Source organism: Urocampus carinirostris, chromosome 8, assembly GCF_059441175.1.
Source record: "Urocampus carinirostris isolate Australia breed hairy pipefish chromosome 8, RoL_Ucar_1.0, whole genome shotgun sequence".
NCBI lineage: Eukaryota > Metazoa > Chordata > Actinopteri > Syngnathiformes > Syngnathidae > Urocampus > Urocampus carinirostris.
The window spans coordinates 15,404,512-15,678,774 of record NC_142356.1 but is presented as its reverse complement, the minus strand read 5'-3'; the positions used below and the strand labels follow the sequence as shown (position 1 = coordinate 15,678,774).

Below are 274,263 nucleotides of genomic sequence, written 5' to 3'. Positions count from 1 at the left end.
ACTGCCGTGTTTTACCAAGAAAGACTGTTTCAAAGTACATATCCTGATTTTTTTACGATGGCGACATGTAGAGATATAAACACGTTTTTGGGAGTACAAAAGAGGAAAGCAAGAACAAAAGACCCTGGAGATAAACGAACTCCACACAAACATATTATAAAGCACAAGTAGTTCTCCAAATTATTCACCACAGGAAATAAAACCTTTTGAACTGGGTAATGTGATACTTTACATTTGAGCCATTCCACAACAACAAAAGCAGCTCCTAATTATTCTGCCTCAGTTGGAGTCCTGTCGCCAAAGATTTAGAAAAACATTCAAATGTAAGTTATTTCATGTACTCCATCAAAATTTTGCTGAACTTTGTTTTCGTTTCTTAAATGGTTAAATTACCACGATGATCTGTTCGCTAGCATCAAGCTAGTGGTAATGTCTCCTGTATTATTTTCAGCACAGCGTTATTTGTTGTTGTATTATGTTCAGTGTGAAGCTAAAGAACACGGGTCTAAAATAAGACGGTTTAAAGTTCTATTTGGGAGAGTTGCTCACTGTCTGGTTTAAATGCCAAACTCAATATTTAGTGGTTTTCTGTACACGTGAACACACGTTTGGGACATCAGATTGTGGGCGAAATCTGGTCCGGTCCGTTTTAGAGCTATAGTACAAATATACATGGATTTTCTCCCCGAAAAGTTCGTCCAAAATGGTGTAAAATTAGTTCCCAAAAGTACTCTAACAACATTGGGTATGTTTGCGTACAGGCAATAATCCGATTTGAAATAATATGAAGTGTTAAGCACGTTTGCCTATCACGCAAAAGGTCTCTGGTTCGAGACCGGGTGGAAACCTTTGTTCACCCGGGGAGGGATGGGTGTCACCAAGCTGTACTTTCCCAAGACACATAACTGGAAATGATGCCCCTATCACCCTAGTGGTTAATGGATCCAAACAACAAAAGCCTCCTAAACGATGAAGTTCTTAGTCGGACTGCGAATTTTCCGAATGCAGAAGTTAGTTCATTTTGGATTGCAGTTTCTCCCCATGCATCGATTATCTGCACTGCTTATCCACAGTAGGGTCGCAGTGATACTGGAGCCCATCCCAGCTATCTTTGGACAATGGGCAGGGGAGACCCTGAACTGGTTGCCAGCAGGTCGCAGGGCACACAGGGACAGACAACTCACTTGCTCATTCACACCTAGGGACAAGTTGGACCGGCCAATTCACTTGACATGCATGTTATTGGAAAGTGGGAGGAAACCCACACAAGCACGGGGAGAACATGCAAACTCCACACAGGATATTCGATCTCATGACCTCAGAACTGTGCCGCGCATGCGCTAACCAATGCGCTGCCGTTGCAGTTTCTCCCATCGGGATCATTTTATACTTGTAGTACATAGACAATCTCCAGTTTACTTGCTTAAAAGCCTCTGATATATTGGCTGAATACTTTTGTACATTAACATTTTAATTTCTGCCCCCATTGCTAAGATGCCACTGTTGTATATAATTTTATGTATATATATATATATATATATATATATATATATATATACATATACATATAATATATTTATATATATATATACACATATACATATAATATATAATTAAATATATATTATATAATTAGATATATATTATATATTTATGTATGTCAAATATTTTGACATCCAACAACTTTTGTCAAAGTAACGGAAATAGTTACTTTCCCTGGTAACTAGTTACTTTTACTATAGACTATTTCAGTTACTAACTCAGTTACTTTTTGGAAGAAGTGTAGTGAGTAATCATAACTAATTACTAATAATAAGAATCTGCTTCTTACAAGCATTTGCTTCTTACTACCCCTTTTCGAACATATTACCGATATGTAACATTATTTTGTTGTTGAGTTATTGTGTTTGTTCTGTTTTTATTTTAATGTTCGAATAAAGTTTATATTCACTTATTCATACTATTTTAAAGTAACGTGCCCAACACTGGTCAAAAGTCAAACGCAGGAACAAAATCTATTATCGGACTACTTGCTGCTAACAATGTAAGGGGTTATCTGTTTGTCTCTTGGCACATAAACAATTCATTGAGATTCCTCCACATAACCAATACTGCGTTTCCAATCGGATTATTGCCTGCTTCATTGCGATGATTTTTTAACTTTCACTTTTTAACCAAAAGGATATGTCTTGGGACTGAACCTTGATCTTTATTGAATGTCTGCCAAGCATTATTTCAAACCTTTTCTGCTGTGAGGGAAGGTATATAGTGTTGCTGCACAAGTTAAAAGTCAGTTGTCAGTGTTTCCTCTTGCAGTCTCAAAATATTCAAGTTGAAATAAGCAGGCGTATCTTCGAGGTATTAAATAAAGGCTCTAATTTAGGACTCCTACGTCCGAGCAAGGGAGTTCTTTGCCCCAAGTTACACCAGAAAAGACCTTCGTCATTTGAACCCCCCCTAAACCGAAACATTATAAACCGGCATCGTTCATCAGATAGTTCCAAATGAGAAATCAGAAAAATCACTTCTTGTCTGTGAATTTGTGCACGTCTCTGTTCATCCAGCGCCGTGGCGGAAGGTCCACCTCGTTGAGGAGGCCGCAGGCTTCCATGCTGCATTTGCATGACTGGATGAACATGGCCGACTTCCGCAGGCGACGTCCGTCCGGGCATACCAGGTCGATGGGCAAAGTGCGGGTGCGACGCGGCAAACAGCAACGTCCGTCAGAACACTGGCCGCAGAAGTTGGGCCGGTAAAGTCGCATGCTCACGCACCCGCCGAAAGACAGACGGAGGGGCGACGGGGATTTTTGCGTGGTAGAGCATTTCTTGCCTCTCTGTAAATTGTAAGTAAATACAAGCAGTGTTCATTTCACCTGTGAAAAGTGATAGGTCCCGGGGACTCGCATGCTCCAAAATCTATGGGTCCCAACAGAGATCTATGGGTCCCCAAAATTTAGTGTTATCGAGGTTGAAATCGTAAATCGGCGACAAAGATATAATCTAAATCTATATATTCATTCAGTTTTAATCATCAAATTATTAATTAATTTTCTTTTTCAAATTATTGTTGGTAATATACCGATTAAAGGGATAACCACAAACCTGTCTTTTTTTAATTTTCTCCTTTTATACTTACCTTTTTTCTTAACTTCTTTATACAACATAATTCGTAATATCAATCATCAAATCAAGTGAGCCGTTTGAGAGACGGCTCTTTTTAATGAGTTGAGTCAAAAAAGCCGGTGCGCTAAAAAAAGACTGACTTCCTTTCACTACACAACGAGATCTCGTTGGCAGAGATCGGCGTGCAGACGAAAACTTGAACCGCGAGACCAAAACAACAATGGCGGATCTGCCCGACGAAAAGTTTGGAGTGCAGTAAATCTTTGTTAAAAAAAAGTAATCGGGTAATAATGACAATTTTGTGGCAAAAATTTAGCGCATGTCCATTTGAGACTATGCGTCCCCAGCAAAAATTATGCGTCTAGGACGCAGGGACGCGGGCAAACGAGAACACTGTACAAGTATAGCTCATATCAGTACCATGGACCAGTTTATCGCCAGACAATATTCTCACGGCCAGGCCCATTAATACCAATAGTAATGATAACAATAAAACAATAATAATAAGGTTAAATCTACTGTGTAACCACTAAGGATGTAGATTAAATGGGAGACAACATTTGAATGTTACTCTAACATTCGTCTCTGGTACTGTAAAAAAGTGTGATGATGAGATGAAATAGAGTGCCTTTTCTTATGTCATCTACATCCCTTGTGGTTTAGTGGATGGGATTGGGGACTCTCACCACTGTAATCAAGGTTGGATACCCATTGCATCCAATGTTGTGTGAATGTGGTCTGTGATCAGGGTTTGGTAGGGTTACTTTAACTTGATTACTTTCAATTACTTTTGGATTACCCCAATACCAAATATGCTAATAAAAGGCAAAAGAAACTAAATATGAATAAAATTACTAAATTTTGTGCAGGCTTGGGGAGTAACGGAATACATGGAACGGCAAAAATGATGTCGGCAAGCTGTTTGGATTTATTTTCTGTCGCATTGTTAGTTTTGCCAGAGATCAAAGAGATCAAAGCCAGGAGAGAAAGCTTACCACGTGTTGTGAGTCATAATTTTATTCATATTTAGTTTCTTTTGTCTTTTATTAGCATATTTGGTATTGGGGTAATCCAAAAGTAATTGAAAGTAATCAAGTTAAAGTAACCCTACCCAACCCTGTCTGTGATATTTTTCAACTGATAGATGATTGCTTAAATACAATAATATACTACATAACATAACGTGCACTCAGTTTGAGTTCTTTTGTGGGTAAAGAAAATGCGCCTTGTATACACTTTGAGCAAAAAACAAGGCAACTTGTTTTCTAATGTTTATTGTTTAAGATAACCTATATCTCTTTCAGTGCAGACCGGTTCCAATAGACCCATGGCCCGGCAGCGGTCCGCAGTCCGGTGGTTGCTGACCACTGTCTTAAACTATAACCAGGGCTCAGAAATAGACTTTTATTTTAAAGGTACATCTTGTAATATTAGAACACTAGATGGCTGTTTTTCCGTTGCGAACGAAAACCAGTGTCAAATGATCATAGCGTAGCAGCAAGGTGCCAGACAAACATGGTGGCGACTACTAGGTATGAATTCTGCTGAGCAATAGAAATACAAATTTCTCGACCTATCAATATCCATAAAAATGACACTGGTATGATGCATGTATTTCTGCCTATTATTCAAATGAATGTTCTTTTACTGAATGAACGTTGTTTTGTTACACTAGGGGGCACTAAATATTACACACTGTACCTTTAAGTCACCCTTACTTAATGAAATGACAAAAGTATGACCCAAAATCATAAAATTTTTCTAACATGAAAAACACAAACAAATGCTGTCACGGTTTCCATGGCGCCCAATTGGCTCATCATCAGATTTAATATCGGTTTCCATTTCGTTCTCAGGTATTTTTGTCCGGTTTATTATTTTCTCCAGTTTTCGTTCCCGTCTAGTTAGTCCTGTTTATTTTTCTATATCCTGTTTCATTATCTATCCCGTCTGCCCTCTCCGGTATCGACCCCATCTGTCTGATATCAACTCGGGCAATTGGTATCAATCTGGTCGGCCTCTGGCTTCCTGTCTTTCCACGCCAGACCGACTGCCTAACGTGCATGAATCCCCATTTCCCGTAAAATAAAAGGCTTGCGTGAGAACGTCATGCGATTGGGTCCTGATCCTGTTCTGATTCTTGACAAATACAGAGCTACCAAATACTACGAATCTTTCGTAGTTTACGACGGCCATTTCTAGAAAAAAAAAAAATCACATTTTCTATGAGAACTACAAATCTTTAAAAATCATGCATTAATAAATGACTTTGAAAAACATATAAATTTACTAAAATAGAATATGAAATTTCAGACACATGAATAAACAAACTTGTACTTCTACAAAATAAAATCATAATTTTGAAAATAATTGACAGTGTGTACTATTTAGCGCCTCCTAGTGATAAAAAATACTATATTAACAAAAATCAATATTGATTTAAATAACAAGCAAAATACTTGAACTATCATATAAATTTTCTTAAACACTCGTAGGTCGACAAATCATCTGCCATGTTGTTGCTAAGGGTACTGGAAAAACAAAAATCCTTGTTAAAGGTTGGGCAAAAAAAAATGTCTCGGTTTGATTACTTTGAGTGTCAGTAGTTTGTATTCTTCTCCGCTTTGTAGCACTCGTTGCACTACATAATAAAGAAACATCTAGTGTTAAAATAATAAACACTGTACTTTTCATTTTCTCTTTTTCGACCTAATAGTGACAATAGTGAACTAGTTCAAAACATAATCCAATATAAGATGTATACATTTTAAAATTTCTGATATTTTATTGTAATTGTGCCATCTGTAATTATGATTGAAAAACATTTCAATTACTATTCCATAGTTCAGGTATTTTTGTAAATTATTGTAAAACTGTTCATCAATAAACTAATACGCCTTAGCGGCATCACAAATGATCTTGTGTAGATCACTTTATCCTTAAAAATATGTCTTTAAACTGTAGTATTTTTAAATCTTAAAAAAAGAGAGCTACGTTTAACAGCCTTACTATGTGCTCTGAACACACTCATTGTTCATTTATTGTTTTTGGCAGCTGAGTCTTAAAGCTAAGCAAGCGTAGCAAAAGCTGTGTCCACCACAGAGAATTAATATAGACTCACAACACGGAGCTTAGCTATGGACTGTTGCTTGGCAGGAATGACCCTGCTCCCTGGAAGCTGCCCAAACGATATACTTACTAAAATTAACTCAAACACAGGGGTACAGGAAATAGGTTTTTGTTCAGTACATGGGAAGTAAGAATTGGTATAAACACAGAACATTTGTTGTTGTTGTTCAAAATGTCAGCTATGAGATAAGCTAAAAATGCAAGAAAAAAATAAAATCAAGTTATAATGTTAGGGTACAGTTGCTACCCTACTTACGAACGTGATAGGTTCCGGACGATCGTTCGTAAGTTGAATTTGTTCGTAAGTTTCTTCAGTGCTATATTTTGTATGTTTAAGGTTTGTTTACATAACCTGTATTGTTTTGTACTAAAAAATAAACATTTCATAAAGTGATTTGCTCTATAAAGATGAACAAAGTTAAGTTTAAATTACTCTTGGAAGATGAGCTTGAAGAGTTAGGCGACCTTCTCCTCTGTGGTAGAAAGTGGGCGAAAAAAAGCCATCCAACTATTTGCTCAACCGCATCAATCTTTCTTATTCCACTTTCATTTTAAAAGAAAGGGCTTGCCTCTTCTTTACACTTTACACCAACCGTATTGAATGGATGCACGAGATATTAAACGATAAAAACTTCAAAGTCCTTAGCACGCTAGAGACACAGTACAGTCCACATAGTATGTTTACACATGAACTAGGAAGTAGAAGTCTGATTTCTTCTTCGGGGTGGATGCTGGGTAAGCTCTCACAGCGCCACACGCCGGTAGTGGCGGAAAGAAGCACTACAGTATGAAATAAAATGATGTGCATTTATATAGCGCTTTTCAAGTCAATGACTTCCCAAAGCGCTTTACAATGTGCTCCACATTTCCCAATAGCGGCCTTGTATTGCAGCCATGTAAGACGGGGTATTTGGGGTTCAGTGTCTTACCCAAGGACACTTTGACATGTAGCACGGACAAGCCGGGATTCGAACTGGGATCCCTTGATCCCAAGACGAGCACTCTACCTCCTGAGCTACTGCCGCCCCAAATGTCCTGTACTCGCAAAAAACTGCACAATACAAAATCTAACTCTCAGCAATGTCCGGATATTTTTCGACATTCCGAAAAAAAATGTTCGTATCTACCATTTGTCGAATGGTCGCAAGTAGGGGAGCGTCTGTATTTGTAAATCTAATAATGCTTTTACCCTTCTAAAAGGTTACCTTGTTTGGAAGAGGCAGCATGCCGCTGCACGGCCGCAACATACAGAGTCTGGTCTCTCTGTCCATCTTACACCGTGGGTTTTTATTTGAGAGCCGGGAAGAGAAACCCGTCCCGCAGCTACGGGAACACTGGGACCACTCTGTGGTGAGGACGGGACACTCTTTTTGCTTAGCCCACACTGAAACAAATTACAGAATATCACAAAATCATACCATATGAGTGTTTTCTCTGCAGTGGAAGTTTGGTTTCACCAGAGGGCAGTAATGAGCAGTTTACCCAGTTTGTTAACTATTAATAAGCCTCACAAAGCAAAGAACAAGTATATTATGTATAAATGTTATATATGCTTCCGTAATGCAGTTGATAGCACATTCGCCAAACACTCGAGACTGGCTGGAAACAGGTTGGCCTGGAGAGGGATGGGCGCCACCAGGCTGTTTGTTTTCACCTAAGATTCAATATCCCATTACACTGGAATCTGTCACGGTTGCCATGGTGCCCAATTGGCCCCGCCTGTGTGGCGCCAGCTGCAGCTGATTGACAGATTAGCTTTCCGTCTTTTTAAGCTCAGTGCTCTCATTTTTCCTTTGTCAGTCCGTCAACGAACCTCTGCCCCGCAAGACATGGGTTCTAATTCGGTCCTGTTTTCCTGTTAGTATTTTCTGTCCGGTATTGTTCCCGTTTATTTAGTCCTCTTAAATATCGGTTTCCTGTTTCATTCCCGTCTATTTTTTGTTCTGTTTCTTATTTTCTCCAGTTTTCGTTCCCGTCTAGTTTGTCCTGTTTATTTCGATATCCTGTTTCATTATGAATCCTGTCTGTCCCGTCCTGTCCGGTATCGACCTCATCTCTCCGATATCTGCTCGGGCAGTTGGAATCGATCTTGTCGGTCTCTGGCTTCCTGCCTTTCCACGCCAGACCGCTGCCTAACGTGCATGGCAACCCATTTCCCGTAAAATAGAAGGCTTGTGTGAGATTGTCACACGTTTGGGTCCTGATACTGTACTTGACAGTAATCACTCGTATACAGTGTTGGGAATAACACCGTTCTAAATAACGCCGTTACATGTAGGTGCTATGTTTTTCAGTAACAGGGTAATCTAACTGATTATTTTATCTCTTATTACAACCCCGTTACTATAACTGGCAGTCAAAAGCGGTGAGTTATTTTGGCTGCAGAACGCCGATGGCAGCGTGCCCTTTCAAACCTGACGCCGTTTTCAGCGGCGTGGTTTTCCACTCTCCTCTGAGTTGTTACGATTATGAATTTAGTATTTAGTCGCAGAACATGTGAGTTGTATCTTTGAAAGCACCAGTGCATTTGTCATTGGTGCGGCGACCGACTTGTGTCGTTCGTGAACGCAACGTCTCTATGAGCCGGCCCCTGGAAGTGAACAAAGGGAGCTGATTCACAACCAATCAACAGCTGGTTCCCTCCCTGGCGCCTTTTTTCTTAAATGATTGGTCAATATGGATTTTTGGGGGATTCTGTGTTGTTGACCTTAAAAAGGATAAAACTGTTTTGTATTTAATCTTTTTTTGGGTAAATTTATAAATAATATTGTTATATTTCCTGTGTTTTTCAGTGTTAACGTGTTTGTATAAAAATGTAAAGTTTATTCTCTTTTCGTCATTTATGGCTTTTTTATATCATGATATTTTTTTCCTTTTTTCCATTTTTGCCTTTATTTTCCCTCTTTTTATGCCATTCCATGCATAGTGTTACCTAATAATTGGTAATGTAGGGATTAAAGCAACAAAAACAACCTGCAGTGCCATTTGGAGCCGGAATTCCCATTTCTACAAGTAAACGTGGTGTTTCGTATTTGCTCAGAAAATTTGTATGACACAAATTTTCCATCTCGGGCCTCCGCACTCGGCAGTAGTCGACTGGGGATAATGTATTGTTTCTAAAAAAGCAGTTCATTTTAGGCGGGCCACAACAGCCCAAACTGGAAAAAAAACCCTGCCGACCCTTGCTCTCTGCAATAGTCGACCAGGGATAATTGATCACGAACAAAACAGTGCATTTTATTTTAGGCGGGCAAGAATTACACGCTTCCCAACACAAGTGCCTTCCATCGGTCATCGTTCACAGCAATATGGGATTAGGGAAAATGCATTGGGGCCTCAAGGGTATTCTTCAGGAAAAAAAAGAGCCGCCAGGCATGACACAGTTCTACTCTCTCGCATCCCCCCCCCCACTCAACAATAGTTGACTGGGGATAATGGATCGTGGCTAAAAAAGCTGCAGTTTATTTTAGACGGGCCACATTGGCATGCTTCAGCAGCCTGAAACGAAAAAGAAAATTCACTCTGCCAGCCCCAGCCCTTAGCAATAGTTGACCGAGGATAATGGATCGAAACCTCAACTGTGCATTTCATTTCATGCAGAACAGAATGGTAAGCCTCCCGACACAAATGCCTCGTGCTGGTTCCCTAGAGATATTGGAATGCGGCCGCACGAGTGCAGTTTATTTGAAGCAAAAATAACGTCAAAAAAGGGCTTCCAAGCCAGACAAAAGTGTGGTCCACCTGTCCTTGCTTGCAAAAATATGTGATTGGGGATAACGAATCAAGGCCACATGAAAGCAATTCACTTTTTAAAAAATATTTTTCAAGCTGCGATGCGCTGAGGCCGCAAAGAAGCGAGGGATTACAGTAATCATATTGTTTCCTGGAATATTTGAATTCCAGTATCTATCACCATTTGAAGGGCAGCAATTGCAAGTTTAGTTATTTTACAATATTTCATATTTGGTTCACTCAGTTTTAATCTGAAAACATTTTCATACAGGTTAGCACGTTCTACAATCTACATATGTCACATGATTCAGCCAGATGCCATTGTCTTACCTGGCATGTGTTCGTAGTCACGTTGAACCTCCAGGCTATTTGTGAGGTGTGCAAACTTATTAGTCCCCGGCAGATCGTTTTCATGAGGACGAGTGTCAAGTCGGTGCTCCGGTTTGGGAAACGTCATCTAGGATAAAGCACACAAAACCAATTTGAAAGAGTACTTCATTGTGGTACGGTCCTTTTCTCCAATCACAAAAACACTTCTATATCATTAGTGGTTTTGATTTTCGGTTCAAATCCAGCTACCAGCCTTCCTGTGCAGAGTTTGCATGCTCTCCCCATATATGTATGTATATGTAGTGTAAGCCACGTATGAGCACACATGAGAGCATTGGCGCTTACTTTTGGAGCGAGAGAAAACAAGAAGAGTCACTCGAGGATTAAATGAAATCATCCTTTTCTAATGTCAAAAGTCTCTCAAAAGGTAGTTTTCCAACCATACAGGTACTGTGAATCGTACATACACTCACCGGCCACTTTATTAGGTACACCTGTCTAACTACTCACGAACACTTAATTTCTAAACAGAAAATCACATGGTGGCAACTCAGTGCATTTAGGCATGTAGACATGGTCAAGACAATCTCCTGCAGTTCAAACCGAGCAACAGTGTGGGGAGGAAAGGTGATTTGAGTGACTTTGAACGTGGCATGGTTGTTGGTGCCAGAAGGGCTGGTCTGAGTATATCAGTAACTGCTGGTCTACTGGGATTTTCATGCACAACCATCAGAGAATGATCTGAAAAATAAAAAATATCCAGTGAGCGGCAGTTCTGTGGGCGTAAATGCCTTGTTGAAAGTAGGCGTCAAAGGAGAATGGCCAGACTGGTTCGAGCTGATATAAAGGCAACAGTGACTCAAATAACCACCCGTTACAACCAAGGTAGGCAGACGAGCATCTCTGAACACAAAGTGTGTCGAACTTTGAGGCAGATGGGCCATAGCAGCATAATACCACGCCGGGTGCCACTCATTTCAGCTATGAACAGGAAACTGAGGCTACAATTCGCACAAGCTCATCAATATCGGATAATAAAAAATTGAAAAAACGTTTCCTGGTCTGATGAGTCTTGATTTCTGCTGCGACATTCTGATTATAGGGTCAGAATTTGGCGTCAGCAACGTAAATGCATGGATCTATCCTGCAATGTATCAACGGTTCAGGCTGGTGGTGGTGGTGGTGCAATAGTGTGGGGAATATTTTCTTGGCACTCTTTGCGCCCCTCTATGCCAATTGACCATTGTTGCAAAGCCAAAGCCTTCCTAAGTATTGTTGATGAGCATGTCCAATCTTTTCATGACCACTTTGTACCCAACTTCTGAGTGCTAATTTGTGCAGGATAATGTGCCATGTCAAAGCTGGAATCATCCAGGCTGGTTTCTTGAACATGGCAATGAGTTCACTGTACTCAAATGGCCTTCACAGTCACCAGTTCTCAATCCTTTGGGATGTGGTGTAACAGGAGATTTGCATCATTGATGTGCAGCAGACAAATCTGTGCCAACTGTGTGATGCCATCATGACAATATGGACCAAACTCTCTGAGGAAAGCTTCCATCACCTTGTTGAATCGATGTCATGAAGAATTGAGGCAGTTCTGAAGGCAAAACAGGGTCCAACCTGTTCCTTCCATGGTGTACCTAATAAAGTGGCCGGTGAGTGTATTTATCAATAGATGCACCGAGGAAGCAAAAGTCTGACTCCAAAATGTTGAGGAAACACTATATAATAATTTAATAGACAATTGTAAAGTTTTCCTGCTAACTTTATATATAATCTTAAAACCAACCTTTGTGTTATGCTTGCTTGGAAGGCTCCAAGTGTCTTTGTGGCAGTGGACAGTGAAGCAGCACTGGCCTGGCGTCCTGACCAACTGGGGGAAGGGGCACGACGGCGTGGCAGGAGGCATATTTTGGTCACATAGTGGCGCGCAACCCACAGCGCCATCCATGCAGGTACACTGGTGCTTACAGCCCACACGGAAACCCTCACCGTTCTGGTAGATTCTGCCATTGTAGTCGCACGTGCGTCCTTCTGATTTGGCTGGGAAACATGAATGGTTAGTTTTAACAAATTTCAGTGCTGAGTTTAATTGAAAAAGACAGTATAGTAGTACCCCGTGTTACAGTGTCTACATCCCATGATGTTTTAGCATTACAAAATGGAATAAGATGTGTTTTGGGCCCCTCTTTGTGAGATATTCCCCACTATACTACATCAAAACATTATTTTATGTGTCTAGCATCCACGTTCGTGCGTTTGACTGTGCGAGTCAAATACTTCATAGGACTCTAGATGTCTGGCTGCTATTGGTCAAACTCATAAAATGCTGGTCTGATACGCTATCAGTAGCACTCACTCCCACATTAATTTCTCTTTATCTGTTCAGTTTAGAATCTCATCTATCCATCCATCGATTATCTGCACCGCTTATCCTCAGTAGGGTCACGGGGGTGCTGGAGCCCATCCCAGCTATCTCCGGGCAGTGGGCAGGGGACACCCTGAACTGGTTGCCAATAATCGCAGGGCACATAGAGACAGACAACTCACTCGCTCATTCACACCTAGGGACAATTTGAACTGGCCAATTAACCTGAAATGCATGTTTTTGGAATGTGGGAGGAAACCGGAGTGCCCGGAGGAAACCCACGCAAGCAGGGGGAGAACATGCAAACTCCGCAAGGAGGTTTTGATCTCATGACCTCAGAACTGAGCCGCACACGCGATAACCACTGCGCTGCCGTGCTGCCCGAATCTCATCTAACAAACCTGAATTTGTTTATCACGGGTCTTAAGACTTTAAGTGATGCTTAAGGGAAAAGCAAGAAGATGATAACAATGGAAACAAAGCTTGAGATAATAAAAATGAAGAAGGCACATGTATAGTTACCTTCACTGAGGAATATGGATTTAACCATCGATGATCGGGACAATCCTTAACACTAAGAAGGCAGTTAAAAAAGGAAATCTTCTAAAGGCCTGACAATCTCGCAAGTGGAAGTTTTAAAATCAGTCTTAATTTTAGTCGCAATCTGCATCTACCCACTTGCTCCACTGTACCAGCTTGAGTCATGTCTCAACCCCCCCCAAAAATTACATTTTTCTTCCATGTCTTTATCTATTTTTGTCATTTGATCACATACATATAGATTATATAAAAGTATTATTTACAATTATTTCTTTTCTTTTTTTCTGGGGTACTAGGGGCCCGGAATGCTTCAGCTAATCACCGTAGGTTTCCATATGGCAATTTCACTTTGACATCCCCACTTCAGAACAGATTAATGTAATATCCCAGGTCTTTTTGTACTGTATATTTCAACTGTAAATCAAATCTTTGTTGGGAAGAGAGTCGATGAAAGACGACCACTTGTCCATCCACTGCACGAAATAAACTAAAATTTTGGTTAAGATGGATCCGGTTCATTTACCTTTGAGTCAAAGGGATGCATGACAATTTTTAAAAGCACTGAAATGTGACGCTGCTGGAGCACAATACCTTTCCATGGCAACAACATTTGAGACTAAAAGGTCAATGGTATTGAGGGGGACAGGCATCGCCAGACTACTTGTCTCTAAAGCGAGAAGGTTCTGCTATTCATAGGTTGGAGCGCAGCTATGGCATGACGCTATTACATTTACTCCCTTGAAGAATCTCTTTTTAAATGCTGTCGAGTGTACGGGGAGCTTGTGGATTTCAATACCTTTCTTGAGATTAAAACTGACCATTCACAAAAAAACTCATTTGAGAGTACAAAGAGCTCTGCCATTTGTAGCTTTGTATTATGCTATTACTCATGTTTTTTTCAAGTTATATTTCTAGAATTAACAGTCCAACATGAAGCGCAGATCTGAACGGTTTAGACCAGGGGTCGGAAACCTATGGCTCACGGGCCATAAATGTACATCTGGCTTAGACAAACATAACATGCACAATTACATACTCCATTGTTACATGCCAAGCCTAATATAGCGCGTGTGAAGCCGGGACAACACTGAATAAAAGGTTATTTTGGCGCAGTATAGTTAAGGCACAGTCTCAACTGCTGTTTACAGTCAAGATGTTCCACCAACAGACCCCGTTTTGGTTGTACATCGCGAAAGAATTCTTTATATGGAAGCTCATTAAATAATGTATGTTCACTGTTGAGACACTTTATGACGAAAACCCACAGAACAAACTGTAAACATGCAAAAACTCAAGCAGAGCAACCAGAGCAATTTCATTGGGTGACGTAGAAATGGGTGGAGCCATACACACAATGCGCGCACTGCTTTTTCCCCCCGCCCAGTGCCGTCTGCACCAATGGTAAATACGTTGGTTTCCTTGTTTGCTGTATTTTGTTACATTTTGACAATATAACTTCGCTTGCACCTTGTTTTGAAATCATTTTTAAGACAAAAATGACGATAAAAGTGAGCCACAATACTTAAGTAACTGCGGGAAAGAGACACATTTTAATTGGTATATTTATATCGATGTGAGACACAGGCGATGGCATTATTATTTCATACATTTTATCAAATCATCAAATGTCACAAAGTGAAATGAAATTTGATGAAGAACTAGCTTTTGTCTGAAGAGCGGGTTTGGCAGTTTTCTTGAATTTTATCTTAAAATATATGGTGTGGCTTTCTCCCCCAAAAAAGTCAAAATATTTTTGATACTTTGGCTCTTTCGGTCTAGAGTGACATTAATTGTCGTGTCCAGCATGGTCGCCGTGGTGACCGGCTGGCCCCGCCCCCTGGGCACGGCTGCAGTAGATCAGCTAATTTGCGTGCGTGCTACTTAAGGGTGGGTTGTGGGTTTTGCGGGTGCTGGCTCATTGCATTTTCTGTCTGCACTTCCCGTTCTGTTTTGCTCTGTCCTGTTTTGTTTGAGTTGGAAGAAACCTGTGTTTGCACGTTTTTGTTAAAGCCTGTTTGTTCTGTCTTGTCCCTGAGTTTTGGACAACTTTTATTTTGGTAAATAAAAGTTTTGATCGTCAACGCAATTGAGTTCTCCCTTCCTGCCTCCTGCCTGCGTTCTGGTCCGGTCCCCTCGTGACATTAATACCATATTCCCTCACCATTTTGTGGTTCGAATTGCGTCAGTGGTGCATCACAGTTTTTTATATATTTCACATTTATAAAATTCACATTTACATGCAACTGATTAAATCTATCTGTACAAATCGTATGACTAATGATAAACGGATAACCCATTATTCATGCCATCTGTGAGCAAGCCGATAAGACAAAACAAATAGACGGCATTATTGTACTAAACTTTAGACATTCAGGTCACTCACCATGATCAAGAAATGCTGTGCGCTCCATTGCTGCGTCTCATGTGTTTACAAGGTGTACTTGTACATGGCTTGCCATAATCAAAGACTTACACTATATATGGATGGATATAACTGTCGTATTCTTGTTGTGAGGGCAGAAAATAAAATAGAAATGTCCCAGAGAAATCAACCAAAACACATACAGCTTTATTAGCGAGTAAGTAGGAGTTTGTGCGTACCATCTGTCTCGGTACTATAAGTTTTGAGTGCTTTGCAGCATAAAAATATCCTGGATGAGGGAAACGGAGTGTGTGCACTCAGGTAAACGGATCAATTGTTAGGATATAATTATACGTATATATGTGATAACTTTATTCTGTCTTTAATATTGGACACCAGCATAGGAGATTGCATAGGACACCAGTTTGTTATTTTGGCTATCATTGTGCACTGTTTGTTATTTTTCTATTATTACATTGTGTTGCTGTTCTTGATTTACACACTCTTTAGGGTAGATCTGGTTTTGCAACCTAGAAGGGTTATTAAAAAGAAAAGGCTTTTAAAATCGATTGAATTTTCTTATCTGAAATTACTCTCTCCGCTCTTCTTGAAAGTTCAAAGTCCATTGATGTCATCTCTCCTTATAGTTGAGGTTCTACTAAACTATTAACTACTTTATGGAAATTCACTAAAAACGAGTAATCATGGAACTGATTAACCACAAAAATCGAGGGAAAACTGTATAATACTCAATTGCGGCAAAATTACCAGCAAACTTTGCTAAGTCCTCTTATAAGTATTTGTCCCTCTTACCTCGGCACACGCCCCAGACCTCCATGATATCGTTCCCGTAATTGCACTCCAGCCCTTTGTGATGATCACAAGGCTTCTTGGAACTGCAGTCTTGGTTTAGCTGTGCAGCACACACCTTGCAGCACCCACATCCGTCTAATATGGTGCTCACCCCCGGAGGGCACACCGGATGGCCCTCGGGACACTCACACATTGCAGGACAGTTAGCCGTCACCTGAAACAAAGGCATTCTTAGACTAACAGAACTACCAAGTCCAATATGAAATCACGATACACTGTGAGTCAAAATATGCTCTCTGGTAGATCAATGTATTTTCTTTGGAACAAATATATATTTCTCACCGGGAATACCAACAGTCGTTTTGGGCAAATGATAGAAAGCCACAACATTGAAAAAAACCCTTAACTGCCTGTGAGGTACAGTATGTCACAAAAGTGAGTACCCACCTCACATTTTTGCAGAAATTTCATCAAAATGTTTAATTAAACAACACTGAAGAAATATTGCTTAGACACAATGAAAGGTAGTCTGTGTAAAGCTTATATAGCAGTGTACATTTGTTTTCCCCCCTCAAAGAACTCAAAACATAGCCATTAGTCGCTAAACCCCTTTTAACTGAAGTGAGTACACCCTTGAGTAAATGTTCCTGAAGTTCAATATTTTGTGTGGCCACCATGGTTTTTCAGAGCCACCTTAATCCTCCTGGCCATGAATTTTACTAAAGCCTCACAAATTGCCACGGGAATGCTCTTCCACTCCTGCATGACAACATGACTGAGCTGGGGGATATTCAAGATCTTGTGCATCTTCACCTTCCGCTTGAGGATGCCCCAAAGATGTTCTATTGGATTTAGAGCTGGACACATGCTTGGCCAGTTTATCTAGTTAGCCCATTTAGAAAAGCCTTGGCCATTTTAGAAGTGTATTTGGGGTCATTGTCAGACTGGAACTTTGCCCTGCGACCCAGTTTCTGGAGGTGGAGTCCACAGTAGTTTCCCTTATTGAAATGCTACTCCTCTATTCCAGTTGCACTCATGCAGTCCCAAACCATGACATTTCCAACACAATGTTTGTACTTCTTACGTGGTTGCCGCCACACATAATTGCCATTTGAGCCAAAACATATATCGTAGTCTTTGTCTCATCAGATCAAATGATATCTTTCCAGTCAGCCATGGCCTTTGTTGACATACAGTACTTTTTTTCATTGTGTCGAAGCAAAGTTTCTTTGTTGAGTTCTATTAAACATTATAATTGAATCTCCGCAGAAATGTGAGGGGTGTACTCAATTTTGCGACATACTTTATTTGTACCAATCACTGTTCAGATTTGCTATAAATATTCAATGTAAAATTAGTTGACTAAATAATTAGAATACAAATGGGGATACAAGTACCCCATGGGTTATTCGGAGAAAGTTTGAGGGTGTACTTGAATTTTAAAACAATATATGAAATTTTTCGAAAATCACAGCATTTGCTTTCTTCATACACCACAAAAACATTTTTGTTCCAATGGAAGACCATTTGGCTGTTATTTTTCTTAATACTACTTCATTTTAATTTAGGTATCATTTTTTTCTGTTGCAAATGGGATGTCATTTTGCTCATTTTAGGAGTGGTTTGTTTTACCAAAGTAAGAACATACCAATTATTTTCAATTGAATTAGAAAAAATACAATTGAAAATGTGTCAAACAAAATATTTATAAAAAAATATATATATAAAAGAAAAATTATAGTGTGTGCATTTGCCCATAAGAGACCATTTTGCTAACTATGTTTTTCTTTTTACTTGGATATAGATAGGTTAAATAATTCTAATCAAATAAAAATGATCCTTAAAATGGTACAGTATATCATTTTAGGGTTTCTTTTTTCACCAACAATGAGAAAATATTTATAAAAAAAATGTAAAAAATCCTTAAAAAATACCAAAATATTAAAAATACATAAATAAATAAACTATTTTATGTGCAATAACTAAGGAGAGACAATTTTCCTAAAAGCATTTTTCATTTTTGTTTGGAAATAAACGGGGTAAATAATTGTAAAATAAAACATATACTGTACTTCAAATGGTATACAATTTTGCTCATTTTAGGATTTCTTTCACCGAAAACGAGAAAATAGAAATTATTTCAAATAAGAAAAAAATCAATAGAAATAAATAAAATACATGAATATAAGGGCAGCACGGCGGCGCAGTGGTTAGCGCGTGTGCGGCACAGTTTTAAGGTCTTGGGAACCTCCTGTGTGTGTTCAAATCCAGCTACCAGACTTCCTGTGCGGAGTTTGAATGTTCTCCCTGTGCTTGCGTAGGTTTCCTCCGGGCATTCCGGTTTCCTCCCACATTCCAAAGACATGCATTTCAGGTGGATTGGCCGGTCCAAATTGTCCCTAGGTGTGAATGAGCGAGCGAGTTGTCTGTCCCTGTGTGCCCTGCGATTGGCTGGCAACCAGTTCAGGGTGTCCCCTGCCCACTCCCCGATGATTGCTGGGATGGGCTCCAGCACCCCCGCGACCCTACTGAGGATAAGCGGTGCAGCTAATGAGATGAGATGAGACATAAATATAAAATAAAAATAACTATTTCATTTGCCATCAGCCATGATACAAATTAATTTTTGTGTGCATAAGAAACAATTTTACCCATTGTATTTTTTGAATATGTTGGTTTAAGATCAGGTAATTGTGTCATTGTAATCCTGTGCAGTCTTTTGAGACATTTTTGTGATCAAGGGCTATATAAATAAATTTGACTTGACTTGACTTGACTTTATGTTGTTGGAAATAAAAAATAGAATCTATGTAAGATAAGAAATATTCTTAAAATGGCATATACTTTTGTTCCTTTTAGGAATTATTTCTTATACTCAAATAATAAACATTCTGTCTATGGAGCAATATCTATTTATTTCTTGCAGTTTATAATGTCAACGATCTTGCAAAGCACTTGTTAAGGGTGGGTGGAACTTGGCTGAATAAACATGTCACAGAAGTACATGAAGCAGTTGATAAACACTGGATTAAAAAAAATAGTAGATAACCATATCGCCTACCTAATGACCGACTTCTCTAGAACGATATCCTATGCAACAGCCATAAACAGTTATTTGATAGCCTCACTAATGTAAGTTGATGCACTTGTGGTGTACAATTATTCTGACTCATGCAATCTCTTCTACTACCAGGAGGACTGTTGCAAACAGATTTGACATGAATTTAGGTCAGAAAACAGCTTCCTACCTGACAAATGAAGGCTGTTGTCAGAAAAAGAAAATAAATGACATATTCCATTCTTATTTAAATACGGTTATGTAAATAAAAGTTTAAGCTGGGTTCCAATGAAGTAAGGTCCAAAATAGCAAAGTCCCTATCTGGGTCTTGGTCCAAGTGTTTCCCTCAGGGACAACCAGCCTAAATAGGACTTTATACCACCTGACAAGGCCCGCCCCTCTCCTCCTTGTTGGCCAATAAGAATGCAAGGAGTGAGCCACACATCCCGAATGGGTGTGGCTTTAACGCAAAACTCATTTTTTTTCTGTTGAGAATGAATGTAGCTATTCATTAAAAAAAGAAAAGAAATAGGTCCGATGTGTGTGTTTATTTTATGGGTTAAAACATTAAAATGTCACAGGCCTTTTCAAGTCGCATTCCTGCCTTTGTGGCCAGCACTCTGCAAGTACTGAGTAAATATATTCAGCTGGTAATGTTCAGGAAATCACCACCTTTTAGAAAAAGTGGGGAGGAATGGTATTCTTTTTTTCTCCGCACCGCTGTAAAAAAAGAAAAATAAATACATGAAGAACTCCTTGTTCTTAGTTTTTGATATTTCTCTGAAACAATCAGAGACCGCTTTCCTCAAAAGGTATGTCGGGCCCCAAAAGTTGGTCACGGACCGTTTTGAGTGGGTCGCGGTCTTTGCCTTGGTAAAATGATGCTACAAAGTAGAAAAAACTGAGAGTTAATGCCACTCCCTAAGAGCAGATGGTGATAATGCCCTGCTTACTCTCTTTTTCCTTTTCAGTCGATCGGCGCCATCCCAATGGTGTTCGATTGGGCCCACATCTCATTTTATTGTGATTTTGTTGGTTTTATTACCCTTTTCTGCCCATAATAGTGGGTCCCAAGAAGGTTAGTGATAAGGGGAAGGAAAATTGGAAAACTGTGACATCTACAATAAATTTGAATAACAAAATAATTGCGAAATACAAAAATTGTGTATGAATGTCTGCCATATAAGCTTTGCTAGGAGGTATAGTAAGCGGTTGTTAGATGTAATTTTTTGGCTTTTTACCAGTATATCAATTTTCATTGTGTACATAATTAAATGATTATCGATGTTTAACTTCACTTTTTATCAACATTTAGGGTTAGAATTTCTTTTAGTATTTGCCTATTTTAGAGCAGTTTTTGCCTAAATGCAACATAGACTGCTATTATACAAGGTACTTGAAGTTAGTTTGGTTTTATTGGTCATTTTGTTTTTGGTAAAAAAGAAGGATTTATTCTTCTATCTCTGCTTAAAAATGCAAAATACTCTTTTTCTTGATTTGGGTCGCAGCTTGCCATTAGGGTAGAATGGTGGATCCTAAAGTCAGACCAATTGAGAACCACTGATCTAAGATGCCACAAAATGCTGTCAAAGAAGTATGAAAGTAGTAGGGATGCATGATAATTATTGGGCCGATAATGGCCAAATACGATGTCACAGTTACCGGCCCAATAGAAAAATACAGCAGAAACTACTCGTTTAAAAGATTCTAAAAATTCATGTTCCTCATTTCATCCTTTTATTTTGTTAAGAAAGGGTAGCACAACTAGGTCGTGTCCCCCGTCTACCTCTTCATAATGTGCACAGGGACATGATTTTAAGTTTACATTTTAGTAGACATCCAAAATAAGGCGAGAACACATCAATGGGTTTTGCACATGCAAGGAGGGCTCTGTTATAAGAATATTCCACCCCTTCCTCCATCTCTCCGGGCCCTATCTTTTTATTAAATCTTCAAGCTCCCCCCCCCAAAAAAAAGATCAGCAACATGATTGGCCAAAAGCGACAATACTGTAATGCAATAGTCAAAACAACAGTGAGTCCAAATAATGAATTAGCTTCCCATGATATCTCCTTTGCCCTTGTCCTATAGTTACAAACTTATCACATACACAAAGTTTACTGTACATATTCTAATGTTTTCTACTCCTCTAGCAAACCATCACTGCCAGAAATTTACTTCATATGCACCGCTATGACACTTCTACAGCTGGTCAAACGTTTTTTGCTTTGTAGTTTACCTTCTCTGCATCAGCATTTGTATATTTATTTTAATTTATATTAGCTTCTATTATGCACAGCAAAGACAACTCCACTTGATAAGAATGAGTGATATCTTTTCCTTAGCCAAGGCCTGCGTTGCTTAAAGTAATGAAGCAAATAATTATCTTTATAAGTGATTTATTTTTACATTAGAAGAAATATAAAAAATACACAAATAAAAAATAAATATAAACATATGTTATGTTCCCTATGCAATGCACACAAGACAATTTTCTTATGGTATTTTTTTCAGGAAATAAACAAGTTAAATACATTTTAATTAAAACAAAAAAGACACACGCAAAAAGTTTGTAAATGGGACAAAATTAATTTTATGTCAGAACCAGAACAGGAGGAGGACCCAGATGCGTAACGTTTTCACACAAGCTTTATTTTACGGGAATGGGGCAGTCATGCGAGTGTACACAAACGCCAGTGATTCGGCGATCGCTGGGCGGAAGAAGTGAGACAGAAGTGGAAGCCAGAGGCAGACGAGATCAATACCAGATACACGAGCCGATAGCGGACAGACGGGGTCGATGCCGGACAGGACGGGACAGCCAGGATCGATACTAGATACACGGGCAGATACCAAACAGACGGGATCGATACCGGACAGGACAGGACAGACAGGATCGATACCAGATACTGGAGACTGGAGTCGGATATCAGACAGGATGAGACAGACGGGATTGATACCGGATACTGGAGACGGGAGTCAAATAACAGACAGGACGAGACAGACGGGATCGATACCGGATACTGGCGCAGGATATCGGACTGGATGAGACAGGCGGAATCAATACGGGATACTGGAGACTGAAGTCAGATATCAAACAGGATGAGACAGGTGGGATCAATTGCAGACACTGGGGACTGGAGTCAGATATGAAACAGGACGAGATAGACGGGTGCAGAGGTTTTTTGTGGTCCATAATGTCAAAGTTCCTCAGTTAAATACTTAAAAAAATCTGCAGGGTAAAGGAAAAAGATGATGAACACTGCACTAAATAATAGTAGATAACTAAGAAGCATACCTTATTTTATGAACACATCCATGATCTGCAGTGACTATATATTGGTTTAATGGTGCTCATAACAGTATTTCTTCATTATAGGTTATGGGTGTCCAAACTTTTCAGAAAGTGGGCCATTCTCCGGAAGCAGGATTTTATTGGTTACATGTAAAAAACGTTTTTTCAAGAAAGTAGGAAAGATGTACCTAAAAATAATGCTCTTCAGTGAATACCGGTTTCTTGTGCCAAGGTATGTTTAGCCTTAGTTATTAGAGTTCAGTGTTTCAAGAACGTTGTTTGGGATATAGTTAGTCTGAAGTAGATAGTAAAATAAATCAATATGAGGTGTCAATTATTTTACTTTCCTTTTACTTTATCATTTCTTTATGGTCCAGAATTGCTCTACTAGTGATCCCAAGAGCCAAGAAGAGAACCGCAGGTTCGAGAGCGTTCTCCATTCGGGCCCCGGTGTTGTGGAATGCTCTGCCCACTGATATTCGATCTGCAACCTCAGTGGAACTGTTGAAATCTAGGCTTAAAACACACTTCTGTTCTATAGCATATGAATAATCTATATTTTATGTTGACAATAGCTGTGTATAATTTGTTATTGCAACATGCATTGCAGCTTGGTCATCCTAGAAGGGGGATGACCTCATGTGCGGTCCCTTCTCAAGGTTTCTTCATTTTCTTCATGTTGAGGTTTTTGAGTTTTTCCTTGCCCTCATGTAGGTTTTAGATCAGGGGATGGTGTAATGATAGTCTGTGGTTTCAGTAGGCTGTGGTCTGTGCAGCCCTTTGAGACCCCTTGAGATTTTGGTTATACAAACAAACATGACTCGACTTGACTCTACTTTTTAGTTGGCCAAGGCAATGTTGATGCAAGAGTATTCCCTGGAAGAGGGTGGATGAGGTATGGTGTACTGTGGAAGTAGATTATTATTATAAGGGCAGTTCCCATGAGCTCTGGCCTCAAATTGGGTGGCTAGCTTTCCCCCTTTTAACCACACGTATGCAGCCACACCTTTCACCACAACATTAAATGTATTAATGTTGACAATTCTGGGAACTGTTGGCGGTGGATGACAATATTACTTACTGTCATTACGAATTTAAAATATATTTTTTGTTCTGTTAAAGTGAGTTCTCTGAAGTAGGTTCTGTGGGATTGAAATAAACGTATAGAAACGCCAATAGAAATAGAAAATAGATAAATCTCAACTGTATCCGTCACTCTGGATGATTACATTTTAATCAATTGTAAACGATACACCACACTGGTCATGCAGGCAGCTAAAATAAAAATAGTATTGAATGAAACACAACTCCACTCATCCATCCATTTTCTGCACAGCTTATCCTCAGTAGGGTAGCGGTGGTGCTGGAGCCCATCCCAGCTATCTTCAGGCAGTGGGCAGGGGACACCCTGATCTGGTCTCCAGCCAGTCGCAGGGCACACAGAGACACACAACCACTCACTCGCTCATTCACACCTACGGACAATTAACCTGATGAGCATGTTTTTGGAATATAGGAGGTAACCGGAGTGCCCGGAGGAAGCTGGACTTGAACCCTGACCCTCTGCACTATGGAGCTGTGCGCTAACCACCCACCCATGTAAGCTCCCTCTATGTGAGCCTCACGTTATGTAAAATACATTCAAATTCATTGATGAACAAGTATTTATGAAAATGCACAATAATATGACAGGTTTGTGTATTTTTGCTAATTATATAAATATTTTTTTTTTAATGAAGGTAGGTTTTTTTTTTTACCACTAGGAGATAAATAATACACAATATCGCTTTAAAACAGAAGTAGCCAATCATTTTACGTCACAAACTGCATTGGGATGAAAACATTTGCAAATGGGCCGGAGAAACAAAAAATGGCTGATTAATGTATTTAATTTTTTGTATATGCCGATAGAGATTCTTAAATCTGATACCTTGGCAATCCATTACAAACAGAATAACATAAGCCGATACATATTTTTCATTTGCATTTAGAAGTGGGCCTCAGGGGCTGGATTAAATCAGTTGGCAGTCCTGATCTGGCCTGTGGGCCGTAGTTTGCCAACCCCTGTCTTAAAACCTTTTTTACTATATTTGGAGTCGGGGGCCGCATGTGACATGTTATAATTCTTTTGAAATAGATTCGTTTCATCAAATTACAGCAAAATAGTATATTTGGTCCCTGTTTTAAGCACTTCATTTGTTATTTAGTTTTGAAGTGTTACTGTAGTTTTTTTTTGGGGGGGGGGGGATTTCTGAAGTCTGATTATTATTTAATTTCTGTAGTAGTTTTTTTTTGCAGTGTTACTGTAGTTTTATTTTTGTACAATTTTTGTAGTATTTCTGAAGTATTTCCATAAACTTATTTTTCAGTATTTTTTTAGTACTTTCATTGTATTTTGAAAGTAGATTATTTTGTATATCTGTAGTATTTTCATAGTTTTTGTATTATTACACTAGTATTATGATTATGGTATGTTTGTAGTATCACTGTTATATTATTTTTGGGGTATTTTTGTGCTATCTCTGTTGTATTTTGTAGTATATCTATATAAGAATATTTGTTGCATATCTGTAGTATTTTTGTGATATTTCCATAGGAGAATTTTGGTAGTATCACTATATGTCACAACGCGGAGCGGGGAACGGGAAATAAGAACTCATTTGCGTAGACTTACTCACACAATTTATTGGGGAAGGATGAGGAGGGTGCGCACACTCGATCCGGGGATCGATGGTCGCGGTGTGGATTAGAAATCCAAACAAAAGAAAAGTTGTCCAAAACGGATCAGACCAAAAACAAAACAAAGCAGGCTCAAATGCAGGCAAAATTACAATCTAGGCATTTTTCAGAACCAAACAGAACTTGCAGGAATCTCACAGACTGCCACACCGAGGTGCAACAAAGTTCCACAAGTATAACATGGTTTAACAAACGTCTGGCAAAGCACATTTCAAAAGAGCAAGTTTAAATACCCACAGAAGTAATCAATCAATGTGAGTCAGCCGGTGTCAATAGGCAGGGCCAGCTGGGCGCCATGGCAACCGTGCAAGACATGACACTATTGGTGTAATTTCCAGTATTTCTGTTGTAAACCTCCTGCAGTAGTATTTTTGTAGTAATATTTTTCTACTAGTTTTTTATATTATGATACTGTATCGAGTTTTGGTATTTTTCAGTATTTCAGTAGAAGTATAATGGGTGTATTTCCAAAGCAGTATTTTATTAGTATTTTTGTAGAATTTTGTAGTATTTCCATAGTAGTGTTTTTGTCACATCTCTTTAGTATTTTTGTAATATTACTGTCGTTGTCTTTTTGTAGTATTCTCATCTCATCTCATTAGCCGTACCGCTTATCCTCAGTAGGGTCGCGGGGGGGCTGGAGCCCATCCCAGCAATCATCGGGCAGTGGGCAGGGGACACCCTGAACTGGTTGCCAGCCAATCGCAGGGCTTTTTGTAGTATTTTTGAAGTAAATAATTCTGTATTAATGTTTTCTAATATAGTATTACTGTAGTAGTATTTTCGCTGTAATTCAGTATTTTTTTATTTTCAGAATGAAAGCAAAATAATATATGAGGTCCCTGTTTTCAAGCACTAGATAGATAGATAGATAGATAGATAGATACTTTATTCATCCCTGTAGGGAAATTCAAACTTCCAGCAGTATCCTTGTGTTGACAAATAAAATAATAAAAAAACACACAGAAAATACACACTGTAATAAGAATAGGGTAATATGCAAATGTGGGGATGGGGTTTAATTTGGGCTTTTATTCCCCCGGGTGGAGTTAAAGAGCCTCATGGCATGGGGAAGAAATGATATCCTCAGTCTGTCACGGTCGCCATGGCGACCAGTCTGCCGCGCCCCCGAACTCAAGCTGAAGCAGATCAGCTGATTGCTGGTCTGCTACTTAAGGCTGGGTTGTGGGTTTGGCGGGCGCTGGCTCATTACACATTCCCCGGTCTGCTATGCCTTGTCCTGTTTTAGTTTTTAAAACATTTTCCGTCTGTTATGCCCTGTCCTGTTGAGTTCGTGCCGGAGGAACTCTGTACCGTTCTGTTCTGATTGTAAGAATGTTTTTGTTTGTCTTGTCCCTGACTTTTGGACAACTTTTATTTTGTTAAATAAAACTTATGGACCGTCACGCAATTGAGTTCTCCCTTCCTGCCTCCTGCCTCCGTTCTGGTCCGATCACTCCTTCCACTCCACCACGCCATTCCGTGACAGAATGAGCCAGCCAACATTTGAACTCAGCGAACGATCCCTGCGCGATTTGGGGAGAGCTGGAGGACGCCGTTTGCCATTGCTGTGCCTCGAATGGGGTCCCGGGAAGAATTGACGCCTGCCTGTTCGACTCTCATGCCTGCCTGCCCAACTCCCGTGCCGATTGCCTGCTATTCCGTCTCCCCTGCGTGCCAGTCCGACTCCGCTGCCTGCCAGTCCGACTCCGCTGCCTGCCAGTCCGACTCCGCCGCCTGCCAGTCCGACTCCGCCGCCTGCCAGTCCGACTCCGCTGCCTGCCAGTCCGACTCCGCTGCCTGCCAGTCCGACTCCGCTGCCTGCCAGTCCGACTCTGCTGCCTGCCAGTCCGACTCCGACTCTGCTGCCTGCCAGTCCGACTCCGACTCTGCTGCCTGCCAGTCCGACTCCGACTCTGCTGCCTGCCAGTCCGACACCGACTCTGCTGCCTGCCAGTCCGACTCCGACTCTGCTGCCTGCCTGTCCGACTCCGACTCTGCTGCCTGCCAGTCCGACTCCGACTCTGCTGCCTGCCAGTCCGACTCCGACTCAGCTGCCTGCCAGTCCGACTCTGCTGCCTGCCAGTCCGACTCTGCTGCCTGCCAGTCCCACTCTGCTGCCTGCCAGTCCGACTCTGACTCGCCTGTTTTGCTGGTTCCGATTCTGACTCGCCTGTTTTGCCGGTTCTGATTCCGTCTGTCCTCTGTGTTTGCCGGTTCTGATTCCGTCTGTCCTCTGTGTTTGCCGGTTCTGATTCCGTCTGTCCTCTGTGTTCGCCGGTTCCGATTCCGTCTGTCCTCGTGTTCGCCCGTCCAGTTTGCCTGCCGGACCCCCCCAACCCTGCCAAGCGTCGAACCATTCCGGGGCGTGAGGTAGTATTTTTTTTCTTTTTTTTGGGGACCTCAGGAGCTGTCCCTTAAAGGGGGGGGCTCTGTCACGGTCGCCATGGCGACCAGTCTGCCGCGCCCCCGAACTCAAGCTGAAGCAGATCAGCTGATTGCTGGTCTGCTACTTAAGGCTGGGTTGTGGGTTTGGCGGGCGCTGGCTCATTACACATTCCCCGGTCTGCTATGCCTTGTCCTGTTTTAGTTTTTAAAACATTTTCCGTCTGTTATGCCCTGTCCTGTTGAGTTCGTGCCGGAGGAACTCTGTACCGTTCTGTTCTGATTGTAAGAATGTTTTTGTTTGTCTTGTCCCTGACTTTTGGACAACTTTTATTTTGTTAAATAAAACTTATGGACCGTCACGCAATTGAGTTCTCCCTTCCTGCCTCCTGCCTCCGTTCTGGTCCGATCACTCCTTCCACTCCACCACGCCATTCCGTGACACAGTCTGTCCGTGGAACAAGACTGTGACAGCAGTCTATCGCTGAAGCTGCTCTTCTGTTTGGAGATGATGCTGTACTATATTTGATATTTAGTTTTGTAGTTACTGTGTAGTATTTTTGTTGTATTTCTTTAGAAGTACTTTGGAGTGGACACACAAGGTAACACCTGGGACATGTTGGCACCAAAATAGTTAGCCACTCTTGGGGGCCTCCTAGTGGTTGCGCTGCCCTAAGCAGCCGTGTAGCTTGCTTTTGCTATGCGTGCAACACTAAATGAAAAGATTTAAAAAAACTTGCCTTGGTATCCATAGTTTAGCTCGGGTAGCAGTTGTACTCCAAGCTAGTGTGCCTCTTCGGCAGGGTTGGGTAGGGTTACTTTACCTGGATTACTTTCAATTACTTTTGGATTACGCCAATACCAAATATGCTAATAAAAGACAAAAGAAACTAAATATGAATAAAATGATGACTCACAACACGTGGTAAGCTTTCTCTCCTGGCTTTGATCTCTTTGATCTCCGGCAAAACTAACATAAAATGCGACAGAAACAAAATGAAAATAAATCCAAACAGCTTGCCAACATCATTTTTGCCGTTCCATGTATTCCGTTACTCCCCAAGCCGGCACAAAATGTAGTAATTTTATTTACATTTAGTTTATTTTGCATATTTGGTATTGGGGTAATCCAAAAGTAATTGAAAGTAATCCAGTTAAAGTAACCCTACCCAACCCTGCTCTTCGGCTTTTCTACCTCCCTTCCTTAAAAACAACAACACATTTTTTGTTTTACCACATGTTTTCCAAATTAAGTTTTGTCACGTTTGAAGTGTGTAACCCAACAGTCTGGCCTGGAAGTGTTTGGACTAAGTGTTAGCTGCCAGGTATCTCATTTCATTTCCTCTTACCACGGAACAGAAAGAAGAGTGGTTTCTGAAAAAGGAAAGAACGTCTTAGCGTATCAAGGTTTTCTTTCCCTTTTCTTTAGCTTACCTTTGTGCGAAAAGCACTTTAGATGTGTGAGCGCGCGGTCAAAAGTCACTCGGAAAAAGAAAGCGCTTGGAGAAGCTGTCGATCGCGGCTCTTAATGGTGTGACCGAGATACATCTATTTTAATCCTTTCGCGAGGACACACACAGACGGCTTCTGAAGCTTCTCTGTTACTGCAGATCAGACGTTTGCTTAGATATGTAAAACTTACTTGCAGTCATGAGGGATTGTCTAAAATTACGTTCAAACACTTCTCTTTATAAAAGACTATGTTATACTATTTCAGTCTGTACATTTCCCATCCTGAATACACAATGTAAAGCGCTTTTGAAGGTCTTCATTGACTTAAAAAGCGCTACATAACTGCAGAGCATTTACATTTACATACCTTAATGATTGCAATTGCCCCTATTAAGCGATAAAAGACATTAAAAACTGTCAGAACCCGAACAGACGGTGGACCCAAACGCGTAACGTTTTCACACCAAGCTTTATTTTACGGAAGCGGGGTAGTCACACAAATACCAGCGATTCGGCAATCGCTGGGCAGAAGAAATGGAGCAGAGAAGTCAGTGGCAGACAAGCAGGATACAGAACAGGACAGACGGGATCGATACCAGATACAGGATACACGAGCAGGATACCGGACAGGGCGGGGCAGACGAGATCGATACCGGATACAGGATACACGAGCAGATACTGGACAGGACGGGACAGACGGTATCGATACCGGATACACGAGCAAGATACCGGACAGGATAGGAAGGGACAGACGGGATCGATGCCGGATACAGGACGCACGAGCAATATACCGGACAGAACGGGACGGATGGGATCGATACCGGATGCAGGATACATGAGCAGGATACCAGACAGGGCCGGCGGAATCGATATCGGATACAGAATGCACGAGCAAGATACCGGACAGGATGGGACAGAGGAGAATGATACAGGATACTGCATACACAAGCAGGATACCGGACAGACGGGATCCACCATACCGGATGTAGGATGCACGAGCAGGATGGGACAGAAGGGATCGATACTGGATACTAGATTCACGAGCAGGATAGCAGACAGGACTGGACTGACGGGATCAAAACCAGATGCAGCATGCACGAACAAGATACCAAACAGAACGGGACAGATGGGATCGATACCGGATGCAGGATGCACGATGCACGAGCAAGATACCGGACAGGACGGGACAGACGGGATCGATACAGGATACTGGATACACAAGCAGGATACCGGACAGGATGGGACAGACGGGACCGAAACTGGATACTAGATTCACGAGCAGGATGAGTCAAAATGCTTGCCTTGCGAGTGCAGAGGTTCGTTGACGGACTGACCAGGAGTGAATGAGAGCACTGAGTTTTAATAGGAGGAGAGCCTGTCAGGCAACGAGCAGCAGCTGGCGTCAAACAAGCGGGCACAGGTGAGGGCAATGGGCAATCATGACAAAAACACAGTGCGGCACCTATTCACTCAAAGCAAGATGGACTATCTAGAATAAAAACAAAGAATTAGTGTCAACAATACGGACGGAAAATAGATAGTAGATCCTGAAGGATAAAATTCGTTAGTGTCTCACAACAATATTCTCAATCTACAATAACATTGTTGTTTGCTTTTTTTGTTTGTAATCAGATATCACCCCATAGTCCAGGCATGTCCAAAGTCTGGCCTGGGGGCCAGTTACAGCCCGTGATCACATTTTTACTGGCCTGCATCCTCTGTCATAAAATAATGGTATGTGGCCTACAAATAATGTTGACCGCAGTATAAAACAAATTCATCATTTTACCTGATGATGGCAGTAGTCACCTTGCCCTTGGATTTCTGTGATAATTTTAGCCCACCCCTTTTCTGGCATGACTGCTGTAAATAAAGAAAGGAAATTTGACTGTGAGGGCCGCCGCTTCCGGGAGAAGTGGGAATTGGAGTATTTTTTTACCAGAACTCGAAACAACTGCGTGCGCCTAATTTGACCGTGGCTGTTTTTGATTAATACAGTGGAACCTCGGTTTTCAAACGCCTCTCAGTTTGAACAAATCGGAGTCCGACCAAAAATTTTGAGAAATTCTTGCTTCGCTGTTTGGTCAAAAAATCGGAGTTCGGACGCCGGTAATGTGTGAGTGCGTACGTTAGGGTGCGATGCTGAGCGGCGTACGGGTGTAGATCGCTCTTTTCGGGACCAACTGTTATCACGTGCGGACGTGCTTCGTTTTGCTTTCGCTTTTAACATAGGTGTACGAAGTGTTTTAGCCCCTAATTATGCCTCCGAAGAAAGTCAGTGCAAGCAGCAAAGTTGCTACAGGTGAAAAAAGAAAACTAGTGCGTACAACTATTGCATTTAGGAAAGAAATAATAGCAAAATATGAAGGAGGTGTGCGAGTGTCTGATCTTGCCTGCGCCTTCTGCTGACCACCACAAAGGTAAAAAATCCTATTCATAATTATTTTCTTTATCCTTTTTTTAATTTATGTTAGCGTAATCGTTCGTACGGAAGATTACGATAACGCGAACGTACGATTAGCCTGGGTTAGCTTTAAGTTTACGTTTAACAATCAAGGGAAACATTCAGGGTATTGGAACGGAGCCCAACATTGAGGGTGTTGGAACGGAGCCCCCTTTCCAATGAACCGCTCACAACTTATTGTGGAGACCCGGGTGCTAAATGACTTGTAAACAACCTGATTTTTTTACACGTTCATGTTAGCGTAATCTTTCGTACCGAAGATTACGCTAACGCGAACGTACGATTAGCCTGGGTTTACGATTAGCTTTAAGTTTACGTTAAACATTCAAGGTAAACATTCAGGGTTCTGGAACAGATTATGGTCGAGAACCAAGGTTCCACGGTATATCAAAAGACACTACCAGATAAAACATGCTGACAACAAAAAGATGGAAACGAAAGCTGTTTAAAGGTGAAGCAACTGGATTCTGTTTTAATGGCACACAGCTCTTTTTCACAAGAATCCTAGAGTCAAATAATAATGCTACAAAAGCAAGCTACGAGGTCGCGATGCTGAATGCCAAGCACTGCAAACCTTGCACAAAAAGGTATTTTATTAAAGACTGTTCAAAGAATGCCAGGCTGAATTCCCACAAAATTTTAGCTTACCAAATCTGGTCCTTTCTCAAAAGTTTAGACACCCCTCTCATAGCTGCTTTCTTACAAAAAAACCTAAACTCACGGATAGAGCACATGCAGCTAACCGAAAGACGCTTCCAAGAAGAGCTTGGCTTCAGATTCACCCACCATCGGTTATAGAATGGCCGGTACATGTGAGCTGAAGGCCTGAGCCCTTGTAAATCACATCAACAATGAACTAGAAAGAGATCCGAAAGCTCTTACACCATAGTAGCTCAAAAAAGTGGGGTGTTAATGACATCAGGATAATGTGCAATTGCAACTCCAGTACATTAGGGGCAACAGCGCTTTCATTGTCAGAGCTCGGTGGTAAAGCATCCGCGCTTTGCAAATATATAACTGTGAGAATGAGTAAGAAGTGTTGATGTAAAGTGTTGCAAAGCCTCCAGTGATCCTATAAAAAAATATTTAAAAGAGATGAGAAGACAGGCGGAGAGGAAGGAGACAAAGGGGAAAAATTAGTCTCCCAAGCTAATATGAGGTGGTTAAACGAAGCATATGTATCAATCAGTCTTACTGCAAACACTGTGATATACGAGAAAAACCTGTGTGCTTGATATGCTTAAATAAGTTGGCAGCAGACAGCATGAAGCCAAAAGAGTTAAGCTATCAATTAACGACGTAACACCAGAATCACACTAAGATTCTTAAGTTTCTTTTTTTTATGTGTGGTCGCGAGAGGTTCTTCTGAAGGGGGGCCGGACAGAAAATAAATGACAAGCACAGGGTTGGATCTATAGTCTTCCCTTGGGAGTCCATGTTGGAGAAAACCAGACACTGGTACCACAAGCTAGGCAGAAAACACCTTTCCTGCTTCCCAAACAAACATTCAATATTACTCAATGGACAAAGCACCCTTGTGATCCAGACAAGCATGCTGTGCCCGAGGGCTTGACGCCGTCATCTGATACCAGTGACCGAGACGATCCGGATTAGAGCTGAAATAGGCAAGAAAAGATCAGTTTAACAAAAAAACGAGTTTGGAAAAAAATCTCGTACAAAAATTGTTATATGGCGTACACGATTGTCAGGTTTTCAATGTAAATCTCTTGATTTTCTGTCTCAAGGTAATTAGCTTGTTTTTATATTACTAAATATAAAAACAATGTTTCTCATACAAACACACACATAAAGTAACTTTTCAACAACGAGTGTAATTATATCTCTTGTACGTTTATCAATTTTGTATTTTTTTATTTTGAAGTCGTGTTCTTGTCTCTAATGATTTCCATTACGAAAATAAACCACTCCCTCTCTCTGTTCGGGACCTCAGCCAAGAAAGACGTGAGTTCTTTGCTCCCACCATCATGTAGAATTAAACTATATACATGCATTTTATCTGTCCAAATATAGCCACTAAATAGTTTTAATAATGTCTATCCCTGACAAAATGGTGCCGAATACCGGTTTGTTCCGCGTTTTTTGTTTGATTCTACTGGATTGGGATGAAAGCACATGGGACCACACGGTTAGCATACCGAGGTTAGCATCCAAAATGCTTTGGACTTGAGTAGAAACGGGCTTCAACGAACCAGAGTGGTGTACTTGCTAAGGTAAAATGCATGTATTTAAAATATAAATTTGGAATAATTTTAAGAAGAAGCCATTTTGTAATGAAATAATCCGGGTTTGGAAAATTGTTATATGGCGTACACGATTCAAAATGATCAGTAATGTGTAAAATACATGCATCAGGGGATGCCAAAGTGGTGCTGGTGGGCACCAGGTGGCCCCCGAAGAACAACTGACTAGCCCGCAGATGATAAGTCATTGTGATTTTCTATGACATTTAATTTCCAACTGGCATGTCTGACATACTATACTACTTTTGTCTTTAAAGAAATGACAAAAAACTATTCAGCCCAGTAGAACAATGTCTTTTTTTATAATATAAGCAAAAACGTTCCTTCCCAAGAAATGTAACCTCTCTTCCGATCTACATTGATAATTAGAGATACTCAATAGCAAATTTTTTAGACTAATGCCGAAATATTGAGTAATCTTGGATATGATACCACTGTCTGATACCACTAGTACATAAAATTACATCCATCAAGGGGAAAGAAAAACATCAATGGACTATTACTTTAATTTCAAGTTCCTGATGGTTTAAGAAAGAAGGTAACCGACAATGGTATAATCTACTATTGTTAGTAGAAATACTTAAAAAGAGGCTGGTATCGTTAACAATATTATACTTGCTATCGGTACTCCCCCATTTATAATGATAATAATGGCCAAATGTGTTCATTGTTTAATGACCATAAGGTCATTTGGATCTGTAAAGGCCAAATCACCATAAATTAATTCTCAAATTTGGTTGCATTGATAACTTTGGAGTTACACTGTGTTTCTCCTTAACTGATTTTCATTATCTACTGCAATCAAGTGTCACGGTTGCCCATGGCGCCCAAGGGGCTCCGCCCGTTTGGCGCCAGCTGCGGCTCGTTGACCGATTACTTCCCTCCTATTTAAGTTCTGTGCTCTCACTCCGTCAGTCCGTCAACGAAACCTCTGCACCCGCAAGACGTGGGTTTTGACTTTGTACGCTTTCCTACTTCGCTTTTCCTGTCCGGTTTCCGTCCCTTCTATTTTGTAATGTCTAATATCAACCTGCAGTTTCGTTCCCGGCTATTTTGTTCTGTTTGTTATCGATCTCCAGTATCTGGTAGCATTCCCGCCTAGTTTGTCCTGTTTAATTACGATCTCCAGTGTCTGGTATGGTTTCCATCTATCTCTTCCTGCTTGTTATCGGACTCCAGTCTCCAGTGCCTGATATCAATCCTGTCTGTCCCGTCCTGTCCGGTATAGACCCCATCTGTCCGATATCTACTCGTGCAATTGGTATCGATCTCGTCAGCCTCTGGCTTTCTGTCATTCCACGCCAGACTGCTGCCTTGCATCTTCCGCCCAACGATCGCAGAATCACTGGCGTTTTGGGTTAACATGCATGACTGCCCCATTTCCCGTAAAATAAAGCTTGTGTGACAAACGTCACGCATCTGGGTCCTCCTCCTGCAGTCCCTCCTTTTCTCCAATAGATAGCAGCATTGCTAGTTTTTCCAGTCCCTCTCTCCATTTCCTGGCCAAGGTGCTCCCAATCATCATTACTCCCCTTTACTTTAAATACTCCGTTCTCCTACTCCACATTGCTGAAATGTCTTTGTACTCTACTCAGATTTTCCCCCTCGCCAAGACCTTCTTCACCAGGTATTTTCTTCAAGAGATTCCCAAATCTTCTTTTGAAGTATTTCGCCCATCCCTGGCATGTGTTTTGCCCAGAGGTTTTCAGTTTTTAAAAGGGGAGGAGCTCTCTGCTCCATTGTAATGGGCTTCTGGCGGCTAAGCCTTTTAAACAAAAGCAAAGCACTGGTGCCGTTTATGCCCACAGCCCTTTGAAGGTCACGTCAACACGATTATACCTCGCTCAGGTCACATTCTGTAAATCGAGAGGGAGAGAAATGCACGTTACATCAGAACATTCATTTTAATGGAGGGAATGGTGGTTGCTTACATGAATGTGTTGAAAACTAAAGCTGGTAATATAAAAAGTTGGATGAATGTGGATCTGACTTGCTATGAAGTGTGCTGTCAAATGGGGGTTGTGGAATGACTTACAATATCAGTATTATATTCACATTAGTGATATTTGATTGTAATTTATATTTTGCTCTCTGTTTAGTGTTTTCGTTTGCCCGTGACCCTGCGTCCTAGATGCATCATTTTTGCTGGGGACGCATGGTGTCAAATCAACGTGCGTCCCTGGGACGCAACTTTTTTGACACAAAATTGTCATCATTAACCGATTCCTTTTTTTTTCAAAACAAAGATTTACCGCACTCAACTTTTCGTTAGGCAGATCCGCCATTGTTGTCTTGGTCTCTCGGTTCGGGTTTTTGTCTGCACGCCGATGTCGGCCAACGAGATCTTGTTGCTTCGAGATTACGTCATTGTTGTGGTGGTTGTCGTCGAGGGAAGGTGAAAATCAACACAAAATTGGTAATTTCTTCAGTCTTTGTAATAAGACGAAACATAATGCAGAAAGTGATGAAAACGGCAATAATTCCCGCACGAAAAAATGGCGGAGAAATTCTTCGGAAGATCGTGGAGGCTAGGAAAACACGTGTGTTGAAGCGAACGATTCGACGAAAGAAAATAAACAAAAGAATACTCTTAGCAAGAAAAGCACTTTTCTGCCAAAATGAACTAAATTGTATTCCTGGTTACACTCTGAGGAGGATGATAATGGATTGGACCTTGAGAAGGCATTACAACTGTGGCAGGACAGCAAACCACAAAGAATATATGAACTGAAAAATCGGAAGTGATAACTTGCTTTGTATTACCAACTAACTGTGATGATTAAAACTAAATGAAAATATAGATTAATATTTCAGCAATATTATTATGTATAATGTACAATATTGTGAACTGAAAAATCTGAAGTGATAACTGCTTTGTATTACCAATTAACAGTGATGATTAAAACTGAATTAATATATAGATTTATATTATATATTTGTTGCCGATTTACAATTTCAACCTCGATAACACTAAATTTTGGGGACCCATAGATCTCTGTTGGGACCCATAGAATTTTGAGCATGCAAGTCCCTGGGACCCATCACTTTTCAGAGGTAAAATGAATACTGCACTTCACAACGTCCCTGGTTGAGGTCCGCAGTGCCCCATCTCCCCTATATACAGTGTTCATGGCACACCGCTTTTCCTTCTAAGATGCCGGACAGTGGACGAGGATTTTGTCGAAGTTGTTTGATATTCACCTTCGATTGCATTGTTAAACGCCTCCCGTGGCCGAATTTTGGCATTGGCGACTGCTGAAGCCGCATTCTGCTTGGCCAGACGATACCTGCCAGATTATAGAGTCCCAGACGCCAGGAGGGCTCGACAAGACTCCTTTTTCAGCTAGACGCCATCCCTTACCACCGGTGACCACCAAACAGGTCTGAGGTTTCTGTCGTGGAAGGCACAGACTACCGTGCAGCCCCAGCTCCGATCAGCCGCCTCAAAGATGGAGGCATGGAACACAGTCTACTCTGACTCAATGTCCCCCGCCTCCCTGAGGAGATAGGCGAAGTTCAGCTAGAGAGTTGAATGGGAACTCTTTCTGATTCTCCTAGACGACTCCAACAGCCCATCACAACACGCTTGGGTCTGCCCCCTCCAGGTCTCAGTCATTGCCATTTCCAGGTTATCCATGCTAATAGAAAGGAAATAAACAGTTTGAGAGGCAGATCTTACACAGTTTAGCTAATCAGAATGCAAAGTGAAAGGTTAACTGCAGTAGCAAGAGTTCAAAATGTTTGAACTTCAATGACACAAAACTAACTTATAAGTCAAGTAGTGAGTAGATCAATATCAATCGTAAAAATAATACCAAGTCAGTACTAAGATTGCTACAGTAGATTTCCTTTCCATTTTTTTGTGCTTCTCTTTAGTTTTATTAAACAAATGACTGCAATTTTCTTGCTCTGCAAAGCCCAGTTTATGTCAGGTAATAGAAATGGTGTGCATGTAACGTATCAGCCGTCACAGGTTTATCGCTTGCATAGCTCATCTGTTAATGTATTTACACACTCGGATGATTTCAATGTCACTCACGCGAAAAAAAAAACCCACACATGCTCACCCATCACCCCAGAAATGGCAAATGCATAAGTCGATGGAGGGTCTTTTCATTTGAAATCCTTCCGCTCTCAGAGCAATTTTCCAAAGCTTTGTTGGTCTCCAAAGTGCATGACATGTAAATTAATTAAAAAAAAAACATGGCCTTGTGTGAATATTTCTTACTGGCATTTCTCACACACATTCCCACTAGATGGAGCCACAAACTAAATAAGACTAGTATACATATGCCTTGAGGAAACGTACACAGTATGTCAAGTGATTACCAACCTTTTTGCATTTATGTTTCTGGTAACTAGTGCGTCACTCAGGATTTAGTATTGTACACTTCATCATTAACTCATTGATTCTTATCAAATAAGAACAAATAATTCCTAAAAAGAGAAAGTTCTTTCATGACATTTTTAGCTTTTTACTTTGTCGTACTTTGACTTTTCGTGTACTTCTGTATATTGACAATAAATCCCATTTATTCAAAAATGAACACAAAAAAAATAATAAAAACAACCTTTATACTAAACATTAGTATACACATTTTAGGGTTTATTTATGTCAAGTAAGGTAAGGAGTGCGATAAAATAGGAAAATTGTCATGATTATTGCTGTGAGGCACCTGACTCAGCTCCTTTGGCGCCAACTGCCTCGGATGTTGATTGGCTGCTCATCTCTTTTCAAACCCCCGTCTTCCTGTCACCCATTGTCAGTCTGTCTGCGAACCTAAGCCCCGCGCTAGGCAAGCACTTTTCGACCCTGACTCAATCCTGTCTTGATTCCCGGCGCCAACCCAATTTCTGAACTCGACTACGTTTCTGCTCCACCGTCCCGGCTATCGACCTGTTCTCCCGCCGATCTTGACACTCCCTTCGCTCGCTACGGAAGTACCACTTCCGCGCTCCAAGCGATCTGCCGGATCGTGGGTGCAAGCCCTGTCCTCCTTCTAAACAAAGCTGAGTGAAAACGAACGCAAGTGTGTCCTGTCTCCATTTTTGATCTCTGACAAAAAAAAAAATTAAAAAAATGTTAAAAATGATCTGCATCTATTGCTAGTATTCCTGTTTGAGAACAAATGCAATAATTAGTACTTGAATAATTTGTTAGGAAAAAATTCTTAAATTTAGTACTACTACTACCACCGGTGGCTTAATTTTTTTTGGGGGGGAGATAGTCTCCATTTTTTAACCAATAAAATAATCACTCGTACCATTTTCTCATCCAAGTTCCGTTTAACGAATGCAGTCTTGATCTTCACCTTGGCTAGGACCCCTAGGTAGACTCTCAGAGATTCTCAATCCTGCAGAGGGAAGAGAATGCCATTTCCAGGAGAAGCAAAAAAAAAAAATGCATCTGAGTAACAGCCTGGCTGAATATTTTTCTCGCCTGATGAGTGGAATTACCCTTTGGCCGTCAGCAAAAATGCGATTCCCCACACGGTACTGTCGGTTTTGCAAAATACGAGAATCTCTTATGGTGTAGCAGAAGGTTGAAAATGCATGTCAGACTCTAGCTCCAGCTGTGCTTTTTACGCAAAGAATGATGGAATTACACCGATAGATAACAAACAGGGATTCGTGTTGGTGAGACTTAAAACTGCCCGCGAGCTACTAGCAACGCCGTGTAATCTCTGAGTATCCTTGCAGCTACGATTAGCCATTCCTCCACCTGCCAGTACTGAGAGTTGCTTTATGTGGCTTTGGTGGTTCGGTACAGTGGAATACAGCGTTCTCTCACTATATCGCATAGTGGATTCTGTTCTATTAATCAATTCAGCGTGTTTATGCGGGCATCGCAGGATTCTGGTCTCACCGACTAGAACAGCTTTTTCCATTTTAGCTGCATTGCAAAAATTCTCCCCATGCAGTCCCCGTCTAATACTGGGATTATAACTCACGATGTCTAGCAGCTGGGACAAAATGGGAGGCTTTTAAGTACGACACGAAAGTTACCCTGAAGCTAAGGTGCACTGGCTCCCCTTGGTTTAAGATGTGATTTTAAGGTTCTGTAGGTACAGACGCTCCCCCACTTACGACCATTTGACTTACACAAAACGGTAGATACGAACAATTTTTTCGCGATGTCGAAAAATATCCGGACATTGCTGTGAATTGGATTTTGTACTGTGTGAACCTTTTTCCAAGTACAGGACATTACAGTAGGGCTTCTTTCCGCAGCGTGGCGCTGTGAGAGGTCACCCAGCATCCACCCCGACGAAGAAATCTGGATTCTATTTCCTAGTTTGTGTGTAAACACATGTCTAGCGCGCTAAGAACTTTGACATTTTTATTGTTTAATATCTTGTGCATCCATTCAATATGGTTGGTGTAAAGCAGGGGTCGGGAACCTATGGCTCGCGAGCCATATATGGCTCTTTCTATGAATATCTATGGCTCGGAGACAAATTTGATTGCATGCAAAATATCTCCATTTTGTTCGAAATTTGAGTTGTTCATCCTATTCAGGTACACGCAAATCCAATCCAAAGCTAAGAATCATACGTTACTTCGCAGTATATATAGGGCACGTTTTTCACTACAATTCACAGTCAAGGTGTCACACAAAAAAGGGGGGAAAAAACTCGTTTTGGCTGTACAACGCTAAAGAATCCTTTATATAAAAGTTTACTATATAATCTGTGTTCAGTGTTCAGATACCTTATGATGAATCCACAGAACACACTGTAAATACGCCAAAACACCGGAAGAGAACTTAGTCTTTTGATTGGGTGAGTGGGAGGGATGGGTGGAGCCTTGCAAAAAGCGCAAGCACTCCCTCCCATCTCTCGCCCTACGCCGTCTGCGCCATAGATAAGCACATCAGGCTCCCTATTTGCAGAATGTTGTGACGTTTTTACACAATAACTGCTTGCATCTGGTTTTGAAACCAATATGTATGAAAAAAAGGGTCAAAAGGAGTTTAACCGATCTTGAGTAATTGCAAGAAAGAGACAAGTTTAAAGTGGTATGTTTGTTGATTTTGGGACAGGGGCTCTGGCATTATTCTCTTTTCATATTTTTTATCAAATCATCAAAAATAAATGTGCTGAAGACTAAGCTTTTGTCTGGGGTGCGGGTTTAGCAATTTTGTAAATTTGTCTCATAATATATGGTGTGGCTCTTTCCCAAAATAAAATTAATATTTTTTGCTTTTATGGCTCTTTGAGTCAAAAAGGTTCCCGACCCCTGGTGTAAAGTGTAAAAAAAGAGGAGAGCCGTTTCATTTGAAATGAAAGTGGAATAAGAAAGCTTAATGTGGTTAAAAAATGGTTAATCGCTTTTTTTCTGCCACTTTCTACCACGGAGGAGGACCTGTTGAAACCCATCTTCCAAAAGTAAGTTAAACTTAACTTTATTCATTCTTAATATTTAGGTTACTTATACAAGCCTTAAACATATTTAAACCTTAAACATACATTCCATACATCCTAATTAAAGTCATGCTATAATTGCAAACTAACATCAAAAGTATGCTTTTGTCATCTCAATAATTAATGAATCACAGCAGTGTTTGAAATAACGTCTGCCCAGGGCGTGCATCTTTTATGTCGGGCGTACAACTTACACAACGTCTCTGCCCGGGTGGCCGACAACTTTTTCAAGGAAAAAAAAACTTTTGTTTTTATTTTTTATATTATTTTCTCAAATCAAACATTTGCTTTATTTCGATTTTGAAATCTTCGTTCTGTTTGGAAATTCCGGAATTTCGGTTATTTTGGCAATTTGCATACTCTGCAGCCAATCAGAAGCCTGCACCGAATAACTTTGTGCTTCCGGACTTTCCCGAACGTTATATGGTCGCCCATTTGCATATCATATTCCAAAGTAGACGCACAGAGAACACAAGAAAAATGGATAAGTGGTTAGGAATCAAGCCAAAACCTCAGCCCCAGAAGAAAGATGCGAAAGAAGCTAACAAAATTGATGATGCTACAAAACGTAAACGTGCATTAAAAAGAATTGAGGAAAGAGCAGTTCACGTAGCTTGTAGCAGACGACGCAACGCAAACATTGCATGAATGAAGATGAGTAAATCCAGGTACATACTGATGGCAGATGGAAAACAGCGATGTCATATACATGCAATGAATGTTATAAGTAGATTTATAATAAACTTAATTTTGATGTGTTGTTCTGTTATTTATTCGGATTATCAATCCTTAATACTTTACAACAATGTTTTTTTTTTTTTACGATTAGTCGTCTTATTGTGTTTCAAGTTGGAATAAATGGTGTCCGCTAACTTTTTGTCACGAATTTCAGACACTGATCCCAGTCATGTCAAGTAACCTTTGTGGGCAACTACAGAAAACCCGCTACATTTGTCCAAACAACGAAAGTGTATTGTTTATATGGTCCTCAAGGTAAAATTCCATGTAACATGAAGATAATTGAATGAAATAAATAAATAAGGGTTGAGCGAGAACTTATCTTGCCTGGAACTGCTGTCAGACACAAACTTGATTTCGACAGCCTCGCAACTAAACCCTGAATTTGTGTTTAATACACACAAATGAGGAGAGAAGACATCGATGGATTTTTACTAGCAAAGAGATGAGGGGTTCAAATCCCTGTGCTGGATTTCGTTCTATGAGGGTTTCTTTTTTTAACACAACCCTGAGCAATCAACGATCGTTCACTGTCTAAAGAACTATATCGTTCATTTCCTCGGTTAAAGTCTTTTAACAATGTACTGTAAATCATTTGCCAAGCTGAATTAACTACACTATAAAACAAAGCAGCTGTTGAATTATTTCTTAAAAGAGATCAAATTGCAGAGAATCCTGTTTTTAACACACGAGCTGTGAAGAACAATTCTGAAATCCATCAATCTCGGGAATCTGCTAATTTAACATTTTTCCTGACATTCTTTTCATCTTATTTTTATATTGAGTGCCGCGTCTAATCTCATTCGTATCAATCACATTAAAGACAGTTCAAATTCTAGTTAAGGGGGGGCAAATAATTCAGATCTACGTTATAGATACTGAGTGAGTACTTGGAATGAATCGATACTATTGTCTTGGGACTAATACTGTCTTGCCGTTTTAAATATCACTAATGAAAATTTGGTTTGTGAGATTATAGGTACATTATTACTTTTAAATTCAATCCAATTGTATAGACACTTACCGTATATTCCACACTATAAGGCACACCTAGAGCCTTTTTTTTTTTCCTCAAAAGCTGACCATTGTCACGGTTGCCATGGCGCCCAATTTGCCCTGCCTGTGTGGCGCTAGCTGCAGCTTGTTGACAGATTGGCTCCCCGTCAATATTTAAACTCGGTCCTGTCAGTCCCCTTTTGTCAGTCCGTCTGCGAATTTCTGTTTTTACACGGCAAGCCCTTTTTCGCCTGTCCTGTTTTTTTTTTTTGCTCCGGTTAGTCTCCCGTTACGATCTGTTTTGAGGTAGACCCAGTCTGCTCTCCCGTCCCGAATTACGACCTGTTTTGATCTCGACCTCGTCTGTTCTCCCGTCCCGAATAACAATCTTTTTTTTTTTTTATCTCGACCACGTCTACGCTCCTCTCCTGGCTTTTGACGTGTTTCCGATCCCGATCACGTTTTTGCTCTTCTATCCCAGCTACTGACCAGTTTTTCCGTTCCTGACATCGCCATTGCTCGCCACGGAAGTCCCACTCCCGTGTCTGAGCAACCTACTCGCCGTGACCAGCGATCTCTGTATCGTGTGTGCGCCCCTTTCCCTTCTTCCCAATGAAATTGTGAGAAACGTTATGCGAGTGGGTCCTGTCTCCGTTCTGGTCCTGACAACCATGTGCCTATAATACGGCACGCATTATATATGGATCATTACTGAGTTGCAGCAGGTAACTACAGAAGGCAGCTGCCGACAGGATTTTCCCCTGTAGCGGTAGTGCACGGCGCATGCTGGGATATATATATATATATATATATATATATATATATATATATATATATATATATATATATATATATATATATATATATATATATAATTTCTGTTTATACAAGGCAAGCCTTTTTCTACCCTGACTCCCGCCTATCCCGTTTTTGCTCCCGTTTGTCTCTGGATACGACCAATTTGATCCCGTCTACGCTCCCGTCCTGGCTTACGACTCGTTTCCGAACCCGACCACACTTTGCTCTCCCAGTCCTGGCTACGACCAGTTTTCCGTCCCTGACACCACCATCGCTCGCTACGGAAGATCCACTTCTGTGTTCGGATCACAGTCCGAGTGCGAGAGCAACTTGCTTCCCGCGTCCAGTGAGCATCGGATTGCTGGCGCTGCCCTTCCGCTTTCTTTCAATAAAATTGTGAGAATGTTACGCGATTGGGTCTACCCTGTGTGCTGGTCGTGACACGTATGGGCTGAAGAGGTGTGAAACAAAGCCTGTAATTGGCCAAAAAAGATGTGAATCACACGTTAGGTTGCTCTACAGCATGAAAAAAATAGTTTTACTACTGTAAACTCCGCAACTACTTTTTTCCCTAACTTTCAACCCTGCGGCTTATTCAGTGATGCGGCCATATGTAATTTTTCTAGCGGCGCTCGAGTGTTGCTACCATTAACTGCCCTGTCAAAGCATTATTATTATTATTATTATTATTAAAGCTTTGAAAACTCTCTTGGTGTAACGTCTTTCTTTGTAAATATGTGTAACCCATGTATAATATGTATTTGCAACTGTATATTTTTGTAATGTATTTATTTGTATTTATTTTAGACACTTATTCTGATATGTTTTGCACGGGTGAACGAAAAAAGAGGTGCGGAACAAACGCAGGGTGCCGAGTTTAAGTGGGGACCGCTGAAGGTGAGGGACAAACAAGGAAAGAAGAGGCGGTAAAAAGTTGGTTAAAGAAAAAGGAGTTGCGTGAGTAAATTCATCCGATATATTTTTCCAACCCTTACCTTTGGAAATATACACTTTTTTTCCTTGGATTACTTTCAACGGGACCCGGACTCTGCAGGTCTGCATCAAACCTTAAGTACCGGTATCATTTTCCGTTCTGTGATTTTTGGACTGTGGACTTTAATGAAGGACATTTAGTTTCAATCGCGGGACTTGAAGTCGGGTTTGGGTTAATTTTGTGTTTGTGTTACATGTTTAAATGTGGGCGCATGTGGCTTATATACAGGTGCGGCTTGTGTATGTACAAAATCGGTTTTCCTCTTAAAATGTGGTGGGTGCGGCTTAGCAGGTGCGCTCTATCATAATATTATACCAACATTCCCAGGATCCCCCACCCCTGATTGTAATTCCGCTGCCCTAAGCCTTCAGCTGAAATTGACATTAAAGGGACACTGTGTAATATTTGATTATTAGATGTTGCTGTATTGTGAAGTGCAATCGAAAGAAGTGCTTAAAGCACAAGGAATACTACAAACTAAGGAAAGACCAACCATTCTAATACCAACGGTAAATATGCCATTGGTTCTTAAACGGGGGTTATAGTACTACATGGCAATATTTGTTGCTTTTTTTGGTTTTATGTTTCCTATTTTTTTAGACCCTATTTTACGAGAAAATCAACAATCCGTAAAAATGTGCTTGATTCCCTGATTCTAATGTTTACAGTATTTTATTGGTTGTTTTTTGTCCTTTTACCACCTTTAAAGGGACACAAGGGCGGCACAGCAGCTGAGTGTTTCGCGCGTCCACGGCACGGTTCTGAAGTCAAATCCAGCTACCAGCCTTCCTGTGTGGAGTTTGCATGTTCTCCCCGTGCTCGCGTTTGTTTTCACTGCATTTTCCTCCCACATTCTAAAGACATGCACGTCAGGTTAATTGGCAGGTCCAAATTATCCCTAGGTGTGAATGAACAAGTGAGTTGTCTGTCTCTGTGTGCACAGTTCTGAGGTCAAGGGTTCAAATCCCGATACCAGCCTTCCTGTGTGGAGCTTGCATGTTCTCCCTGTGCTTGTGTGGGTTTCCTCCAGGCACTCCGGTTTCTCCCACATTCCAACATGCATGCCAGGTTAATGGGTTGGTCCAAATAGTCCTTAGGTGTGAATGAGTGATTGAGTTGTCTGTCTCGGTGTGCTCTGTGATTGGCTGGCAACCACTTCAGGGTGTCCCCTGCCCACTGCCCGAGGATGGCTCGGATGGGCTCCAGCACCCCTGCGACCCTACTCAGGATAAGCAGATAATAGATGGATGGATAAAGGGACACGGTGTGATATTTGTCGACTAGATATTCACTGTATTGCGTAGTTCCACCGAATAGGAGTGCTACAAAGTGCGAGGGAGAACACAAACCACAGAGAAGGAAAGTGACCAAACTGCAACATTTTTCAATTATTACATTTCTCAAACTATCAGTATTAAAAAAGGCACGTTAATATGATAGCTCATATATTTTCGCTTATTATTCAAATGCAAATTGTTTATTTGAATATATGACGTTTTTTTTGCCACTTGGAGGCGCAAAATTATACATAATGTCCCTTTTAAAGTACCTTTGCGCTCGCTTGAGGGCTACCAAAAATGGAACTTCCGAAACTCATCTTAACACATTTGCCTTCAAGTAGTCCTTACAGCCAAACTTCCCTTTGCTGTCCACAAAGCTCACAACAATCCAAGCCACAAAAGCAAACAAGACTTAAGATTTACTCAAATATGGAACACCATTTCACTGTGTTTTGTGCCTCCCCTCTCATTTCCCCTGCTTCCATCCATCACTTCCCTCCCAATCATCCTCAACATGCCCTATACAATTTTCCGCTCATCCTCTATGTGGCCACTGCACACTTGACAATAGCGCCATCTTACCCTTAGCAGCAGTAGCAGCAGCAGCAAGAGTAGATATCAGTCTGCGTTAACAGATAACCCTCATCCTTCTTTATCTGCCCCCATCCACCTCCACGGAAAGAAGACCTCATGAAGATAAATGACAGCGTTCGGTTTGCCGTGCCCGCTTTTTCATATGCTTCCGATTGGGAATTCTCGCTCGGAATGATGCCGTTGATGGCATCTTTACTGAAAGCGCGTTTGGCTAAGACAGCACTTCTCAATTATTTTCTGTCACGCTTCCCCTCTGAGAAGAAGAAATCCTCTCGCGTCCCCCCAAATCGATCTGTTTTCTTTAAATGATCACATAACTTTAAGGGAAGAAAAATCAAGCGTTTTATAGGGTGATCAATGTAATGTTTAATTTATTTGGCTTCACGCTGTCTGCTGCCAATATTTTTAACATAGCAAGCACAACAGTCTTTGCTAGTCTCCCTCCGAGGTCGCAGTGAAGTGCTTTGGGAGACTTTTCGTTGTCTCCTTACCCAGTCTCTCTTTCTCTGTCCCAGTATCCGTGTTAAATAATGTTTTAATGGGAACACTTGAGGGCCTGGTACACTTCATGTCTACACTTCATACTCAATGCTTATACTCTCTGCTTAATGCTCTGCGTCGAGGCTATTTGTAAACAATACACTCCGCCACTGAGAACGCCACTGCCCCTTGTGTGGTGGAGGTGCAATTGTACTTTGGTTTGGGTAAAAAATAAATAAATAATTGCACAGAGTGAATCAAGGAAGCAAGGTTTTAGGGGCTCTGAGGAGAGTGATGAGAAACAAGAGTATGAGTATGGATGTTAAGAAGGGACTGTACGAGAGTGTGATTGTGCCGACTGTGTTGTATGGTGCAGAGACTTGGAGCCTGAACGCAGATTTGAGAAGGAAAATAATTTTTTTTTTAGATGAAACATGTTTGAGGAATATGTTAGGAGTGACAAGATTGGATAGATTGAGAAATGAAATTGTGAGAGACAGAACTGGAGTCGTAGTGGAACTGAACAAGCGTGTGGATAAGAGAGTACTCGGTTGGTTTGGACACATGGAGAGGATGGTTGAGGAGCGAATGTTGAAGAGGATCTACAGAGCAGAAGTAAGTGGAAGAAGATCAAGAGGAAGGTCGCCATTGACGTGGATGGATGGTGGTATGAGTGCACTGGAGGAAAGAGGTCTAAATCTAGTGGAAGCGAGAGCTCTTGTTGGCGATAGGAATGAGTGGAGAGGTGTTGTAAAAGGATTGTGGGATGTTTCGACACGTTCTAAGGGATGGGCAGGGCACCTGTATGATGCGGCAGGGGTAAACCAGTGAAAGCTGTCGGGCCCTGCTATTGAACAGCAGAGTGTGTTGTGTCACCCTGACCTGAGTGGCAAGGCCGCTTTTTTGGGTCCCGTTTCATCTGGAGGGACGAAAGCATGACCAACTTAGGTGCCTAGGTGGCTAACTTGTTTGGGTGTTGGGGCATTTGGGCTGGCCATGGTCCAAAATTTTTGTGTGTGTTTTTTTGCCATTTTTTTCCCTTCTTTATTTTCTTTTTATTTTCTTTTCTTTATTATTGTTTTTGTTTATCTTGCTGTCGGTCACCCCTCCTGAGGGACATGCCCAAGGTAGATAGATAGGTAGATAAAAAAATAAAAGTCCAACGCCTTTACGGAACCCCATTATCCCTGCCCCCGCCCCACTATTTCAGAACCACTGGGCTAAGGCGACTGATAGAATTAGGAAGACGACTCTGAAGCATGACGTTCATCAAATTTTAATCGCGATGGGAAATTAATTAGGACTCTAAAGGGGCTCTTCTTTCATAATCAACGCGATTGAATGTTGTCTTTTAGGCCCTCAGCATTGACATGATGTTTCAACTCAGTTTTAATTAATGACATTGTGTTTTCCTGTAAAATGTGGACATTGAGCCCTTATTTTTGCTAGAAATTACATGTTAACCCCTTAATTGAAGTTACTTGAGGATTCTTTTTTAAAGGGACAATGTATCTTATTTGACCACTAAATGTCACTATATTGTGTTGTGGAACTGGAAACGAGTGTGGAAAGCACAAGGAAGAATATAAACTACGGACACTTACAATGACCAAACCACACCATTTTACCATTGATTATTTTTTAACTTTTTGCCCAGCCTTTTGCAAGATTGTTGGTTTTTGGGGACCTGTAGCAGCAAGATGGTCAAGTCAAGTAATTTGTATAGTTCAATTACTATACAAATAACTTGACTTGACCATTTTTGGGGGTCGGCAGTAGCTCAGGAGGTAGAGCGCTCGTCTTGGGATCAAGGGATCCCAGTTCGAACCCGGCTTGTCCGTGTTACATGTCGAAGTGTCCTTGGGTAAGACACTGAACCCCTAATACCCCCAATAAGCAGGTTAGCGTCTTACATGGCTGCAATACAAGGCCGCTATCAGGAAATGTGAAGCACACTATAAAGCGCTTTGGGAAGTCATTGACTTGAAAAGCGCTATATAAATGCAGATCATTTCACATTACAAACAATAACCCTCATAGGGCTGCACAGATCACAATTACAACATCCGGTCACGTTTGCAGGGACAGACCCAAATTCAGGTAAGCTGTAATGGAGGAAGCCGTGCTCGACAAAGGATGGAATCTTTCAACAAAAAACAGAAACAAACCAGTTCTTAACAATTAGCCAAAGGCCCAAACCAGAAACATAAAACGAACTTGACATGATGACAGAAGTCAAGATAGAAGTGGGAAATGAAACCAATCAGGTGTAGAGTGTTCTCCAAGCAGTCAATATAATTAGGGATAGGTATCTGGAGAATGGGTTCACATGTGTCATTTCCGAACCTGGTTGGCGCCCTCTAGGGGGAAGGTGTTGTTCCAGATCGTGACCAATCCCCTGATCTGAAACCTGCATGCGGGCAAGGAAAAACTCAAACCCCCAGCCTGAAGAAAATTAGAAACTTTGAGAAGGAGATACACAAGAGGATGACCAGGCTGCAATGGATGTTGCTTTGGCACCAATACGCAAAACGTAGTCAACATTAACAATAATCATCAGTAATAACTGATTTTTTTTAGGAAGTATGCAACGATGAATGCAGACATGTCTAAAGTCTAGGTACAGGTTGTCTGATTCATTCGGGTTTATCCTTCTCCCTCACTCAGCCACCAGCCAGGTAGCAGGAAAGGACAGGAAAAGTCACAAGATATAAAATAGTGTAATGGCTACATGCTAACGGTTACATGCTAACGAGTCATAAATATAGATAATATAAAATAGATTCAATCACGACCTATGAGCTTACAGATCTTATCTCAAAGGGCAGAGCATTCCATAACACCAGGCCCGAATTGAGAACGCTCTCGTGCTGGCGGATTTCTTCTTGGCTCTTGGAGTCACAAATAGACTAGCAGGAGCCCAGGCCATAACTACCGTCAATTCCGGACTATAAGCCGCTTTTACTTTCCCCCCAAACTTTCAACCCTGCGGCTATTCAGTGATGCGGCCAATTTATGTAATTTTTCCAACGGCCGCCAGCGGCGCTCGAGTACAAAAGGTAAGATTTAGACCGGTGGAATATATGCGCCGAGGAAGACTGCAACTTCTTGGCTTGACTAGCGGCGAGAAATCTTTCATTAAAACTGGCCGCATGCGAAAGGCAACTTTTTTGCAAGTCTGCCAGTGGATCCTGACAGCGTGGGGCACCATCAAAAAATCCACCATCACCAACGGGTTCCGAAAAGCCGGTCAGCTGTGTGACGGAGAGGAGGGCACAGAATCAGGATTGGATGGGAGCGTGGGACGACGTCTATATGACAGTTTCTTTCCGACATTGAGGAAGACGACTTTGATGGCTTCAGTTCTAAGGAGGAAGATGAGGACAGTTTACCGTGATTTTTACAAGTACGGTATGTTTTTTTAACAGACCCATTTACTGTGTTGCGAGCGTGTTGCTACCATTAACTGCCCGGATGAAAGTTATATTATTATTATTATTAAAGCTTTGACAACTCTCTCGGTGTACCGTCTTTCTTTGTAAATATGTGTAACCATGTATAATATGTATTTGCAAATGTATATTTTTGTAATGTATTTATGTGTATCTATTTTGAACACTTATTCTGATTTTTTTTTGCACGGGTGAATTAAAAAGAAAGGGTGTAACAAACGTGGGCTGACGGGAAGTGGGGACCGGTAAAGGTGAGTGTTTGTGGACATGGCGGACAATAGTGGATATATATTTTTCCCACCCTTACCTTTGGAAATATACACTTTTTTCTTTGGATTACTTTCAACTGGACCCGGACTCTGCCGGTCTGCATCAAACCTTAAGTACCGGTATCATTTCCCGTTATATTTTGCCGGCTGTGATATTCAGTTACAATCGGGGGACTTAAAGTCGGGTCTGGGTTAATTTTGTGTTTGTGTTACATTTTTTAATGTGGGCGCATGCGGCTTATATACATGTGCGGCTTGTGTAAGTACAAAATCGGTTTTCCTCTTAAAATGTGGTGGGTGCGTCTTATAATCAGGTCCGCTCTATAGTCCGGAATTTACGGTAATTCTGAACTGGCCACCAGGAGTTGCTAGAACTCACCTTTTGTGACGTGACCAAGACTGTAATGTGGAAATATTAATATGAGAATATCGCAATCTTGCCTCTATTGTTACATCCATAACAATTGTGCTAAGATGGTAGCATTTGTTTTCTCTCCCTTGCACACACAATAACTAACGTAAAATAGCTTTGAGGTAAATGATGAAGCGAACATGCCCTCTTGTTTTTCCCTTTAGCTCCCTAAGTAAAAAAAAGAAAAAAGTATGTTTATATTTATTTATAAGCGCATGTCGGCAGGGTGCTATGTATGTGTGTGCATGAATGTTTCAAGAGTGAGTGGGACCGCTTGCTCTCTCTGGCCCCAGGGCCAGCCAGCTGCATTATTCAAATCTAGATAAGAGCTTTCACGCTCAGGATTTCTGTGATATTGCTTAACCTCCAGTTTGCCTACAAACACTTCAGAGTGCCATCAGATAATGCGCCGTGTAACCTTCAACGAAAAAATTCCACACATGCGGCTCATGAGGCACTATTAGGTGCAGTCCGTTTAAGGTTCCGGACAAAGACGCAAACTAAGTATAAAGTATAAACTGAGAGCAAAGAGTGGAGCTGAATGATTTAGCACGTCTGGAATCGAAAACGTGACACGGTCCTTTCGTACGGATGCCTCAACAAATAGGAAGCGTTATTGTTGTTGCGTAAATGCACTGATGTGGTATGTTGCGGGAAGCATTATGATAGCTTTTGCGCAAGCATTTTGCTAGCTTTACACTAGCTTTACACTAGCATTTTGCTAGCATTACGCAAGCTTTCTACAAGCTTTACGCAATCATTATGCTAACTTTACTCAAGCTTTACACTAGCTTTCAAGAGCTAAACGCAAGCATTACGCTAGCTTTACGCTAGTTTTATACAAGTTTTCACAAGCATTTCGCTTGCTTTACGCTAGATTTACGCAAGCATTACGCTAGCTTTACACAATCGTTATGTTAACTTATACTAGCTTTCAAGAGCTAAACGCAAACATTACGTTAGCTTTATGCTAGCTTTACACAAGCATTAGGTTAGCTTTACGCTAGTTTTATACAAGTTTTCACAAGCATTTCGTTAGCTTTACGCTAGATTTACGCAAGCTTTCCACAAAATTTACGCAATCATGTGAACTTTACACTAGCTTTCAAGAGCTAAACGCACTCAAGGCAGACATTAAATGATTATATGATATATAAGAGATGTATCCATTATATTTCAAAATAAAGCTGTGCGCAAAAAAAGCTAACTGCATTGCTTGACATGAGTGGGACATTTATAAGACAAAAAACAAACTTCAATAAATGTTACAGAATTTTAAACCCAAAATGTACTAACCTGATGGATGAGCTAAATTTCCGTAATCTACTATCTGTTGATACTTTCCAAGTAGTGTTTTTTGTGGGGAGTTTTTGTAAGTCTGCCCTTGTATCTTCCATATTCTTATCATATGACCTTGAGCATCCAGTTGGGTCCAATCTTAACAATCGTCTGTCTGTGAAAATGTGACTTCCTCACTTTGCCTGGATAAACAAAGTAAGCTAAGTTCCATTTTAAAAAAATGATGCCCCTTTCCTATAAGACAGGGGAGAGTCATTTTTCGACGCCTTTTTTGGGAGAACACTCTCCTGATCAACTGGCGCAGAGTATACTCTTTTTCATTTGATTTTGAAACTTTGTAATAAAAGTCCTCAACCGAAATGGTCTCTTCGGCTCTTTTTTCTTTGTCCAAATACTCCTTCCGGTCCCGGGAGTTGAACACAGAATGTCTACGTCAACAAACGCGAAGGAAAAGGGTAAGATGTTAGCCTTCTAACATATTACCATTCAAAACCACTCCTAAACTTCATGACCATCTTCAGTCTCACTGTCTCATTGTTGTCATGCAGTAGCGTTATCCGAATTTGGTTTCAGTGTCACTGAATACCAAACAGTCAAGCGACAGGACCATTTTTGGGGGGCCGACTTCATGAGGCAGTGACCCAAGTTGAAATTGTGTGAGTTTCCTCAGGGACGGTAATTACAAATCCATACAAAGGTCGAGTGGCGTTTGTTGTCCCGAGTCTCTCTTGAGGTTCTGAAAAAGCCAAAACTCATTAACGGGAGAGCACATGCATTCTCACGTACACGGGATTGGAAGAAACTGCAAATGGCGATGCTCATAAGCGTCCTAAGACCCAATTAAAGCAGGTGAATAACCCCCATCAGGCTCCATTGATAGGCAGGGATGGCACTTTGGCTCTCTGTGAAATTGTATATAAAAATATTTCGAAATATTTATTGCCATGGAGTGGCCTTTTTTAAAATGAGAGCTCCTTTTCATTAGTGTATGAAAGCACGGCGGCGCATTGGTTAGCGCGTGTGCGGCACAGTTCTGAGGTCATGGGATCAAACCTTCCTGTGTGGAGTTTGCGTGTTCTCCCCGTGCTTGCGTGGGTTTCCTTCGGGCACTCCGGTTTCCTCCCATATTCGAAAAGTATGCTTGTCAAGTTAATTGGCCGGTCCAAATTGTCCCTAGGTGTGAATGAGCAAGCGAACTGTCTGTCCATGTGTGCCCTGCGACTGGCTGGCAACCAGTTCAGGGTGTCCCCTGCCCACTGCCCGAAGATAGCTGGGATTGGCTCCAGCACCTCCGCGACCCTACTGAGGATAAGCGGTGCAGATAATGAATGAAAAGCAACAGTTGGCCAATTGAATTAAAGAGCTGAGTTTATTCCTTTCAAAACTCGTCTCGCCTTTTTGGAGCACCCCGTAAGTGTTTAGATCATTATGTCAGGTAAACGGATGAAAAACTTATTCTGAAGGATGGCTACACACACTTTAGGTGAATTCTTTTTACCGTTTTGATAGTTCAATTTACTTTAATAAAGACACACTCACTCTCGAAATTATGGAATTTTACTAATCAGTTCCTGAAGAAGCTTGAATAGAACACTAAATCCTAGTGTGAAAATCAAACAAAGACAACTAGAAGTTGAGAATTTAAACTTAAACTATTATCTTATTGTATTTTGATAAAATTCCCCCTTTTACATCACACCGATACCAACACCTAGCAACAGCGAGATGTTCTGCGAAGTTCTGCTTTGATGAAAATGACGGCCAAGTCTTTATGTCCTCGGCTGAAGAGCGATGAGGAATCCTGGTAGGCCTGGTACGAGGACCACAGGATGCAGGGTGTTGAGGCAGAGGTTGACTGAGGGTGGTTTGAGGCTCCTCTGAGGTCGCTGGCTTTGTCCCCCTGGTTTGGCCGCTAGCATGATCAAGCTTGGCTGCTGACTTGACAAGGTTCTCTGGCTGCTTGTTGAGCTGACACTTGGTCAGGACCGGCCAGGGTGGCCTTGGTCCAGTTCCTCCTGTTAGGACATGCCCTCTTGCTTCTTGCTGGCCAACATTCATACTGCCTTGCGAGGTGAGATGTGTACCTGCTCTCGGTTCCGGTCTCCTGGGAGGGGCGGACCTCGTGTGGTGGAGTGGTCACGGCAACCTTTGATGCTCAAATGCAAGATAACGTCCTCTCTCCAATCCAACATTCCACCAGTATCAGTCAGATAACATACCTGTGTGATTGACACAGTATTTGCTTCACATGTTTTGACATTGTTCGATCATTTTCTGACATTGCAAAACAGAATTCTGACCAAAATCATCACCAAAAGCAACAAAGTACTGTGATGGTTTCTTCCGTGCTTCAAAGGTGAGCTCTATTGATGTCTCATGTGCTTACAAAATGTACTCGTACGTGTGTTGTCAAAAACATAGACTTACACTAAATATGGATGGATACAACTGTTCTTTACAGTATATATCGACTACTACTTTACGGAAATCCACTTAATACAAGTGGTTATGGAACGGAGGGAATATTGTACTCCTTGTTGCCTTTTGAGTTATTCAATGTATATTATCACATTTACTGCATAAAAAGTGACATAACATAACTTAGCTTAAATTTTGAGTGTTTAAAAAATAATTTGCTAAAAATTGTCTATTCATAAAAATAAGATTAACTATAAAAACATCGCTTGGTAGTCAGCTCATGACATGATCCCCGCAAACATTCACGAGGGTCCAGTGAATCCAACCGTGTAAAATACTGACTCTAAAACACACGATAATTCCGACAGATTAAAAAGAATCAGTCTAAAAGCATTTCTGCACTGTTGGACATTCCATGTTTGATTGACACCACTATCGACCAATTGCGGGCTTACTTTTCACGGTCCATTAGCCTGAGAGAGGCTGCATTGATAAAATTATCATCGCCTCCTTTAGCGTCAAATATCTTTAGCCAGTGGTGATTGATTCAAATGGTGATTTACACATTGGTTAGCAAATAAAGTTCCACACATAAATGTATGCACATTTACAGTGTGTATTCAAATCAAAGCCAAAAATAAATGTGGGTAATGCAACTCAGGATCCATTTTTACGCTTGATTATCATGCGCAAGTATGCTCAATCATTGATTGTCCTCTGGAAAGAAAAGATAAACATTTACAACTCTTTTACAATGTCTTTAAATTGGCCAAAGTTAAATACACGGTTAAAGAGTTTTTAGAGCTGTGCATTTTACTGTTAAAAAAATGAGAAAAAATACAATGTTCAATAATTCAGGTTGTGACCAAATTTGACCACGGACCAGGTAAGTCTTCATGCTATTGTCTCAGCATGTGTTCCAGCCAAGATGCACATGCTGCACTATTCTGTGGGCATGTGATTGCAAAAAAAAAAAAAAAAAAAAAAAAGGAAAAATCAGGTCTGAATAAATACCTTCTATTTCTGTGCGTCTCAACTTAGATTGTTAGTAGCACTCGCAGTGATTATTTCAGTTCGGAAAACTTCAGAGTATTACCTTTCAAAAAATAACAAAACCGTCAACAGTTCAAGAACAGCATTTAATTTGCTTTGGGTACGTCTTTGATTGGGATTTTAGGTTAATTTTACAGTATTGTTAAGGGGTTAAACACTTTCACTGATGTTGCAGATCAAGTCTCGAATGGTAAAGCATTCCACAGCACCTTGGCCCGAATGGAGAACGCTTTCGAACCTGCGGATTTCTTCTTGGCTCTTGAGACCACTGTTAGACCAGCCTTTTCCGAGCAAGACTCTGACCAGAAACATAGGGGGGAATTAATTCAGTAAGATATAAGGGTGCAAGTCCATGCATCATTGTGATGATTTAAAACTGAATACACATTCAAAAAACTATATTCTTGATTTTAGATTTCCATGATGACAGGTGAAGCATTGCTTCACTTGCCTCCTCTGACTGCAAGTCAATGTTATAGGCAGAGACATACATTTCCAATCAATCATTCAAGTATTTCCTCTAGGCCCGGCCCCTCTGGACAAAATCTTTTCACCCAATGCGACCTGCAACTCAAAAAGTTGCCCCACCTTTGCTCTAGCCTATATGATCATTGTAGCACAAATGTAAGCCATTTTGACGGAATACTCTCCAAATACCCCAAACGCAAAGAATAACTTTTGGGTTATCCTTACGAGAGGTTGAACGGATGTCTGAGGTTTTGCGTGAGAAATGGTTTGCAACATTGTTGCTAAGCAGCTGTTGCCAAGAAGCCGCCATCCAGGCTGGTTCTGCTGTGCTGGCCTTGATCCCACTCGATTCCCAGAGCATCAGAATGCACTGCCTCTTGATTCTTGTCTATCACCTCACGCTTGTGGGTTGCATGCACCTCATCCGCTTGATATAGCGCTTCTCCACACACTTAAAAATCTGAACTAAACTAGTGTGTGATTTTTTTTCTCTGTCGGCCAAATGTCAAAAAGTTGGTTGAGCAAGACTTGAGTTTAGTATAAACCATAAGATGCATAGTAGCTACTGAGTACGGTTATGAGCAGTATGCTAAAATTCAAGTTAAATTGCTGTTTTGTGAGTATATATACTGTATATATATGTGTGTGTGTGTGTGTCATGTTCATGTCAGGTTAATTGGCTGGTCCAAATAAACAAGTGAGTTGTACAGTGGAACCTCGGTTTTCGAATGCCTCTCAGTTCGAACGAATCGGAGTCCGACCAAAAATTTCGAGAATTTCTTGCTTCGCTGTTCGGTCAAAAAATCGGAGTTCGAACGCCGGGGTGGATGTTTCACATCACATTTTTTTACTTCTTTTAATTTTCTCAGGTGCAATTGCACCTCCAATACACAAGGGGACGTCCGAGATTAAACAAATGTGTAGAAAATGGGCCGAGTTACAGAATTTCACCACACCGATGAAGCTGCAGCCACCAGAATCATCATGACTTTAATGACACTGTCATGAACCACTTCCGAAAAGTGCTGAAAAGAAGGCAGAAGCAAGTGTCATTGGATAGATATTTTAAGAGAAAAGAAGATCCTGTAGCCATCCGTAGCAAAGAGATTTGAACGTGTGAGCACCCCTCGGACTGAAGAGCTCCCCGAAGTTTTTATGGAAAGGGACTCTCCTTCCAAACAATATTTTTCCTTCCTCCTCCATCCCTCTCACCGTCCATCTGCGCCTTCTGCTGACCACCACAAAGGTAAAAAATCCTATTCATAATTCTTGTCTTTATCCTTTTTTTAATTTTTACACGTTCATGTTAGCGTAATCTTTCGTACTGAAGATTACGCTAACGCGAACGAACAATTAGCCTCGGTTACATTTATGTTATTTGTGTCTTAAAGGTAAACAAAGGTAAACATTCAGGGTGTTAAAGCGGATTAAAACGATTTACATTATTTGTAATGGGAAAAATGATTTCTGTGTTCGAATAAATCGCTTTTCGAACAGGGTCGTGGAACGGATTATTGTCTAGAACCGAGGTTCCACTGTATGTCTCTGTGTGCCCTGTGACCTTCTGACAACCAGTTCAGGGTCTCCTCTGCCCACTCCCTGAAGATGGCTGGGCTCCAGTGACCCCCGCGACCCTAATGACGATAAGCGGTGCAGAATATGAATACACACACACACACACACACAGACATGAAGAAATTATAACCTCCTACTGGATTTCTGTGTTTTTGTATATTTATAACTAACAAAGATTTCAGATCATCAAACCAATTTTAATACCACAGAAAGACAAATCAACGAAATACAAGATGCAGTATTGAAATGTTGATTCCGTTTATTAAGGTACAAAATCGTCTTGGCCTGTCTGGCCGTATCCGAAGAAGTCATTAACCAAATTTCCAAATTCACGGATACCTTAACCGCCTGGATTGTAGGATGCAACTCTGGACAGGTGCCTCGACTGTTGACGGTTCCTGGCCTGCGTTTGGGTCGTGGCAAAGTTGGCACCAGTCCATTCCTTGATGTTGTCAGCACAGTTAATTTTCTGTCTTCGTCTCCTTGGACTGATCTCTGGACAACGGTCTTAGCCAATCCGGATGATCTTGTGACATGACAATACCAATGCAGTTTTTGCCTATGCACAGTTGATAACAGTTCTTAGTAGCATCCAATGTGCACTTTGACAGTGTTGCCAACAGGTTTGTTTGTCACAGGGGCTATGTAACCAACTCTGAGAAGTTTCCTGTAGCATTGCATCTCCATGGCCTGGATTTTCCTTTCCAGTTTTGCTGTGAGAGTCTGTGTATCACAAGCGCAGAGGAGGAGGTAAGGAACCAGCACTTGCATGAGTCTTATCTTTTATTTCACTGTGATGTTCTGGTCCCTTCAGATGGGTTTAAGTCTGGTAAGTGCGGCTGTAGTTTGAGCTATCCTGGCCTTGATTCCTGTCTGTGACCTCCTCTTTTGATACGACAGCTCCAAGATATTTAAATGTCTGAGTTCCTGTTCTCCTGCTTTTCCAGCAATATCATCAGACAAGCGGAGGTCGGTGACATTATGTCCCCCAATGCTGACTGTACTTTCATGTAGGTCCAGGGTTTCAGTCTTGATCGTCTCCAGGAAGCTGTTGATTTGTTCCAAATTAATCTCGTAAATTGTAATTCTTGTGTCTAGAGGTGCTTGTAAAGTGTGTCCCTCGCACTATAGACTACAATCTGTTCCAAAAAGAAATATCCCTGAAATAAAATTACATTGCATTTACCCTCCAGCCTGTTGAGTTGTCCTTTGGGACTAGCCCTCACCCGTGGCTCCATTGCAGTCTGACAGAACGACCTTCCCTGTTACATGTTACACCCCGGCCATGTCCTCCTCCCCCTTCAAGGACGTGCACATCCTTCAGCACCCAAAATCAAAACCTCCTCCCAATTAAACTCTCCCCTCGTCCTTTTCCTCCCTGCTTGCCAAGACACGCACACACTCAACTCTTTCGCCTACGTGACACTTATAATCATCCTAAGCTGCACTTGGTCTGCCAGTGATGAAGAACCGGGCATCACGTAAAAGCCATTATCTCCCGCGGATAATTATATTTATTGGCTTAATTATTGATATCTCTGTGCTGGAAATAAACAAGCTGAGGAATGTTACTCTAATGCCAAAAGCAATTAGGAATGTGCTGTTAGTCCCCGGCTCCATTGTTGCTGATATATTTCACCGACGCACTCATAAAAAGACCTTGCCTTTGTCTTTTCTCGTCTTTGTGCCCTCTGTACTCGTACTTCAATAGCTTTGCTCCTGTTAATCACTGCATACAGCAGGCCCACACACATAAACACGTGTACAGTGAAGGCAAGTAATGATGCAGGCCAAAGTGTTCCTCCATCATGTCACCTTTGCGAACGACCTTGGCGGGAGCGGGCAGGTCGGCCCACTGGGGACTGAACGTGACCGATCTTGTGTGTGTATTTCGCCATTTTAAAGAGATTGAAAGAGTATGAAGGGCATTAGAGTTTGGAAAAAACCTACACTAATAAAGTCTGAATGCACAATTGCCATCACCATCCCAAACAAGTGTGCAAAACTGAAAAATGTGTCACTTGCAATATATTCTTTATTGCATTATTGTTGTGATGCACTAAATTTTCATTGCATTATTAGAACTTATGCTGGTCTCTAAGCACTACATTGTACATATTTTTGCCTGTTTATCATGTAAAGATTTTTCTATCTTTAATACTGAAAATGGTTAGGATTGAAACGAATTATTCTTTCTGGCAATCAGTAAACAAATTAGCCTCTAGGTGTTGATTGTGCTCCACCATAAATCTGTTTTTTCTCTGAAGGATGCTATGATTTCCTACACTGATAAAAAATAATTTACGTTATTACTCCGAGTTCTTTGAGTTCTGATATGAATTACTAATCCCAAGGAAATGGATTCAATGAACCAGGCAGATTAAAATAGCAGGAACAAATTATTAACACAGATGATTAATGATAGGAAAAAACGGGGGAGGGGAAGGCGCCGGAGATTACGGGAGTTTTCGACCGCTGAAACTATAATGCTAGTCGATTTAGGGAGGTTCCCATATACAAAAAAAAAAACACTCTCATTCCCAAGGACCAACAAACATGGTGTTAAATCTTGATTGTTGTTACGGAAAGATTTGGTTTTGTGCTCCGGATGGTTGCAATGTACGGCCCACATGTTGAACTCAAGGCCGCAGTGCAGGCCTGCGCGGTCCACGCGCAACGAGTCAGTAAGGTACGAGGAAAAAGAGAGCGCCTATCGCTCAGCCAATTCTTTTTATATGGACTAGTGATGCTCGACCAGATCATGCCTCTTTGGGCGTAGTCTTAGATATGTAATACTTGCAGTATCGGGTGATGGTGTTTAAAATGGCCAAACCTATTAGAAAGTCAAAGAAGTGAGAAATTTGCGTAATGTTCTGTACTTGAGAATGTTCCTTCAATAGACATAATTACGTACAGTGAGAACATTATTTTATCAATACATTACCTTGGATGTCTTAATTACATTCACAACTTCAAGAATTAGTATGACCGGTAACCGTCCAAAAGGGGACACAGTCGTTCCATCCATTCCAAAATGAGTTATATGAAACAAATGTGGAAGTCATTTTGTGCTGGGCTTATTTGCTCTACAATTTTGACAGTTTATCCTATTTTTCTCTTTATAGTCTTTATTACGTGTTTACCTTGGAGTGCCGTGCCCAATCTCGTTGCACATAATATTTCAGTACGTTGTTATCAATAACTACAGGAAACTTCTCGGAGTTGGTCCAGCTTTACTATATTTTTTTACATGAATACACTCAAACAAGGCCAAGACAAATAAAAGCAGCAGTAATGGACCCAAGTAGACGTTGTTGCATCACACACCAGCACACAGTAAAAGGAAGTTCAATTTTACACAAGGAGAACACACTTTTAGAGCCGACATGATGTTTTAAAGTGCAATTATTGGGACTTCAAACTGCAAAAAGGAATCACAAGCAGTTCACGGTGTACCTCCATTTGAGAGCTAATGGATACATGGAAGCTTACCCTTTCGACTGGAATCAAGTTAAAGGTGTGATATCAAATGCCAGGTTTCAAACATAATTTTGGGAGGAATATATTGCACAATAAAGACAAACTACAAAATCAAACACTTTTATTTTTTGCTGGTTCTGGCAGCACAATAAGGATACGATTAGTTTCCACAATTTCTGACCTTATTTCATTTCAGGAACCTCAACCGATTTCCGAAAGGGTAAAGTGACGTATGCAAGAAAGCTGTCTGGATAAATACTGTACCACTTATTTCAAAATTTATTAGTGCCAATAAAAATGATTCAGACCCTCCTCATGCAGTGTCAAAGGCACCATTAAAATCTTTGTAGGTCAATTTTTTTCATCAGAAGAGTTATAAAAAGATCAACTAAAGGTTGAAAAGTTGTTAAGTGTTGCTTTAATAAAGTGCCCTTGTCAAAATTTCAAGATTATATAAAGTTTGTTTTATTTGGAGCTAAAAAAGATAGATTTTTAGGAGAAATTCTGTCATTCCCGAACATTGTACAGCTCTTATAGACCAAATAAAACGGTAAAATTACAAGCAACTCATTTCCAGGGCGAGAAATTATACGAAGGAGCATTTAGCTAGCTGCTAAATTTGTTAGGAGGATCTCTTGCTAGCACTTTTAGCAACCTCCCAACCTCCAAAAATGGAAAAATTAGCAACATTAGTCATGACTGTGTTACTGAAATACCATACGTTTAAAGACAAAATTCAGCAAAACCGCTAAACCAGCTCTCCAGAGAAAAAATATTTTTTCAGCACATTTTATTTAACTGCGTGAGGTTTGATAAAGTTTATAAAATAATGATAATGCCAGAACCTGTGTCTCGTATCAACAAATATACTACTTTAAACCTGTCTCCCTCCAACAGTTACTAAGATCTTTGAGGCTCATTTGACCTTAATTGTTTTCATAAATAATGGCTTCAAAACGAGGTGCAAGCAGAGTTCTCTTGTAAAAATGTCGCAAAAAACTGCAAACGAAAAGTCCATGGCTGTAATCTCTTTCAGCGCAGTGTGCATGTGAGAGGGGAGTGTGATGTGTGTGCTTGACTCCGACCACCCTTACCGCTCAACCAATCAAATTGTTCTGTGTTTGGCTGTTTTTTGCGGGTATTAACAGTTTGTTATGAGGGTTTTTATCATAAAGTGACATAAAGTGAGCATGGATTATTTAACAAAGCTCCCAAATAAAGTATTCTCTATTAGCATTTTATCTCCAACCCATATGTACACGTGAAAAGAGCCATAGGTTACCAACCCCTGGTTTAAATTAACATTTAAGCAAATCGACACATTGACAGGTTAATTATACTTTAAATGCACATTTGTATTCATTACGGATGTGTGAAAGGGAAACATTCAATGCGATTGCACTAACAATTTCCCCAAAATTTCTGGGTTTAAAAGCTCTTGCAGGGACATATTCGACCGGCCTTGCTTTCCACGAAGATGTCAGTCCACAGGTTATTTATGTCATGTTTTGTACTTTCTGTACTGGAATGTCCTTTCTGTGTTTTGGTGCTTCCAGTGGAATTTTCCTTTTTGGTGTTGATGTTTCAAAGAGTCCCTGCGAGTATATAAGGGCAACCACAGTTTACACAGTTTTGTGGGATTATTGGTTCTATCTTTACCTTGATTCTTACTGGTCACTATGTAACTCAGGCTTGCCTATCGCCATCATGCCTTTCGTCTGGTATTTTATGGCATTGCTGTCATGACACTCTGTTATTCTATCATTTTGGGTATCTGTCTTGCATGGTCTTACTTTCATATTCTGTTTAATTAGAGTGAGCTGGCCTCCCAACAAATTCTGCGTTTCCCTTCTTTCTTGGTTCTGTTGAATCAGAGTTAATGTTCCAATATACCCCGAGTTGTCTTTCTTTCAGGTTTTTGGTTTAGTTACAGCTAGTTGTTGTGCACATGTCAGTTTGGTTCCCCATAGTGTTCATTTAGATCAAGTTAACGTTTCAACTCTATGTTAGCAGGGGTGTGTTCTCTGAAACTGAAACGATTAGTTGAATTTTCTGATCTTTTTTCCCTTGATTTTATTATATGGGAAATGCTAATAAGTGCAAGAAAATGGGTACAATGAGAAGTACATATTTTAATGAACGTACTGCAGATTCGTACGAAATGTAATAACGATGTCCAATCTAGAACCAATTAGGCACAGTGCACAGTCAGTAGAGACATAAATCCATAAATAAACCTCTATCCATTAGCAGCAGTTGAACAGTAAAGCAAATATATTCGTGAACTACATTTAGTGGTCAACTGCAAAGTCCAACAAAAGAACTTTATAAATATCCACCATTCTTTTGCAGAAAAAGGTTCATGGTGACAGTCTTCTTCGGACTGCATGCATTTAATTTCAACTTCATTTGTCAGGAACGTCTGGCATAATGCTTAAGCTCTTTTTATAGCGAAATATAGGCAAATAAAATGTATATCATAACTGTCTTGACTGAAATGGTACTTGAATTTTACAAAGGCAAGTCAGTCTCTGTTTCGTTCAACAATCGGGTGTTCTCTTTGAATATTTCGGGCATCACCGAGGTATTGCCATGCTATACAAGGTCTGCCGTAAAAACTTTGCATGGAGTCTTTTTATTGGCCCTATCCAGGCGAAAAGTCTCGCTAACTATGCCATAAGCGACTTTCAAAAGAGATTAACTAATGTAAGATAAATACTCACTCTGTTGGAAAAACATGTCTGGTGACAAAAATCGATAATAGAATTTATTGTTGATGATTTCTATTATTAATTCTTGTCATCAATTTCGACTAATTACTGCAGCCCTAGTAGTCAAGCCTATGTTGAAGTAGTGTTTGAGTCTGATTCTAGATTTTTAGGATTTTAGATCAGAGGATGGTGTAGTAGTAGTCTCTAGTCTGTACAGCACCTTGAGACTTCTTGTGATTAAGGGCTATACAAATAAACATGACTAAGATAACCGTAAGCTTGTTGTTCTAATTCTGTAAATGATCTGATACCAATCCTTTTTCTGTAAATACAGACGCTCCCCTACTTACGACTATTCGACTTGCAAAAAACTGTAGACACGAATATTTTTTTCAGGATGCCAAAAAATTTTTGGACATTGCCGTAAGTTAGATTTTGTATTGTGTGCACCTTTTTCCGAGTATAGGACATTACTGTCGTGCTTCTTTTGGCCACTACCGGCGTGTGGCGCTGTGAGAGCTCACCCGGGATCCACCCTACACAAGAAATCCACTTCCTCTTCCTAGTTCGTAAGTAAACATTCTATACTATATCTGCAGTGCGCTAAATACTTTGACATTTTTATCGTTAATATCTGGCGCATCCATTCAATATGGTTGGTGTAAAGTGTAAAGAAAAGGTTAACTGTTTCATTTGAAATGAAAGTGGAATAAAAAAGCTTGATGGGGTTGAGAAAATGGTTGGATCGCTTTTTTTTTGCCCACTTTTTACGACGGAGAAGGAAGTAGTCTAACTCTTAAAGCCCATTTTCCAAAAGTAAGTTGAACTTTACTCTATCTTTATAGAGCATATTATTTTATGAAATCTTAATTTTTTAGTAAGAAACAATACAGGTTACTCATACAAGCCTTAAAAATTCTTATATAAACCTTAAACATACAAAATATAGCATTGAAGCAACTTACGAACAAATTCAACTTACTCAGTCGTAAGTAGGGCATCGTCTGTAAATCCTTTTCTAAAATAGGACTTTGTGTCTACATTCATAAGTTCTGTTCCCCCGACCTTGACAGTTTATGGATGAAAAAAAGACCTTAACTATCAGTAAGCACCAGGGGGAAAGGAAACAGGAAAGGAACATTTGCGCTCTCAGTGGGAACTCCCAGTTGATGTTGTTGCCTTTTTAACTTGGGGACCGTTTCATCCGTCGTCTTCATTGGTGTCACTTTGAGGCCTCGCCGTGGGCCCATCCAAGAGCTGTGAAATTTGCAATGCAGTCATGTTTGGCAGTCAGCGGGGGGGTCATCTTCTTGCTAACGCCACCGCGGAGAGCAATCGCCAGTTTCCGACAGTCTGTGCGTGATGGAAAGCGTCCAGCGAGCATGTAGGTGCTGACTCAATCACGCGGCCTCACATCGGAGACGGTCGCCGTGGCGATCCGTCACCATGGGGACGGCTTCTCTACTCGGTAATAAAATGAAATGCTTGCCTCCGCCCCTGCTCGGCTCCCTCTCGCCTGGCTTCCATCTCTGGACTTCAGTAATGAAACAAATCTCTCACTCTCTGGTGCTCGCACTTCTACCTCGGCATGGGAGTGAGATGCTCCATCACTGTCACGCCGGGCCCAGTTTGGGTGCCAAAGCCTCTAATAAAGACAAGAAGCACATTTCGTTGCCTTTGAATGTCTCTACTCTATCTCTTGTTGCTTCTCTGAGTCGTTTGCTGAAGCACATTTAGCTAATCGAATGGCGGTTATCTTATGTTTGCTAAGTGCAAGAAATGCTTGTTTATTTGGTAGGAAACCTTTAAGAAACACTTTATCGACAATTTGTTTCCATTAGTCAGTGACAAAGATACAAAATATTGATTTTAAAATAAGCATATACAGTAAAACTTAGTTAATCTGGATTCAAATGGACCGGGAAAATTATCCGGATTATCCGGGTATCCATAATAGCCGATGCCCGGTATTCCCAGACCCCTTGACCTCAAAATGATGTTTAGTAGAAAATACATGAAAAACTCATCTGGTTTTGATTAAACACGCGTCTATATTCACACAAATAAAATTAGAATTGTAGCGTGTGAGAACAGGAGTCGGAGGCGGAGTGATAAATGTCAGAGCAAATGGGAGATTTATTGACTTAGCTCCCCAAAACAGGGCACAACAACAATAGCACGTTGCTATCTCTTTCATAGGAAGAACGGACAGCGCAACTTCCTAACCTGCCCCCCTGGAACTCCCTACTCAACAACAGTGTTCTGTTGGTGAATCACGTAAACCCATTACAGAATATTAATGAAACCGTTACATTATTGTGTATCCTAAATTTTACTTGTAATGTCCGGTCCTCTTGACTCTACACTGACGCCATGATGTGACGCGTAGTCTCTTTTGCACGAAAAGATCACAACTTGAATCGAAGTACAATGAGAGAGTCAGTCAGTGAGAAGACGTCCCACGAAGACAATGCATAGAGAAATTTGTCTGTCTATGGACAAAAAAAGACATACACTTTCCAGGAGAGTCGAGTCATCCTCTTCCAGGAAGAAGACGTCCACTTGGAATACAACTCCGGAACAGATGTGGCAAGATGCATAGGAAATGGATCGAAATCATTATGATTTTGATCCGGAATAGCCCGAGATTCATATTATAAAATCCAGAATATGCATACTGTAGATTTTACATAAGAAATACACTTGAAATCATCTAGACCAAACTTTACTTATATTAACCTTAAACACACAAAATATAGCATGGAACAAAATTACGAACAAATTTAACTTACGAATAATTGTCCGGAACCTATCTCGTTCGTAAGTAGGGCAGCGTCTGTAACTACTACTTAAAGAAGTTTTTAGCCATTTCTGTCTTTGCAAATGTGGATTTGTGAAAGCTACATCCCAATTTCAAACATGTAAAACATGAGCTTCTTTCCGCGAACAAAATGCTGCTAAAGGTGACCTTGAGATTGAACATCATACCCCACACTCTAAGCTAATTTGTTTTGTTTATAGAGAGTTGTTTGCTTTGAGTCGGGTGTCGCTCGTCTGCAGACAGCTTCAAAACACCGCTTCATGCCCGACCACGCAAACGCTAAAGAACAATCCTTTTCCAATCCCTGTCCAAGTATCTACTCTGATTACCAGCGCATCTTCGCTCCGCTGCCGAGACGAGCCGCTCTCCTAAAGTGCCGTCGTTGCGGTGATGTCTGTCAAGCTTTTGTGTCTTCAAAGACAAAACGAACATTAGCATAGGAAGTAGAGCCAATGCCCAAATGTTGAGATGAGAGCACAATAGAGCCTCACTTGTGCTTTTGTTCATGATTACACCTGTGGTGTTTTTGCACTTTCTTTTGGCTTTTATTTTCTAATCTACGCTCGCGTTCATTTGCAAAACATATAACTCAATACCGATTTTCAACAAAACTCAATTCTGTGGACTGAGATGACTTCTGTTCCACTGTTTTTCCATACTGCATCCTGGTGTGCAAAGTCTGCCAACTAGTTAAATTATGTACATTGGCAAGATCAAGTTGTAGGTCTTTGGAGCTTTGAGTTTACTGTTCTCATAATCTTTCGCCTCTGCTTATCTGAGATTTTTCTTGGCCTGCCATTATGGGTCTCAACTAGAACTGTGCCTGTGGGCTTTGATTTTCTCACTATGCTCCGCACAGTGGAAACTGACAGATGACTCATCCGAGCTATCTTTTTATATCTTTTAGGACACAATTTTAAAGTTTACAGTCAAAGTGTCACACCAACAGACCCCATTGTGGCGGTAAATCGTGGAATAATGCGTTGGATGGAAGCTCATTAAACAATCAATGTTCATTGTTGAGGCAATTTATAATGAAAAGCCATAAAACAAACTTCAACCCCAAACATACTTTTCGTCCAAAAGCTCTGGTAAAGTACCTAGAGCAAACTGATTGGGTGAGTTGTAGGACTGGGTGGATCCATACACAGGGCACGCTCTTTCTCCTTGCCCAGTGCTATCAGAACTGAAGGTAAGTAAGTTGGGATCCTTGTTTGCAGTATTTTGTGACATTCTTATAAAATAACTTTGCTCGCACCTTGTTTTGAAACAATTTTTAGGACAAAAATGTCAGTCAAAATTAGCCTCAACACTCTTAAGTTACTGCGGGAGGAAAGCTAATTTTAAGTGGTATATTTACATCGATATGGGACACAAGGGCAAAGGAGCGTACTTTTGGAGCAAGAAAAACAAACCTTGATATTGTTGAGTGTCATGAATGAACCATTCTTTATTTCATTTTTAACAAATTGAATGCGGAAACAATCCCTATTCGTGTAATGCCAATATCAGAGTACCAATACTTTAAAAAACACTGGTATGGATACAAATACAATGGTATTTTCATCTGATCCTCTATAATTATAAATATTGGCTTAATTCATATTTTAGTCGGCTAGCTTATCGCTAATGCTTTCAGACCTCATAAAAATAATAGACAAACACAATAAGCCACTTTTACAGTACTCACAATAACAAATGTATGTGGAATCCACACTGTACATGAAAAATACTGAACATCAATCTAATTGTTTTTTACAGTGGAACCTCGGTTCTCGACCATAATCCGTTCCAGAACCCTGTTGGAAAACCGATTTGGTCGATCACAGAAAATCGTTTTTCCCGGTAAAAGTAATGTAAAATCGTTTTAATCCGTTCCAACACCCTGAATGTTTACAATGAACTTAAACATGAAGCTAACCAAGGCTAATCGTACGTTCGCGTTAGATTACGCTAACATGAACGTGTAAAAATAAAAAAAAAGGATTATGAATAGGATTTCTTACCTTTGTGGTGGACGGTGGGGAGAGAAAAATCATCAAAAGTTTTTCAACCTCTTCCAAAACTTGCGGCAGTTGCTTGCTTATAGCGTTAACTTCCTTAACCGCATCACTCGATTTCACAGCCTCCTTATTCTTTACTATCGTACTGATAGTAGATTTAGCCATGCTGTATTCACTAGCAAGATCGGAAATTCGTACACCTCTTTCATGTTTAGCTATTATGTCTTTCTTCAAGGCAATAGTTGTGCAAACAACTTTTCTTTTTTCACCTGTCCTGCTTGCACAGACCTTCTTCGGAGGCATAATTAGGGGCTAAAACACCCGTACGCCGCTGAGCATCGCACCCTAGCGTACCGGCGTTCGAACTCCGATTTTTTGACCGAACAGCGAAGCAAGAATTTCTCGAAATTTTTTGTCGAACCCTGATTTGTCCGAACTGAGAGGCGTTCGAAAACCGAGGTTCCACTGTATTGTATATATATATATATTGTTTATGGTAAATAAATCACACTAGGTGGCTAGTTTGGGTTTGCCTCAACGTGTTTGAAGATGTGGAGTATGTACAGATTAGGCTAGTTGAAAACCTTCTTTACGTTGTCTTAATAATTAAACTATGCGGATGTTCTTACTTCAAATAGCATTAATGGGATGTACAGTTTTTTGAAAAAGTATAAATACGCTTCCTGATTGATGGGATTTTGCAAATTTATCACTCACACAGGTTCAAGATCATGAAACCAATTTTAATATCAAACAAAGACAACGCAAGGAAATACAAAATTCAGATTTAAAATGGTGGGGGCATTCAGAACTGGACTTGCTTGTGTGTTTTGGATCGTTGTCCTGCTGGATGTTCCAAGAGTGCTTCAGTTTGCGGGCACACACTGATGGCCGGACGTTCTCCTTCAGGATCCTTTGGTAAACCCCAGAATTTATTATTCTGTCAACAGCAGCAAGTTGTCCTGGTCCTCAGGCAGAGAAGCAGCCCCACACCATTTACTGTTCATGACTCAACACTAAGAATGACACTGGCCGAAAATGGAATCCATGGGAAAGTTCTGAGGCAAAGACAACTGCTCTTACAAAAGGACACAAAGAGTCAACTCACATTTGCCCAAAAGCATCTTGATTATCCTCAAAACTTTTGGAGAAACATTATGTGACTAATGAGTCAAAAATTTAACTTTTTGGAAGATATGCTATCTGGCGTAAAAAGTGGAATCGCATTTGAAAAAAAGAACATCATGCCAACAGTAAAGCAGGGTGGTGGCAGTGGGATGGAGTGTGGATGTTACGCTCTGTCAGGATCTGCTTTGGTTGACGGAATGATACATTTTGGTGTTTACCAGAAGATCCTAAAGGAGAACATCCAACCATCAGTTTGTGCCTTCACACACAAAGACTCATGGATCTTTAAGCAAAGACAACGATTCCCAAAACACACCAGCAAGTCCACCTCTGAATGGCCTCACAAAAAACAAAATGAAGGTTTTGGAGTAGCCAAGTGAAAGTGTGGATATAGATCCAATTGAGACTTTGTGATGTGTCAAACAGGCAGTTCATCCCAGGAAACCTTCCAATATAGCAGATTTTAACCCATTTTGCAAAGAAGAGTGGGCCACATTTCCTCCACAGTATTGTGAAAGTGTCAAGAACCGGAACCGGATCAGGACCCAGATACGTGACGTTTCTCACACAAGCCTTTTATTTTACGGGAAATTGGGAGTCATGCACGTTAGGCAGCAGTCTGGCGTGGAATGACAGGAAGCCAGAGGCCGACGAGATCGATGCCAATTGCCTGAGCAGATATCGGACAGATGGGGTTGATACCGGACAGGACAAACTAGACGGGAACGAAACTGGAAACCGATATTAAACAGGACAAATCAAACAGGAACAATACCGTACAGGAAATACCAACAGGAAACAGGGCCAAGTCAAAACCCACGTCTTGCGGGGCGGAGGTTCGTTGGCAGACTGACAAAAGGTGAGTGAGAGCACTGAGCTTAAATCGAAGGAAAGCCAATCTGTCAACGAGCCGCAGCTGGCGCCACACGGGTGGAGCCAATTGGGCGCCACGGCAACCTTAACAGAAAGACTCATGAATTATCGTAAAAGTTTGATTTCTGCCATTGCTGCCAAAGGTGGCCCAACTTGCTCTTAGGTTCCGGGGACAATTACTTTTTCACATAGGGCCAAATAGTTTTTTTTGTGTGCCTTAATAATTAATCATTTGAAAACTGCATTTTGTATTTCCTTGGGCTTTCTCTGTGTGATATTATAATTGGTTTAATGTTGGGAAACCTTTGTGAGTGATACATATGCAAAAAAACAGAAATCAGGGAGGGGGGAAATACTTTTTCACGGCACGGTATCTTTGTGGATAATAAAAAACTACATAGATTAAACGCTATTTTAACTGTATCAATAAAGATTCAAGTATTTAAATTCGATACATTGCTTTTGTCTTTAAAGTACAGCTTAGTCTTCGTTTTAAATATTGTTTTATGGATAATCAGCTATGTGTGTACGGCACGCTATAGGCACAAAAAACACATCGGGTTCTGTTGCAAGCCCGCTGGCATACGAAATGTTTTGCCTGGCTAATTAAAGTGAGATTTCCATAGGCGGCAGGCGGGGGAGAGTGACAATCACATTGTGTTGTTTGTCATCAGTATGCAAAACTCAAATTAGCACTCGGATGGAAAGTTGTTTTGCATCTCCATAAGATGCTTAAGAACTAGTTTAATTACTGTTTGTCTGAGTGTGTTGCACTGATAAGTGCGTGTGTCTTGTTTCTATGACTGCAATCTCATTATTTTCCACTGTATTTATTTCGATGCCTTCTTTATTTAATAATTCAATAAAATCAACAATTCATCTATTATAGGGATGGATTGAATTTTCAGCAACAAAAAATATTTGGCTAAAATGGTGTCACGACCGGAACGGGCAGTGGACCCAAATGCGTAACGTTTCACACAATGCTTTATTAAGGAATCCGGGAAGTCAGGGCGAAAGGAAAAAGGTTGAGATCTGGTGCTCGCTGGGCAGGAGGAGCAGGAAAAACCTCGCGGCCGGTGACAGGTGGCAAGTCTGGTAGCCGGGACAGTAGAACAAAGAGTGGTCGTGGATCGGAAGCAGGTCGGGTAGCTGGGACAGGAGAACGAAGCGTGGTCGTGTATCAGAAGCAGGTCAGGTAGCCGGGACAAGAGAACGAAGCCTGGTTGGGGATCAGAAGCAAGTCAGATAACTGGAGATGAATGGGAAGCCAGGGACTGGGATCGATTCAGAAAACGGGGAACGGAATCAGGCAGGATACAGGAACATGCCTTGCATGTGCCGAGGTTCGCCGATGGACTGACAAGGAGTGAACGAGAATGACGTGCTTAAATAGGGAGAGGGCTAATTAGGGGACGAGTGGCAGCTGGGGCTGAAAGAGTGAGCGCAGGTGAGGGCTATTAGCAGGCAAGTGACAGAATCGTAACAAATGGGGAGCAAAGAGCTAAATATCTTCATCATAACTTACAGGTACACGAAATTACATTTTAAATCTGAAATTTTACTCAATATGCGGCACAGAAATTCTATTTTAAAGCATTACAATTCCTATTTTTCTTTTGCTGGTTAATTAAATTTCAAAAAATATTATAAATCGTCAGCTAGTATACAGTAGTGATGGTCAGTGACTTATCATTTATATTGTGCAAAGAAAAATGTTCTTATAATTTTTGTTCGTGTGCAAACTGTATTTCTTTGTGTGAGTTTCTTATTTCAGTGAAGCATGTCTAATTATACTGTAATATTAATTTATAATTATACAATAATTGGTGTTTTAAAATTCATTTATAACCTGTTATTTTTTTCAGTCATTCATAACTTCTTAATTTATCATATTTATTAAATTTTCCATGGTTTCAGTTTATTTGGTAGTCAGAAAGCAGCCTAGTTTAAAAAAGTGCCGTAGTGCAGCAGAAATTTCCACTCTTTTGCAGTGCAGAACACTAGCATGGACTTTCTGAATGACCTCAACAAATTCTTTGGAAGGTTCGAGGCACAAAACGGCACCCCTGCAGCGAAAGCGGTTCCAAATCAGGGCGAAAGAGCACTCCACCTGGACTCATCTGACGTGAGGAAGACCCTGAGAAGGGTCAACACAAGGAAGGCTCCAGGCCCGGACAACATTCCGGGGCGGGTACTTAGGGAGTGCGCCGATCAGCTGGCTTGTGTACTAACAGACATTTTCAACACCTCGCTAGACCAAGCCAAAGTACCATCATGCTTCAAATTTGCCAACATCATCCCAGTGCCAAAGAAACCCCAGATCTTATCACTCAACGATTACCGGCCCGTTGCACTGACTCCTATCATAATGAAGTGCTTTGAGAGACTGGTTAAAGAGCACATCACCTCCAGTCTCCCCTCCTCATTCGACCCCTTTCAGTTTGCCTACAGGACAAACCGCTCCACCAGGGATGCCATCTCCTCTGCGCTTCACCTGAGCCTGACACATCTAGAGGAGAAGAACACCCATGTGCGGATGCTGTTCCTGGACTTCAGTTCAGCATTCAACACCATCATCCCACAACATCTGGTGGACAAAATGAGACTCCTGGGTTTCAACACCCCCCTGCGGAACTGGCTGCTGGACTTCCTCTGTGACAGACCCCAATCAGTGCGGATAGGTCAGAACAGTTCAGATGTCATCTACCTCAGCACGGGCTCCCCCCAAGGCTGCGTCCTAAGCCCCTTGCTGTTCACCTTGATGACACACGACTGCGTCCCTAGGTCCGCCACAAACCACATCGTGAAGTATGCTGACGACACAACAGTGGTGGGCCTCATCAGGGATGACAACGACCTGGCCTACAGAGAGGAGGTGGAGCAGTTGGTGGGCTGGTGCAGGGACAACAGCCTGGTCCTGAATGTCGACAAAACTAAAGAGATCATTGTCGACTTTAGGAAAAACCAGCCCAACCATGCCCCACTTTGCATCAACAACAAGGCTGTGGAGGTTGTCAGCAGTATCAAGTTCCTAGGGGTGCACATTACAAACAAACTCACCTGGTCCGTAAACACTGCATCACTGGTTAAGAGGGCACAGCAGCGCCTGTACTTCCTGCGGAGGATGAGGAGAGCCCACCTGCCCCCACCCTCCCTCATTACATTCTACAGGGGCACCATAGAGAGTATCCTGACCAGCTGTATCTCTGTGTGGTGTGGAGGCTGCAGCGCTACCGACTGGGGTAGTGTGAGGAGGGTAACGAGGACAGCAGAGAAAATAATCGGGACTACACTTCCCTCCATTCAGGACATTGGCCAGAAGCACTGCCTATCCCATGCTAAAAACATTACCGGGGACCCCTCTCACCCCCATCATGGACTGTTCACTCTGCTAGCCTCTGGGAAGAGGTACTGCAGTGTGCGGTGCAGGACCACCAGGCTCCGCAATAGTCTAGTCCCCCTGGCCATTAGACTGTTAAATGGTCAATCTAACATATAGTTAACTTAAATCTAAACGGCTGCTAATCTGACTTTTGCACTACTGGCAGTTTTTTTTATAGCTTGCCACTCCTTGCACATTGCTCTCTGCACTATTGTAATTACAGCGTTATTGTTACAGTGTTAATGTTACTGTGTACCTGACTTGTTAACCTGACTGCCCATTTTGCGCATCTGGTTAGCTACTCTTCTTGCACTATCGGCACTATGGTAAAATACTATACGTAGCCAAAATACAATACAACATTATTTATATCTGTACATTCAAGGAAACTGTGGGGGTCAGATGCATCGACATTTCGTTCTGTATACACGTGTACTAGAATGACAATAAAGTAGATCTGAATCTGAATCTCTTTTATGTTTCATTTTCCTCAGAAGGCTTGTCTGCCATTTTCTATATCCTTAGATGTAGTTTCGACTCATGGACCACCCTTTCAGTATAAAAGTATACAATTTTCCTTGCGCACTTGTAAAATTGCAGCCATTGATTGTGTTACTCAAGTGTGACCAGAATATTCTGTTATAAATACCTTTACAAAACTTCTCATTTCTATTGCTTGATTTGCTCGAACTGTCGCACGTGGAGGGAGGTAAAAGCTGTTTCCTCTTCAGTTTTTACATGTTAATAAGGACAGCATGCAAACAATGATAGAAGGGATAGGAATAAGTAACCTAACTATCACATTTATTATTTTCTGCCCCCTCCCCTTTGACAGCAAAACCGTAGTATTCTCTCTTAGGGATTTGAGATGAAAATTCCACTCAAAACTAACACTATCCTGTCACGGTTGCCATGGTGCCCAATTGGCCCCACCCATGTGGCGCCAGCTGCGGCTCATATACAGATTGGTTTTCCGTCTTTTCAAGCTCAGTGCTCTCATCTTTCCTTTGTCAGTCCGTCAACGAACTTCTGCCCCGCTAGACGTGGGTTTTGACTCGGTCCTGTTTCCTGTTGGCATTTCCTGTCCGGTATTGTTCCCGTTTATTTTTGTCGTTTTTAATATCAGTTTTTAGTTTCGTACCCGTCTAGTTTGTCCTGTTTCATTTCAATATCCTGTTTCATTAGCAATTTTGTCTGTCCCGTCCTGTCCGGTATCGACCCCGTCTGTCCGATATCTACTTGCGCAACGGGTATTGATCTCGTCGGCCTCTGGCTTCCTATAATTTCACGCCAGACTGCTGCCTAACATGCATGACTACCCATTTCCCGTAAAATAAAAGGCTTGTGTGAGAAACGTCACGCGTTTGGGTACGGATCCTGTTCTGGTTCACGACATATCCTACTGTTCTTTCCCCTCAAACCTATACTGTTGCACTGTAAGGTGACACTTGACTCTTCTCACTTCTCAAATATCAATTTGACAGCCATTTTAGTAAATAAACTTTCTGAAGACGCCGGCTGTGCAACACCTTTGGTTCCAAAACACACTAAATCATTGGAATATAGCTCCATAAAGTTATGAAATGAAATAAGCCACATGGCAGTGCTGGGTTGTTTTAAGAGCTGTTTAACCCGTTTTACAATGCGGCGGCCCGCCATAAAAATGCAACAGTAAAAAGTATCACAGGCGTATCTTATGACTGCATTTGCATCCTCCTACATCGTGCTTAGGTGACGGTCCAACAATTCTATTTTTGACTGCTTTCTCCATGTGTGGTTTTTATGTCATTTTTTTCGAGAAAGTGTTTCTCACATTTTAGTCGTAGCAAAAATCACTGGTTGGAAGTTCTAGAGTGCAAGCAAACAATTCTAAAGAGCTTGGTATTGGAACTGCTTACTAGTTCATTACATTAAATGTATTTATTCACATTAAATCCATTTGAATCCCGTATTGAATAAAGAGGTTTTTATAAACCCTTTACAGTTCCTGTAAATTTCGCCTAAAATCCCAGTCCAAGATGTACCTAAAGTAAATTGAATGCTGTTCTTGAACCGTTTAAAGAATATGGTCTCTTTTGAAAGGTTAACTGAAAAATTCACTGTTGTGCTACCAACATAGAGTAATCTAAGCTGGAACACACAGATATAGAAGGTTTTTATTCTCGCCTGCATTTTGCAATAAAATACCTATCGATATGTGTAGCATGGGCAACTCAGCGAGAAAACAGGTGAGACAATAACTTGAAGCCTTACCTAGACCCTTGCCAAATTTGCTCACAATATAAAAAATGAAACATTGTAATTAACACATTTTTAATGGTAGGTCTAGGCATTTCCAAAAGTGGCCATTTGGAGACGATCAGTTCACGGCCCTTAAATCTTTGCATTTGTTTATTTTACATTGGCCTGTTTTTAGACAGTGTGATAAGTTGTAAATGTTTGACTTTTCTTTCTAGAAGTGAATTTGTCATTGTGCACGCTTGTGCGGATTACTGGAGCGTAAAAATGAATCACGATTGGCTTTGCACACATTTACCTACAGCTTTGATTTGAATACACACCATAAATGTGTACATACTTACATTAATACACAGCATTATATCCAGACAGAAGAGCAGCTTCAGCGACAGACTGCTGTCACTGTCTTGTGCCACGGACAGACTGAAGAGATCTTTTCTTCCTCATGGCATGAGGCTCTTTAACTCCACCCGGCGGAGTAAAGGCCCACATTAAACCACACCCCCTACATTGCATATTACCGTATTTTTATTGCAGCGTGTATTTTATGTAGCACTATTTAAATACTCTATACAAGACGCTACAGTGGGTATTAGCACGTCACATTGGGTATTTGTATATTGTATTCTTTTTGCTTTATTATTGTATTGTTCTCAGCGCAGGGATGCTGCTGGAAATGTGAATTTCCCTGCGGGGATGAATAAAGAATCCATCTATCTATCTATCTATTAATAATTCATTGGCTAACCAATGTGTCAATCCATATTTAAATCGGTCACTATTGGCTAAACATTTTTGAGGCCGAATTTGTCACGACTTTTGATGTTGTAGGTGAGCTATACCAGCATTATAGTTTCAGAGTATCTTGTTTCAGATTGATTGTGATGTATCTGTGATGAGTATATTTTGAAATGGTCATCATAGCACGAATCCCCAGATATGTGGCATGACGTATTTCAGTGACTGGTGACATTGTGAACTCACAACTTTGTTTATCAATGTTGGGAAATGTTGAGGAGTTTAGGAATATTCTGGATGATTTGAAGTACAGAACAATTCTGTATGGTTTTACAAAATGAGCAATGAAAATGTCTGAAAATCAATTTTATCAAAGGTTAATGGGCTATAAGAAAAACAAAACTTTATAGTTCACACCACCCCTTTGTCTAGCCCTCATGTTGTGTTAGGAATTGGCACCACTCACCGTTGTCTGTGGGTCAATTTTGACCGAGAGTCTAACTTAGTTCTGACAACTAAAAAGAAAAAAAAGGATAGCTTAATATAGTCAATAAAATATCCTGACAAACATTATATGCATGTAATTTGATTTTATAGCCCCTGAGAAACACTCTAGTTGTTACTTTTTATAACCTTGAAACGAGTCACCAGAGACCCTAACACCACATAATGGCTAGACTGGGTTGAGCAAGACTGATAAAAGTCTACGCCTTCTTCCAACAGCAAACTAAAAACCCCACTTGAAACAATGTAGAGTGAATAACAAATGAATGAATGGATAAATCAAGTGATTATATCAAGAAGTACATAACTACGGCTACAAATTTGAATAATCCCAAAGTGCATTAATTAAGACTAAATAAGTTGCTTTGTAGCCACTTTTTGTTGCTACTTTGATCCTTGTTTAGTTATAAATGCCACCTTATATAAAGCAGCCCTGACTCCAGTTCCTACTTCCCCCACATGGGTCCACCGACCTACCCTCAAATCGTCCAACCATCCATTATCTTCCACTTATCCAGGGTCGGGTCGCGGGGCAGCAGCCTTAACAGGGAAGACCTCCGTCTGTCCCCAGCCACTTCTTCTAGCTCATCAGACGGGATCCCGAGGCGTTTCCAGGCCAGCCTAGGGACATAATCTCTCCAGCGTGTCCTGGGTCATTCCCAGGGCCTCCTGCCAGTGGGACATGCCGGGAACACCTCCCGAGGGAGACGTTCAGGAGGCATCCTTATAAGTTGCCTGAGGCACCTCAACTGGCTTCCCTCAATGCGGAGGAGCAGTGGCTCTACATAGAGTCCCTTCCGGATGACTGAGCTTCTCACCTTATCTCTAAGGAAGAGCCCAGCCACCCACATTTCAGCCACTTGTATCCCAAAAGCCAGTTTCTGTAGCCAGGGATCGGCACGCCAATGACCCCTCCTTTAGCTGCTACCCAGCACTCTAGGCACCCGACCCCTTTGATCCCTCCCACACAGGGACCCTCAATACATCAGTATTCTTTTTTTGAAGAGAAAACCACAAGGTTATTTAATGACTTTTCTATTGTGGAAACTGTCCAACCCACGTGGACGAAGCAGTAACTGGAATCAGTGGTGCTCAAAAAGATGGCGGAATTTATAACAAAACCAGGATCAAAAAAGCAACAAAAAGTGGGGACAAATCAACAAGTACAATGCCCAAACCAGAAAAAAAATAATTCTCACAATGTTCAACCTAGAAACACCAACATCCAAAATGAAATAACGGAGGTTACAAAGAAACCAGAAACAAACGAATCATCCTGACATGAAGGTGGGTATGAAAATGGCATTGAAAACCAGGATACCAATGGCCGAAAGGCAAATCTCTCGATATACCGGTCGATCTACGTTTCTACCCTCACCTATGGTCATGAACTGTGGCTCATGACCGAAAGAACACGATCCTGGGTAAAACTGGCTGAAATTAACTCCATCTGCAGGGTGGCTGGGCTCTCCCTTAGAGATAAGGTGAGAAGCTCAGTCATCCAGGAGTGACCTGGTGTAGAGCCTCTGCTCCCCCGCATTGATATGTCCCAGTTGAGGTGTCCCAGGTATCTGTTAATGATGCCTCCTGGTTGTCTCCCTCGAGATGTGTTCCGGGCATGTCCTTCTGGCAGGAGGCCCCGGGCATGAACCAGGACATGCTAGAGACTACATATCTAGGCTGGCCTGGGGACACCTTGGGATGAATTGGCTGGGAATACAGATAAGCGGGAAAAACAACGATAGAAGGATAAAAAAAAGATCTTTTTAAAGTGAGATGCCCTTCTCCAGAAAACAATCATCCAACAGCAATTTGTTAAAATATATATATATCACCCGTTTGACTACAAAAATCGAAAAAAGAAAAGAAAAAAAGACACCTGAAGTCAACAAAGACTGAGCTCTTGATTACTGGTAATTTTTTCTCTACGTAGATTATCTTTTTTTTTGCACTTTTCAAGCAATTATGTCTGATACCACTTGTAGCTTGATTAGTTTTGACGGCTTAAAAGAGCGACATTTTCAAAGTCCCCCTTCCTTTTAGATAAAAGACACTTGAGAGTTATGCAAGGGAATAAAAAGACCTTTACTGCACCTTCTGTGAAGCTTTATAACCTTGTAATATACTAAAAAAATAAATAAAAAGGAGATTTACGTGGAAAGGCAAGTGCACGGTGCGCGTAAAAAGCTCCAAGGGTAACTAAAGGACAATTGAGTTTCTACCCATGGGTTTTTGTTCTGTACCATTGTTTGACCGTACTGCAGACTCTGAGTGTCAGAGAAACGCCATATACGCTATAATATAATTATTTGAACTATTATAAATATAAAAAAGTGTGACATATACCTGTAATACACGAAAATACAGATACAAAAGAAGGAAATCGACATCCCTCGGTTCTCAGGACCAGAAGCATTGGGACCCTGAGTGAATCCCTTGGTTTTCACGGTCAATAGGGATCAAAACCACCCGTGAAAAGTGAAAATCCGCATAGTAGCGTCCCATCCAAGTGTTAAACTCACCTGGAGATGACATCAATACCGACTAAGAGTACACGAATGTAAGAAAATAACAATCCTAGATCTACAAATTAAGACACACAACACAAAATTGCAGTCGAATGGATGGTTTTATTGCCATTATACAAAAGTAAAACAACATTGGAGGGCTTCTTTTTTCAGTGTAATGAAAGTAATTTAAAGGGCGGCTGGCTAGCTGCGCGCTAGCATTGGATGTTTTTAAATTGAGACAAATCTCCGAGCTGATGAGAATAAAATTGTCCCAAATGCTACGGTTTCCCACGAATTGTAGGTCCAGGTGATCCGTTTCAACGCTAATGGACATAGCGTTGACAAAATACAGGGTTCATAGCGATGACTTAGCAGTAGCCTGGAGCAGCAGCATTGCTCTTGCCTTCTCTCAGACCACCATTGAGTCACTTCCAGAACCCGATAATAATCCACAAAGCATCCTGCAGGCTCTTTCTGGCTTTCCTAAATATCCAATTGAATGGTTGAATTTTTTTTCAATGTAACGAGCCGCTAAAATCTAGCAGTCTCTATACTTCCCAGCTTGTTTTGGTTTAAAGACATTGACTCGAGCGCCCCCTCCGTGTTCGATTGACAGCATACACTAGCCCAGTGATTTTCAACCACTGTGAGAGATCGTCAGGTGTGCCGTGAGAAATTATCCAATGTCACTTTTTAAGATTTTATAAAACATTTATAAATCATTTTACGCAAATATTATGTCATTGTCAAGTGTCTTTGCTGTAAAAACTGGGGGTATTATAAATTATATTGTAATTAAACATACTGTTCAGTGTCATTTTATAACCTTTTTAGGTAGTGGTGTGCCGCAAAATTTTTCCAATGTAAAAAACATGCCCTGGCTCCAAAAAGGTTGAAAAACACTGCACTAGGCTATTACAGTCGCGCACGCAGACAGTCATGCCCACCCAACACATACACATACAAAATGACCTGTGCAGTACTTACTGTGTGCTCTCCATTACCACAATCAAATGCTATGTTGATATCATTGACAACAAAGACAATTAAATTCAAAATCCACGAGGAAGTGTGCCAGCGATAACCGAAGCGCAAAGTGGCAAGGGGTCTCTGTATTATCAAAAATTCATCGTTTATATACATGAGGTGGTCACAGAACCCCACAAGGAAAAACACTCCCAATTTGCTGTGTACAAATTACAAAATAAAAAAACAACTCACTGAAAAATTTTAATGAATGCATTGCTTCATTTACCGCGTCTAATCATCCCTTTTGTGTATATAGCCACAATTTAGATAAATTCCCGCAATCAATCACAACATCACTCAAAACTGATGATTTTGTTTGTTTTTACAACTACTTTGTTTAATGTGATTAAATTAATCATGTAAATAATATTGAGAAAAAAGGGGAGCAATTCATGTCCCCGGTCTCACAATAATCTACTGATACGACACAAAAAATAGAAGTACGGAAAGGAGGAAAGACGTTGGATGCAGTAAGTAACTAATGAAATAGAAAAGCCTTTTTATTCTAACAAGTGTTAAATTACATCCGGGTTGTGAGATGGGTAAAACAAGTGCTGCATCTGAGATGAGCGGTTTCTTCCAGGTTTTTTTTAATAACAGAATATCCTGGGGACAAATGAGTCACGGGACAATAGCTTGTAGGATTCCGAGTGTGCTGTCAAAATGACTGACAAGTATTATTATACTGGGAGGAAGGGCCACTTAATTGAAACTTTAGAGGTTGTGGAAAAACCCTTATGTCACAACTGTCATGATTACCGATGTGAATCACCTGTGCCCGGTCATTTGGCGCCAACTGCGGCGGGCTCTGATTGGCTCCCTGTCCCTATTCAAACCCTGCCCTGTCAATCCACTGTTGTCAGTCCGTCTGGGAACCTTGGCTTTTACAAGACAAGCCTTTTTCGACCCTGACTCCCGCCTGTCCCGTTTTTGCTCCAGTTCGTCTCCGGCTTTGACACGTTTTGATCCCGACCACGTCTGCTCTCCCGTCCCGACTTACGACCCATTTTTGACCCTGACCACATTTTTTCTGTCCCGGCTATCAACCTGTTTTTCCGTTCCTGACACCGCCATCGCCCGCGACGGAAGATCCACTTCTGTATTCGGATCATAATCAGATTTCGAGAGCGACTTGCTTCTCGCGTCCAGCGAGCATCGGAACGCAGGCGCTGCCTTCCCTCTTTCTTTCAATAAAATTGTGAAAAAACGTTACGCGATTTGGGTCTACCCTGTGTGCTCTGTATAGACCGGATCTGGAAGGTACTGATAAAACTCAAGGCCTTCTCCAAACTGTAAACTAAAAACACAGCTCAGAATATAGTAGAGAGAATTACAACTGAATTCATAGCTATATCAAGTAATTTTATCAGGATGCAAATCCACTCATGTACATGAATAATTAAGAAGTGCATTAATTACAACTGAAAAAGTGAAGGAGTTATAAATGATTGAAATAAAAAGGTGAAATCTCTGACATTTGGTTGAAAAATGTATCAGAGTAGCTTAAATATCAAACTTTGCAAACGTTAATCCTCAATTTGTTTCCAATTGAATGATTAAAGTCTATTCTCTTAGAACAGGGGTGGCTAAACTATGGCCCAAATACACATATTTCTTTTGCCCACGCTGTGAAAATTTAAAGAATAACGTATCATTATAATATTCGGTATATAGCTTTTGGTCAGCAAGGATACAAACTATTTCAGTTTGCAAAATAATATTATAGCATCCAAGGTGACAATATAACATAAAAACAAACCAACCAAGATGCATTTAAAAAAACAACAAAAAAGAATTGAGAGCAGAACTATAACTACAAGAAGTATATATATATATATATATATATACAGTGTATATATATATATATATATATATATCAGTATGTTTATATACAATTTATATAATATTTATATAAAATGCTAAAAAATGTGTCTTCCCCAAGAAAGCTCAGAAAATCCTAGTCTACTGGTGACTTAAGAGCCAAGAAGAAATCTGCAGGCTCGAGAGCCCTGTGCTGTGGAATGCTCTTCCTCCAGGAATAAGATCTGTAACCTCAGTGAAAGTTTTAATTTAGACTTAAGACCCACCTTTTTCCTTGCATGCATGTCTGTTTCAGATCAGGGGATGGTGTCATTGTGGCCAGTGCAGTCTTTTGAGACATTGTGATTCAGGGCGATACAAATAAATATGACTGGACTTGACTTGACGTGTACTGCCTTCAAGGCCAACATTGAAATAGCTTGTACTTTCTATTTTTTAATCATGTATTTATTTGTCAAGATATCAGATTCTATGCAAAAAAATACTTGAGCTAGCCATATTGCATCTGGGTTTTTTTAATGCATAAAATTGAATACAGTGCTTCAAAAAAAACGCTGATAATACTTTACTTTCATATAATTCCTCTCATATTTGTAAAAATTGTAATTTGCCTGAACCCAATGTGTCCCGCGACTCAAGATTGCCAACCTCTGTGAATTTTTTCAGAAAATTCCTCTTCGTTTGAGAAATAAGTAAAAATTTGGATTGACCATCTTTGCTACATATGGTGAGAAGCTCAGTAACCCGGGGGGGACTCTATGTAGAGGAACTTCTCTGCATTTAGATGAGCCAGTTGAAGTGGCTCAGATCTCATCTGATAAGGATGCCACTTGGACGCCTCCCTTGGGGACAACCCAGGACACGCTGGAGGGACTGTTTCTAGGCTGGCCTGGGAACGCCTCAGGATCCCATCGGATGAGATGGAAGAAGTGGCTGGGGATATGGAGGTCTGGGCGTCTGCTGCCCCTGCGACCCGACCCTGGATAAGCGGAAGATAATGGATGGATGAATAGCATCTTCGCTAAACACCCTTAACCTGACTCAAAGCATTTCTTGATTTTGATTAAAATGAGATGAATTGCGTAAATAAAGTACTACAGAGATTGTAACTTTTTACACACTACTGCCACCTCAAGCCTAAAGCTTTACTGCAATTGTCATGTCCTGCAAAGTTGTCACGGCGCCCAGCTGGCCCCGCCCCTTGACACCGGCTGAGACGCATTGGACTGATTGCTTTTGGAGTACTTAAACGCTCCTTTTGGGACTGCCCGTTGCCAGACCATTGCTTTACCTTGTTGAAGACCTGTTCATGCCTGTTTGATCTGAGTAATGCCTAGTTTGTAATTTTGATTGCCTTTAAACCCGTTTTGTTTTGTCTTTGGTCCGGTTGTGTGTTGGACAACTTTTCTTTCCTAATTAAAGTGACAGATCGTCTACGCATATGAGTTCCGACTTCCTGCTTCCCGGTCCGTTTCCTGACAGCAATCTCGGGGTCCAAACCAAAGTATTGATGGATATAAATTCAAGTTACATTTGCAGCATTTCTGTGTTTTTTATATTTTCAGTCCTTATTAGGTGTTTATCCTTGTCTAATCTCGAACAATGTTCACTATGTTATCAATGGCAATAAGGACTAATCTATTGTATTCTAAGAATTGAATGTTTTCCGTACTATTTTTCCCTCACAAGCCTCTCTTGGTAAGACACCAACCAAAAACAATAGAATCATGAAAATATTCATGTTCTGAGAAATCACTCATTAATGGATGTTGTCTTGGAGATGGGACTTACTGTTGCGCCCTTTTTATCAAAACACCTGGACGCAAAAAAGTAATGTGTCAAAAAATGTTAAGCCTTCTAATGAACACAACACATGCTGTATCTATATTAACCTAATATCAAAATGACTAAGTTGGATGCAGCACACAGGGGACATGGGAAAAAACAAAAAAAACAAAGGACGAATGCGCGTACTTACTTAAGTAACGGGTTCAATAAAGCCTAATGTGGCAGAGTAAGAGTACAGTTTCTTCTTCACAAATTTACTCAAGTCAAAGTAAAGTGGTTTAAGAATACAATACTCCTAGTAGTATAAAATGTCCTAAAACATTTAACGGAGAAAATTGAACTCGCTACTCCCTACCTCTGGTTAGCGAAGCAGATAGATTTCCGAAATAACACGAAGTCGACTATCCAAACGCCCCAGAGACAATGTGCTTTGCACAGTGCGTCCTATTTTCCTGTCAATCCGTTGGGGTTTGCAAGGTCCCGGCGGTACCTTCGGCGCCGCCCACGATTTCCTAGCTAGCGCGGCGCGTGCAGTCATGCATATAGCTTTTCTATTTGTGTCCCTAGCCGTCAACATTACGTTCAAAGTCTGTCAGCTGTCCCCTGAGGCGGACGTGACGGCGCTTTTGGTTCGTCGTTGAGGTTTTTGTTGTGGCTACAGTCGAAGCGGGCGCCAACTTTCGCATGTCACTCCAATTCTGGTTGCGGTTTTGTTGTTCTGTGGTAGGTAAGTCCCAAGAGGCTAGCAAGAAATGCTAATAATTAGTATAGTGTAACACTCAAGGCGTTTTGTGTTTGCATCTCAGTAAAGCTTTTTTTAGGTTTGCTTTGAAGTGTTTCCATCAGGGTTCCCAACCTTTTTGAAGCCTAGATCTAGTTTTTAGTTACCGATAGGCTACCAGTTTGGTATACATTTCTAAAATAACTTATTGTCACAAGCCAGAAACGGAGACAGGACCCAGTAGCGTTCGTTTACTCAGTTTTATTGATAAAGAGAGAGAGAGAGCAGTGCTTGCTTCCACGATACAATGATCGACGGACACGGGTAGCAGGTGGCAGGAACGCGGAAGTGGCACTTCCGTGTCGAGCGAGGATAGTCGTAGGCAGCAGGAATACTGGTCAATAGCCGGGACGGGGGAGCAAGGGCGGTAACGAGTCCAGAAAAGAGGTATGCAATAGGTATCAGGCAGGAAACGAGGCAAAACAGGTCGGATGTCGGGATGGCAGATCAGGGCAGAAACGGGTGCAGAAACAGGTCGGCAACGGGTATCAGGCAGGAGAAAACAGGGCAGGAAAACTTCGGAGGGTACAGAGCTTGCCTAGCTGGGAGCATAGGTTCGCAAATGGTCTGACACCGGTAACTGGGCGCTTTAAAAAGTGGCAGGGAGCCAATCACCGACCAGGGCTGTTGGCGCCAATGGGGCGGCCGCAGGTGCCTCGAAGCACTAATCATGACACTTATTGAGTTTTTACTATGCTGTTGTGTAGATAGGTGGTTATTTTTAGAAGTAGGGTTAAAAATGGACTCAACCACTAAAACATTTGCCTTCTTTAAGGGTACTGGGTGATATACATATATAAACCTTTAGCTAAAGAATTTTGGAAGAATCAATCATGTGTTCACCCTTAGGCGTAACCAGCCCGTTTTGGGGGGTGCTCACCTCAATATAACCCAAGCACTCCCTAAAATTAAATAGCTAGCAAGCTTGCTAAGTGTTGAGCTTGGCATGTTAAGTTGTTAGGCTCAAATTTATCAGGCTTAGTAACAGTGTTCGGCACGTTACTTTAAAAAAAGTAATTTATCATATTTGCGTGCTAATTCTTCCAAAAAGTAAGACCAGAACGGAAACAGGACCCACTCGCGTAATGTTTCTCGCAAGTTTTATTAGAAGAAAGGGAGGGGGTTGCGCCCAGGATCGGGGGATTACTGGACGCGGGAAACCGGTCACTCTGAACACGGAAGTGGCACTTCCATGGCGAGCGATGGCGGTGTCGGGAGCGGAAAAAACAGGTCAGTAGCCAGGACAGGAGAGCAAAATGAGCAACGAGTCGAAAGCCAGGAGAGGAGAGTACATGTGGTCGGAATCAAAAATGGATCGTAATTCGGGGGACAAACAGGAGCCAAAAAACAGGGACAGGCGAAAAAGGGCTTGCCGTGTAAAAACAGGGATTCGTAGACGGACCGACAAAAGGGGACTGACAGGTCAGAGTTTAAATACTGACAGGGAGCCAATCTGTCAACAAGCAGCAGCTGCCACCACACGGGCGGGGCCAATTGGGCGCCATGGCAACCGTGACACAGAGTTAGTAACTTAATTACTCTATAGTTAGAGTAACTAATTACCAGGGAAAGTAACCATTTCCATTACTTTAAAAATAGGTTGTTGTGTGTAAAATAAAAATACAATTTTTTGAGTAAATACGAAATGCCACGTTTACTTTTAGAGATGGGAATTCAGAGTATTTGTAGAGAGATTAACGATCACTAAAAAAAGAGATTGCTCTTTTGGGTCCTAAACGGCTCTTCAGGTAGTTTTTGTTGCTTATCATGACCAAGTGGAAACATATATTGGCCTGGAGAGGGATGGGCGCCACCAAGTTGTACCGATACTTGCCCAAGACACACCACAGAAAATGGTGCCCCCACGACCCGTGTGGTTAAGGGATCCAACCAACCAACAATCCTTACATTACCAATTATTAAGTAACATTTGGCACAGAGTGACTTAAAAAAAGGGGGAAAATAAACAAAAAAAGACAAAATGAAAAGAAAAAGTAAAAGGCCAGTACAATAACAAAATGAAAAAAAGAAAAGCAAAAAAAGAATTAACTTGACATTTTTGTCTAAGGAAATTAACACAGAAAAACACAGAAAATATAATTACAATATTTATAAATAATATTTACATAATATTTACAATTTACAAAAAAGATAAAACACAAAACAACATTTTTATGCTCAACAAAGTTAGAGTTAACAGCAAAGAAAACCCCAAAATGTATATTTACCAATCACAAGAGAGAAAAGGCGCCTCAGAGGGAACCATGAGCAATTTTCGTGACTCAGCCCTCATTGGCCATTTCTTTCGGTGCATAGTAAACAGTATATTCCTAATCAGTCTCGTTATATGGTAGTCACCAATTTAAATGGTGATATGATCTGAAAAGATGTGACGTAAACAACTCGGGGAGAGAAGAAAACTGCGTCAGGTTGGCATTCTGCAGCCAAAGTAACGCACCACTTTTGACCGTCAGTAACAATAATGGCGTCGTAACAACAGATAAAATAACTACCGTAAATTCCGGACTATAGAGCGCACCTGATTATAAGCCGCACCCACCACATTTTAAGAGGAAAACCGATCCGTGCCTGTATATAAGCCGCATGCGCCCACATTTAAACATGTAACACCAACACAAAATTAACCCAAAACCGACTTCAAGTCCCGCGATTGAAACTAAATGTCCTTCATTAAAGTCCACAGTCCAAAAATCACAGCCGGCAATATGAACGGAAAATGATACCGGTACTTAAGGTTTGATGCAGACCTGCAGAGTCCAGGTCCCGTTGAAAGTAATCCAAGGACAAAAGTGTATATTTCCAAAGGTAAGGGTGGGGAAAAATATATCAGATGAACACATTTACTCACGTAACTCCTTTTTCTTTAACCAACTTTTTACCCCCTCTTCTTTCCTTGTCTGTCCCTCACCTTTAGCGGTCCCCACTTAAACCTGGCACCCCGCGTTTGTTCCGCCCCTCATTTTTCGTTCACCCATGCAAAACATATCAAAATAAGTGTCTAAAATAAATACATTACAAAAATATAAAGTTGCAAATACATATTGTACATGGGTTACACATATTTACAAAGAAAGACGGTACACCGAGAGAGTTTTCAAAGCTTTAATAATAATAATATAGCTTTGACAGGGCAGTTAATGGTAGCAACACTCGAGCGCCGCTAGCGGCCGTTAGAAAAATTACATAAATTGGCCGCATCACTGAATAAGCCGCAGGGTTGAAATTTAGGGGGAAAAAGTAGCGGCTTATAGTCCGGAATTTACAGTAGTTAGATTACTCTGTTATTGAAAAATTAGCAAAGTTGCGTAACGGCGTTATCCATAGCATTATTCCCAACCCTGTTGACAAATTTATCTGAAGTGTGCAGCATTAATACGATATTCAAGCTATTGTTTACGAGCTAGCTACTGTGCTAGCTCGTCATGTGAAAACCTCATTGGCTCTCTCGCAGACATGAGTGTACCTAGCCTGATGCATGCTAACCCCATGTCACTGTGGTGCGATAGCTACCGATGCAACCCATTAAAGGAGCTTCCGGGAGGATCTTCATCGGAGGTGCACGGCCCACCTAGGAGACCAATCAACGGGTCGGTTGTCTTTAAATATCACACCGATTCTTTTATTTACACACAAACTGATTTATTCAAGCTCTTGTCGGACTCAGGGGGAGCGGGCCAATTAGACATGAATTATTAACAAGGACCTCCATCTTTTCTTCCCATCTGCTGACAACGAATCTTCCCGACGTCCTCACGTTTTTCTTCCCCCGACCATAAAAACTCAATATTTACTTTCCCCTGATTGCATCGTGCTGCAGTTTTCTTTATGCGCGGATGCGTTCGAATCTACAGTATAGTCGACCTTATATCTACTAAAGCATTCTCAGCACAAGAAGGCCGACGTGCTGTTTTTCAGTTTTCAGGTTTGGTGCGACTGCGTGATGTTGTTGCGTGTTGTGTGAAAGTAAAAACGAGGTGAAATGGAGTTTGGGAAAGAAGTAGCGAGGCGAAGTGCGTAGGGAGCAAAACTGATGTCGGCGTGCACAATTATATTCTGTCCTTTGATCTGTGCAACCTTGAACGTCTGTAAAATCAATATTTCCCTTGTTAGAACACAACACAATAATCCTGGAAAGTCGATTTAAAAGATACAAAACAAAGGGTTTATTTTGAGGTCTAAGATAACATACACGATATGCTTTTTTGAGGTAAGTCTTGAACCAGTATTAGTATTATTTGGAGTTGGAGCAAAGAGGTTATACACTACGCTAGCTCAGCTGGGTTGGTTCATGGCTTAAAGTCTTACCTGCGTATCTTTTTGTTGTTTTGACTTTTATAGAAGTCAGATTACTTTTTAAGATTTAGAAGGTTTTTGATACAACAATAGCTAAAGACTGTTGAAAGAGCCCCTTGTGATTACCATTTCCATTGCCAAATGAGGCTAGCCTAGCTCAGTTTTTTTAACGTTTGTGGAGCCAAAGCTACTACTAAAGATTTTTTAGAGGCAAATGGTCTGTTAAAATGTTTAAAATTAATTACCGGCAGCAGTTTCATGTTTTTAATTTCATTTAAAGATTTAATCATGATGTTGCTTAAATTGATAGTATAAAGAGTTCTTATAATTTGTGGTCACTGTGGCTCAGGAGGTTATTCATTTTGGTTGATAAGTCTGATAATTTATTCAAAATGAGCAAAATTAATTTTTCTGGTTTGACTTATCGTATTTTCACGACTATAAGGCGCTTTTTTTCGGCCACTTTTTACCACAGAGGAGCAGGGTTGGGTAGGGTTACTTTAACTTAATTACTTTCAATTACTCCAATACCAAATATGCTAATAAAAGACAAAATAAACTAAATATGAATAAAATTACTAAATTTTGTGCAGGCTTGAGGAGTAACGGAATACATGGAACGGCAAAAATGATGTTGGCAAGCTGGCTTTGATCAAAGAGATCAAAAGCCAGGAGAGAAAGCTTACCACATGTTGTGAGTCATGATTTTATTGATATTTAGTTTCTTTTGTCTTTTATTAGCATATTTGGTATTGGAGTAATCCAAAAGTAATTGAAAGTAATCAAGTTAAAGTAACTCTACCCAACCCTGCAGAGGAGGAAGTAGCCTGACCTTTTGAAGCACATCTTCCAAAAGTAAGTTAAACTTCACTTTATCTATCTTTATAGAGAAAACGTTAATCTTTTAGTACATAACAATACAAGTTACTCATACAAGCCTTAAACATACTCATACAAACCTTAAATATACAAAATATAGCACTGAAGCAACTTACGAAAAAATTCAACTTACAAGCGATCTCGTTCGTAAGTAGGGCAACGTCTGTACTCACAGTCTGACCTAAATCTGACTGTTATGCACAATTACATGGTTTAACCAATCGGAATACCCGGGAATATTCATTTTCCGTACCATTGATGCATTGATTACTGAGGCTTGTCACGGGAAACCCTCAGGTTACTATTTGAAACCCGTTTCCTGCTTTGTCTTGCATTTAACATCCGTAATGGCTCCTCACTCGTCCAGCCGTGCACATCAATCTGTTCCCGGGCTGATTAATTGTTGTTTAAGCAGAATAAACATTGTACCGGTCATTCGCGAGCCGACACACCGGAATGGAGCGATAACAAGCCAATTAGGCTGCGACGACAATAAAGTTGTCAACACGAGCCGGGTGGAAATTGTCAAAAGGGCTGCAAAGTTTGCTCATTTGCATATTCTTTAGATAAGGATGATATATATTGTTCCAGTCAAGTTGAGGAGCATTTTTACATCCTACTTTAATCTTTTAAATCAAGGACACGAAGGACATGTAGCTCAGAAGGAAAACAAGAATAAAAACACACCCGTTTATTTTCGTGTCAGTCACCTTGAAGAAGACAGCTGCTTCATGTCCTTAAATTAATAACTCGTGGTAACGATAACATTTATATCGTTCACACTCTTTGCCTCGATAATGCATGAAATATTTTGCAACGAAATAGCAAATTTTTCACATCGGAGGCATGTCACAACAGAATTGGAGCTGTATTCCGTTGCACTCCTTCTTACCTTCGATGATTGACCTTATTTGAAGTTGTTGGTTGTTCCCGTATAACAAACAGGGTTGGGTAGGGTTACTTTAACTGGATTACTTTCAATTACTTTTGGATTACGCCAATACCAAATATGCTAATAAAAGACAAAAGAAACTAAATATGAATAAAATGACTACATTTTGCGCAGGCTTGGGGAGTAACGGAACACATGGAACGGCAAAAATGATGTTGGCAAGCTGTATGGATTTATTTTCATTTTGTTTCTGTCGCATTTTATGTTAGTTTTGCCGGAGATCAAAGAGATCAAAGCCAGGAGAGAAAGCTTACCACGTGTTGTGAGTCATCATTTTATTCATATTTAGTTTATTTTCTTTTATTAGCATATTTGGCATTGGAGTAATCCAAAAGTAATTGAAAGTAATCCAGTTAGAGTAACCCTACCCAACCCTGATAACAAAAAGGAGGTTGGTATGATTTTGCTATACAGCATATCCTCGGAATATGACATAAATCCGAACTGAGGTGGGAATAGCAAAGTGGAATTACCATATAGCAGGGGGTATAAATCCATGGGAATTAGTTTATGCAATCCTAGCCGCCCCTGATACCCCAGAAAAACAAAACAATGAAATGGTATATAGTAATTACTACTAATTTATTACATGTGTTCAATTATTTAATACAATTATAAATGGATAAACACGTAAAGGAAAAACGAAATTTGATTTACCTTGGTGTGAAGTGACTTGAGATGGTCGAGTGGTGTAGCGGGTGGATGCGTAAGGGCGAGGAGACCGTGAATCACAATTAAAACTGATTTTAAACTTTCCACTTGTGAGGATTGTCATGCCCTTGCAACAATCACCTCCTTAATTTCAATAATAATCCTGACCGTTGATTGCTTAAAGGGTAGGGATTCATGCGCCCTCTTCAGGTTTCTTAATAATCGCAGGCTTTGTTTCCATGGTTATTATGTGTTTGCTTCTCCCTTCAGCATAACTGCGAGCTTTCAGTACCAAAAGACTACGAGTTGTACAATTTCAATTTCATTGCCAACTTGCAGTCTTTACGAAGCACACAATATTCTGAAGTTAATGAAGGTAGATTAAGGCATTATGGGAGGGAGTTCAGCCAATAGCATGTTTGTGTTTTTCCCAATAGCAGATCATCATTTTATATGACTTCAAGGAACAGCAAAGACGTGTCTCATCATATGCACAAACACCTCAAAGTTCTTGGGTAGGCAAAAAAAAAATGTTGTTCATGTCATATAGTAGGAAGAGGGGCTAACAATCTTATTCCACTGCGTATAGCAAAAACGTCATTGGGAAGGGGGCGCTGTATAATGGGGCTCTTTCGTATCTCAAAGCTAGCTAGCTAGAAACATAGTTTTGAAGGAGTGTCAGGCTTGATAGATCGTAAGGCGCCGGTCACACAGCAGTTTGCGGCTGAATCACGGCCAGAATTTTCTGCCTGTGAGGCGGACGCTATTGGACGCTTTGAGATCGCCATACAGACGAGATACAGCAGTGCTTAACACGCAGTCGGAAATTCGCGCGCGTGCGGCAGCGCGAAAAAGTTTTGCGCTGCTCAAATCTTTAGAGCGCGGGTACGCAGCCTTTCACGGGTGTATCGAGGCTGAACCACGGCCAGAAATTTCTGGCCGTGAAGCAGACGCTGCTGGACGCTGTTGGACGCTTTGAGACCGCCATATAGACGAGATACAGCAGTTGGCCGTAGGAGTCGGATTTGGGCACAACACCGGCTCGGGAGCTTTTATACCCGTGGTCCACACGAGAAAATGACGCAGAAATGACGCGATGAGGAAGCGGAACAGTCGCCGGCGTCTGTTTTGCGGGCATACCACCGATGAACAGCGGGTTGGCCAATTTTGCGCATTTTCCATCGCGGGCAACCACGGGCAAAAAAAAACGCAAAATTTTAGCCGTGATTCAGCCGCAAACGGCTGTGTGACCGGCCCCTAAGGAAATGTATTTAAAGCAAAATGTAAGTAAAGAAGAAGAATTTAGAAGAAGAAAATGTGTGCAATGCAATTGTTGATGGATATAAGGCCATCAGCCAAACCCGAACCTAATATTTGAATTTGGAATCCATTCAGGCAGCACGGCAGCTGAGTGGTTAGCGCGTCCGCGGCACAGTTCTGAGGTCTTGAGATCGAACCTTCATGTGCGGAGTTTGCATATTCTTCCCGTGTTTGCTTTACTCCTGGCACTCCGGTTTCCTCCCACATTCCAAAAACATGCATGTCAGGTTAATTAGCTGGTCCAAATTGTCCCTAGGTGTGAATAAACGAGTGAGTTGTATGTCTCCATGTGTCCTGCAACTGGCTGGCAACCAGTTCAGGGTGTCGCCTACCCACTGTCCGAAGATGGCTGGGATTGGCTCCAGCACCCTCGCGACCCTACTGAGGATAAGCGGTGCAGATAATGGATGGATTCCACTCATCATTATAAGCAGCCGTGATAAATACACGTCTACCTCCCCAGCATCGCATTATGCCAAAGCTCCTTTGAATCAGGATGTTAGCTTACATGCTCAAATAAGAAGAAGCCATTCACAGCCATTCAAGATGAGAAGGAAAGAAGACAACTCGGCTCTTTGATCCATGATGATCTTTTTATTAGATGACGTCTCCTCCATCAGGTGGCCCCCGAAGACTCTGAAAAATCCACTCGAGCCTATTCATCGAAAAATAATTTTGCCGCCTTTATCTGCGTCCTCTTTGCTCCTTTTGGTGACCACGGATGATTACATTGAGCGATGTTGTCTCCGACCCGGGAGCCCGGTCTGATAAATGACTCTGCCGATCGACAACGGAAGGGGAGGAGGTGCAAGTGTATGAAGGAAAACGGGGGGAAGGGTGTTTTGTAACCCTCGCTCGTCCGTTTCCCCATTTTTGTGCGTGCGCCGAGGCGGGATTGGATATTGAGCTGTGCTCGCCTTCTCGTAGGCTTCCGAAGGTTCTCAAAACCAACGTTCTTTAAGTGTCCTCCAGGGGGCAGGTGGCATTCTACTCAGCTCTTCCGATGCCGGTAACTCGGCCCATTTGGCAACATAGGAAGCTCCGAATCATCCAACCTTTGTGCCTCTTGCGACATTTCAAATCCATGCATGGTGCTTCCTACCTTCACTGTTTCTCAGTGGAGGTGCACAGGTCCGTTACCTGCTTGGGCGGCAAATTCTTTCACCCGGTAGTGTGCGACTGCGGTCAGAGGCAGTCCAAGCACAGCGCCACCTGTCCCCGCCTGAAGTCCCTGCAAGGGCAAAGGCGTCTGTATTTGGGTGAGCGTCCGGCGCAGCTGAAGAGCAACGGCTCGCGCTGAAGTCCACACTCGTGCCGCAAAACGGAGAAGGCCGGGAGGACGTGGTTCATCTCGGAGTCCAGCACCTCGCACTGCACCTCTAACCTTCACGGGAACACACGTAAGAGAGACTAGGGTCAAGAAAAACAGCGGATGGTTGTACATTTTAGATGGCACGGTGGATAGGTGGTTAGTGTGCACCACCACGGTGCATAGTTTGCATGTTCTCCCGGTGCCAGAGTGGGTTTCCCCCAGGTACTCTGGTTTCCTCCTACATTCCAAAAACATTCATGTCCAAACTGTCCCTTGATGCGAATTAAGGTGTGTATAGTTGTATGACTCTGTGTGCCCTGCCACTGAATGCCAACCAGTTCAGGGTGTCCTGTGCCCACTGCCAGAAGATATTTGAGATGAACTCCAGCACCCCTGTGATCCTACTAAATAAGTGGTGTACTGTAGATGATGGATGGTTATACATTCTAACCCTTTAAGGCAGGGGAGTCAACAGGCGGTCTGCGGGCCGGAACAGGCCCGCTAAGGGATTGAATCCGGCCCGCGAGACATTGCTGAGGGAAGCGCAAGAGAAAAACGAGCTGCAGGTTGAAATGCGTCCACTTGATGGTGCCAAAGCCAGGTGCGTCACACAAAGACTCTGTAGTTTCTCTCTCTCTCTCTCTCTCCCTCTCTCTCTTTCACTCTTTCTGTCGCTCTTTTTCTATGTTCCTCTATGTTGTCTCTTTCTCTGTGTCTTTTTACCTTCTTTTGCTGTCTCTTTTTTTCCTCTTTTCTGTCTTCCTCACTCTCTTGCTTTCCCCTTCTCTCTTTCTACTCTTCTCTGTCTCTCTATTTTTCTTTGGATTCCTTTCTCTATCTTTCTTCCCCTATCTTTCTTTCTTTTGTTACTCCCCGTCTCTCTCCCTGTCTCTCTTTCCTTGTCCCACACTCTCTTTTTTCTCTCCCTCTGTTTCTTTCTCCCTTTTTTTCTTTCTCCTCAATCTACTAGTCCGGCCCCCATCCCAGCTATCTCCGGGCAGTGGGCGGGGGACACCCTGAACTGGTTGCCAGCCAGTCACTGGGCACACAGAGACAGAAACTCACTTGCTCATTTACACCTAGGGACAATTTGGACCGGCCGTTTAACCAGAAATGCATGTTTTTAACCACCCATCCACCGTGCTGCCAACTTAACAATTCCTCCAGTACTAATAAAAGAGGAACTCTGATGTGAATCATGTATTTGGCAGCGCCCCAAATCCATCTGCTATTTACACATGCGATTTTCAATCTGTGCATTTATCAAGACGTATGATTTCGAGATCTTGAGTAAATAGCGATTATATTTGTTTTTGAGACAAATCTCTCCCCCAAATAGGTGATGAGTAATATGTAGCTAACAGGAATCACATGACAATATTTACAAAGTTCATCAAAATTAAATGATTTATTTGGCAGGCCAGAGAGTGTTTTTCAGCTATAACCAATCCAGCAAACCAATTGATTCTGTTTTTCAGTTGCTAACTTCTATACCAATAGAAAATTTAGAACTTTTTTGAACTCGTATTGATTGGAGAGCGAGCACATTCATTTAATTGAGCAGCAGATCAATGTGCTTTCCTCGTTTTTCCCCTGCAATATTTACTCCAACAGACGGACCACTGGGGGATTTCAGAAGAAAATAGCAACAATATGGATAATTGCTTGATCAATCATTGATAGGATTGAGACCACCCTAGCGAATTTCTTCTGATTAGTCTTGGATCCTCCAAAATGAACAACGGCTTGTTAAAAGTATGAAACCTTTCATTAAAGGGACAGTGTGTATGTTTTGACCACTGGATGTCACTGTATTGTGTCCTGTAACTGAAAACTAATGTTACTATAGACAAGGAATAATACAAACTGCAGACACTCAAAGTAACCTAACCGCAACATTTCTTTTCTCATTTTTTTGCAGAGCTGAAACAAAAAAGAAGAAAAATGGAAAAATAAAGTAAACAGAAAAAAGTAAAACAGAATAAAGAACAGAAAGGGGAAAAGAAAAAATAAAACCTCAAAGTGCTCATAATAAAATCACATTTTATTTAACATCATCTTATTTATCTTATAACTGTAGCGCGTCCGTGGCACAGTTCCGAGGTCATGGGTTCAAATCCAGCTACCAGCCTTATTGTGCGGAGTTTGCATGTTCTCCCTGCTCGCCGGTTAACTCCCACATTCCAGACATTCATGTCAGGTTAATTGGCCGGTCCAATTGTCCCTATGAACCAGTGAGTTCTCGGTCACTGTGTGCCCTGCAACTGGCTGGAAACGAGTTCAGGGTGTCCCCTGCCGAAAGATTGCTGGGCTCCAGCATCCCCGTGGCCCTACTGAAGATAAGCGGTGCAGATGATAGATGGAGGGATGGATGAATTTAATGTTTAATATCTATGTGGTTAGCGCGTGTGTGGCACAGTTCTAAGGTCTTGGGAACCTCCTGTGTGGGTTCAAATCCAGCTACCCGACTTCCTGTGCGGAGTTTGTATGTTCTCCCGGGCTTGCGTGGGTTTCCTCCGGGCACTCCGGTTTCCTCCCACATTCCAAAGACATGCTTTTCAGGTGGATTGGCCGGTCCAAATTGTCCCTTGGTGTGAATGAGCGAGCGAGTTGTCTGTCCCGTTGTGCCCTGCGATTGGCTGGCAACCAGTTCAGGGTGTCCCCGCCCACTGCCCGATGATTACTGGGATGGGCTCCAGCACCCCCGCAACCCTACTGAGGATAAGCGGTACAGCTAATGTGATGGGATGAGATGAGATGAGATGAGGTATTTAGGGTTCACTTAAATGATTTTGGTAAACCAGGAACAAATTGCTTCGTTTTTTTCATTATTTTATATTGAGGAATTCAAGCTACAAGCACAATACTGGAAAAAAATAAGCTCGTATGAAGGGGCACCACTGTAGTAGAGAAGGAACAAAGATGCCGAAGGCGCTGTTAGGCAGGTACGACATGAAAGATGACGGCAAGAACCCAAAAAAGAACATCTCTTCAATGCCCGCAACACAAAAGATGTCAACTCCGCGCCAGCAAGGGATTATTGAAGAACGAAGGAAAAAAACAAAGAAGAGACATAACTGACTAGAGGGGGGAAGAGTCTGGAGAAAAACATTGCGAGTGAGTCTTCCTACCTTCGCAACGCCTCTTTGTTGTTGACGAAGCGAAAGTGAGCCGGTTCGCAGACCAAGCTCTGTTGGCGACATGCGTCCACGCACGACTCGCCCTCTTGCGAGACGAGAAGCCGCAGGGAGCTCAGCGGGGGCCAGGTCCCGGGAGGTGGGGCCACATCGGGGGCCCAACCCAACGCCGTGGAGTTGGCCAGGGGCACGAAGAGGGGCCTGCCCACCCCGGACGGGCCAAGCCTGGACGCGTTGGCGGGGACCAAAGGCGGCTCCGGGGCACAGAAATCCTAAAGGTGGGAAATGCAGAGCCGTCAGTTGACATGCAGATGTTTATGGAAAACCAAAGTTCCCTGTAATTTTCCACGGGTCTGAGCGTTCACACAAAATCGGTGAGCAACGCTTGAAACAACAGTGAGCAACAGCAATCCCAAGTGTGGCAACTAAGTCATTATCAAACATGTCCAAAACTTGACATCACGTTACATTTTGCTGAGTTTCCGGCAATGCAAAATTATTTTTCTCTTTTGAGGAATTGACTCATGTACTATTGGTTGTACAGCCTACAAACGTCGTTTGTTCTTACAATTCTTTCACAAGATTTCCATTTCTTTTTATTTCCTGATATATTTTGTCGCATAATATTAACATTTTTGGGGGCTTATTTAGTCGGTTGTAAGATACACAACTGTACTTAATCACATTTTTTAGTGGAAGTACAATGTTGGCAACAAGATTCACTTGATATAATGGGAAATTATTTGAATGCAACACAACCTTTTTTTCTTTTTTCCGTGTTTTTTTCCACTTTTTAAAAAATTCCTTTAAAAAAATAAAAACTCATTGTGTATATTTTTCCCGAGCTGTTACTTTTTTTCTTTTTGTTCTCTATTTCCTTTTTTCCTTCATTTCTTTCTTTTCTTTTTTCTGGCTTTTTTCAAAATGTTTCCTTCTTTTTTTTCTCAGCTTTTCACTACTTTTTCATTTTGGTATTTTTTTCTTATTTGTTCTATTCCCCCCTTCCTTTAAGTCATTTTGTGCATATTTTTACATAATATTTGGTCATGTTGGGATTAAAGAAGCAAAAACAACCCGAAGAGCCGTTTGGGACCCGAAAGAGCCGGTTCTTTTTAGTGAGCCGAGTCGAAGAAGCCGGTCCTCGAAAAACTCTACTGACTTTACTCAACTTTGTTCTACTTCGACATTGACTTCAAAATACTGCATTTAGAACACAACGTCAGGGAAACCCGTGTATTTTTACCTTCATGCACTGTAACTTTGACTTGAGTCACTTCTTAATTAGTAATTTTGAGCCCTCATTTTTTTGTGCTGGCTAGATTTTCTTGTGCGCTGAGAATGTGCGAGCAGTGCGCAATTGCGCACGCGCGCAGCTTCTGAAACATGCGGAAGTAAATGTATGAATAGATGAATACAAGGGCTGCACGATTAAATTCAATCATAATAAAACATGATCTCTGTTCAGTTGTTTACAAATTTGCCCAGGTCTTGATCAGCCGTCTTTTAAGTTAATCTTGGCGGCTTCTTTTGTTTTTAACAGGAACTTCACAATTTGCCGTCCAGGTGCTGCCCATCATGTCATGATTACTGATGTGACTCAGCTGTTCCCGCTCCTTTGGCGCCAACTGCCGCGGATTCTGATTGGCTCCCTGTCCCTATTTATACCCTATCACATCTATCCCCTTTTGTCACTCTGTCTGCGAACCTCAGTAAACACAAGCCAAACCTTTTTTGACCCCGACTCCCACCTGTCCCGTTTTTTGCTCCCGTCTGTCCCTGGCTTTGCCCCCTTTTTTGATCCTGACCACATCTGCTGTCCCGTCCCAGCTTTCGACCTCTTTTTGTCCCAGACTACATCTTCTCTTCTATTCTGGCTTACGACTTGTTTACGACCCCGACAACGTATTTGTTCTCCTGTCCCGGCTACCGACCCGCTTTTTCCGTCCCCGACACCGCTTGCCACGGAAGATCTACTCCCCCGTTCGGAGCACAATCAGAGTATCAGAGCGACCTATTTCCCACGTCCAGCGAACACCAGATCGTGGGCGCTACCCTTTCTCTTTTTTCCAATAAAACTTGTGAGAAACGCAACGCAAGTAGGTCCTGTCTCCGTTCTGGTTCTGACACATCAGTCCTTTTTTTTCATTTGACGTGCCTTCCGGGCGATTTCAGAGGTCATTTTGGTGAGATTTTTGTTGATGTTGACTTTTAGTCAAGGACCTTGTTTCAAAATCTTCTCCATTGGGTTGGAAACTTTTAGCAAAAAAGATGGTGGTATTTTCCCTCCTGATGGAAGCTTATAGCAGAGGTCGACAAGGTCTTTATTAAGTGTTATGTTGAAATTTCTGAGTTGAGAGATCACCTGATTAGCTAATGTCCTCCTGTTTTTGTCGTTATTTCTTGCATGCGGCTAATCTTTTAGTCCCGAAATAATTAAATATTTGAGACGAGCACATTGTTCACAGTTTTCTGCCTCATGGTTTAGAACTTTAATCTTCAATTTCTTTGTGTAAACTGTTGATCTTCTTTGATCTATTGATATGGCTTGATTAACTCTTTGATTTTCTCAAGTTTTTTTTCCATTTTCACTGTATTGTACTTAAGTCCCGAGAAGTCTTTCTCGATTTCTGTCTTCTTTCCGCACATCCTCAAGGTTCTTTTTTGTTTCCATCAGTTTGTTCAGCATTTTCTCCATTTCTTCAAATTTTTTCTCCATTTTGTAGTCCATCTTTTAAAATCCTTCTTTTATGGCTTATTTTATAGAAGTTATGTCGTCTGCTCTCTTGCTTTGGACATTTTCTGTTTTAGTTGAAATGCAAGTTTATACGAAAAAAGAAAAAAGCAGCAGCAGAGCACAAAGAAGTGAAGAAGAGCAAGTGTGAGAAGCATCCTTTCCCGCAACACACCGGGAGAAGAATAAAATTACATCTGACATAAATGCAAACGATTCAAATCTTTCTGAGATTTGTGATTTATTTAGTTAAGTATTTTGTCGTTCACTTTATTGTTTGTAGTGTTTTTTGTTGTGTATTAGCTCATGACTTTGGTTATTTTGTTGCGTATTTTGTTGTCCAATTAGTAGTCCATTTTGTCATTTATTGTGTTTGTTCTTATCCCAGTATCCATTTTGGAATGTCTTGTAATATGTATTTTATCTTTATACTTATTTTATCATGGTTTTGTTGTGTATTTTGTCATGTATTCTCTTTTTTATTGTGTCATTTATTTATCTAGGTATATATTTGTTGAGTATTTTTTCATTTATTTCCCTCGGTATTTATTCTGTCATGTATTTTGTCATATTTTGTCTTGTAACTTGTCATGTATTATGTTGTGAATTTTGTCATGTATGTTGAAAATCTCGTCGTATTTCTATTTTGTATTTTGTCATGTATTTATTCGTGTATTGTGTCATTTATTTATTTAATTATTATTGTGGTGTATTTTTTGTGTGATTTGTCATATATTTTTTCTGTATTTAGTCATTTGTTTAGTACTTTTTTTAAATTTAAAAATTCCTTTTATCATGTATTTTGTCGCATATTTGGTCATTAATTTCTTCATTTAGGTATTTATTTTGTTGTGTAATTTATCACATATTTTGTTATGTAATTCGTCATTTATTTTTGAGAATTTTTTCTAAACATTTTGTTGAGGGGTTTGCATATTTTGTATCATCAAAATTATTAGTATTATTCAAATGAAGGGGCGCAACAAACTGGCCTTGCGTTTCACCTATTGGATAATCGACGAGTCCACTGATTGTAAATCATTGATCAACCAATAGGTGAAAAGCTTAGGCAACTGGGACACCGAATAACATTTTGTTGTGACAAAATACATCACCAAAGAAATGCCTAAAAACATACATGACAAAATACATCAATATGATAAATAAGTATATAATATCATATATATATATATATATATATATATATATATATATATATATATGTATATATATATACACACACATTTGTCAATGTTCAGAGACGTTTTTGAGAAGAAGTCACGGCATTTAGATGGACCAATAACTAGCATTTCTGTCTTTTCAGAGTTAAGGCGCAAGAAGTTGAGTGACATCCATTCTTTTATCTCCACAGTTTAGTGTGGCAGATTTCTCCATCGGAAGACATAGTTGAGTGTAATACTTGCGAATAATATCACCTAATGAAAGCATATAAATTCTGAAAAGAAGGGGGCCAAGTAAAATCGTGGTGTTCGGCTGGGCTGAACCCTGCCGAACACCACGATTTTAGCTAACCTGCATTGGCTCCCTGTTAGCTTAAGATGTGATTTCAAGGTTCTGTTGGTAGTATACAAAATCATGCAAGGACTTGCTCCCTCATATCTTTCAGATTTAATTTCCCCCCATGTTCCGGTCTGGAGCCTTTGCTCTGAAAATGCTGGTCTGCTAGTGATCCCAAGAGCCAAGAAGAGATCCGCAGGTTCGAGAGCGTTCTCCATTCGGGCCCCGGTGCTGTGGAATGCTCTTCCCCCTGAGATTCGGTCTGCAACATCAGTGGAAATGTTTAAATCTAAGCTTAAAACACACTTCTATTCTATAGCATATGAACCTATATTTTATGTTGACAATATCTGTGTATCTGGGTATTATTTGCCCTCATGTAGGTTTTAGATCAGGGGATGGTGTCATAATAGTCGGTAGTTTGCAATAGTCTTTGATCTGTGCAGCCCTTTGAGACTCTTTGTCATTAAGGGTTATACAAATAAACATGACTTGACATATATATATATATATATATATATATATATGATAGATGACAAACTACATGAAAAAAATGCATAAATATATAACTAAATTGCATTTATGTCATATAATTATAACGTGATATACACACAGCACATATTCGTTAGTATTTTTTTTTATTCATACATTCAGTTCTAAAAATGGCAGGTCTGGTCCTTTACAGTCGTTCGGCCTCACTAAAACGTTAACAAAACAATCTTTGTGTCACCCGGGCCGTAAATAATGAAAAGGACTCTCAAGATACAAATCATCATCTGCTTGCCGTCCGCATTTGCAAATATATCATGTTGGCGACCAGGCGCATCCCTTCTTGCGTGACTTGTCCCTAGTCCATCAATGTCATTAGATGGAGTGTTTGGGACCGGAGGGAGGGCAAAGATTTGTGAGGGTGCTGAGAGAAACTGACACGCCGCTCCACAGAATTCAGGCGTTGCGCTCAACTGCTGTTTAATGCAGTCAAGTGGATCACCAGGAGTCAGCAAGTCCTGGTCTTTATTTGACTTGAAGAGTGCCATCATTTTGGGGGTGTTTGAGAAGCCTTACTCACGTAAAATAAGGAAAACCACTGATTTATAGTCTTGGGTCATCTCTTGGATCATCAGTACAGCACTTGTATTAGTTGTTCCTCACGGGCAGGGGTGGGCAAACTACAGCCAATTAAAAATGTTCAAAATATAAGGACAATATATATAATCGTAAATAACGGACTACTAAAAATACATGTTTTTCGGTGCCAACTTCTACTCCCATTTTCACGACAACAAAAATGCTACAAAATTACTGCAAAAATATCAAATTTAGTACTTGAAATAGGTACCTAATTTATTATTTTGCTTTCATTATGAAAAGAAAAAATCCTAAAGAAAACACAACACAAAAATACTATTACAATACTAATACAATTTCAGTATTATTACCGAAATTCTACAATGGAAATACTAAAAAAAATACTATAAATGGAAATACGTTCCATTGAAAAGAAATTTAGTAATTTATTCAGACTATGAGGATAGTCAGTAGAGTGCAGAGAAATTGAGATCACCAGCAGGTGCTCCGTGGATTGTTATCGGGTCTGGAAACCGACTGAGGCAGTGTCGGGAGAGAAGGCAAGAGCGAGTTTGCAGTACCGGCCTACTGCTACGGCTAGGTTAACACCTCCCTTAAGCCTCCCCTGTCAAGCCCATTTCTCACCAAGGCCAGATCTATTACACATGAGATGGATGACCTGGTGCTAAAACTCGTGGGACACCACTGCACTAGGGATGGTTGTATTTTAATCATCGAGGATACCTGGCTCAATTCGAGTTTACCCGATGCTAATGTCCTGCAAGCCAGTCCATCTCTAAATCGCTTTCTTGCACTGAATGGAGATTCCCAACAATTTTGTACTTTGTGTAATGACAATAACGACCACTCATTTAATTGCAAGTCTGTGTTCTGTTATTATTTGTAGATCTATTGTTGTTTTGTCACGCAGGACAGTGTCCATGTTAATGTTTTTATACCAGTAAGAAATCATTTTACCAATATACAACACTTTCTAAAAATCCTTTCCATTCTTAGGATTTTTAATTTCATAGAAAACCAAAATGATGCGACACTGGTGAGTGAGCTACCCTGGTGTTTTTTGGGGGGATAGCGCTTGCCCACAGGCCCCACATTGGTGACCCTTGATTTATATGATAAAAGATAGAAACTCACCTGAAACTGAATGTAAGCGTGCACCCGCTCCAACATGCCCTCGCACGTGTACTCATACGGCAAATACGGTTCCACCTGCAGCAAACAAAAAAAAAACGCACAACCATTTTCATATTTAATTTGCATGTTGCTTGTTTTTAGCACCTGCCTGATATGGGGTTTGAACACCTTTTTCAAGGCAAAATTCAAGCACTTTTGAAGGACTTTCAAAGCAGATTTCCCAATTTCTCCAATACCATTAAAAAAAAAAAAAAAAATCGAATGTGAATGTTTTTTGCAGAGCCACAAATATATCAGAGATTCACATATGCAATTCTTATTCTAGCATTTTCATTTCTCAGGACATATTTATTTTAAAAGTAAAAAAAAGTGTTGGGTAAAAATGAGCGTAATATGTAGCTCACATTTTCAGTTGCAGGGAGTTCTTCCCATTAAAATTTACAACTGGGGTTTTTAGGGGTTTTTAAGGGTTATTTATCTATCTTCGTTATTCATTATTCATTATCCGTTATCGGTCAGTTCATAATACGCTACAAAGCCTAGGAGCCCGGACACTTACTCTCAGCCAAAAGGCCAAGCTAAGGTCCTAGCCCTAAAGCCTTGTTGCGATCATTGCGAATGCACCGTTCCCGGAGGTACTGCAATACCGGGCCGATGCGTGGAGTGGACAGAGCAAGCTAGTCAAAAGTGCATAATCCTAGAACTACAAATCCAGGACCACAGTGTCACAAAAGAGAGGCGCTACCTTCATTTTTTGCATGACACAGAATAAATGTTCATAAATTATGCGTAATCCTTGTACTAATACACATGTAATCAACTCATGGTGCCCTGTTTGGGGGTAGCATGTAGCAAATACACAAAAAAACATGGTTGTCTCTGTGATGTTCCTTAATATGACTGTAGAGAGTTGAATCTCCTAAAGTGAACAATTTGATGTTTTTTGTATACTTTGCAGAATGCTGTGCGTGGATTTGTTCCACATTACAGCAATTGTTTGTATTTTCTGTTTTCTAGCCATCGTTGATTAAAACAGCAGCCTCTTGGCATCTTGTACCTCTTGGGCAATGACTCTTCAGGTGATAATGTAAAATATGAACTAATGCTAGCTGTCGTTAATCACGAGGGAATAAGAAATTCAATGGCGAAGTGGAGCAGGCGTGTTGGTGTCATTTTTTAAGCATTCTTTTTTATATGTAATTCAAGTCAAGTTTATTTGTACAGCCCTTAATCACAATGAGTCGCAAAGGCCTGCACAGACCACAGACAATTGCAAACTACAGAGAATTATTACACCATTCCCTGATCTAAAGCCTACATGAGGGAAAGGAAAAACTCGAAAACCTTAGCATGAGGAAAATGAAGAGACAGTGAGAAGGAACCGCACATTTATGTATCGTCAGACTGGCATGAATCACGGCAACAATTTCGAGTATTTACAAGCACTTCACCCGAAATTCAAGATATTTCCAAACCTTAGAATGCAACATTAGAATTCAAACGTTTTCAAGGATTTCAAGGAACTGAAAAGTCGCTTAAAAGCAAGCGGGACTGAGGCGAAAGGTGCTCGGAAAAACGGGGCCGGTCGGCGTGATTACGATTCGCTTCAAGGAGACGAGTCGAGACGGCTGGAGAGATGATCTACTTTTATAAAACCGTCTCAAAAAGCGTCCAGATCCTTTTGATGAGAAGACAGAAAGAGCGAAAGATTTATTGGAACGCGATGACTCGTCAGACCGCGAGAGATTGCTTTGTCCCGCACGAGTGAACAAAACGGTTTTTGTGCGGTTTGTAGATAATGGCTGTAATGTGTAGGTAGAGCTCTTTGGGCTGAAACAAGGAATTCCATCATTTCAAAGAGATTCCTTTTGTGCTGGTGAAAATTGCTGTGTGTGAGCGCATACGTGCCCAAAGAAGAGCTGGTGTGTTTTCATACAAAGGAATTGCCACATCATGTTTGTCCCCTTCGTTTCGTTCGTGGCCAAAAGATCTACATCAGGGGTGTCAAACTCATTTTAGCTCCGGCCCGCAGGGTAGAAAAAAAACATTCTCACGAGGTCCAGACAGATTAGAAAGAAAGACAGAAAGAGTGAATGAGAGAAATAGAGAAGGAGAGAAATGGAGAAGGAGAGAATGAAAGAAGGAGAGAAATAGAGAAATAGAGATGGAGAGAAGTAGAGAAATAAAGAAGCAGAGAAGGAGAGAGAGAGAGAAGGAGAGAGAGAGAGAGAGAGAGAGAAAGAGAAAGAGGAGATAAGAGAGAGAAAACAGAAGAGAGAGAGAGAGTGTGAGAGAAAGAGAGCAAGCGAAATGGAGAGAGAGAGAGAGAGAAATGAAGAGAGAATAAAATAAAAAAAAGAGAAACAAAGAGAGAGAGAGAAAGAAAGAAGAGAAGAGAGAAAGCATGAGAGGGAGAGAGGAGAGAAATTAACGGAGCAAGAATAGGAGAAAAATAAAGAGAAACGAAGAGAGAGAAAATGAAAGAGAAAGAACGACTAAGCAAGAAGAGGGAAATGGAGAGAAAGACAGCAAAAGAAAGTGAAAGAACGGGAGTGAAACAAAAAGTGAAGGAAAGAAAAATAAATATAGAGAGAAATCAAGAAAAATAGAGGATGAAAAAAATAAAGAAAGCAATAAGGAAATAATGACAGAAAAAGAGCAAAAAAGAGAGAAAGACAAAAAAGGAGAGAAAGACCCAATACAGAAAACAAGAGAAGGAGAGAAGAGAAACAAAGAGAGAGAGCAAAAACTCTGCAAAATGAGAGAGAACTATATAAAGAGAGAAAAAGGGACAAAGAGAAAGATAGCTAAATAGAGAAAAGGAAAGAGCGAGAGAATGAGGGAGAGAGAAGACAAGAGAGAAAAGAAAAATACGGAAAATAAGAGAATGAGAAAGAAAGGAAGAAAGAAAAAGAAAGGCAAAAAAATAAAGCTACAATTAGTTTGGCAGTGGTGACATTAGGTGAATCTATTATAAACCGCAGCCCGTTTTTCTCTTCTCTCAACATTGTCTTGCGGGCCTGATTCAATCTGTTAGTGGGCATGGTCCAGCTCGCGAACCGCATGTTTCACCCAGGCTCTACGTACACCGCTCCATCCAGACCAATCACAAGGCTGACTGGCGTTTTCAGCTAATTCATTTGATGCTTTCTGCTCATTCATTTGCTCATATTGGTCAGTCCCCTCAACGGATCCCCAGCCACCATGGCAGCAGACAAATCGAACCAATGTTATTTTACCGAATTCATCAAAGAGTCGCTGTGAGACTGCCATCAAAGCGCTTTTGCCCTTATTGGCGGAGCTAGCAAGTTTTGCCCTGCTTTTTAATCAATGAGCATCCAAAACGACAAAGAAAATGAGGCAATTTGACAGCTGCACGATATCGATCAGCCTGATATTTACGGCAAATTATGACTTAAGAGTTGTAGGCCTGATAAAAGATAAAGACCCAATAATGTGTGTATTTTCCACCATAAGGCGCACTGGATTATAAGGCGCACGCCCAAAAATCAGTATTTTATCATATCATTTTTACTTATAAGGCGCAATGGACTACAAGGAGCTACCGGATTTCAGATTTATTGTCAAGCATTATTACTTTTAAAAATGTCGCTGAGTTTTCCCTTGCCCTCATGTAGGTTTTAGATCAGGGGATGGAGCAATAATAGTCTGTATTTTGCAATAGTCTGTGGTCAGTGCAGCCCTTTGAGACTCCTTATGATTAAGGGCGTCTCAAATAAACATGACTTGACTTAGACCCAACACCTAACCGCTAGACCACTAGTGGTACTGCTGACATAGGAAAAGGCATTGCATTTGAACACATTATCTCATTATTTTTTTTTAACGGTCCAGAAACAAATGTTAGATAATTGAGAAAACAGAAATTCGCCCTGAAAGATATAAACGCAAAATGGGCAGCCATGATTAAAATCATTTTTTTAAAACATAACACACAATACCAACATCAACTTGACAATTTATTCTATGTCCTTGAATGTTCGATTCAGCATCAGCTACATCAAAGAGTTTTTGCCCCTTCTTGTGCTTTCTTGCGTTTATTGATATTGAACATTCGTCTCTGGTACCGTGAATAAAAATAGTGTTATAATGAGAAACAATCTAATGTATTTTGTTGTGTCAACTATATCACTGGTGGTCTAGTGGTCGGAATTGGGCACTCTCACTGCCGCAACCCAGGTTCAATTACTGCTGCACCCAATGTTTTGCGATGGTGGTCAGAGATATTGAGCGACACATCGATTATTGCACAAACACGGTAACATACTACAGTAAATCACAGTAAAACTTCTCAAATAATGCGCACCCAAACTATGTGTTATTTTTGTTAGTTTACAAAAACTGCTCGTTATACACCACTATAGTCAGGGTTGGGTAGGGTTACTTTAACTGGATTACTTTCAATTACTTTTGGATTACTCCAATACCAAATATGCTCATAAAAGACAAACGAAACTAAATATGAATAAAATGACTAAATTTTGTGCAGGCTTGGGGAGTAACGGAATACATGGAACGGCAAAAATGATGTTGGCAAGCTGTTTGGATTTATTTTCATTTTGTTTCTGTCACATTTTATGTGAGTTTTGCCGGAGATCAAAGAGATCAAGGCCAGGAGAGAAAGCTTACCACGTGTTGTGAGTCATCATTTTATTCATATTTAGTTACTTTTTGTCTTTTATTAGCATATTTGGTATTGGAGTAATCCAAAAGTAATTGAAAGTAATCAAGTTAAAGTAACCCTACCCAACCCTGACTATAGTAGATAAATGGCATTTTTTGTTACTTTCAAATAGCTCACATGATCTCTTACTCTGTTTCCTGGTCTATTTGATATCAAAAACGCCAAAACAAACCATCTTTTTTATTTTTAGTCTACCTCTGTCCTCATAATTTCTCTGATGACGGCCTCAAACTCCACAGAATTGTTGTAATCCACCGTCCTGACGTGTGGGCTGCCGATATATTGCTCAGCATACGGGTGCTGAGAAGACACCTGCACAAAAAAAACAAAAAAGGAGACTTTTTATTTTCCTCGGAAACAAAAGGGTACACTTTTCCGGCCACTTTGCGATTGTTCTTCTGGGTTGCGAGGACCTTTCTGGTTTTATACCAAGAATTGAAAATGAAGTGGTATAAAATACACTCCACAATCTCAAGGATTTGACAGGTATGCTACCCTCTCGATAAATAACTGGCAAACGGTCCAGGAAAAAAAACAATTTTTAAGACAAACTGTCATATTGACCCTTTCCACACGTGACCAACCAGGTGAAGACACCATGACGGACGGCAGTAAACTGTAGTAAACAGTGGGTGAGGGCAATAAACAGTCAACAAAAACAAAAAAACTATAGTATTCAGCACCATTGGCAATGACTAGTCATGTGAATATTGTGCACAAAAAAGCTCTATCTAGAGAAACTCAGGATAGCATTAGCATTGCTAGCTACCGACCTTTACAGTCTTCCTCCTGACAAAGTCGCACATCTATTTCAGTCCACACCATCTGTAAAGCTATATTGTAAAATGGAGTATCCATTTATATACTGGATTTTTACAAGTTCTTCGTAGCTGGTTGGGTTACTGGTACGTGGCGAGGCACTTCATTATTGCAAAGGTAAAACACTTACGTTAGCTCTTTATGCTAACATGTTTTATCCAGGGTGCCATTAAATCTCAAGTTGGTTGTAACTTAAAGCTGCTCAATTAGTTATCATTTTAGTTTTTACTACAGTGGCTACGTTGAGTGTAAATGGCGTGACTCATTGTGGCTAATTTTTTACTACTAATTTTAATTACGCATTTTTTAATCTCACCAATCAATATTCCTTAATAAACACCCTATACAGACTACGATCGTGACACTCGTTCTGTCGGCAACATGGCGCTGAGAGGCAAAGGAAAAAAAGAGAGCGAGTTCATGTTAAGAGGAGTGAGATTCTTCTTCAGGCGAGTTGAAGTTAGTCACAACACTCTTATTTACTTAACATAAAATTGATTGGAAGCACATCAAATATACCTTGTAAAAAATGTTCGCTGCAAATCCTGGTATGTTTTGAGGGATGCGACTCCCTCCGTGTGATTTGCACATAAACATTGCAGTCTTCTATCAAACCGGATATGATAACATTCCAAATTGGGCTTAGAACCTTTCCGGTTGGCACAGCAATAAGTCACCATCGTAAAAAGTCGTGGTTATATTCGTCTGCCGTGGTTATTTGTATATGTTTCAACTCAACTCAAGGGTTGCTTTCAGAAAACGGTTCCGCAAAGTAGAAACCTTTATATATTCATATTTCTTTATTAAGTACTTTAATATACAATGGAACCAAAGAACAAACCCAATTTCTAGGCTCAAGAATTCATTTGACAAATAAAAGTACAGTACTTTATAAACTTTTATTTTTACAAAAATAATTTGACAGTACAGAATTTTCTTTTAAAATAATCTCGCTGTTTTATTGCACCATTGTATAGATTCAGGGCACAAGGCATTTTACTTCCAATGATATATTGTCGCCAACAAAAAACAATTTTCTTTGTCAGGTCATCATCAAAATCACAATCACACCGTTTTCCAGTTTATCCTGGTTTGTGAGGTTTGTTTTTTCTCTCTAGTTTGGACATTTCATTATCCTGGGACCACTTGTTTATTTGTTACTTTGTAAATACTTTTGTTATAAAATACCATCTTTTTAAACACTCTGCCATGGCTCCTACTTCTCTGTTTTTGGGTTCACCCACCCACCAAAAGGTAACAACTGTATTTTATAAACGTTTTATTTTTTTCCACAAATAACTTTTGTATTGTTGAAATTTTAAAAAACAATCTTGCTTCTATATTGCACTATTGATTGTTAATATTAGAATGATTGGCGATTTGGGCAATTGTGCAGATAAAGCAGCTGTCTGAGGGAAATTGATTTAGGCAAAAATCCCAAATGGGCTCAAAATTGTAAATTATGCACATATGTTATTAGAGTGGCTTTATATCATCATTATATATTTGCCAGTTTTGTTTAGGAAGCCCAATTAAAAAACATTGATTAATTTTGAATGTTCGAAAACTACATTACTTCATATGAACATTACGGAAAACTGCCTTAACCTTCATTTGGTGTGCCGAGAAGTCCATGTTTGTTGGTGATAGAAAGCATGTTGCTCTGCTTTTGTGTTGTGTTGAAATTATGTCTTTTAAAGAAACTTGAAATTGAAAAAGATTTACGCGTATGGGATATAGGTTCAAATTTCGCACAAACAGACACAGGCAAAAAAGTGTCCGGGCGAGTGTTTAGCCAATCAGAATGCAAAACGACAATCCAAAGTAGTAAAACCGAGAAAAGTGACCCACACGAAAGCGAAGGATTACTCTACTGGTAAAAATAGATCGATAGAGTCAAAGATTCTCTACTTCTCTTGATGTTGGCTTTCCTTTGAAGAACTCGTGATTGAGAGAACTATGAGGCGGGTCGAACTTTGGCTGCAGGAAGACGCAGCCGTTGGCTATCGCTTCCAGGGGGGCGGGGCCTTCGTAGGGAAACCCAAAGCCAATGAATAGCTGCAGACAGACAAATATGAGCATTTAAAAACGCAATAAAGGTACGATCTTTAGGTGAGCGTTCCTCACCTTGGCTTTTCGCAGGAGCTGCTGCAGATCTTGCTGGGCCAGCAGGCCGTGGTTCTTGACAAAAGCCGGAACCTCTGGAGGCCTCTGTGTCTCGTAGTACACAGTTCCATGCACTTCCATGTATTTGTGCAGGATCTGCAGGAAACCTTCCTTGCCCTTAAAGGGGAAGCATGTTGATGAATGCATATGTGTGGTCATATTTTAAATACAATATTTTCCAGACTATAAGGTGCACCCAAATACCTCAAATTTGCCCAAAATTTCAACATGCGGCTTATAATCCATTGCGCCTTTTAGGCAGACATTGAAATTAGAAATGCGTTGTGATGTTTGTGCAATTATTGATCAGTCTTTTGCCAACCACAATTGCATAACTACGGTGGTAATAGTTATTGAACTGATTAGCAATGGTAAGAGCAGAGTCCTAACCACCACAATTGCATAGCATGGAATATAACAGGACTCAAACCTGGATCACAGCACAAGTGGGCCAGGTACGATCTACTAGATCCCCAAGAAACGACACATGGAAATGCATTAGGTCTTACTGTATCCCGTTAACACACTATTTTCAGTCAAAGTAACTGATATGTAAGAGAAATGAAAAAAAAAAGATAATATTCAAAAATCTGTATCAAATTTTGTTTTACTTATTCTCAAACCAAGCACTGAAAGTGACAAACATTTTCGATACGTCCGGGCATGCGTTTATTCATATCTTTCAGGATGACCAAATTACTTGCAATAATGCCTTTCCATGCATTCAGTTCAAATAGACTGAATTACTTCCCATAATGCCTTTATCTTTATTCAGTTCAACATCTCATGCGCTTCGTAAATATTTTTGTGGATCGGCGATACAGTACTGTATTCCAGTGGTACTCAATATTTTCCTGTACCACGGACCAGTCCCGGACCAATAATAAATATAATCATCTTAACAATTTGGCCCCGTGATTAAAAATACTGTGATGAGAAAAAAAGAGTGCCTTTTCATATGTCCTCTGTATCCTTAGAGGTCTAATGGATGGACTGCTCCGATCCAGGTTTAATTCCTGTTGCATTCAATGTTATGCGATTGTGATCAGTGATATATTCCGACTGATCAATGAACAAATACTATACTCTTAGCCCTTTCTGTAGTTTCAATTCTGTGTGCCTTCTAATCCTGTGCGCCTTATATATGAAAAATATATGAAGAAGACAAATCATTAGGGTGCACCTTATAATCCGGTGTAATTTACAGCGCAGACAATATGGTATATTGCCTTCTTATGTTCATGCCACTAAATTTAGAATCTGCCCCTGGTGATATACCAATGCTAGAATTACATAGAACTGGTCCGGTGTACTTATTGTAACCCACCACCTGCACTGTGACGCCCTCCCACCCCGTTAATCCTCTATCTGTAACTGGAACCAGGAGCGATCGATCTGCTCCTCCACGGGGATTTTCCCCTGGCCGAGAGAGATTACTCTTGAGTACCAACAGCGGCAGACGATACAAATTATTGGAAGGTCGAAAAGAGGTGGCTTAAATCCTTCTTTGCTGGGCATTAACATGCTATATTTTGCAAGGCTGTCCTCCTGCCGTAGAGTACCAGGAGTTACTGGGGGTAGGGAACCCTGGTCTTTAAGACCCATATTCTCCAGCCGGTTTTCAGCATCTCCATCCTCCGACATGGCCGCAGTTCATCAGGAAACTTGTTGAATCTGTCAACCCAATCCGTTGTGTTGGTGGAGGGCGAAATGGAAACAGGAAGGACAATGGTTCTTGAGGATTTGCAGATAAGTTAATCTTTTGAGCTGCATGGACCAATGGGACAAAAATGGGATCTTTTTTAGACTTTAAAATGACTGGTTGAATTGATTGGTTTAGTCTCGATTTTCAGGATTTTTACAATCGTTCAGGAAAAAAAAAATCCATTTTTTTTTTTTTTTTTTTTTAGGGCGGCATTGGCTCAGGGGGTAGAGCGCTCGTCTTGGGATCCGTGTTATATATCGAAGTGTCCTTGGGCAAGACGCTGAATCCCTAATGCCCCCAATAAGCAGGTAGGCGCCTTGCATGGCTGCATGGCCGCTATTGGTGTGTGAGTGTGTGTGGGAATGGGTAAGTGTGAAGCACATTGTAAAGCGTAAGGAGGCCTTCATTGGCTTGAAAAGCGCTATATAAATTCAGACCATTTACCATTTATTTTATCAATGGATATTTTCATTGATTGTCTTTAAAAGAGTTATCCGCAACCTAAATATTTGCTACTCTCTGCCGCCATCTCCTGGTTAGAAGTCATGATAGTAGCCTCAGTCAGCTCAATCCTCAAGTACTAATAAACTCTTCCTTGTTCATCTTCAGGGTTTGGGTTGGTGCTCGGGCAGTACTTGAAACAGGCCTTTTCTTACTTCCACTATTTCAACAACCTGGGAACGAGCAAGAAATCCCTCCCACCTTTCCCGCTTCCTAATCTGCTTTTAAGTCCGAGATCAGCGGTGCTAAAAGTAAGATAGAGGAAGATAGGCGCATTGGAGTTTCTTTAATAAAGGCTCCTTGAACTCGGTTGGCCATGGTTAACACATACTTAATAGAAAAAACATTCTACTCTCAACTTTTTGAAGATTTCTCAAATGACACACACTACCTTTACTTTGTTAAGTATTTACTTTTAATTAATCTTTTGATTTATTCACAATGTTGTCATATTATATCCGTTTAATTATGTCACATTTTTTTAAATTTCATTGATATTTTTACATCAAATATTTTTTCTTTTATTACATTTTCAATTTAATTTATTTTTTAATTTGTTTACCTTTGTTTTTGTTATTATTTGGTTTGTTTTTATCTACTGTTTTATTTTTCTCCCTTGATTTATTTGAGTTATTGTTATCCTTCTATATACTATCCATCCATCCATCCATCATTTTTCCAAGTATCTGTGCAGCATTTTTACACAAGGCTAACACTCATTAACACACTTATGTTATGACCTTGAGGTATTTTAACAGCTTCAGTGAGTGCAAAATTAGAAATTGTTGGCTCCAATCGCGGCAATTTTATTCGGAGCAAGTAAATATAGACGGAGCGAAAAACACGATTTAGGAAAATTCATGCAAATGATAACTATGCGCAGTATAACCCTGCTGCATTCATTTCGGATTTTACACCTTAAGTGACAAGCAAACACGCGGCAATTTTGGAAAAAATTAGCTTACCTGAAGCTTGTGTCCCAGCATGCCGATGGGAAATGCGAGGAAAGAAGAAAACAACATGTGAATATGCATTGCTGGTCCACCAGAAACCTTTTTGACTCAAAGAGCCATGAAAGCTAAATATTTTTAATTTTTTTAACCATTTATTTTAACACAAAAATCAAAAAAAGTCTGGCAAACCTGATCTACAGACAAAAAATAAATTCTTCAGTTGATTTTATTTCACTTGGTGATGTTTGACGATTTCATGAAATATATAAAATAAAATAATACTAGAGTCTGCGTCCCACAATCAATAAATATCCAACATAACAATCAGAAAAAAATAATACAAGTAGAAAAAAAATAATTGTAGAGTATTAAACGTTTGGTCGTTTCGCAATGTCAGAAAATGAGCAAACAATGTCAAAACATGTGAGGTGAATACTTTGTTTTAAGTCAGCTATGTTATTTGACTGATACCGGTGAAATGTGAGGTTGGGATGGGGACGTTATCTTTTATTTGAGAATCAGAGGTTGCCGTGACCACTCCACCACAGGAGGTCCGCCCCTCCCAGAAGACCGGAACCGAGAGCAGGTACACGTCTCACCTCGCAAGGCAGTCTGAATTTTGGCCAGCAAGAAGCAAGAGGGCATGTCCTAACAGGAGGAACTGGACCAAGGCCGCCCTGGCTGGTCCTGACCAAGAATCAGCTTAACAAGCAGAGAACCTTGCTAAGTCAGAAGCCAAGCTTGATCAAGCTAGCGGCCAAACCGGTGGGACAGAGCTAGCCAACTCAGAGAAGCCCTAAGCTACCAGCAGTCAACCTCAGTCAACTTCACGCATACTTAATAAAACAGATATTTTACTTTTATCTTCTTTAAGGACATCTCAAGCGATGCAATCCACCTTTAAAGGTAGAAAAGCTTTACGGAGCTTTGGCCACTAGTAATAGAAACATGGTGTTACTCTCCCAGCCTAAATAAATAAAAAATTGAATTTTATCTCTGAGCCAGATATACTGATAAATAGAGCCACACCTGGCTCGTGAGCCATATGTTCCCGACCCCTGGAGTAATTTTTATAGACCGTATACATTGGTACCTCGTTTTACAAGCTTAATTCTTTCCAGGATTGTGCTTGTAGCTGAAATTGTAACAAGCCCATTTTTTCGATATTAAATAAATAAAAACGAATTAGTCCCCTGTTGCCCTCCCAAAAGCATACAAGTGAAACCTAAATAGCTTTAAAACACATTTTCGTGATCCCTAAAAACACATTCAAATAGTAATAAAACAAACAAATAGAGTATGAAGATACATAAGATGATATACACGAAATAAAATGCAAGTTTATTATGAGACCAGGAAAGAATGCGTGCTTGTGCTGCAGAGGGAAGGAAAAAACACAGAGATGGCATACCTGTCAACTTATGTATTCCCCCATTTTTTATACGTTTTTTGATTATTTTCTATTGTCTACACCATATAACGATTTTAAAGTGGAAATAAAAAAAAAATACTTCTCATTTTGCCTATTTTGAAATCTGTATGACTGTCACCGATAGCAGACGACGTCATCATAGATTGCTATAATTGTCGCGCTACTCTTTATAGTCTGTCTTGCTGTGAGTAAATAGGTGCCAAGTTGTATTCTAAGGTTTTACATTGCTGAAAAAAAATATTTGAAATCATTTATAAGGGGAACAATTGCCAGAGGTTGAAAAGTATGAGATTAAGAGACTATAGATAATACATAAGCACCTACTGTAAGCTTCATATTAAAGTTACTGTAACTTTAAATTAATGTAAAACACATTTTTAGAGTGCATTTTTATTTTTTTTGCCCGTGGTAGTTTGCATTGGCACACTAGACGAGCTGATGCTGGGGGTGAGCAATCACGAGCAACGCAATTGCGCACTGCTCGCACATTCTCAGCGCACAAGAAAATCTAGCCAGCACAAAAAAATGAGGTCTCAAAATTATTAATTAAGAAGCAACCTAAGTCAAAGTTACAGTGCATGCAGGTAAAAATACACGGGTTCCCCCGACGTTGTGTCCTAAATGCGGTATTTTGAAGTCGAGTCGAAGTAGAACAAAGTTGAGTAAAGTTAGTAGAGAACCGGCTTCTTCGGGTCGGCTCACTAAAAGGAACCGGCTCTTTCGGGTCCTAAACGGCTCTTCAGGTTGTTTTTGCTTCTTTAATCCCAACATGACCAAATATTATGTAAAATTATGCACAACATGACTTAAAAGAAGGGGGGAATAGAACAAAAAAGAAAAAAAATACCAAAATGAAAAAGTAGTGAAAAGCTGAGAAAAAAAGAAGCATAAGAGAAAAAAAGAAGGAAAAGTTTAGAAAAAAAGCCAGAAAAAAAGAAAAGAAAGAAATGTAGGAAAAAAAGTAAATAGAGAACAAAAAGAAAAAACAAAAAAGTAGAAAAAAACACGGAAAAAATAAGAAAAAGTTTGTGTTGCATTCAAATAGTTTCCAATTATATCAAGTGAATCTTGTTGCCAATATTGTACTTCCACTAAAAAATGTGATTAAGTACAGTTCTGTATCTTACAAGCGACTAAATAAGCCCCCAAAAATGTTAATATTATGTGACAAAATATATCAGGAAATAAAAAGAAATAGATATCTTGTGAAAGAATTGTAAGACCAAACAACGTTTTTAGGCCGTACAACCTTTGCAATAGTACATGAGTCATTTCATTCAAAAGAGAAAAATCATTTTGCATTGCCGGAAACTCAGCAAAATGTAACGTGATGTCAAGTTTTGGACATGTTTGATAATTGATTATCTTGCCACACTTGGGATTATGGTTGCTCACTGTTGTTTCAAGCGTTGCCCACCGACTTTGTGTGAACGCTCAGACCCGTGGAAGATTAGAGGGAACATCGGTCTTGAGCAATCTCTAATGGTAGCCTATGGGACTGCTCGTGATCCGGCGAAGAAATATCTTGCTTAAAAAATGAGTATCGAAATTCTCGTGTTTAGAGGTGCTGGTATCAAGAGGTACAACTGTATCTTAGTCCATGTATCTTGCTTTGTGTTTCCCTTCCAAATGGAAGCTTTCATCACATTTTCTTTCGTTTCCTACCTTCCACATGCTGGCCTCCTTCCCATAGACAACTGCCATGCTGTTGACTTTGCTCTGCTGGATGCTCCTCTTCTCCGTGTCATTTAGCTCCTCCGACACGAAACCCATGAAGGAGTTGTCTGGCGTGTGAGCTGAAATGCAAAGTTGAGTCAAAAGATGGAGAACAAAAGCCGGCCGCTCTGCGAGCGAGATACAAAAAGTGTCCGGGATTGTTCCATTCCGCCGCTAATTCTGCCCTACAGCTGCATGCCTAAGTATTATAAATAGTCATTGTCTGTGCGCCAGCTGCTGCTGGCTATGGAAACACGCGACAACGCCAGCGTGCGGGTTTAGTCTCGGTACGCGGGTAGTTAGAATGAAACATGGCCGCCAAAAGAAAGACGATAATGGCGCTGCTACAGCCGGCCGGTTTACAAGTGAATATGAGAAGCGCACCAAGTAATGTAGCTGATAATTCAGCGAGTCACACTAAGGAGGCAGGGAACAATGCGCGCTTTGGAAAAATATAAATCATCACTCGTACATTTGTGTAGCTGAAAGGCGCGGCTTGTTAAGTGTGATGCGGTTCAAAATAGCTAACGTCGTTAAATACAACAAGAGTGTCGAAAGAATGAGCCAATGGCCGCAGCGTGAAATTGGTATATTTAAAAAAACAGGTTCATTTATTGCCTAAAGATGAGAGGGTCCTTAAAAAAGGTGGGTCCAAAAAAGGAGTGACTATTCAGCCAGGCTTTCTTTGAACAGTCTTTAATGAATTCAGTTAACAGGGCTTGGCGAACAGCGTCGCGACCTCAAAGTTCGCCTTTGTAGCATTTTCATTTGACTCGAAAGGTCGCATGAAAAAGCGCTCATGTGCCGTTAAAACGGCTTCCAGTTGCTTCACCTTTTCACCGCGTTTGTTGACAGTTAGCTTTTTTTAGTCGGCATGTTTCGTCTGGCAATGCTTGAAACAGGGTTCCTGCGGATCCTTGAAAAGTCTTAAAAGGAATTGAGTTAAAAAACAAGGCCTTAGTTACCATTAAAATGTCTTAAATCCAATTTTCGAAAGTCAAAGATGTGACCACATTAACAAGATTTATATTTGTTTGTGCTAAAAATATTTAGTAATATTTAACAATTGTCTTTGTAATAATTCACCAATTTACTATTGTGGCATCACGGCGTGACCACATTAACAAAACTGTCAAAACAGTGATGTGGTTTCAGTCGGGCCTTTCAGAGCAGATGCATGTTTTTAAGTCTTACCACGATAGACATAGAAAATTGGGACTGAGACTTTCTTTTGGACCATGGGAAAGTGTACATTTATTGAAAAGTGGCTGTTCGACAAATATTTTTTCCCATGGCCAAAAGCTGTGCCAGGTAATGTGCATGAGGCACGATGTATAGTGTGGAAGACATATTTGTCCTTTGTTTTGTGTGTTTCAATGTTTTTTTTCCCAATTTATATTTTAGTTATTTTATGTTTTATTTTATCGTTTTTTATTGCAATACCCGTTGCAGCCTGGTCATCCTGGAAGGGGGATTACCTCATCTGTCTTCATATTCCTATTGCAAATGTTTTTGAGTTTTCCCTTGCCCTCATGTAGGTTTTAGATCAGGTGATGGTGTAATAATAGTCTGTGGTCTGCAATAATCTGTGGTCTGTGCAGCCCTTTGAGACTCATTGTGATTAGGAACCATACAAATAAACAAGACTTGAATTTTTTTTGTTGACGTGGTCTCTAATTTGATTTCAAATGGAATTTAAGAAGTCTTAAACATTTTTAAATTAAACGAGTGCGACAAAGCACAAGGAAGAGTACAAACTATGGGGAGTCAAAGTGACAAAAACACCGTTTTATTTTTCAAATTTGTTTTATGTACACATAGCAGCAAGATGGGGGACTACAATGTGAGCTCCCTTTAGGTGAGGCTAATTCTTATGTATAACAAATGAAAAAAAATGTTTTTATATGAAATACATTTGCAAATTACTAACCCAACGGCAATTTCACAAAACACATGTACATACAAAATTTCATGCATTTTTGCTTCTTATTCAAATGAACACTATTTTTTGAAATTGTTTCACCACTAGGAGGCGCAAAGAAATACACACTTGTCCTTTTAGAGCAGGGGTGGCGAACACACGGCTCTAAAGCCACATGCGGCTCTTGGCCAATAAGAATGCGGCTCTTTGCTTCATCAGACTTTCGGGTAGAGCGCTCGTCTTGGGATCAAGAGATCCCAGTTCGAATCCCGGCTCCTCCGTGTTACGTGTCAAGTGTCCTTGGGTAAGACACTGAACCCCTAGTACCCCCAATAAGCAGGTTAGCGCCTTACATGGCTGCACGGCCGCTGTAGGGAAATGTGAAGCACACTGTAAAGCACTTTGGGAAGTCATTGACTTGAAAAGCGCTATATAAATGCAGATCATTTCATTTCATTTCATATACTGTGGCTCTTTGCCTTGTTACATGTTTAGTTTTTTTCCCCTTTTAAAACACACTTGAATCCACCAGAGTTAATAACAAATAATAAATAATATTTTGAAATTAATTTTTGTTGTTTTCATGCTCCGGACACATAACTGACTGCCAATCGTCTGCGTAGGTTACGTCTAATGCCGGTCAGTGTGTGGTGTGGCTCTTTGACTCTCACGGTTAAAAATTTCGGCTCTTAGTGTCAAATTTGATTGCCACCCCTGTTTTGAAAGGTTTAGTATATTCTAATGCATTAGATCACACTATAAGCAGACAGAGCTTCTTACGGAACATGGTCATGTACTGCCGGGCGTTCAGGTTCCAGTAGCCCCAGTTGGTCCGGTAGCCGTGCAGAGTGGCGTACTCCTCGTGGTTGTACGCTGGTTCTGTGCCGAACGTGTCGATCACTCGAATGTGGCATCTGCAACGACAAGGCGCGAGATTCTGAAACAAAATCAACCGGACAGACGTCGGAAACGGTGACGTTTCATCATGCGGGCTTCGGTTCAGCCTTGATGTCAATCTGCACAATCGGTGGCCTAAATGGATAGATTTTTCTTCCTCAGATATTCTCGTAAAGAAAGTATTTGCGTCTAGTTCCCCTTGACACTGACACCTGCGCCGCTATGGAGCCGTGTCTTACAAGCCACAGAGAGAAGCGATGAATCACAATCGGTCTCGCAAGGCCAGAAGTGTATCGGCACGTCGAGCACACACCTAACACAAATACCTGTTCTGCCACAATTCCCTTTGACGGTCTATTGAAGCGGCTCATATAGACGTCGGAGTCGTCGCCCCGTTTCCGTGATGACATTTTTATAGGATTAAATAAAGCGACACCGAGGTGGGGGAGAAAAAGGTATCGGGTACTTACCCCCGCAAATAGGGGATGAAATGGACCTTGCGCAGCTGTTGCAGGTGCGGTGCCGTATAAGCCTTTGCTGCACTAAGAAATCGTGGCACATATTTACACTGAACTCACTTAATGGCAGATGTTTTTCTTAAATTAGGAGAGCCAGTGCCAGCCAATGTGTGCAATTTTGCCTTATTTTTGAAAGGCTAGAGAAATTTTGGTTTCGAAGCTGTATAGGCATCGGACAAACCAAAAGAAAGCTTGGACCCTCATCTTTAATTAAAAAAATATGTTTCTAGCTTTTTCCATTGCTTATTCAAACAAAAGTTGAACATTGCTAAGTTTCCTGAAAATACCAAGAAAACATTTGTAAAAAACAGCTTTTTGAAAAATGATGTATTTTAAGCAGAACTTTCACTTGGGTGCTTTTTTTAATATATGTATACATTTGTAACTCCTCCAATATCCAAATAATCCTTTCTACAAACAGAAGGGCACATTGCTTGCAAAATTGTATTACAAGATCACTGGATTGATACATGAACTATGCATGAACGATGCATGAACTTTCACTGATGATGGCAATTGGCTTTGCATTCCTACGGACGTGCACAAAACGTCATCCCTCTCAGACCAGACGATGACAATGGGACTTGTCACCATTTTTCTTCCCACATTTCAAGCCCGCTCGAGAGCTTGCTTCCCTACATTTACAGAGACGCATTGTGTTACAAAGTTTCACTATCCTTATTGCTCATTCATTATACTTGCACGTCATCTAGCGACCAACATGATACACTGCATGTGTTTCCTGTCCAAACCAATCAGATTTGTTTCCTGTGTTCATATAATCTTGTTCAAACCAATCAAATGTGTTGTTTCATTCTAGTGTTTTCCAAAAAATGAGCCTCTAGCCATGGGCGGAGCGGTTTTTCTTCCTGATCTGATCCTGGAACATGCACCTCCGTTGGAAGGGTTATCAAAAACCTAAACCTTCGACTCAGAGTGTGTTCTTTTCTTCATTCTAATACAATCGCAAACTTTAACCTTGACATTTATCATACTGGAATAATTCCCAGAGGCTTGATACTTGATGAGCAGCGTCAAACCCTTTAAAATAGTCTAGCAAAAATAAAACAAGAAGAAAAACATTTTAATGGCACACAGGGAAAATGCTGTTGAAAACGTATTCATACGCTATGGCATCGGAAGAGTTAAAATCAAAGGATGGATGTCAAAAGAATGCATGGATAGATTTATTCATGAAAAAGGATATACACTGTATCGCTATGCCACTCCTAAGACGCCTTATCCGATATCACTGTCAGAAAGAGACCGCTATTGGCCATAGATTGGAGTCCCCGAAGGGGGTGAACGAGGAAAATTAGGATGGTGACATTTGAGCTAATTTGGGTGAAATGCTCACCGGCGCTCGTCTGATGTCAGCCATTGAGCGTTTGACCTACCCACTTTGAAAGCTTACATTTGTCGGAACGTTCCGATATAATAATTATGCTAACGAGTGGTTCTTTAATGGGGCAAGTTGGTTTTAAACAGATTTAAAAGGGCTCAGATGATGGTGTTGCGTTTCACTGCTTTCGCCTTGCCAGATTGGAACGAGATTCTTTTAATATTCCAACCTCCATCTGCGTTTCCAGTCTGGAGCTTCTACAAGTTTACCAATTGGCAGTGACAGTGCATTACTTAAGAGAGGCAGTATTGTATTTGGTTTCACACCCTCCTACTCAAAATGAGCCAGTTCTGCAATATATCAGTAACAGTGACTTCTATTGATTTGTTTTTGTCTATTTCATTCGATTTCAACCGCACGAAGGCCTTTAGAAAATTGTTCATGAGTTCAAATGTGAGTGTCATCAAGTCTGTATGTGTCCTTCCAGAGTGTTAAGTCAGCGGGAAGATCCAATGTTACTGGAAAACCTAATGAGGACAGGGCTTATAGAAAATGTATGGCCAAGACTCAGTTGTGTACAACGTGGTATGAATTATATTTTTACGTAGCACAAGAAACTATCCTCTTTTTTATTTTTTGATAATGGTGTTCAATAAATCGACTAGACGTTTTTGGTTTATGCTAATATTAACTCATTTACAGTATAATCAGGATCGTAATTTATAGAGGACATTCCCTCAAATACAAAGAATGTCTTGGACAACTATAAAAATGTCTTTCACAAAAAAACCCTTCATGTTTAATTCTTTATTTGTATTTATGTATCAAGTTGCTGATAAATGTCAATGCGCTATTCATTACAAAATGTTACCGCTCGAGACAGAGATGCTATTGCGCATGAGCGACTCTCAGCAGAGATTTTAATCATGTAGAGATGCCTCACTCTGTTGAAAAATGTGTCTGCCAACAGTAATCGACAATGAAATTCATTGCCGATTACTTCGATTATTGATTTTTGTCAACATTGTTGCAGCCAGAGTATACGCAAGTCTCGGAGAGGGATCAGTTCAAAATAGGATAAAAGTTACCGTAAAATTTGGACTATAGAGCGCACCTGATTATAAGCCGCACCCAGCAAATTTTTAAACGAAAAATCATTTTGTACACAGATAAGCCGCACCTAAATATAAGCCGCATGTGCCCACATTCAAAGAAGCCCTAAAAGAAAAAAAATAAGATAAAAGACTAGCAGGACAAATGGGCAAAAATAATTACAACATAGAATTTGGAGACTGGCCGTAGTTATACTAATCGTGAAAAGAAAGGCAAGACACTGAATCCCTAATGCCCCCAATAAGCAGGTTGGCACCTTGCATGGCTGACTCCCTAATGGTGTGTGAGTGTGTGTGTGAATGGGTAAGCGTGAAGCACATTGTAAAGCGCTTTGTGAGGTCTTCATTGACCTGAAAAGCGCTATATAAATGCAGACCATTTACCATTGAATTTTATTAAACATTTAATATTGCACACCAACAAAGGTGATTGCATATGCAATCGTTCATCATATTATATCTCACTTTTGTTAGTTGTTTTGACTACAAAACACGATTCACATCATTGTCATTATTGGCTAATCATGTTGCTGTTCTTTGATTTCCAAACACAGCGTAATTTTTCAACGAAAAGGAATTTAATAGAAATAAACAAGCTCAGGATAGAGCTTTTAGAACAGGTTTGAATTTCTTATCAGTGGTTTTTTTCCTGTTCTCCTTGAAAGTTCAAAATCCATAGATGTATTTTCTCTTTATTTCGAGTGTCTACTAAACTACTGACGTGTTGGTCAGTCTACCAGTACTACTTTGTAAATATTGCCTATCTCGATATTGTGCATTGTCTCATTATTTTTCCTCTAAAACTTTTTATAATATGTTATGCAGAAATTAGATGAATTGGTACAATATCCAATGCTGCCCAGTAAGATGCCTGGAATGTCCCCACATAAAACTTAGTTTTATAGTCACCAAAACGACATGGCGTAGGCTACTTTTTGAGTATGCCACGTTCATATTGCTGCTTTGTCTCATTGAAAACATTTAGATTGATTGGAAACATAAAATTAAAGTAATTAAACCGGCTTGAAAGGCTCCAAAGCCCCACAACAATTGATTAACGGGGCTTCTCTGCACCACAAGGCTCAATGGAACGGCTCCAGATATTGACGGGGAAAATGTTAGATGAAAGACAGAGACCTCTAATGATTCACGAGCATTCTCCTGGCCTTGGTTCTGATGGATTTTAAGACGCTAACATTTGTTTTTGATAGCTTTATGCAAACAGAAAAGAAAAACACAGCCATGCCTTGCACATTTAAAGAGGGCTGCAAATAAAGAAATCCATACAGACACAGAAAAGCACATATAAAGACAGAAACACGGGCACACCGAAGGCAGACCGAGATGTGAGAGCACCAGGCAGACAAGACAGGCTGGCACGAGGATGACTGTGAGTAACAGTGAAAGCCAAACAGATGTGAAAAACCCACTCGAGTAGAAAACAGGACAAGAGACAGACAGGTGGACTAACAGGCAGATGATGTGTCTCTCGCTAAAAGCAACATCGATTAAGCAGTTCTACGGATTGCCCACCGCTCTGCAAAGAGTTAAAATGGCAACAATAAACATAAAGAGAAATCCTGCAGTAACACACGTTAATGCTCAGAGATAAGAGCGAGAGTAAAAGATCCTCACGGCTTAATGGTGGATCGATCCAAACATCAATAACGACATGAGAATTGACATTGACCGTTATAAACCTAAAATGATCATTTCTCTATGTTAAGCACTGCAGCAATTTTATTAAACATAAAACGTGTCTTAATGTGATAATTATTTCAAAATGGGTAAAGAAAAAGAAAGATTGCTGTTTGAATCTAGGCTCAAAACACAATTCTATTCTATAGCTTACGAATGACCTGTATTATACGTTGACAATATCTGCGTATTATTTGTTATTGCAACATCCGTTGTTGCCTGGTCATCCTGAAATGGGGATTACCTCATTCTCAATGTTTTATTCATTTTTTCAGGTTGAGGTTTTTGAGTTTTCCCTTCATGTAGGTTTGAGATCAGGGGATGGTAATAGTAATAGTCTGTAGTTTGCAATAATCTGTGGTCTGTGTATTTTATGTCACATATTATATAGATTATTCGTTTTTCTGTATTTTTTTTTTTCAATACCTAAAAAAATGTGATTTTTTTTTTGAACTCCTCAAATCTTATAAATAAACAAAAAAAATTGGGCCACACAGTAAAAAACGCGAATTTGGTCATTGTGTTTGAATAAAAAACAAACAAATCGTGCTAAAAGTAAAAAACAACCTTCCTGCATCCCCAATTTCCCTAAAATGTAAATCTTGTTCAGGGGTTGGCAAGCCAAAATGTTGAAAAAGCATTATTGGAACAAAAAATAAAAATAAGAACACATGTTTGTATAAGCCTTATAAGTAAGGCAACACGTACTGCATATACATGCTGTATATATCTACAATAATTGGAAAACGTTGAGAATATGTGTGTCATATTTTTCCTCCAACAGATACCATATCATTTTTCCATTATCTAAAATTTTCTAAAATGCACCAGGGAGCCACATTGCGCACCAAAAAGCCACATGCAGCACCAGAACCCTTCTTGACCCCAATCTAGTTTCAAACAATCCAAAAGATTAAATATTTCATGAAAAACAAGAAACAAAAATCAACAAAATGGCTTGCATAGATTGAAAGTATTTTATTTTTATTTGACCTTATCTGGGTAATATTTGAACCAAGTTTTAAGGAGGGCGTTCCAAGTATACCCGCAGCCTGACAATTGAACCATTTTACCAGGCAGTGTGGATATTACACCAATCCATCAAATGTCAGCCAAGCCTGAAGAATCCCAAATTGGCTAAAATACACTAATATAATGGGTAGAGAACCATAGTTCCCTGAGAGGGATAGCCTGCTTGTTTCTAATGTTTCCCTTCTCTAACACAGCTGCAGTTCTTCCTGCCAGCTCTGTAGAAGTTTAATAAATATCCAGTTCATCAGCTTTGTTGGAGCAGTGAGACACAGATAAAAGGCTATGGGTCTCAAAGACCAGGGTTCCCCTAATTCTGTTATGATTGGGCTGCCATTCATTTAAAAAAAGAGCCAGAGTTCACATTTGATCGCTTGTCCGTTTCAATGTAGTTTGCACATTTCTCACTTACTAAACTAAATTGGACACCATGTAGGAGAAAGCACAAATCAAGAAACCAAACACTAATGCGAGACTGCTGTCCTCAGGAAGCAGTTAGATTCAGACTGCAGCTGTGCGCTGACATGTAATATGGGGGAAATGTGCTATTTTTCCAGTGCGGCCGTGTGTGTGTGTTTATGACACATGGATGCACTCACAGGGCGAGAAAAAGAGAAACAACTAAACTGCTTGTGTTCTGAGAAAGGGAATAAAAGAGCTTCCCCTGTAATGCTTATAATTGGATTTTAAAAATACATGTCATGGCTTTCATTGGCCCGGTGTTGTTTGCTACCAAACATATCCCGGTGGACCACTTTGTGTTTCTTATTTTTGGGTTTCTTCGCCTCAATGTCGCAGCCTTACATTCTCTTCAAATATTTGTCTATATTGTTTCTACATTTGCCATTTGGCCTGCCGTCAGATACCACGCAGTCATTTTTGTCAGGCACACTGATCGCAAAAGAATAAATGTCAATTGCTGCAATCATAGCATAGTGGAGACCTCACTACTGAAAGGATTTTGCTCTTTGGGTCTCATGTCTGTTGTGGCCTACTTTCCAGGATGTTCCACCTCTGTGGGGACAGATAAAGCTGTTAGGCACACTCCGAGATGTGCGAGCATCCCACATCCGCATGCACCAGCACTCACACGTTTTTGTAATGTTAACGGTATTTTTTTGCCAGGCGTACTACGTCATGTCTTTTTTCTGCTGCTCTCAACTTCCTTTATTTGACTCTTCGAACATTCAAACAACAGAACCAACCAATGGCCTGATTTATTGCAACCCTGAATACAGTACCTAATTGATTTACACGTTTAACCAGTAACATATCCAACCATGTGAAGTGAAGCTCCCCAAATTATCCGAAATAATTCGTTTTATTTGTAAAAGTGCAATTTTCCTCATAAATGTGATTTTGATGCTTTAAAGCACTCTGTAGCGCAGAGATAAATGATACACCCAAACTATGAAAATGCCACATTAGTACTCATACCCATCTAGTGTAAATCCATGCATCTGGAAAGCCGTGGATGCACAAAACGCAAGCAACTTTTGAAGCAGGGACAAACAACCACAGAACTTTATTGATTTTGGTCAGTGAATGAATTAAATATTCTTTTAATGTTGAAAACTAACAGTGGAAACAATGCCTATTTGCTTTATGACGTCGCTCGGGCTTGCCCCCCCTGACTAGATTGTTGGGGACGGCAATTCATATTATTAGCATTTGCATTCTGCATTTTTTTTTTTTATATAGCGCTTTTCAAGTCAATGACTTTCCAAAGTGCTTTACAGTGTGCTTCACATTTCCCAATAGCAGCCTTGTATTGCAGCCATGTAAGACGCTAACCTGCTTATTGAGGGTGTTAGGGGTTCAGTGTCTTACCCAAGGACATTTCAACATGTAACATGGACAACTGGGATCCTTTGATCCCAAGACGAGCGCTCTACCTCCTGAGCTACTCTCTAGGCAAGTAAACGATTTATTTATCCACTCAGTGCCCAGGAGTCAGAAAGCAGTTCTCTGATTGGTTTGCATGTACAGTATGACTGCAACGAACAACTGTTTTAAAAATGGATTAATCAGGCAATTATTTTTTCGATTATTCGATGAATCGGATAACAACACATTTTTAATTTCCCCTTCTTTAATCAAATATAGGACAAATGGAAAAATAGCACACACAACAACAGAATGTTTGTGAAATAGCTGAGCAATAAACAGAAATATATACAAATGTATCCTATGTAGCTGCTAATATGTGAGATACCTTTTTTTTAAAGTGAAAAAAAAAGGTAAGCATCAGTGGAGAATGCGTTTACTTTGTCAGATGTCATCCTATTGTACTTTGAATGTTTTATAGAGCATTTTGAGATTCATTTAGGTATCTCAAAAGTGCTATATAAATTCGGTTTTGGCTCCAAATGACCTTGTGCAACAATGCGCCATCTGCCAGATAAAAGTGGCAGTACAAGCATGTCTGCTCAACAGCCCAACTACAATCCAACGTCACAATGAAATTCAATGCATAACTTGCAACATGACGGTAAGATGAAAAAACCCGTTGCAAACCCTTTGTAACCCTAGTGTACAGTCCCTTATGAATTTAGGCTGCAACTCTGTGAATTACCTACATATCCGTCGAACCTATTCAATTCTTTAATGTTAGTGCAAAATCTGCCTAAAATCCCAATCCAAGACGTACAGTGGAACCTCGGTTTTCGAACGCCTCTCAGTTCGAACAATTCGGTTCTCGACCAAAAATTGAGAAATTCTTGCTTCGCTTTTCGTTCAAAAAATCGGAGTTCGAACGCCGGTACGGTAGGGGCGATGCAGAGCGGGGCACGAGTGTAGATTGCCCCCACCCCTTGTGAAGAACTGTTGTCATGGCAACGCGCACTCCTTCTCTGCTTTTGTTTTTCAAAAGCGGTGAAGGGAGTGTTTTAACTCCTAATTATGCCTCGGAAGAAGGTTGGTGCAAGCAGCAAAGTTGCTACAGGTGAAAAAAGAGGAGTAGTGCGTACAACTATTGCATTTAAGAAAGAAATAATAGCAAAATATGAAGAAGGTGTGCGAGTTTCCCTTCTTTCAGGAATACAGCATGGCTTCTGCAGACTACCGCCAAGGTAAGAAATCCTACTCACAATTATTTTCTTTATCCTTTAACCGCTCACCACTTGTTGTGGAGACCCGGGTGCTAAATGACGTGTAAACGACCTGATTTTTTTATTTTTACACGTTCATGTTAGCGTAATCTTTCGTCCGGAAGATTACGCTAACGCGAACGTACGATTAGCCTGGGTTAGCTTCATGTTTACTTTCGTGGTAAACATTTAGGGTGTAGGAACGGATTAAAACAATTTTACCTTACTTTTAATGGGAAAAAACGACTTCGGTGATCGTACAAATCGGTTTTCGTACAAAGAAATGGAACGGATTGTGGTCGAGAACCGAGGTTCCACTGTATTACAAAATAAATTTATCTTCGACTTTTTGGAGAATATGGAATAAGTTTTGATCTGTTTTTAAAAGGCAAAACTATGATGTTTAGTCAGCAGATGAGTGTAGCATGGGCATCTTAGCAGAAAAACAGGTGAGACAATAACTAAAGCAGCCGAGGGGTACTGGATGAAAAATAGAGGTTTGACGTCTAAAGCCATCAATGCCGCCCAGTGTTTTAAAAAGAGGAACGAAAGAACTAACTTGTGCCTCTTGAGCGAGAGTCCCATGTGCTGCTTCATCTGCTGCAGGCCGTGGTAGTCCGTATAGATGAGGTCAAACGGCAACGGCCCAGTCAGCGGACAACTGCCTCTGCCGGGGGGCACACCAAGGAAGCTGTGACACACACACAAAAATGTTCTTACAATACGAAAGTGCTGACTCGTCATAAAACAACATTTCATGGTTCGCTTTCTTGTACACTCAAATGATCAAATTATATTGAAATCCTCCGGCGTACGGGCATTTGTTGTTTTACCTCAAGTTGCAGACGCGCGAAAAAACATTTTTACATAGGGAGTATTTCTTTTTGCTTGGCATGGTGCGTTTGGGATGAACAAAGCACAATTGCGGGAACAGAACAACTGAGGTTGGCAGATTTTTGAGGCGTTGGACTGACATTTTGTGAGCGATAAGCTGCAGCAGGAATATTGAGCAGGGCAGACAATTGGCAGCTGTTAAGGAGAGCGATTAAACATGTCAAGTGTTGTGTGTGTGTGTACCCAATCAGAATATATATATATATATATATATATATATATTTATACATATATATATATATGTGTATTTTTCTTAAATGTCAGCACATTCCCATCTACTTAATTGGTTTGTCAGAGCAAGATTACTTTTTCGTTTTTTCCCTGCAGGCAATTTTGTATCATATTTCTGGTTTCTATAATTGTTACATGATACTGGAAATATTAAACCTGTAAATCCCCACTGGTGGCCCAGGTACCAAATGCATGGCTTACCACGCTTTCTTGTAATTGAAAAATCACAAATTATAATTGTTGTGGTCCCAGTAAAGCCATACGCTATTTATGTGTAATTTTGTACTTATACAACTATTTGTTTTGTAAGTCCTAAGAGACTTTTAGTTTTGAACTAAACTTGATCTTAATAAGTAGGCACTTCCTCTTTCATTTAGCGTTCAGTAAGTTACCAGCGTATCACTGGAGATTGTTGAATAAAAACTGGGCGTTCAGCAAGTTAGCAATTAAAATATTAGCATGATTGTCTAAATGGACAAATTGGGGAACAGCAGTACTCATTCTTTGTTTTTTGGGGAGTCGACGCACAAACACGGGTTGCATCGAGCCTTTTTCTTACGGCTCTGTTCAATCCAGAAGCAACAACGACAACGGACACTCAAGCTTGATTTACGCAGACGGGAGTGCAGCATTTTGCATTTACACTTCCCATCTGTTCCGAAGTACCTAAACATCTAGCATATTTATATGTTTAACAGTCGTCCCGCCGATGTTTCACAGGAATGAGTATTTTTTTTCACAAGCGCACTGTTGAAACTGTGACTGACGCCAAGAATTCAAGGTCACCACGAAGAACTGAACTCAGCCCGGTTCCACCTTGAAAATATTGTGCTGACGGGAAAAGGCCAAACAAGATGAGGCCCCCTACCTCTTCCTCCCACCATAGCAATGAGTGGACTTATGCCCCACAGTGAAAATATGTGAGAAACTATAGGATTCTAGATGTGTAAATATTGTATAACTAATAAATGAGTAAATGTATGATAACTAATCAAATATTTGATAGCATTTGTTTTCTTTATGAGTCTAAAAGGTTCATAAAGGAACAGTGTGTATTATTTAGCACTTCCTAGTGGTTAATAGCCTGAAGAAGGGTGGGTGCCACCAGGCTGTACTTGCCCAAGACACACCACAGGAAATGGTACCCCTAACAACCCTATTGGTTGAGGGATACAACCAACCGACCAAGTGGTAAAACACATCGTTCATAAAGAAAATTAACTATGTTGATTTCAAATAAGAAAACATACCGTAAATTCCAGACTATAGAGCGCACCTGATTATAAATCGCACCCACCACATTTCGGGAGGAAAACTGATTTTGTACACACACAAGCCGCACCTGTATATTAGCCGCATGCGCCCACATTGAAAAAACGCAACACAAACACAAAATTAACCCATACCCGATACAGTCCAAAAAACACAGCCGTCAAAATGAACGGAAAATGATACTTAACATTTAATGCAGACCTGCAGAGCCCAGGTGCCCGTTGAAAGTAATCCAAGGAAAAAAGTGTATATTTCCAAAGGTAAGGGTGGGAAAAATATATATCCACTATTGTCGGCCGCGTCCACAAACACGTCTCACCTTTGCTCCACTTCCCGTCAGCCCGCGTTCGCCCCGCCCCTTCTTTCTCATTTGCTCGTACAAAACATATCAGAATAAGTTTCTAAAATAGATACATTACAAAAATATACAGTTGCAAATACATATTATACTTGGTTACATATATTTACAAAAAAAGACGGTACACCGAGAGAGTTTTCAAAGCTTTAATAATAATATTATAACTTTCATCCCAAACCGTGCCTGTGAAGGGTAGCAAAACGCTACTAGCAACACGCTCGCAACACAGTAAACAGCTCTGTTAAAAAAACATACCGTGCTTGTAGTAAGCACGGTAAACCGTCCTCATCTTCTTCCTTATACCTGACGACATCAAAGACGTCTTCCTTCAATATGGGAAAGAGACTTTGTCATACCGACGTGGTCGCACGTTCCCTTATTTAAAAACGTTAGCATCACGATCGTAAAGTAAGTCCTATATCGGAATGCTCGACTGCGTTTATTTAAAGTTGCGTTATGTGCCATTCTTTTTGCAATTTGCATGATGAGGATACGTCTTCGCTAATTTAATTTGTGCACAAGCTAAGAAGTTGCAGTTTAAATGTTACCTTTTTTACTGGAGCGCCGCTGGTGGCCGTTAGAAAAATTACATAAATTGGCCGCCTCACTGAATAAGCCGCAGGGTTGAAAGTTTGGGGAAAAAGTAGCGGCTTATAGTCCGGAATTTACGGTATGTTGATTTCAAATAAGAAAACATACATAAACTATCATATACACATGTTTTTCCCCATTGTTGAAGGTCAATAAATTATTTAGCATAAAATGAGCCTCACTTAATGGAGCTGACTTAATTGTCCGCCATTTTGCTGCTACGGGTACCAAAAAACTCAAAAAGGCTGGGCAAACTAACAAGAATTAAAATGGTGCGGTTTAGTCACTTTGAGTCTCTGTAATTTGTATGCATCCATGTGCTTTTTAGCACTCTTTTTCAGTTGCACTGCACTATACAGCAACATCTATTCAACAAAAAATACTCACTGTCCCTCCAAGTCAGCTCTCAAATGAATAAAATAAAACATTTGAATGCCTAGCTAGATGAATTTTATGGATATTGCCTTAAAGTTGGAATATGCTGTCGGTTGTTGTTGTTATAAGGTCCTGAATACAGTAAACACATGAAAACATACTTTTTTTATTTGGTCGTCTTGAATAAATAAAGTGACATTTCATACCTTGGAAACCTATGCAGTGACTATCGAAAATAGCAGAGCTTCTGAGAAGGGCGCAACAGAGATTAGCCTTGGAGCTATACAGTCGATAAGGGTCATAAGCGCTGCTTGGCACTAGAGGCTGCTACTTAGTTGCTCAAGGCCACCATGTTCCACAAAGTTCCTGAGCTTCCAGCAGAACAAAACTTAACTGAAGTTCTGAAATTGTGTATTTTTCACAAAATGACATCACAAGCACATAGCTTTTGCTTCAATCAAAGCAAAGCCGGCGAGGGGTGCTGGCCTTTGGCACGACACGCTGCAAACAAACAACTTGAATATAGAGTATTGATGAGGACCTGTCTACCTTGCGGCAGCAGATAGTCGACCAATGGTGAGGAAACACCACGGATGCACGCGTGGTTGCCCCGTCTGTGTTTGTGCATATTTATTCGCACAAACACAGCTGCTGCTGACTGGCCTCTCTTATAAAAAAAAAAACCCAACACTAAATAAATTCACACTGGATAGATTTGCCGAGGGTTATAAGGGAGGGCGCAATCTCCACTGTCGGGATTTTATTTCAAGCAAATAAGAAGATAAATGCATGCTCTATTATTGGTACTTCAGCAGAAGAAACACACTTTTGAGTAGGGCTAAACGATTAACCAGAATCGAATCGATATGTGACATAGTGCGATTGTGTAATTGCAAAACACTCCGCTTTTTCATGGGTTTACAGTTCTGTGTTTGTTATTTGAGTGATGGAGTGTTCGGCCAACCTGGATTGTCACAGTTCGGATTTTAACGGCGCTGGCCAATCATAGGTGAGTTTTGACGGAACTTGTCACTAAAGGCGAGGGAAAATTTGCAAGCAGTGTGTGTGCGTGACTGTAATAGGCTGGTGTATTCTGTTAGTCAAACATCTGTGTACCCAGCCCCCGCTGCCCCCTAAAACAAACTGCGAAGCACAGCTGTACATCTGAGCTAGTATTTTAGCATCTCGTTACATTGAAAATAAATTCATCAGTTGAATTGGACTATCGGTAAAGTCAGAAGATCACAAATAAATGCTGATCACCAGGTGCTACGTGGATTGTTATCAAGTCTGGTGATGTGCAGATTTAATAATATAATCTCAGCCCCCCTGCGCATTTGTTTTTTTCTGTGCTTCTCAGCACTCGACAGAATGAGTACAAGGCTAACAATTCTCAACTAATGCAGAACATGTGACTCACCAACACCAGATCCAATACCCATGAAACGGATGACTACAACTCAAGGGAAACGGCTACATTCGGGACTTTTATATTTTAATCGTCGTGGAGACTTTGCTGAAGTTGTGGTTACCAGATGCTAGCATGCAGCTAGCTAGCTGCTTTTCTCTGAAAGGAGAACGTCTAATTTCGTTGTACTTTTGTATAATGACAATGGAGACAAGTTATTCAACTGCTTACATGCATTGTTTTAAGTATATATAAACAGTATACATGTGTATATACACATATTGTGGTTCTTTTGTTACAGTCGTATACTCTCAGTCAGTAATAACGTCATCTTGAGGTAAGTTTGCATTTCATTATGATCATGTTCTCACAAAAAACAGCACAGAAAATGCACATTTCTTTTAAAATCGAAAATCGCATCGAAATTGCAGTAAAGGCCTGAAATCATAATAAGGTTTTTTCCAAACCCGTGCAGCCCTACTTTTGAGAGTGCTCGTTATTGCATACAAAAGCCGTGTACTACTAAAGGCAACACGGGACGGATATAGAAAAACGCGTACAATGAGATGACACACAAACACATTGTACATTTTCCGCTATTCATTGGCAGTCTGTTCTATTTGTGATAAAGGCAGCGAAGCTGATGAAAGGACATTGGATACCTGTCTTAAAGTGAGTAGTGTGCAAAATAAACCACAGCTCCTTCCCCATTTTCCATTTGTTAGAGCCTGGCACAGAGTAAACAAGCATCTCGCATTATGTTCAAGTCCTGTGAGTGATGTCCAAACACATTAAGGCACACATTCCACACGCTACATTTTAATTTCACCTCTGATTTTGTTTGTATGGATATTAAAGATTGTGGAAAACAGGCGTTTTAGTTGCTTCTATTTAAAACAATTAGATTCTGTTTGGTTTGGGCGATATGACGATATTTGATCGTGAAGTACTTTAAATGAGATCTTGATTTCAAAAGATTGTTAAATTGTTTTTGGGGCTTGATCTAGTCCTTTTTTTGTATTCTCTGGCCTGGATTAGTAAAGCCTTTTACCTGTATGCCATCTCTTATGTGGACTAGTTTACGGGCTTGAGGTGTCGTTGCTGTCATGCAATTGCCGGACAAACCTCAACAAATTACCTGGTGTTCTCTTTTATTGATGTTTATTATGTTTGTGTACTGTAACTCAATGCTAAATCTATTCCACCCTGTTCATCCTGAAAAGGGGACTACCACTTGTGAGGCCCCTTCTCAAGGTTTCTTTTTTCCTCACGCTGAGGTTTTGAGTTTTTCCTTGACCGCATGTTGGTTTAAGATCAAGCGATGGTGTAATTATAATCCTGTGCAGTCCTTTGAGACATTTTGGTGATTAAGGGCTATACAAATAAATGTGACTTGACTTGGCTAGTGCCGTTTTAACACGTAGCATCGCTTTAGCAATTAGCGATAAATACTTAAGCAACTAAACCCTTTGCCTTGAACTTATACTACCAATACTTGCAATATGGAAATGGCTGCTAGCCGCTGATGCCAATGTCTTGGCGTAAATGCCTAGTTTTCAAATGCTAATTGTCATTAAAAAAATATAAATTTTTACATTACTGGAGTAAATATTTTACATGTTTGCATTGAGTGGACTATCGTGAATGTAACAGTTTAGTAGCTGACTATCATAGAAAGTTATTGGTGAGCTATACCGGCTTTACAGTTTTCTGGTATCCTATTTTAGTCATTTTTGTCCTATGTTTCAAAACAAGGTGAAAGCAAAGTTTTTTTGTGAAAATGTCACAAAATACTGCAAACGATAAGGATATCTTTGTATTTACCTTCGGCGCAGAATACACTTAGCAAGAGAGCAAAAGGAGTGCTTTGCGCGGTGTGCAGAGATCCGCCCACCTCTACCGCTCACCCAATCAAATTGAGTGGTTTGCTGGTGTTTTGGGTGAGTGTTTTCTGTGGGTTTTTATCATACAACATCTCATCAGAAAACATATATAGTTTAATGAGCTTCCATTAAAAGGATTTCATAGTGACCTACTGCCAAAATGGGGTAGATTCGTATGACACCTTCACTGTACAGTAAACTGTAGTTAAAATATGCCCTATATATACTGGATTGAACCTCCCACGTTGATTTGGCTTCAGATGTAACATGATTGGGATCTAACCATTGTTTAATTGATGTTGAAAATGTCAGGAAAAAAATGTTAAAACATCATATTGTCACGTCATATTGTCAGATATAACAAAATTGTGAATATGTTTGTTTGATGTTGAGATTGTCGTGTTTGTTTGCTGCTGTTGGTGTCGGTGGATTTGTTCGGACCAAAAAACAATCGATTTTGGCCTGGACGGATCTATTGAAACTAACAAAGATGTTACATAACGAAATTGTGAATATGCTTGATTGCTGTTAAGATTGTCGAGAAGGGTTGTTCAAACCTCACATTGTTTGTTTGCTGTTATTAGTGTCAATACATTTGTTCAAACCTCAAAAAATTTGACTTTGAAAAATAGCAGAGAAAAAGTGCAATAGTTAAACTATCTCCTGGGCCATATGTACTTATGAAAAGAGCCATATATGGCTTGCGAGCCATATGTTCGACCCCTGTCCTATGGTAACGTTTGTGGTAGATAGGCATTTTTTGTTTCTCCTAAATGCTATTGCACAAAACTGTAAATATATACCTTGGAACTTATTAGGGGATTTTAGTTGCTGCTAAATGTTATTGCATTTCTTTTCATTGCACTGTTGTTGCAATTATGATTTTTATTGCATTATCATTATAACTATATTATAACGGTCTCTATGCACTACATTGTAACTATTTTTGTCTATTCATCCTGACAGTCTTATCTTTTTAATTTATTATTTCAAGATTTGTATTATATGTTTACCTTGCAGTGCCATGTCTAATCTTGTTGCATAGAATGTTTCACAATGTTGATACCAATGACAATAAAGACTATTCAATTAGATTCTGATATACAGTTTTTTTGAAAAGAATCATGACAATTTTTTTTAATAATTCAGCCAAACATTAGGTCATGTTGCATTGACTTGCAGCCATTTCTTCGAAATACGTTTTATACTATTTGTTCAACTATCCAGAATGTTAATTTTCAGACTTACCATTTAACTTAGAGAATTTTAGATCCTGTCTGAAAACAACCACCTAGCATTGATTTTTCCTGCTTAATGCTAATGCTAACATAATTGTACACCCAAAACAGATATTGCTAACTTTGCTCAGTTTTCAAAAACAAGGAAAACTATCACGTCTTCTTGAAGCATTTTTTGACAGATCTATTCTATTCCCCATCTTTTTTTTTACCCTGAATACCAAAGCTTGTTTGCCCCGAGTGACTCCGTTGTACTGCTCATAACTCCAATCATATTGTCCCTGCCCAAAACCAGACAGAAGGAGTCCTCTATAATGAAAATGCGATAAGTCTGAATGTCTGCACAATAAAATCATACACGAACATTTTAAACATAGCCTGTCAAAGTCACAGTTACCTGAAGAAAAAACATCTGCTAACTGCTTATTTTCAACACATTAGAAATACTATTGAAAATATGTGGTTGACACTTTTTTGAATTCCTACATAAGCACACCGTTTATAACCCGTTTTAAAATGTTATGGGGAAAGTGCGCCTTTTTGCAAAATAAGGGTGTAAAAAAGACTCAGGTGACAGACCCAAAGACTATCATTTTGCGTCCTCGTTGTATGTAAAATGTGCAAAATTCTGCCCGGCCCAAATGTTAGCCGGAGATTTGACAAACACAGACACCGAGGGTGGCATTCCTGGCAGGCAAAAGTCGAGCTTCACGCTGGGCCACGTAGGAAGCCAATTATCCAGGTTCTTGAAGACTTCGGGCTACCGTGGTCAACACGCACTCAGAAACACTAAGTGACAGGCACCAGACGTCAGTCTTCCAAAGACTATTCTGCTGTCATTCAAATTGACAATTGGCTTCAAGATATCTGTATTTAAATATTAATTTGTATTTACCATACTGGAGTTTCAGGACTATAAGTCACCAGTCTTTTCAAAGCTTGGCCTGGGGAGCGACATACACTTCGGTGAGACATATGAGAAATTAAAACACGTTATCATATCATTGAGTTTTACATTTTTATTACCGGCTTATCATTTCACATGTTAATTTCACACTAAACCACAAGAGGGTGCCTTAGGCATGTGTTGATCATTTCAACCTTGCCCTGTTTTTGTGAGGGACATTTCTCAGCAGAATTCATAAAAAACAACTGAGAAGAACTCAACGAATGGCACCGAAAAGAAAATGGTCTTCCTAAGATTACAAGCTGCAAACAGTGTAATATGTAGCCGAAATCGGTAGTCGAGCAGCAGAAAGAGTTTGGAGTTAGCAAAAATATGTGACGATGAGATTGATGTAAGCAACGTAGAATTGGAAGGAAAAAAACTGCGCGTCGTCTACCTACGGAGTTGTATTTCAGTAAAAGTGGCAAAGAGGATGGATTTAGATTTAGTGATTTGGAGTGAAGCTGATAGTTGGTGAGCATGTTCTTTATGCTAGAGTTGTCTGAATAACTCTTAATATTGAAGGATTTTATACATTTGAATATAAAGGATTTTATACAATTGAATACAAGTTACATTTATTGAGTGCAATGAAGATTTTCACCGAGTAGGCTATAGTTCAATGACAGGTCACGCCGTTCCAAATGCAGGATATTTTGACAAGGGAATTTTGATAACAGGACTCTGACGGAGGACGGCAGCCCAGGGGGGGTTCCTCGACACGCCCATGGGAGGAGTCGAGACGCCATCTTGTGGGGGGACGTGGGCCGAGAGAAAAAAGCGGGAGGACTTCAGAGGAGGCGTGACAGAGACTCGAGCGCCACAAATTCGGCTAATTCGGCCATATCCGATGGAGTTCACTTGGTTAAATTCTTTATGAAATTAAATCTGCCCCCGTGTGAAAATGTCAGCTTTCTCTTGTTCATCTTTTCCATCAAGAAATGAGCGCGCATTGTTAGGTGAATGTAGGTTGTGTTTGGCTAATGGAGTCAGATAACTCTAATTTGAACAATTTGGTAAACGGTACATTTTAATATTTAAAACGTAACAATATGTTACATCGTTATTGACATTACCAGGCATGTCAATCATGTAACGTTGGTATATTGTACACCTATTCAGCCTGTTCTCTATTTATTTTTGAATAGCCTCTCATGATGACATGTATGTTTTGGTGTTGAATTTTCCCCATTTCCCCCAAAAATGTAACTTATACCCCAGGTGCAACTTATATATGTTTTTCCTTCTGTACCATGCATTTTTTGGCTGATGCGATTTATAATCCGTCAAATACAGCATTTATTTGTGTATAACACATTTTTTTATAAAATAAAAAATAACATGACACAGTTTTTACTGTGTATGTGGAACGACAGATCAGTCGAGTTGCATAACTGACCACAATCATTCGATGCAAGGGGAATCGAACCAAGATCACAACCGTGTGAGTGCTGAATCTTAGCCACTCTTCCACCAGTGAGGTATATATATATATATATATATATATATATATAATACAAAAAGGCATTATCACACCATTTTCAGTCAAAGGTAACTCATGAATTGTTAGGGAATGGAGAAAACAGAAAGTTCTCCCGAAATTGATAAATAAACACAAAAAGCATGGCTAAGGAAAACAACTCTTTGGTGTATCTGTTGATGAATCAGACTTTGAAGGACATTAAATACATTGTAAACTTTATGTCGGTTTTATGGCGTTATGTTGAGAAAATAAATCAAATGTCTTTTCATATGTCATCCAAATCACTGGTAGTCCAGTGGTTTGATTCCCATTGGATCTAACGGCAAGGTTTGAGTTCAGAAAAGTGAAACACAATTTAATACAATTATCTTATTTAAAAAATGATGGCTGCATATTATACACAAGTGCAAGTTGTACACAAATACTGCAATTTAAAAATTAACTCATAGTTGTTAAAGTTTTGGGAGAATTAGCGTAGAAGGGCGTATCCCTCTTAAATATGATAACAAATATACAAAAGCCAGGTTTGACTGAAGTTAAAAAAACATTAATGGTAGAAGTTTCATGATTTTTCTTTTCTTTTTTTCCCCCTACAAAACAAAGTGATCCGAGACCATTTATCATAGCTCCTTTTTAGTGTGTGTGCCTGCATTTGTGTGTATGCATCTCCATGCGGGTCCAGGCTATCCAGTACAAATTTTCATAAGGCATTGGCAATTTCTGCTTATTTATGACTCCTAGCTGACTCAAGGAGTCAGGAAACCAGCAGAGGTGAAAGGTAAATAAAGCATTGAAATAAGACGTGGCAATGACAGCTATTTTTTGTTACTGATTAGCGCAAAGGCTACCAGTTTGATATACATTTCTAAACTAACTTTATGTTCTTACTATGTTGTTATCATGTATGTCTATGCATACATGCAAGAATAAACTTGCATAAATCTTTGGTCATTCTCACATATTCTCGACTTCTAGCGGACTCAAGGTGTCGGGAAACCAGCTGAGATGTCTCAATGTACTATATAGTGCTACTTTTCTGTAGCGGAAGGGTTATTAGTTCCATATGCATTTCTAAAGCTAGGTTATTATGCTATTGCTATGATGATACTAAGTGCCTTTGTATATGCGTATGTGCATGTGTTCATGCTTTTCAATAATAATTTTCATAAGACTTTGGCCATTCCCGGGTATTTTCCACTCTTTGCTGACAGGAAATCACCAATGATTCAAGGTAGAGAAGAGGTGAAAAAGAGCACCGGCTGGTCTTTGTTTCTTCAGGGGCCCGAAACTCCACGTGGCTTAGACCTGAACGCAGAAGGTCAACGCCTTCTGGTCCACCATCCTTTTCAACAAACTCTTACCTTTTGGTTGCCATGAGATAAACCCCAAAAATATTTCACAACAAACAGTTTTTGGTGCAGGGGCAAGTTATGTTACTTCTGACAAGCGAGGAAAACATTCCAGGTCATTTAAATGAGTTGATTATCTTGACCGGGTTTATGGATAAGTAATTTCATTATTGCTACCAAATTTCTTTTCCCGTTCCCGTTTTCTAAGACTACAAAGGCTGGTGTCTTTTTATTCTTTTGTGTGAATAAGTTTTCCTTAACATGTAAATACATGTAGCCTGTTGGTATCAACCACGTGAATTATTTATTTGTGTGTTTAAAATATTTGTCATGATTGCTAATTCAGGGCACCTGTGACTGCCCAATTGGCGCCAACAGCCCTGAGCGCTGATTGGCTTTGAAGACTCTTTTTAAACCCCCGGCTTCCAAGAGGTAGCCGTCAGACCGTTTGCGAACCTATGCTCCCAGCTAGGCAAGCTCCATACCTTCTGACATTTTCCTGCCCTGTTTTCTTCTGCCTGACACCTGTTGCCGACCTGTTTCTGGACCTGTTTCTGCCCTGCTCTCCCGTCCCTGCTGCCTACGATTATCCTCGCTCGACACATAAGTGCCACTTCTGCGTTCCTTTCACCTGCTACCTGTGTCCGTCGATCGTCGGATCGTGGAAGCAAGCACTGCTCCCTCTCTTTATCAATAAAACTGAGTAAACAAACGCTACTGGGTCCTGTCTCCGTTTCTGGCTTGTGACAATATTTTCCTTCTGGACTAATAAACCATTATCCATATCATCCAATGAACTGAACAATCGATAATTTAAAGTATTGCTTCCTTTGTGAGAAATGCTAGAGACAATATGTTATGTCCAACTAATTCGTGTGGGAGACCGTAAACACTACCCGCTGGCCTATTTGGTAACCACTAAATTAGATTCTGAATAAATAAATGTAATTAAAAGCAATTTACTCAACACTCTCATAACAGTTTTACATTTTAGTGTGCAGAAGATCATTAATCTCCATTTTGCTGCTGTAATAATACATCTTTTATCCCACCCCACAATGAATTGATCCATGCAGAGATGTCAGATCCACAGTAGGTGATAAAAAGTTACAATCCGAGAGCATTTAATTACCCCGAAGTAAGGGTAGGCGGAGTAATTGTTTCATTATGTTTGTTTTAACTGGCCACCTGTTTATGTATGCTCTTTTTTCATGAAAGATTTCACACAGAACAAACAAACATTTCCACCCAAGAAATTTGGACGAAAGTCTCCTTTAAAATACACTATAATGGTCTTTTTTTGGAAAGTACTGAATGGGAATATTTGAAAAGTGCCTTTTAGGATGAGTTTGTGTGCATATTACTGTTGTCTCACACCAACCAGGGTGCCCTTTTTAAACCATGAATTATACACGACTCCCTAAAAGTTGAGTATTTTTTAAAAGTTGCTTTTCAGGTAAAAATCCAAAGACGACCAGAAGTTCTCTAAAACCTTTACGAGTGAACTTTGTGTGACCTTCTCCAAACTCTGGAGTGCACCTGCACAACTCATATATGTTTTAGACTTTTTGGGGACAAGTCGCTGTTGTGCAACAAGGGGCTGAACAGAAAGTTTGGATGCATTTTTGATGTATTGTGAAATAATGCTGTTATATATTCTTTTTCAAGCAAACAAGGGAAGGTGGCTATAAATTATGAATTTGCCGTGTAAAACCTGTAATAAAAAGGAATGTCCTGATCCGAAAGTCAGGATTGGTATCGGCTCCTGATAAAGAGTTTTTAGAATAATATACCGCCGCAGAGTCCACAGAAGGGCTGCTTTTATCATTAAGGACCCCACCCACCCACAACACGGACTGTTTACACATCCACCCTCAGGACGGGAATACAGGAAAGTGAAATGCAGGACAACCGCTCTAAAGAATACTTTTTTACCCTTCTCCTATCAGACTCCGCTGATCGAACAATACACCACAGACACGTTCAGCACACTACAGACACCCAATACACTACGGACATTTTAAACTGGATCATATTTGGACTATTCTTGCACTACAGTGAACTGTGTTTTATCTTATTTTTACTTTAATGCCTTAACTCATCATGAGTTAATTTTGTGTGTTTATCTTTTTATTATTCGTAATATTCTTTTATGTTTACATGTATATAGTTTCTTAGTTTTATTACGCTGTTATTACTGTGTGGACAGCAAAGGAAACAAGATTCATTGTGTAGGGAATCCTGGTTCTTTACTGTGCATGTGACAATAAACACTTTGAATCATGAATAAGGAAGAGAGAATTGGATTCAATTACTTGATTAGAGCCATACAATTTGTATGCGTTTTTGCTACTGTAAATCCTTTTTTTCCTTTCCTTCATCATTCAAGAGTTGAATTTTTTTTCTTTCAATCAATGTAGGATTTCTTTATTTCAAAACAAAACAGTATTTGCAATATATTTATTTGAGTGTAAGCCATAATTGGCAAAATAAAAGTAATGTAAGACTTGTAATGCTTCGAATTGATTGATAATGAATTGAGAAGTTACAGGACTGTCTCGGAAAATTTGAATATTATGAGAAAGTTACTTATTTTCTATAATGCAATTAAAATGTCATGCATTGTGGATTCATTATCAATGAATTTATTGACTATGTAAAAATAATATCAAATACAGTCCTATTCAAGACGACCTCTAAATACTGCTATCCGATAGCCTAATAGGAAAATAAGTAGAAGAAAACGTGCAGACAAGGGGTCGGGAACCTATGGCAACAGTTTTTTATTTTTTACTACAATTTATAGTCAAGGTGTTACACCCATTTTTTTTGTTTTGGGTGTACATTGCTAAGGAGTCCTTTATATTGAAGATCATCAAACAATCCGTGTTCACTGTTTAGCAGTTTTGTTGAATTTTGTCTCAAAATATTTGGTGTGTTTCTTTGCCAAAATAAAATCAAAATATTGTGCTTTTACGGCTGTTTTAGTCAAAAAGGTTACAGACGGCTGTTGTAGAGTGACCTCTGGAGGCAGTGAACCCTTAATATTTCATGGCTTGTGCAATTTTTAGAGCGTACGAACGAAGACTTAGCCGAGACACTCCATATCCATTTTGTCACTTCAAACCATTAAGAGATCTCTTTCTAAATTCTGGGTACTCTTTCCCGTTTCTCCAGGCATGGTATACTGCAAAAATTATTGTCCAAATGTAAAGACCAAAAGTCAGCACATTTTAACCCTAAATTCGTTTGCAGTTGTACTTTGTAGGTAATGATAAACACGCCCTCCTTTCACAGAATGTTGTATATGATAATGTGAGTGATGCAGGTGTACATAGTAAACTGCAACTCATAAGTAAGGGAATGACGCACAAAGGCACAATGCAGTAAAACTACAGTAGATTTACAAAATGTGTTGACAACACGTTACAGTACGCGTTACCGAGAAAAGTTCCTTTGTAACGTGTTTGTCCAAACACTGGTCTCTTAATTGATATGCCAAAGCCTAAGTGATGTGTTTCAGTGCGCAAGATTGCAAAGCCACTGCCGAGGAAAAAGTAAATGTTTAATCAACACACTTCTATTACGGCAGTGAATCAGCGATAGTCTCGAAACACACACTTACACACAAACATGCGTGCATATCCAGTCATGAGCATCATTTAACGCTCATACGTGCATAATCATCCATTTCAACATGCGCTTCCGATTATAGCAGTGTGTATTCACGGCAATGTTTATTTTAACTCATTAAATGCCATAACGTATACATTCGTTTTCAAAAGCATTGTCCCTGAGTGCCAAAATGTGTTCTTTTGTTTGATTTTTTTGGGAAAACTGTTCTAATGTTTCCATAGTTTCTTAGTTTTATTACGCTGGCAACTGTGTGGACAGCGAAGTAAGAATTTCATTGAGCAGGGAATCGTGGTTCTTTTCTTTGCATATGATGATAAAAACTTTGAATCTTGAATAAAAGCTTCTGTCTCTGCATCTGCCAGAAGTCTCCAACCTTTTTCAAGCCTCGAGCTACTTTTTCTGACTAATTGCAGTGTCTAAAACTCATGACATGAAGTTGCCTCCCCCATTTTTCACAACCTGAAACACAATAAGACACCCAATTTAAAAAAAAACTACTGTTGCAAAGTATTAAGGATTGATAATCAGAATATGTAACAGAATAACACTTTGAAATTAAGTTTATTATAAATCTACTTATAACATTCATTGCATGTATATGACATCGCTGTTTTGCATCTGCCATCAGGATGTACCTGTTTTTACTCATCTTCATTCATGCAATGTTTGCGTTGCGTCGTCTGCTACAAGTCACGTGAACTCCTCTTTCCACGATGCTTTTAATGTACGTTTACGTTTTGTAGCGTAATAAATGTTATTAGCTTCTTTTGAACATTTCTCCCGGGGCTGATGTTTTGGCTTGATTCCTAACCACTTATCGATTTTTCTTGTGTTCTCTGTGCTTCTACTTTGGAAAATGATGTGCAAATGCACAACCTAATAACGCTCGGGAAAGTCCGGTAGCACGAAAATTATTCGATGCACGCTTCTGATTGGCTGGCGAGTATGCAAATTGCCAAACGAAACGAAATTCCGAAATTTCCAAACCGAAGATTTCAAAATCGGAATAAAGCAAACGTTTGATTTGAAAAAAGATAAAATTAAAAATAAACTCTAGTCGGCCACCTGGGGGCGGAGCGGTTTTCTAAGTTCTACGCCCGACGTAAAAGATGCAGGCCACGGGCGTCTGGGCAGACGTTATTTCAGACACTGCTAATTAGCACAAGAGGACCCCAGTTTGATATACATTTCTTAAATAACCTTTTGGGTTATTACAACGTTGTTACTATATTCTTAGGGTAGTTGTTAGAAGTAGGGTTAGATAGACTCAGTCAACCACTAAAAATGATTTGGCTAGAAAATCCCAATGATCCAGCACTGCTGAGCTATTTTCATAACAGGTCTGCAGGCACCTCGTCTGTCCTTAAGGGGCACCTAGGACTAAATGTTCTGTAGGCTTTCAAAAATGTGTCAAAATGGCAAAAATTGGCTGGCACTGACGCTTCCCATTTGAGAGAAACCTATGGCATTGAATGAGTTAATTGAAACGCACAACCGTGCGCACCGACCAACCGACCGACCGACCGACCGACCGACCGACCCCTGCTGTCAGGCTCCAGTTATCAAACGAGGCAGGTAGCCGCCAGGCATCATAAAAAACAATCCAGAAAGGAGCCAGCAAAGGGAGAGCAGCAGTGGAAGAGATGAAAGAGGTAAGCGCAAGGGGAAGTGAGGAGGGGGGACTGAAATAAAATAAACACTCCTGTCAGAGATAATAAAATTGTCAGATGGAGAGCTATGGTGCAGGGGGTGAAGTTAAGAGATGCGAAATGCGAGGGTAATATGAGGTGGGGTGGTGGGGGGCATAAGTAGCAATGAAAAAGGAAACATGGAAGGTCAACTGAGGGGGAAATAACAAGTGACTGAAAAGAGGATTAGATTGACATATTGTGTTAAGTAAAAACATTATAACAGACAAAAACAGGATAGCGGAGGCTATTAAAAGACGAGAGAAAACCGCAAGAGCATGATGATGAAGCGCATCAGATCAAACCTGCCATTTTAAATTTTGTATCATTTTGTCATTTTCCTTGGCATCTTTTCAGCACAGTAGTCATCATTCGGGAAGTACAAATATCCAAGAAGCGAAAACATTTCAACGATTTGTTTTCCCGCAAAAGCAATTTCTTTTTGAATAAGCCCTTTGAATTAATCAAAATCCACATACGGTTGCAAAAGACTCATTTCCACAGACTGTATCGACAGTTTTCTACTCAGCTCCACTCGATAAAATCTCCAGTTACTCATCTATAGTAGCTCAGCTCTACCCGACAGAACCTGTTAATTTCGGTTCCCGATCTAAAGCAGGTATTGAAAAAGTAGCCCAGCCAGAACATGACTTACCGTAAATTCCGGATTATAAGCCGCTACTTTTTTCCCAAACGATCAACCTTGCGGCTTATTCAGTGATGCGGCCAATTTATGTCATTTTTCTAACAGCCGCCAGTGGCGCTCGAGTACAAAAGACAAGATTTAGACCGGTGGAATATATGTGCCGAGGAAGACTGCAACTTCTTAGCTTGTGCACAAATTAAATTAGCGTAGAAAAATCCTCACCATGCACATTGCATAAAGAAATGCACAAGCGCAGCTTTCAAGCTAAATGCAATCGAGCAGTCCGATAAAGAAGGAACCAGAGCTATTGCACGTCAACTTTACTATGCGAGCGTGTTGCTAGCGTGTTTTGAAATAAGGGAGCGTGGGACGACGTCTATATGACATAGTCTCTTTCCCATACTGGGGATGATGACTTCAAGGCCAACAGGCCGAGACACTTGCTCCTAGCCAAGAGGCTAAGCCAAGATCATAGCCAAAAGTCCAAGAAGCCTTTAGGACGTGATTACTACAAGTACGGTGTGTATTTTTAACAGAGCCATTTACTGTGTTGCGAGCGTGTTGCTAGTTGCGTTTTGCTACCCTTTACAGGCGCAGTTTGGGATGAAAGTTATAATATCATTATTAAAGCTTTGAAAACTTTCTCGGTGTACCGTCTTTCTTTGTAAATATGTGTAACTATGTATAATATGTATTTGCAACTGAATATTTTTGTAATGTATTTATTTTAGAGACTTATTCTGATATGTTTTTCACGGGCGAATCAAAAAGAAGGGGCGAAAACAATGGGGGCTGACGGGAGTGGAGTAAAGGTAAGACGTGTTTGTGGACGCAGCGGACAATAGTGGATATATATTTTTCCCACCCTTACCTTTGGAAATATACATTTTTTTCCCTTGGATTATTTTCAACGGGACCTGGACTCTGCAGGTCTGCATCAAACCTTAAGTACCGGTATCATTTTCCGTTCATTTTGCCGGCTATGATTTTTGGACTGTGTACTTTATATTCAGTTACAATTGCGGGACTCAAAGTCGGGTTTGGGTTAATTTGTGATTGTGTTTCATGTTTTAATGTGGGCGCATGCGGCTTATACATAGGTGCGCTCTATAGTCCGGAATTTACGGTACTTTCATAGGGCAACATTTTCAAGGTCAACGATTTTACTGAAAAAAACAAGTTTGAAAATTGAGGAGGCCATTCTCAACAACTACTACAAGCGAGGAACGATGAAGGAAAACTAATCACAAAACCGATCTGTGGTCTTTTGAAGAGATACACGTTTTTCTAACATTGGTCACAGATGAAAACTCAAACAGGCGAGCATGGTTTCTGAGGCAACTCTGTTTAATACTGAGAAAAAAAGGAGCAAGCACCATGTCGTTTAAGATCATGATTGCCTAACGGGAAATAAGCCAAATAATTAGAAGTGGTTCCATTTAACGGTCAGCATTTAGGGCCCCAAACCATCTGCCAATGCAGGTGAATTTGGATGGACTCTTCCCAGCTTTTCAAATGCATCGAATAGGGTGAATGAATTAGTTTTTAACTTTGTGTTTCAATATCTTTTTTTTTCAGTGGCCATGATAACATGAAGACAATAATTGGATTGGAAAGAGAATACTAGCGGTGTTCTGATAAAGTTAAGTCATGTTAACGCTCACAGTAATCCGATTGAGGGTTTGGTTCGACTGTTGAGTTGATTTGGTCCTTTCGTTTTCAGGTTGTGTCTGTATGTGCTCGTGTTGAAATTGGTAAGTGACATGAATGGAATTATTGTTTCTTTACATAATGTCAGCAGTTAAAAAGCAAATGTCTATTTGCATAATAATGCATCACCCTTGTAATCAGAATACTCGCAAACTCCATGAGTAAAGGGTTATTCCGGGTCTCTAGGCATGTAAACAATTCATTTGGTTTTGGGAATCCAATATTCAGTTTCTTGTCGATTTTAGCCTGTAAACCACAGGGCAGTAACTGGTTGTGGTGTTGAAAGGCGTTTTGGGATATAGCTCTGATGGATGGCGTCGTGTGGAGTAAGACGGGGTATAGACCATGTGTGGCAAATGCCACCTTTAACAACCAGACTTAAAAAAATGGCAATGTGGCCACCTTCTGACCAGTCGGTGAGCAACGCTTGAAACAACAGTGAGTAACCATAATCCCAAGTGTGGCAAGATGATTAATTATCAAAAATGTCCAAAACTTGACATCAAGTTACATTTTGCTGAGTTTCCGGCATTGCAAAATTATTTTTCTCTTTTGAATGAATTGACCCATGTACTGTTGCAAAGGTTGTACGGCCTACAAACGTCGTTTGTTCTTACAATTCTTTCACAAAATATCCATTTCTTTTTATTTCCTGATATATTTTGTCGCATAATATTAACATTTTGGGGGGCTGATTTAGTCGGTTGTAAGATAGAGAACTGTACTTAATCACATTTTTTAGTGAAAGTACAATGTTGGCAACAAGATTCACTTGATATAATTGGAATTTTTTTGATTGCAAAACAAACTTTTTCTTCTTTTTTCCGTGTTTTTTTCTACTTTTTTTTTAAAAATTCCTGTAAAAAAAATCTCATTGTGTTTATTTTTTCAGAGCTGTTACTTTTTTCTTTTTGTTCTCTATTTACTTTTTTCCTACATTTCTTTTCTTTTTTCTGGCTTTTTTCTAAATTTTTCCTTCTTTTTTTTCCTCTTCCTTTTGTTTCTTTTTTTCTCAGCTTTTCACTACTTTTTCATTTTGGTATTTTTTTCTTTTTTGTTCTATTCCCCCATTCCTTTAAGTCATTTTATGCATAATTTTACATAATATTTGGTCATGTTGGGATTAAAGAAGCAAAAACAACCTGAAGAGCCGTTTAGGACCCGAAAGAGCCGGTTGCTTTTAGTGAGCCGAGCCGAAGAAGCCAGTTCTCGTCAAACTCGACTAACTTTACTCAACTTCGTTCTACTTCGACTCGACTTCAAAATACCGCATTTAGGACACAACGCCAGGGGGACCCGTGTATTTTTACCTTCATGCACTGTAACTTTGACTTAAGCCGCTTCTTAATTAGCAATTTTGAGCCCTCATTTTTGTGCGCCGGCTAGATTTTCTTGTGCGCTGAGAATGTGCGAGCAGTGCGCAATTGACGGTGTTTATTTGACGGTAGACTGGGCCATATTTAAAACTGAACTCACATGCTGACGAAACCAGGTATTATCCACATCATCTACATTCATTTCTTCAATTGGACTATGCTCCAAATGTGCTCCCATAATTGAGGCACTGTACCTATTAGAGTGGAGTCCACTTTTGAGGATGGTTGCTCGATACTTTACCCTATCATAGTCTCACATACTGTATGATATGAAACCACTCGTGATAAGATGAAAGCTGTTAAACGATGAAAGTAGGCGGATGAAGTGGAAGAGTGCGGAGGGAAAAAACACTCATCAGCGAGTCATGTCAAGTCGACCGCCTTATGCCTCCATACATACATTCAGGCATGACAGGCACTTACAAGAAGCTACTCTGTATCGATGTGTGTTGCAGACCATCAACCATCCTAACGCTGTAATCTGCCGTGTGATGGGAGCACAATTTCTCACCTAAATTGACCTGAGGGCTAGTTATCTACCAAACAAGACTTTTGATTGATCCCCTCTTAATGTAAAACACCGTTAAATGCGATGACTATCCCGTCTACCTGCACATCTGTCCTGTTGTGTTTTATCGTCTTCTTCTCAAGGGGACTACTCATGACAAATACAGCTAAAAACACAGGAAAGAAGGCTGATGAATGGATAATATCGCTCACTGAAATGTGTCCTATAGGCCCTAGAGCCTTTCCAACACTGGAGCACTGTCCTCAGAATAGGAAAAAGATCCAAGGGAATGATGAAACATAGAATTCTATTGGTTTACAGAGTCCTCCCCTCATTTGCTGTGGCAGTCTGTGGGGCTTCCCTTCATGTTCGCTTAGAGTTAACAAAGTTTGGCTGTGTGGCTGAGGGATGCCAATCTCCCTGAGCCTCGGATGTCTTAAATATGAAGGAGGTTGTGCACACCATATAACTAGATCGGAAAATATTCTGACTAATGTGGCAGCTTAAATATTAAAACTGCATCATCAAAATGGAGTCATACACCACACCATATTATCAACATTATGGATTGGCATTCTTGGGTGCCTCACAATTATAATTACGATTCAGGGACTGGGATTCTGGATGATTGGTTAGCATTTCTGCCTCATGGTTTTGAGGTTGTTGGTTCAATTCTAGCTACTAGCCTTCTTGTGGGTAGTGTGCATCCTCTCCCTATGTCCGAGTGGGTTTTCTGCAGGCATTCCAGTTTCCTCCCATGTACAAACAACCCAAATAGCTGGTTGACTGGCAAAGTTAACTTGCCTCGAGGGGTAAGTGAATGGTTGTCTGTCTAGTGAAGTCAAGTCACATTCTTTTGTATAGCTCTTAATCACAACACATCTCAAAAGACTGCACAGGGCACAATTACAATTACACCATCCCCTGATATAAAACAGACATAAGGGAAAGGAAAAACACAAAACCTCAACATAAGTGAGAGTCATTAATTGTTATCATTGTCATTATTGGTGACTGAATGATATTAGGTGATTACTGGATTGGACTGGACTGCCAACACAGAAGCTCAATGTAGGAAAGGTCAAAGCCGACTTTACTTCCTCAGAAGGCTGGCGTCCTTCAACATCTGCAAAAAGCTCCAGCGCCCTCTTCTATGCAGCAGCGTGTTGGGGAGGCAGCGTCAAGAAGGATGCCTCTCGTCTCAATAAACTGGTGAGGAAAGCAAGCTCTGTTGTGGGCACAGAGCTGCACAGCCTGACAACAGTAGCTGAGAGACGGGCACCGGAAAAGCTATGGTCAATCATGGACAATTCATCACATCTACTCCACGGCATTATCTCCAGACAGAAGAGCAGCTTCAGGGACAGACTGCTGTCACAGTCTTGTACCACGGACAGACTGAGGAGATCTTTTCTTCCTCATGCCATGAGGCTCTTTAACGCCACCCGGCAGTGTAAAAGCCCACATTAAACCACACCCCCCACATTGCATATTACCGTATTTTTATTGCAGTGTGTATTCTGTGTAGCACTATCTAGATACTCTATATAACACGCTACATTGGGTATTAACACGTCACATTTGGTATTTGTGTATTGTATTCTTTTTGCTTTATCATTGTTTTGTTCTCCAGCGCAGGGATGCTGCTAGAAGTGTGAATTTCCCTGCGGGGATGAATAAAGTATCTATCTATCTATATCTATCTACTAGCATTGAAGAGTTAATAGAGGGGTAAAACTAAATCTGGTAGGATTAAAAACAGTGACGGAGGTGGTGATACTGATGACAATGAAGAAACTATGTATACGCATTTGTTTGTAAATACACAGAAGAGCTAACTGTGGGGCACAATTATGAATCAAGACAAAGCGGTAGGATTTAATAAGCATTTGCTTCTTCCTACTCCCTTTCGAACATGTACAATGACATTGTTTGTGTTTTCTTTTTGTTTTGTCATGTTCGAATAAAAGTTTCATTCTTTCATTCATTCATTCAATAAGAAAACCTGAAAGGGGGCCAACAAAAGTGGCAATGCCCCCTCCAGGATGAGCAAGGCTGCAATGGATGTTGCATTGGGTACAAATACAAAAAAACGCAGGAAACATAGATGAAAAAAACAACAAAAACAAAAACAAAAATAAACAGATATCATATAAAATTCTCCCAAAAAGTCCATGAATTGTCTCTGAGTGTCCTGTGATTACTGAAATGGGCTCCAGTACCCCGTGACTATGATTATGAAATTATTATTGATTTATTTTTCCTCCTCACTAAGATTTCATATTATTTTTAAGAGAGTAAAAATAGTTACTTTCCACTAGTTTGTACAAATTGCACAATCACAAAGTAACACACGATCACCAAGCACAGACCAGCACTTTCCATGATTTGGGAAAGTAAAATTTCAAACGACTCCTTCAATATCTAGAGCTTAAAAAGTGTTTAGCTGTTTCTATGTCTATTTCTTATGAAAATGATTCCCTGAGCTTTTGAATCCCACATTTAAAATGAAGCTGAAGTCGGTTCAAAGGTAGGCAAAAGACACCTAGGCATTATTTATTTTTTAATCCAAGGGCAAAAACGTCCTATAAACTGTGATAAAGAGCAGTCACACTAATGAATGACCCAGTTAAGAGGGACGTCAACGCACCACATCCCAGTGAGTACGATCATCAGTACGTGAATTACCCTTATTTTAAGTAAAAAGACATCGGGTAGTACGCCTACCTGAGTTGAACACACTTTCTAACTAAATTGGTCGGCTTCTAGTTGACTGATAAAAACCTTCAAGGCAGCAAAATAAGTCCGTTCTGTTCACACTCTTACACCTCAGTGGGGTTTATATTTTACCGCGACAAAACGGGCGTTTAGTGTCGCTTTTGTCTACTTCTGTTTCGCGATAGACATTGCAGAATTTGAACTTCATCGATTCATTGGCATTAGCATGAGGATCTGTATAATTACAATGGCCTGCAAACACGCATGCTCGATTTAAGTGTCCAAGCGGAAACAGACTCTTTGTTCCCTCCTTTTAAAACCTTGTGTTTTGATACTGATTGACATAGTTTAATAATTGACATTTGGACTTTAATGAATCAATTAATGCCAGAATATCAATGCATTTAAGAATTCCCCCCACCATGCACACACGCGTGTATTTTTCCACTGCAGCCTAAAAAACCTTTCAAGAAAGACTGCAAGTGCTGAAAAGATGTGAAATTTGGGGAGGTTGTTAACAAGCACATTGATTTGAGCCTTCAGGGAAAAAATTGGCCAAACAAGCTCCAAAGAAACGAGGAAACAAAAGGCGTGTGAGGTCCTGAACGGTAAGAGGAGGGGTTGGTGAAAGAGGGAGTTAAGAAATTTTGTGAAAAAACTGAAGCTTCTGCAACTAAACATATTGACAAATGATATCCACAATCATAAAGAATATTCAATTATTACTTATGAGTATTGTAACAAACTAAAGGTTATACATTCGTGCTAACCTCAAAAGATTCATGCGAGTGCAGCACTGAAGTCATTTATATTTAATAATCATTAATTGTAATGTTTGTAGAACCATACCAAACACAGTCAAACTCAAGTTAACTCTCTCTAATGGATCTTTGATGTCTAAAACTATCAATGGGAGCCTAGATAAACTCGATCATTAAAGCCCACTGAGATTCAATCTGCAACCTCAGTGGAACGGTTTAGATCTAGGCTTAAAACACACTTCTATTGTACAGCTCATGAATGACATATATTTCCTGTTGATAATATCTCTGTGTTATCTGTTATTAAAACATCCATTGCAGCCTGGTGATCCTGGAAGGGGGATTACCTCATGTGCAGTCCCTGCTCAAAGTTTTCACATTTTCCTTATGTTGAGGTTTTGAGTTTTTCCTCGCGTTCATGTGGGTTTTAGATCAGGGGATGGTGTAATAATAGTCTGTGGTTTGCAATAATCTGTGGTCTGTGCAGCCCTTTGAGACTCCTTGTGATAATGGGCTGTACAAATAAACATGACTTGACTATGGCAGTCTTTGGCAGCAAACGTGATAATCTACCAAAAAAATTGCGAAAAACATCAAGGCAGCGTACTGAATGCATGAAAAAAAGTTGTGAGGGAGCCTGAGGATGTTGTCAGCAAAAAACAACAACACGCGACTGAGCTCAGCATCCGCCTCAGTTGAGTTGTGTGCAAACCGGAGCAGCTGGAGTATGATATAGAGCAGGTGTAGCGCTGTCCCCCCTTACTTTCCCACTAATCCATCTAGGGTGCCTTTGAAATCTAATTTGCAGCAGCTCCATTTCCATCACGCTACTCTCTGAGAGCCCAATTGTTAGGAACGCACATTCAGCACAAAAAAGGTGACGACGCAAAAAAAAAAAAAAAAAAAAAAAAGAGTAGCCTGATGTAGTTAAACGGAGCAAGTGTGTTTCTCTCGGCAGCATTATAAAGGGCGGGCCGAAATGCATAACAGGGGTACCCAGTCATTGTTTGACAAAAATATGCATTCAAACACAAAAGATGCCAATTCAGCACCTTGTTTTTGTCCGCATTGAGCATTTTCTTTCCATTCAGCCACTCTTACAATAATTCGTGGGACCAATTTAAACCTCTCAAACCGATTAGACACCGCCGCACAATATTACAATACATGCCATTGAGTCCTGCAGCCAAGGCAAGACTGAAGTTGCTGCAAACCCAACCAAAATCTGAGAAATGAATTTGAATCAAAGGAGAAAGTATTGGCAACAATTCAAAAATGAAAAATTATGTGCTAATACTCTTATCGCATTAAGCAAAAACATTTTTGAGTCTAGCAGATATCATTTTTCGTTAAATTGTTGAAGATAACACATTTTGGATAACGTTCAGAATTTATTTTGAAGATGAAAAAACATTCAAACTGTTGGCAAATGTCTTTGCAACCTTGAACAAACCGGAAATTAAGCTTTGCTACTTTAAGGGACTTTCTATCTACCTTTGGCGTGATGTGGCCACAGTAGTTAGTGGGTGGATGCAGAGGAACGAATAGACGGCAGATTCAAACTTAACCGCATTTTAAAACCTCAACTTTGGAGGATCGTAATTCCCTTAGAACACTTTGTTGCTTAAATCACCGTTTCATTTCTTAATAAATCTCCCAATTAATAAATGGTTAAGCCCATATGTTTTTAGGGTAACAACGAGTGTGGCTTCTTTGTATCTAGTGATGATTGCAAGCTTCATTTCCATAGTTATCATGTTTTTGCTACTCTGTATCTGTATTTATGATGCTGCGACTGGCATCTTGTATGACGTTGACAAATTGAAGACACGCATCTTAGAAACGTTACTAGAAATGTTCAATCTTTATATGCATGGTCACCTCAAAGATTGAATTTATAAGGTTTGGGACACAGTAGTTGTTGTCATCTAGTGGGGAAAATGCAATAACAAGGGATGAGAAAAAATGTTATACCACATCATACCGTGAAAACATCATAAGGTAGAGTTGGCAGTAACTCCATGGTATACTGTATTTTATACTGTATCTCCTGTCTGTGAAATTATATATATATAAATATTTTCAAATAGAGGAGCACTCTAGGTTTAACCAACCTATGAAACACAGTCTTTTGGTTTGGAAATTAACTTAAAGTGGTCTTTCTTGGGACATATGGCCCCTTGTTCTCTAAGTTTGAAATCAATTATGTATGCAAGAACCTCCCTACCCCCCAAATAATTTTGCCTAAAATCTAGTATGTTCCTCTTTGAAAAGTGTATCAGATGTCTGTGTGTGCTGTCAGTACATAATGTATAAAGTACAGCCACCTGATAGTCCTACGAACCAGGGCCTGAACTCGCTAATCACCCCCTTAGTGGCCAATTACACGTATACACGGCTCTCTCCACAGTTTTTCACAACACTGGGCACGGTGCACTATTGCAAAAAAAACTGCTAGGTTGAATTTACTCACAAACTGTAAATAAGTATCAACACTGCGCAACACCGAAAGATAATAGTTCTTGAACGCCGCTGTTGTGGGCGGCGAGACACAAATCCCTGCAAAAACACAAAGAGATGCAGATTGCTCATTTCAAGTGTGAATTCAAGCATTCAAGTCATCTTGAGAAACGGCTGCCTACAAATTGTCCACTGAGGCGTAAAGCAAGACTCGGGAATAAATAAATACCGTGCTTCCTGTGTCATTTGTAAGTCTTCAAGTCAGACAGCACTGTGTGCGGTCCCTACAGGCATCGTTATATCGATCTTAACTTCATACCGGTGCCATTGCGAGAATCGATAGTGGCAGGAAGACTAAGACTATTGAAGCAACAAAGTCGGAACAAAGGATGCCAAAGCACGAGGCGTGAATCAACCTCTTTTGCTTTCGCTTGGAATTAACGTCGGGAATGGAACCTCTTCGCATTTGTCACCAGGAATGCGAGCAGGTTGACAAAACGGGTGATTGATCACACGAAGGGCCGGGAAACAGGTCTCTGAATAGAACGTGCGAAGCCGAGCCACAGGGAATCCCCCTCCCCCCGACGGAGTGTATTTACATCTCCCCGTCAACCTCCGTGCTTCCTGGCACCCAAGTTGTAAACGTCTGCAGAAAACGTTTACGCCTGCTGACGCAGGGCGCAAGGTCGGGCGCTGATGGCATCACGCTGACGAGTCGTCGATACTGATCAATATTGCAACAAATAAATCAACAAGAGGATACCGTTGACTAATCCGTGCCTGAAGGAGGATGCTCATGCCGTGGAGTCTGTGAGACAACACTGACAACGGGAGGATGGTAAAACGTCATTGATCGCTTGTCACAGCTGTCATTACAGGTCATTTTGAAGGCGACAGTTATGCGGCGCAACTAAGTTAAATCCATGCTGTTCAGTCTGATTTATACACAGTGAGACTTCAAGCTTCCTACTAGGCAGAACTGCTCAAATATCTGTTGTTCCCTTTTGTTTTCTATCTGCGGGTGGCTGGCAGCGCTTTTTTTACATCTACAATTGTCATCAATAATGTTTATCGCCTTATTCCTCTCTTGATCTAAATGGTACAATATTTTACCAGTACTTAAGTATAATGAAACTTTGATTTAACAACCAGGACTTAGCGTTTAGAGTCCATTAAATTCACAATACCCGCTGTGCAGTAGTCATCAAAGTCTGTCCGTTTCCAGAATTGGCTGCTGTTGTTTTCTGGTGCTGCGCCACAATCAGCAGGCGGTGACGGGTGCATGTACTTCCGGCAATGTAGTAGGACAAACAGCAGTCCCACTTAGGCTAAATGTATTGTTTTTCTTTACAGGGATGACCTTACACATGTCTGTCAATCCTCCTACGAATCAGTAGTAAAGATTGGCAGATTCCCAACCTCTATCAAATTAATCATCCCTGTCACCAGAAAGTTCAGGACATTTGATGTACGTTTGGTTTAATGTAACCTGTACTGGTACAGTGTAGTTAGTGGGTGGATGCAGAGAGGGAAGGAGACAGCAGATTAGAATTAAAACTGATTTTAAAACTTAAACTTTCGAGGATTGTAATGCCCTTAGAACACTTCGTTGCTTAAATGGCAGTTTTATTTCTGGATGTATGAATAACAGTCAAATTCTATATTGATTTGAAACAAACAGCTATTTATTTGTGTATAATGCACATTCTATTTTAACTAAAACATAAGTTTTGGAGAGCCTTACACACAAAGTTTTAGGGTATTTGTGCAGTGATTGATCAGTCAAAAAATATCATTGACCATAATCACAAAATGCTGCATCCTTACCACTTGACAACAAGTAATGCAGATGGCATACAAAAAGGCATTACATATTATCTCATCACCCCTTTATTTTAGTCACTGTACAGGAGACAAATATAAAAACGAAGAAAGCAAAGTTTTCCTGAAAGATATAAATAAACACAAAAAAGCACAATGGGGTAAACAACTCTTTGGTGTATTTGATTATAAATTGGACTTTGAAGGTCATTGTATGATTTCAATCATGACTGCACATATTCAACATTTGTCACTTCTAATGTTTGGTTTTAGAAAAGAAAGACATTTATATACTGATTTTTTATAAATGATTAGGGGTGCGTTTTATACACAAGTGTGCGTTATACACGGATAAATACGATAGCTTGAATGGCTTGATAGCCTCTGATTGTTATTATATATTTCCTAATATATGAATTAGTTTGCAGTGAATTTGAGAACATATGTTGTCTAGGTCATGGAATGCATTCAATTTTTTAAATAACAACACTTGCTTTCAATACAGAATGATACATACCTTTTTAAAGAAAACATAAATTTATCAGCAAATTCTTGCTTGGAGCAAAGTATGGATTTTACTTACGTTATGTTTAAAACAAGTTAATAGTTGTATAATTTGGCACCCCATTACAGAAAAAGCGTTCCACACGAACCCTGGTTTAGTGCCACTCTATCTCCTCCCTTCCTCTTCTTTATCACCCAGTCCAAAAGGATCTTGGAAAATGGCACTATAGCTATAAAATGTAATTGAAATGATTGTCAAGCAATCCGGGGGACTCACCTCTGGAGCTCCTTGACAGACATGGAGATCTTAAGGTTGTGTCCCAGAACGTGGAGTGTGGTGAGGATATCGGCCCACTGGACCATTTCACCCAGAGGACCCCCTTTGAGCACCTTGGGACTGAAAACGTCACCGGACTCTTCTGTCAGGAAGCCCACGTGGATTAGGATCTGAAAGAAGACACAGGGTTCGTACACCTTTTCATGGCCAAATTCAAGCAATTCTTAGGTACTTTTTTCAAAGTCAATTTTCAATTTCTCCACAGTACAATTAAAAGAAGAAAACTGGTGTGACTCGTGTATTTTGAAGAGTTACAAATATATCTGCGGCTTACACATGTGATTTCCTATTTTGCATGTGCATTTATCAAGACATCATAAAAATGATACAATTTACTTCAAATCACCTTTCAGTACACAGAATGTCAAACAAAAAAAAACAAGAATAAAACAAGAAATTAATAAATACAAAATCAAATCAAAGTAGAGTTAAGAAAGGAGCCGTATGAGTAGGTTATCTGAGGCAGATAATTATGAACAGATAAGTCTGAAGAGGTGGGTTTTGAGTTCGGATGTGAAAGTCGACAGGGTGGAATTTCATAGGTTAAGTGGTAATGAGTTCCGGAGCTGGTGGGCAGAGCAGCTGAAAGCTCTGCTATCCATGGGGCTGAGATGGGCAGTGGCTCGAGTGAAACAGAGGGAGGAGTAACATCCGAGGGTACGGGATGGCGTGGCAATGTGAAGGAGGTCAGGGAGGTAGGGAGATGCAAGGTTATTGATGGGTTTGGAGGTTTACAGAAGGATTTTTTTAGGCGATTATCTGGTAGTTAGGGAGCCAGTGGAGTTGCTGAAGGACAGGGGTGATGTGATGGCGAGAGCAGTTTTTTTCTGATAATGCAGATAGCAGAGTTACGGACCAGCTGAAGTTTATGGAGGGACTTTTGAGGTTGGATGTAGACCATATGATTTTTAGGTTTTCAGTCCATCGCAAATATATTAGTTTTTTTTGGGGGGGGATAAAAATCCCTCCTAATATAAGTGTTGGGTTAAAATGATAATATGTAGCTTAGATTTTCAGATGCGGGAAGTTTTTCCCATTACCCTATTTTTTTGCATAGCCCATATTAAATGTGCATAATACATACTGAATTCTTGCACCAATACATATTTAAAAGTTGAACGCATCTTCCCTCACAGGCACAACCCGTCCGGGGCGAGGATGCTTCATATGACAATGCCATACACACTAAATCAAGCTGTCATTAATCAAAAGGGAGAAAAATGCAATGGCAAAAGTGAGGCCACCAGAGAGCAGTGTCGGCGTCGATTTTAAACTGAAACATGGCAGCAGTTTCAAGCATGTACAAGCACTTCACCCAAAATGTTTCAAATCTTAAAAAAATAACATTAAAATTAAGGTATTTTCAATGATTTCAACTACCACTGCAAACGCTGATGACAATTTATTTTTAATTAATTTCTCTCTGCCTGAAAAAAAGCGTCCATTTCTAGGGAATTGAAAGACAAATTCAAATGAGCGTTTAAATGTAACTGGCTAATATCACGCCTCATTTCCAACCTTTTTTATCCTCCATTAAAATATTATTTGGATACTCTTGATCTTCACCCATTCATTAAAATTGAAGAATAAATCCCCTGCGGACTGCGCGATGATTGCTGGGATGGGCTCCAGCACCCCCGCAACCCTACTGAGGATAAGCGGTGCAGCTAATGAGACGAGAAAATAAAATTAAGTGTTTATAAATGTGTTCACACCAAATTAATTCCACGTCAGACGCTGTTTTATTACTTGAAGGATCAGAAAAACCTGAATTTCAGATGGAGGTAAATTTGGCAAGAACACAGACCAACTCGAAGTATTTTTGACCACTCCTAGCAGAAATTCTCAATACGTGCCAGAAAAAAATGAAACAACATGTCCTAGCTTTGCTCTGCAAAGTAACTCTGATTAGCCATTGCAGCAGGAGTAACTCCCGCTGCTCTCTGGTAAGCAAGACGTCTCTCTACTGCGTATGTGTCCTTGATGAACCTTGGCTGCAAAAAAATGTACAGTATTACCTCAAAGTGTGCGGTTAATCCTTTCCATAACCCATCTTTTATTTATTGCATAACATAATTTATCTGGTTTTGTGTGCATTACTGCACATGCACCGTTTCTCTCCTCGGGATGTTTTTATGTCGCAAAGTTCTGTGGACTTGTCAAGTCAAGTCAAGTCATGTTTATTTGTATAGCCCTTATTCATAAAGAGTCTAAAAGGGCTGTACAGACCACAGATTATTGCAAACCACAGACTATTATGAAACCATGCCCTGATCTAAAACCTACATGAGGGCAAATAATGCACAGATATCATCAACATGAAATATAGGTCATTCATAAGCTAATAGAGTATATGTGTGTTTAAGGCCTAGATTAAACAGTTCGACTGAGGTTGCAGATCGAATCTCAGAGGGCAGAGCATTCCACAGCACCGGGGCCCGAATGGGGAACGCTCTCGAACCTGCGGATCTCTTCTTGGCTCTTGGGATCACTAGTAGACCAGCATTTTCAGAGCGAAGGCTCCAGACCGGAAGATAGGGCGAAATTAAATCTGATATGACGTAGCAAGTCCATGCATGATTTTGTATACTACCAACAGAACCTTAAAATCACATCTTAAGCTAACAGGGAGCCAACGCAGGTTAGCTAAAATCAGGGTCACGTGGTACGAATGATACGTGCAAATTACCGCTCTCTCGTTGAAAAAACCTCGTGTACTGGTTGAGTTCTTTGGGATATTTTGAAATTAACTTCTAATCAGTATGTTTGTGTCATTGTAATCCTATGCAGTCCTTTGAGACATTTTTGAGGGCTATACAAATAAATGCGACTTGACTTGACAACCAGTTATTTTACAAATGCATATCAAAATGGTAGCTCCCATTTTCAAAAAGGTAGGTGACCACACTGTTACAGAGGTTTGAAATTTACATGTAAAACCATATCAATTTTGAACTTTAAACTGAAGTGTCTATTGTGTCAATGTGGCCGTTTTGGATGTGAATCTCTCAGAAATTTGGTCTAGTGAAAATAACTTGTTTTTATATTCCTAAATACAAAAACAATCTTTCTCACACGCACACACATAAAACAACGTTTCAATAATCAGTCTAATTATATCTCTTGTACGTTTATCAATCTTATATTATTTTATTGTGAAGTCGTGCTCATGTGTGTAATGTTTTCACTGACGTGTAATAAACGTCTTTTTCTCTTTCAACCAACATGGAGGCTGTGAGTACTTTTGCTCCTGGTAACACGATTTAGTTTTTAACAATATATGTATTTTATCTGTGTAAATAGAGCTACCAAAGAGTCTTAATAATGACTATCTCTGACAATTGAAAACTTCACTATGCTAGCTCGAATTTTATGCATGTACCATACAAGTACGAGACATCTCTTATTTGTATGCAATGTGGCTGTGTGTGCGCATATGTAGCAGTTGTCAGGCAGCGACAAGAGTCCAGCTGGCATCGAAAAAAACCCTTGAATTTAATAAGCCAGCTCTATCAGCTCACGCTCCATAAAAAAGGATAAGTGAAATTTGATTACAGTTACGGCGGCAGATGGTTAGAGTGACAACCCGTGGCAGTGACGCCAAGCTTGGCTGCAATGCCGCCCGCCACGTGGTACGAAGTAGTAACGTCTACTAAAAACATGAAAATTTAAACTTGCATCCCAGGCAAGGGAACCACTTCTGTCATAATGTGGAATCCACAACATAGGTAAAGCTTGTATATTGGCTCCGTGGAGGGATTTGATTTATAATTAAGTTTAAAGTGTGTGAGATTGTGAGTATCATTTGCATTAGATTTAAAATGTCTTCGCTTCTATATTTTTCTGTGTTACTCGAGCTTTGTATATCTGTTTTAGTATTAGTACAAGCTCTTCCAACTAAGTACTCCTACCGATGCCTTGGTAAAAAATAACAAGACATTTAATGTTTTTTTGACAAAATGACCCATTCAATGCCAGCCACATTTCTCAAATTAAACGTTTTTGCAAAGTCCTACAGACAACTAACTTCCATTGCAATACAAAAATGGAGCCCACTAAACAAAATACCCAACTGTCTTCTTTCACCAGGCAAAAAAACTACATCTTTAATTTTTTTAGTCAAGTCATGTTTATTTGTGACGGCCTTAATCACAAGGGTTCTCGGACCACAGACTATTGAAAACTACATACTAAATATGTTCTGAATTACCACAAATATTCAGAACATATTTAAAAATCGGGAGGGTAGCTATGAGTTAAGTGGGATAAATAACTTCAATATCTTAAATGTAAGAACAACATTGAAAAGTTTCTGTATTTCTATAGCCGGTGTCAATCTATGGAACAATGTACCGTAATTTCCGAACAATAAGCCGCTACTTTCTTCCCAAACGTTCAACCCTGCTGCCTATTCAGTGATGCTGCCAATTTAAGTAATTTTTCTAACGGCCTCCAGCGGCGCTCGAGTACAAAAGGTAAGATTTAGACCGGTGGAATACATGCGCCGAGGAAGACTGCAACTTCTTGGCTTGACTACCGGCGAGAAATCTTTCACTAAAACTGGCCGCATGCGAAAGGCAACTTTTTCGCAAGTCTGCCAATGGATCCTGACAGTGTGGGGCAGCATCAAAAAATCCACCATCACCAATGGGTTCAGAAAAGCCGGTCTGCTGCGTGACGGAGAGGAGGGCACAGAATCAGGAGTGGATGGGAGCGTGGGACGACGTCTATAAAACAAAGTTTCTTTCCGACACTGAGGAAGACGACTTTGACGGCTTCAGTTCTAAGGAGGAAGATGAGGACGGTTTACTGTGATTTTTACAAGGACGGTATGTTTTTTTAACAGACCCCTTTACTGTGTTGCGAGCGTGTTGCGAGCGTGTTGCTAGTGTGTTGCTACCATTAACTGCCCTGTCACGGGCACCGTTTGGGATGAAAGTTATATTATTATTAAAGCTTTGAAAACTCTCTCGGTGTACTGTCTTTCTTTGTAAATATGTGTAACCATGTATAATATGTATTTGCAACTGTATATTTTTGTAATGTATTTATTTTAAACACTTATTCTGATATGTTTTGCACGGGCGAATAAAAAAGGGGCATAACAAACGCGGGATGATGGGAAGTGGGGTAAAGGTGAGACCTGTTGACGTGGCGGACAATAGTGGATATATATTTTTCCCACCCTTACCTTTGGCATTATACACTTTTTTCCTTGGATTACTTTCAACGGGACCCGGACACTGCAGGTCTGCATCAAACCTTAAGTACCGGTATCATTTTCCGTTCATTTTGCCGGCTGTGATTTTTGGACTGTGTACTTTAATGTAGGACATTCAGTTTCAATCGCAGGACTTAAAGTCGGGTTTGGGTAAATTTTGTGTTTGTGTTACATTTTTTAATGTGGGCGCATGCGGCTTATATACAGGTGCGGCTTGCGTAAGTACAAAATCGGTTTTCCTCTTAAAATGTGGTGGGTGCGGCATATAATCAGGTGCGCTCTATAGTCTGAAATTCACGGTATGTGAGGACCTGAAGCAAATTACAAATATCCATCAGTTCAAGAAAATGTACCAAAATATGATACTTAGCGGTTACAAAGGAGTATGAAGATGAAAAATTGCTGGGGAATTGATTGATGTGTGTATATATGTAATATATCTCATATATTAAAATGTGGGTATGTGTATATTTAAATATGTGTATTTGAATAGGTTTGCATATATATTTATCCATGTGAAAGTATATATATGGGATTGTATGAGTTTATACACATGTAGGATTGTATACTTTTATATGCTTGTATGGCGGTGTTTATATGTACATATATTAATATTTGTTTGATTTTTGGAAAAGGGTGAGAGCTAATAACCTATGCTCCTTCCCACTCCTTTTTGAATATGCCTTCTGTTTTCTATTACCTCATTTTGTGGTTTATGTGGCTTCCTCATTTTTATTTTTTTTCCATTTCGACATGTTTTTATTTACCGAAATGTTTTGACAATGATCAGGAAGACTTGCACTTCTTGTGATGCATATTCAGAATAAATAAATGACAACAACAACAGCCCCCGATTTAAAACCTACATGAGGGCGAGGTAAAACTCAAAAACCTCAACATTAGGAATATGAAGAAACCTTGAGAAGGGACCGCACATGGAGTAATGCCCCAGGATGAGCAGGCTGCAGTGGATGTTGCAATAACAGTAAAATGAAAAAAATGTAAAATAATGAAAGTATGATGTAAAATAAAAAACAAAATACCACTCTCAAACAGGAAGTCAGTTTTCTGGACCATCCAAGAGTGGATACAAAAACGAAAAAATGTCTTTTCACATCCGTGGCACTGAATGAGCTAAGTAATTACATTGTTTAGTGGACAATCTTAATTTTAGCAATGCACTATTCAATGTATAGTGTTAAATTCCCCAATAGATGACATACACATATTTTACCAAGGTCACTCCGTCTTCTAAAATCAGCATTTTTTAGGAAATATTTCTATTTATCCCAGGCGAAATCCTCTAAAGCACTTTGATTAATCCCGCTTTTTCCATTTTGGAAACGTATTATTCCGCATAATATGCACTTAGGTCAGCAAAATCTCTGAAGATCAGACTCAAAGATACAAAACATAATCAGCTTTCCATGGACGCTTTAAGGTCACTTAAAAAGAAACTGCAGACCCACTGAAGCTGTTTTTGGCAATTATACCAGTTTGTTTTTTAAACTTGTTCCCTCTTAGGGTCAAATTGATTCTGTTCTGAAATAAAGCAACAAAACAGATAGTTGCATTTAAAATACTCTATAATGAACTGCAAGTTGACCCTGGCTTTCAATAACATTTCCATTATACACATGTCAAAAGTTTCTCCTAGACACTTTTCACAGTAAACCCGCCCCCATAAAGGCTTTTCCATTTGCTACTTTTCATTCACTAGAAGTATAATATAAAACAGACGGGGAAATAGAAAGGTATTCAATTCGTATTTTTTAACTTTTTTTTAATTCTAGCACAAGAGAAATCAGTATAATAACTAACTTTAACTACATAGGTAATCAACAATTTTAATTTGATGCAAAAAAGAATCTTCGCATTTCAAAAAAAAAATGAAACTTCCCAAATCAGATGTGTCAATTCTCAGTATTTCCGATATAAATTCTCTATCCCATCCAATCATATCATGAATGCAATGCCGTTTTTTAGGTCTGTGATTTAGGGGCGGCAGTGGCTCAGGAGGTAGAGCGCTTGTCTTAGGATCAAGAGATCTCAGTTCGAATCCCGGCTCCTCCGTGTTACATGTTGAAGTGTCCTTGGGTAAGACACTGAACCCCTAATACCCCCAATAAGCAGGTTAGCGCCTTACATGGCTGCACGGCCGCTATTGGGAAATGAGAAGCACAATGTAAAGCGCTTTGGGAAGTCTTGACTTGAAAAGTGCTATATAAATGCAGAACATTTCATTTCATTTAATTTAGAAATACATTTTTGCTTCAATTTTTACTGTTTTCTTAGATCTAATTTTGTTTGGGTTAGAATAAATACTAAAAACACTGGATAGATAGATACTTTATTCATCCCCGTAGGGAAATTCACACTTCCAGCAGTCTCCTTGTGTTGAAAAATAAAAACAAAATAAAGATATAGAATACAAAAATACCCAATATAATGTTTTGCTATAGAGTATTTAAATAGTGCTGCGGAAATACGCATGTGGGGGTGCGGTTTAATGTGGGCATTTACTCCCCAGGGTGGAGTTAAAGAGCCTCATGGCATGAGGAATAAATGATCTCCTCAGTCTGTCCGTCGAACAAGACTGTGATAACAGTCCGTCGCTGAAGCTGCTCTTATGTTTGGAGATGATGCTGTGTAGTGGATGTAATGAATTGTCCATGATTGACCGCAGCTTGTTCAGTGCCTCTGGTCATAAGGTAGAAATAATTATAATAATAATAATTTCCTTTGTATTGTCATTCTTTGTAACAATGTACACAGAACGAAATGTCGATACACCTGACCCGTTGTAGCGAGCCGATGCAGCCGCAGCCAACAGAGGGCGCCACCATTTTACCAATAAGGTATGACTCGGCCGAGGCGCGAACCAGCGACCTCCCAGTCTCAAAGCGGGCACACTACCGGAGCATTTCATAATTTTGCTGTCCATCTTTATTCATTATTCTTAGAAAAAAAATCTACAAAGGGAACACTAGTGTATGTAGTTGTTTCACGAGTTTCATTTTATAATTGTGAGGAAGCCTTCCCAAATACTTTCAAGAAAAATGTATAGAGGCAGATGTTTTTTGATAATTTTTAAATTGTTCAAATATATTTTTATCTTATGTAACTAAAGTTAAATAAATGGAAAAGTATTACATTTAGAACGTTTATCAGATATGATAAACTTCAGTATATTTTCATGTTATTCTCTTAGTTTTCTCAAAATATTGCTTTTAATGGTTGGTTAGTTGGATCCCTTGACCACTAGGGTTGTAGGGGAACCATTTGCTGTGGTGTGTCTTGGGCAAGTACAGCCTGGTGGCACACCATCCCTCTCCAACAAATGTCTCCACTTGTTCTCAAACCAGGACCTTACATGTGTTAGGCGATTGTGCTAACCACTATAGCTTGAAATGCTTACAATGAGCTAAATTATCAGTGAAACTTACTTATTTTTACTTATTCCAATTTGTAAATGGTAAATGGTCTGCATTTCTATAGCGCTTTTGGAGTCGCTCACAGAGCTCTTTACTATGTGCTTCACACCTACCCATTCACACTCACTCACACACTGATAGCAGCATCAGCCAAGCATGGGGACATTAGGTGGCCCACCCAAGGACACTTCGACATATAACAAAGAGGAGCCGGGAATCAAACCTGCGACCTCTTGATCCCAAGACGAGCGCTTTACCTCCTGAGCTGCTGCCGCCCCAAATTCACTTTTAGCAGGGTGAACTCAGAAGACACACTGCGCTTTTAACATCTTTGAGCCAATCTATATAGAATGCGAGGAGTAAATGAGCTTTAGATCGAGCCTTGATCCATCGACAAAAAAAGTTAAGCTAAGTCAATCGCATGAGAAAAGTTCCAGGTCAGATTTAATTGCAACGGACCATCATTGCATGTTTCAGAGTGGCTGGGAGGAAGAATTAATTCATTAGCTACTTCATTATCTTCAACACTTCTCAGACTGGGGAAAGTCAAAGTATGAGGGTGAAGGAAAGGTCCGTTTTTTACGAAAAAAACGGGTAATCTCACAATTGTAGAGGTGAGCCTTGCAAGAATTCCTTCTCTTATACATCGGCACTATCATGCAATTAATATACAAAATCTGTCTAGTTCGAAATATCTCTCATCTCATCAGCTACACCGCTTATCCTCAGTAGGGTCGCGGGGGTGCTGGAGCCCATCCCAGCAATCATCGGGCAGTGGGCAGGGGACACACTGAACTGGTTGCCAGCCAATCACAGGGCACACGGGGACGGACAACTCACTCGCTCATTCCACCGAGGGACAAATTTGGACCGGCCAATTCACCTGAAATGCATGTTTTTGGAATGTGGGAGGAAACCGGAGTGCCCAGAGGAAACCCACGCAAGCACGGGGAGAACATACAAACTCTGCACAGGAAGTCTGGAGCTGGATTTAAACCCACGCAGGAGGTTCCCAAGACATGAACTGTGCCGCACATGCGCTAACCACTGCCCCGCCGTGCTGCCTAGTTCGAAATATAAAATGCGTTGATAAAATGAGATTAAATAAGGTAATCCTTTATTTGTCCCACAATGTGGAAATTTCTTTTGTTACAGCAGTAAGACAATGAGTAATTAATAACGGCTTACACATATCTACAGTAATAAGACAAAAGGACATCACACCATTAGTACTACCTAAATGAGATCACACTATTTTGCAGACCTAAAGGACCAAATTGGCCACAATTGGAACTGCTTTACCATGTTTGCACAATGTTTAATCAGTGGGTAGGTTACCGCTGAACACAATTGCATAACAATGGTGGCAAAGGGGATTGAACCGGAGAGTTTAAGGGACATTGTTCTATTTTCTTTATTAATTATCCATTATCCGTTATCGGTCAGTTCATAATACGCTACAAAGCCAAGGAGCCGGGACTCTTACTCTCAGCCAAAAGGCCAAGCTAAGGTCCTAGCCTTAAAGCCTTGCTGCATCAGGGGGGGGGGGGGGGGGGCGGGTGCGGCGGGGGGGGTTTAAGGGTTATTTATCTATCTTCGTTATTCATTAATCATTATCCGTTATCGGTCAGTTCATAATACGCTACAAAGCCTATGAGCCGGGACACTTACTCTCAGCCGGCGCCGGATACTACACACAATTTCAAAAGGGATATAGACAACAAATAAAAAGGCATAAGCTCTTCTCTCATTATCACACTAGTTTCAGTCAGGGTAGCAGATATGTTAGAGAAATGAGAAAACACAGAAATTACAATTTTTTCTCAACTCAAACTAAACATTGCAAGTTAAATACATGCAGCCATGCATTTATTCCTAAGTTTCAGGATGACTGAATTACCTCCCACAATGCCTTTATCCTCATTTAGTCCAGAAGTACCAAATTACTTCCCACAATGCTTCCCTCTTCATGCAGTTCAGAATCTCGTTCACTTTGTAAAAATTTTGCAAGTGGGCGATACAATACTATATTTCAGGACCTCTTTAATAACTGACAATAATAACAGTAACAACTTGGTACCTTGACTAAAAAAATAGTGTGATGATGAGATAAAAACAAATACCTGTTCATGTGTTGTCTGTATCCTAGTGGCCTAGAGGATAGGATGAGGCGCACTCCACGTTAGGATCCAGGTTCGATTCTCATTGCGTCCAATGTTATGCAAATATGATCAGTGATATCGTCCGACTGATCAATCAAGGTACTATCTGGTTCTTTTTTATTTTTTGTGCAACTGTAGCTCTAACTGTACTCTATTTACTCCATGTGCTATTACAGTCTGCTGATCCTTACATATTAAAAGAAAATACCCCCAAAAAATTTTGGCGGTTGCACCCTAAATTCTGGAGCGCCTTACAGTGTGAAAAATATAATCTCTTAACATTGGGGCGGGAGTAGCTCAGGAGGTAGAGCGATCATCTTAGGATTAAGGGTTCCCTGTTTGAATCCCGGCTTGTCCGTGTTACATGTCGAAGTGTCCTTGGGTAAGACACTGAACCCCCAATACCCCCAATAAGCAGGTTAGCGCCTTACATGGCTGCACAGATCACGGCCGCTATTGGGAAATGTGAAGCACAATGTAAAGCGCTTTGGGAAGTCATTGACTTGAAAAGCGCTATATAAATGCAGATCATTTCAGATCATTTCATTTCATTATGGATTTAAGCATCAAGTTTAAGTAAGAAGCAGCAAATAGATTTTATACAACAGCCCAAGGATCAACCATTTTTTGTCTAGCAGGCCCTTTTGCACCCTGCCACCTCCTATCAAACAAATTCTCCCTTCCAGTTACTGTGACGAAGCGCCCATGACAGCATAGGCAGACTCGCTCCAACACGACAGCATCTGCTTGTGAGATGGCAAGGCGTTTAGGCTCTTCAGGCAGCCATGATGGCGTGCGGCAAAAAAAAAAAAAAAAAAAAGAAAGGTGCACGACAACAAAAAAACATCAATCACAGCGACAGGCAACGATGGTCGCACTTGTTAACTAACTTTAGAAAGAGATTGAGGTTCAGAGAGATGCAAAAATGAAGGCGAAGTCGTCCGCGGTGTATGCTGGGATTTATATACCGGCGTTTTATTTCCTAACCAATGTGTCAATCATCATTTGAATCAGTCACTTTTGGCTAAAGTTATTCGGAGGTAAAGGGGGCGGATCCTTTTTATCATTTACAGGCTCGCATAGGCTAAAGGGGCGAAACAAAGCCTGCAATTGGCCGAAAAAGATGAATGTGAATCACAGGTTGGGTTGCACTACGGCATAGAGAAAACATGTTTTACTATTCTGTATTTGTAAATATTTTACTCTCCTGGATTTAGTACACTCACATTATTAAGAAGACCATGGTTACATGAAGGCTGCAAGAGAACTTAGGTGAGCTATGCGGATTTATATTTTCCCGGTATCTCGTTTTAGAACGATCTTGATATTTGTGATGAGTCTATTTTTAAACTAAATTCAATTCAAAGTGTTTATTGTCATATGCACAGTAAAGAACCCCGTTTCCCTGCACAATAAAATTCTTACTTTGCTGTCCACACAGTTGCCAGCAATAAATAAAATGGAAACTAAGAAATGTTTGTTTGGTGCCATCGTACGGACACCGCATCCGCACGTGTCTACGACACGTATTTGCTTCTTTGCAAGCTAAGCTAATGTTAAGGGGGTAATAGGTTTGACTGAACTATCTGACTGTTTTGTCGACGTTCCTATTGTAGCGCCTTATAATCCGGTGCGCCTAATGTATGGAAAATATAGGACCAAAAACTATTTTTTGGGGGTGCGCCCTATAACCCGGTGCGCCTTATAGTGCGGAAAATACGGTACATTAAATTGGAAATATAGTGTTGCAGAAAGTTTAGGGTCTTCATTAAAAAAAAAACAAAAAAAAAAACAACAAAAAAAAACGGATTCCTGGATTTAACCCGCCTTCAAATGACTCCGCACGTGTTATGGGTTTAACGAGTTTTTAATGAAGGCAGCAGGTACAAAGTCTTCGCAGCCTCGCCCCCTCTCTCTCTGCTCCATTCAATCGTTTTTAATCCACTTTCTACTGCACTCTTTTTTTTTTTTTTAACGACCATCCATCCTCCTTCCCCTCTTTTCTATTCTGGCACGAGTACAGCTCGGCGTCTTCTGCCATAATCCCAATCACCATCATTATCATCACCATCAGCATCATTCGTGACCTTCTTTCATCTCATTGCTCATCTGTCTTGAAGCCCTTTTGAAAGCACTGGCATATGAAATGTCATAGGAGCCAAAATTAGATCATTTTACTATTATATTTTTTTTAACTTCTTAGCCTCAGAAGATCTGATTTTAGTTGAGAGAAACAATGTCAGGAAGATATGAAACCCGATTGTATTGTAATGCTGCCTGGACATCTGATGCTCTTTTAGAAATGGTAACTTGGGGGACTTATCTTTCTTTTAGACCAGTTATGATCTGAGAAAAATGTTGGCTCAAGGTTTTTTTTTTCTTTTCTTTTTTATTCTCTGTAATTAAATCTTGGGAAACAAAATGATAGAGTAACACCTCGTTTTATCAATTTAAACCAAAGAACAAACTCAATTTACAGGCCCAAGCATATGTTTAACAAATAAAATAATTGAGCCTTATAAACATGGTTTTAACTTTACTTCTGTTATTGTTATGTACAAATGAATTCTGTACAATCAAATTATAATTAAAAAAAGAATCTTGCTGCTATATTGCACAGCTGTATTGATTCAGGACACGATCCACTTTACCTCAGATTAGATTTTGTCGCCATCATATACATTTTATTGGAAAACAAAAAGTACTTTACTTAGTAGACTTCTTTTTCTTTTCCTTTTTTTTTTTTTACAAATAACTTCTGTACTGTCAAGTATTGCTACTATTGATTGTTTATCTGAAATATACGATTCCTGGGCAATAGTGCAGATGATGCAGCTTTCTATGGAAACCTGATTTAGACAAAAATCTCAATGTGCCCAAAAAAGTGAATTATGCACCTATGTTATTAGTGTGGGGATATATTGTCGTTAATAATCAAAGATGAATTCTGAAAGGTTCAAAACTCTACACTTTACCCTATTATATGTTTGTTTGCCATCATGTGGACGGTATTGGGAAAAAGAAAAATATGGCATAAAAATGCTTTTACCTCCTTTACCATGTGGATAAGTCCACGATTGTTGGCGATAGAAAGCATCCCCATCTGCCTTTTGGTGCTTTGGTCGGTCCAAAGTGTTTTGTTATCATCATAGCTTTTAGAGAAACTCAACGTTGAAAATATTTGCGTGTAAGTAATGCAGGTCAGTCAGGCTGTTTTACGTATGGGTACAACTCAGACTGCAACATAAGTCAGGCACAGGCAGACATTGGCAGAAAAGGGGCAGTGTGACCATTTGGCCAACCAGAATGCAGAACACACTGCATGAAAAACTGCAAAGTATCAAAACCACAAAAGTGAGCCGCAATACAGCGAGGTATTACTGTAATGGTGTGAAAGGCATCAAGGCGATAGTGAGGACAGGACTAAGATAAGCCTCAGCTTTTTTCCAGTCGTTTTGACTGGGCAACACATGTTTTCTTTACCACTGACACAAGAGAGGCTCTTCTCTTTTGATCAATATAACAAACATGTGCAGTCACAGATCTCATTGATCCTCTTTGCTACCTTCTTCTGGTCCCTCCACCGGTGATCCAGCTTTGCGTCGAGGCGGTTGGCAGCTGTCGCCCACTGTTGTGCAAGACGACGGATTCTACGCTTCATGAAGCTTAGAGACTCCTTGCCGGCACCAATCTGGTCGAGGAGCATGGAGAGATCCGTGCGGAAGGCAGCCTGGAAGAAAAGATGAAAAGGAGGCAGTCAACACGAGTTAGATTATTAGACCCAGTCAAGTAGAACAAGTGCCTTTTGTTTTACTAGTCATTTCAATTGTATATTTACCGTAGATTAAAAACGAGCACCTCAGAACGTGAGAAGTTCTGTATATGAGTTCTTTTTGCAAAGAAAATGTTGCTTGCTATATGTCGGAAATCCAAGCAGTCCCAGAGGCAAACACTAATAACCGCTCACCGCGCGTTAGTCATTACTGCCTCAGCATCAGCTCATTCAGTTTGCGCATTCAAACTACTACAGACAAAAAATAATGAAAAAAATTGTGTTAAGATTTTGTGTGTTCATGTTCACTTACAGTTACAGTAACTTTAATTTTAAGTGTACAGCAACTACTTACATGTCACCAACGGTCTCTAAATCTCATAAACGACAGCCTCTAGCAATTGTTACCCTTGTTATTGATCGCAAATAGTCCTCATTAAGGGATAAAGCACCTTAAAAACACAACGTGGCACCCATTTACTGACAGCAAGACAGACTGTAAAATACAGCGACAATATTAGCAATCTACAATGACGTTGTCGTTTGCTACCAGAGATAGAGACAATACTAATTCGAGCCAAAATGGGCAAGGAGTAAAAAAGAAAAAAGATCCCGTAGAAGTGGAAGTAGATGATGTGGGGAAAACGGGTATGCGATCTCCTCCTTGTATATTTTCGTAATATCTATATTATATATTAAAAGTGTTGCAAGGCTTCCTAATTATTGTCAAACAGATTCTCTAAGAAAAAAAAACATGCAAAATGGAAAAAAAACGAATTAGCAGGCTACATAAACCAGAAAACAAAGGAAGAGAAAATACATTGCATATTCACAAAGGAGTGAGCAAAAGCATAGCTTATTAGTTCCCACCACTTTTCATAACAAAAACAAATATATATATATATCTATTAACACATACATATACATACATACACATATACACCAACATACATACATATACACATGCTAAATATATGCATTTGCACTCAAACAATCCTAAATGCATACCTACACAGACACATATATATTCATTTATGTATACACATATATAATTGTTTCATCTGAGAAAATTTGCTAATTAAACAAGCAACTCAGACTACGAGCACGATCCCGAAACCAAATAAGCTCGTATGAAGAGGTACCAATGTATATGAATATAATATATTTGTGAGCTTCAACCTTTACCTTACAATTCAAGAGCCTCCCATTTCAGTCATTCAGTGAGCTGGCCTTGGCACTATGTGCACTTCAAATTAAGAAACAAGTATGCAATGTACACAATAGGAGTCCAAATGACAAGGGTGAACAGCACCAATGACCTCTGACTCAGCCATGAGGAAAAGTAGAGCGGATGATGGATGGGCGAGGCGTGTGTAATTAGTAGACTTTGTATAGGGTCAGATGAAAGTGAACCACTGAGAAGTAATGGGGACAGACCACTAAAGCTCTTTTGAGCATGAAGCATGTTCACCCCCCTCTTGTTTACAGTCCCGAGATTGATGACGTCTCAACTTTCCTTTTCTGCCACCTTGTTAATAAGTTGTAACGACCATAACAATGCTATTACCGCGGAGAAAGCGTATCAGCCAAGCAAACTGCTTGCTATTTAATATATTTGAATCCAGACAGTAGCCAAAAACAGACTAAACAAGCCAGCACTATTTTTCATCATAACAATATGGCCAGCGGCTCTTACAAGAACTTACACACACAGAAAAGGGATTAGAAAATAGCAAACATCTAAGAAAGCAAAATGTTTTATTCATTCCCAAACAAACTTGAATTTTCTCTTTTACCTCACATGCTGCAATAATTGGAGTTCACAATCTTACGGCTACCACGGAACATTTGCTCGTGGACCCTAAAAAGTAAAGTCTTCCACATACAAAATTAAACGTGACGGTCGTGAACTGTGCTCAGAGATACAATAACAGAGAATGAAGAATCCGCAAAGTGCCTTTGATGTTTTTTTTTTCTGAGGGGATTGTTACCATGTTAAATTTAGCTGCGGAATAAAATCAGTCTCTTGAAGCGGGCGACAGTGTTGAACCTCCATCTAACATCAAAGATCTTGAATCTTTTTGACTCAAAGAGCCATAAATGGATTTCATTTTTTCAGCAAGAGCCACACCATATATGTTGAGACAAAATTAGACAAAGCTGTTAATCCTCATCCCTAGACAAAAGCAAATTCTTCAGTGCATTTTATTTTACCATGTGACTTTTGATGATTTCACAAAATATATGAAATAATAATAATGACAGCGCCTGTGTCTCATTTCAACCAATTTCTCTCTCTCCTGCAGTGACTTAAGATCATTGAAGTTAATTTTGACCGTCATTTTGTCATGAATAACAGTTTCAAAATAAAGTAAAAGCGGAGTTCTTTGGTGAACATGTCACAAAATACTTCAACTGAGAAGGATACGGATGCATTTACCTTCAGCTATGTGACATGGTTACAATTCTTGACAATCGAGTGGTTTTTATTAGTCTCCCACTTTTTAAAGATGAAAATCTTTGTCATCTTTGAAATCTACAAACACTAGTCTTGAAAGCACACAAGCACATCATTGATCATGTTTTTTTTTTATAAATTGTGCAAACTACACGCTTGAAAACATATCCAAGACATGGTAAAATGCGGATGTCGCACTTGCATACATTGTGATTCATCTCATTGTCTATAAACACAGAAAAAAAACAGAATGAGATTTATTTTTACCCAGAGGTGGGTAGTAACAGAGTACATGGACTCCAATACATTTACTTGAATAAGTTTTGGGAAATATTGTATTTCTAGGAGTATTTTTGAATCCCAATACTTTTACTTTTACTTGAGTACATTTGTGAGGAAAAAAAAAATGGTACTTTTACTAAACTTGGCAACTTTGAAGTCGTTACTTCGTTACTTAAAAACATGCCCTCTACGTAAGTACGCGTCTGTCTGTCTCTGCTAAGGCTCAATAATTTTGATGGAGAACTCCGCCAGGCCCTGCCGTGTTTAACCAATCAAATGTAGCAGCTTCCTCACATGACCATATTCAACTTAATTGTTTACGGATGAAACAGCTCAAAAATGTCACTTAGCAATACTGTTTATGAAAACACAGACGAGGAGGAGCACCACTGGCCTCACATCAAAAGGCTGTTCCCCTTAAAAAGAATGCAAAACACCAGCTACAATATGCATTGTCTCCTTTTTTTGAGTTTATGGGCTAGCTTGAGGTTCTGCTTGCAGAGTCTGTTAAGATCAGTAGGTTATTGGGGCTTTAAATGTGCTGCTTGGTGTCACATGTGCTTAATTAATTAATTTGATTTATACTATTTTTATTTTACTGTTCATTAAAGCACTTGAATTTACGTTGACTATTTCAATCTACTTTTAAAATAAATGTATTTTTTTGGTTGATTGGACTTTGCTAATCTGTTGTTATACAAAAAAATCAATAAATATGACATTGCTATAGTTACTCAGTACTGTAGTATTTTTTTTCAACGGGTACCTTTTTTACTTTGACTCAAGTAAGTATTTGGATGACGACTTTTACTTCTACTTGAGTAGTATTATTCCAAAGTATCAGTACTTTTACTTGAGTAAAATTTTTGGCTACTCTATCTACCTCTGTTTTGCCAGACTTAAGGGTAGAAAAGTGCAGCAGCGTTCCTACTGCTAGTGGTAGGAACATAGTATTGCATTCCTGTTCCCAGTTAAAATAGTGTGTTTTATTTCCGAGGCAGATGTACTAATAAAAAGTGCCACTGCCGGCTCGTGAGCCATTCGCTTATTTCTATGCAACGGTGTATATTCTCGAAAAACAGTTGGGTAAAAAACAAACCCAGTTTGAGTCAAAGTAGACAACCTCAATACTTGGGGTTGATCCTGTAATACAATGCGGTTAAGTCAAATCAACCCAAGAAAAAAAAGATTAATGTTTTAGTTTTTGTAAAAGATAATTCTGCACAAAAGAGTATTTTTGTTTAAAATAACACCTCATAAGATGCGTTGGCTTTATACTTAACACTGTGGGTCATTTTGTTTAGAAAAATCGGTTGTGATGTGTCAAATAACCCAGAAAAAATGGTCCTATTGATCCAAGTATTGGGTTGGTCCCATTTCTCCCTAAGTGTTTTTAAAGTGGATAATTGAGAGTCACAACACCTTGTTGGCTGATTTTAGGCAGCAAGAGAAAATGCACAACAGCATTATTCTTAATCAACAGATATTGTTCTTAAGATTCGGATCTATCATAAAAAAAACACATTTTATTGATATACTCACAGGCCTCTTAGAGCCCTTAGCCTGATGGACATACTGGGGGCTAGGCTGGCTGCTTTGGTTCCTCCAGACCAGCGGGGGGCAGAACCACTCTACTTCACTCAGGTAGATGAGGAAGGAGCAGTCGGAACCATCGACGCCATAGAAAGCATAGCAGGGATCAGAAGTCCAGCGTGCACGCATCCACTAAAGAAACACACAATTAGCTAACAAACATTTAAGACAAATCTGAGGGCAACAATACTATTCCTGATAAAATATATTTCTATATAATAATAATAATAATAATAATAATTTCCTTGTATTGTCATTCTGTGTAACAATGTACACAGAACGAAATGTCGATTGCACCTGACCCGTTGTAGCGAGCCGATGCAGCCGCAGCCAACAGAGGGCGCCGCCGACCACTTTTTAAGTCTTAGGAATGACTCGGCCGGGGCGCGAACCACCGACCTCCCAGGCATATAACACGCTCCCTTATTTTTTTCTAATTCAGAAATTGGTATAAAATTGTTTCCCTTTTTCTCAGCTCAAACTTTGCAGAATCAAATTCAGGTAGTGGTAGTGAGAGCACCGTAATCTAACCACTGGACCACTGGTAAAATAGAAAAGGCAGTTGGTTTTATCTCATTATCACTCTATTCTAAGTCACAGTACTAGAGACGAATGTTAATTATGTTGTGCATTTCATGTGTTACAATGACAATAAATTATATTTAATTCTTACACATTCATGGTCATACATATGTAATGTACAACAAAAATGAACACGGATCAGGAGGTTTTTGTGCTGCTACTGGTAACCATGGAAACCAGTTCAGTTTTATTTGGGGGAGCGAACTCCAACACAAAACGGCCAGGGGAGGATGGATGCTGCCAGGTTACACTTTTCCTATACACACCACAGGAAGTGATGCCCCTACAATCCTCGTGGTTAAGGTATCCGTGAACCTTAATAGTTTTTATTATTATTTTTTGTTGGGCGGGTGTGACAGTGATAGGCTGTTGTAAGTGTGAAGCACAGTGTAAAGTGCTTTGGGAGGTATTCAGTGACTTGAAAAGCGCTATATAAATGAAGACTATTTACCATTTGTCTCTGGTACCATGACTGAATATAGTGTGATAATGAAATAAATCCCAATGCCTTATTCATTTGTCATTTATATCACGGGGGATCCGGCGATAGAATTTTGCACTGTTCCGCCCCGACCTGGGTTTGAATCTAGTTAAAACCAATGTTGTGTGATAATACAATAAATCCTCTTGCATAATGTAAACTTTGTAAAAAAAGTGCAATTTACACAAATAAAGTTTTTTTTTTAATGTTTCGTACATTCGATCAGCTCAGCATTATTTGTTTGCTAAATGGTACCAACGATGCCAGAAAACACCCAAAATAATGAGAATTATTTGACAAAAATCCAAAATTGTGAGGAAAAACATGTGCATTATTGGATATGTGTTGCTATACACAGACTTCACCAATTCAAGCTATTTAATCTATTAAACGCATCGAAGCCTGCAAATCTTTCTTACACATACAACAGCAAAAAGATGAACAAAATATCAGCAAACATGTGAATGAAACCTGATTTCCAAAACGCCTTTAAGCAAATGATGCACGTGACAAGTGAGATAAAGACTGGTGTTCAACATTTCTCCTGCTGAGCTCTACCTGCCTAGCTGGAAGTTGATTAAATATGAATTAATGTGCAAACTGTTGTCGACTACCGGTACAAAGCCCGCAGGACATGTGGATTACATTGACCGCGAATGACAACAGCAGAGGTCGACCAGACAATGCTGAGATAATCTCTGTAAAACCTTTTTAATCACTTTATATCCTTAGTTAAATAACAAACAAATACAATTAAAGGATTGCATCTAGAATGAAAGGGATTCAAAATTTGAGTCATTTTGACTACCTTTCCAAATGTCATTAAAATCACAGTGAAACTTACGTCCACTTTTCCAGGACACTCGGGATAGCGGGGGTCTTTGGGTACTTCACATTGGCCGGATGTCCCATCTCTCACAGCTACAAACACATGGATAGAGTTTTGAGGAAATTCATTGAATCCGGACCTCCCACCTTCACCCTGCTGTTTGCTGTCAATACATTGACCAAATTAATGGATATTAAATTGAGGAATCTGACTAACGGTTTATGAGCTCCAAGACAGATATAGGCAAACTACAGCTTCTGATCATTTTAGAAATGCTCTCTGAAGGTAATTAGGAAAAAATGCTGGTAATCAGGAGGACTGATTAGAAAAGAGGTAAATACTTAATTTAAGGTCAGACATACGGCAGTGGATGGCTTTCAGGAAAGTAGAGATTAGCGTTAAGGAAAGCAGTTGGATAGACTCCAGCATGCCCATTACTCACATGAAGATAAGCAGTTTGAAGATGATGAGATTTCATGCCAGGACATCAAAAAGTCTACACAATGTTGTTGGAACACAAAGTTTTTTTCATATGAGAAACTAGAAAGCGCATCTTAATAAGATGTCAGTATCAGGCAAATACAAATCTTATTTCAGGGCGTATTCCAATATTGATCAAATAAATTGTACTACTCCATATTTCATTCCGGACATTTTTCCTTGAAGATTCAGCTAAGTGCAGTTTTAATCTCTTGTACATTGGTTCCTTCTGATACGAGTTCCCAGAAGTGTCTTAGGAGCGTCATGTTCCATTTTGCCAATACGAATGCCTTTCTTATAAAAACTGTGGTCAACCATTCGTCTTTGCCTTTTGGAGGGGATGCACTCCTTACCATTTGGAACATTATGTTTTACTTTTATTTGTAACTTTGTAATAAATATCCTCAACTGTTTCTCTTGAGCCTATTTTTTGTTCCTTAAGCCAAATACTTGGTCTGGTTGAACACGCAGGTAGAAATGGATCGTCTACGCCAACCCTGCTGTATTGTTTTCTACCATTTATTTATCCCACCTAATTTCATTGATCATTTATAAACACATATATTTTTTGGTCTCTAATTGATATAAAATTGCCATTTTTTTGGTGTAATTGTTCTGAAAAGAAAGTCTTCAAATTGATTGTGAAACTGTCCTGTGTCAAAATTACCAGTACTATCTGCCCTTAAAATCTCTGACATTATTTAAAACCCATTAAATCAGGGGCGTCAAACTGATCCGATCTGACCGAATCAGGCCCACCAATACAGTTACTGAGATAATCACAAGAGAAAAATTAGCCGGTCGCATCAAACAATGACCTGCAGAGTTAAGGATGTCAACTTGGTGTCGCCAAACCCAGGCGCCCCTCCAATTCACCTGCTGTAGTTGTATTTACTGACTGCCATTTATCAACCAGAGAATATTTAGGAAACACCCAAACTAATGTTATTTTACTTAAAATAGAAAGCATCGACGCACCTTTGAAGGCAATAAAATTGGATGTCTATCAACTGCTAAACCATGCTTTCTATCCCCACCTACTAGAAATGATCAGTTTGCACTCGATTTAAAAATACAAAACAGAAAATATTGCACCTAAATGTCTTTGCAGAAGTTAAAAGAATTCAGGTCAACAGTTTCATTAAAAAAGAAAAGAAAATATACATTTAAATCAAGAAATCATTTGCACTTAAATGAGCAAGTTTGTGCCATTTATGTCACTTTCCAATGTGCATGACTTAAATCAACTGTAAATTGTTTTGCTTTTTAAACAAACAGTTGATAAACACGTACACGAGGTTGAAAAAAATTATTGAGGGTAACAAAAAAAAAAATCAATATCCTTAAAATCAAATCATGATTTAATTGCGATCCTCCAAAATATCACCAACCCTACCAGCTGAGGCACACTTTCTTTGCCATTCATTTACAAGTCCAGTAACTGTTAGAGTGCTTTTTCCATCATGTGGCCTGTGAGCTAAAATGAGTTTGACATTTCTGCTTTAAATCCAAATTTTAGTCAGTGGGTACAATGGCATGCAGGCAATCCGATAGGAAACGTAATATTGATAGCTAATTCATTCCACATTGCACAGTTGTAGCTCCACTTCATTCTCCATTTCAGGTTTGTAATCTTAACTGGCAGCCCTCCAAGGAACAAGCCTTAAGGTGCTTTGTGGAATTTGAACCGACCACACTCTAGTCCTAAAATCCAGTCCGTCTAGTCTGAGCATGGTTCCCTCCAATGACTCCAAGCTTTTGTTATTTTAATTCTATAAAAGAACATTCTTGAATTAAATTTGCAGCTTCGTTAGTCCACGGGCTTCATAGTCCCGATTTTAATACGGATAGATTGACGTTAATGATCCACACAGCAATTAATCATGATGATACCCCTCTTCAGCTCATTTAACACACATTTCATAACATGGCTTCAGCCGAGGGGGCTCCAGGTTAGCGTGTTGTGTATTACGTGCCACTCACCTACTTGTGAGGGACAAATACATTAACCTGCATAGAGTTCACCTTGGGGATGTCACACCGGTGCAGTGCACAGTGTTCAACAGACCTTACAGTGCAGCTTAGTCTTATTTATTTATTTATTTATTTATTGCTTACGAACGGCCACACACGCTGCGTTCATTGCTTCACTGACTTGGTTAAATGCCTGTCTGCTGCTGATATAAGACAAAGGAGGGGGTGTTGCATTTATGGACGTATGCTGCCTTTCCGCGTTTTGTTTTTCATTCAACTCTTTACATTTTCCCCTAATGTAATGTAAATATTACAGGAGAAACCTCGAGTAACAGCATTAATACATTGAGGAGCGAAACGGGAAGGTGAATTTGCCAAACAACAGGGGATAGAAACCTATGGTAATGTGTAGGTAATACGTTCCGAACCCTCGGTTCTACATATAAAAGGGTTAACATAACAAAATAAAGTTAGTACTCCTTAAACCTAATATACAAGTATCCGAATAAATAATGTGATAATATACATCAAAAAGAAAAAAAATAATTTGATTGGGCGGCAGTAGCTCAGGAGGTAGAGCGATCGTTTTAGGATTAAGAGATCCCAGTTCGAATCCCGGCTTGTCCGTGTTACATGTCGAAGTGTCCTTGGGTAAGACACTGAACCCCCAATGCCCCCAATAAGCAGGTTAGCGCCTTACATGGCTGCACAGATCATGGCCGCTATTGGGAAATGTGAAGCACAATGTACAGCGCTTTGGGAAGTCATTGACTTGAAAAGCGCTATATAAATGCAGATCATTTCATTTCATTTCATTTCATTTCATTCACCTTTAGTGTGACGTGAGATGAGCTGGTAAAGCAGAGTTAGCGGGTGAATGCAGGGAGGGAGGCGGTATAAATACTGAACTGATTTTAAAACTTTCCCGTGCAAGGATTGACATGCCCTAACAATATTTCATTGCCTTGATTTTCTCCTTATTTCTAATAGTCCAGATTGTCCATTGGTTAGAGCCAATCATGTGCCTTCATATTTCCCGATAACTACACACTTTGATTCCATGGTTATCGTTTTTTCTCCCTTTTAGTACCAAGTGTAGGCACCCATAGCTGATAAATACAGTACAAACAATACAATAGTCTTCACGTAAAACACAATATTCTGGACTAAACAAAGAGGAAGGCATTGTGGGAGGTAGTTCGGCCAATAGCATATCTGCCGTGAAGCACACCAATAGCAGATCAGCCTTTTTATATGACGTTGACCTATAGCAGACGTAATTATATACGCTCACGGAAACGTTTGAATTCTACACGTTTTTGGCATGCAAAATAAGTTGTAGATCACATATAGTGGAGGAAAATCTGTAAAAAGGAACATCTTATTGAAAGAACATCTTATTCTACACCCCCCGAAATGTTTCACTTTTTGCGTGTTTGGGGAATTCAGAGGTCAAATCTAATGCCAAGCAAAGAGCTCGTATGGCAATTTGCATTTAATTTTATGTACTTATAAAAACAGACTAATGGACTACAACCGGATGAGTTCACAGATAGTAACAGAATCGGCATCGTTGTAAATCGCCGCCCACAAGAATTTCGTCGGGCTGACCTTTGCCTTGCATGATGCTGGTTTGCAGTATCTGCTCCACCCGGACTGCCATGTTGGACACATTCTGGGCGATAGTCTGGATCATCTCCATGAGGCCAGCTGGCTGAAACCTGCAGACGCGCGGTGACACAAACAAAAACGTCAGCTCAGAGTGTAACCGGCCAAATTGGCCAGCAGACACAATCTGGGATTCCAAACTCTAGCAAAGCGGACAAAAAAAATCCCAGGGAAAACAGTTCATAGCTGGCTTCCTTAAAACAGCAGTTAATGCGCACAGACAGCTTGTAAAAAAAGGCCAATTTCCAGGAATTGGATTTGGTTTGTCTCAATGGGATTACGATTCAATCGATATAGTCCGAGTGTTTGCCAGACCGTGACACGGTTACTTTGTTGTTTTCCTTTCATACACATCTGAATAAACTTGCCAATAAATGTGCCATCACCTTCTCTTAGATGTATCCTTCCACTGTGAGACGATTTGATACTTATCAGATATACTTTAAAGTGGAATATTTCAATCCGGTCCAATTTGATGCAGCTGTATCTTTCAAAATAGTAATAATTTAAAAAGAAAATCCAGTTATGCATCTCCATTATTTTTTTTAGGTGTGAAATGAGTCCAAACTTTGCACATTATTTACCTGGACCCAGTGTTGGGACTAGCACGTTATGAAAAAACGTGGTCCTAGAAAGCAATTTATCTTTGCTGTATCGAGTACTGTAAAATTAGTCATTACTACATTACCCAGTAAATGTAGATAATGAATTGCGATGATTTCTGAGCAATATTGCATCTCTCATATTGTCACACACAACCCTTGATCTGCCAATTGAGTTGTGTGAAATGATCTGCATTTATATAGCGCTTTTCAAGTCAAGACTTCCCAAAGTGCTTTACAATGTGCTTCACATTTCCCAATAGCAGCTGTGTGTAAGGCGCTAACCTGCTTATTGGGGGCATTAGGGGTTCAGTGTCTTACCCAAGGACACTTCGACATGTGACACGGAGGAGCCGGGATTCGAACTGCGATCTCTTGATCCCAAGACGAGCGCTCTACCTCCTGAGCCACTACCACCCTGTGGGCATGTTTATGTCTACCTACAAAGTACAACTTAATACAGTAATAGTAGCGCTGTTTCAAGCACGAGTACGAGAATGCTAAATTAATCCTCGTAGATATTCTCTCTACCGTATACAATCGCATGTAAGCTAAATTTACAACTATAGAGTAAAATAATGGAATCATGGGGTCAGCTTATATGTGCATATTAGGTAGTGTGTCACCAGTAGGCGATGCATGGTAAGAGGGTGCGGCTTATATAGGGACAAACTAAATAAATAGGGCAAATGTAAACACAACATTTGCAGTAAAGTGTGCTGAACTTTGCAGCCTTTTTTATTTATAAAATTGTTCTTAAAATACGCCATGCCTGGATAAAAACCAAAATAGAAAGTACCTAGAAATGGAGAATAAAATCTTAGAGTGGTTTGAAGCTCAGAAACAATATTGATATAGAGTGTCTCGGGATAGCGTTAGTTGGCGAACTTTGCACAAGCCAACAAATAGGAAAGGTCTATTGCTTCCAAACGTTGGTATACACATTTTCTTCTATTAATCTTATGATGTGACTATTTTAAAGGGTTTTAGGAAGGTGTCTTCTATGCGAGATTGCAGACGCTCCCCTACTTACCACCATTCGACTTACGTAAAACGGTAGATACGAACATTTTTTTCGGGATGTCGAAAAATACCCAGATATTGCTGTAAGTTAGATTTTGTATTGTGTGCACCTTTTTCCAAATACAGGACAATACTGTAGTGCTTCTTTCCGCCGCTACCGGCGTGTGGTGCTGTTATCATCCACCCAGAAGTAATAAAAAATACACTTCCTCTTCCTAGTTCGTGTGTAAACGTTCTATACTGTCTATATCTATATCATATCCAGTGCACATTTTTATGGTTTAATATCTCATGCACCCATTCAATATGGTTGGTGCAAAGTGTAAAGAAGAGGCGAGCCGTTTCCTTTGAAATTAAAGTGGAATAAGAAAGCTTGATGCGGTTAAGAAAATGGTCAGAACGCTTTTTTTCGGCCACTTTTTACCACGGAGGAGGACCTCTTAAAGCGCATCTTCCAAAAGTAAGTTAAACTCAACTTTACTTATCTTTATAGAGCAAATAATTTGCTGAAATGATTATTTTTTAGTACAAAACAATACAGGTTACTTATGCAAGCCTTGAACATACTTAATAAAGCACTGAAGCAACTTACGGACCAATTCAGCGTCTATATACGGTATTTTGTAACTAGACAGTTACTTTTGGAGTAAAACCCTACTTTTTTGTGTCAGTAAACTGTTACATAGATCAATTCTTTCACTGTTACATTTTAAATGCAGAAGTAACTGGGGGCGGCAGTAGCTCAGGAGGTAGAGCGCTCGTCTTGGGATCAAGGGATCCAGATCGAATCCCGGCTCGTCGGTGTTACATGTCGAAGTGTCCTTGGATAAGACACTGAACCCCTAATTCCCCCAATAAGCAGGTTAGCGCCTTATATGGCTGCAAGGCCGCTATTGGGAAATGTGGAGCACAATGTAAAGCGCTTTGAGAAGTCATTGACTTGAAAAGCGCTATAGAAATGCAGATCATTTCATTTCATTTTTCATTTCATTTCCTGTAAATAATAATTAAAGTCTTTCAGTAACTGCTTATACGTTAGTAAGTCTGGAGTAATAATTTCCCCAGATTACGTGACATGATAAAGTGAATAATATATGTAAAAAAACAAAAAAAATCTGGAATAGTTTTGCTTCTGTCCAAACTCCAAGTGATCATCACTTTTCACAGAAACAGCAAAAACAGCACACGATTGAATTATTTTGAAAATAAATGCCCAGAAGAGAAGCAACCCCATGCAACATAGTGCTGAAGCTTCAAACAACAGAAAGCACAGCAGCGGAACAGGAAGTGACATTTGCAGGTACATTTATAAGCTGCTTAATGTGGTGAAGCCAAAAAGCTCATTACAAAGTTTGTTTGCAGTACGGCAATAACTGCTCGCTTTTAAGTGCACAAGAGTGCTGGATTCTCCTGTTTTTGGTTCTAATAGTGATTTGATGTCCGCGCAGAGTCGATTTAAAGGACTAGAACGATTCCATTTCTGTGGGACTTGTCGCCTATCGTGGTTTAATTGCAATCCCCCCCTGTGCTCCAGCATGGCCCACCCCTCCCTCTATTTTTAACATCTCAAACAGATGTACGAGTGTTAGCGAGGGATGCAAATTGGTAGACACTTGGTTGGAGCGTGTAATAGAATGGACCTGTGCCGCCACTTCCTCTGCCGGATGACAGAACTCCTCGTGCGCCAGATAAGACGCGCTAAACAAGTTGTCGACGTGCGAACGGTAATTGTGTAGTTGTAGCATGCGCACGGTTAAAAATCATGCGGAAGTGAAGCCTTCATTATAGCTCATCCCGTTTCTGCTGCAGTGCCCATTACCTCTCCTTAATGACTTGATTTTTCGCGGGCACTTCAGCACTGTAGTGCTGCTATGCGTCGTCTAATCAGCAGATGGCTTTAATCCTCATTAATTTCACAGCGCGATCACAAATCATTCACAATGATACAATGGGTTGCACATGCATGCGTGGGCAGCAAGATACGCTACAACCAATCAGATGTGTAGTTTCCTTCTTGTGTTTTCCATTAAATAAGCCTAGGTTCGTGATTTCTCCCTGATCTGATCCGGAAAACACGCACCTCCGATGGAAGGGGCTATCAAAAACCTAAATCTCTGATTCAGAGTGTGTTCTTTTCTTCATTCTACTACAATCTCAAGTTTTAACCTTGGCAGTTATGTTTTCTAATGAGACATTTTTGAACCTCCTTAATTCTTATCTCCAAAGTTCGAAACAAGCACGTAGCTTAACTTTCCTTCACATATGTCATAGTTTGCAAAATATTCAGAACAGAGTTGACAGTTCCTCTGAGAGCTGCAGATAAAGTTGTGTACAATACTCGAATTGAATGGTCTTTATTGTCAATGCTATCAACGTTGTGAGACATTGTATGCACTGAGATTAGACATGGCACTCCAGGGTAAATATGTAATAAAGACATAGTCATCTACGTTATAATAACAATGCAATGTTTGTAAATGAAAAATAACAAACCTAGTTATTGCTGGTTAGCTCCTTTGCAGATTTGTAATTGAATCGTCTCTATTGTTATTGATATCAACGTATCATTCATTGAGGTCAGAGAGAGCACAAAGAAAGTTTCTGCACGGGACAGATTGTCTGGCGTGTATCCAGGACCGGCCCCAGCCTTCATGGGGCCCAGAGCAAAATTAGAATTGGGGCCACCTATTACTTGTTAATTTGCATACCTACTAAAACTTATTCCATGTTCTACTCCTGGGGTGGGCAACACGTACCAGCTGATCTTCCCTCTCATCTTATAGTGAAATGGTTACTCCCCTAGTTGAAATGTAATATTTATTCTACATATTTTTGCAGCATTGTAAAACGTTAAAAGTGTTTGTGTCATGTTTACAAAATAAACCATTTTAAAACAAAAATATGCATGCGGCTAAAACATATCAGAATGAATGTTTACAATACAATTACCAGTCGGTTGCTGGATTGTTACAAATTATACGAAGAGCACAAAAAAAACAACATTACCAATAAAGAGGACATAACATTGTTAAAACATTTCTGGTTGCTGCCATTCGACACTGTTTGTAGTGCATTTAGATTTCATGATTTTTTTTTTACATTTACTGCAGGACTTGATCTTTTGTTTAGGTGCTAATTGGCTTTTAGCAGGACTGGGGCACATCTTGTGCAGGTGTGAAGTTTCACACACTACCTCCTTGTTAGAAACACACGCTTCTGGATGGATATAAATTTCCCGAACATTTGTTTCATTTCAACCTTGGACAAGGTCTGAACTCGGACTAATATTTTCTTTTTGGGGACAGTCTTTATTTTCGCTTATCTGTCTTTATTGACGCTCGAAAGCAAAGCACAAATCTTTAGTCCAGATTGAGATATATTCTTCCAGAGAAGAACACTTGCTTTAAATATTAGACAAGATATGATCTATCTTTTCTTCTTCACTATTACTTTTTCCACTTATCTCAGTTCAGCTGGCTCTTATTTGTGCAAGGACTGATTGTCTGAATAAGTTGGTGACACGTGGACATGAATATTTCATGGAGGTATGCAAAACATTACTCAAAGTAACAGTAGGATATTTAAAAACACTCGGTCAGAAAGTTGGACACCGCGGATGGGGCTTTAGCGTGCAGTCCCACAGTGTGGAGGTCTAGGGTTCGATTCCAACTGCAGCCTCCCCGTGCGTAGCTTGCATGTTCTCCCCATGCCTTCGTGGGATTCCTCCCACATTCCAAAAACATGCATGTCAGGTTAATTGATCGGTCCAAAATGTCCCTAGGTGTGAATGAGTGAGCAATTGGCCGGCTGGCAAGCAATTCAGGGTGTCCCTTGCCCAATTGCCCGAAGATGGCTGGGATGGGTTTTAGCACCCCCCACGATCCGACTGAGGCTATCCAGTGAAGAATATGGATAGATTTAAGTCAGAAATTCTTAATCTATTCCAGTATGTGTTCTTAAAAAGAGAATATGAAGCTTTGTAAAGCACACAACTTACCCTTTTTGGGGGGGCTAGGGGTGTAAAAATACAATTTGTGACATCCTCAAACAGATGTAATTGAACATTACAAAACATTCATCATGGTTATAAGCGTCGACTAATGGACACATTTGTTCAGTCTAGCCTGAGCTCGGTATTTCACTGAGTTCCACTTCAGTTATGCATGTTTTATAACTTTACTGTATTCAAGCACTGTTATACTGCACACTGTTCGCTAAAACAATATTTTACCATTAGCAAAAGTACTGTCCAGTGGGGGCTAGTGGTCTCTCGATAAAGATTCTGACTGCATCACACATTTTAAACTTGGATAAAAAAAAATACCCAAGTTTGGGTCAGAAAGGGAAAAAATCCACGATTTTGTTGTTTTGCGGAAACAACCATCACAAAATTGGTTGTGTTGTTTTGAAACATCTGGAATTGGAGTTATTATTTTTGTTATTTTAAATTCAAAATACATAACATTGACTAGTTTGTTTAAAATAAGGGGTCTCCAACCATTTAAGCTGAAAGTTACTTTTTGTTACTAATTGGTGCCAGGGCCATACAGTTTGAGATCCATTACTAAAATACAAAGTTTTCACAAGGTTATCACCAAGTTATTTATCGTAAGTAGTGTTAAATATATTCAGTAAACCGGAACATTTTTTTCACTATAAATTCACAACGACCCAGCACCGGTGAGATATTTCATGACAGGTCCGCGGGCACCTCGGTTGTCCCCAGGGGCACCCTGGTGTCCGTGGGCACCATGTTGGAGACCCCTGGTTTAAAATATCACCATCAAATCTGTACTTTGTTCTAAAGGGTATTTCAACAACATTTTTTTTTCATTTTTCATTTAGTGGTTAATATTATTTTGTTCAGCTGTACCTAAATAAAAAGCAACACACACAAACAAGTGTCGTCACAAAATGGGGCTATGTACATTGAAAGAGTCCACTTTAATGAAACAAAAGTACTACATTTGAAAGTGAGGCAACATCTAAAAACACATCAAGAACAAAACAACTAAAGTGATACACAATAGAGCAACAGTCAATGGTGAGACATACCTCTACATGCTGGAAAACTGGTTAATGTATAAATTAAGTGAGGAAGAGTCTGGTGACAGGATGGGGCGTGCCACACTAGAGCTTAAGGGTAAGATGGTTTCTTAACACAATACAGATGGAGTGGACAGTCTAGACAGAATGATCACGATCTCATGTCCTAGCCGCACAGATCTCCATGTATCACGCCAATTTATTTTTCTGGAGATTTGTGAAAGCATTGATCTATGTGCCCCCTATTCCAAGAGACGTGGATTAGCTGAAGGCACGCATAACAAAAGCTGTTGCAACCATTGACAATGCAAAGCTGGGACGCGTTTGGTAAAAATGTGACTATTGGCTTGATGTGTGTCATGTGATCAATGCAGCTCACATTGAACATTCCATGTGAAAATTGAGAATACAAGCTTTCTGAATTATCTAGATGTGTTTTTATAACCTTAAGAGTTTTCTGAAATATTCAATGTCAAAATGTTTCCAAGACCTTTGGAACACTTTGTAGAAACAGGGCAAAATACAGACAGAATAAGAGTATTGTGTAAAAGTACCCATGAAATAGGAAGCTCATCCAGTATCAAAAAAAAAGAGCACCACAGGGCACTACAATTAAATGCCCTGCTTCCTTTCCATAGAAGAAAACAACAAGGTCTGCCTCAGACAAAAAAAAATTAAGCTCAAAGAGAACAAGAACGCATCCTGCGGAAATCCAAAGGCTGTGCAGCACTCACCGACAAAAGCACCCTGGATTTTAACGAGCGTCTTCTCGACAAATGAGCAAAACAACAACAAATCAAGACGAGTGAGACGTGCATTCGAGGGGATGAGGGAAAAGATCCAAGAAAGAGGAAATCAATGAGCAGAAGGGAAGTCTCTATGGAGATCGGAAATGAAAATGTCGTTCCATGTTCTTCTTAAGAGTCCCCCCCCCAAGCCTCCTCTTCCTCATCTAATAAGCTCGTAGAAATATAAGGTATAGAAAGGTTTGTCATGTAGCGTCAACGCGTCCTTGTAATAGTACCCGTATTACTCACGACAACTGATACCTTTATTTTATGCATTTATTTATAGAGTATATATTATGGGGGTGAAAACACAGTAAACAGTGAATACCAATTCTTGTTTCTGTATTTGAATAAGCAATCAAACTTGGGGTTTCGAGAAGACAACATTAGATCGTTTTTAATGAAAATATATATATTTCCAAACAGTAATATAGTACTTATATCGGGATTTCCCTACTTTGAGGATTTTCTTTGGGAATTGTGTTCTATATTCTGATTGGCTAAACGGTTGCCCCGCCCCTTTTCTGCTCGTCTACCTGCGTGTCAATAATTTTGTGGTCTGAATTGTTTGCATACATTAAACAGCTTGAGGAAGCTATATTGAGTATGCGCAGATCTTTTTTCGTTTTTAAGTTTCTCTATAAGCCATCATGTCAAGAAAACACTCAGGACCCACATAATCACTAAAAAGCAGAGGAAGATGCTTTCTATCGCCAACCAAGTTGGACTTCTCGACCTGCTAAACTTGCTATGGAGTCACATGCAATTTGCCGCTCCTGTCACAATCACCCGGATCGGGAACACCTGTGCTCAGGATTTGGCGCCAACAGCCAGGACAGCTGATTGGCGCATCCTGTCCATTTAAATCCTCAGCTTCCGGAAACAAGCTGTCTGATTGTACTATGCTATCTGTTGCCATCTGCTCAGAAAGCCCGTACCATCGACTCTTTGCCTGCCTCCTGTTTTTCTACTTGATCTCCGTTGCCGACCCGTTTCCGAATTTGCCTAAAACCTGCCCTGCCCGTCTGATTCCTGACCACATTTCCGAACACTACGACACCCTTCTTCTCCAGCCCCGACCAACAACACGACGATACCGCCTGTCCGCGACCATTCCCGCCAAGCCTTCGCCCGCCTGTCAAGCTTCGTCCATCCGTCAAACAACGGATCGAAGAATCACGTGTTGTCATTCCTTCCTTCCAATTAAAACCAAGAAACGAGTGCAAGTGATCTCAGTTTTCCTTCCGTCCTGCCTGACAGCACCCCTGTGACAAGCAAAAAACACATTCTTAATGTTCTCAATGACTACAGATACAGTATGTTTTCCTCTCTTTTATTAGGCTTAACAAGGCTTTTATTTTTTTGCAGCAAGAGCCATGTTTTTTTTTTTCCTTTTTTCGGTCCAATGTGGCTCTCTGGGGTTGCTGACCAGAAGGTAAATGCAGTTTTCCATAATGTCTGTACGATGGCGACAAAGATGTGCAATAAAACAGAAAAAATATTTTTAAATTATAATATGTCAGTGCCGAAGTTGTTGGTAAAAAATGTGTATGAAGTACAGTACTTTTATTTGTTCAACAAACACTTAAGCCTTAAAATTGGGTTTGTTCCTGAGTATTTCATAAATAAATAAATGTTTTTACATCATGGGTTGTGACTACAGCGAGATGTTTTTGGAACGAAAACCAAGAGAAAAAAACAGGAATTACTTTACAGGGTTTATAATTACATCTGCAAGAATCTACTGGAGTTTTTACAATACTTTAGTATAGGGGTAACCAATGTGGTGCTGGTGGGAACCAGGTAGCCCCCTATGTAGCCTGCGAACCGGTTCTTAAAAGCTCAACAGAATTGTTATTGAGATTTTCTTTAATATTTAAGTTCTGGCATGAGAGATCCGGCTTCTTTCTCTGGTCAGTTTCATAACAAAGGGGATTTCTCCTGGGTGAGTTGTTAGCCCTCCGCAGGATAGTCGGTTGGTGGGGCTGCCACCTCACAGCGTACCGACACGCTGGGGTCTTTGTTTGTCTGGAACCTACCCCGGAGACCGGCTCGCCATGGGTGACTACTAGGAGCAAGCTCCCGACGGTATCGCTCTCCAGGGTCACTGGAACACGCAAGCCCCCTCGCCGCATCAAGGCCAGACCCATCCAAGGTCCTTCGTCTACCACCAGACCATCCGACACGATCCATTCTCCAGTTTGACCCAAAGGCCGCAGGCTGGAGACGACCACGAGGGAAACCCCGCACTCGATGGCTCGACGTCGTTGCGGGCCACCTCCAACAACACGGAGTTGTTGTAGAGGATGCAGAACAGCTGGCACAAGACCGCCAGCATTGGAAAAACCTGGTTCATCTGGTCGGCTCAACGCACAGGGACGGGACCCCCCGACCTTCGCTGGAGCAATAATCAATCAATTAATCAATCATGAGAGATTATTCACATGTTAGGTGTTATTCAATACATGATTTGTTTATATGATGTAAATCATACAGTGGCCTTACACAATGCGGATGTTTTAGTGATTGACTGAGCCTCTTTTAATCCATCTCTAAGAACAACAGCCTGGTAAGTGCATAATAGCATAGTAACAAAATAGTAATAACATAACTTATTATTTTGGAAACGCATACATAACTGGTAGTGTTGTTGAACACTGTTCTAATACTTGAGTAAAAAAAAAAAAGAATTGCTACGAGGATACGCAGTGTTTTGAGTCGGCACTACTGCTGGATGTTGAAGGGACGCCGTTAAATGTGATTTTAATAAAAATACATTGGAAAAAATATCACCCTGCACTGCTAGCTAAAAAAAGAAAACTTGATTGACAGGTGACAGCTGAGTGCCATCTTTAATGTTTTCTGAAAAATGGCTTCATTAAAACAATAGTGAAGCCTCATTTGACAAAGGCTGACTTAATCGTTCAAATTTACCAGGGCTGTTTACAACACTCTTCAATGAGTTATTCACAAGACATTTATTTTTGATGTACAGCACCTTTTAAGTTCTTTGCTTCATTAAAGGCTTTACAATGGCGATTGAACCGTTTGATTTACATCAGGTTATATCTATTTTGTATTCTAGAAGAAGATGCTTTAAAACATCCATTTTAATGCAACTTCGTGTATAAAATCCAACTCAAAGTCTTATAAAATAAGGATGGACAGATTGATCCACATATTGATAATTCTGATACTGAACGAGTACTTTGGTCAGATCAATACTATTGTCTCGGGATCGATACTGTTGATGACTAGCACTGTATTCATATTTTCAGATTTTTATCCAATTGCGCTGACACTTTATTTGGAGTGCTGACTTTATTTTGAAAATATTGTGCAAATTCAGGTATTTTAGTAGTCTCGTTGACATTCTTATCCAGTATTGGTATTTCCGTTTTGATACTGTTGAATACATTTAACATTAAATTGTTTACACTATTTGCACTTAAAATGTATTTGCCCTGCTGGCTTTATGTTAAGTTTAAACTTTAGTAGACACTCAAAGTGAGGAGAGAAGAAATCAATGGATTTTGAATTTGCAAAGAAATTAGGGAGAGAAGCCTTCACATAATGGAATTCCTTTCCCAGTTTTAAAGTCCACCTCGGAGACACCCTTTTATTCCTTCTTCAAGGTTACAAAAAGAGATCAGCCTTAAAGCGTGTGAAATCAAAGAACAGCAACATGATTGGCAAATAGCGACTTTAATGTGATAGTTGGAAAAAGAAGCAACTAGGGCACATTAATAGTCAAAATAAGGAACTTGCATCCTGTGAAATCTCCTTCGCATTTGTCCAATATTAAAAACAAAATAAAGGTATCACTTTATTTTTAAAATAACGTGCAATGGAATGCATTAGATTTGTCATGTTGACATTTATACTTACATTTTTGAACATTTGGATGTGACTTGTGGCGTTCCACAGGGCTCTGTATTAGTACTGTGCCGTTTTAATATTTACATGCTTCTACCTGGTAATATTATCTATCTGCAAGTAGAATATTAGTTTCCATTGCTATGCAAATGACTCTCCACAGTATCTGACACTAAAGGCAACTGCTGCGTTAACTTGTGGAAATTTGGAGGCATCCTTACTGAGATATACTGCAAAGAAGGATGTCACTTACTGTTTTGCACATCAACCAAGAAAAAAACAATATGTCAGTTGCTGGTCAAGATAATTGATGTAATTTGTTCTCAATACTGATCTGAGCATTGACAAATTTGATTTCACCCAGAGTAACTCGGTCCAAAAAAAATCTAGGTTTGATTTTGGATCTTAATTTCCTTCATTCATGATCGAAATATTGTAAACATTTACCCGATGCTGTTAAAATCAGATGCCGAGATCAAAATACATGCGTTTATTACTTCTCAGCTTCATAACTGTAATGTATTGCTCTCTAGTCTCCTGATGTCTCGCATCAGAAGTTTGCAGCCGTTTCAAAATGTGGCAGCGAGACTTGAGACAAGGACAACTTTTTTACTTCAATTTGAGCTAACTTGCACTGGTTCTGTCAGTTGAGGATGTGACTTCAAGGATCTGTTACTAACATATAAAAGTTTGCATGGACTTGCACTCTTTAATCTCTCTGATTTGATTTTCCCCTTTGTTCCCGCTTGGAGCCTCCAGTCGGAAAATGCTGGTCTACTTTTGAGTCCAAGAGCCAAAAATACATCTGCAGGCTCAAGAGCATGCTCCATCTGGGTCCCAGTGCTGTGGAATGCTCTGCTCCCTGGGTCAGGATCTGTAACCTCAGTGAAAGTGTTCAAATCTACACTGAAGACACACTTCTATTCTATAGATTTTGATTGATGCCAAACTCATACTTTGCTTTTCCTATTCTTTTTGGTTGCCTGGCTGGTGGCAAAATGAGTCAGTGGCCAGCACCTGAACCTGAAGCATCAACCAGCTGGCTGAGATGGGAAGCTGCGTGGTCACTGTCTTGGACCTCTTGAACTTCTTGAACAATTGTACATATTACCTATGTTTATTGGTTACACAAACTAAATTTTGTGTACTGTTGCCTAATGCAACATTTGTACCAGCCTGGTCATCCTGGAAGGGGGGTTACTTCTAGTGTGGCCCCTTCTCAAGGTTTCTTACTCCTCATGCTGAGGTTTTTGAGTATTATTCTTGCCTGCTTGCCGATTTCAGATCATTGGTGGTGTAATCGTGGCCAGTGCAGTCCTTTGAGACATTTTTGCGATTAAGGGCTGTACAAATAAATGTGACTTGACTTAAAAAATACTTGAACAGTAAGACATTGCACATATGCTCTCGCCAATACTGATAGTAAGGCACACATGACAACACTATTTCCAAGACAACCTAGGTTGTTAGTCACCAAATTAAGAAGGAAAAAACACTGGAGTCATGCCCAAGCGAACAAAGGCCCAAAGGCAAACATACAACAACAATAACTGAAATACAGCGAGTCAACTCAACATTATCGTGCCTTCATTCGTCATTGTTAACTCTCCTTCTTCTCCCCATCCTTGTTATTTTCTGCCCTAATGAGTGGCTGCCCCATGGGTGAATTGCAGGCCTCAGACATCCAGTCTAATTCGCTACTACACAGCAGTCTGTCAGCGCCCATGAAGCTCAAGCAAAAAAAGATGAAACTCCAGCTTGGCCACAGCACAGCTTTCTGCAAATGAGTCTTACCACCCTTTTCCCCCTCGTAGTTTCCGCACTGTAGGGCGCATGGGTTTATAAGGTGCACCCTCTAAACATAGTCTTTGTCAAATATTTTTCATATAGAATAAGAACAATACATTGTATTTTGAAGTGCCTTTCAGGACCCCCAAGGTTGCTGTACATATAGTAACAAACAACAATATAGCAAGAATAAAACAAGCAAGTAATAAATAGTAAAAAAAAGGGGGCGGTATGTGAGGCAGATGATCAAGAAAATGACCGTCTGAAGAGGTGAATTTTGAGTCCAGATTTGAAGGTGGACATGGTGGCGGAATTCCAGAGGTCAGGCGGCAATGAGTTCCAGAGCTGGGGGGCAGAGCGGCTGAAAGCTCTGCTCCCCATGGAGCTGAGATGGGCAGCGGGTGTAATGAGATTGAGGGAGGAGGATGATCTCAGGGTGCGAGATGGCAATTTGATTTGTTTAGAGTTAGTAAAAAGAGGAAGGAAAAGTGGAAAACAGTGACAACAATGTTGAAGTAAGAAAGTTCATATAATAATTTTACATTTTTAGCTAATTACCTGTATATTAAGCTGTATTATCTACATCAGGGGTGTCAAACTCATTTGAACTCGGGGGCCACACGATAGAACAAACATTCTTTCGGGGGCCGGACTAGTAGATTAAAGAGAAAGAAAAAGAGAGATAAAGAAATAAGAGAAAGAGGGAGGGAAAAGGAGAGAGAGTGGGATAAAGAAAGAAAAAGAGAGAGGGAGAGAGCGTGAGAAACGAAAGATAAAAAGTCGTGAGAGAGGGGGAAAAGAAAGGGAGAGGAAGAAAGAAATCCAAAGAAAAATAGAAAGAAAAGGGGTGGAAGAGAGAGAGAGAGAGAGAGAGAGAGAGAGAGACAGAGATTTCAACCTGCAGCTTGTTTTTCTCTTTTGCTTCTCTGAGTGTTGTCTCGCGGGCCGGATTCAATCCCTCAGCGGGCCTGATCTGGCCCGCGGGCCGCCTGTTTGACACCTGTGATCTACATAGTTAAATAATGACATGTTTCATTAATGCTTTGGGTACACATTTATATTAGAATGTGGCTATTTTAAAGTATTTTTAAGGAGTCTCTTATATCGTTTTTTGAAAAATAAAGGTGAAAATATTCTACTACCTTTGCTTCAAACTGCACAATCTTGTTATTCAATACATTTTAGAAGTGGAATTTTCTTTTCTTGATTTGAGTTGCAGCTTGTCATTAGGGTGGAATGGCCGGTTCTGAAGTCAGATCAGTTGAGAAACCATTGGTTACTCACTTCTACTCCATGGCATATGAATAACCTACTCTTCTCGTCGGCTGAAAAATATTCTGTGTAATATAGTGTAATAATCTGTTAAGCCCTTTGAGACTCTTCGTGATTTAGGGCTATACAAATAAAAATGACTTGACTTGACTTGACTACAGCACTCTCATCGCCGGGACCCAAGCCCTGTTGCATACAATGCATTTCTATTATGGTCAGAGGTGTATCTTAATAATTAATCATTGCAAAAATAATATCGGATACCCTAAAACCTCGTGTGTTGATTCACAAGTATGACTACATTATGCATTTCTAATCAATTTCATTGTATTTTGTGATATATATGGTGCACGGTGTAAGGTGCACTTTCAAATTTCGGGATGATTTAGGGTACTGTTTGCACTTTGCGTACAGGATCAGAAAAGCGAACAAAAATGTATTACGATTTCTTGAAAATTGAGTCACACATGAGTGTAACAAATGGATAGTCATCATGGTGAGCTACATGGCACGTGCAGATGTACCTTTCCTAGATGTTCCAACAATTTTCTCTTCGAGATCCATTTCAGTTCAGGTCACACATTGCAGAAAAAAGTAATGAATGTGTTTGTGTGTGTTTAATGGCACTGCAAAAAGTGTTTTAACTACTCTAGGAGTTCAGTAACAACAGGCCAATTCTATGCATATGAAATAGGGACAGTTGCCAAGGGATTACTCTACAAACCTCAGTAAAAGTCAGTTACGGTCAAGGTATGTGGAAATGAAAATGCATGCTCCCTTGCGGTTGAGCACTTTGAAATGCGCCCAATATTTTGTCCAAAGCGAAATATTTGGACTAAAAAAATCCTTGCCTCCCGCTTTCTTGCCAAGAGGAAACCATATTATTCATATTTATAAATAAAGTCATGTTACTTTATGTATTGACTTTTATTTGTAACAATGTACTAAACACATTTTCAGATTGAGTGACAAATAATGTTAAAAGACTATTTACCTTTTTGCTTAACTGTTGAACATGAGACATTGGATTTCCCTCCAAATAGGAACAACTATTATCCACCCATCGATTCATTGTCTGCATCACTTATCCCCAGTAGGGCCGCGGGGGTGCTGGAGCCCATCTTAGCTGTCCCCAGGCAGTGGGCAGGGGACACACTGAACTGGTTGCTAGTCAGTCGCATGGCATATAGAGACAGACAACCATTCACTTGCTCATTCACACCTAAGGGACAATTTGGACCGGGCAATCAAGATCCCATGCCTGTTTTTGGAATGTGGGAGGAAATCAGGGTGCCAGGAGGAAACCCACGCAACCACAGGGAGAACATACAAACTCTGCACAGGAAGGCTGCCAGCTGGATTTGATCCCATGACCTCAGAACGGACACGCTAACCACTCAACCTCTGTGTCGCCAACAACTATTTTATAATACTAAAAATTTGGGGGGCAAAGTTCATTTAACAGTGTGATGATTATTTTAAATCTAATCTCATACAAAAAAATGATGGCCCAATACCACTTTTTCCTATCAAATACATTGGCAATGCTGATAGTCAAGTCAAGTCATGTTTATTTGTATAGCCCTTAATCACAAAAAGTCTCAAAGGGCTGCACAGACCACAGATTATTGCAAACCACAGACTATTATGACACCATCTCCTGATCTAAAACCTACATGAGGGCAAGGAAAAACTCAAAAACCTCAACATGAGGAAAACGATGAATCTTACAGGCTATTAGCCTTTCAGATTATATTACTGTAACAAGGGTATTACTGTGGGGGACATATGAAAAAAATGTGGGCGTTCTTACAGTCATCAGCAACCAGAGGGGACGCGGACCGTTACCGGACTGTGGGTCGTTTGGTACCGGGCCGCACAGAAAGAGAAAATAGGTTGTTTTATTTTTGGAGTATCGCTTTTTATTCAATATTTAAATGTATTATCTTTACCTTAAAAAAAACGTCAATATGTGTGTGGGAGGCTTTGCAGTAATAGTGGCAGTATATTACTGTATTTGAGCAATCCTTTATCAATAAACAATCACCACCGACCACATTTGCTTAACTTTGGATGCAACGAGAATCAAACCTGGATCACAGCGGTGAGAACGCCAAGTCCGAACCACTGGACCAAGGGATTGAAGATGAAAGGCTTTAGGTCTTATTTTATTATCACACTATTTTACTCACAGGGTCAGATTGTGTAGCATTGTAATAGAGCATTATAGGAAAAAGTTCAGCCTAAACAACGTTGTACCGTGAGTAAAAATAGTGTAACGATGAGATAAAAACCAATGCCTCTTCCTATGTCATCTGGATCTGTAATGGTCTAGTGAATACAAAGTGGATTTAGACATATTATTTTTATTGTAGTCATTATTGTTTTTATTCCTTATGTCATTATTTGGCGGGACCCCGAGAATATTGTCGGACGTTAGCCGGGTCTCTGGTAGATCAAAGCTAGTGGACCACTGCTCTAGTATACATTGTTATGGACTCCTGAGTTTTCGTTAAAACATTTTTTTATCCCCCCCAAAAAACTCAGCAGTGTAAATTCTGCATGCATACGATACAAAGGTTTGCCAATTTATTTTTGCAACAATCTGCTTGAGTGTGGAGGCAAGGATGCTCCAAATATGCCGAAGAAATCCCTTGTTCAATGAAGAACCATTTGCAACATGGCAACAATGTTGTCTGAACAAGAACCAATAAGAATGAAAGTGGATTTGAAGATATAGTATATGTCATCGTTTCAATTCATGGATTAGATCAAATTGTTTTCCAATAAAAAAAAATAAGTCTTTTTGGCCTGCAACAGATTTGTTGAAATTTTGTGGATTAGATCAGGTCATCCCTAATAAAAACTGTCAAATCAGGGCCATAGATTTCCAACTTCAACGGTCGTAGAGTAAGTGTGCTTCTCTTGCATTAAATACTCCATTACTAGACATTGATTGCAGTTAGCACCAACGCCAGACTGTATTAATCGTTTCTTTCTTCCATATAGTGCTTTTGCGCTGAAGTGAGGCTGAAAGGTTATCCACGATCACTTAACAAGGTTTGGGGATCGGCACTCATGCACAGGGTTTATGTGCTTCCAATGTGAAAGAGCATGTGGGATTAAGTGACAACAAGAAAGCAGAATTCCAGCACAAAAACGCACAGAGTAAAAAAAGGTGGGATCAGTAGTGTTTTTTTGTCACCAAATTCCATATCAATGGTTGAATGACGTTGAACTTAGTACTGTTAAATACAGTCATACAACAATCAAACATCATCTTGGCATCCACTTAAACATTTTCGGCAAATCAACTTACCATAAGATGCTTTGAATGAGTGATAACAGAAAATGTGACAAAACCTGTGATAACATAATTGGACACACCCCTGAGGTAAAACAGTAAAATTGCCTAATGGTAAAATAAATGTTATTGTGGCCTGTTCAGTCCTAGGGGATTTTTTGTCTAAATGTGACTCGACTTGACTTGACCAGCAAGGAATAATCTCACTAAGAGCGTTCAACATTTAATTTAATGGATTGTTAATTGAGCACGTGTGCGGCACAGTTCCTGAGGTCATGAGATCGAACCTCCTGTGTGGAGTTTGCATGTTCTCCCCGCGCTGGCGTTGGTTTCCTCCGGGCACTCCGGTTTCCTCCACAGTCCCTATGTGTGAATGAGCGAGCAAATTGTCTGTCCCTGTGTGCCCTGCGACTGGCTGGCAACCAGTTCAGTGTGTCCCCTGCCCACTGCCTGAGGATGGCTGGGATGGGCTCCAGCACCCACGCGACCCTACTGAGGATAAGCAGTGCAGATAATGGATGGATGTATGGATGGATTAATCGGGTCGACCAGATTAAAATCAGACTGAAATCCATTTGGATGTTGACAGTTGAAGGGATGGTGCACTACAATTTCTTATGCAATGAATTCCAGGATGGTCAAATTGAAATACTACTTTCACATGGAGCTATCATGAGCATCTCAAGCGATCTGTATTCTGTTTTTTCATTACTGATGTTTTGAGATCATGGTCATTATTAAGACATTTTCTTCCTCAAAATGTTTGATACGTTTTTATGGGTAGAATAATTTCTGCAATGACAGGTGGTTATTTAGCAAAACATTTCAAAATTAAAGCAGGTAGCCCATTTTTGGTAAGAAAACATCTAGTGACTGCATCTTCATTCATTTGGATTGTATGAATACTAAAATAACACGTTTTAAATGTAAATTGTAATATGAAGCAGCGTTCTGGCACCAAACCATTATCAATATTATAGAGTAATCCCTCATTATGTCCAGCAATAGTCATAACCTGCGAAGTAAAAACCTTTAGTTATTTGTTTTCATTTATTCATTAATTTATTACTCAAGAACAAATCCAACTTACAGGCTCAGGTATCTGTTAAACAAATAACGGTACTGTATTTTGTAAACAATTTTTTAAGAAATAACTTCTTCACTGTCAAATAAAAAAATAATCTTGATATTTCATTGCTCAACTGTATGGATATTCGATCCACTTTACATAATACTTTGCCTTCGTCATGTGAAAGTTATGAAAAACTGCAATTACCTTCCAGTTCTGCCCTCAGGAAACCATATATCTTTCCCTTATCAAATATTTTGGAAAAAGCACCAGGGAGCGACTAGAAAGCACTAGTTTACCGTGTTGAGAAGTCCAAGTTTGTTGGCGATAGAAAGCATCTTCGAGGGTTCACCAATCAGAATGCAGAAGACAAAGCCCAATGAAGATACGTGAATAACAAATCGAGCTTTCAGTTCTTTTAATGTGAATGACAAATCCTGCAACCATTATGGGTACATTGGTCCCATTTGATCCCTCATTACTGTATTGTAGCTGCTAGATCTGACAGTACCCTTGGCAGGGACAAGGAGGCTAATTTGGAAAATTTAGGGCCCAGCTACTGATTATGACCATTCATTGTCATCACCTAGGAAATAGTACTCTGTTTGATTGCCTCCTTTAAAATCATTGCTCCAGATGGGTGCAAAAAATGAGCTTACTTGTTGATTGCAGAGCTGAGCTCGTCCAGGCGTCTGGTATCAGCGGCTGTGACATTGTCCAATTTTGCCAGGTTGTCCATCCGTTTCAGAATCACCTCCAGCATGTCACTGATCTTCCTTAGCACTCCACGTGACTCCACTCCTCCCATCACTGCGCAGACATTAAGATGCAAAACTGGGTTAAATTTCTTTGCAGTTTTCACCAAGAGTTTAATCTGAGTTCTAACCTAGAAAAATGGTCATTTCCTGTGCCAAAGGCATGAACCTCGGTCAGAGCTGACATTACATGCCATTTAATTCCCATTGTCTGCGCCTACCACCCAACGCGCACACAAAAAGTGTGATATTGAATATGAGCTTACCGTCATCCTTTGATATAATGATGAGGCTTGTATGAGTTATGAAGCTCCAGGAATTAATTATGTGGAAGCTCTGTGAGCAAAAGCCAATTATTTCTATCACCTCACACTGCACAGCAGGACACTCCAAGTGTAAGGCAGGGCATTTGACGTAGTTATGGGTGCACACTGGGATAAATGCTCTGGTAGTGGAGTCATTGCTCCAGTAATGTGTGGAAAACAGCATGCCACCAAAAATAAAAGGTGGTGAAAATCTTCTTTGGTGCAATTACAGAGATCTAATGTTTTTAAGGTCAGTGCTGTTGCAATTTGATTCACAATAAGTGACAAAAAAAGGTGCATCATTGCAGACATCAATTGAGGACAGTGAAGCTCGAGGAAGATCAAGTATAGTTGGTCACTAATGGCAGTTGACTTTGCACTAACCACAACAAACACCACAGGATCTGCCAGTAGCTCACAGGGCCCACAACAAAAACTCTTTTAAAATCGATCCCTTGTGACACTTTTCCTCTGACCTTTTTAAATGCTCAGACCCAACAGCAATTGTGTGTGTCTAAATGCAGTAAATTCAGATTTATTGGTCACTCACTCAACATTTATAATTAATAAGGGGTGGGCGGTATGTTAACAAAAGTAATAATTTCATGATTTTTGAAAAATGAAATCAAAGTGTTCTTTATTTATGCTAATTTGCTTTAAATACCGAACATTGTGTCATGATACTTTTAAGGCTTCAAACTTAAAGCTAAAAAACTAATCAACAACATACGAGTCACAATTGTAAAGTGGAACCAAATTATTTTATTTTATTTAAAACGAAAAACAAAACTGCCTACGGAAGTTCCTTGATGACTTCTAAATTGACCCAATGTTGACCCAAATGACTATTAATGACAAAAAAGGCTCCTGTGTGTCATTAAATCTCAGGTTAAATCCACCTGCTCTGTGATGGGCTCAGAGGTTTGTGAAAAGAAACACCGGAGAACAGACAGCATTGCAAAGATCAACTTAAACAGCAGGTAGGTCTGAGATAAAGTTGTGGAAAAGTATAAAGCAGGAATAGGATACAAGAGGATTTTGCAACATTTACACATCACCCGGGACACGGTACAAACAATTATATCGAAATGGAGGAATATTAAAAATACTGCAAACCTACCAAGACCTGGCTGTCTCTTTAAACTTTCAACCCAAACAAGGAGAAAATCAGATTTGCAACCAAGACCATCACATTAGCTGACCAGCAGGCATATACATCTGAGGTGGGACAATCTATTCATAAGACAACTTACTTATACTTTGCATTAATATGCCCTTTTTTGGAAGAGTGGGAAAATGAAAGCTGTTTCTGAGAGAATACCATATAAAGGCTCATTTGGCGTTTGCAAAAAGCCACATGAAACACAAACAACATATGGAACAAGGTAATGTCATGAGAACAAAATTGAACTCATTTGGGCCGGATGCAAAACATTACGTTTGGCATAAGAGTAACACAGCAGATCACCCTGAAAACAACATCCCCTCCGTCAAACATGGTGGCCTGGTTTCTTTTTACAATTGAGTCTCACATGTTGTTGATTTAAAAAATCTATTTAAGTTCGAAACATTCTCTGGATGGGGGTGGGCCAATACTTTTGCAAGGCACTGTCATTAAACAGACTAACAATGTCGCTAAATGTCTGAATCGATGAAATATCGTCATTTCGGCCACCCTGATATTCAGGCTCATAAATCATGCAAAATAAAAGCTTAATATACTTTGAATGGTTGCTATCATGAAACCTAAATGGTGCAAAATCGCAAACGAAGAAGCCAATTAAAGGTGATGTATTGTAACAAATATTTATGGAGAGGCGTTTTGAGTGGGCATGATCATCAAAAGCTCGGGAGTTTTATTAGTGCTATTTCATGCCTTTAAAATTATATCCATGCAGCGTATGTGGCAGCTCATAATGAACACTCGCATTTTAAAATTTCTTCTCTTAATGAATGAAGACATCAGTAAAAAAAATTACCCCGCAGTTCCAATTTTGCCGGAAAGTCACCTTTAACCATCCGAAATGGAAATAAATGAAATTGGATGTAGGGTTTTGATTTTTCACTTCACACCAATAAATCAAATGTTTAATTAAAGTGATACTGCAAGGTGTTGGTGTTTCAATCGGAAACCAATCTGCTCATAATTAAATGTAGAATATATAAAAGTAACAAGCTGTAAATGTTGTGTTTTATTCCTTAAAATTGCAATTACCCACAAGCTTATAGTTATGCATTTGCATGTATTCTCCCCCATAGCGGATTTAATATTTAAATCTCTGCGTATTGCATCACCCCAGAGGCTTATAAACCGCGAACAAGAAACAATAAATGTGACGAAACAGGCAACTAAAGCAAAAAAAATGTTTTTTGTTTGAGCGTAAGCTACTATAGGTGATAAGCTCAAAAAGATCTGCACAAAGGTATCAAACTCTGTTATGTCTTTGGGCCACATGAAATGCATTACATATAAATCCAACCAAATCAAGGTTTTTATTTTTGTCTTTAAGCCAAATCAATACCAATAATCTTTGTTTTTGCGCATTTGTTTCTTTTCGGCCTTGTTGTAATGGGAACGAGAGGAAAAGACCAAACAATAAAAAAGCAAAAAAACAAACAAAAAACACACAAATGAAAAAATAGAGAATATCCTGGAGCGGAACAAATGGTCACAAACATGAAAGCAGCTTCGTCTGAGTCTTTCAAAAACAGACTGCTGCGAAAAAAAAGGAAAATAGTTGTTTTTTGCAAGCATTGAGTGTTCATTTTTGGATGGCAGCACATAATGTCTACATTTAAATTTCGACAAAATCAGGTGCACAATTTTGCTAGTTAACAGCACCCCTAACTTACGATACTTTCACGTTACAATGTGGAATATGCAGATTTTTCAGCCTATCATCACAGCATTCCATATAACAGGATACCAATACATTATTTTACACAATTTTAGTATTTGTGCGACCTCATACATTTCAAAGAAGCCTTTCTGCTTTTGGTTAACATCATATGAGACGCTGGTCCGCCATTAGTTTGCATAACAGCATCAAAAAGATACCGATAAGCTTTTAGCTGAACACCCACCCACAATGCCCTTCTCTCTTTTTGTTGGGATAGTAATCTCGCGTAACAAAACAGATATTTTGCTTTGGGTCCCAAGACTGTCAGCAGGGTTGGGTAGGGTTACTTTAACTGGATTACTTTCAATTACTTTTGGATTACTCCAATACCAAATATGCTAATAAAAGACAAAAGAAACTAAATATGAATAAAATTACTAAATTTTGTGCAGGCTTGGAATACATGGAAAAGCAAAAATGATGTTGGCAAGCTGTTTGGATTTATTTTCATTTTGTTTCTGTCGCATTTTATGTTAGTTTTGCCGGAGATCAAAGAGATCAAAGCCAGGAGAGAAAGCTTACCACGTGTTGTGAGTCATAATTTTATTCATATTTATTTGATTTTGTCTTATTAGCATATTTAGTGTTGGAGTAATCCAAAAGTAATTGAAAGTAATCAAGTTAAAGTCACCCTACCCAACCCTTACTGTCAGTGATGGTGAAGAGAGAAGCAAGAACATGATAACCATGGAAACAGAGCTTGAGTTATTGAAGAAATGTGAAGAAGTTACCCGTGCTAAGGAATGTGGCTATAAAAAATGAACCAACAGGACAATTATCAAATATAAGGAGGTGATTAAACCAACAAAATCTTCGGAGAGCATGACAATCCTCTACCGTGGAAGGCTTAAAATCCGTTTTAATTCTAATCTGCCATTTGCATCCACCCACCAACTCATATATATATATATATATATTACATATAACATATATTACATATGGGCAGCACGGCGGCGCAGTGGTTAGCGCATGAGGGGCACAGTTCATGTCTTGGGAACCTCCTGCGTGGGTTCAAATCCAGCTTCAGACTTCCTGTGCGGAGTTTGAATGTTCTCCCCTTGCTTGCGTGGGTTTCCGGTTTCCTCCCACAATCCAAAAACATGCATTTCAGGTGGATTGGCCGGTCCAAATTGTCCCTAGGTGTGAATGAGCGAGTGAGTTATCTGTCCCCGTATGCCCTGCGATTGGCTGGCAACCAGTTCAGGGTGTCCCCTGCCCAATGATTGCTGGGATGGACTCCAGCACCCCCGCGACCCTACTGAGGATAAGCGGTGTAGCTAATGAGATGAGATGAGATATATTACATATAACATTTTAACCAAACATTGAGTTTGTGGTGCTTTAGATAATTACCATTAGTTTATATCCCCCACTATCTGACAATTTCATGTTATGATCCCAACTTCAGAACAAATAAATGTTCCAAGTAGACAGGTTACGTCAAGCTCGTACTCACATACAGACATTGTTACTATCCGCATACTAAAATGACAGTACTTGATAATAGCTTGTGTAACTTGTTTAAACTGTTTTTAAACAAGCATTTGCTTCAATGAATGTGTTAATACCCCCATACCTACTTCACTATCCGACCAAGGAGACCATTTTCATACAAAGAGCATAAGACGAGTCCGTCTGAAGGGGAAAAACATTTTTGAAGGACGTGGTGTTCGTCTTTATCCAGTTCTAGATTCAAAACAAATATTACAACTTTCAAAAAGAGAATCCTGCCAAAATGTGTTCATGTGAACCCAGCTAATGCTGTGTCTATTCCACAACATTTACTATATTAAAGCAAAGAGGGAAATGGGACAGAGGTGACAGAGAGTGCAACCCTAAAACAAATTCTGTTGAAACACCAAAGCCTGTTCTGAGATCCTTATTTTTAGATTTGAAAAGGAGCATGAATTGCTTTTAGAGTTTGAAATGCACCTAAAAATGCCCCCGATAGTTCCAAAATAGAATAAGAAAAGGATATACAAAGATCCCTCGCTACAAGGTTTTTGCTGGTTCACTGCTTGGCAGACTTTGAATTGAATTGTCTTTGTTGACATTGACATCAACGTATTGTGCATTGTTTTTCCGAGAGAGCACACAGCAAATGCTTTCACAGGGGCAGGTTAGGGAGGGCTTTGTGTGTCGGGTGGGCGTGACCGTGTGAGTGTTTGTGATAAGCTGGTGTATTCAGAGACCCCTCGCTGTTCTGCCCTTTGGTTATCTCTGGTTCACTCCTTTTCGGGTTTATCTTTGAAATGCCTTTATTGTCATTGTTATCAATGTATCGTGCATTGTGTTGACAGGGCGGAACTGATTAGAAAGGGCACTCCATGTTGGGTGGGTGTGATTGTCTGTGTTGGTGACTGTGATAGGCTTCTGTATGCTGTCAGTCAAACAGCCCAGGCATGCAGTCAACATCTTCACATAGAAACAAACGGCGACGCGATGCAACACCAGGTAGCCTCTGCGACTCATTACATTGAAAATAAATTCATCAATTAAGGGATTACAAAATACCCATTTTTTTCAATTAGGCACAGAACGTGTATTGTTCCTCCCCACAATCATGCAGATGGGTTTCAAAATATTCTACGCGCCATGGATATCGACAATTTAATCTGCAGAGTAGAGCTGTGACATTACCGGATGACGAGGAGAAGCAAAACAAACGGCAAAATTGTGTTGAAAAACAAACACAGAATGCATAGCGCTCATTTCCACTTGTAGTAATTTGAACTTTGCTATCCGTGTCGGTGAGGGACTTCTGACTGTTTTGGCCAAGGCGTGTGCACTGATGATCTCAAGCTTCGTGTGGTAAATTTACCTGCCGTCTTGTCCAGAGTCGGTTCTTTTTTTGCCTCCTTTTTGGTATGTGTGACTTTTCCTTTCATGCTTTTGGCCCCGGTTGATGCATACGATACAAAATTGTCCAGATAGCTCCCCTTTAGTGTGCAGCTCCAAAAGGCTTTCAGTTTAGTTTTGTATGGGTTAGCCCCGTTAGCAGTCGGCTAGCTGACTTGCCTACCGTGTGCAGGCTTGCCATAACAGTTTTTTTTTGTTGTTGGTTCGCAGCTATCTTGGCTGCTTACTGCATGTTTTTGGCCAGCCAGCCTCTCGTTTTTCCGCTGAATGGTCCAGGCTAAAATAAGCATGTCGTCTTCTACCCACTTCTTTAATATAATATGTTAGTAAAGCTTGAAATATAAAATAATAAATCTAGTTCAATATTTTCATTTATTATCATTATTTCTCATTTTCTTCATGCTGAAGTTTGAGTTGTCCCTTGCCTGCATGCCGGTTTGAGATCAAGGGATGGTGGAATTGTAGCTGGTGATATCCTTTGAGATACTTTGTGATTAAGGACTATACAAATAAATGTGACTTGAGGGCTTGTATAATAATAATAATAATAATAATTTCCTTGTTTTGTCATTCTGTGTAACAATGTACACAGAACGAAATGTCGATTGCAACTGACCCGTTGTAGCGAGCCGATGCAGCCGCAGCCAACAGAGGGCGCCGCCGACCACTTTTTAAGTCTTAGGAATGACTCGGCCTGGGCGCGAACCACCGACCTCCCAGTCTCAAAGCGGGCGCCTTACCATCTAGGCTAAAGCAGATGGGAAAAGTTAGAGAAAAATTCTTTCGACAAAATCTTTGGGATTGAAAAGTCTAGTGCAGGTGTCTCCAACGTGGTGCCTATGGGCACCAGGGTGCCCCCTAAGAACAGTTGAGGTGCCCCGGACGTGTTCTGAAAATAGCTCATCAGTGTTGGGACATTGTGATTTTCGAGTAAAATGATTTGTTCAGTTGTTGACCGAGTCTATTCAACCCTACCTCCAATACCTAACCTGGTAATAACATAGTAACAACATGGTAATAACATAATCAGTTGTGATTCCAGAAGTGCATAGAAAACTGGGCGCCCTATGTATTAAATAGTAACAAAAGACAGTCCTGAAAAAGGTTGGAAAACCCTGGTCTAATACAATCTTTGAAAAGTTAGCAGAATAAAATGTTGAAACCAAGATTTGAAGAAAAAAAAAATGCTATGGCGCATTCACGTGTGACAACACGCACTTAAATGTAAACACACGCTATAATAGGATGTTGTTTGGATCGGCCGGGGGCGTGTTTGCATATTCATGTAAAGAGAAAGCTATTTGTGAAGTGATGAATACTGACAGGACCGCCTGCTCGACAGGAGGCGACGGAACTAAATTAACCGGCAAGCGACGTCGTTTTGTCTTTGCGATTTCCAACAGCAAATCTAAGAAGGCGGATGTATTTCTGCAAAGGCCCACTCTTTATTCACACTATTCATTGGCAGCTTTCAGACCTGCCGTTGTTACACGGTGCATCACTTGGTATCCATTACTGGCCGTTTCCCCTGCTAGATGGAAAAATCAGTGCTTTAGAGACCAGGAAAGACATTGCAGGGTACATTTTTTTAGAAAAGATTTTTCCCAAATGTGTTTTAGTGGGTTTTCTTTATCACACTAACTTAATGAGATTGCATCTAAAGGGTGTGGTTTGAACCCAGACTGCAACAAATGATGGATTCAATTGTCGATTATTTTGTCAATTGATTAATCAGACAAAGAAAAAAAATCTTTTGATTTTATTTCAAGTCAGTGTACTCTTAAAGGAGCTGCACTTAATTCAGTCATGAACCGGAACAGGATCAGGACCCAAACGCGTGACGTTTCTCACACAAGCCTTTTATTTTACAGGAAATGGGGAGTCATGCACGATAGGCAGCAGTCTGGCGTGGAATGAAAGGAAGGCCGACGAGATCGATACCAATTGCCCGGGCAGACATCAGACAGATGGGGTTGATACCGGACAGGACGGGACAGACAGGATTTATATCAAAACAGGATATCGAAAATAAACAGGACAAACTAGACGGGAATGAAACTGGAAACCGATATTAAACCGGACACAATAAACAGGAACAATACCGAACAGGAAATACCAACAGAAAACAGGACCGAGTCAAAACCCAAGTCTTGCGGGGCGGAGGTTCGTTGACGGACTGACAAAGGAAGAGTAAGAGCGCTGAGCTTAAATAGACGGAAAGCCAATCTGTCAACGAGCCGCAGCTGGCGCCACACGAGCAGGGCCAATTGGGCGCCATGGCAACTGTAACAAATTTGGATTTTGTTCTTACTTGCGGTCGCCATTTCCTGGCTTGTGTCATCATTGCAGCCTTTATCAACTCTTTTGTGATGTGTGTGCAAGTATGTGCATTTATTAGACACGCTTGAACAAACCACTCCCCGACACCATTGTTTTATGCGTTACACTACTGCTTTTTCTCTACCCTAAAATGCTTTCCATTTTTATTTCAAATGTACCATTCTTTTTAAGTGTAAATAACAACACAAAAATCTTGACTCGAGACAGTATTTTAGTCTGCGGCTGCTTTATCGAGTCGAGACTAAGTCTTTGTGTGTGTACGTTTTAGATTAGGGGATGGGGTATTAATAGTCTGTAGTTTGCAATGATCTGTGATCTGTGCAGCCCTTTGATTCTCTTTGTGATTAAGGGCATCACAAATAAACATGACTTGACTTGAACAACACACTACAATGTCACATTCGATTTCTGTTTTGTCAAAAGTTAGCCACCTCCGGTTTTAAACAAAAACATGTTGTTATTGTGCGTAGAATTAGAGTAAACGGTAAAAAATCTACCGCTTTTTAATTTCAAAAGGTTGGCATGTATGATAAACGCTTCTTTTTAAAAATATTTTGGGGATTTGGGTTGGCATAATCACTCTTCTTAATGCAGGCTTTTTTGTCATCATGTTCATGCTACACTAATAAATAGAAGATAAGGAAAAACGCAGAAAGGAGCATATGGTTACTCTCCCGCACTCCCTCGCTCCCTATTCATCCTACCATATGTGTTCCAAGCGAACAGCTTTACTGAAAATAAGATAAAAGAATATAGGCGCAGTGGGAAAAAAAACCTATGGGCCCTTCGAACTCATTTGGGTATCGTTAAGACATCGATATCAAACACATTTAATTAGGGACAATTTGGACCATCCAATTAACCTGACATGCATGTTGTAGGAATGTGGGAGGGAACCGGAGTGCCCGGAGGAAACCCACACCAGCACGGGGAGGACATGCAAATTGTGCACAGGGAGGCTGGTACCTGGATTTGATCCCAAGACCTCAAAACTGTGCCGTGGAGGAACTAACCACTAAGATGATGCGCCCTATCTTTAGAAATAAAATGAGCTCAATAAAATGGTCTCTCTGACACAGTACAGGCAGTACAAGTTTCACTTGTACAGCGTCAGAGAAGAACAGGAAAATGTGATCATTATTTTCCAAGGTAAAAGCAAATTGATGTTGTCGGTCCAAACAATTTACCTCTTTCAAAAAGATCCTGATAATTCAACAGAAAAATAACAGCCAAACGTGTGAGCTAAACAATATTGCTGGATTTTTAGAAGAATGAAAAAAAAAACACATATCATGTTATAACCATGTTGTTACTACGTTAGTATTGTGTTACTACAAGGTCGGAACTATTCAAAGTGAGGTTAAAACAGACTCAGTTAAACCATCCGCCTTTGTTAATGTCCCAGCGATTTACATCCATAAATTATAAGGTAATATTAAAAAGAATTTTGGAAGAACTGATCATGTATTTAGAGACACTGATCACGTCAATTATTTCACATTGCAGTAAGAAACACAATTTCGAAGAAAATCGCAATGGCTGAATGTGGTAAAAAACAATGGGCTCAGTAATTTAGTGATAGGCTATCTAAAAAGGATATGGATAAATCTGTCATGTATTTACAGACACTGATAATGGTCAATTATTTCTCATGCCAGTTTACGAGTAAATAACAATAACCCATTACCACTAGTAAGCCATTTTCAGCACCAGTTACCCGGACTACTGTTGGTGACTATATAGTCAATAGTTAAATCGATTATAGTTTGATATATAAATATACAGGGCAGCAGTGGTTAGCGCGTGTGCGGCACAGTTCTGAGGTCATGAGATCGAACGTCCTGTGTGGAGTTTGCATGTTCTCCCTGTGCTTGCCTGGGTTTCCTCCGGGCACTCCGGTTTCCTCCCACATTCCAAAGAAATGCATGTCAGGTTAATTGCCCGGTCCAAATTGTCCCTGGATGTGAATGAGCGAGTGAGTTGTCGGTCCCTGTGTGCCCTGCAACTGGCTGGCAACCAGTTCAGGGGGTCCCCTGCCCACTGCCGGAAGATAGCTGGGATGGGCTCCAGCACCCCCGCAACCCTACTGAGGATAAGCGGTGCAGATAATGGATGGATGGATCTATATAAAGCACACTGATGGAGGGCAGATAAGAATCAAATCACTTAAACAGAAATCATTTTCTGAATCATGTCGAATTCGATTGTAAACCCTTTAATTTGTGAGCACTCTGAATTGAAATTTGTCATTTTAAAGGTGCGATACAAATTATTTTTAAATGTTTGATGGATAATACATTGATTAATTAATAGTCGATTTACCAGTTAGTTGTTGAACCTCTATTTCAAACAGCGACAACTTAATCTTTAATCCGCTTATCCTCAGTAGGGTCGCGGGGGTGCTGGAGCCCATCGTCGGGCAGTGGGCAGGGAACACCCCGAACTGGTTGCCAGCCAGTCGCAGGGCACACATGGACAGACAATACGCTCGCTCATCCACACCGAGGGACAATTTGGACCGGTAAAACAAACACCTTACCCGAAAACCAACAACAAATCTATAGATCTAAGATACAACTGTCATGTAAACACGATGGAGCAAGATATAGTGATGTTTAAAAGGCAATTCATAACGCTACTCGTGCGTTTCCTTTACATGCAACAAAGCATTACAATCTTAAGTGCAAGTGTCTCAGCACAAAGCGACTTAATGGCCCGACGAGCACTCCGATCTCCACAACTCATCTCATCTGCACACCAACACTATTATCGCAAATTGCATTCGCTTTAATTATCATGGCGCAGGAGCTCCACTGTTCATTAGCTAAAGAACAGCGGGAGGGGGCGGAAATGTTCCTCTTTTTTCTTTATTTGCCGCACAAATGGCTTGAGGGCAAATGAAAATGTCACCATTAAGGCCTGCAATCGGTGAAAGTCAAATGCAGAGACTAAACTTAAGGGAAGGATCACTAATAAAACGGGGACCGGTAAATTGATAACTATTGAATTAGGTTTGCTTCGGATACTTGGCGAGTTTGGTTTTCCGCTCAAAGTTGAATGATTTTCACATCATAAAGCAACCGAATGAGACACATTATTCTCTCATACATAAACCTTTTAGATGTGCCACTGCATGGTGGAAAAACAAGCAACTTCCATCCATGCTGTCTGTAATAATAATAATAATAATAATAATTTCCTTGTATTGTCATTCTGTGTAACAATGTACACAGAACGAAATGTCGATTGCATCTGACCCGATGCAGCCGCAGCCAAGAGAGGGCGCCGCCGACCACTTTTTAAGTCTTAGGAATGACTCGGCCGGGGCGCGAACCCGAACCTCCCAGTCTCAAAGCGGGCGCCTTACCATCTAGGCTACTGAGCTGGTACTCTTTGTATTCGAGATTTTCATCCAAGGCGGCCAGGCCTTGAACGAATCCCTTGAGGAACCTGACTGTCGCATGAATGGAACTCTTATTGAATGGCTTTCTGTCGCAGATTAACTCCTGGACTGTGAAATGGAATTTTAAAATAAAGACATTTTATTTGCAGCTTAGGGAGAGAATGGGAGCAGTTTTTGCACCGATATATTCCCTTTTAATTTATATTCTTTCAACAATACATTTCACATTAATTTGTGTTTTAATATTGATGATGTTCAAATCGAATCAGATTATTGTCAGGACCAGAACGGAGAGAGGGCCCACTCGCGTAACGTTTCTCACAGTTTTATTGGGAAGAAGGGAAAGGAGTGCACCCACAATCCGGAGATCGCTGGTCGCGGGGAGTAAGTTGCTCAGACGCAGGAGTGGGACTTCCGTGGCAAGCGATGGCGGTGTCGGGAACGGAAAAAAGTCGAAAGCCAGGAGAGGAGAGTAAACGTGGTCGAGATCAAAAACGGATCGTTATTTGGGACGGGAGAGCAGACGTGGTCGAGATCAAACAGATCGTAGCGGGAGAAAAACAAGAGAAAAACACAAGACAGGTGAAAAAGGCCTTGCCGTGTAAAAATGAGATTCGCAGACGGACCGACAAAAGGGGACTGGCAGGACAGAGTTTAAATACTGACAGGAAGCCAATGTGTCAACAAGCTGTTGCTCGCACCCACGCGTGGGGCCAATTGGGCGCCATGGCAACCGTGACAAATTATACAACTTAAAAATTGCAGGGTTTTACTTAGCTTTCTCCTTGCACTGACTTTGTGTAATGGAAATTATAGTTTGATTATGGTTTGTATGTGCCTTTGCATGATTATATCCTCAAAAGTACCTCAACGAAGTCAAAGATTATATCCAGGTGCTGCTTGTATTCTTGCAACAATTGTATCTTCTTGGGGCCCGCTAACTATGTATCAAAATGGCCTTTACTTGGGTGCCTGGGATTCTGGTCACGAGCCGGCCTCCCTTTTGTACTTCTTTGACTTCACAGTGATGCATTGTACCTTTTGTGTAACAAAGTTTCACTTTTCTTATTGCTCAATTATTATGTCTGCATGCCATTTAGCGACCAGCTTTATTTGCTTCATTTAATCATGTGATTTCTGTGTAAACCAATCAGATTTGTTTCATTATTCATGTGACCTCGTTTAAGCCAATCAGATGTGTTGTTTTATGCCTGTGTTTTCAATAAATGAGCCGGTAGCCATTGGGTGTGTGTGATTCCTCTCCGAGATGATCTTGGAAGCAGATCTGGGAGAAAGCTCAGGTGGGACGCCCCTCAGATGGAAGGACTTTCACAAACCTAATCCCTGCCTTAAAGTGTATTCTTATCTTTACCTTAATAAAATCTCAAGTTTTAACCTTGACACTTTGAGCAATTATAAATTTGAAGTTATATAATCAAAAACATCATAAAACTTGCTTTACGCAAGGGTGTACTTTTGGCATGGAGGAAGGGAACGTGTCCCCAACAATATTGAGAAATCATCGTTTTGTTTCGTTCCCATCAACAATATGTGATCACTTAAAAACGTCCTATGTCCCCACCAATCCCAAGACCAAACCTATGCCCTTGACTGGACAATATTCCCAAAACAAATTCTCAGTTTTTGTAAACATTCTAGGTAATTATGACTTGATTTTTGACATTATAATAAAGGGAACTAGCTCATCTAAAGTTGTAATGACAAAAAAGCACACAAAATCTCACACAACAATAACCAATTTTAAATTGGTTTTAACATGAACTTTAATTAGCTTTGAAAACATGCTTACTTACTGATGTCATCTTCTGGCCTATATCATCATCATTGCAGCCTCTCTCAAGCTACTTGAGTACGTGCAATTTTTAAGCCCACTCTTATTAACTTATTTTTCCATATTTTTGAGGGTTTAGGAAGGTCTGTAATTGAAACCAGACTTATTTTTTTTTATTTTTATTTTTTTTTACCATTTTATGCTACACTAACAAAAAACTGTAATGAGGAGCATAACGTTACTCTTCCACCTCACCCCTCTCCTTCTACCTAATGTGTTGCGCATCCCGAACAGTGTTGCTAAAAGTAAGATAAATGCAGATAGGCGTGTTGTTGAAAAAAATATTAACGCTCTTTGAACACAGTTGGGCATTGTAAATTCATACTTTAAACGCGCCCCACTGTTAACAATCTGGGTTCGCGACATAATTACATAGTAACTACAAAGTAACACAAGTTCTTATTTTGGAAATGCAAATCATACTGGTTTGCCTTCATGCTGATCAGCAACGAGGATGTAGCTCTCAGGTTAAAATTGGTCGGTGACCGCTGTTATAAACCATCCATTTGGAGCATTTTCCAATGTTAAAAAAATCATTAATGTCGAGAAACTGACCGGGAAGCAGGAAGTCGGAACTCATAGACGATCTGTCACTTTAATTAGGAAAGAAATGTTGTCCAACACACAAACGGACCAAAAACAAAACAGGTTCAAAGGCAATCCAAATTACAAACTAGGCACTACTCTGATCAAACAGGCATGAACTGGTCTTCAACAAGGTAAAGCAATGGTTTGGCCATGGGCAGTCCCAAAAGGAGCGTTTAAGTACTCCAAAAGCAATCAGTCCAATGCGTCTCAGCCGGTGTCAAGGGGCGGGGCCAGCTGGGCGCCATGACAACCGTGCAGGACATGACAGTTAATTATCAAAAAATTAAATTAATCTCTTGATTTACACCCCAAATTATTAATTTTTAATTAAAAAAAAAACAAATCGATTTCCCAGTCCTATATAAAATAACAGTTTTTTTGGTTTGGGTTTTGTCAACTATGGACGAAATCGCAGAAAGACTCCAGAGGCTATTTCAGACTGCAGCGTTTATGAACGATGCCCTATGACTATCGGCGAGCGCCTTTTAATAAATATGCACACCACACACCCATTTGAGTCAAACATATAAGTCTGACGGACATGAACTTTGCCCCTTATTAGCATATCCCCCATCTAGCCAGGTTGACGTCTCTCCACTTAGCGCCTTTCTGTGCTGACACTAGCTTGCTGCAGGGCCTCCGTCCATCACAGCCCACATCAATGCACATTAGCGCTGTGACAAAGACTGCCTGGGCTGTTTCCAGAAAAGGTGCACACGAGTTTCTCTTGATTCAGCTAATTTCTTCTAAGTGGCATTTACATCAGAAAACCGGAGTCCGGCACTACCATAGCAACCCAAAATCATTATTTTTTTGGGTCAGGAATAGCAAAAAAAGATCCCATGTGTTCTATAACCTTATGACCAGCAGAATCCATTTTCTCAATCAATGTAATTCGATTGCAAGAGGAAGAGACGATGGAAGCAAAAGAAGGACGAAGTAATAAATGTGGCGTCGATTTAAACATTTCTTAAATGGCCATCTTAGCGTACTGTGGAAGTATCACCACAGCTCTGAAAGATTGTGTCCCATTTACGGCCATCACATAATAGAAGACAAATAGAAAGAACGTGAAATTAATTAAAATGCTGTGCATAGCATTTGCCTATCTACTGCAACAGAGATAAGGACCATTTACACTTTAAACGCTTAATTTTTCCTTCAAATTGCACATGTCGGCATTTCACAACTTCAAGCACAAACTATTTGCCAAATAATAATGATGGACTAAAAGCTGAATTAGATAAAAACGGAATCCATTGTCAGAAGTTTCTTCAGAATTTTATCTTTTTTTTGCACGCTTTCCTTCCTCTTATCAAAAGTGTTGGTTTGTTGTTAAATTAAAGTAGATTCTGTCAAAGCTTTGTTCTGCTAAGGGATGTCAAACCAAAGCTACAGCTTTCCCCCCCAACAGTGCTCTGGCACACCAACTCAAATGCTTATTTACTTTGAAGTTGCAGGTATCAAATCACACATGAATATAATTTTCAACTTGAAAAATTCGAGAAATGCCAAGTAAAATTTCCAATGCTAGTCTTGTGTTCTTTATGCTGGGGAAATGTCTCTCTTTGTTGTGCTTTGTTTTATTTAACAGAGCATTTACAAGTGAGTAAATGACCATGAAGCAAAATAAGACTCATCTAACTTGCATGGTATGCAAAAACAATGACTGAATATTTTGTGTCCAAGGTAAAGCATATCTGCATTGCTGACCGTTTTGAATTTAGCACAAATTAGTGTGTGCAAACACACATCGATTGAATAGTTCATGCAATACCTTTATGAATAATATTGATACATTCAGGGTCGGCCCAAGCCTTCAATTAGATTTCAGGGCCCCCCTGCTGCATGATCATTTGCATACAGACTAGAACTTATTCCATGTTCTACTCCAAGGGTGGGCAATAATTGGGAGACGGGGGCCGCATCCGGTTCAAAGGTTTGGGCGAAGGGGCTGATCTTAGAAACAGATCACATTTTTTTTCATGAGGGAATACATATAATTGAGAGATTTACATGATAAGGTTATTTTGAACTAGATTAGTCTCATCAAATTGGTTTCAAAACATTCTCAATTAAAGCTAAATAATATATGAGGTACCTATTTTAAGCACTTCCTTTGATATTTAGTTTTCAAGAATTACAGTAGTTGTACGGTTTTAAAAATATATATATTTTTAGTATTACTCTAGTATTATTTTGGTACTAATTCTACAGTAGTTTTTTGGTAGTTTTTCCATAGTAGTGTATTACAATAATAGAAGTTTGATTGTATTTCTGGGATATTTTTGTAGTATTAGGGGCGGCAGTAGCTCAGGAGGTAGAGCGCTTGTCTTGGGATCAAGGGATCCCAGTTCAAATCCCGGCTTGTCCGTGTTTCATGCCGAAGTGTCTTTGGGTAAGACACCGAACCCCCAATTACCCCCAATAAGCAGGTTAGCGCCTTACATGGCTGCACAGATCACGGCCGCTATTGGGAAATGTGAAGCACATTGTAAAGCGCTTTGGGAAGTCATTGACTTGAAAAGCGCTATATAAATGCAGATCATTTCATTTCATTTCATTTTCATTTCATTTTCATTTCATTTTCATTTCATTTTCATTTCATTTCATTTTACAGTACTTTTATGATTTGGGTGTTTTTGTAGTAATAATCTTTTTTTGGGGGGGAATTTCGCACTATTTCTGTTGTATTTTGTATATCTTTAGTATTTCTGTAGTAAAATATTACTTCAGTATTATTTTGGTAGTATTTTTGTTGCATGTCCACAGTAGAATTTTCATAGTATTTCATAGCTGCAATTGTATTTTTGCAGTATTTCTGTTGTAATACATCTGTAGTAGTATTGCTGTAGTCTTTTTCTGGAAGGGTTTTTTGTATTTTAGTCTTATGTAGTCGTGTTTTTGTAGTATTTCTGTAGACGTATGTTTGATGCATTTCCGAAGCAGTATTTTATTAATATTTTTGTTTTTTTTTAGTATTCCCATATTATTTTTTTAGTCATATTGCCTAATTGTTTTTGTAATATTACTGTAGTTGTTTTTTTAGTAATATTTCTGTAGTAGTATTTTGTATGATAGTATATAGATACTACTACAGGGATACTATTTTTTATACTTGAAAGAAAGCAAAATAATATATGAGGTCCCTGTTTTTAAGCACTATATTTGATATTTAGTTTTGCTGTGATTATTTAGTATTTTTGTTGTATTTCTGTAGAAGTTTTTTTTTTGTAGATCCACGAAAGTGACCATGGGGACAAAGTTGGCACCAAAAAAGTTAACCGCTCTTTGGGGCCCCCTAGTGGTCGGGGGCCCTAAGCAGTCGCTTAGTTCGCTTATGCCTTGGGCCGGCTCTGGATACATTGAAGAGAGAATTGGTTCACTACGCTCGAAAAAATGGATTACAGTGACTGTTATTTTCACAAATGTCCATAAGGATTAGTGTGTCCCTTTGGGAAATCCAAACTGTTTATATCAAGCTGAGGAATAAGTGGTGCATTTAAAAAGAGAAAATCCTACCCAGTTTCATTTGTTTTTCTTAGAATAAAGGACAAAAGCATTGGTATTTTGAATCTGTTGTGATTAACAGGCACCTGCATAAATTTCCACATGCTTCTTCAATCCCAAGGTGTATTTAATTATTTATCCTATTCCTGTGCTGATAGTGCAAGAGAAGCTATGCTCCTTCTATAAATCAGCAGTCGGGAACCTTTTTGACCCCAAAAACCTCGATAGGAAATTATTTTTATTTTTTGTTTTTGAGAAACCAAATATTTTAAGAAAGAAATTCTGCACAACCGGCGACCTCACTCTCCAAACAAAAGCCAGTTTGTATCAGTATGTGACTTGAGATGATTTTATATTTATGAAATAGCAATGATAATGCGAGATCACATGTCCTACATCAACAAATAGACATAATATTATACTTTAAACTCCCACAATTACTCAAGATAGTTGAGGCTCATTTTGAACTTTATTTTTTTTGTAAAAAATGCTTTCAAAACAAGGTGCAAGCAGAGTTCTTGTGTGAAACATCACAAAAAAACTGCAAACAAAAACTTGATGGATGAGTTTCCCCTCAGCGCAGTGGGCGCATGTGAGACAGGTGATCGGTTCTAAGTGTGCAGAGGTCCAGCCATCCGTACCGCTCACCCAATCAAATCCGCCCACTCCTACTGCACACTCAAACTGCTCTGTGTGCTTAGTTTGTGTTTTTTTATGTTTGCAGTTTGTCCTGTGGCTTTTTATCGGAATGTGTCTCAACAGTATTCATACATTATTTAATGAGCTTCCATATAAAGGATTTCTGAGCTACGTAGAGCCAAAATGGGGTATGTCGGTGCAGACCGCGACTGTAAACTGTAGACAGGACAGGTAACCTTTAAATACAGGACTGGACAGTTTATATCATATGTGTTGTTTCAGCAATGCACCTACCAGTCTCGAGGTTAGAGATCATCAAAATTGGAATGCTGCAGAGAAAGTTTTCACTGGTACAGTTTTATTTCCGAGCTATATGTACTCATGAAAAGGAGCCTTAGGTTCTTAACCCTTGCTCTAAATGGTTTTCAATGACTTATTTCCCAATCATTCCTGTAGCAGTACTGTGGTTGGACAATGTACTTCTACTGCTTCAACCATGCGTAAAATGGGTTGTTTCACTACACAAAACCAGACGTTCATTGGGGGTCCACGGGATAATGGGCTGTCCTGAAAGTGATTCTATATATAATATATTTCACAGAATTAATGATACAACAAATTATTTGGCAATCTTAATGCACAAAAATGTCATAGAACGTATACACTAACATGGGTTGAAACAGAGCAATTGCAAAAAAAAAAATAGCAAACCCATTTCCCAGGGCCATTTTCAATCCAGAACATGAAAGATATCAGACCCTCAAGCTCGATTAACACATGCGGGAGAGCGGTATCTGCACTTATACTCAACAATTTGACACTCCACCAAATATATTATTGAAAAAGTTTGAAGCACATCAATAATATCAGATGGTTCACCGTTCTCCATTTCCCAAACCTTATCACACATCCTGCATATTCCGTCAGGGTCTCGTAACACTTGGAGAATGCCCAAAACAATAAAATAAATGGTATTACTGGTAAATGAGTTAATACATGTTAACCATAGGCATCGCACAGCCTTGGGATAAGGAAGTGGAAAGAAACAGAGCACTCTTTGAAGAGTAAATATATGGTACCAAATGAATAGATATACCATAACTATAATTATTGTCAAATATGGTCTTTCTTTTTTTTTGAATGTTGTCGACAAGAATTTGACCAAAGGTTTAAGGATGAAATAAATGCCACATCTTGCGCGTCATTGTATCAGAAAGTAGCGTCATCACAACAAAATTGTACTGTTGGACTGACATCTTGATAAAAGCATCTATGAATAACAAATCATTTTCGCAAGACTCACAATAGGTATGGAAGCTGGTATTTACATATGAACACATGCATGACGTAGAGCTGAAAAAGAAGAGCTGCCTCTCATTTATACGACCAGCAGCTGACATTAGTGCTGAGCACGGCATTCGTGTGAAATATTGATGATCAATTACAAGACAGTGGCAAACATTGGTCTTGCGTCCCTTTCCGACCAGACTATGAATGTATAATGCAATACTAGCAGGAGCTTTGTGTATTGTTGTATGTTCTCTGGGTTTTAGAGGTGATTGAGGAGGTTTGATTGGTAATAATTGTATCCCCTGTTACGGTTCACTCCAGCCCATTATTTTGCTTTGAATGCAATAAGCTAAAGCCTGCATACATTTCTTTTTAATTGCAGAACCTTGAATAGGCTTTTTCGTATTCATTGCCAACTTTCACATTTGGTTTTCTCCTCCATAGTGGTTCGATTGTGTCTTAGTGTGTTTCCAAAGCTCTTTGCTACTGAACTGTTGATATAGTCACTTAACATCTGGTTTTGTTCACCATGCACACAAAAGAACACCGATTGGTTTTTATAGAGCTCCTAATTATGTTGATTGAGATTTTCTGTTTAAAAAGGCAGTTCAAATTTAAGTTACATGGTTAGAACCTCACTATTTTCTCCCATCATATGATTAGTTCGTCGGAGAAGAACCATAACAACCGATGTTACCTCGCAAGACATCTGTACAATACATTTGGGTGGGTGAGTTAGTTGGTTGGATCCCTTAACCGCTAGGGTTGTACTTGCACCATTCCATGTGGTGTGACTTGAACAAGAACAGCCTGGCGGTGCCCAGCCCTCTCCAGGCCAACCAATGTTTCCACCCGGTCTCGATTCGGAAACCTTTCGCTAACCACTGCATAACGGAAACATATTTTCCTATTAATAGTCATAATACCCGAGAATGGAATTAACATGTAAGTACTGTAATGCAGAGCCTCAAACCTAATTGAATTATATTTGTGTCAAATAATTACTATTTAAGAATACATTTCCCTCAATCGTGACACTTTTATGTTTGAAAATATTTTGGACTTTAGCAGATGTGCAACATATGGCTCATATCAAAGCTGTTGCGAAGATTAAAATGGTCACAGGAATTTTGGATGCACTGGAGGGTGTGACATGCAAGTAAGTGTTTTCCCCGTGCAGCAGATGGAAGACAATTGAAGAAGTGAAGGGGAAAATGAAGGATGCCGAGAGGCTGACAGTAATTCCAAGCGACTGGGTGATGAGAGCATTGTGCATTTGAGTTTCTGGCACAGCGCATATCTATTTAGATTGGCGTCCTGGGGTTTCCCCAGCTTTTATATTGGTAAGAAAGCATCTCCGGTGCCTTAAATCGTGTTGTTGCTTTATATCGCCCCCTCAGAAAGCAATTCTGACAATGTCAACTACTCTGTGCTGTCAAAAGCAGGAGCATTTGGCATCATAGCGTACATTGTTGTTTTATATGAGAGTGACATTGGAAAAAAAAATAAAAGGAAACAGTTAAGTTGTGTGTGGGGGAGGATTAAACTATGACAACAAAACCCTTTTAACGTTAGCGTTGATGCCAGGCATGGTGGTTTGGGTGTTATCAAGGCTCGTCTCCACAGATGGAATCTATTATTCTCTACCCGATAAAATCCCAGGATTCACGTATACTCCAGTCGACTTAGTACGGCCAGTCCATATTGCTTACCCAACCCGATGCTAGTAAGTAAAAAGTAGCCCAGCTAGAAACAAACGCCACTCACAATAACCGTCACAATTATGACTGAAGATCAACGTAGGAAGAAGAATCACGGAATAAAAACATGCAAAGGCAGCTGGATTGGTGGAATGAAAGGGTGTTCCGGTAAAGGAAAAGACTATTGCTCAAGGTTTCCGCGGTATCTTAATTCAATGTTGGGAAAAACTAGCCAGCTGCTAATGTCAGTGAATTTGGATTGGACTCTTCCAACCATCTCAACTGCATGGATAAGGTTGATCGAGTTAGGTTCACTTTGTTTTAACATAATTGTTTTACAAGGTCGAATGGAGTGCAATTTTTTTTTCTTTTAATTAAATGGTTGTTGGCATATAAGCTGTGCTGCGTTCACATGCAACTCTGCACACTCCCATTTGTTAGTACTGTGTACATGAGCAGCATGGACCATAGGCTTGCAAATATGATGTCAATGCGGGCAGAGGTGGAGAGTGGTGCTAGGCAGTGCCTGTGGCTATGGATATGAAACGTGTTTTGGGGTACAGTACGGCTTGGTTAGATGGACTGTTGGAGTGGTGGGGTATATACACTCTGTGGAACCTTTAGCTAGCTAGCTGACAATGAGTCATTGAGTAAAATGACATATTTGAGGCACTATCTGAAGGAAATATGTGCAATATTGCTTGTCATTTGGTAAAGCAGCCAAATATATGTCTACCTGATTTCTAACTATTTAAGTTCGGACCAACACAAGGATGGTGGGCATAGGAAATTCACAATAATTAAGTGAAACATAAACGTCTTGGAATGGGTGCAAATATGGAGGAAAGGATTTTACGAGTAACTAAATGCTGATGTGAGAAATACAAGTGGAGCATAAGCTACCATGAATAAATCATGTTAACGCCAGTGATTTGGCTTGGTGGCACAGTTAATGCCACACATTGTATTCGCTGCATCCAAAAGTGTTCTGCAGCTATTTCCAGAAATGCTCCACGGAGGAAGTGAAAACGTCTCTCAGGGAACATGTGGGGAAAACAAAGAACGAGGAGTAGAGGGGAGGTGGAGTGGGGGGGTTACTTGACTATGACTTAGTGCTGCTCACTTTGCATCTTTCACACTTCAATAGACTTGTCTTTGATTTCTGCAGCTTGCTGCGGCATTAAGATTTTCACTCTCATTATTTTTATCTCTTCATCTTTCTTTCCCTCCCTGTTATTTCGGCCCATCCATCTCTCCCGGTCTGTGGTTTCAGGGCAGTAAAGTCTGTAGTGCTCAGTTAAGGTACAGCATTATGAATCATCACTGCTGTGATTAAATATTGAACAGAAATGTAGAGAGTTTTTTTCTATTCAAGCGTGTGTATACGCCGAAAAGACTATTTCACAAATGATCTGATTCAGTTTTGAGATTTCCAAACTTTCTGGGTGAAAAGCAAAAACTACAAATTAGGAATTAAACGGTCATGATGCCGTCAGTGCAGAGTATTTTTCAGCTGGACGGAAGGACAAACCGCTAATGTGACATTATCTACCGTACATCCATAAAAATAACCAGCTTATGGCAGACGAGACGAAGAGCTAGTGACATGCAAGACGATACAGGCAAGGTCGTTTGGGCAGCAGATTACAGTATACTTACAGTCACCTTCGACGGAGTGCATAACTATAATACCGAATAATGGGATGTTGAGAAACTTCTCATTTACGAGTAATGGGAACTCGGGTCAGAACAATGGCTCAGACAACTTGGAAATTGGGTCAGCTTCCTCATTAATATGTATAGGAGTTAAAAATTGGAGAAGGAGTGCAAAGCTGGGAGGGACAATTACAAATCTGAAAGGTGATGCTGTGCAGTGGCAATATGTTTGACGGGTGAACCACGTATGGACTGAACACTGAAATTATTTTATATACACACTGCATTGTCACTTTTAGCTCAATTCAAACCGTCCTAAATGGCAATAAAATGAGATACAGTGGTACCTCTTCCTACAAGCTTAATTCGTTCCAGGCTTGTGCTCATAGCTGGATTTGTTCATGTAAAGGGGGAATTTGCGTGATACGAAATAATTAAAAATTAGTTGGTCAGCTCCTGTTCCCCCAAAAACATTACAACACACATATTCCTGATAACCAAACAACATATACACATCATAGTTTAACCTAAAAAATACAGTAATAAGATAAATAGGGGCGGCAGTGGCTCAGGAGGTAGAGCGCTCATCTTGGGATCAAGAGATCGCAGTTCGAATCTTGGCTCCTCAGTGTTACATGTCGAAGTGTCCTTGGGTAAGACACTGAACCCCTAATACCCCCAATAAGCAGGTTAGCGCCTTACATGGCTGCACGGCCACTATTGGGAAATGTGAAGCACACTGTAAAGCGCTTTGGGAAGTCTTGACTTGAAAAGCGCTATATAAATGCAGATCATTTCATTTCATAAATAAAAGGACAAGTCGCATACCTGCATATGTTTTCCCCTTTTTCATATGTTTCTTTCTACAGGGGGAGAAAAAGGACCTCTTTCGTCTTGCCCGTTTTAGCTCTAAACCGGATCGTCTTGGTCATCGCTAGCAGACGAGAACGTCATCATAGATTGCCAATATTGTCGGGATATTCTACATAGTAGTTTGTTGAAAGGTGCTTGTATAAAGAGGTATTGTTGTTATTTCTCGTAGTGAAAAATTGAACGATTTTAATGCAGATAAAAACATTTTCTTCAGAAAGTGCAGACACAGAACTACATATTATGTTGTCTATTCAAGAGCATAAATGCAATAACTGTTGCTTTTCTCTGAATGCGCCGAGTGTAATACATGATAGCAGTTGCCTTCCACGGTGCTAAGTGACCTTTAAGGTGGTGACACAAACGCACACACTCCTGTCAGAACTACCGCTGACATTGACGAATCAAAACTAATCTGCGTTCATAAAAAGAAATCTGCTTTGTCGTGTTCAATCAAAGAGTCATTGCTTCACATGATTTTATTTGCACCAATCTAAAAGTGACTAACTCAACAGCTGTTTTTGTGGTAGATTGATGTATAGTAGACTGATTTTTTTTGTTGATTTACTCTAAAACAGGTTTCTGTTTTGTGTATTTGCACAGTTTAACCACGTCTGTATTTAGCTAGAAGTAATTTTAGTATCGGCAGTGTGGTATTTCTTTTTCTATGATGATGTGGATTTATTTCCAACAGTGGTACCGTCTAATATTGCCTTACAGCATCCGATAGATCGGGAGTTCCACGATCGACTGCTAAGTTTGTAACTATGGTTGAGGATTGATTACTTTGGTCTGGTACAGTGAGCTCTGTAGGGGGCCGCACACTTTCCTCTTCAGTTTCGTTGAGTTCATGAAGAGGAAAAGCGTCTTGTTTTTCTGTCTTTACACCTCGTCCTTTTTACCGGGGCGTTACATTTGGTCGCCTGCCAATCCCAACTGTTGAGTAACGTCTTCTTTGCAAGCTAAAACTACACATCAGCACTATTTTCTACTCTGTCGTAGTCCTCAAACTCTCACCTCTTCCTAATGTGTTGACACGGCTAATTATGTCAATGTGCAGGGGATTACCAGGACATTTTTGTCAGTCATTGAGTTACCTTCCTATCTCTTCTAACCTACCATGCAAAAACAAATGTGTCGAGTTAAATTGAGCAAACTACAAAGCCAAAGTAGACCTAACCATAGGTTCTTGGCATTTGAATTATTTTGCAATTGATTAAAAGGACCTTGAAAAGGCAAATAATAAAACAACACTTCTTCAGTTTTTTGGCAATTGTGTGCTTATCTTTAGCTTATATTTAAGGCCTGATTTGGTATTATATATTTTTTTGAGTGGTTAACACAAAACTGTTTACCTATGCAAACAGATGTAGAAGCAGACGGACTACCAGGACGTGCCCAGGATTGCAGCTGTGTAATTCAGTCTGTCCATTCGGGGCAAAAATATACAAATTGATTCATTTTGCATGTGAAATAAAATTCATCGAGATTAGGAAATAAAACTGGCGGTTTGTTTTGCATCTTTAAAGACAGCTGCAAAACAAAAAACACTACTGCACTGTGACAAACACATAAGCAAAATTACAGTAGTCAATACATAAATGAATCTTCATTTAATGATTTGATCTGTGGCAAAACTTTAGAAGATGTCATGCCGTATCATTGAAGTTGTGCAAGTCAGGTAATAAAATGTCATATCGTTGACTGATGCCCACCTTCGCCGAATTATTCTGCATTTTTGGCAAAGGTCTTATGAATTTAGAATCGACTGAACAGGTTTATGTTCATGAAATGAAATGATCTGCATTTATATAGCGCTTTTTAAGTCAAGATTTCCCAAAGCGTTTTACAGTGTGCTTCACATTTCCCAATAGCGGCCTTGCAGCCATGTAAGGCGCTAACCTGCTTATTGGGGGTATTAGGGGTTCAGTATCTTACCCAAGGACACTTCGACATGTAACACAGAGGAGCCGGGATTCGAACTGCAATCTCTTGATCCCAAGACGAGCGCTCTACCAAAGGTATGTAATGATTGTGTTTACTAGACTTTTGGTCACTCACCAGAATGCCAAATATGTAATGTGGAAGCTCTTTATAAAAGGTCAGCACCTGTCAAATACGAGATCTTGCATTAATGGATTTGGACAGCTTTTCATCAGACCATCCATTATCTGCATCACTTATCCTCAGCAAGCGGGGGTGCGGGAGCCCATCCCAGCCATCCTCGGGTAGTGGGCAGGGGACACCCCGAACTGGTTGCCAGCCAGTCGCAGGTTTTCATCAGACTTAGAAGTCAATTTCATAGCAATTGGCATTGGGTTGTTGGACTGACATAGCAATCTACTGACTGGTATTTTAGATCTTGGGGTTTTAAAGCTGTATTTTTAATATTCAGTGACAAAACTATATTCTCCAAAAATGTCCAGCATCTTGAACATGTTGTACTCAACTTCAAATATTGACTAAGATTTCACTTTAGTAAGACCAAGCCCTTTTCGTAGATGAAACGGTTATTTTATCAATCTTCCAATGCAAGTCATGCTAGGACAATAGTCTAGCAGTGGAAATAGCGGGATTTGCAGTCATCCTCATCGTTTGCATCACATCTTGTGTCCGTGCAAATCTGTCGCTTACTGTCCTATTAACACTGTGGACCAATTTTGCAATGTAGACGAATGCTACACTTATTTTGTAGGCATAGCAGCAATTGCTTAGCTCCATTTGAATCACCACTCATTATGCCATTCCATTATCCATCAGTTACACTAAAGCATTAGGGTGAAAGTTAAATGAGAGCAACTATCTTATTTTCTTTTTATAAAATGCGTAATTGTATTGTTTTTGTATGATTTGTACTGAACTCTTCACATCAGTCATGCCCTCATTCACGCAGAAAAGAACATGTACAAGCCGGAACACAGCAACCTATTAGCTTGTTTGGTCCTTGGCGAGTGAGGTTGTCCACAGTTAAACGTACATGCACTAACACATACCCACACATACATAGAATGTCCCTAGGCTATGAGTGCACTGATAAAGTGTACTCCCAAGAGTGACTTGCGATGCACCTTACACCAGCGACGTGTAGAAGATTGTCATGCCAAATTTGTTCTACATGAAGTGATGTAGAGGAAACATCACTGCGGGGAGTTTTTGATGGCAATGAACTGCCAGCTTGGGAGGAATAAAAAAAAGGGGGAAAAAACACATGAAAGCAGGCCACAGATTAAGGGAGCACGATTCACTCGACCGGTTTACTGCATGACGATGTCTGGGGGGAGGTGACCTACACAGAAAATGACTTAAAGACACTGTTGAGACAAGACTGTTGCCCAAGTGGAAAGATTATGGCTAACAGGGCAAAGGATTCCGGTCATAGCCACATGTAAAAATTTGGCGTTCAAAACAAAAATGAAATAAATGCTCTCCTTTCATGTTTTGATCAGAATTTATGGAAGTCGCTTTGTCCTCTATCGCTAAACCAAATTCTGTAATTATTGGGGAGCAGGTGTATGCATGCACACAGATATTACAAAATATTTAATTATTTCAATTTCATAAACGACAGCAGTATCTTCAAGCTGGTGGCTAATAAACCTGAGCAACTCCAAACTAGTAAAACACAGAATAAATGAGAAGGGGAAATTGAATTATATTCTCCTTCCCAACAGGGAGACACAAAGAGCAAGAAAGCCTTGGGTCTTAGAGCTAAAATAAACAGCGTTGTAAGAGTCAAGCTGAGGCTAAAAGGGATTGTCGTGGCTTCTTGTTATTATAACAAACTGACTGCATAATATGAACAAGCTCCTTAGGGAAAGCCTTTGATCAAGCTAACGTCTCCCTTGTGTCAGATTCATTTAAATGTGCAGATAAAAGCGCACCTTTTATGCAGACTCCTTTTCATCTGTGGACACTGGGTGAAACACAGTATAGAAATCTAATTTTCTCCCTTAATCAAAGATGTGCACAAAAACACTGGCCAGCAATCCGTTTTACACTTGCACTCCCTACACCACAATCACCACCTGACTCGTGTCAGCTCACAGCCCATGATGAGTTTGAGAGTTACTGAGGAGAGACAGGGATTTGAGAAGATGGAAGCTGATAATCCAGGAAAGAGAGAGGTGGCAATGGGATTCAGCTAATACTTAATCAAGCGCTGGGCTTTGCAGAGGAGCTCACACTACGCTGATAAGCCCCACACAAATGTAGGTTTTATTGTGCAAAGAGAAGGTTAAAACTCCAAGTAAAAATATATCATCAGATTACACAGGATGGTGTTGCAGCAACATACCACTATCACAGTTTAATCATATTGAAAACTAAACTTTTGCCATTGAAATGCACCCTTATATCAAATTATCAAGTGTAAGAGTTTGAACATTGCTGTGTCAAGTGTGCATAGCTTGAAAAACCCAGAGTTCATACACCGTTTCATGGCCAAATTCAAACACTTTTTGGGGACTTTCAAAGCCGATTTTTTCAATTTCTCTAGTACCATTAAAAGAAGAAATCCCGAGTTAATCATGCATTTTGCAGAGGGATTAATACATCTGTGATTTAGAAATGCCATCATCAGGGTTGTGAGGGTTACTTTAAAATGTAACCCTATACAGAAACTAGTTACCTGTTAAAAATGTGATCAGAGTACCATAGTATTGCAAACACCAAACATGCAAAGACAAAATAAACACGATATAAATCAATTACTCATTTTTTTTCAAGATAAATAAACAATGTAACTAGAATTATAGGAAACTACGGTGAGGTAGTTGCTTGTAGTCATAAAAAAGTGTTTACATTTTAACTACATACAATAATTTATGAAGCAAAAATCACATGTTAATTTCTACATGGCAAACAATATGCTCTGTTTATATACAGAATCAAAAAAATGTTTTAAGCACAAAAAATGTTCCCTTTCTAAATTTCCAACAAACTCTGATCCAAATTCAAGTTTTACTTGTTGGAAGTGGGCATGCCATACCTCTTGACAATATTCAGATTTACTAGGCAAAGTAGAGGAATTCTCTCAACTGACAATACAGCGATCATATATTGATTTTGAACACCAACTAACTGTAAAAAAAAGACAATCAAACGTATTTACTAAATATCCCTGAACGCAAATTTAGCGCTGGAACTGCGCTGCTGTCAAGAATCCGCAGGCTCACACCAATTTAACAAAATGAGTGCCAAAATGACGAAGAAACAAAATACAGACAAAAAGAAAGGTTTTTATCTGCAACAAGAGAAACGACAAACATGCAATCTGCGCAACAGATATGGCCATGACTACAATTCACACACACGTCGTGTATAGCCACAATCTCTCTCAGTTGTCAGTGATTGAAATTATGATATGCACAATTCGTCTGGTTGGTTGGTCGGTTGGATCCCTCAACCACTACGGTCGTAGGGGCACCATTTCCTGGGCAGGTACAGCCCGGTGGCGCCCATCCCTCTCAAGGCCAACATGCGTTTCCACCCGGTCTTGAACCCGGGGACTTTTGCGTGTTAGGCAAATGTACTAACCTGCCCATTATGTATGTGTAAACACACTTTTAAATAGAATTGTAATCCTGCAAAGTAATCATTTTTTAATTAAATATAACTGTAATTTGATTTATTTGTCTTTTTTCTGTAACTGTAACCTAACAGAATGAAAAAAATGTTTTGTATCCTAATTACAGTTTCATGTAATTAGTTACTCCCCAACCCCAGACATAATTTATATTGTGTGTGCATTTATGAAGACAAATGATTTTTAGATCTTGAGTAAATCAGGAATATATCTGTTTAGAGGCAAATATTTCCCCATTTACGTGTTAGGTTAAAAAAAAAATATTACCTCATATTTTCAGTTGCAGAAAGTTCTTCCATGAAAAATGTCCATAATGGATACGTAATCATTGCACTAATACACAATTTAAAGTGCCCTGATAAGGTGTAACATGCACCACTACTCTTGGGTACGACTTGACGCTTAATAGGACAATCCCATACAATCAAATGCGTGCTTCTGTTACTAAAGAGGCAAGAAGAAATGCAACGGACAAGCGAAGCCACCAGAAATCATCATCAGTGTCATTTTTAAGCAGACTTGACCTGTGGCAAATTATAGCAGCAAAATGTAAGCACTTTTCAATACTTGAAATCACAATATTCAATTACAATTCAAGCATTTTTAAGGATTTCAACCACACATACGAACCCTAGAAACCAGAAGATGACCCAAATATCTGAAAATTAAAGACATAAAAAATAAGAATTAATGATAGCACACAGAACAGTTTGACCGCAACTGCCTCTTGAGAGTGCGCCAACATGACCAAGTCTATGTTGCCATGACTAGAGTCTGGACACCGGTTAGGATCTACATACGTTTGAAATCAAATTTTGAGGAAGAGGAAATTCCTCAAACTAAAACCATTTTATTCACAGACTACTTTAAAAATAGAAAACAATTCCTGGGCATAAAAGAAAAGAGCCTAAAAGACAGTAAAAAAAAACAACAACAAAGCAGCAATACACTTGCAGTGGGCTGGATAATTTCGACATTTAAAATATACAATAGTCCAATGAAAAAACAGTTCAGAGTGTCCTGGACCCCACCCACTGCTTTAAGTCAGCTGGGATAGGCAAATAATGAAGGAATAAATGAATGAATGAACAAACATAAATGTCAAAAATGAGGAGATATTTGCTCCAGCACCCCCGCGACCCTGCTGCAGATAATGGATGGATGGATGGATGAAGAGCCATTTGAAAAAGTTCTGAATAACATTCATTTTCTCCTTTCATGATCACATTAAAAGGACAGTTATGAACCCATTTGCGTAAGGACTGGCTGACTATAAAGGGATGCATATTAGAATAATCCCATAAATATGTGATTAAATTATGAATTACGCTTTCAAAGTGATGCTATGTTAAAAAAAGGCATCAACATTGCCAGCTGCCAGTCGTGTAAAAAAGCTGAACTTAAATAATGCGTTTTGCCCTTCGAATTTAAAATCGCTACCCACTTTGAAGCCCGAGATCAAGACTCTTTGCAATATCCAAAGTCAACAAGAAGAAGGATTTACTAAAGCCACTGGGACAAATCATCAAGACTTGTGAGTTCTGTTTATCACAGTTTAAAAGGTTCAATGTGATCCAAGCTATTATATTTTCAAGAAGTATTAAGGAAAATTAATCTTTCTCTTGAACTTTTTGTTCTGCATATGGAACAGTGAGGAGGTATTATCTTAAAACGGCCGCCGTATTTAACTCAATGCCAGAAGTTTTACTCAAACAGGAAGTGCGGGTGCCAGCCAATTCAACTCATTTCAAAGGCCTACAGAAAATTTAGATCTTCAGGCAAAGGACATATTAAACGGAAGCTTCAACAACCATATCAAATGATTTTTCAAACTTTTACCATTGTTTACTAAACAAAAGTTGAACATTGCTAAGTTTCTTCGAAATAATCATTTCAGAGAAAACCTGAGAGATTTTTTTGCTTTTTTTGTGAAAGGATGCATTTCCAAAATAACTTTCCACTTTGGTGCCGTTTTTGCATTTGTGATATCTTCAATATCTAAACAATAATGTTCACGAAATAAAGGGAACTTTGCTGGCAAAATACATTTTAATTGCAAGAACACTGAACTTATATGCATGAAGAATGTTTCTGGCGACATGAGCACATGATTTCGGAACTCGGGGGCTGCCCACAAACTCTCGATCGCTGGATAGAGGAAGCAAAGCAAAACGAGGAAGCGGGGGATCTTTGATGTGTAGACAAATATCTAAATCAAAGCCATTCCTGGCATCTTGTGGTGCATTATCATACTGAAAACATTACCAGAGGCCTGTTACTTAGTGATCAGCAGCGATCACTGAAAACGTATGTATATATTATGGCACTGAATACGTTAAGGGAAACTAATCCTTATCTTGAACTATTTTCATTGGCATGGCTACCATTAATATGCATATGGAACAGAAAGGGGGATTGGGGTATTGACCCTGAATAGCCCATTACTCATCAATCAGTCAGCATTGCATGCAGAGAAAAAAAATGAATCACTGAAAAAAATGGCATTGTAAAAAATTGTAGTTTGCAATGCTGCCAAACAAGGAAGTATTATTTTTAAATAAATTGTAAAAAAAGATCAATTGCATACACCCCATTTTTTGGATGCAAAAATCATCACTGGAAGTAGCTAAAACCTCTCCAGCATGAATGACGACAGCTTTCATTATATCATGAAAAGGTGATTGTTTTGCTGTATCGTTGCCCCTGCGGCAAACAGAACTGTTGATACTGTGTTCAAAAAGAATCACCCCAACGGTCAAAATTTCAAAAGGATGACACCTAAATCTGAAACAGTGAAGAGAAATGATAGTGGGAAAACAATGAAATCTCCCCGGGCTTAGCGTAAAGCCCAACGGCAAACATAAGTCACCAATCACTGTAAAATGAAAGACCTTGGGTTTAAAACACACGGGATGATTTGAAAGAGTACGTAATCTCCTTTTGTATGACACGGAAGACGCAGCAAACATGAGACGGGTCGCAAAAGCGGAGTGACCCTGCAGGTGGTGAGTGAAGGCTTAATGAAAGAACCAGTTGTTTTTCAGCGAACAGATGGATCGGCCTCTGGGCCTTCACTGTCTCAATCTTGTCCCACATTGCTGCCGTCGCCCTTTTTAACAGCGCTTTCCTGCCAGCTCATCACAAACGCGGGTGAGCACACACTCAGAACGGGCAGAAAGCGCATGGTTGGTCTGCGATGGGACTGAATAAAATGGCTTAACTTGCAGGGAATTCAAACGAAAAGCGACTTCCATTCTGATAGGAAGGCGTGTTGTGCTGCATTATATTGCCAACGTTATTGACAGGCGCAACACATGGGGAAATCCTTAGGGGGAAGCAGAGCCGGACGTTATGCAATTTTAATGGGCTTGTGCTAAATTCCTTCCCAGGTTGCACAGCGCAAGTAGTTGATTAATCAAGCACGTACAGCCCATTCTTATCCTTAATTCATACAAATGCGGTAATCCCTTAAGCAAATCCTGACGTCCCATTATCTCTCAAACGCAGACATAAACAGGGCAGTTTTGTTTTAGGCATGAATACAGTACGCCGTTTATTGTCTGCAACTTCCGTTGTCTTAAAGAGTAAGGGTAGTTTATTACATAGTACAGTACACACACAGGATATGGCGCCCCCACCTTATGATGTAGAAAAAGATGTTTTTGGGTCGCTCAATATGGCATTTTACCCACCATAAGACATCAACACATGTTTTCGCATGCCCAGAAATGAACAATATCAAAGCCTTGCTGTGTTTGTGCGTATGACTTTGCGAGTCATGCACCTTAATGAGTCTCTAATATGCCTGTCTGCTATCGGTTGACGTCAGATTCGATGCTGGCCGACCAGAGGTTTCCGGAGATGCCAATAAACTATTAGCTCAAGTCCCTCTCACAATGCTTTTCTCTTCCCCACTTCAGTTCAGAATCTCCAGTGCTCTCTATAGACTTTGCAAGTCGGCGATACGATACAGTATTTTTTTGTCCACTCACTGTTTCCAAAGGATTTCAGTGATGCTAAAGGGAGAAGCAAAGACATTAAAACAAAGCTTGCGATAGTGAATTAAAGAAGGAAAAAAAGGAGAATTTACATGCACCGTTACCCTTGCAAAGGAATACGGCTGTAACCAATCGTTGATCAGGACATTTTGGAGGAATAATGTCTTCTAAAAGCATGGCAATCTTTGGATGTAGAAGTTTTAAAATCAGTTTTGATTCGAATCCGCGGGTGCCTTCCACCTCTATCTACCCACTAACTCCACTCTACCAGCTCAAGTCACGCCACACCTAAGGTAAATCAAATTTCGTGTTTTACATGCATAGTATTTAATATATTCCATTTTGTTTTTTCAAATGTTTTATCAGGGTGAGCAGGGGTTCAGAACTCATTAGCTAGTCACCATGCGGCAATTTCACTTTACAACCTTCAACTCAGAATGGATAAATGTCGTATTCGGGCGTCTAGTGTACGAAAAAGTCCGCACCCTTAAAAACCTACAGTGAATCAAATCGTTCCAAAATCAAAAATGTTTGAGCTGACTATATCATTGGTGCTAATGTACTTCACAACCCTATCGCTAGATGATGGCAGTTTATTTCACCACAATTCATGGTGGCGAAAAATGTGGTTAGCCAACTGCTTATAAATCCTACAAAAGAAGGAAGAGAGGACAATGCAACATACATGTTTTGCATTTCTTCTTTTCTACCATGTAAACTTGAAAGGAGAGTGAAAATAAGTAAAGTATTTTAGGCTCATCCTAGATTTGGCTGAAGATTAATGAACGCGAAATCCTCTTTAATCCTTCTTTAGACGCCTACAGGAAGCGACGGCTGTTAAATTAATTTTACCGTATGCATCTTTGGGCGATGGATTAATTGCATTTTCATTCATTTCCAGAGGGACAAAAAGCCGGGTACATGTGTGGTAACCATTTCCGTAATGCGGTAGTTAGCCGATTCGCCTAACACACAAAAGGTCCCCGGTTCGAGACCGGCGTGGAAATATTTGTTGACCTGGAGAGGGATGGGTGCCACTAGGCTGTATTTGCCCAAGACACATAAAAGGAAAGAATGCCCCTACAACCCTAGAGGTTAAGGGAAACAACCCATAAGTGTGGTAACAAATTAAAAATTAAAATGTTAAAATTATCAAGTTACACTCATAGCTCAAAGTGTGATTAAATATACAATTATAGTGAGCAGTAAAATAGATAAACAGTTGACATTTATGTGCAACAATTTTTAGGCAAGACAAGTAATTGCTAGACCTGTTTAAACCCTGAAGTGCCATTTAGAGCAAAATATGTCAATTCTCCGTTTTCCATACAAGTAGGTCGGCTGTATACGAGTCAATGTTTTGGTGGACATTATCATAAGGCAAGTTAACAGTCTGCCTAAACTTTTAATTTTTACTCTGCATGAGTCTTTAGGTAATGGTCCCAAACTACCTCTCATTGGTCAGTTTCAAGCCAATGACATGCATGGTAAGGGTGGGCGCATCAATCCAAATATCAATAGTATCGATACAAAGCAAGTATTTCGATCAGATCGATAACATTGTACTGGGATCAATACTTTAGCCCTTCACCAACTTCCTCAAAGGGCCACTTCTTTATGTAGATAGCGCAGTCCCACCCAGCGTGCCTTGGCCAATTTCTAAGTCTATGCCTGTTATGCCTGACTGACAGGCACACTTATCTCACCTTTCCCTACCTGTCCTGCTGCTGCATGTTGCCTGCCAAGCAGAAGAAAGGGCCACATCTATCTAAAAGGAAAACGCTAGGTGTCATTTGTCTGCTTCAGTGGTCCGGTACAGTGGCGAATTCTCATTAACACATGAAAAAGGTTCACCCCGCGGAGAGCAACGTGCTGCAACCATAAATGTAAACCATTCCTAAACAAAAAACTGTAAATCTATTGTCACTATGGCAACAGAGCCAAAAGGCCTTCGTTACATTGCTGATGTTTTGGTTTGACTTTTGCTCTAACAGTTTTTGTAGTAGGAGTGTTTTATTTTTTATACTGTTATAGTTAGGGTTTTTAGATTGTTGTGCAACATATAGTTGCCACGTTGACATTGTGATAGTTGCATTTTCACTCCATTGCTGCTTTTTATATAAGACTCTCTTGGCTTTCGTCTGTTTTTATACTGTTAAAGTGTGAATGAAATTATCTAAGGAAAAAAATGAGGCTTTTTAGTGCCTGAAATTTTTGTTTTTATCTTAAATGGAGGGGGAGGGTTCCATTATTCAGTGATCATGACATTTCAAAGCAAAAAGTGTCATTGGAATCGATAAATGGTGTCATGTATTGTCTTGTATCTGATCGATATGAAAATTCCCAGTATTGCCCACTTCTAATGCATGATGGCCAACTGTTGTTTTAAATGTCCCTAGTTTCATGTATCAACAAGAAAAAAAATAAGCAAAGTACAAATTAAATTGTATACTTTATAAATAGGACAGAATTATCTCGATGAATACACACGCAAAATAGACAGGTCAATTTTTTTTTTAAGCACACACAGAAAGCACATGGTGGTACCTTCTGTACGGATGGTGAAGGGGGAGTCCCCCAGTCTCTTGGCTGAGAATTGCCCCCCCAGAGAAGTCATTAGAAAGCAGAGGCTGAAGAAGCCAATTCCCACCACGAATATCCTGCAACACACAAAAGCAAGGGGGAAAGGAGGGAAGTGTTAAAAGGAGTAAATTGAGTTTTATGAGAGAGCAGGAGGTGATTTCGGGGAGAGGAGGGAATAGCGATTTGTAAAAATGAAGAGACAGGCAAGAAATTTAGAGTTAGGTAAATTGTACATGGGAGAATCCAAGCAGACAAAACAAACATTATTTTGGGTTAAGTTGGCAAGACACCAATTGACACGGCGAAGTAAGTGGGATAAGTCGCAGTTTTTTTTCATAGTTTGGCCAGGGGTGCGACTTTTTCTCTTGAGAGACTTACATGTGAAACTATTAGAACATTAAAATATGATTGAGTTTTAAATATTTCCATTACCGGTACTGTATATCATTTCATATGTTATTTCCACACTAAATCCCAAGAGGGCGCACCAGGCTCGGGTTGGTAATGGCAACCTTGACCGCGACGTAGAAGAAGAAAGAGAAACCGGCTTTTTGTCTACCTCCGGAGTGGAGTGGGAGTTGTTTATTGGATTTAGTGATTTGGAGTGAAGCTGATTGTTTGGTAAGCATATTCTTCATGCTAGAGTTATCTCAATAATTCTTGACATGTTACGTTGTAATTGATGTATATGACCATGTCTAAGATATACACATATCTGTAACGTTAGTATAGTGTTCTTTTTATTTTATTTCAAAATAGTATTATTTTAATTTTATTTTTAAATTGCCTTTCAAGATAACATGTTTTGGTGTTGGATTTTATCAAATCAACTTCTCCCCAAAATGCAAATTATACTCCAAATGCGACTTATACATTTTTTTCCTCCTTAATTATACATTTTTAGCTGGTGCGACTTATACTCCGGAGAGACTAGTCTGGAAAATATAGTACTCGGGCAAAATAAGGTCAAAAATCTGACCAGCATGTGTAATAAAGGTTGCTCAGTCAGGGAGGAACCAAGATTGTTTCTGGAAGGCACAAGCTCTACATCATTCTGCCTATCATGGACAACATTTAGAATATTTGATATCATAGTTAATTAGTAGTAAGGACTGTACTTTAATATGTTGTGATGGGTAAGTTCTGATAGAACAGAAAATGAACTGTATCGTCATTGATTGTAACCCAAAGTATCTTGTTCACAATGAGATTAGGTGTGGCATTCCAGGATAAACATATAGGAAAAGTGTAAAGATAAACAAATAACATTAGAGTAGATACCAAGTATCAGTGCTGATAGCAAACTTACAAGCTAGCAGTACTTGCTACATTGGTCAATACCAGTTTCGTCCGTCGTCTGGTTCAATCAAAAATCAGGAACTAGAAATTACAAATGTCTTTCATTAAACGTAATATTAAATGCATTGGAATGTGAAGGTTTTTATTTGAAAATACTGGAGGAGCCATCTTTTTGCAGAGGGGATAGACAGTTAATGTGCTATTGGTATCAGTACCTGGATCCAGTACTGATGACTATTCAAGAGTTAAGTGTTGGATAAGTCTTTAAAAAGTGGTACAAACGTTATTGAGAGCTTAATATTGTAAAATATATTAAATACATTAAATGTAGATATGGTTGTGTCGACCATTCCTAACATTGTATGTCGAAAAAGTATTTGTTTTATTTAGCATGATATTGCAGTCAATGACAAAATATTTCGTTCAAGCAATCATCACTAACTAACCTCTTTGAAACAAAGCCACTTTATAGGTTACGGATCAATGTGATGACCATAGTGCCAGTCCTAGCACAAGGTGGAATCTCATTGTTTTTGTTGCAGCTGATACTTTCACAAAAGCCATCAAATCGGGATATAAACTTCATGCCTCCTTTGTGACATTCATAAACATTACCACTCAGGACAAAAAGTTGTCTTTTACGGCAGTGTAAAAAGGGGCCACAGAGTCTTAAAAACAAGGGTGATAATGGGCTCTTAAGTCTGTCTTAGCATCAGCTGTTGTGCTTTGCTCAGGAAACATTTAAAGTTTAAAAGTGGCTTCTGACTCCCTGGCTTTTGTGCACAAATGTGTGTTTCATAAAAGCTCATGAGACGGGGGAATTGAAACAGCCCTGTGCATGTGTACACTGCATTCCCTTGCTAAGACAGCCCAGAGAGACTCGTGTTTGATTCAAAAGAGACGAAAGGCAGGTGTTTTGTATCAGTAAATCCTGACCCAGTTAAGCTACTTTTGTCAAGAAAGCTGGAGATGATAGGGTTATTTTAGTATGCCAAAGTATCTTTGCGGAACAGGGCAGCGTAGAAATGTCTGTCAACCATCGGACAAAAAAAGCAATCTGCTTTTGTGACCGGTGAGGCAAGATAGAGTTTAGGAAATATTGAGGATTTAGTGCTGACACCTCTTTGACAATGTATTTATTCAAGCACGCATTTTAGCAGCCGATTGTTATCAGCACTATTCCTAATTTTCAAGTCATCTTCTTCAGGTGACCTTGACATTGGATGAATAAATGGACACAAACAAGTATTAGCACACAAATGAAAATGTATTTCAAAAAAGCCCATTCTAGTGTCAAAGTGGAATCAGTTATGAAACCGTTCTAAATGCAACCATTGCATATTAATGGGGCTTTAGGAAACAATTCCCAGCGACAGCTTGGAAGTCACAAAACTCACGAATCCAGCTCATCCAAAGGGATGAAGAGGATGCTGAATGATACGTGAGGGATAAGACGTCTTAGTTTTATGGGCCTAACATTTTAAAACAAGCCAAGTTGTAAAATTCCTTAAAGTAAGTGTTGTTTTTAGGCTTAAGATAAAGTAGAGCTTTAAACTCACTATTAGACTTGTGGTTGGCACATCTACCTCATAAGCCTAAGCAAAATTCAACTATCATGGTTGATTAATGTCCTTGAACATTTACATACTGTATAAGCATGCAACAACATTTGCAAAATCTCAAATCCCCATTTTAATAATTTAGGTCTGTATAATACCTAGCAGAAATCCTAATATATGCATGCGTAAGACATTCAATGATCCATCTACTCGTGACTTAGCTTCTGAAAACAACACCGTGTGGGCATAAGAAGAGATCAAAACAAGCTCAAGCAGTTTCTCGCCATCTGAGCCGCTGGCACGGGTTCACCATTTTTCGGTGACCTCCCTACCTCCCATCTGGTGGGCACATCTCCGGAATGAACCCGCACAGCTCTGTCACAAGTGACAAACAGCAATTATGATTGCGGCGTTCTCGTGGGAAGTCTAAAGTTGAGTGCAATGTGCTGTGAAATGCAGGCATGCTACCAAGTTGTTCTAATTTCACAAAAAAATTATGTTTTTCAGAAAGCATTATTCAGTCATTCCAGCTGTCTTTGGACAGTGGACAGAGGACACTCTGGACTGGGTGCCAACTAGTCACAGGGCATACGGGGATACACAACCATACACACAATCACCTATATCTAGGGACAATTTGAATCTGCCAATCAACTCGCCAAGCGTGCGTATTCAAAACCCAGAGAGCATGCAAACTCTAAATAGGCAGGCCAGTAGCTGGAGCCAGAGGTGCTAATAATTCAAATACCATGCCACCAGAAGACCATATTCTATCCATCTATCTATCTATCTATCTATCTATCTATCTATCTACCTTGGTCATATCCCTCAAGAGGGGTCACCGACAGCAAGACTAACACATACAATAGCAAAGAAAATAAAAAGGGGGAAAAATAGCAAAATACACACACAAACATGTTTGGACCATGGCCAACCCTAATTCCCAACCCAAACGCCCAAACGAGTTAGGCACCACGGCACCTAAGTTGGTGATGCTTTCGTCCCTCCAGATGAAACGGGACACAAGAAAGCGGACATGTCACTCGGGTCAGGGTGACACAACTCACGCTTTTGTTCAACAGCAGGGCCCGACACCTTTCACTGGTTTACCCCTGCCGCATCATACAGGTGCCCTGCCCATCCCTTAGAACGCGTCCAAACATCCCACTATCCTTTTACAACACCTCTCCACTCATTCATATCACCAAAAAGAGCTCTAGCTTCCACTAGAGGCCTTATAAAGCATTACACATAGCATAATACATAATACCTTGGACTTTTTTTAAAACTTCAAATCAAAGTAAGTCACGAATCAGGACCCCTTTAGTTATTATTGCCTCAATACTTTGGAGGTTGTTCCCAGTGGGGTGGGGGGTGCATTTTATTAAATAGATGGTTGAATTAGGTATTCCTTCTTTTGTCATGGTTCGCAAGCGATCGTTAATATATGAAAACCAAAACATGTTTGGGTGACTTTAGTTGAAGCAGACGCTGTTTTTTCAAATCGATATTAAATCTCATTTGATGATTTCATACAGAAATATGAGTATTTCCAAAAGGTTCAGATCATTTTTCATACCACTGTATTAGTGTACAGGAGCATCACATACGTAGTGTTTTTTCATGGTGGGAAGTGCAACACCGAGATCGATACGAAGTGTAAACAGGCATAAAATCTATTTAGCTGGGGCGGGGGCAAAGGGGTTGCTCCGAATCAGTCTTAGGGTGATTGTCATCCCCCCCTCTGATTATAATTCAGCTGTTTTGCAAAGGGCTGTTAGGAGGGTGACGTGGGAGGATTAGACCTTGCTCCTCCTGCACTGACAAGACTTTAATTAACAGGCTTAAAGTAAATGCTCTGCTCCCTTTAATTGGATCAGGAGAGGAGATGCGCTATCGGCTAATTAGCTTCCTCAAACATACCGGTACACACCTATCTGATTTAGCTTCTTGGTAGATGATTTGTTATGCCATCTAGAGGGGTTGCATTGGCATTCTACGATCATTTTTTGCTGGTACTAAATTAACTTCTGGCAGTTGATGTTTGGTATTTTGATAACAAAAAAAAAAACAGCTTGTGAGTTGCCAGTACAAGGAACATTGGGAAAACGTAAACACAAGGCACATATATTGAACAGAATAAAGGGCATTTATCGCTTTACTAACCATAAGGAAATTAGACTGATAACAATTACAAAAGGTCTTTACAAAAATTAAAAATGGATTCAAATAACCTGGAACATTGGTTTGAGTAAAATGGTTGTTTAGTAAGTGTGTCAAACTTCGCATAAATCAGTGCCAAAGAAGATCAGTGGGTGACGCCGCTGTAAACAATCGATTTTCGTGGTGGTCTTCTGAATGAATGAATGAATGAAAACTTTATTTCTAACATTAAAATAAAAAAGGACAAAAACAATGAGTCAACAACAAAATAATGTCACATAATATGTTCAAAAAGGGGTAGTCAGAAGCAGATGCTTATTTTTCCTACCCCTTTATCTTCCCTATTAAATACCTTTTACAAATCCTCTTCTCCTCTAAATTCTAAATTCACAATGCCAGCTTAAGATGGAAACCTGACCATGCTGATGTTATGACTCATTGTCACAGAATAAATGATCTAACATGAGACAAGTGTCCAACAAATGCATGTATTCAATATAGGGAGGCTATTTAGAGGTAACTTCCAACTTGTATCACTCATTAACACATTCTTATGATTTTTGATGTGAAATAATTGAATGTCATCAGTCTCAGCCTTGTGCTTGAATTGAAATAAAAATAGTGTCTTAACATTGACATCATAAGCTTCGTATGATTTGATTACCTATAGCCAGACATTCCCAATTAAATAAAAACATAAAACCAAGGAATCAAGTGCTCTTCTCCCATAAAATAGTATTTAAAAAAACTAAGAAAGACTGACCAGAATGTCAGTAAAGGTCTCAAGTGTGATGACTGAATTGAACTTTGAAATGTGAAGTCCAGATTTTTGTATTCACTTGTCATATAGATTTGCGGGTGGCTACTGAATAATTTGGTATTGCAGGTTTCATGCTCAAACCTTTACAGTGGCTCGGACAACAAACTTGAATTACAGTATTATTGATCCTTATTGGACTCAGCTGAGCTGAGAAGCTAACAAATACCTGGAAGAACCTGACCTGGAAGAACAAGATCATAATGAATAAGTTTGGTTAAACGAGAACCTTAAGGCGGGAAAGGGGAACATGATGGACGGAGTGGAACCATGTACTACTTGAATTAGTTTTTGCAAGAATAATGATGATTAAAAAAAAAGAGAATATATATATAACATACATACATACATGTGTGTTATTTTGTTTAGACTAACTAAAAATCGGGTCCATATTTAACTAGCCCTGAACAGTCTCATTTTTATCAAATGTACTCCAAATTTTGGATCATTTTGGCTGAGAAGCCTTAAAATGTCTAATTGTGTTACAACATTTATTTTCAATTATTTTGTTTGACACTACCTAGCGATTTTGGCAAGGTAGATTGGTCAAGAATTGACCTGGTTTTGGTTCCCTTTAACCCAAGTATGTTTTATTTGTATTTATTTATTAGGCTTTTTTCCCCTGTGGTGACTGAGTTTGACCTTCATACTCAAAGTACACTTGTCATGCATTTTTTTAATTAGCTACAGAATATTATGGTACTAGAAAATTAATTGTAACTCATACAAGAAACTTAAAGAATAATTCATCCTTATTGGATCCAAGTGATCTGAGGTTACAAATATATGGAAGAATTGTTACACAAACTTAAACAGTAAACAACAGTTATGTTTTTGTTTGGTTAAATAGGGTAAATAACTCAAATCAGACAGCACCAAAAAGACAATTATGAATCTATTTAAATAAGAACACTGAATAGGGTGTAGGGCACCATTTGGGGCAGAGAGAACACTACTTGAATTATTTTTGTGCACAAATTCAAAAAACAAATCATGATTATGATAAAATATATTGGGTCAAATATTGGCCATATTTTACAATAGATTACCCGAAAAAATCCCCCAATCATTTTGTTTCAATTCACTTAAAAATTAGTTAAATTTTGGATTAGCAGCCTTGAATTGTGTTGGTTAGTTGTTTTATAACGTGTTTTCGTTTTAATTAGTCAAGTCACGTCATGTTTATTTGTATAGCCCTTAATTACAAAGAGTCTCAAAGGGCTGAGCAGACCAGAGACTATTGAAAACTACAGAATTAGCATTATTTTATGTCTAAGTGTGGGTTAATCAATTTTTGACCCAATTTTGTTTTCCATTTTACAAAGTGTTTTTTTGTTTTTGTTTTTTTTTGTTTTTTTAAATGTAGTTAATATTTTTTCCCCGTGGTGACTAAATTACACTTTCAAACTTTAAGTACAGATGTTTTTTACACTTGTCATACATTTTGCTAAATGTCTCTTGTACAGTTCGGTATTACAAATGATCAAACCTTTACAGTGGGTTTGGCAAAAGCTGAAAATATAGTATTATTAGACCTTATTGGACCCAGCTGAGCTGGGAAGGGAATAGATACCTAGAAGAAGCTGTTACACAAAGTCAATCAAAAATGCACCAATAAGACAACTTTGTGCTTGTTTAGGTAAATAAAAAGAATAATGGAAAACTTGAATCGAGTATAACCCATGCAATACTTGATGTTTTATTTATTATTTTTGCAGAAATTGTGTCTTTTTGTACAAAATAATAATAAGAATAATTTCGATTTAAACCAATATAATAGGTTTTGTACAAACCCACTAAGAAGATAGTAGATAATTTTGGATGATGAATTATAGTTCCCTTTTCATCAGAGTACATTTTATTTATTTTTTGTTTCCCCTGCGGTGACTGAATTAGCCTTTCGAACTTAAAGTACAGATACTTGTTATCACGTAGCAACTGGATATTTTGATATTATATAGTTAATATTCAACTTTTATAGTGGCTTGGACTAGACAACTTAAATTACAGTATTATTAATCCTTATTGGACCCAGCTGAGCAGAGAAGGTAATGAATATTTAGAGGAACCTGTTACACAAATTCATATTAAAAAGCGGCAGTAAGGTATTTATGAACTTGTTTGATTGAATAAGAAATTCTAGGGGTGGAAATGGGAAGAGGAAAAAAAAAAAGAAACATTTGAGTTGAGTGTACCCAGCGGCGTAACCAGCCCGATTTTGGCAGTGCTCAAGCACCCCCAAATGCAAACCAAGCAAATTATAGCAATTTTAAAACTCTCTTTTCCTTAATAAATGTACAATATTGGCTTAAACATGATGAAAAATGCGAGATTACATTCTTAAAAAAAATAAGACTAAATAAAAATATGAACAACTCAGTGTCGGAAGTACTCAGCTGCCTTGGAATGATACAGTCCATTTTAGTTTATGATACTGAAAACAAATCTTCTTGTTAATACAACAAGGTAGATTGTGTATTTATCCTTCATTCAAATGAAAGAATTCCGATGTTTAATGACTGAAAGATGTTTGTAAGTGGTTGTTGGTGGAAAACGGAGAGGGAAAAGACAAAGCTCTGAAGCTAAAATTGCCCCCGAGTGTACCCATGTTGGGTTAATTTTTGCAGAAGATGGGCATCTGAATGCAAATAATGCAAATATTGCATATTTAAACAAATACTGGGTCATTCTGTCGAAAAGCCAATTATGGTCGTTTTGGATGAGAAGTCTTAAACTGTGTAGTTGTTTTACAGCAAGTTATTTTTAATGAAGGAATAGTTGGTCTGAAAAGACCGATTTTGGTCGATTTTCTACTCAATTTTGCCCCCACCTCACCTAATTTCAGCCCAGTTTTTTGTGTGTAGTTTATTATTTTCCCTACATCAATATCACCCACTAGAACCTTGAGGTTAGTATACTACTTTTTAAAAAAATTAGTATATTTAGCTTCTTACCTGAACGGTTTGAACGTCACAAGCCATCTTCTGACCATTATTTTGCCGTCGTTGCTGGCAGTTATCATTTCCCAAAAAGAGCGACCCCTGACATGGACGCAAAGCCCACAGCTTGTAGAATATTCTCACCACACATATTGTCAGAGTTCCAAATGGCAAAAAAAAAAACCAAAAACAATTTGGAAACAAAATTCGCCGGTGCAAAAGTGAAAAGTTTGATCCGTTATGTCCGTTCCTGTAGACTTTCTCTCTTGCTCTTCGGTGTTGTCCTGCGGCTTCCAAGTGATGTTTTTTCGACTTCTTTACGATAAGGGCGTTGAAAGTGAAACGTTTTGTTCGGATCGCAGAAAGCTCCAGACGGAGCGCTTCGGGGACAAGCGATGAACTTGACGCCGAAGACTCCCCGAATGCGCCCACACTCAGTGGCTCCCGGCAATTTGTTCGCTTCGTGAGTAAAGTTGATTTATGCGTGCACATGTGATCCGGTGATTATTTCAAAACAAATAACACATACCCCCGTCACGGAAATGTACTGACACAAGCAAGATTAATCTACAAATATCACAATTGCACTATGTTTTAGCTTGCTAAATGCCGTTATATGACCTGTGTTAAACCATTATACAGAATGTACTAACACTTTATAACATTTATTCTGGAGAAGCAGAAAACTGTCAATTCCGGTTTGAAAATGACTTCCGGTTATCTTAATACCAGCCTGACAGGTGATGAACATATCTGGCTGGTCCAAAATCATTTGCTTGCGTCCGCATAACAACTCTAATGCATTTGTATTGAATCCCTCGTGTATTTTTTTTAAATCATGTTGCAAAAAATATCACATTACAAAATGAAAAAATCACTTGAAAAGAAAAAAAGGATGAGAGCATACCTGTCAACCTCAGTCAATATCTCCCCTCATTAATAATTGCAATTCCCCCTACTAAGCGATAATAAACTTTCAAAAACACAACGCAGCACATACTCATTTACTCACAGCTAGATAGAATATGTAGAATAAAAGCAAATATAATTTGTGAGAACAATTTCATTTTATTTACATACTAAACAACAACAAAAAAATCTTTCAGCATCTGTATTAGTTCTTACCCCACTTGCAGCAAATTAAGTGTTTCTTATTTTAGAATTACATTTGCTAGTGTACTGCAACACTATTAGCAATCTAAGATGACTAGTACTAGTGACTCAAAAGTTTAGATGAGAGCCAAAATGGGAAATAGTTTGGTCAAAGAAAAAACATATCAAAAATGAATTAAGTACAAAAAAATGTTTTAAGGCGTACACAATTTGAAAACACAGGGAAAATGTATATATTGAAAGGTATGCGACAGGTAGAAGACCTAATCTCAAAATAACTTTGGAGGCTTCTTCTATCAATTATTCGAACAAATTATCATATATTACATCATTATAACAAACATTCCTTGATGCATTTGGAAATCATCACATAGTTTGAATCACGATATACATATTTGACAGTTTTTCAGTTTTTTATACCAATACTTACCAATCCTCACTCTTTAACAACAATACAATGTGTAAAACTCGAGATAAATAGGCATTTTCTTGTGTAATTTTTAAAATAGGATTGAGCATTAACCAATGACATAATAAGAGAATAATAGCAATTAAATTCATTGACATTTTCCATATTAATCCTTACATGCTTTTTACCTTAGTTTTCACTGATGATGTCAAGTCTTTATTACCTGTTTATCCTGGAGTACCATGTCTAATCTCGTTGTAATCTATGTTCACAACGTTCTTATCAAAGGCAATGATAATCACATATACCCTGAAGAATAAAACTAAAATCAAGAAAGTCATTTAAAACACAAATGCATAAATTATGTAAAATATCTTCTGCATTGACCATTATTTCTGTTAATCGCATTACAAAATGTAGCACTTACAATGATTGAAATAGAAAGAGGTTAGTCCTGAACTCTCAACCCAAATCAACAATTAAAAAATGACCCTTGCTGTCACCAGGTCTAATCATCGCTTTTGTATTGTTACATTGTCTAAATGTTCACTAAACACAATGAGCAATTTCAGGCACTGAGAAATTATTCCAGGACCACGGACAGCACCACTCACTTTCGCCAGGGTACAACAGCGGCTCCTAGAGGTCTTTAAACGCCTAGGGAGGAGTTACATGGAAGCAGGCGGTAAAAAAACCTCTCAGGAATGGAATTTCAATGCCATTGAATTGCAAATGTAAATAATAACACACAAGAAAATGAAGCAAGAGCTGTTAAAGTGTTGGGAATGCAGATATACAAACCCACAGGGCGATGATATGCAAATGGAAGTGACATTCCTCTTCCCATGCATCACTTGGACCGTGATGCTTTGACTGACAGCGAATCGCCCACGTACGGATGCTGGGAAGAGTTCTGCTCCATCAGCAGCAATCCACTGGGTATCCAGCTTTTTTTTTCTTTTTTTTACACGTTATCACTCTATTGGACACAGCAATTTACACAAACGCAAGTATGGTTGGTCCTAGATAAAAGAATGCCTTGCATTATATGTATTACACATAACACATGTTTTATATATATATATATATATATATATATATATATATATATATATATATATATATATATATATATATATATATATATGTATATATATATATATATATACCGTAAATTCTGGACTATAGAGCGCACCTGATTATAAGCCGCAACCACCACATTTCAAGAGGAAAACCGATTTTGTACTTACACAAGCCGCACCTGTATATAAGCCGCATGCGCCCACATTAAAAAAATGTAACACAAAATTCACCCGGACCCGACTTTAAGTCTCGCGATTGTAACTGAATATCCTTCATTAAAGTACACAGTCCAAAAATCACAGCCGACTAAATGAACGTAAAATGATACCAGTACTTAAGTATTGATGCAGACCGGCAGAGTCCGGGTCCCGTTGAAAGTAATAAGAAAAAAAGTGTATATTTCCTAAGGTAAGGGTGGGAAAAATATATCCACTATTGTCCGCCGTGTCCATAAACACTCACCTTTACCGGGCCCCACTTTCCGTCAGCCCGTGTTTGTTACACCCCTTCTTTTTAATTCGCCCGTCCAAAACATATCAGAATAAGTGTCCAAAATAAATACAAATAAATACATTACAAAAATATACAGTTGCAAATACATATTATACATGGTTACACATATTTACAAAAAAAGACGGTACACCGAGAGAGTTTTCAAAGCTTTAATAATAATAATATAACTTTCATCCGGGCAGTTAATGGTAGCAACACGCTAGCAACACGCTCGCAACACAGTAAAAAGGTCTGTTAAAAAAAACATACCGTACTTGTAAAAATCACGGTAAACCGTCCTCATCTTCCTCCTTACAACTGAAGCTATTAAAGTCGTCTTCCTCAGTGTCGGAAAGAAACGTTGTCATATAAACGTCGTCCCACGCTCCCGCAGCCGAACTCGCGCCGTCACTGTCGCTGGAACTTTCATCCACTCCTGATTCTGTGCCCTCTCCTCCGTCACGCAGCAGACCAGCTTTTCGGAACCCGTTGGTTATGGTGGATTTTTTTATGCTGCCCCGCGCTGTCTGGATCCACTGGCAGAAAAAGTTGCCTTTCGCATGCGGCCAGTTTTAGTGAAAGATTTCTCGCCGCTAGTCAAGCCAAGAAGTTGCAGTCTTCCTCGGTGCATACTGTGTATTCCACCGGTCTAAATCTTACCTTTTGTACTCGAGCGTCGCTGGCGGTCATTCGAAAAATTACACAAATTGGCCGCATCACTGAATAAGCCGCAGGGTTGAAAGTTTGGGGAAAAAGTAGCGACTTATATCCGGAATTTACTGTGTATATATATATATATATATATATATATATATATATATATATATATATATATATATATATATATATATATATACACATATACATATACACCACAACAAGTGGCAAAGTGCGTGTCAGTCATGCTCTGTGTCGTACAAAGTTGGTTTGCATACTGATTGACAGCGCAGGTCAAGAGTAGAAGGACAATTTGCATTTTCATTACTCCACTGTTCACTTGCTTCTCCTGTGGCTTGGAATGAGCATGCACGTTTGCATACATGCACGCACACACTGATGATAACATGTAAATGCAGGCAAGCAGTGTGTCAGTGCACAGTTTGGAACAGGAGTTACACTTTTACTCTTTGTCGATTGTGTCTGCCAAACCAAAGTTAATCACAATATGAAATCAACATAAATGGTAGTTCAACAAAAAAGTTTTTGTGTATCGGGGACCCAGGTATTTTCAATGATAAATACTATCGGTGTAGATTTAATAAAATAACTTTCATAAGTGGCTTTTTTTCTTTTTTGATCAAGCAACAAATAATGAAACAAATTTATTCATCCCTAATGCATTTAAAGTCTTAATAAACGGAAAAATAATCACTAACTTCTTTTAAAAAATGGTTCCACAAAAATAATGTACGTTTTTTGGAACAACTCCATCTTAAACTCTACTCGTATAAAGAATAAAAAAAAATACGATGACATTTTGTTCTGACCCAAAAAAATGCAGTCAAAACATCCAGTATCTGCACCACTTATCCTCCCTAGGGGTGCGGGGTTTCTTCCGGGCACTCCGGTTTCTTCCCACATTCCAAAAACATGCATGTCAGGTTAATTGTTCCAAGGAGTGAAGAGTGAGTAAGTTGTCTGTCTCTATGTGCCCATGAGACTGTCTGGATCAGGGTATCCCCTGCCCTCGTCCCGAAGATAGCTGGGCTGGGCTCCAACACCCCGGCGACCATACTGAGGATGATCGGTGCATATAATGGATGGATGTTTATAAAATATTTTTTGTATGAAATGCACAAAATATTATGTTTTTGAAATCTCAGCGGACATGCATGCATTTGATTCATGAGTGTATGTCTACAAGGGCTATGTCCAATTCCAGAATAGATAGCCTTCATTGATATATTAAACTTGCCCGATTGTGGGACTTGCCCAGCCCTGGAAAAAAAAGCAATGAATATGTGAAAGAAAAGTCTATTAAGTACTGTATTTTCCAGAATCGAAGGCACACCTAAAAACAAATTTGCCAGAAATGCCCTCTTTATTTTTATAGTGTAAGCTAGAGCTCTTGTTGGTGATAGGAATGTTTGTAAAAGGATAGTGGGATGTTTGGACGCGTTCTAAGGGACTGGCGGTGCACCCGTATGATGCGGCAGGGGTACACCAGTGAAAGCTGTCGGGCCTTGCTGCTGAACAGAAGAGTGTGTTGTGTACCCTGACCTGAGTAACATGGCTGCTTTCTTGTGTCCAGTTTCATCTGGAGGGACGAAAGCATGACCAACTTGGGTGCCGAGGTGCTTAACTTGTTTGGGTGTTTGGGCATTTGGGTTGGCCATGGTCCAAAGATTTTTGTGTGTGTTTTTTGCTGCTTTTTTTTTGTTTTTTTTTGTATGTGTTTGTCTTGCTGTTGGTCACCCCTCTCGAGGGATATGACTAGAGTAGATAATATAGATAGATAGATTATCCAGTGCACCTTATAGCACCTTTATTATATAAAATATTTTAAGTTTTTGGTGGGAAGACCCATGTAGGGTAGGCAGGAACCCAGGCAGAGGTGCTCAAAAAGAGGGAAGGTATTTAATAACAAAAGGAGGAACAAAGTGACAAACTAGGGTTCACAAAACGAAATGTCCAAAGAAAACCCAATCTGACAAAGTCCAAAATAGAAACATAGGCCAAAACCTGGAAATGAAAATGGACTAAACAAAGAGCAAAATGTTATTGTTGTCAGAACTAGAACAGATGGTAGACCCAAACACGTAAAGTTTCACAGAATGTTTCATTGTAGAATCGAGGAAGTCAGGCGCAGGGAAACAAATGCCAGCGATCAAAAGATTGCTGGACAGGAGGAGCAGGGAGCTCACGGGATCGGAGCGTGGTCGGAATGCGGAAGCGAGTGGAGTTGCCGTGACAGGCGATCGGAGTGTGGTTGGTGTGCCAAAACGGGTCAAGTAGCCGGAGCAGGTGATCGGAGCGTGGTCGGTGTGCTTAAACGGATCAAGGAGCCGGAGCGGGCGATCGGAGCGTGGTCGATGTGCCAAAACGGGTCAAGTAGCCATAACGGGAGATCGGAGCGTGGTCGATGTGCCAAAACGGATCAAGTTGCAGGAGATCAGTGTTGTAGAATGAAGGGTAAAGTCAGGGAGCCAGAGACGAACGGAAAACCAGGGACAGACGAGCAGGATATGGATGAGGACGGGACAGACGGGAGCCAAAGTGCTTGACTTGCGTATGCAGAGATTCGCTGACGGACTGACAAAGAGTGCACTGAGTTTAAATAGGAGGGGAGCCAATCAGGTAACAAGCAGCAGCTGGCGCCAAACGAGAAGGCACAGGTGAGGGCAATGGGTAATCGGGACAATTGTGCTACCACAAACTGAATAGAGTTGTTCCCCCAAATATTAATTAAATCTGAAACCTCTCTTTCCCTCCATTGAATGCTTTCTGTGTTTTTGTCCGCCACGGTGTGTTGATTTCTACGCTGCGCGGAAGAAAACGGAAACTGAGCAGCTGCCACGAGAGAATTGAAGACACATTTTTATCAGTGTGTTTTAATTTGTAACAGAACTCAGTTTTGGTCCCGCTGTATATTTAATTATACAGCAGCAAAGGGCACCTACGTCCTATCGGCACCCTGTATTTTTGTTAATTAAAGAAGTAGAACCAGCTATGGAGACTGCGCCTTTTAACACGGTGCGCCCTATGGTCATTCAAATAAGGTATTTTAAAATTTTTCTGATGAAAAAAATGGAAACACCGCTTATCCACTAGTTTCAATTGTATGCTCCTTGTAGTCTGGTCTGCCCTATATATAGAAAAACCTTTGACACGGGAATATTTTTATGAGGTGCGCCTGATAATTGATGGTTAATTCGAGAAAATATGATATTTAACAATGGTATTTACATTTGAAAAATGAATAATTACATTATATTATGAGAAAATATACAATCCGATGTACAATTACTGTATGTACTTCCCCAGCAGAGAATAAAACTGAGAGAATGGCCCATTTGTCATGTGTGCTGGATTTTTTTTTTCCATCAAACAGATTGCTTTGACAGACCGGAGGCACTCGCAGCCTAACCAGAAGTCCTGTGAGTGTTGAAAACGTAAAACGATACCACGGGGAGGGGGAAAGGAAAACCCTGTGGGGATCACTCAGGCTTTTGGAAGTGACACTGTGACTGACAATGTCCCAGTCCCGTTGCGAGTGACACAAACGAGGGTGGAACGTACGAAGGTGACAAGCTCCCCAAAGTGTTTGCTCGCGGCCTGCAAAGAGCTCATCTCAGCGCTGAGACCATTTCACTCAATCGTTGCCAAAGCACACAAAAAGAGAAGCTGCCTTTTTGTGCCGTGCGGCTTAAATCCATTTAACAGCAGTGGAGACCCCAGGGGGGCATGATGGCTAGGCGGTGCGCGCAGCCGCATGGTGCGGAGGTCCAGGGTTCAATACTAATTACTGCATGCTCTTCATGTGGAGTTTGCGTGTTCTCCCCGTGCCTGCTTCGGTTTCCTTCCTTCCACATTCCAAAAACATGCATGTCAGGTCAAATGACCAGTCCAAATTGTCCCTAGGTGTCAAACATGAAAGAACATTCCGATGTCTTGCTGCGTTTTCGTTTCCAGGACCGGACCAAATATTCGGACTTTGAATCAATAGAGCCCGAGAGAAGCAATTCAACTGTCAAAACCTGAACAGATGGTGGACCCAAATGCGTAACGTTTTCGGTACAGACGGGATCGATATCGGATACTGGATACAAGAGCAGGATACTGGACAAGACGGGACAGACGAGATCGACACCGGATACTGGATACACAAGCAAGGTACCGGACAGAACGGGACGGACCCAATTGATACCGGATACTGGATAAACAAGCAGGATACCGAACATAGTCAAAATGCTTGCCTTGCAAGTGCAGAGGTTCGTTGACGGACTGACAAAGAGTGAATGAGAGCACTGAGTTTAAATAGGAGAGGAGCCAATCAGGCAACGAGCAGCAGCTGACACCAAACGAGCGGGCACAGGTGAGGGCAAAGGGCAATCGCTCCCCCAAAAAAGTGGTCAAGAATGTTTCTGCCCCTCTCTTATAGTGAGGAATATTTGCAAAAATGGAACACGCAGCACAAACAGGCACACAAAACTCACATTACTAGACAAAAAGAAATTCCTGTACAAGGGATTAGAACCCAGTTGAATCTACAAGGTTATGTGATAAGACCAAGTACACTGATATGAAAGAATACATTCAAGAAAATACTTCACTAAAATACATGGATAAATATGATGATCATTTACAATTACTAAAATAAACGTAATATTGCTAACAAACAGGTGGCTGGGTGGTTAACGAGCAGCCCCACGGTGCGGAGGTCCAGGGTTCAAGTCCAGCTACCACAGTCTCCCCATGTGGAGTTTGCATGTTCTTCCTGAGCCTGCGTGGGTTTTCTCCGGGCACTCCGGTTTCCTCCCACATTCCCCAAAACATGCATGTCAGGTTAATTGGGCCGTCCAAATTGTCCCTAGGTGTGAATGAGCGAGTAACTTGTCTGTCTCTGTGTGGCCTGCGATTGGCTGGCAACCATTTCAGGGTGTCCCCCGCCCACTGCCGGAAGATAGCTCGGATGGGCTCCAGCACCCCTGTGACCCTACTGAGGATAAGGGGTGCAGACAATGGATGGATAGCTAGAAAATTCCTGCAATAGTAATAACGTAATTAGTGACCTATTTGAATGATCTAACAGTGTGAATGAGCGAGTGAATTTTCTGTGTCTGTGTGCCTTGCGACTGGCTTGCAACCAGTTGTCCCCTAACCCCAGCCCAAAGATTCCTGGGATGGGCTCCAGCACTCCCTTGACCCTAGTGATGATAGGGAGTGCAAAAAATGGATGGATGGATGGGGAGGAGATTCGAAGCTGAAAGGATCTTTAGGCAATTTTTGTGGGGATTTTAAAGTCTATCATTCCAGAATCTGAAAACATGTAATACAGTCAATTGGTGGTTGAATTACATATGTGGGATGTTGCTATGGAGATCAAAAGAATTATAGTGAAAGCTCGCCTCTGAGAACCAAGGAAGGAGACTTTGCAGTAATTCTTCAGACAAGAAGCAAATTGCTCACGTCAAGCGCTTAAATGCTGGCCCCAGTCGGCATTTACTATAAATCAGATCATAAAACAAAGAGAATTACAAAGTGCACATTTAATCATGCTTTATCTCCTTCCACACTCAAACTGCTCAACGGTGTGATTCCACAAATGTAAACACAAAAACGTATTTGCAATGTTCTTTAAAGGGACCGTGTGTATTATTTGACCAGTAAATGTCATTGTTTTATGTAGTGATAAAGGGAAAGGCGTGCTGGACAGCAGAAGGAAAAATACAAACTATGGAGACTCTGAGTGATTAAGCCTCAACATTTTCGTTCTCATTTTTTGCTCGGCCTCTTGAAAAGTTTTTGGTTTTCCTCTAAGATAGTTTCACATTTTGTAAAATGAATTCAAATTTGTCCACCAAGAGTATATAAAAATGCATGTTAATCTATTTTGGGTTGTAATTAACATCAACTTCATGTTTTTTTTTTTTTTTTTTTTTTTTTATGAATAGGTTTGTTTTACCAGTAGGAGGCGCTAAATAATAGACACGTCCACTTGACTTGACTTTAAATGTAACCCTGTTATTTTACATTAACCATCAATTTTTATTTGTAGTTTCTCTGTATAAATCTGTTTAAGGAATGGAAATGAATAATATTTAGGTTTTCTGAATACAACATTTCTTTAAATCAATTATTTACTGACTTCATTATTAACTATTTTTACTTAGTCTCAAATTGTTTGAACTAATCCAATCATTAATATTAAATAGAAGGACGTCGGGATAAATAGGCAAAAATATATATGCAGCGAAGAACTTTTGGCGACACACTTCCTTTCTTATTGTCACGTTCAAAAAATTTAAATTGCAAATTTTTCCTTGTAGTATACACTGGAAACTTTATCTAAACTCAAGCTTCTTTGTTGCACTCCCTCGGCTTTTGCTTTTAAGGAGACAATCCTCTTTTTATTTTGGGAGTAAAACAGTCACATTCCACAACTCCGAAAAACACTCTCTCCTGCCCTACTTGCTGCCGAGCCAACTTCCTCCAGGGGGAAAAAGGAGGAAACGTTTGAGAAAAAGTCAATACCCGCCACGGTTTTGTTGAGGAACCAAACAGCAGGAAAGGACAGTGATAAAACTCGGAACAACAAGGAAATAAGAACAATCGCATCGCACCATTAGAGACGACATCAGACGGGAGTCTCTCGTCACGCTAGCCGACTCCCTCTTCTTGATCACTTTCCCTGCCAACGAGCATCCGTCCCTTCTTGCCGTCGAGCTCGATTGATAGCTAGAAAGCTGGATAGGTTGATGGATAGATACCTCGATAACTCGATAGCTCGATGGTTTGCTCAATAGCTAAATAGATAGCTCAATGGATGGAAGGCTGAATAGCTCGATGAATGGATATATAGTTAGATAGATAGCTGGGTAGTTGGATAGCTCAATAGCTAGGTAGCATGGTATATAGAAATCTAGCTAGCATATAGATAGCTTGATAGCTCAATGGATGGAAAGCTAAATAGCTCGATGGATGGATAGATAGCTACATATATAGCTGGATAACTCGATAGCTACATTCACTCAATCACATAGATAGGTATCTAGATAGCCGACTCGCTCTTCTTGATCACTTTCCCTGCCAACGAGCATCCGTCCCTTCTTGCCATCGAGCTCGATTGATAGCTAGAAAGCTGGATAGCTTGATGGATAGATACCTCGATAACTCGATAGCTCGATGGTTTGCTCAATAGCTAAATAGATAGCTCAATGGATGGAAGGCTGAATAGCTCGATGAATGGATAGATAGTTAGATAGATAACTGGGTAGTTGGATAGCTCAATAGCTAGGTAGCATGGTATATAGAAATCTAGCTAGCATATAGCTAGCTTGATAGCTCAATGGATGGAACGCTAAATAGCTCGATGGATGGATAGATAACTACATATATAGCTGGATAACTCGATAGCTACATTCACTCAATCACATAGATAGGTATCTAGATAGCCGACTTGCTCTTCTTGATCACTTTCCCTGCCAATGAGCATCTCCCCCTACTTGCCATCGAGCTCGATTGATAGCTAGAATGCTGGATAGCTTGATGGATAGATACCTCGATAACTCGATAGCTCGATGGTTTGCTCAATAGCTAAATAGATAGCTCGATGGATGGATAGCTAGATAGCTTAATGGATGGAAAGCTAAATAGCTCGATGGATGGATAGATAGCTACATCTATAGCTGGATGGCTCAATAGCTACATAGCATGATAGATAGGTATCTATGTATCATATAGATAGATAGCTTGATAGCTCTATGGATAACTTAATAGCTAAATACAAAGCTCGATGGATGGATAGCTTGATAGCTTAATGGATGGAAAGCTAAATAGCTCGATGGATGGATAGATAGCTACATATATAGCTGGATGGCTCAATAGCTACATAGCATGATAGATAGGTATCTATATATAATATAGATAGATAGCTTGATAGCTCTATGGATAACTCGATAGCTAGCTGGATAGCTTGCTACATACATAGCATGATAGATAGGTATCTAGATGGCATATAGATAGATAGCTTGATAACTCTATGGATAAGAACTAAACAGATAGCTCGATCGATGGATAGCTACATCGCTCAATGGATGGAAAGGTAAATAGCTCAATGGATGGATAGATAGCTACATAGCATGATAGATAGGTCGATAGCTACATAGCATGATAGATAGGTATCTAGACAGCATATAGATAGCTTGATAGCTCTATGGATAACTCGATAGCTAAATAGATGGTTCGATGGATGGATAGCTAGATAGCTCAATGGATGGAAAGCTAAATAGCTCGATTTGAAGCACACTGTAAAGCGCTTTGGGAAGTCTTGACTTGAAATGCAGATCATTTCATTTTTCATTTCATGTATAGATAGCAAGCTAAATAGCTGGATCGCTCCATAGCTACAAAGCATGATAGATAGGTATCTAGATAGCATAGATAGATAGCTCAATAGCTCGATTGGTAGCTCAATAGCTAAATATATAGCCCAATGGATGGATAGCTAGATAGCTTAACAGATGAAAGCTCAATAGCTCGATGGTTGGATAGATAGCTAGAGAGATAACTAGGTGGCTGGAGAGCTTGATAGCTTGATAATATCATATATAGATATCTAGATAGCACATGGATGGATAGCTCAATAGCTTGATGGAAAGCTCAATAGCTAAATAGATATCTGAATGCATAAATAGCTAAATAGCTCTATGGATGGAAACCTAAATAGCTCGGTGGATGGATAGATAGCTGGATAAATAGCTGGATAGCTGGATAGCTGGATAGCTTGATAGCATGATATATAAATATCTAAATCGCTTGAGGGACAGACAGACAGATAAGCGGTAAAATTCGTATCAACGAGGAAAGTAGAACAATCGCATCGCACCATTAGAGACGACATCAGACGGGCATCTTATCGTCACACTTGCCGACTCCCTCCGGATCGCCTTTCCTGCCAACGCAAATCCGTCCCTGTTTGCCATCTAACTGTCGTGTAGTCGGCAAGTGAAACATTGCAGCATGCCGTGTAAAGATTTCACCAAATTGAGTTTTGGTTCTAAGTGGGGAATGTAATGAAACGTTGTCGTCAGCTGGTGCGGCTGGCAAATCGAGAGAAGAACAAGAGTGACTGATTGGGTTTTCTTTTTACTTTCTGGTGTAGTACAAAAAAGAGGAAAATCAATAACAGTTTTTAAAGATTGCAGCAGTTTGGTGAGGACAATTTTTGTCACCGTGTAGTATGAAACAGCACGCAGGGTACTTGCTATTAAATAACACAAAGCCATTGACATTGTGAGGGCCTTTCCGATAATAATCACGACTCTAGTTTGACTCCGAGGTATTGGGTGAGGATTTTTTTTTACACCGCGCTAAATATGTGTGCACATCTATGGACTTTGCTTTGTCGGCACTGAAATGAAAATGGTTTTCTTCCAACAAGAAAGTAGGGCCATACAAAAAGAGAAAAACTGGTGATTGAGAATGACATGACTGTGAAGAAAAGATATAATTCATTATGTAATTTAATCAATTGATGTTGTTATAACTTCATGCTAATATCAATGTGTTTGATTTAAGAACAATATATATTTATTTAGTGTGGAGTTTCAATTTTGACAGCTAGATGGCAACACATTTAGTTTTACAATGTGTCCGTTTTTAGAAGAAATGTCATGTCTAAACAACGGAACACGGAGCATTTGCTGTCCATGCATTTGGATGGATAGATGGATAGATAGACACAGTGGCACCTCTACTTAGAAATGTCTCCACATACGAAAGTTTCTGGTTACGAAGTAGCTGAAGGGGAAAATATTGCCTCTAGTTACAAAAGTGTTTCAGGATATGATGTCAAAAATACAGTACAGTACGCGTTGCTCTTGGATGCCCACAGAGTTTCCTGAATGTAAACAAACTGGCTATTGATTATAACCTGCCTGGCAACCCTGTGTTCATGCATGCTCCCAGCATGCTATTCATGTCACCATCACAGTTCAGAGTTCAGAGACGAGGAGGAGGGTGGCTTACGGCAAGATAGAGGGGAGGACGAGGATACAGCCATCATTCAATCAGCCAAACTCCTAAAGTCTCAAAATTTATGGAAAGGAATCACCCGGAAAAAGTGTTGACAAGTCGGGCTATCAGTACATCTGCCTCACGCATTTCCTACGGATTGTCAAAAGCAGCTGTCATTGGATCAGTTTTTTAAGAAAGGAAACATTTTTCTTTTTTGTTTTAGTCTTTGTTTTACTATATTATATGTTTCACGTTTACAGTATGTAACATGTATGTGTTTCATGTTCTGATGCTTTTTTATGATTTATTAGAAAAATATCATACTGTACTTATCTAGGGCCTGACACAAATTAGCGAATTTACATTAAAAATGTGTCTCTAAGTTTTCCGGGTTACAAGTTACCCCCAGAGCAAATACAATTTTTAAGTAGAGGTGCCACTGTAGGTAGGTAGGATGGTAGGTAGGTAGGTAGGTAGGTAGGTAGGTAGATAGCTAGCTAGTTTGGAAGGTTTTTCTTCTTCTTCATCTCATCTCATTAGCCGTACCGCTTATCCTCATTAGGGTCGCGGGGGGGCTGGAGCCCATCCCAGCCATCTTCGGGCAGTGGGCAGGGGACACCCTGAACTGGTTGCCAGCCAATCGCAGGGCACACGGGGACAGACAACTCATTCGCTCATTCACACCTAGGGACAATTTGGACCGGCCAATTCACCTGAAATGCATGTTTTTGGAATGTGGGAGGAAACCGGAGTGCCCGGAGGAAACCCACGCAAGCACGAGGAGAACATACAAACTCCGCACAGAAAGTCTGGAGCTGGATTTGAACCCACGACAGGTTCCCATGACATGAACTGTGCCGCACAAGCGCTAACCACTGCGCCGCCGTGCTGCCCTCTTCTCCTTTTGAATGAACAAAAATTGCTTGATCAGTCACTTTAGTTTTAAATTCAGGTCAAGTAGCCTATGCAATTGACAGACTTGGTCTGGGTTGTAACACTCTCAATGGAGGGAGGGGGATTACTGCATATATTTTATGGTCCACTAGCTTCAAGTGTCAGATTAGGATGCTCAACAACCTGAAGTTGGCTTGGGTAAAGCTTTATCACTCAAAGAAACATCCCCTGAATCGAATGTTTTGAAGGAGCTCCTTCGCAGAGCCCCGACGAGACTTCCCTGGCTTTACATTATCACCAGCTCCAGTTGGACTTTAGTTATTTTCATCAGTAGTTACAGGAGAAAGGCTTCTGCTGGGTGGTGTGTGGAAAGGTACGATAATTGTTATTTGTGATGTATTGCCGTCTGTAAAGATACAAAGCTGGTCTAATATGTTTATAAAGGGTGAAATGAAACAGTGATGATCATTTAGGGGAGGTAAGCCAACTTCAACTTTTATATTCTCGGTATTAATTTCGATAAACCTTTTTAATACAATTATTATGTAAACAGATTACTGTGCTGAGCATCTGCACTTGCCGAGTGGCATGCAATTATCTTGCTTCATGACAGAGGGCAATAGTTAGACCAAGGATTCAGATTTGGCATCCAGCCACCCCCGTTAATCAACACCCTCAACACACACCGCACAAAAAACTGAAACTCTTGCAAACACACTACCTCATACAGATGTAAAATTGTATTCATGCCTATGCTCACTTTGCACAATGTTGCCTATTTTGCACTACCGCATATTGCACTAATACGATCCCGAAACTGTTTGTAACACCCTACATGCCCACACTTCCTTGTGTAAATATTGTGTAAATTATATCATTTTTCTTCTTTGTTCCTTTATCTTCTTTGTTTTCTTTTATCCTCACTGTAAAATGCACATCTCCGATGGCCTCTCCTGGTCTGCAAACACCAGAGCGGTGGTAGGGAAGGCCCAGTGGTGACTGCATTTCCTGAGAGTGCTCAGGAAAAATCATCTAAAACAGCAGCTGCAGGTTTCCTTTTACAAAGCCACAGTGGAGAGCATTTTAACGTACTGCATTACGGTGTGATATGCTCTGTGCACAGCAGCAGACAGGAAAACGCTCCAGAGGGTCATCAAAACAGACCAGAAAATCGTTGGTTGCTCTGTGCCCAGTCTGGAGGACATTGCCTGCTCTCGCTACCTCAGCAGAGCAGAAAACATCATCAAGGACTTTTCTCACCCCGGCCACCACCTCTTCGACCTGCTGCCTTTCGGCAAGCGCTACAGGTCACACAAAACAAAAACAAACAGACTTAGAGACAGTTTCTTCCCCAGAGCCATTACCAACCTAAACAGACACTGCACAAAAAACTGAAAAACTCTTGCAAAAACACTACCTCATACGAACGTAAATGGTACTCATGTCTATGTATCGTGCACAATGTTGACTGCACTATGTTTACTGCTCACCTTGCACAATGTTGACTATCTTTTTTGCACTATGATGACTATTTTAGCATCAAATGCATATGTTGACTTTTTTTTGCACTATGGTGACTATTTTTGCACCAAATGCATATTGCACAAACCCCTACGATACCAAACTGTATGTAACATCCTACATGCCGACATTTCTTGGGTAAATTTTGTGTAAATTATAACTATAACCTTATCCTCCTTGTTTTATAACCTTATCTTCTCTGTTCCTTTATCTTCTTGTTTTTTTTTCCCTCACTGTGAATGTGTGAAACTGGAGTGTCATGCCCAATTTCGTTGTCACAATATGTTAACCCATTTTGTAACAATGACAAAAAATGTTTATTCTATTCTATTCTATTCTATTCTATTCTATTCTAATGATAGGAATGGCAAGTTAGCAGATTGTCAAGCCATCCAGTATGGTTTTTCTCGTTCAGTGGCATTTTGTATAAAGGATTTCCTATTGATGATTTATTCAGTGTTTAATATTGAATACCTGCAATGGAAATTGAATAGGATGCCTATTAGTTATTTTGACTTTTACGCTCAGAGTTGTTCGTAGTTTCGACTATTACGAACTGTTTACATAATTGTCACCATTGGCCAATCGTGTTGCTCTTCTTGGATTCCCACTGTCTTTGGGGCAGATCTGCTTTTGGAACCTACAACGTCTGGTTCCCTATCCTAGGCGGCCAGGGAAAGCCCCTGAGTCGCATCTGGTTTCCTGTCCTGGCAACGGGGAGAAAGCGAGGGGCAATGACTTTCAGCCATCCCGTTGCTGCAGCCTCCGTAATTTGTTTTTCTTTTGGGCTTTCTGGTATCTAACCCATGAGGGGAAGGTTATGTTAGGATTTGGTGCACCACCTTCCACCAGGAGGCGCCAGGCGGGTTTAATACTGTCAACAGGTCTGTGCAATATCCACACACCTGTCCCTAATTATCCTCACCCTTTATAAGGATATTATGGAGAGCACTTGTGTCGTGTCATTTTCATCCCCCCCATGCAAGGTTTGTTTTTTTTGTTTTGACATTTCGTGACTACGCAGATGACACTCAACTATATCTTCCGATGAAGGAATCTGCCACACTAAATTGTGGAAATTTGGAGGCCTGCCTCAATGAGATAAAAGAGTGGATGTCACTCAACTTCTTGCGCCTTACCTTTGAAAAGCCCGAAATGTTAGTTGTTGGTCCATCTAAATGCTGTGACTTGTTTTCAAAAACTGCTCTGAACATTGACAAATATAAGATCACCCAGAGTGACTCAGTTAAAAGTTTAGGTGTCATATTTGACCCCGATCGGTCCTTTCAAACACACATGAAGAAAATTACTAGAACAGCTTTCTTCCATTTTCGCAACATTGCTAAAATTCGTCCTATGCTGTCTCAGTCAGATGCGGAGGTTATAATTCACGCGTTTGTTACTTCCCGTCTCGATTACTGTAATGCACTACTCTCCGGTCTCCCTAAGTCCAAAATCAAGAGCTTTCAGCTGGTACAAAATGCTGCAGCGAGGCTTTTAACCAAGACATGAACGTTTGATCACATTACCCCGATTTTAGCTAACCTGCATTGGCTCCCTGTTAGCTTAAAATGTGATTTTAAGGTTCTGTTGGTATTATACAATATCATACATGGAAGTGCTCCCTCATATCTTTCAGATTTAATTTCCCCTTATGTTCCGGTCCGGAGCCTTCGCTCTGAAAACGCTGGTCTACTAGTGATCCCAAGAGCCAAGAAGAACCGCAGGTTCGAGAGCGTTTTCTTATTAGTTTAGTTGCCACTTGTTAGTTTTTTACTTGATTCCTTGCATTTTTCTTTCTGGTTTTGTTTTTGGTTGGTACTTTGTCGGGTTTTGTTTAGTTATCTTGTTGTTTAATGAACTTTTGTTTTTCACTTTCTACCTCCTTTTGTGATTAAATTCCATCCCTTTTTTGCACGCCCCTGCCTCCCCATGTGGGTCCATGACCCCCCAAAACGTCACATCCCACATTTAAAAAATATTGCTTCTTTTATTTCATCCCTCACTTTATGAGAGAAGGTATTCGTTATTTTATATGAAGAACTGAATTGATGAGACACATTTTTTACGCCTTTGGCTGCTAAGATTTTAAAGTAGCATCGTTTCCTCTCAGAGTGCAAAGTCCTCAATTTCTATCCAGCTATAAAAGCCCCCTTCCCCACATTTTATTGAACACGACGTGTTTGTCGCAGCGGAACCATCGCAAAACAAGCACTAAAACAAGCCGCTGTATTACGGCATCCTCCGTTCCCCTTTGTCTCCTATCAACACCCTTCGAGCTATTCCAAGTCTATTTAAGGCTTTTCGTCAACCGAGGGCACGGAGCTTCGAAACTTGGCAGACAGCTAATTGAAATCAGTCGGCATCATTAGCAAGATGCCATGCAACTGACAGCGGAGGAGGGCAAACAGCTGATGATGAACAACGCCAGGCTAGTGACTTTTTATCGCAACGGAGTTCGGAGTACAACTTTGTTAACAAGCAGAGCCTCAGGTGGAAAAGCGCATTAAAATGATATAGCTCCCTTGCGAGGCTCCCATACTGATGCGTTTTGTGCAAACTATCAGAGTGAACCCTTTCTGTTTACAGGGCGTAGGGGGAAAAGCGCTATCGTGAATGGAAACAAAAGTAATGCCCCGGTAATTCCCTCCTTAATAGTAAACTGCTGATATATCAGTCCAAAGAGCACTTGCATATGCGACTATGAGGCACCATAATCACCTGGCACAGACTCAACTGACATTTGTTTTAAGTTAACAGCAAGAAAGCACACAATAGCAGTGAGGGGCTCGGCACAGGCTTTTACTGGGTTTCGTCGGGCCCTTGCGACTTGCTCCTTTGTTATTATCACGCCCGATCCTATTTCAAAATGTACATATCAAACTGCCTATTGTTTCATTGGAAGAGAAGAATATAAAACACAGTAAATTCCGGACTATAGAGCGCACCTGATAATAAGCCGCACCCACCACATTTTAAGAGGAAAAACGATTTTGTACTTACACAAGCCGCTGTATATAAGCCGCATGTGCCCACATTAAAAAATGTAACCCAAACACAAAATGAACCCAAACCTGACTTTAAGTCCCGCGATTGAAACTAAATGTCCTTCATTAAAGTACACAGTCCAAAAATCACAGCCGGCAAAATGAACGGAAAATGATACCCGTACTTAAGGTTTGATGCAGACCTGCAGAGTCCGGGTCCCGTTGAAAGTAATCCAAGGACAAAAGTGTATATTTCCAAAGGTAAGGGTGGGAAAAATATATCCACTATTGTCCGTCGCGTCCACAAACACGTCTCACCTTTACTCCACTTCCCGTCAGCCCCCGTTGTTTTTGCCCCTTCTTTTTGATTCGCCCATGCAAAACATATCAGGATAAGTATCTAAAATAAATACATTACAAAAATATACAGTTGCAAATACATATTATACATGGTTACGCATATTTACAAAGAAAGACGGTACACCGAGAGAGTTTTCAAAGCTTTAATAATAATATAACTTTCATCCCAAACCGTGACTGTGACAGGTAGCAACACGCTAGCAACACGCTCGCACCACAGTAGACGGGTCTGTTAAAAAAACATACCGCACTTGTAAAAATCACTGTAAACCGTCCTCATCTTCCTCCTTAGAACTGAAGCCATCAAAGTCGTCTTCCTCAGTGTCGGAAAGAAACTTTGTCATACAGACGTCGTCCCACGCTCCCGCAGCCGGACTCGCGCTGCCACTGTCGCTTGATCTCTAATCCACTCCTGATTCTGTGCCCTCCTCTCCGTCACGCAGCAGACCGGCTTTTCGGAACCCGTTGGTGATGGTGGATTTTTTGATGTGCCTTTCTTTTTGCATTTTGCATAATGAGGGTATGTTTACGCTAATCTAACCTGTGCACAAGCCAAGAAGTTGCAGTCTTCTTCGGCGCATATATTCCACCGGTCTAAATCTTACCCGTTAGAAAAATTACATAAATTGGCCGCATCACTGAATAAGCCGCAGGGTTAATTGTTTGGGAAAAAAAATAGCGGCTTATAGTCCGGAATTTACAGTAGTGTTGTTTTCAGATGACATAATGATAAATTTAACTAAACCCGACAAAAGATTTTGTTGATTAATGGAACCCCTAGAAATGTATGGTAAACACAAGTTAATGTCATGAAAACAAAGGTTCTGCCAATTAATTATATTCCATAAAAGGGACTAAAAGAGAGATACACGTGTTAATTGTAAGAGCAAATTAAGGATCTTGAAAAATGGCCATATATAGTATTACAGTGAAGAAAATAAGTATTTGAACACCCTGCTATTTTGCTATTTCTCCCACTCAAATCATGGAGGGGTCTGAAATTTTCATCATAGGTGCATGTCCACTGTGAGAAAGATAAACTAAAACAACATGACCTGAACACGTGGCTCTCTGCTGTGGACAAGTCAGAATGGTATCCTGCTTCGTATCCTGTGGCCACGGATAATGTACAAATTCCCTATGACAACAGTGGAGAGCTTTAAGAGGAAGATCAGCTCATCTCTGCACAGGTGGCTGGGCCTGCTTCAGAGCCTGAGCAACATTGCCTAGTTTCGGCACAACACCAAGCTGCAACTCCCTTTTAGCCATCTGGCAGAAGAGTTCAAGGTTTCCCGGGCCAGAGAAGTCCTACTTTACCGTGATTCCACAGACCGAAAAGTCTTTTCTGCAGGAGCGGAGGTCAGAACAGGGAGGAAGTGGCAGTAGGGAACTGTAGCTACAAACCGGACCAGGCTGGCAGCAACCCAAAACCATGCCACAGCAGAACCAAAGGACAAGAAAGGCGAAAACGTATCCAGGACAAGGTTCATGCTGATGTGGACAAGGGGCACTTCAGCAGAGTGGTGGCCACAAGCAAGCAAGGGGCCTGGACAAAGTGGGAGCACATTGCTGGACAAAAAAACCACCTGGACCGAATTTTGAAGAGTAGAGCCACACCACTTCAAAATCCTGGTCGAATCAGTGTGTGATGTCCTCCCAAACCCTGCTAACCTGTTCACCTGGGGTTTGATGAATTTACCTGTAAGCTAGCTTTCTCAAAGGCCTTGAAAGATGACAGGTATAGGTGGCGCCACGACTAGGTCCTACGGGCCTCAATCTGCACTGGCAACACCAGCAAGCGGCAACATCAAATCTGGAGCACATTTTTTGTCAGAGCAGGAGAGAAACCTCAACCCCCCAGGAAGACCCATGGTGGCCTGCTCACAACTGCAAGGGACTGGCAGCTCCTGGTGGACAAAGGGAAGAAGTTGCGATTCGCAGACTTCATTGCAGCTACAGCACTCTGGCCAGACACGGTGCTGATGGAAGCATGCGGCCAGTCAGAAAAAAACAACACGTGATATGATCTGCTCCAGAAGGTATAAGAAAGCTGATTGTCTCTTAGACGAATGAGAACGCTGTTTGAACGCTGACGAATATCAATAAACAATGTCTCCCTCTCCGTCAAACTTCTCTGCACTTTGTGTATTTTTCTGGGGCGAGGCAATACGGTCTGCTCCAAAATATTCAGCAACCAGGTTGTGCTCCTTGAGCTGATGGTCCCCGAGGAGAACTGGATGGATTAAGCGCAGGAGAGGAAGAGGGAAATGTATGCCAATCTTGTGGCTGAATGCCAGAGGAATAGGTGGGAGCCCCGCTGCAAGCATATTCAGGTGGGCTCTGGGGCTTTTAAGACAAGGACACAGTGTAAGGACCTAGGTTCCTTAGTATTAGTAGCATAGGCGAAGAGCCATCAACAACATCATGGCAGCAGCTGAAAAGACTTCACCCTAGCTGTAGTTGAGGAGGAGGGAAGGCATAGCGTAGTGCGCTACGTGGACATGTTGAGGGATTGATTACCCTTGGCTGGGCCGCCTGTGCGATGGTGTCTGACGAAGACCCGAAACACCCGATGTCCCTGGGAGAGGTACTGCTGTTGTGTCCAGGTTGCACCATAAGGTGTTTTATCCAATAACGATAAATAAAAAATAAACCTATGTTAGGAATTCATATATCAAAAATGTATTGTTTACCAAATTGTTCAAATTAGTTATCTGACTCCATTAACCAAACACAAACTTCATTCTCCTAACAATGCATGCTCGTTGGTTTCTGAGAAAAGATGGACAAGAATAGCCGACATTTTCACAAGGGGGCAGATTTCATTTCTTAAATAATAAACTAAGTAAATTCCATCGTATTAGCCGATTTAGTGTCGCTCTTCGTCGAGCCTCCTTTCTCGATTGTCCCCCTCGATCTTCGATCTCCTTTCGATCTTTCCACGTCTTTTCACAAGCTGGCGTGCCGGCTCCTCCTATGGGCGTGCTGACTCCTCCCATGGGTGTGCCGACTCCTCCCATGGGCGGATCAGAGACTCCCCTCGTCTCCTCGATGTCTGAACCCCGAGCGATCATCAAATCAGTGCCTGGCCTTCTGCGTCTGTCCTTCTCCGTCAGAGTCCTCTTATCAACAGAACTAAACAAAAAATTCGCATTTTCGAACGGCGTGACCTGTCATTTAACTTAAGCCTTCTCTGTGAAAAATCTTCATTGCATTCAATAAATCTAACTTGTATAAAATCCTTTATAGTAAAATGTATAAAATCCTTCACCTATTAGTGGTTCTATAAGCCAACACCCTCATTTCATCACAGTATATTGGTTGGTTGGTTGGATCCCTTAACCACTAAGGTGATAGGGGCACCATTTCCTGTTGTGTGTCTTGGGCAAGTACAGCCTGGTGGGACCCATCCCTCTCCAGGCCAACATATTTTTCCACCCGGTCTCGAACTGGGGACTTTTCGCATGTTAGACAAATGTGCTAACCACTGCACTACATTACCATTTTAAATTGGGCGAATATGCGAGTGTATACCGGAATTACTAAAAATTCACAACTCTTAATTTGTCATACAAAAGGTAGCACATACAGTATCATCTCCATAAGTCCTCTTAATCACATTTTGAAGGGCATCGATTGATGCCTACCACATCCTTACCATAAGCGTTCAAATATCACAGAGTAGCTGTATGAGTCTCTATCTCCGCAAGCATCCACCTCACCGTGCTGTGGATTTGATTTAGCTACCGCCGTCTTTATTTCCCCCGGGCTGCGCCGCTATCACAATGAGGCAGACGGCAGAAAGTGGGAGGCTGAGGAGCCAGCCATCTTGTGGAATGGCGACGCTCCCGTGCTAGTGAAATATGCAGCCAAGCGGACGGTGTAGGTTATTGCAGGGGTGTCTTACTCATTTTAGCTCGGCGGACACATAGTAGATAAAAAGACTCTTCAACACACTAGATAGTAGATTATAAAGATACATACAATAGAAAGAATAAAGAGAGAGACTGAGAGGGAGACACAGAGAGAGAGAGAGAGAGAGAGACAGAGAGAGAGAGAGAGAGAGAGAGTGAGAGAGAGAAAGAGAGGAAGAGAGAGAGACAGAGACAGAGAGAAACAGAGACAGAAAGAGACATAGAGAGAGAGAGAGAGAGAGAGAGAGAGATAGACAGAGAGAGAGACAGAGAGAGAGACAAAGAGAGAGACAGAGAGAGAGACAGAGAGAAAAACAGAGAGAGATAGAGAGAGAGCAAGAGAGAGAGAGAGAGCAAGAGAGAGAGAGAGAGAGAGAAAGAGACAGAGAGAGAGAAAGAGAGGAAGAGAGAGACGAAGAGAGAGAGGAAGAAAGAGAAACAGAGACAGAGACAGAGAGAGACAGAGACAGAGAGAGACAAAGAGAGAGAGAGTGAGAGAGTGAGAAAGTGAGAGAGAGACAGAGAGAGAGACAGAGAGAGAGACAGAGAGA

At 40.0% G+C, this 274,263-nt stretch overlaps 2 protein-coding genes across 2 annotated transcripts; both read right to left on the bottom strand.

Annotated features, from left to right (window-relative positions):
- Nucleotides 1–2,141: 2,141 nt before the first annotated feature.
- On the bottom strand, nucleotides 2,142–19,798 carry LOC148360811 (CCN family member 1-like). The gene is made up of 6 exons (XM_088343054.1): nucleotides 19,651–19,798; nucleotides 16,403–16,616; nucleotides 12,109–12,362; nucleotides 10,317–10,443; nucleotides 7,460–7,638; nucleotides 2,142–2,836 (listed from the first exon to the last, which is right to left on the bottom strand). The coding sequence occupies exons 1-6, from the start codon at nucleotides 19,699–19,701 to the stop codon at nucleotides 2,522–2,524; spliced, it is 1,140 nt and encodes a 379-aa protein (XP_088199180.1). The 5' UTR covers nucleotides 19,702–19,798; the 3' UTR covers nucleotides 2,142–2,521.
- Nucleotides 19,799–94,804: 75,006 nt separating this feature from the next.
- Nucleotides 94,805–250,717, bottom strand: LOC148360810 (alpha-1,6-mannosylglycoprotein 6-beta-N-acetylglucosaminyltransferase B-like). Its single transcript, XM_088341707.1, has 18 exons — nucleotides 250,278–250,717; nucleotides 241,450–241,562; nucleotides 205,313–205,463; nucleotides 185,829–185,938; nucleotides 181,779–181,855; nucleotides 179,821–180,003; nucleotides 175,332–175,496; nucleotides 160,890–161,059; nucleotides 131,316–131,447; nucleotides 121,852–121,985; nucleotides 119,100–119,230; nucleotides 116,015–116,020; nucleotides 112,805–112,960; nucleotides 112,589–112,735; nucleotides 110,054–110,170; nucleotides 105,154–105,228; nucleotides 98,676–98,953; nucleotides 94,805–95,616 (listed from the first exon to the last, which is right to left on the bottom strand). The coding sequence occupies exons 1-18, from the start codon at nucleotides 250,343–250,345 to the stop codon at nucleotides 95,418–95,420; spliced, it is 2,412 nt and encodes an 803-aa protein (XP_088197833.1). The 5' UTR covers nucleotides 250,346–250,717; the 3' UTR covers nucleotides 94,805–95,417.
- Between the last annotated feature and the right edge of the window lie 23,546 nt (nucleotides 250,718–274,263).

Bases quoted from the DNA above. Each gene is read 5' to 3' on its own strand.
- LOC148360811 (XM_088343054.1), bottom strand. From the start codon at position 19,701: ATGGAATATGTCATTTATTTTCTTTTTCTGACAACAGCCTTCATTTGT. The intron at 16,617-19,650 runs GTAGGAAGCTGT...CCTTTGTTTCAG, and splicing joins CAACAGCCTTCATTTGTCAG to GTGACGGCTAACTGTCCTGC. The intron at 12,363-16,402 runs GTAAGAGGGACA...CATGTTTCCCAG, and splicing joins GGTCTGGGGCGTGTGCCGAG to CCAAATCAGAAGGACGCACG.
- LOC148360810 (XM_088341707.1), bottom strand. From the start codon at position 250,345: ATGATAACTGCCAGCAACGACGGCAAAATAATGGTCAGAAGATGGCTT. The intron at 205,464-241,449 runs GTACCACCATGT...ATGTCTGCGCAG, and splicing joins CTTCACCATCCGTACAGAAG to TGATGGGAGGAGTGGAGTCA. The intron at 180,004-181,778 runs GTAAGTTTCACT...GTGTTTCTTTAG, and splicing joins AGTGTCCTGGAAAAGTGGAC to TGGATGCGTGCACGCTGGAC.